At 43.7% G+C, this 276,255-nt stretch overlaps 34 protein-coding genes, 2 long non-coding RNA genes and 1 pseudogene across 63 annotated transcripts; 15 read left to right on the top strand and 22 right to left on the bottom strand.

Moving 5' to 3' along the window:
- The first annotated feature begins 3,985 nt into the window (after window positions 1–3,985).
- On the top strand, window positions 3,986–7,247 carry LOC4343957 (uncharacterized). The gene is made up of 5 exons (XM_015789477.2): window positions 3,986–4,115; window positions 4,213–4,286; window positions 4,922–5,054; window positions 6,227–6,490; window positions 6,592–7,247. The coding sequence occupies exons 1-5, from the start codon at window positions 3,990–3,992 to the stop codon at window positions 6,859–6,861; spliced, it is 867 nt and encodes a 288-aa protein (XP_015644963.1). The 5' UTR covers window positions 3,986–3,989; the 3' UTR covers window positions 6,862–7,247.
- Window positions 7,248–10,931: 3,684 nt separating this feature from the next.
- LOC4343956 (transcription elongation factor SPT4 homolog 1) lies at window positions 10,932–13,781 on the top strand. The gene is made up of 5 exons (XM_015791570.3): window positions 10,932–11,167; window positions 11,465–11,556; window positions 12,129–12,184; window positions 13,343–13,404; window positions 13,500–13,781. The coding sequence occupies exons 1-5, from the start codon at window positions 11,033–11,035 to the stop codon at window positions 13,548–13,550; spliced, it is 396 nt and encodes a 131-aa protein (XP_015647056.1). The 5' UTR covers window positions 10,932–11,032; the 3' UTR covers window positions 13,551–13,781.
- Window positions 13,782–14,057: 276 nt separating this feature from the next.
- LOC4343955 (serine/arginine-rich splicing factor SC35) lies at window positions 14,058–18,228 on the bottom strand. 6 transcript variants are annotated; one of them, XR_001547675.3, is made up of 10 exons: window positions 18,042–18,228; window positions 17,855–17,933; window positions 17,676–17,755; window positions 17,514–17,580; window positions 16,549–16,620; window positions 15,945–16,097; window positions 15,776–15,859; window positions 15,443–15,694; window positions 15,200–15,357; window positions 14,058–15,094 (listed from the first exon to the last, which is right to left on the bottom strand). XR_001547675.3 is itself a non-coding variant. In XM_015791566.3 (9 exons), exons 1-8 carry the CDS (start codon window positions 18,115–18,117, stop codon window positions 15,478–15,480), a joined length of 828 nt encoding a protein of 275 aa, XP_015647052.1. In that variant the 5' UTR covers window positions 18,118–18,228; the 3' UTR covers window positions 15,092–15,357; window positions 15,443–15,477. The 6 variants fall into 6 exon arrangements, 2 of the variants coding, with proteins under 2 accessions (XP_015647052.1, XP_015647053.1); XR_001547676.3 differs by having other exon boundaries at window positions 15,232–15,357; XR_010742492.1 differs by having other exon boundaries at window positions 15,443–15,673.
- An 817-nt stretch (window positions 18,229–19,045) lies between these two features.
- LOC4343954 (copper-transporting ATPase PAA1, chloroplastic) lies at window positions 19,046–21,330 on the bottom strand. 2 transcript variants are annotated; one of them, XM_015791568.3, is made up of 4 exons: window positions 20,962–21,330; window positions 20,839–20,892; window positions 19,965–20,132; window positions 19,046–19,521 (listed from the first exon to the last, which is right to left on the bottom strand). In XM_015791568.3, exons 1-4 carry the CDS (start codon window positions 21,235–21,237, stop codon window positions 19,477–19,479), a joined length of 543 nt encoding a protein of 180 aa, XP_015647054.1. In that variant the 5' UTR covers window positions 21,238–21,330; the 3' UTR covers window positions 19,046–19,476. The 2 variants fall into 2 exon arrangements, with proteins under 2 accessions (XP_015647054.1, XP_015647055.1); XM_015791569.3 differs by having other exon boundaries at window positions 19,979–20,132.
- Window positions 21,331–28,218: 6,888 nt separating this feature from the next.
- Window positions 28,219–35,550, top strand: LOC4343953 (calmodulin-binding transcription activator 1). Of its 2 annotated transcripts, none has more exons than XM_015791528.3 (13): window positions 28,219–28,416; window positions 28,892–29,011; window positions 29,657–29,772; window positions 30,366–30,454; window positions 30,579–30,621; window positions 31,158–31,262; window positions 31,422–31,570; window positions 31,641–31,978; window positions 32,346–32,681; window positions 32,903–33,591; window positions 33,668–34,244; window positions 34,840–35,196; window positions 35,292–35,550. In XM_015791528.3, exons 6-13 carry the CDS (start codon window positions 31,216–31,218, stop codon window positions 35,409–35,411), a joined length of 2,613 nt encoding a protein of 870 aa, XP_015647014.1. In that variant the 5' UTR covers window positions 28,219–28,416; window positions 28,892–29,011; window positions 29,657–29,772; window positions 30,366–30,454; window positions 30,579–30,621; window positions 31,158–31,215; the 3' UTR covers window positions 35,412–35,550. The 2 variants fall into 2 exon arrangements, with proteins under 2 accessions (XP_015647014.1, XP_015647012.1); XM_015791526.3 differs by having other exon boundaries at window positions 31,158–31,335; window positions 31,451–31,570.
- Window positions 35,551–36,517: 967 nt separating this feature from the next.
- On the top strand, window positions 36,518–37,227 carry LOC4343952 (multifunctional methyltransferase subunit TRM112 homolog A). Its single transcript, XM_015789739.3, has one exon. The coding sequence runs from the start codon at window positions 36,630–36,632 to the stop codon at window positions 37,029–37,031; it is 402 nt and encodes a 133-aa protein (XP_015645225.1). The 5' UTR covers window positions 36,518–36,629; the 3' UTR covers window positions 37,032–37,227.
- Window positions 37,228–46,082: 8,855 nt separating this feature from the next.
- LOC4343951 (signal peptidase complex-like protein DTM1) lies at window positions 46,083–49,964 on the top strand. Its single transcript, NM_001422275.1, has 2 exons — window positions 46,083–46,586; window positions 49,464–49,964. Exons 1-2 carry the CDS (start codon window positions 46,336–46,338, stop codon window positions 49,549–49,551), a joined length of 339 nt encoding a protein of 112 aa, NP_001409204.1. The 5' UTR covers window positions 46,083–46,335; the 3' UTR covers window positions 49,552–49,964.
- Window positions 49,965–51,128: 1,164 nt separating this feature from the next.
- On the top strand, window positions 51,129–58,402 carry LOC4343950 (uncharacterized hydrolase YugF). Of its 2 annotated transcripts, NM_001422276.1 has the most exons (5): window positions 51,129–51,943; window positions 57,273–57,365; window positions 57,446–57,513; window positions 57,620–57,758; window positions 58,008–58,401. In NM_001422276.1, the coding sequence occupies exons 1-5, from the start codon at window positions 51,266–51,268 to the stop codon at window positions 58,011–58,013; spliced, it is 984 nt and encodes a 327-aa protein (NP_001409205.1). In that variant the 5' UTR covers window positions 51,129–51,265; the 3' UTR covers window positions 58,014–58,401. The 2 variants fall into 2 exon arrangements, with proteins under 2 accessions (NP_001409205.1, XP_025882841.1); XM_026027056.2 differs by lacking the exon at window positions 57,273–57,365 and having other exon boundaries at window positions 51,132–51,943; window positions 58,008–58,402.
- Window positions 58,403–64,178: 5,776 nt separating this feature from the next.
- Window positions 64,179–64,763, top strand: LOC136357488 (uncharacterized). The gene is made up of 2 exons (XR_010742796.1): window positions 64,179–64,306; window positions 64,370–64,763. It is a non-coding gene; the product is annotated as an uncharacterized lncRNA (long non-coding RNA).
- Window positions 64,764–67,666: 2,903 nt separating this feature from the next.
- LOC4343947 (UDP-glycosyltransferase 85A3-like) lies at window positions 67,667–70,810 on the bottom strand (annotated as a pseudogene).
- Window positions 70,811–81,720: 10,910 nt separating this feature from the next.
- On the top strand, window positions 81,721–85,326 carry LOC4343946 (phospho-2-dehydro-3-deoxyheptonate aldolase 2, chloroplastic-like). Its single transcript, NM_001403166.1, has 5 exons — window positions 81,721–82,323; window positions 82,417–82,694; window positions 83,703–83,979; window positions 84,086–84,331; window positions 84,750–85,326. The coding sequence occupies exons 1-5, from the start codon at window positions 81,790–81,792 to the stop codon at window positions 85,026–85,028; spliced, it is 1,614 nt and encodes a 537-aa protein (NP_001390095.1). The 5' UTR covers window positions 81,721–81,789; the 3' UTR covers window positions 85,029–85,326.
- Window positions 85,327–86,274: 948 nt separating this feature from the next.
- LOC4343945 (40S ribosomal protein S6) lies at window positions 86,275–88,868 on the bottom strand. Its single transcript, NM_001403163.1, has 6 exons — window positions 88,769–88,868; window positions 88,584–88,648; window positions 87,568–87,625; window positions 87,377–87,485; window positions 87,024–87,296; window positions 86,275–86,820 (listed from the first exon to the last, which is right to left on the bottom strand). The coding sequence occupies exons 1-6, from the start codon at window positions 88,772–88,774 to the stop codon at window positions 86,579–86,581; spliced, it is 753 nt and encodes a 250-aa protein (NP_001390092.1). The 5' UTR covers window positions 88,775–88,868; the 3' UTR covers window positions 86,275–86,578.
- Window positions 88,869–89,738: 870 nt separating this feature from the next.
- On the bottom strand, window positions 89,739–93,913 carry LOC4343944 (serine/threonine-protein kinase SAPK2-like). Of its 3 annotated transcripts, none has more exons than NR_175359.1 (9): window positions 93,569–93,892; window positions 92,418–92,492; window positions 91,154–91,224; window positions 91,018–91,071; window positions 90,840–90,932; window positions 90,665–90,757; window positions 90,478–90,582; window positions 90,268–90,383; window positions 89,739–90,187 (listed from the first exon to the last, which is right to left on the bottom strand). NR_175359.1 is itself a non-coding variant. In NM_001403162.1 (9 exons), the coding sequence occupies exons 3-9, from the start codon at window positions 91,220–91,222 to the stop codon at window positions 89,909–89,911; spliced, it is 792 nt and encodes a 263-aa protein (NP_001390091.1). In that variant the 5' UTR covers window positions 91,223–91,224; window positions 92,418–92,492; window positions 93,569–93,892; the 3' UTR covers window positions 89,739–89,908. The 3 variants fall into 3 exon arrangements, 2 of the variants coding, with proteins under 2 accessions (NP_001390091.1, NP_001390090.1); NM_001403162.1 differs by having other exon boundaries at window positions 90,268–90,366; NM_001403161.1 differs by having other exon boundaries at window positions 89,753–90,187; window positions 90,268–90,366; window positions 91,154–91,255; window positions 93,569–93,913.
- Window positions 93,914–107,600: 13,687 nt separating this feature from the next.
- On the top strand, window positions 107,601–114,904 carry LOC4343942 (alcohol dehydrogenase-like 2). 2 transcript variants are annotated; one of them, XR_010742491.1, is made up of 9 exons: window positions 107,601–107,760; window positions 107,850–107,983; window positions 108,142–108,182; window positions 111,451–111,776; window positions 112,518–112,600; window positions 112,977–113,052; window positions 113,510–113,673; window positions 113,954–114,161; window positions 114,560–114,904. XR_010742491.1 is itself a non-coding variant. In XM_015790887.3 (9 exons), the coding sequence occupies exons 1-9, from the start codon at window positions 107,715–107,717 to the stop codon at window positions 114,698–114,700; spliced, it is 1,173 nt and encodes a 390-aa protein (XP_015646373.1). In that variant the 5' UTR covers window positions 107,601–107,714; the 3' UTR covers window positions 114,701–114,904. The 2 variants fall into 2 exon arrangements, 1 of the variants encoding a protein (XP_015646373.1); XM_015790887.3 differs by having other exon boundaries at window positions 114,000–114,161.
- Window positions 114,905–117,025: 2,121 nt separating this feature from the next.
- Window positions 117,026–119,887, top strand: LOC4343941 (cytochrome c oxidase subunit 6b-1). The gene is made up of 5 exons (XM_015790153.3): window positions 117,026–117,145; window positions 118,654–118,917; window positions 119,000–119,082; window positions 119,179–119,260; window positions 119,585–119,887. The coding sequence occupies exons 1-5, from the start codon at window positions 117,104–117,106 to the stop codon at window positions 119,636–119,638; spliced, it is 525 nt and encodes a 174-aa protein (XP_015645639.1). The 5' UTR covers window positions 117,026–117,103; the 3' UTR covers window positions 119,639–119,887.
- Window positions 119,888–121,766: 1,879 nt separating this feature from the next.
- On the top strand, window positions 121,767–132,374 carry LOC4343939 (ATP-dependent RNA helicase DEAH11, chloroplastic). 3 transcript variants are annotated; one of them, XR_010742815.1, is made up of 7 exons: window positions 121,772–122,715; window positions 123,241–126,385; window positions 127,021–128,212; window positions 129,816–130,141; window positions 130,474–130,553; window positions 131,227–131,371; window positions 131,590–132,374. XR_010742815.1 is itself a non-coding variant. In XM_015791127.3 (3 exons), the coding sequence occupies exons 1-3, from the start codon at window positions 121,876–121,878 to the stop codon at window positions 128,232–128,234; spliced, it is 5,199 nt and encodes a 1,732-aa protein (XP_015646613.1). In that variant the 5' UTR covers window positions 121,767–121,875; the 3' UTR covers window positions 128,235–128,432. The 3 variants fall into 3 exon arrangements, 1 of the variants encoding a protein (XP_015646613.1); XR_003243493.2 differs by lacking the exons at window positions 131,227–131,371; window positions 131,590–132,374 and adding an exon at window positions 130,881–131,132; XM_015791127.3 differs by lacking the exons at window positions 129,816–130,141; window positions 130,474–130,553; window positions 131,227–131,371; window positions 131,590–132,374 and having other exon boundaries at window positions 121,767–122,715; window positions 127,021–128,432.
- On the bottom strand, window positions 131,945–133,958 carry LOC4343938 (GEM-like protein 1). Its single transcript, XM_026027069.2, has 4 exons — window positions 133,649–133,958; window positions 133,427–133,528; window positions 132,822–133,096; window positions 131,945–132,387 (listed from the first exon to the last, which is right to left on the bottom strand). The coding sequence occupies exons 1-4, from the start codon at window positions 133,836–133,838 to the stop codon at window positions 132,181–132,183; spliced, it is 774 nt and encodes a 257-aa protein (XP_025882854.1). The 5' UTR covers window positions 133,839–133,958; the 3' UTR covers window positions 131,945–132,180.
- Window positions 133,959–136,702: 2,744 nt separating this feature from the next.
- LOC4343937 (pentatricopeptide repeat-containing protein At4g28010) lies at window positions 136,703–139,633 on the bottom strand. Its single transcript, XM_015791131.3, has 2 exons — window positions 137,637–139,633; window positions 136,703–137,392 (listed from the first exon to the last, which is right to left on the bottom strand). Exon 1 carries the CDS (start codon window positions 139,546–139,548, stop codon window positions 137,674–137,676), a length of 1,875 nt encoding a protein of 624 aa, XP_015646617.1. The 5' UTR covers window positions 139,549–139,633; the 3' UTR covers window positions 136,703–137,392; window positions 137,637–137,673.
- A 6,799-nt stretch (window positions 139,634–146,432) lies between these two features.
- Window positions 146,433–148,982, top strand: LOC4343936 (cyclin-D2-2-like). The gene is made up of 6 exons (NM_001422274.1): window positions 146,433–147,049; window positions 147,348–147,434; window positions 147,538–147,636; window positions 147,728–147,929; window positions 148,039–148,163; window positions 148,254–148,982. The coding sequence occupies exons 1-6, from the start codon at window positions 146,738–146,740 to the stop codon at window positions 148,497–148,499; spliced, it is 1,071 nt and encodes a 356-aa protein (NP_001409203.1). The 5' UTR covers window positions 146,433–146,737; the 3' UTR covers window positions 148,500–148,982.
- Window positions 148,983–157,895: 8,913 nt separating this feature from the next.
- Window positions 157,896–159,907, bottom strand: LOC136351148 (uncharacterized). The gene has a single exon (XM_066312775.1). It carries the CDS (start codon window positions 159,298–159,300, stop codon window positions 158,056–158,058), a length of 1,245 nt encoding a protein of 414 aa, XP_066168872.1. The 5' UTR covers window positions 159,301–159,907; the 3' UTR covers window positions 157,896–158,055.
- A 283-nt stretch (window positions 159,908–160,190) lies between these two features.
- On the bottom strand, window positions 160,191–161,830 carry LOC9270645 (dolichyl-diphosphooligosaccharide--protein glycosyltransferase subunit 4A-like). The gene is made up of 2 exons (XM_015791561.3): window positions 161,756–161,830; window positions 160,191–160,515 (listed from the first exon to the last, which is right to left on the bottom strand). The coding sequence occupies exon 2, from the start codon at window positions 160,513–160,515 to the stop codon at window positions 160,402–160,404; it is 114 nt and encodes a 37-aa protein (XP_015647047.1). The 5' UTR covers window positions 161,756–161,830; the 3' UTR covers window positions 160,191–160,401.
- A 756-nt stretch (window positions 161,831–162,586) lies between these two features.
- On the top strand, window positions 162,587–165,761 carry LOC4343932 (ADP-ribosylation factor-like protein 3). The gene is made up of 7 exons (XM_015791562.3): window positions 162,587–162,704; window positions 163,310–163,462; window positions 163,814–163,954; window positions 164,104–164,212; window positions 164,361–164,422; window positions 164,940–165,043; window positions 165,279–165,761. Exons 2-7 carry the CDS (start codon window positions 163,370–163,372, stop codon window positions 165,379–165,381), a joined length of 612 nt encoding a protein of 203 aa, XP_015647048.1. The 5' UTR covers window positions 162,587–162,704; window positions 163,310–163,369; the 3' UTR covers window positions 165,382–165,761.
- A 179-nt stretch (window positions 165,762–165,940) lies between these two features.
- On the bottom strand, window positions 165,941–170,895 carry LOC4343931 (AP-4 complex subunit mu). Its single transcript, XM_015791559.3, has 13 exons — window positions 170,667–170,895; window positions 170,429–170,523; window positions 169,540–169,743; window positions 169,210–169,326; window positions 168,957–169,085; window positions 168,452–168,578; window positions 167,892–167,995; window positions 167,696–167,800; window positions 167,508–167,602; window positions 167,308–167,395; window positions 167,140–167,200; window positions 166,979–167,052; window positions 165,941–166,300 (listed from the first exon to the last, which is right to left on the bottom strand). Exons 1-13 carry the CDS (start codon window positions 170,722–170,724, stop codon window positions 166,202–166,204), a joined length of 1,356 nt encoding a protein of 451 aa, XP_015647045.1. The 5' UTR covers window positions 170,725–170,895; the 3' UTR covers window positions 165,941–166,201.
- Window positions 170,896–171,895: 1,000 nt separating this feature from the next.
- LOC4343930 (uncharacterized) lies at window positions 171,896–175,046 on the bottom strand. Its single transcript, XM_015792417.3, has 2 exons — window positions 173,396–175,046; window positions 171,896–172,215 (listed from the first exon to the last, which is right to left on the bottom strand). The coding sequence occupies exon 1, from the start codon at window positions 174,972–174,974 to the stop codon at window positions 173,784–173,786; it is 1,191 nt and encodes a 396-aa protein (XP_015647903.1). The 5' UTR covers window positions 174,975–175,046; the 3' UTR covers window positions 171,896–172,215; window positions 173,396–173,783.
- Window positions 175,047–177,182: 2,136 nt separating this feature from the next.
- Window positions 177,183–178,148, bottom strand: LOC136357459 (uncharacterized). The gene has a single exon (XM_066312721.1). It carries the CDS (start codon window positions 178,146–178,148, stop codon window positions 177,183–177,185), a length of 966 nt encoding a protein of 321 aa, XP_066168818.1.
- Window positions 178,149–189,320: 11,172 nt separating this feature from the next.
- Window positions 189,321–194,585, top strand: LOC4343929 (CDPK-related kinase 5). Its single transcript, XM_015789284.3, has 11 exons — window positions 189,321–190,069; window positions 191,016–191,146; window positions 191,804–191,845; window positions 191,945–192,053; window positions 192,367–192,445; window positions 192,560–192,856; window positions 192,932–193,044; window positions 193,353–193,460; window positions 193,542–193,604; window positions 193,702–193,869; window positions 193,973–194,585. The coding sequence occupies exons 1-11, from the start codon at window positions 189,521–189,523 to the stop codon at window positions 194,111–194,113; spliced, it is 1,800 nt and encodes a 599-aa protein (XP_015644770.1). The 5' UTR covers window positions 189,321–189,520; the 3' UTR covers window positions 194,114–194,585.
- Window positions 194,586–195,365: 780 nt separating this feature from the next.
- LOC4343928 (zinc finger CCCH domain-containing protein 62-like) lies at window positions 195,366–199,841 on the top strand. Of its 2 annotated transcripts, none has more exons than XM_015791473.2 (8): window positions 195,366–195,800; window positions 196,607–196,724; window positions 196,982–197,043; window positions 197,142–197,196; window positions 197,285–197,372; window positions 197,493–197,591; window positions 198,072–198,180; window positions 198,793–199,841. In XM_015791473.2, exons 1-8 carry the CDS (start codon window positions 195,485–195,487, stop codon window positions 199,524–199,526), a joined length of 1,581 nt encoding a protein of 526 aa, XP_015646959.1. In that variant the 5' UTR covers window positions 195,366–195,484; the 3' UTR covers window positions 199,527–199,841. The 2 variants fall into 2 exon arrangements, with proteins under 2 accessions (XP_015646959.1, XP_015646958.1); XM_015791472.2 differs by having other exon boundaries at window positions 197,276–197,372.
- A 646-nt stretch (window positions 199,842–200,487) lies between these two features.
- LOC4343927 (homeobox-DDT domain protein RLT3) lies at window positions 200,488–210,107 on the bottom strand. Its single transcript, XM_015791470.3, has 18 exons — window positions 209,810–210,107; window positions 208,927–209,017; window positions 208,426–208,839; window positions 207,926–207,978; window positions 206,992–207,222; window positions 206,820–206,882; window positions 206,461–206,677; window positions 206,279–206,379; window positions 205,637–205,723; window positions 205,428–205,559; window positions 204,493–204,633; window positions 204,208–204,330; window positions 203,647–204,099; window positions 202,861–203,238; window positions 202,109–202,759; window positions 201,801–201,905; window positions 201,462–201,687; window positions 200,488–200,965 (listed from the first exon to the last, which is right to left on the bottom strand). The coding sequence occupies exons 1-18, from the start codon at window positions 209,825–209,827 to the stop codon at window positions 200,928–200,930; spliced, it is 3,522 nt and encodes a 1,173-aa protein (XP_015646956.1). The 5' UTR covers window positions 209,828–210,107; the 3' UTR covers window positions 200,488–200,927.
- Window positions 210,108–218,949: 8,842 nt separating this feature from the next.
- Window positions 218,950–220,407, bottom strand: LOC4343926 (uncharacterized). Its single transcript, XM_015789807.3, has one exon. The coding sequence runs from the start codon at window positions 220,194–220,196 to the stop codon at window positions 219,207–219,209; it is 990 nt and encodes a 329-aa protein (XP_015645293.1). The 5' UTR covers window positions 220,197–220,407; the 3' UTR covers window positions 218,950–219,206.
- A 5,678-nt stretch (window positions 220,408–226,085) lies between these two features.
- Window positions 226,086–226,744, bottom strand: LOC4343925 (uncharacterized). The gene has a single exon (XM_015790615.3). The coding sequence runs from the start codon at window positions 226,636–226,638 to the stop codon at window positions 226,174–226,176; it is 465 nt and encodes a 154-aa protein (XP_015646101.1). The 5' UTR covers window positions 226,639–226,744; the 3' UTR covers window positions 226,086–226,173.
- Window positions 226,745–236,325: 9,581 nt separating this feature from the next.
- On the bottom strand, window positions 236,326–237,177 carry LOC136357199 (uncharacterized). Its single transcript, XR_010742382.1, has 2 exons — window positions 236,811–237,177; window positions 236,326–236,698 (listed from the first exon to the last, which is right to left on the bottom strand). It is a non-coding gene; the product is annotated as an uncharacterized lncRNA (long non-coding RNA).
- Window positions 237,178–239,050: 1,873 nt separating this feature from the next.
- LOC4343924 (polcalcin Phl p 7) lies at window positions 239,051–242,670 on the bottom strand. 11 transcript variants are annotated; one of them, XM_066312163.1, is made up of 6 exons: window positions 242,559–242,670; window positions 242,342–242,472; window positions 240,495–240,698; window positions 240,190–240,410; window positions 239,735–239,827; window positions 239,051–239,656 (listed from the first exon to the last, which is right to left on the bottom strand). In XM_066312163.1, the coding sequence occupies exon 6, from the start codon at window positions 239,645–239,647 to the stop codon at window positions 239,372–239,374; it is 276 nt and encodes a 91-aa protein (XP_066168260.1). In that variant the 5' UTR covers window positions 239,648–239,656; window positions 239,735–239,827; window positions 240,190–240,410; window positions 240,495–240,698; window positions 242,342–242,472; window positions 242,559–242,670; the 3' UTR covers window positions 239,051–239,371. The 11 variants fall into 11 exon arrangements, 10 of the variants coding, with proteins under 10 accessions (XP_066168260.1, XP_066168256.1, XP_066168258.1 ...); XM_066312159.1 differs by having other exon boundaries at window positions 239,051–239,827; XM_066312161.1 differs by having other exon boundaries at window positions 239,051–239,827; window positions 240,495–240,689.
- A 1,235-nt stretch (window positions 242,671–243,905) lies between these two features.
- LOC4343923 (protein WEAK CHLOROPLAST MOVEMENT UNDER BLUE LIGHT 1) lies at window positions 243,906–248,324 on the bottom strand. 2 transcript variants are annotated; one of them, XM_015792427.3, is made up of 4 exons: window positions 248,094–248,324; window positions 246,665–246,843; window positions 246,132–246,577; window positions 243,906–246,009 (listed from the first exon to the last, which is right to left on the bottom strand). In XM_015792427.3, exons 2-4 carry the CDS (start codon window positions 246,792–246,794, stop codon window positions 244,219–244,221), a joined length of 2,367 nt encoding a protein of 788 aa, XP_015647913.1. In that variant the 5' UTR covers window positions 246,795–246,843; window positions 248,094–248,324; the 3' UTR covers window positions 243,906–244,218. The 2 variants fall into 2 exon arrangements, with proteins under 2 accessions (XP_015647913.1, XP_015647912.1); XM_015792426.3 differs by having other exon boundaries at window positions 246,132–246,843.
- A 9,506-nt stretch (window positions 248,325–257,830) lies between these two features.
- Window positions 257,831–258,376, bottom strand: LOC136357458 (uncharacterized). Its single transcript, XM_066312720.1, has one exon. It carries the CDS (start codon window positions 258,374–258,376, stop codon window positions 257,831–257,833), a length of 546 nt encoding a protein of 181 aa, XP_066168817.1.
- Window positions 258,377–261,996: 3,620 nt separating this feature from the next.
- On the bottom strand, window positions 261,997–262,599 carry LOC136357457 (uncharacterized). Its single transcript, XM_066312719.1, has one exon. It carries the CDS (start codon window positions 262,597–262,599, stop codon window positions 261,997–261,999), a length of 603 nt encoding a protein of 200 aa, XP_066168816.1.
- Window positions 262,600–269,019: 6,420 nt separating this feature from the next.
- On the bottom strand, window positions 269,020–271,303 carry LOC4343922 (probable calcium-binding protein CML13). The gene is made up of 7 exons (NM_001422273.1): window positions 271,134–271,303; window positions 270,465–270,585; window positions 270,339–270,375; window positions 270,219–270,246; window positions 269,843–269,995; window positions 269,402–269,504; window positions 269,020–269,302 (listed from the first exon to the last, which is right to left on the bottom strand). The coding sequence occupies exons 1-7, from the start codon at window positions 271,134–271,136 to the stop codon at window positions 269,238–269,240; spliced, it is 510 nt and encodes a 169-aa protein (NP_001409202.1). The 5' UTR covers window positions 271,137–271,303; the 3' UTR covers window positions 269,020–269,237.
- A 1,174-nt stretch (window positions 271,304–272,477) lies between these two features.
- On the bottom strand, window positions 272,478–275,772 carry LOC4343921 (uncharacterized). Of its 3 annotated transcripts, none has more exons than NM_001422272.1 (6): window positions 275,674–275,766; window positions 275,485–275,578; window positions 274,025–274,222; window positions 273,706–273,928; window positions 273,212–273,321; window positions 272,478–273,020 (listed from the first exon to the last, which is right to left on the bottom strand). In NM_001422272.1, the coding sequence occupies exons 2-6, from the start codon at window positions 275,536–275,538 to the stop codon at window positions 272,913–272,915; spliced, it is 693 nt and encodes a 230-aa protein (NP_001409201.1). In that variant the 5' UTR covers window positions 275,539–275,578; window positions 275,674–275,766; the 3' UTR covers window positions 272,478–272,912. The 3 variants fall into 3 exon arrangements, with proteins under 3 accessions (NP_001409201.1, XP_015646636.1, XP_066168092.1); XM_015791150.3 differs by having other exon boundaries at window positions 272,553–273,020; window positions 273,174–273,321; window positions 275,674–275,772; XM_066311995.1 differs by having other exon boundaries at window positions 272,553–273,020; window positions 273,212–273,312; window positions 275,674–275,772.
- Window positions 275,773–276,255: the final 483 nt, after the last annotated feature.

Below are 276,255 nucleotides of genomic sequence, written 5' to 3'. Positions count from 1 at the left end.
TCTAAACCAAAATATTTGAAGTTGTTGAAGTAGAATGTCTGCTCCGAAGCAAAGATGAAGATAATGACTCCTGGAATTGATTTCTTCAGCTTGACATAAAATTTGTCAAATTTTGAGCCTTGTATTTGTGTAGCCCCCGACTCTTTGATTAGTTGGGAAACAACTGAACATAGAGTCGAGAACTGTAGCCTCTTGTCGTCGAATAGTTATTGCTTGATTGAAGATATGTGTTGAAGATGTCCAAGTAGAAATCATGAATGTTGGAGAGCCTCTTGTTGTAGTAAAATAACATGGCATCGCATGCCGAGATGTCGAGGCTCACAAAGACGTCGTGGTTGGTGAAGTAGCAAAACTTGCGAAGTAGCAGCAATAGAGTTTGCCAGTGCCGAAGATAATAAAGATGAAGTCGCTCTACCATGATGACAGAGTTGCATTGCCGTGATGAAGTGAACACGAGTCGTCGGCAACAGAAGCAAACTGGTAGTGAAGACGCGCAGTTGTGAAAATAAAAGCACTAGTCGGCGACAGCATAACCAGTCGGCGACGGAAGACGATGATGTTCATCAGTAGTGATAGCTGTATAAACCAGATGTAGAGGCGAGGGCACTAGTCAGCAGCAGACGAGACGACCGGCGATGAAGATGGTAAGGCCAATCAACACTGGCAGAATCATGCAGCCATGGAAGTGAAGAAACCAGTCGGCAGCCATGGCAAACGTAGGCAGCTTGTGTTGAAGATACTGATGCCTATTAGTAGTGACAGCGATGTAGCCAGCCGTGAAGAAGATAGCATCAGTTGGCGTTATAACAGGCCAGCCGTGCAGGCGGTGACACCAGTCAGCGGCGGATGCGGCGGCCGGTCGGTGAAGACGTAGACGCCCAACAACGGCAGCATAATAGGCCAGCCGTGCAGGCGGAAACACCAGTCGGCGGCGGTCGAGGCGGCCGGTCGGTGAAGACGTAGACGCCCAACAACGGTGGCATAGTAAGTCAGCCGTGCAGGCGGAAGTACCAGTCGGCGGCGGTCGAGGCGGCCGGTCGGTGAAGACGTAGACGCCCAACAACGGTGGCATAATAAGTCAGCCGTGCAGGCGGAAGTACCAGTCGGCGGCGGACGAGGCGGCCGGTCGGTGAAGACGTAGACGCCCAACAACGGCGGCATAATAGGCCAGCTCGGCAGCGGCGAAGGCAAGCCGGTCGGTGAAGACGTAGACGCCCAACAACGGCGGCATAAAGGCCAGCCGTGCAGGCGGAAACACCAGTCGGCAGCGGCGAAGGCAAGCCGGTCGGTGAAGACGTAGACGCCCAACAACGGCGGCATAAAGGCCAGCCGTGCAGGCGGAAACACCAGTCGGCGGCGGCGAAGGCAAGCCGGTCGGTGAAGACGTAGACGCCCAACAACGGCGGCATAATAGACTAGTTATCCGACAGTTATCCCACTTTTAGCTTTACTAGGCATGAGTACGGTGCCAAATCAAATCAAAATATCAAATCAAACATCGCTGCTGATAGCCAACATGGTACCTTCCTCATCTCATACCTCTCTGCACTTTGGTAAGCCAAGATTGATTACATTGGAGAGTGTCATCTTCCATAAGATGAAGTAGGGGAAGGGTGGTGGTTGAGTCCGGTGTATATCACTATATCTACCAGGGATTTAAATTCAAAAACATGTTTTTAATAAAAATTTAGTGAAGTTAGAGAATTGCAGTTGGTCTTAACCTATTTTATTGTGTTGATACAATGTATTTGTGACAATGTTGAATCTAGCATTTAGGGTATATGTGGTCTAACTTATCACCGGGTGTCGCTCTTGTCGTCTTGCCATCCACCAATCGTCGCAGAGGTGCAAATGATTCACTATGCGCAGCGTCGCGGCCCTTGTTGGCTTGTTGGGATGGCGGTGATGCATCGATGTCGGCTTGGCTGCTTGATGACCTTGCGTCCCTGCTATGATCACACGACGTATGCCCCGACGACCGCTGCTATGATCACACGATGTCTGACCTGACGAACATTGCTATGATCACACGATGCAGTGAGAAATCGGAAAAAGACGAACGCGATGCAACACGCAAGACCGAGTCACCGAGAGATGACGACGCTTCAACCTCATACTTCACATGACACAGTTTTTTTGTCCTCGCCTTCTTACCTTGGCTTCGGGTCATGAATTTTTTGGTGGTCGGGGGACTGTCAGACCACCATGTAGATACGTATATGGTTTACAAGTACATCCGTTTAAGGGCCTATTTGAATTAAAGAATTTATATAGGAATTTCATAGGATTCAAATTCTATATGAAAATTTCCTATTTGGTCCTTTGATTTAAAGGATTGAAGCTTTCCAAATCATATGAAATTCCTATGGAATGACGCATTGCATGTGGAATTTAGAAGAAATTTAGCAAGAGCTTAAACCTCTTGGAAAATTTTCTTTGAGTCTATGGGGGTGTTTGGATCCCCGCCACACATTGCCTCGCCAAACATGCGGCTGCCACAACAGTTTGACTGATGTTTGGTTAATACGTGAGTTGTGGCAGCCACACTTTTTGCTAGTTCATTTGCATGCTTATTTCCGCCACAGCTGTGGCGATTATTTCTCTCGCCACAATCTCTGGCGACGCCACAACTTGATGGCTGGTTTGGGCTGTGAACCAAACAGACCCTATCTCTCTCATCCGATTCCTATGTTTTTCCCGCGCTCCAATCAAATGATCATTCCTATATTTTTCCTGTGTTTTGCAATCCTCTGTTTTACACTTTAATTTCTGTCAGAATCTTGTATTTTTCCTATTCCTCCATTTTTTTTCAACTATGCGATTCAAAGGGCCCTAAATGTGTGTTAGTAGGATGTATTTGTGAGTATGGCCATGCTTAAGATCCCACCTCAAAATTTTTTACCCTATCACATCGAACGTTTGAATGCATGCATAAATTATTAATATAGGCTAAAAAATAATTAATTGCACAGATTGCTACTAATTTGTGAGACAAATCTTTTAAGCTTAATTGATCCATGATTTGATAATATGGTGCTACAGTAAACATTTGCTAATGACGGATTAATTAGGCTTAATAAATTCGTCTCGCAGTTTACTGATGAATTCTTTAATTAGTCTTTTTATTAGTACCCGAATACCACATACAATACCCTATATAATATCCGATGTAGTACACCAAAACTTTACACCTCTATAAATATGATGTGGCTATGTACTCAGTACTCACCTGTCCTAGTAATTAAAAAATATCAAGCACCAAATATTCCTTAACAAATCCAAATTTAGGTGGCTGTAGAGAAATACTACACTACTGTACACTACATTCCTGCGGGAGAGCAGAGCACAAGGAGTAGCAGTAGGAGTGGATTATACAAGTACCACGCGTCTAGAACATTCTCTCAAGTCTCATCCACTGGTGGCAACGGCAACGCAACGGCCATGAGAGAGAAGTACGGAGTACTCCTACTAGGAGAGTACGTACAAAACGGCAACGGCAACGGCGACGCGCAATCCGTCCGTTTCGTTCCGTACGAACCGCCGGCGTTCAAAAATTCAAAAAAGCACAGGGCGAGCGAGTACGTTACGGGGTTGCGGGGGTGGAGCAGCAGCGCACACGGCTCGCTCCCCGTTCCCCGTCACGCGGTCAACCCGCCCATGCATTCGCGCGCCGGGGCCCCACCGGTCAGCCACCCGCGCGGAGGATGCGGGCCCCACGTGTCATCGGCGTTGGAGGTGGTGGGTGGGGGCGCGGGTGCGGTGTGGCGTCTTTATAAAGGAGGGGGGCTAGCGACCCCTCACCTTCCTTCCATTCGACTCCACTCCACTCCCCACCTCACCTCGCCTTTTTAGAGAGAGAAAGAGAAGAGAGCGAGCTCGACGAGGAGAGAGAGAGAGAGAGAGAGGAGTCACCTCACCTGCACCTGAGCTAGAGAGAGAGAGAGAGAGAAGAGGAGGAGGGTGGTGGAGGAGGAGGCCGGGAGGGGGAGATGGAGAGGCCGGCGCCGGTGAGGAAGTCCCACACGTCGACGGCCGACCTGCTGACGTGGCCGGAGGGCGCGGCCCAGGAGCTCGCCGCCGGGGCCACGCCGCCGCCCAACCGCCGGCCGCACCAGGTCCCCCGCCGTCTTCTCCCGAGTCCTTGCCATTGCTCAGCGAAGGCGTGCTCGCTTGCTTTGCCTGATTTTTTTTTTTTTTTTGGGTTTGGTGCAGCCGTCGGAGGCGATCAGTAAGGTGGTGTTCGGCGGGCAGGTGACCGAGGAGGAGTTCGAGAGCCTCAACAAGAGGTGAGATTGTGAAGGGAAGCTCGTGTGTGTGTGTGTGTGTTCGTGGCTGTGAATGGGATGATGATTCCGTGTTCTTGTTCTTGTTTTCTTCTTCTGAGTTTTTTTTTTGACCCTGGCCATTAGATCTCTCAATTTTGAGGCTCCACCCTTTGGGAAAGATCGAATTTCCTACGGTGTTTTAGCTGATCTGCTACTATGAAATGACGTCGAGTGAAATCCGCTGGATTTGAGTTTCAGTTAGGTCGGTGAGATGTGCACGATTAGTTTTTTTTGGATTTGAACTACTAGATTGTAGTGTCACATATGGATATGGCACAGCCCTTGATCTCACCCACAAGAATGATACGAGTACCTTGCAGTGTTACAGTTTGAATCTGACTGCATCTTGCACCATGCTATTGTGCTTCCATGTTAGGATTTTGGAACGTTCTTGTCGAATTACTATTGAGCTACTGATAATCTCGGTTTGTGTATGTTTTCACAATGGAAAAGTTTGTGAACATCTCACTATCTTGGTGTTTTGAGCATTAGAAATGATTTAATCTAATGGTTTTCTTGCTCCCACTGTTATTGCCAATTTACAAGCTGCAGTGATGCGCAAACTAAGCAGTCGGGTTATTATTTCTTTCTTTCAGGAAACCATGCTCAGCTCCCAAATGGAAGGAGATGACAGGAAGCGGCATATTTGCAGCGGAAGGCGAGGTTGAGGAAGACGAGTCAGCCAATGCTTCTGCAACGCCCGTCCGAACGGTTTCTAAGAATTATCAGGTGGTTCTTTCTGCAAAACATAAAATTATGTGCGTTCTTTTTCACTGTCATCTCAAAGTTGTTTTTTCACACTTTTTTTCAGTACGAAACTTCATTAATTTCAGATGCTATGCTAGAAAATTGAGAGGGAGTGCTTACTTAACAGTTTCCTGTTTTGCACATATTTGGATGGCATTTATAGAAGTAGCAGCTAATTGCTAAACTGAAACTTTGAGTCCCACAGAAGTTGTTGGGATGAATCATGTGGGATTTGGGAAGGGTGTACACACACCGGTTGGTAGCCTTTCCTTGCAATTGAAATGGACCTTTTCAGTAGATAACTAAAATGGACCTCAATATTGAAGAAATTTTGACGAGTAATATTTGAATTGGTTTCACGGGTAATAATCACTGTGGCAGGTCATTTGCCTTTTATTTTGACTTGTCATCTCTTTTGTTCTATTGGTCACATAGCAGTATTTCTTAGTAGGAAGTTTCATCCTTCTTTTTTTTCAGACGATGTGCTAAACGTTTGAGAGAAGTGATCATTAACAGTGTCCTGTTTTATATACACATTTTTACGCCAGTCACAGAAGCTACTGAATTATTAAATCAAACTTATTGAGTGTTCTAACCTCTAAGGGTCAGAAGTTGTTGGGTTGAGTGTTACGGGAAGGATTTACTATGTGGACACATTGGTTGGTAACCTTTCCTTTTAATAGAACTGGACCTGTTGACTAAACTATTAGGTGACCCTTGATATTCAATAACTTAGGTTGATAGACAATAGGATTTAGGTTGTCAGGTACTCTTTTATATTTTGTTTTTTTGTCCCTCACAAGGTACAAGGTATATATTTTTTGAGAGTTACAAAAATGTACGGCATGAAATTTCTAAGGAAGCAAAATGATTTTGTAATACTTACTGCAAATTTATCTATAGTGTTTATGAGTTCTCCCCTGAACATATTTTCTCGAGTTTCATCGAAAGATTTAAATTTCTTTGCGGCTTATATGCTCGAGTTAAGTTGCTGACCACTGACCACTATCTGGTTGGTAATGTTTTCAAAGTACACAGATGAATTACATTTGACTTGTATAGCTTATAGTACTATACTAGTTGACTACAACTTGAGATGATTTAATCCTGATGTTTCTAATTACAGAAACTAAATCTGATTTGTCGAATTACAGGCCATTAGCACTATAAGTCATATCTCATTCGCGGAGGAAGAAAGTGTTTCTCCAAAAAAGCCGACTTCGATAGCTGAGGTGGCGAAGCAGCGCGAGCTAAGTGGCACGCTTCAGAGCGAGGATGAGAGTAAGATGAAGAGGCAGATATCCAATGCGAAATCGAAGGAGCTCAGCGGCCATGACATCTTTGCTCCTCCAGAAGATCCCAGGCCACGCAACTCCGCGAACGGCTCGACCTCACAAACCCCGGGCAAAAATGCACAAGTCCTGACCTCTAAACACAGCTCCAGCTTTTCTGCTCAGTGCTTCAACCTGCACTGCAATGGTCGTTCTAACTTACTGATTGTTTTGATCTGACTCAACAGGTGAGCACCATCACGTTCGGAGAGGCTGACACCGACAGCGTGGTGAAAACGGCGAAGAAGATCCCGGAGAAGAAGCTGACGGACCTGACGGGCAACGATATCTTCAAAGGCGATGCTGCCCCGGGGACGGCGGAGAAGCACCTGAGCACGGCGAAGCTGAAGGAGATGACCGGCAGCGACATCTTCGCGGACGGCAAAGCGCCGTCGCGGGACTACCTTGGTGGGATCCGCAAGCCCCCCGGCGGCGAGAGCAGCATCGCGCTGGTCTAACAAACAAAACAAAACCCCCTGATGGATGGACATAGCCTACTACGACATTCTTGGACTCGTCCTCCCCGTTGCCGTCATTAGGAGTGATTTTTTTCTTCTAGGAGAGCTTCTTTGATGAGACTGATCGATTGAACTGCTGCTGCATGGTTTGTTTCCGTTTCTTTTTCTCGGCTTCTTTTTTTTTTGTTTAATCTGATCGATGATGGTGTGGGTGCGGCAAAGCAACGGTGATGGATATCTAATTTAACATTTGGTGTGCATGTGATGATGCGGTTGTGGTTGGGATGGTTGCTTGGTTTGGTTGGTCGGTTGGTTGTGGCGTACCTAATTGTAACAACCCAAATTGGTGTATTTGTTCTACTATAGTTGCATGACTTGATGTCCCAGCTGCCTGCCCGCGAGATCCAAGTGAGCAATATTGCCTTTCTTGGCCTGTTCAGGGAACTTCTGTTAGCTTTAATTTTTCCTAGAATCTTCCGCTTACGACAATTTAGATTTTCATATGTATTCTGAAAATATGTAGTTGTAGAATCAAAAAACAAAATTAAATTATGAAACTGATGAAAACATAGCCTTTTTAAATTCTCAACTGTACCTTTTGAAGTAAAAAACATATTAGTAAAACTTAGCCTTTTCGGATTCTCAACTACTACTAGGGGTGTGTTTAGTTCACGTTAAAATTGGCTCTATTCGGAAGCCGGTTACTGCGGCTGGCTGCAGCAGCTTGAACAGTATTTTTTATTGCTTATTCAGTTGTTGCATACTTATGGTACATCGCTGTGGTTGCACAACAATTGCTGCCGAACACAGCCATTGGAAGTTTGGTTGAAATTAGAACGATGTAATGGAAATATTGAAAGTTTATATGTGTAGAAAAGTTTTGATGTGATGAAAAAGTTGGAAGTTCGAAGAAAAAGTTTAAAACTAAACCAGGCCTAGGCCTATATGTTGTGTTGCTGCTGGCTAGCCTTGCATCCCTGCATGTTGCCTGCGTGCGTCCCTGTTGGCAGGTCAGGGGGAATTCAGGATGGTTCGTTCCCGTCAGTAATCTCTGTGCTTTTTTTATCTCAATTATTGCGACCTTGTGATGAGCTGAGCATTGGTGTTCGCTCGTCTCTGTCTTTGCTCCCCTTTGAAGAGCTAGCTGTGCTGTACTGTACTGATCTCGGAGGAGAAAAGAGATGGAATCTTTTCAGCCTTACAGATTGCCATGTTGCCAACTTTCCAATCGAGATGGGGAGAGAATCATGGGAGTTGCTAAACGGAGAGAAAAAGAATGGTTGCAGCTGCTGATTCCGTTCATTGGGATGCGATTGGCTTGGCTTGGCTTGGTGTGATGAGCAGCAGGTAATTGGATGGGAACAGGTTGGACTGGCAAATCCTGGGATCATTCTGACGCCAAAGTTTAGTAGTAAAAGTGTTGTCAAAAGCGTTGCGTTGCCTCGTTGGATCCCCTCTCTCCAGACTGTCACTCAAAATTAATCGAGTGAGCAGGCAATTTGATGCATATATTCAGATATAAGTATATTTCCTTCTTGTGATGCCGATAAAAATGTGTCGGCCTTAAGGTAGCCTGTGTGATTTTCACACGTCGCCAAGTACATTAGTACAACGCAACATTGATCTTTTACTCTTTAAGAGCAGGTACAATAGCAGACTATTAATCAGCTATAAACATATTTTAATGAGATAAAAGATGAGAGAGAAGAGCAGCGGGCTACAGACTCTAAGACGCAGTGTGTATATGGCAGGTGGGACCATATATTAATTGTATAGTAAGCAACCATTGTATGAATTAGCTATTAAATTAACTATAGATAAATTGGAGCTAGTAGTGAGCTGTACTATTAGACTTGCTCTTAGGGCATTTACCACGAGTGGTCTCGCTCTCACGTCCAATTCAAGCCGCCACCTCAATCGGGAGTGTTCTCATAGGGGTGTGCATGCCCTAACAAAAGCAAGAATTATAGATGGCCAAAAGGCCCAAGGCCCGACGGCCCGGCCCATGGCACGACATTGTCGGCCCGTGCCGGCCCGGCCCGACCACCGGGTCGTGCCTGGGCCCCTCCACCGGTACGTTGGGCCGGCCCGGCACGATGGGCCGGCAGCTAGGCCCAATATACAAAAAAATATAGGAGTAAAAATAGACATATTATATGCCATGGACGAAAGAATAGGGATCTAAAATAGACTTTTTTTATCCATACATATGTCAGCCGAAGAGGAGGGATATGAAATAGACTTATTTTAGCTATATATATATATATATATATATATATATATATATATGACACTCATATGGGGCACCATGGTGCCCGGGCACCATGGTTTCAAATGCACAAAATCACTTAAATTTTTCAAAATTTTCAAATTGTGAGTATATATATATATATATATATATATATATATATATATATATATATATATATATATATATATATATATATATATATATATATATATATATAGTAAATTTGTTTGGTGCTCCATGGTGCCCGGGCACCATTGTTGAAATTGAGTATATATCCAATTCAAATGAGTATGAAACTTTTTCAATTATTTAGGTATTAACATTAACTACTTTACTAACTAGTTCAAAACAAGTTTGAACTGAATTTGAACTTGTTTTTGTTAGATTTTGATTCTTGGTATATAGCATCCATACATATAATTAGTTAGGTATGTAATCATGGATTGTGAAATAAAGTTAAATTTGAGTTGTTTTGTTGATAGATATATGTATGAATCGAATTCTTATAACTAGGTATATACTCACAATTTAAAATTTTTTAAAAATTTTATTAATTTTGTGCATTTGAAACCTTGGTGCCCGGGCACCATGGTGCCCCATATGAGTGTCCTATATATATATATATATATATATATATATATATATATATATATATATATATATATATATATATATATATATATATATATATATATATATATATATATATATATATATATATATATATATATATATATATATATATATATATATATATATATATATATATATATATATATATATATATATATATATATATATATATATATATATATATATGTCAGCCCAAAGAGGAGGGATGAAAAATAGACTTGTTTTAAAAAAGGCGCGCTGGGCCACCCATGCCTTCGGGCCGGCACGGCACGGCCCGACAGCTGGTGGGCCGTGCCTGGGCAGGAGGTGCAGCCTATGGGCCGGCACGGCCCGATAGGCACGTGCCGGTCCGATGGCTGCTGGGCCGTGTCCAGCCGTGCCTGGGGCGGGCCGTGCCGAGCGAGCCCTTTGGCCATCTATAGCAAGAATGTCGACTTAGAAAGTGCCCTCGTGTGGAGCCCCATTGTCTCGTCTGGGTAGGGTAGTAAAGGACATAATTTTTTAGCCTATAAAATTTGAAGACCATGTCTAAAATGGAGTGGACTTGTTTTATATATTATTTTAATCTAGAAATATTTAAGGGCTAGGTAGGGTTGTGAAATAGCCTATAAGCCTTGACCTATTACCACTACTACATCAAAATTACTTTTTTCAAAACCCATTTAAGCCACTATGAATTGAGAAGGGATATCCGTGAGGCTACTTTTGCACTCTAAATACACCTGGTAGAATGTAAAGTTGCGGTGACCTTCCTTTCATCAGTCGTTTTGATTTTTTTTATTATCTTTTTAAAGTTTATCCAAGTTTATAAAATACTAATATACTAACATTTTTTACACAATACAAAGATATATCAAAATATATTATATGACAGTTTTAATGAAAACTAATTTTGTGTTGTAGACGCTGCTAATTTTATTTCTATAAGATCGAACTTAAAAAGTTTGACTATGACAAAAATTTAAAGCGACGTACAATTTTAAACGGAGGGAGTACTACAAATATATTTTTATAGGTGTCCCAAAAAATCGTAAAGAAAAAAGGAATTTCATTCAGCAGGTAAATAACAAATCCAAATGAAAATTGATTGGTTCAAAATCATCTTGCGGTTGTTGTATACAAGTAGCGACGGCCCAACAAAATGTCCTAGTGGGCTTTAAGCCCGAAGCGTCACACGCGGCCCTGTAATGAGACGACAAGCTCCAGGAGAGTCGACGAGAGAGAGAGAGAGAGAGAGAGGAGAGAGAGGAAATTGGAGAGGAGAGAGAGAGAGAGAAGCTGGAGAGGATGAGGGGCGGCGGCGGCGGCGGTGGCGGCGACGGGATGATGGACGACGGGCCCAAGTACGCGCAGATACCGACGAGCTTCGGCCACGAGCTCCGCGCGTGCCTCCGCTGCCGCCTCGTCAAGACCTACGATCAGGTGCGCACCGCCCCCGAGCTCCTCGCCTCGACGGCTTAGGGTTTCGTGTTCATGCTTGTTTCCGTATCGAATCGAGGGTTAATGCTTATTCGGGAGGAGTAATCTGTGCTCCGCGGGATGGGGTTTGCTACCGGCTTTGCTCTCGTTCTCGATCTCCTGCTTCGGCGTTGCTCGTGCGAACCTGCAAGCCTGCAGTGTTTAGGGATTGTATCTTCGTGAGAAATTAGTTTTGATTTCGTTGGTGTTTTTGCTGCTGCTGCTTTATTTTTTTCCCTGATAACCGTATGGATTGCACAGTTCATGGAGCAAGGCTGCGAGAACTGCCCCTTCCTCGACATGGAAAGGGATCACGACAACGTCGTCAACTGCACCACCCCCAACTTCACAGGGTAACGTCCATGCCGCGCTGCACTAACCTTATAAGTTGTTTGTGTTTCATATATTGTATTATTGTTGCTATGTCGGCCGCTCCTGGCGATTGTTCGCCTGCTTGGAGAGCGGAGTGGCGATTCTGCGCTGTTAGCAATCTCCTAACGATAAGGGATGTGAATTGTGCTTTGGCATAAACCGACTCGTGGACCGATAAGAAGCGAAAAGGAATGCCTTGCTTGACTTTCATCCTTTATTTATGTTGATTGTGGGTCATATGAAAATAGTCTCCTTTGTGAAAATTCATATCATATTGTTTACTTCGAAATGGTAGCCCATGGAGTACCAGTGGCACATGCACACAGACAATGAGACAAATACTCCTTCCGTCCCACAGTATAGTAACTTAGGATTAGATGGGACATGGGGTTTGCTATCATAGCTATGTTGCTATTTTTTCGGAAAACCTTTTATGCATGCTTTCTGTGAATTATGCAGTTCACTGTTTTCTAGAATCCAATTGCTTTGTACTATCGTGCTACGCTGAGAGTGGATATAATCAGAGCTAACTAAGATGCTTTTCTGTGCTCAGAATAATCTCCGTGATGGATCCTGGTAGGAGTTGGGCTGCTCGTTGGTTGAGAATTGGTGAGTACGTAGCTCTCCCATGAGTCTGCTATTATTCTTCAATGAAATTACAGTCACCTTTTAGTTTGTTGTCACTTGATTTCTTCCCACACCACCCAATTTTCGAGATTAAGTTATGGAATTTCCTAACTGAAGGTAACATGCACAGCTTAGCGGTGTGTTATAGCCTTATAGGTCAGTAAGTTCTAGCTGCCCTTTTTGCGTGCTGAGGCATAGCCAGTTGGTAGGCTGAAGATATCTCACTGCAGTTTCTATTGACTTGGTTTTATGTCTCACTGATTACATTCTGGTAATTATAAAACAGAACGAATAAAAACTTTTGGCCATGGTATGGCCTGCACTTTGCAGTGCCCAGGAATTCATTCTCAAATCCTGGTGTTCGATGGCAATCTGCTGAGTTAACACACTGGAGTTACTGTAAAAATAAATAAATTTTGCAGGTGTTCTTATATAGTTCAGTATAGTCAGGTAGTGATTGGCAAACTTCTCTACATCATACTAGTTTGTATCTTTTGACTTAGGCAGTTACCCCCCTCCTTCCCAAACGATTGACACTCCACACTCAAAAATTGTCCCACAACAATGGTCACTTTAGCTCCATTCCCTCCAACCACCTCCCATTCAAATTTCTCACCATCTTAGCCCCAACCACTCTCCCACTCAACATTCCTCATTTAATGAGAGACATTTACTAGTAGGTTATTTTCTTTCCCTACTTGGTCATGTTCTTTTCTTTTAACTCCAATCTTCAACTTCTCCGTTTTCCGTTAGTATGTTTTTCGAACTGTTAAATGGTACATATTTTGCAAAAAAATTCTATATAGAAGTTGTTTAAATAAATCCATTTAATTAATCATGTGCTAATGAGCTTTCTCGTTTCACGTGTATGAAAAATTCTCCTCCAAAATGAGGCAAGGAACGCACCCACTCTCCTAAAATGACATTGTTTTGAGATGGAGGGAGTACCTTGTTGGCCTTTTCTTTTCTTTTTCTTCCTTTTTTTTTGCGAAATACTTGTTACAGACTTGCTAGAGGATCACTTTTGTTTTTACGTGTAAAATACATGAATTAAGATGTGTGTTCAACAGTTCAAGTGTCTAGCTTCTAGAGCAACCGAAACAATCTCATTTGTCATGTGTTCCTTTTCGCAATCTGCAGGGAAGTTCATCCCTGGGTGCTATACGCTGGCTGTCGCGGAGGAGCTTCCGGAGGAGTACCAAGTAGGAACTTAGTGCACTTTTGTCTACCCATTTGTTCTTTCATTTCGGTGCATTTCTAGGAGATATCATAATTTGTGTTCCTTCGTTCGTTCCAGAGCGTTTGCCAAGACAACAATGTGCAATACTTCCCTCCGAAGCGTGTCTGAACAAGCCATATATAGTCCCTTCAAGAGAACAGCGTGCCTGAACAACCTATATTCCCTTCGGAGCGTCACGATCCTGAAGCAAATACTATGCACGTGTTTTTATCTAGATACATTCCTTGCCAAGGGAACTGCTGTTACCTGTTGTGTCCATGCTTAGAGCAGCTAATCAGCAATTGACCGTGCACCTTCTGTACTTGAACAACTCAAGAGCAGTGTTTCAATCTACTCTAACGCAATGTGCGCTTCTTAGCTAGGAATACGTGCGCTTCTATGCGCATTCATATTACCTGCCATTTTCGTTCATGGGCCATCAGGATTCAGATATGTGTGCATCCATGCTGCACGGATCGATTCACCTTACCAACGGATAGAGCAAAATGCCAACAAAACATTTTTCTTCTGAATTTGCACATTTGTTTTCAACAGAACATGTTATTATTGTGCAGCTAAATAGAAGAGCCACAGATATCAGAATGTAACCAAGCAATGAACAGCTGAACACAATGATGCACAAAGGCTGATGAGTTTTTGTCAATTTGCCATTTCATATTTTCCATGAGACCGAAATTTTTGGTAGTATGAAGCATGTTCAGAGCAGTTGTCATACATCACGGTTTCAAATTACAGTCCTAACAGGAAAATTATGAACCATGAAACTTGTTCGGCCAGGGCTAGGGCCACGGCATGTTCCTTTGGCAGCAAATCCCCAGTGGTCAAGTCGCTTCAAGAAGGTACCGGGCGTCCGGGCCAACCAAGCGAATCTAACTCTGCAACTGAGTTCTCCCAAACTATTGCTATAAAGGAAGGTGAAGTACAGCAAATACTAATATATGCAATGATCTCTATCGAGCTATTAAATTGTTATGCTGGTCACACAACATAGTTAACGCGGTAAAACATAGCTTTTACATCATTTAAAACATTAATTAATGACCGAACGTGAGTGTGTTTTCTGAACCATGGGGTAAGGTACTAAGATGAATTTATCACTTTATCATAATCACATAAGACTACAATTTCTATTCACTAATCATATAGGCTGGTAAATTATGTCATATATGAGTCCATACGACTAAACTACAGGAATCATTCATTATACAGCAATAGCAAACCATCGAGAATGCAAAGCTAATTGTTCGGAAACATTCTGTGCTCAAATACACAACTCCAAGTTCTAAAAAATGCACACATGCACAATGAAAGATGGCATTTCAAAATCCAAGTTCTAAATCGCTGGCATGCACCATCCATGAACAGAGCATTTCAACAATGCATGACGGGAAACAGTTATTATGAAACTCAGCTAAATTCAAACAGTTGCAATGAAACTCAACTAAATCAATGGGACCTTACTTGTCAGCATAACGAGTGCAGACAGCAAAGGATGTAAGCAGGCGGCAAAACGATATTACCATCATCTCATCATCGTCACCATCACCATCATCATCAAGGCAAACAGCACAAAACAATATCAACCGCAACAGCAACAGCAACTTGGATGTTGACCACACTATCAGCCAGCACCTCTTCATCCCATCATGGAACTAGAAAGGTTCAAATTACCATTTATAGTAAGTACCAAGTACCAAAAGAGAAGTGATACTATCAAATGCTAAGAGACAAGTCTGTATGAAAAGGAATTGAAGTACATATAGTTCTTAACAAGCGTTAAGGTGTTCACAAGAAACCAGTGTTCACTTGTAACAGCAACTGATAGCACTCCCTGTAACTTCCAATTTTTCACCGGAGCCTTCCATCATCAGGCACCGAACAGCCTCTTGACATGAGCAGCTCTACTCCATTCATCCTATTAGACAGAAACATAAGATGTATTTTTTTAAAAAAAAGACATTTAACTACAATGACTTAAACTATGTGAACAATCCAAAGACCTCAGCTGTTTGATGCATATTCTTGATATTCAGCTTTACGTCGAAGGGCTACGAGAGCGCCTAGGCTCATCATAGCGCTTGACAGGAGATCCCTCTTGAGAAGATGGTGTCCTGCGAGGAGAGCGACTAGGGCTTCTGCGCACAGGCGAAGCACTAGGGCTTCTACGTGCAGGCGAAGCACTGGGGCTTCTGCGTGCAGGCGACATACTGGGGCTTCTTTTTGCACTGGGGCTTTTACACACAGGCGATTGACTGTCAGAAATAACATAACAAAAGGCAGCAATATTAATGTCGTTCAGTAAAACAACAAAACTAATTCTCCCATGTGCATACCTGTGTTTGCCACGCTTCCTGTAATCATCAGGACTGTAGCTACGACTCCTGCTACGACTCAGGCTTCTGCGTGCAGGTGACACACTGCAGGTAATCATAGAATAAGAAGACAGAAAGATTGTGAAAACAAGAAAGATAAAAATAACAAAGTCAATTATCTAATAATTACCTGTCTCTGCCACGTCTCCTGTAATCATCAGGAGTGTAGCTGCGGCTCCTGCTACGACGACGATAATCTCTCTCCCTATACCTGTCACGTCCATATCTATCTCTACTCCGACTCCGCTTTCTATAGTCTCTCTCCCGATAGTCATCACGGTACCTTCAAATGTGGTATACAATATGATTATAAACAGGATATCAATACACAAAGTGAACAAGGGCCCAACTACGAAGGGCATGACCAGAATAAGCTTGGTAATACACAATAGCATATCCCAAACTGACAGCTTATCTAAATATTACAACAAAAAAGCAACATTAAAGAACTACAAAGATCTGTACTCTGTAGTACTAGAGGCAACAACACCAACAATAAAAGTTATGACATGTTTTTTATGAATCTGGTATATGTGACAAATGAAACAGAATGTTTGAGCACAATGTTGCAAAGGGAATCATGAAATGCCCATTGGGTTAAACGTTGAAACACACAGAAAGTTAATAGAAGTAGAGAACACATTTTTTCCTCCTTTTGCAGACCACCCAAAGTCCTGAATCACTTTTAAGAAATACTATGTGTAAGCATAATATTTAGAGAAATGATGTAATACCCCCGTCTTGGACTGCGGCTTCTGGAACGACCCCTAGACCTTGGAACTGTCTCCATGATTTTTCCTTTATGGCTGCATAATCCAGATAAAAAGGTTAATTGTACATGCATAGTTAAATCCTAACAAGGAGAGCAGCTTTACCACATGACATGTGCCAGTTAATTTTTAGCATGGGATGCTTTACTACGAAATATTTAGAATAATAAACTCTAATTTATGCTGCCAGAACACATAAGATGAACTTGCTTTTGACCACTACATAGTACTATAAATCATTTTCTGTACAACTGTACCTAACAAGCCTCTTGACAAAATTTACAACTTATTGCCTAACAACATCATGGTTAAGTGAATGTACAATATTTTGCAACTAAACCACAGGTGTTGAGCCCTTCAACGTTGTTGTTGATGCACAAACGGGAAAAAAAAACTTTGGGATGCCATATTCCTCAACAAATTTATGACAAGCTATACAACTTAGTAAATAAGCATTGAACCTCATAAAACTAACAATAACATCATACTACTATTAGATAAAGATCTGGTGTTGACTAAGTAATTTGCAAGGGAATGTAGAAGTAGAGCTAACTTCAAAACTTACTTTAGGTGTGATAACTTGCTAGAGTTTTTTCTTTGTTTTACTCAGTTACATCCTTACATGGTAGTTTTAGCACTGCAAAAGGCTAAATCCTAATGTATAAGCTCACACTTCCAACCAGGAGTTGCCGAAAGTTATATTTAACAACCACCAAAATTATCATGGCCCAAGTAAATCAGACAACATATACCAATATACCATAATACAATTTTCGTTTAACATGCAATTTCTAGATTATTTTGCCTCCTGGGATAAATAAGGGGATCCTACGAGAGCCTCCAATTAGACAGAGATATAGACATGCCATCAACATTTAATGTTTCATCCATGATTACTTGAGCAACGATAACGAAACAGTGCATCTTACATTCGTTCAGCGTTCGGGCCGTACTTGGCAAACTGCACCATGATCTCCCTTCCATCTACCACTCTCCCTGAAAAAAAAAAACTCAGACAGCAAATCATCAACAGCGCAAACCCATCAATCTCAAACTGCATGAATCACTGTCTCGTTATCGATGAATCTCACCGTCAAGCCGATCGACTGCCTTCTGCGCCTCGTCCTCATACTTGTACCTCACGAACGCAAACCCTCGCGAATCACCAGTCCTAGAACAGACAGTACAGCCGACCTAATCAGCTCCCAATTCCCCAAACCCTAGAAATTCTATGTGCCCCAGTTCTCACACTCCTCGTCACCATACTAACCTGCGGTCCCTAGGGATGTAGATGTCGACGACCTCGCCGTACTTCTCGAAGAGAGGGGAGAGGTCATCCGCCGTAGTGCCTGCGGAACACACGAGCAACAACTCGATTCAGAACCCCCCGAGGAGAAGCGAACACACAGCGCGCGCGCCGCACGAGATGGATAGAGAGGGAGAGAGAGGAAACTGACGGAAGGTGATGTTGAGGACGAGGAGGGAGTAGGTGTCGCGGATCGGCGGCGGGCCGGAGCGGCCGAAGCGCGACATGTCTCGCCGGAGCGGAGCGCGGCGGGCGGCGCGGTGGCCGGGACGCGGCGCGGCGGGTGGAGACGGTGAGGGCGAGGATGAGAGAGGTCGGGGTAGGGTGAGGGTGGCCACAGAAAAAAAAACAAACAAAAAAAACAAGTCGCCGATACTTCTAGGCTCGCACGCACGCGGCACGGGTTCAGCACACGATTGGGCCACGGCCTGCTCGAGCCCACACTTTCCATGTGGGCCGTCGTGATTTCACATCGAACGGGCCCAGTTCAGCCTGCCGTTCATCTCGACTCTATCTTCTTGTTCGATCTTTTCTCTCTCTTTTTTTTAAAGAAAAACACAGTACAAATATATACACTCACAGCACGTGTATGCTCACCATTATAAACATAAACACCGCACATCATACCTCTATAAGCACCTCCTAAGATTTGGGATGGTATATTTTAAGGATTGACAAAGTCACCACAGCGCGCGTCGACATCCTACCCTTACCTTATGAGCACTTCTGCAAGTCTGGGCTAACATATTTTGAGACATCATACTTTATATAGACACTTCCAAAAGAGTGGGTAATATATTTTAAGATTAAGTCTGGGCTAACATATTTTGAGACATCATACTTTATAGACACTTCCAAAAGAGTGGGTAATATATTTTAAGATTGGCGAAGTAATCACGAGCATCTCATTATTGAGTACTTAATACTTTTGGCTCTCAGGAGTCTCTTTGTAGAATACTTGGCCTACCACTGAAAGAATAATTAACCATAAATACGGGCAACTCTGTCTAGGCTTGAAGTCATATGGGTTAGTTCCATTACAAGGAAGCTAACCATTTATAAGCTTAACACTTCACAATCTTGTTCGATCTTTTAGCATGCTAAAGATGATTTCACATCAGGGTCATCAAACTTATTGATTTCACAATCAGCATGTATTATCAAGCATTTAAGATGATTTCACTATCAGTATGTGCGTGTAACTGTGTATCAAACATGATGATCAACAAACGTATAGTACGGATCAACATGCACAAGGTACAACAACAGTACCATTGGTTAGACGACTCACCATAACTGCTCAGCACAAGACATGGATGAAGAGAGAAGCTGGGGTACAAGATCCTTGCATTGTGATTGGTCATGTTTTTATTCTTTTTATTTCCTCCAAATGAACCTTCTAAAAGTTCACGAGCAAGGGAAATGTGAATGTGAGGCTAGCATCCTGACACTTCGATTTAGCTCATAGCACAAAGCACAGAATGTCAGAAACGCTGTAACTGCTGAGTTCTCCAGCATGGCAACTTCTACTTGGCCTTGCACTCATTAGTGGCCCTAGGACAGAACTTCAGGTCTCCAGCTGCACTTCATCTTCGATTTCCATGATTGACTTCATTTGGCTTCTCCTTACTCTGAGATAGATGGAAAAAGTCTTGTGAGGATGACAGCAGATGGCTAAATCTTTGATTTCAGAATGCTGAAGTAATGCTGCAGTCATAGTGTTGACAAAAACATGCCTCATGGCATTGAACATAGATTGTTTTCACCGATGAACATGCCCGAATAAACTGTTTAGTATACGATAAAAAAATTGTGTTGGAGTGAGTTATGAGATCTGCATTATAGTCAGTTAAAAACATTGTTGCTGATTGCGCTTCAATGCATTTTGGACAATTAATCAAATCAAACTGATAAATATAGCTAGCACTGAATATCCGTGAAAGTTTCTAGCTGGATACAAACGCTGGTAATTGCAATGATCGACGAGTGGAGACTGCAGACCATAGGTACTTTTTCACACAATGATTCAAGCAATTCAATTGATTAACTAGCCATCAGGAGAGTACAGAAATACCTCCAAAATTTTACCTTGAAGGCGAGATTCAAATCCACAGGTGCCCAGGTGATTTGCCAGTTTCTCTCCACATTGCTTTTGCCAATCTTCAGCCGCCTTGACCTCAGCTGTTGTCAAGACAACTGCTTTTGCTTCCTTAAAATCAACGGTGGCAGAAGTGACTTCAGGCTGCAAAAGTGTGCAAGTGAGTGTTCCATGGTGATTGGTAAAAGTAGCAGTAAAATGAATACGTAAGCGGAAAACATGGAATGAAACGAGGTGTTCATAGGAGTCAAAAATACTGTAGGAGGCAAGAACCATTAAAACAGGCACCCATAAGAGACCAACTATGCAAATAACAAAAATATATTTGCTCAAACAAAGAGCTCCACTGACAACACACTTCCTTTTTGAACATTATGAAAACATTTCCGATCTTCGCAATTTATACACAATACCAGCGTGCCCAGTATTCCATCATGGTTTCAACACTTATCTAATATGCAAAAAATTCACACTAAAAGTTATTTTGGTGTTAAAGGTTCGACAACTGAGGTTTAAAAGCGTATCTGGAATGGCACACTAAAGCAGGAAAGGCACCTAACTTGTAGTAACTCGCACAGTTTTTAACCAAACTCAACATTATCATTACCACTAGAAGCTACAACTAAATTATTTTCCTTCATTCATTCATCCCATCTTTTAACACAGAAGTTACATGCTAGAGTGGCCTCACAGGAACACTGGACTTGAACCCACTGTACAGATAAATTTCAGTGGCCAAGCACTACAGTCTACAGATTAAATTCAGTGGCCAATTAAGCACCCTGTTGCGCAATCAAGGAAAGCAAAACTAATACTAAGATGATGGGAATAAATAGTGATGATGCCCTACTTGGCTCTCCAAAATCCGCTTCACGCTCGCCGCGCACCCATCGCACATCATCCCCTGCAAGAACCAGATATCATCAGAGTCATCACACATTCAATGGAAGATACAGGGATGGCTGAGAAGTACCTGGACGCTGAGCAGGATGGCCTCGGAGTCGGATCCGCCGCCACCCGCCGCCGCCGCCTCGCCGAGCGCGGCCGCGGCCGCGGCGGAGGAGAGCGAGGAGCCCGCCCCTGCATCCCCGCCGCCGCGGCCACCGGCGGGGGAGAAGAACGAAGCGGAGGCGGCGGCACAGCGGCTACGGCGAGCTCCGGCGAAGCAGCGCGCGGGCGAGGCGGGCCGTCTCGAGAATGGACAGGGGAGGATGGGCGATCTCGTGATCGTGATCAGCGTAGACTCCATTGCCGTACGTACGTGTGCTCTGATCTCTCTCGTTCGTCGTCGTCGTCGGAGAGGAGAAAAACCTTATCCGATTCCCCGTGTAATTACTGTTGCAGAGGAAGAAGACCAGCAGTGTCAACTGACATGCTAGGGATGGCAATGGGTCAGGTCGGGCACGGATAGAGCAAAACCATGCCTGACCCGATGCCCGATATTGCCCATCCAAACCCTACCACTAGAGTTAGCGGGCAAAACTCCGTATCCGTACCCATGCCCGGCGGACGCAGGTATATCCGGCGGGTACCCAATGAATCTCGCATGAATACTAACTTGAAAGATATCTAATTTAACAAAGAGAAATAAAATCAATAATTTACCAAATTATCGGTTATCAACAATAATTTAAATTACATCACACCTTAGTATCAGTTAGCATCACAAATGAACCGAGAGAAATGGTATAAGAATTAAGAAATGAGTCAAAATTAGCTAATGCATATGTATCGGATCGGGCATGGATTACCCACGGGTAAAAAATGAAACCCGCCTATTGCCCATTACGTCTTCGGGTCTCAGGCGGGTGTGCCCATGGGTAAAAAGTCACACCCACGCCCGTGCCCATCGGGTCCGGGTATCCGGGTATCCACGGATACCCGGACCCATAGGTAAAATTGTCATCCCTAGTCAACTGTCAAGAGTGCGATGGATGTGGGCCCTTCTTGTCAATGAGGCAGAAATTTCCGCTGAAATTCGTACTTTTCAATCATATCTCGTTACAATAATCCCACTGTCCCAAAAATTAAACAATATTATGCAAATATTGGAATTAGTGAACGAAGAAGGGTTATAATTGATTGGAATGAGAAAATGACAAAGAAATAAAATCAACGATGGTTGTGATTGGTTGAAAACTTGAAATGATGCAATATTCAAGTATGCAAAGAAAATGTTACATATTTGAAGATAATTTTAAATGTTAGGAGTTGTTATATTTTAAAAGATAATAATGGGGTAATTTATATATGTGTCCTTTGATTTTTAGTGAAATGAAGTAATCGGTTTTTATCACATTACCTGTCTCGAAACTTTGGACATGTCAAATATAGTTGATGCTTCCGTGCGATATCTTCCAAATGGATTAGGATTTTTCTGATTACGTAGAACCGAGGGAAGAAGGATAAAGACACTTTTTGATGCGAATCTTGTACTCTTTCGACATTTCCCAATGGAATTTATGGACACTAGTCACTACAGCAATCATACTTGAACACTTCGGCACGTTTGATAGAGTTTTAACTCATAAATTTAGTTTCATAAGTTAAATCACTTAGACTATTCCCAACCCAATAACTGTAATGGTGTCCGTAGCATTAAATAAACTATCACTTAGAATGAAAGATGAGACTATCACTTACAATGAAGGATGATATGGCAAGTGGATAAATGAGGAAAGAGAAGGAATATATGTTTTGCATGAGACATGGTTTCTACAGAACATCTAAAACATCACGTGAGATAAGTAGCATTAAATTTAAGTATAGAAGAGTAGTGTTTGCATTGAAAGAGTAGTATCTAATACTAGTTTATTGATGATGTGGAGTTAGAACTGGCTTTAGCTTTCTCTTATTTTAGGTGTAATTGAAATTGTTTGATTGGACTTCAGCTCTAGCTGAGATATAGCTAAAGCTGGGTTGGGTTGTGTGAGACAGCTCTTCGTGTTTACATTGGAAAAAATAAACTTCACGCTTGGCATCAATAATGCAGGGAGGTGTTCACTGTTCAGGCCCCATAGTTTAATGACTCCTTCGAATCAAAGGAATTACGAAGGAATTTTATAGGTTTGAAATCCTATAGAAAATTTTCCTATGTAGCCCTTTGATTTAAAGGATTGAAGTTTTTTAAATCCTATAAAATTTCTATGTAATGGCTTATTGCATATAGGTTTTGGAGGAAACTTAGCATGAGGTCCAACCTCTTGGAAAAAATCCTTTGATTCTATCTCTCTCATCCGATTCCTATGTTTTTCGTGTGGTCCAATCAAACGATCATTTATGTGTTTTTCCTGTATTTTGCAATCTTCTGTTTTACACTTACATTCTTGTCAGAATCCTATATTTTTCCTATTCCTCCGTTTTTTTATTCCTAAGATTCAAAGGGGCCCTAACAAGAATAGCATGTCCTACATGCAAACAAACGAACAATCTATCAAAATGCCAAAATTCTGTGCATATTAAAATCGAAAAGTGCATCTTACGAAACAGCATCCGATGCACGTGGCAGCCTTTTGCGAACGCAATATCTATAAACTCAAATCAAAAGACTTTCACCTCTCTGATAGGCGTTGGTAGCGACCCTGAAATCCTTGATTAGTGGTCCTTGGTTAGCGAGGGTATTATGGTCAACTCTGCACTGTCAGCTGCGTCGCCGTCCCCCGTCGTCACCTGCAGGCGGCGCCCCCTCTGACCAGGTGTTTTTACCACCTTGCCCACCGTTGTCGCGGAAGTGCGGCCGCGTGTTGGGTGAAATTTACGTAAAGATCCCCGTTCCAACTCGGATATGAATTCGGTTACTATGGTCATTTGTGCAATAGTGATTTCTAGCTCAATTTGTTTATTGTTTGACTATCTGAGTTTGTCAAAAAATACATTATGCGACGAGTGCATGGAAATGCTACGCAAAGTGCTCGTATACAACCTTTTTCCATTGGATCTTGGAGAATGCTAACATGTACCATATCTCGTTGGCATTTGAGATAGTAAGGTCATCCTTATATGGATTGAATTGGGTTTTATGAAACTTCTGCAGATCTTGTCAAATACCTACCTTAAAAGGGGAATAATGAACTATTTGCCACTCTTACGAGTTGTTATAAAGGATTTACCACTGGACCCACATGTCATAGACACATAAGAGCCCACATGTCATAGACAGCGAGTGGCAAATAATTAAATGTCCCTTAAAAGGAAGGTGCTCAAAGTACAGTGTATGTGTAGGTCCATCTTGGCAAAATTTAAATCAAGAGGTCTCTCGTTTTAATGCTAATGAGAGACCCCCTCAATATTTGTTCGGATACTACTAGCCCATAAAACAAGCAGATAAATATATTCCTATCACATATGCTTTAGATAAAATTTTATCTTAAACTACTCATCCGGTTTGCGATCCGATTACACCAGTGTTCGTAACAATTAGATCTTTATAACAAGATCTTACATGATTATATATTTTTTATGAAAAATTACAAATTACGTTTATAATATATCTAAATCCTATATACCTATATAGTTCATCCCAACTAAGTGTAGTTAATGCTATTTATCTCTTCTCTCATAAAGCCACATCATCCTAATTATTTTTAGCCTTTGGATGGTAGATCTATCATCTATGGTACAAATAGTCTCTTTTTTCTTCTCTCATAAAACCATACAATATCAATTATTTTTAGTTCAAAATTCATAAGTATCAATTACATAAAATATGTTCACCTTGCATTATATTTGCAATCATGTTTTAATTATATAAAACACTAGATGATTCCCCGTGCTTTGCTGCGGGAATTACTAAGTAATTCTCAATATTTTTTTTACAATCAAGTTATGAGTAAAAAGGAAAAATAATAATGAAACATCAGGGTTTATTAGTCAAATGATACCCGTGCTTTAGTGTGAAATATATTGATAAGTATATGTTAAATATTGTAAAAGTGATAGATAGGCTTGTTAAAATATTGTGCAAATGATATGAGGGGTGATGATTGGATATGCTCGCATTTTGTTTTGTAGAATTAAATAAATTGTAGATCATGTTGTATGCTTTCATGAGATTAAATATGTAATTATTGCTAGTGGGTGATGATGTGGCATGGTTACATGTTGAGCTATAGATTTAGTGGGCCTTAACTTTATAGAAAGCATAGATAGGAAGTCATTTTATTTTGGTTTACAAAATATAATATAGCTTATTTGTACATACTATAAAAACTTAATTTCCCATAGCAACACGACAGGGTATTCATCTAGTTACTTTTAGATTTCATTAAAATACTTCTTTGACATATAAAAGTAAGTTCAATAAAGTTTAAAAGCAATTTAAATATATTATATAAGTAAATTAAAAAAAAGGTAACTTGTGACGACATTAAAAGCAAATCTATCGTGGGGATAAAAACACAATTCTATCTATAAATTAAATTTAATCAACACATTATAGAACCAAGCAATAAAGTAAATTCTTCAAATGTCCAAAAAGTATTTTAATCAAATCTATAATTAATTTATGTATACGATAAAATTAACTTACATGTATAATAAAAGTAACTACAACATATATAATTTTTTTCATCAGAATATAATCATGTGAGATCTTGTTATAAAGATTTAATTACAATAAATACAATAGTATAATCGGATTATAGATCGGATATGTAACTTGAGGAAAAGTTTATTTGAAGTTTAACTATGAGTATCTTTCGTTATTCTTGCATGCTTGCATACTAGTTATGAAAATAATTGGGTCTCTGGTTTAATCTATTAAGAGACCACGAGCTGTGTAGTGGCGTCCATATGTCTTCCTTGAATAACAATAATAAATTGAGTACTATGCTCGATCAATATTTTACACAATCATGTTAAATCCTTAAATAACGTTCAAAACACGTGAATATTCCCAATGCCAAAACCATCTTAACGATCTTAAAGGTAAACCACCCTAGGAAAGATTACTGAGATAAAAACTTAAGAGAACAAAGAGGCATGGAGGAATTCAGATCAAATTGCACCCAAATTTCACTATGTAATGAAATGCTTTTTAAAAATCAAAATTCAAGTCTAATTGGCTAAAAAATGGCTGGTAATTGAAAAAAAGAATGAACAGAAAAAAATTGAGATATAAAACTTTTATATTTATATTTTTTTATAGTTTAAAACCAATATTAAAAAATAAACCACAATGCATTTTTCTAAGAAATCAGATACAAATTAAGTTATATATTTTTTATTTTAGCTAAGGCTGATAAACTAGTTACTTCCTCTATCCCCAAATGTAGCCATCTCCAGGTTTTTTTAAATCGATTAAGAAAAGAGGTCATATAACCACAATATCCTTCATTAATGCACGAAGAATTTGGATGGAGTAAGGCGGTTGGTGGATGTGATGTGGTTGGTAGGGGCATATTGGGCATAATGAAAATATAAAGTTAAAAATAGCCACTTTATATTTTAAGATAAATTTAAATATTTGAATTCTTTTGAACCTTATGAGGACTTAATAGATTTGGAGGAATTTGAATTCATAGGTATAGGAAAAGTGGAGGAATAGTAGTGTTTGCACACATTGATCCAATATTAGGGCCTATTTGTTAAGGAGGAATTTCAAATGATTTGGATTCTTAAGGATTAATTTCTATTAATGTCATTCGGTTCGTTAGAATGTAGATATAGGAACACCAAAGGAAATTTTCATTTCCTATAGCTTGTAGAGAGAAAACAAAGGAAAATTTTCATCCATACAAATCTCATGGAAAAATTCCTATGGATCGAAGTGTATATGCATTCCTATTTATATACGTCGATATTCCTCCAAAATGAATAGACCCTTAGCATGAGATAAGACCTTTTTGGAAAAATTTCTATGGATTGGAGTGCATGTAACATCCTAATCCTATAGGGCTGGTTCATTTTGGAGGGAAAAAAAGATTTATAAGGATTAATTCTATGAGTGTTATTTGGTTTGTAGGATTGAAGTATAGGAAAACCAAAATAAAATTTCCTCTACTACAAGTTATATGGAGAATATATGGATTTTTTTTCATCCTCTCAAACCACTCAGAAAAATTCCTATATATAGATTGAGGTGTACAAGCATTCCTATCTCTATGGATTTAAATTTCTCCAAATTGAATAAGTCCATACTTTCCCTCTTTCTATGATCTGAAAATCCTTTGAACGGAATAATAACCCATTAATAAGGCCCCGTTTGGCACAGCTCCGGCTCTAGGTAAGCTCCAGCTCCCAACTCCAACTTACCTAGAGCCGGAGCTGTGCCAAACGGTTCAGATCCTTCATTTTTTGGAGCGGAGTTGGCAGAGCTACTCTACAAATTTGTACTACGGGGGTGGAGCTGGGTTTTTGCTGCTTCATAGCTCCACTCCACTCCAAAAGACCTACTACCCTTTAAAATTTTAGTGTATTTACATGAAAATGCCATTGAACTACCCCTACCAACCTCCCCCTTCCGTTCTCTCTCCTTCTCCGTCTCCCTCCCGAGCCCTAACAGTTGCAGTAGGCGGCATTGGCGTCGGCGTCAGGCGGCGGCGTTGGCGGCAGCTGTGGCGGGTGGCGGCACCGTCGGCGGCGGCAACGGCAGGCGCCACGGCGGCGGGGCGCGGCAAGCACGCGGGAGGAAGATGGGCGACGCGCGGCCGGCGGCGCGCGGCGCGCGCGGCTATGACACGCAACCGACGGGGGACGGCGCACGCGGCCGCCGGGAGGTGCACTACCGAGGCGATGAAGCTCGACGGGCGGAGGGCGGCGCGCGGCCGGTGGAGGGCGGCGGGCGGCCGACGGAGGGCGGGGGGAGGCGGGCGGCCGGCGGAGTATGGGGGGAGGTGGGCGGCGCGCGGCCGGCGGAGGGCGGCGCGCGTAGGGGATGGGGACCGCCGGCGGCTGGGATTTTTGTTTTTTATTTTTTTCTTTTTTCTTTTTTTTTGCAGATCTGGAGCTGAAATGTAGCCAAACACTTTTGATGAGTGTCCAACTCTAACTGGAGCTAGTTCCCACTGGAGTAGTAGTTTGGAGTTTGGAATTGGAGTTTGGAGCCCTACCAAACGAGGCCTAATAATAAAAAAAATCTCGGATTCGTCCTTAGCGAGAGGTCCAAGCACTAACGACGACGGAAACCCACCCACCCAAGCGACCGTCCATGCAGGGGCATTCCCGTCATTCCACGCTCCTATCCTTCCCTCGTGCTCTACCTTTTTCCCCCCCTCGTCACTCTCCCCCGCATGTAGCAAATATTCCAATCCGACGGCGCCGTGCTCTCAAATCCCGCGAGGCGCCTCGCCGCCCAGATAAAAATCCCCTCCTCTCCCAAATCCTCTACGCCGCGGCGATTCCGAGCAGCGCAACGGCGGGCGGCGGCGGCGGCTGCCGGATCGTCGGATGGCGGAGGTTCGCAAGTACGGGCTGCCCAATCAGCCGCCAGGTGCGCGTTCCACGACCTCCCCCGGGTTCCGCGGCGTGTGATCCGTACGCTTGTCTGGAGAAGGAATTTTTTTCCCCGTACTTTTTAGGGTTTTTCCTCCTGTGCGTTTAAGGTTGAGCTGGCGAAATTTTTTTTTGGGGGGATTTTAGTTTTTTGGTTTTGTTTTGTTGCTGGGGTCGTGGTTTGGGAGATTCTAGGGCTTGGACGCTTGGTGCAGTACCTGGATAATTCCACCGGATTGTAACTTGTGGGAGTTTTTGGTTTCGGATTAGTTGTTAACTCCTTGTCCTTCACAGTTGATTCGGGAGCGGTAGAGAGTTGAATGCTTTAATTAGTCAAAATGAGGAAAACCAATAGAAAGGGACATATGCTAGTTTTTTTTCCCCGAAACCGGCACCCTCTACTGTTGTCAAAGGGCGAATTACGACTAGATAGTGTTGTTTATCAGGTGATTAATCTCACGGTTGATTTGCAGATATTCCCCAGATACTGCTGGAAGCTCAGAATCGATGGCTACGTCCTACTGAAATCTGCCATATACTGTCGAACTACAAGAAATTCTCCATTGCGCCCGAGCCACCGAACAGACCTGCAAGTATGCCTTTCTCATTAGTTAGACCTCCATTTGTTTCCTGGGATTGTCATTACTGATCCAGTTATTCCATTTAATCTGTCTTAATCTTGTAAACTTATGGTTTGGGTGCTATATTGCTCTGCAGCATGGAAATGGCAAGATTGTCGATTGTTGAGACTGTAGGAAGTTTGTTTTGCTAGAAATGTTAAAACGGCAGTTATAAGGTCATGGTGGTTTTCTTTTAAAACTTTCTTGCTGAAGTTTGAACGACTAAAGGCATGGAACCAAATCCATTAAAAGGAACATGTGCCAAATTTCATGCTAAATTGTGCCTGGAGCTGCACTTGAATCAAATTTGCAGGGTATGATCTCCATGGATGGAGGATCTTACAAGTCGCTGGTCAATACCAGTTCCTTTGTTCTTTCATCACAAATCATTTTATAATTGGACCAGTTGTTACATACATTTGCGATCAAGTTGTTTATGATATTAGGTGAATATGTATCTTTTATGTGCCTGTACCTTGAGACGAACTCTGTATATTGGGGAGCTGTTATACCTTATACCCATATCCTATTTGGAGCAGAAGTTTGAATCTAGATCTGTTTGAATCACTGTTTCTCTTAGATTACTATCCTGTATGAAAATGCTTACCATTCCTGTAGGTGGCTCGCTTTTTCTGTTCGATCGGAAAATATTGAGATACTTCAGAAAGGATGGACATAACTGGAGGAAGAAAAAGGATGGAAAGACAGTCAAAGAAGCTCATGAGAAGCTGAAAGTAAGTCAGCATATGATTTCTTGTTGTAGAAATCCTCCTTTTCTGATTGGAGCTTCAGTATGCCTCAGACAATCAGTGGTTGTTTATGAAGCAATTCGAATTGTATGGATAATATAACAATTGTCTGGACATTTGTTGCTCTACATTAATTTGTTAAGTTGCAGTATGGTACCCAAACTCTGGCTGCAACTGCTCGCTTTCTGCTTTTGACTTTCAGCTGTTACCAAGATACAGATAAGATTTGACACTTTAACACCATATGTTTGTAGAACAAGCTAACATCAAATCTGCTTGTTTGTTATCATAGTACTGGCCTATGTTAATATTCAGTGTGTACTATTTATCAAAAGTTTAGAGTGTTAGCCTGCGTTCCTTGGTGACACCCTTCTTTAACTGAAGGAAACAAATATCATGCCACATGGGATTCCTGATAGGCTGATACTTTATTGTGTTGCCACTTTAGTTATAAAAGAATGGAGAGAAATACATAATACTAACGAAGGAATAGCAACCCTTTTTCTTGTAGCTTACTCTTATTCAATTTGATTGTAGATTTTTTATTAGAGCACTCAATCCAAAGTTTTTTTTCCCAGGTTGGTAGTGTTGATGTACTTCATTGCTACTATGCCCATGGGGAGGAGAATGAGAACTTCCAGAGACGTACCTATTGGTTGTTAGAAGAGTAAGTGCTGGATATTGCTATGATTCTTTAATACAATGCAAATAATAGACAATTTGGAATCTGATTGTTGATATGATTTTATAACAAAAGTGTGCCAGTACATGATTATTGTTTTGTTTTCCAGGGGTTTCATGAATATTGTTCTTGTGCACTACCTTGAAGTTAAGGTAACAGTTTGACACGTCGTGATTTGCATATTCTGTTTCATTCCCAAGTTTTAGTCGATAAGCACATACATCTACAATCTACCATACACAAACTTTGGTGGTAACAGTATGATTTACGCACTCATACTTTCATTCGCAAATTTCAACCCCTCACTCATGAAACATGAAAACAACAAAAAATGATTAAAAAAATCTACAGGGTTATGCACACAATGAGGGCAATAGTCAGGAGTACAAGCTTGTGCTAACTACTCCCTCCGTCCCAATATATTAAAACCTAGGACCGGATGGGACATTTCGCTGCCTGTCCAGATTCGTAGTACTAGGAAATGTCCCATCCGGTCCTAGGTTTTAATATATTGGGACGGAGGGAGTAGAAATTTTTCCATTATTCCATTCCCAGTCATCTGGCATACCTGAGATTTTTTTGCTGCCAGCAAAATGATGAAATTAATAGTTTACAAGGAATACCTTTTCGTTCAGCTTCTGCTTCCATGTCCATATCTGATGTTCCAGGGGAAAAATAATTTTTCCAGGGTGGCAAGCAAAGTTTCAGCCGTTCTAAAGAAGCTGAAGAGAGTGCAGGATTATCTAATGCTGATAGTCCTGCATGCTCAAACTCTTTCGCTAGTCAGAGCCAGGTAGCCTCCCAATCTATGGATGCTGAAAGCCCAATTAGTGGACAGATTTCGGAATATGAGGATGCTGAAACAGGTCTTGCTGTTTCTCTATCTTCGTTCTGCATCATCTGCACCTACTATAAATAACTGATGCATATTCAATAATTTAACTTCTTTCAGTGTATCTAAAGAAAAATTCGGTGCAACAGATAATTGTCGAGCAAGCTCCAGATACCACCCTTTCGTTGAGATGCAGCAGCCTGTGGATGGAGTCATGATGAATAATATGCTGGGTGTTTCAGCTCCAAGTACTTCTGTAAATAATCCAGGCAAGATTTCTACTCTATGTAGTGAGGTTTTGTTCTAATGTTGCCAAGCTTATGTTCCATTTTACAACAGGTGCAGGATATCATGGTGAAATGCAGACTACAACAGCTAACTCAGACAATCATTTTGCTACTCATTATGACATAGCTGGTGTGTTCAATGAAGCTGGAGCTGGATTAAGGGGCGTTTCCAAAACTCTACATGATTCAGTGCGTTTTGCTGAGCCCTATCCTGAATGCTCAGCTGAGTTTATGGAGCCAGCACTCTATTCTTCTAATGCCACCATGGAGTCCAACAATCTGGATGATAACTCACGGTTGGAAACGTTCATGTCTGAGGCACTCTACACCAACAACCTCACTCAGAAAGAAGCTGATGCACTGAGTGCTGCAGGCATAATGTCATCACAGGTGCGTGATTAGTACATGCATTAATTGCACTGATGCCTTGCATGATCCTGGTTTTTATATGGTTGTCAGGCAGCTTCTTGGCATCCCCGTTACTTTTAGCTATGATTGTACCTGCAGAGGTATAGGAGCTAGGATTGTCCTTCCTGCTATGCAATTTCATAGCAGTCACATTTTGGGGGATGATCTGTGAATTCGTTCTTAAATCTTTAGTATATATGGTTTAGAACTTTAGATGACACATGGGCATGACCCATGATGTATTCCCAAGAGTTCTGTATGCACCGCTGATCGATGTATGTGTTTTAAAGAAACTTTCTGTCAATTGCAAAATCTGACACAGAATAATTATATTGCCCTAATTTTTCAGGCAGAGAATAATAGCTATACAGATGGGATCCGGTATCCACTTTTAAAGCAGTCATCACTAGATCTCTTTAAGATCGAACCCGATGGTTTGAAGAAATTTGATAGCTTCTCGAGATGGATGAGTAGTGAACTTCCAGAAGTAGCTGATTTGGATATCAAGTCCAGTTCTGATGCCTTCTGGAGTAGTACTGAAACAGTGAACGTCGCTGATGGCACTAGCATACCTATAAATGAACAGTTAGATGCATTCGCAGTCAGCCCTTCACTTTCCCAAGACCAGCTCTTCAGCATTATTGATGTTTCTCCAAGCTACGCATGCACTGGCTCTAGGAATAAGGTTTGCACTATTCTTTATATTTCTTCTGCTGTCATTTTATTTATTTTTACCATAGGTACAACATAAGTTGCCCAATATTATTATTATGTTGACCTTTATGTTTTTTGAATTTGATTACTGCCAGGGCTTTATGTTGACCTTTATGTCAATCTATCTTTTGCCAAGATTGTTATTATGTTGAGCTTTATGTTGATCTATCTTTTGGCAACCACCTGGTGCAGGTCCTAATTACTGGTACATTCTTGGCAAATAAAGAACATGTGGAGAATTGCAAGTGGTCATGTATGTTTGGGGACGTTGAAGTACCTGCAGAGGTTTTAGCACATGGCTCTCTGCGCTGCTACACACCAGTACATTTATCTGGACGAGTCCCATTTTATGTGACATGCTCCAATAGGGTGGCTTGTAGTGAAGTGCGAGAGTTTGAGTTCCGTGATTCTGATGCTCGACAAATGGATACTTCAGATCCCCAGACAACAGGCATAAATGAAATGCATTTACATATTCGTCTTGAGAAGTTACTTTCGTTGGGACCAGATGACTATGAGAAGTATGTTATGAGTGATGGAAAAGAGAAGTCTGAAATAATCAACACTATTAGTTCCTTAATGCTTGATGATAAATGTTTAAACCAGGCAGTTCCATTGGATGAGAAGGAAGTTTCCACTGCACGGGATCAGAATATTGAGAAATTGGTGAAAGAGAAACTATATTGTTGGCTTGTTCATAAGGTACATGATGAAGACAAAGGTCCCAATGTGCTTGGCAAGGAAGGACAAGGTGTGATTCATTTGGTAGCTGCACTTGGGTATGATTGGGCTGTAAGGCCAATAATTACGGCTGGTGTAAAGGTGAACTTCAGGGATGCTCGAGGATGGACTGCGCTTCACTGGGCTGCATCATGTGGAAGGTATTGCATGAATGATTTGACCTACGAATATTACTTTTACTCTTTTTTGGTTTAACTCATATTTTGTTGTTTTTAGGGAGCGGACAGTTGGGGCCCTGATAGCAAATGGAGCTGAATCTGGTTTATTGACAGATCCAACTCCTCAATTTCCAGCAGGTAGAACAGCTGCTGATTTAGCATCAGAAAATGGACACAAAGGCATTGCTGGTTTCCTTGCAGAGTCTGCTTTGACAAGTCATCTTTCAGCACTTACACTGAAAGAATCCAAGGATGGGAATGTAAAAGAAATATGTGGCTTAGGAGGGGCTGAAGATTTTGCAGAGTCGAGTTCTGCTCAACTTGCTTACAGGGATTCTCAGGCTGAGTCACTGAAGGATTCACTTAGCGCTGTTCGTAAATCAACGCAAGCTGCAGCCAGGATATTTCAAGCTTTTAGGGTGGAGTCATTCCACAGAAAGAAGGTGGTTGAATATGGAGATGATGATTGTGGATTATCAGATGAGCGCACTCTTTCACTTGTATCCATTAAAAATGCCAAACCTGGACAGAACGACGGGTCACATTCTGCTGCTGTTCGTATCCAAAATAAGTTTAGAGGATGGAAAGGTAGAAAGGAGTTTATGATTATTCGACAGAAAATTGTCAAGATACAGGTATTTCTTTGTGTCACTCTTAAGTACTTTCTGTTTTATTTTGGTCTGCTGAACTATCATACAACCGAATGACTATTCAGATCTCTGGTAGCTTCGTTTATTTGATTTGGTGACAGGGCAGTTATTTTTAAACTTGGAAATAAAATCCAAAATTCTTAACATGGAATCTCTTTATTTCTTTAACTAAAGAGATTCCATGCAACTATGATTCTTGCACTATCCAGTATGGATAATGAGTGTTTGGACGGTTGAGAAAACGTCAGTTTTATTCTTTGATTTGTTCTTCAGATATTTTATCGAACTTGTACTCCTTAAGTTCTGAGCGTTCTGCTGTTTTGAAATTTGGTATTTACAATCAGTTTACACTCCACTGCCTCAATGCTAAGTGACTTCGGTGAATCAATACTTGTTTGAGTCCTTTCTATCAGAGATTCGGAGTTAAACTAGGGAATGATGCTAACCCTTGTGGCTGTCATGCCTTTGAGTTGCAGAAGTTACAGTTTACTGGTGGTAGAACAACTCCATTAAATTTAGCTGTCGATCTACTGTCTCTTCTGTTTTTGTTTTATAAATTTTGATCATTCTGTTTCATTAGGCCCATGTACGAGGACATCAAGTAAGGAAAAGCTATCGGAGGATAGTCTGGTCTGTAGGCATTGTGGAGAAAATTATATTGAGGTGGAGGAGAAAGCGAAGGGGCCTGCGTGGTTTCCAACCGGTAAAACAGCTTGAAGGTCCATCACCGATCCAACAGCTTGAAGGTCCATCGCAGATCCAACCAGCAAAGGAAGAGGAAGAGGATGAATATGATTACCTCAAAGATGGCAGGAAGCAAGCCGAAGGCAGATTACAGAGAGCACTAGCTCGTGTGAAATCGATGACTCAATACCCAGAAGCAAGAGAACAGTACAGTAGAATCGCAAACCGTGTTACAGAACTGCAGGAGCCTCAGGTCCGCATCCTTTTCACCAACAACCATGATAAACTTTCTATGTAACCAATATTCTTTTTTTCTGAAACCAAAATATGCTGCTTTTTTTTTGGCAGGCGATGATGATTCAGGATGATATGCAAAGTGATGGAGCTATTGCTGATGGAGGCGACTTCATGGCTGAACTGGAGGAGCTATGCGGGGATGGGGACGCACCAATGCCCACCATTTTGTGACATTGAGGAGTTTTACTAGATCAGTTAGGCTGCGACCTCTGTTCTTTACCAGGCTAGCTGTAAATTCTTGTGCTAGATGTTCAGTGCTCACCGTTCGACTCTATATAGCGTTATACCTAATACCATGCGACTTCTATTACCCTTGTGTTGTGGTGCCTGTTGTTACCTTCTAGTATGATTCAACCGGTCGCGTTTTGTTATTTTTTGATTACCGATTTGCTGCTCGAGAGATTAGTACTAGGTACGGGCGACGTATACAGCAATAAATAGTACTAGATGCGGTTGTTATATGCCTTGCAGTTTGTCCAATTGAATCAGAATTTTCCGTTCTTCAGTTGACGGATTTTAGCTTTTATACCTGTTCGAATATCTTCTTAAAACGCTGTTCAAGTTGAACTTTCTTCAAACAAAAATTGCTAATACTTTCGTTCCATTTTAAGTGCAGCCATGATTTTCTGCGTCTAACTTTGACCGTCTGTCTTATATAGATTTTTTATAAAAAAATATAAAATAGATTTTTTATAAAAAAATATAAAAACATAATTCACGAGTAAAGTACTACTCCTTCCGTTTCATAATGTAAGACCTTCCGTTTCATAATGTAAGACTTTCTAGGATTGTCCACATTCATATAGATACTAATGAATCTATATATATAATAATATCTAGATTCATTAGCATTTAGATTCATTAGCATCTATATGAGTTTAGGCAATGCTAGAAAGTCTTACATTATGGAACGGATGGAGTATTCATGTTTTATCATCTTATAACAATAAAAATACTAATTATAAAATTTTTTTAAATAAGATGGACGATTAAAATAGGGCGTAGAAATTTATGATTGCAATTAAAATGGAACGAAGTGGAACGAAGGGAGTAAAATTCATTCGTAAATCTGTCAGCCAAATTCTCTGTACGGCCAGCAGCTGCGCATCTCAAACCACATATCATCTTTCGACGAGAGCAGAGCACCCATCTCGGAGCAGGAAGGGACTCCTACGAGGTGGGGTCACTGACATGTGGGCCCATACCTGTGGGGCCCACATGTCAGCAACTCAAAGTCCGCCGCCATTTTCTTCTCGCCCCATCCCTGCGCCCCTTCCGCCTCCCGCTTGCTAGGGTTTATACCGCCGCCGCCGCCACCGCCGCAGCAACAGCAGCCGGCGGCGTGAGGAGGAGAAGAGGCGACCTAGGTCGAATTCGAGGTCGAGGGAGATGAGGCTCCTGACGCACAACATGCTGGCGTCGAACGCGCGGGGCGCGGTGACGGGCTACCCGCTGAAGCTGCAGGTGGTGAAGTGGTCGACCAAGGAGGCGGAGCCCAACCCGGAGTTCCTCCGCGGCATGCTCCCCAAGATCGACTGGCCCGCGCTCGTCGCCGCCACCCAGGCCCTCGGCCTCCCGGAGCTCCTCCCCGAGGCGCCCCCCACCGACGCCGAGCTCTCCGCCGAGGGCGCCGCCGCCGACGAGGGCAGCGCGCTCCGCCGCCTCCACCGCGCGCTCCTCGAGATCCACATCGAGGAGGGCGCCCTCGTCTGCCCCGACACCGACCGCTGCTTCCCCATCTCCAGGGGCGTCCCCAACATGCTCCTCCACGAGGACGAGGTGAGGAACTGACTCGCGTGTGCCTCACCTTGGTTTCTCCTCGCATAGTGTTCCATGGCTTTACAACTCTTAAATTGGATGTATCAAGTGTGGAACGCGGAGATTATAATCCGATAGATACTTAAGATGTTTGGCTTGTAATCGTACTTTAATGTCAGTAATGGGTGCTCCAATCTCATGCTATATATTCTTATTGTTGGTTGAGTAATTTGGTGCCAAACTTAGTTGTTGAAGAGTAAGATGTCAGTATGTTACATGCAACTGGTAAGAGTACTGATGCGACGCTGATTGAAAATTTGAGGTTCCCTTTTGTTTGCTCAGTACGATGCTGACCGTGGAACTTTTATCTTGGTGAGGTGAGAAAATATGGGCATGCAGGAGCACTAGAGGAAACGTGCATGAAGAGCAACATAGGGCTAGTGTATTGATGCCGGATTAACAATGTGCATGGTACAGAATTAAGTAGTTAACACCAACTTCCTATTGCTTGATATTTAGTTTTTTTTTATTGGATTAGCAGGAATCCATGCGAATGGTTCAGTGAGTTGTTCTAATAAAACAATAGAGTACCTTGGGTAGAATAGGGTAGCAACTATCATGAAATAAAGCTTTTAAGGTGCTCCTCCAGTACATAGTAGTTTGCTTGGCTGTTTAGTTTAAGTGCCGAGACTCATGGTGGTAAACCATATTATTGGGAAATTTTACTTTGCTCCAAAATACCATACTGCTGATTATGGATATGGTAATTCAAGATCTAATACAAAAATTCAGTACAGTGTTGATCATCTCATTATCCAGCTTAGAATATAGTGCTGATCTACCTTTGTGGCAAGCAAGCATGCATGAAATCCAAGTGTCTAGTCTGGATTCTGGAATTTGGATTCACCTTGAAATCATAGCTTGGAGCATTTGAAGATATAAAACTACATCCATGTAGGACCATCTTGTTTTTCACTTGTGACAGTAGACTGGCAATTCTCTATTTAGTTATTATATATGCTTCAGCATCTCATTCCTTCATTTGGTCGTCCTCATCAACCAACATACTATTGACAGGAACTGTTGCGTATTGTGATATGGTAGGCTGTTAAGCTGTTGCCTTTTGAGTACGTATAAATTGCAATGAAGTAGGTGAGGTGTCAGCTACGATATTCTTTATAGCAAATGGCTGGCTTTAGTTTTTGTTTTGGTAATGGGATGGTTCAGGGCAGTTAAACTGAGAGCTATAAACATTTACTCTGGGAGAATAAAGCACCAAACATGTTCCATGTGTCTGCAGATAATATACTTTCAGAAGTACACCTGCAAAATCCATATTACTAGATCATTTCTCTGTGCATTTTCAAATATTTTGAAGTGAGCTCATGTGTAGAGAGATAGAGTTACTATTTGAGGAGGGGGTAGAACTTCTGTATCAGATACATTAGTATGGCTGTGCGGGACATCCTTTGAAACCATGAAGTGATGTAAGGCCAACAAGGAGGATTAATTATTTGCCAGCAGCAAGTTTGTGTTGATATTCATTAATTTATGTGGTTTGGGAGAAATATAGAGCCATCAATGTTATCATTAGGGCTTACGTGTTTTATTAGCCTAATATTGACGGTACCCATCCTGGTCCTGTCGCCATCTGCGGTTTGTTCCTGGTTTTATTTTGTGCTGCAAAATACTTGGATACGCAAAATAATTTGTACGGCTTATGCTTGTAAAATACTACTTGGGTGCAAAATCGTTTAGAAGCCATATGTACCTGGGTATTGTACCTTAGCCAACTTATTCATGAATGTACTTGAGTACTGCAAAATACCACGGATTGGACCTGGAATCCTGGATACTGCAAAATCCATATATTTTTAACTGTGGTCTACAAATACACTTATCCATGCTGACAAAAAAAAATATTTTAGAATAAGACCTTTACACTTCTACTCTTCAGCAGTCCAGAAGCAAAGGATGAGTTATGTAGATAATGAGGAAAAAAACTCTAACTTAAATCCAAAATTGAGTCCTACATTTGCCTAAAAAAAGAAGTCCTACAATTGTTTTGCCGGGATGGTGTGGCTGCTGCAGTCTACAGCAGTGCATAGTCTTGCCCACAATCCACATGTTGAGCAGAGGCTGCTAGAAATGGCAAGTTGGCAACACTATTCTCTACTTTCAAAAGAAATAAATGGCAACAACATTTATTTCAAAAGAAATAAATGGCAACAACATTTATTTCAAAAGAAATAAATGGCAACACTATTCTCTCTACTTTCAAAAGAAATAAATGAAGGGAAAAGAAACACACTCCTACTTCATAGTAGGTGCAGGGGCAACCGCTAATGGAGTAGTAGACAATTAGTCATAAACATTTGCATTTTCTCTTGATAACTTCTGCTTGTGTCGAAACCTGGTTGTGTTTATGATCGGAGATGATGTTTGAGAGGTGTCTCTTCGTGTACGCCGTGACCACGTGCAGGCATTTGCTGCCACGACCCAGCGAGAATATCTAAATTTTTTCGTCATCAAAACTTCAACTGCCCCTACTAAATGCAGCCCAATTAACACCTTCATTTAAGTGGAGAAGAAATGAATCGGAGATGATAAAAACATTCATTAGGGCTGATGGGCCAGATTTCTCCTCTGACGTATCACATCTAAATGAGAACCGTATACATACGACATTTTGTTTACGAATGCTTTACGATCAAACGTTCTCTTACAACAGATTTGTATTTGTAGTTAGCTACAACACGGACTTTAAGATCCATGTGTGTATGACAGGTGGGACCAGACATTAATTGTGTAGTACTTGTTTATAAATAACTATTGTATGAATTGTCTATTAAATTGACTACAAATGATTCGAAGCTCATAGTTGACTATACTATTAAACCCTTGCTCTTACGTGGTGTTCTTTTATCTGAAGATGAAGATTAAAGTTTTTACGTAAAACGATATGGTATTAACGTATGATTGATTGAATTTTAATTATTACAAACTTGAAAAATATATTAATATGATATTTTAAAGCTACTTTTATATAGAAAGTTTTCGCATGAAATGTACTGTTTAGCAGCGTGCCACGAAAATCTTAATCTTCATCCAACTCTTGTTGGAGAAAAGAACGGGACCTTAGTGTTCGGTGACGATTGCAAGTTTTGGTCCCACATGGCACGACGTTAGATCGTACTAGGATCGTAAAAAAACATCATACGCATGGTATTTTTCCTTTTGGAACAAATCGAAGAAGCAGAAAAATAAAATTAGGGTGTGTTTAGTTCACGCCAAAATTGAAAGTTTGGTTGAAATTGGAACGATGTGATGGAAAAGTTGGAAGTTTATGTGTGTAGAAAAGTTTTGATGTGATGGAACAGTTGTAAGTTTGAAGAAAAAGTTTGGAACTAAGCGAGGCCTTGTTGTAGAACAGAGGAAGTATGGCTGTGTTTTAGTTCCTGAAAAAAGTTGAAAGTTTAGGGAAAGTTGGGAGTTTACGTGTGTAGGAAAGTTTTGGATGTGATGTGATATGGTGGAAAGTTGGAAGTTGGGGGTGAACTAAACACGGCCTATATGGGTGTGTTTAGTTCATGCCAAAATTAGAAGTTTGGTTAAAATTGAAACGATGTGATGGAAAAGTTGGAAGTTTGTGTGTTTAGAAAAGTTTTAATGTGATGAAAAAGTTGAAAGTTTGTTGAAAAAAAACAAGGCCATATATCGGATTTTCTATCACATGGGCTCTTTCAAACGCATTAAATGAGAGGCGAGCTTTTGGGTGAGTTGAGTCCAAAGTGGTAAGCACCAGCATTGTGTACATCTTTCAACTTTCTTTTCCGTTAACATCCAAAATGTTTTGGGTGAACGTACGCGTGTTTGTGAGTATGTGCGTTTCTATTGTATTTTTCTATAAAAAAAATCCAACACATTTATTTTTTTCGGATCGGTCGAAGAGAGGCTTCATTAAGAAAGATGGTATGTAAAAAAAAAAATCCAAAACATGTTTGGTTCTCCTAGTTTCAGTTGAGCTACCAAATATAGACTATAATCACATATCCCCTCCGTCCTAAAAAAAACTTAACCTAGTATTGGATGTGATGTTTTATAGTACAATAAATCTGGACAAACATCCCATCCAATACTAAGGGTCTTGTTTAGAGCATGTTTAGATCCATTTGGAATGGCAAATGGTAAATAGCAAAAGTTTTGATGGCAAAAGTTTTGTCATTGCAAAATTAATAGTTGGTGTTTAGATGCATGTTAAAGTTTTACCATTATAACACTAAAGTGAGAGAGAGAAAGAGAGAGGGAGTGGTCCCAAAGCACTTTTTGTCACAATTTGCTACTATGGACTAGTAAATGCCAAATACCAAATTGCCAACTTTTACTACATAGTGTTTAGATCCAAAATAGCAAAAAGTGCTATAAAATGGCAAAACTTTTGCCATTTTGGAGCATCTAAACAGGGCCTTAGTTCCAAACTTTTTCTTCAAACTTTCAACTTTTTCATCACATCAAAACTTTCCTACACACATAAACTTCTAACTTTTCTATCACATCGTTCCAATTTCAACCAAACTTTCTATTTTAGCGTGAACTAAACACACTCTAGGTTGATTTTTTTTTTTTGAAAGGAGGGAGTAAGCCAAACAGGACTAGAGGCAAGGTCAAAACATTGGCACACGCCCTATGCCATGTGGGGTCAGCCGGTCAGGTACGAACAAACGTGAACACCGAACACGAAAGTGGTGTAATTTCCGCATGATTCACAATACACGCGACGCGATGCAGAAAGCGATCGAGAGGTTGACCGGCGGACGAGCAAGCCAAGCGGGGCCCACGGCAGCCGCCGGCCAGTCGCATGGCGAGTGCGCCGCCGGGTAGATGCCCAAGGCGTGCACGAAACTCTTGTACCAGTAGAAAGTGAAAACCAAAATTTAAATTTCCAAATTTAATTTAAAATATTTTTAACATAACTTTTCTAATACTAAATTTTAAGGCGCTAAAAACACATAAAAAATTTTATCTATAAATTAGTTTGTATTTTTTTATAAGTCGTTTTAACATACCTCATCAATTCCAAAATAAATCAACTTCAGACTCATCCTAGATCCTGTTCTTTTCTCCAACAAGAGTTGGATGAACTTTCTATATGAAAGTTGCTCTAAAATATCATATTAATCTATTTTTTAAGTTTGTAATAATTAAAACTCAATCAGTTATACATTAATACCACCTTGTTTTGCGTAAAAAACTTAATCTTCATCTTCATCTTCAGGAGAAAAGAACACCACCCTAGTACAACGAATCTAAATATAGAGCATATTTAAATTTATTATATTAGAATATGTCATATTTTAATAAGATGTTAGTTTATTGTGAGACGAAGAGAGTATCAGGAAATAAGCTGAAATTTCCTCGCCTGTTCCGAGGGAAGAGGATCCTATGACGTAAGGTTCTTTTTGACTTGATCACTGGTAGGTGGGCCAGCAAGCAGTGGGGCCTAACATATTAGTTACCTCACGTTAGAGGATTCCAATCCGTTCTGAGCCCACCACCATCATTTCCCTTCCCACGCGGACGCGGTATCACTTCGATGGCCAAATCACGTCCACGTGGACGGACAAAGGAGGGGAGAAGAGACCCCTCGTCCAATAAGACGCTACCACGTGGGTGACGTGTCCACGTCTGCTCGTACGTGGCCCTACATGGCATAGGGCGCGATGGCCAATTGTTTTGACCTAGCTTGCCTCTAGTCCAGGTTAGGTTTCAGTTGGGCAGGTAGATCAACTGAAACTATCACAAGAAGAGAAGAACAAAAAAACGTTCTGGATGTTGATGGTAAGCTTTGTGTTCACACGCAAGGTGAAATATGTATTAGTCGGCAAATTAGATGTACTCTTAAATGATTTGGCTGATGTTTACTCACCAAAAATAAAAAACCCTTTGGAACAAATTAGATGTACTCTTAAGTGATTTGGCTGATGTTTACTCTTAAGTCGGCAAATTAGATGTACTTTATTGCGTACAATGTTTCCTCACACTTTGGAGCACAATTCTTGTTGTAGTGTTTGGATGGTGGAGTGACAATGAAATGCCACTATTAAGGGTTTTGCTATTATCTTTCAAAAAATATATTTTTTTCTCATTACTTGCCATCCTTGCAGACAGGTAGGGGTGGTAAAACCGAATCAAACTTACCGAAACTAAATGTTTGGTCAAGTGTTTTCATTTTAACTTTCCCAACTCATCTCCCTCATTTTCTATGCACACGCTTTTCAAACTACTAAACGGTGTATTTTTATAAAAGTTTTCTATACGAAAGTTGCTTTAAAAAATATATTAATCTGTTTTTCAAAAAATAGTTAATACTTAATCGTGCAATAATATGTGCTTCGTTTTACGTGCCGGGGAGGAGGGTCCCCGAACACAGCCTAGAGGATAGAACTGCTATGATTCTTAGTGAATTGGCATGTTATATACTAGTATTTGCTATTTATTTGTCAAAATATGTCCTAACAGAGATATGGCGGCTATAATTTTATTGTGGTTAATTTGTTTTATCTTTTTATCTCATAAAACTATCACATATTTCGGTCTTGACCGAAGGCCGAACTAAATTAACCAAAACTCAATTGCTTGCTTTTGAGGTTTTTTCAATATATTTCGACCTCAATTTTAGATGACCAAATATACTCAAAGACTAAAAGACAAAACTTATTTTTCTTAAGTCAAACTGGATGGTCGCCGCTACGGATAGGTAAAAAAACGAAGGGTTTTCACTAAGGCTGTGTTCTTTCCCCAATTTTTCTAACTCACATATCTTGTTTTCCACGCGCACATTTTTCAAACTGCTAAACAGTATTTTTTTAAAAAAATTATATACAAAAGTTGCTTTAAAAAATTATATTAATTCATTTTTTGAAAAAAATAAATACTTAATTAATCATAAGAAAATGCGTCACACTGTTTTACGTGCGCGGGAGGTGTGCTCCTATCCTCACCTCCCAAAAACAGTCTAAAACATCATGTAAAAGTTAGGGGTCGGTCAGGGTCGGATGTTTAAAACTGTGTGCTGTTCCATAGTATCATACTCCTATGTTCCTTTCCTATTTGGACAACAGATGAATCATAACATTGACTTATGATTTTGAGATCTCTCCCAAACACCCCCATAGTCAAAGACTACAGAGCATTTACCTGCCTACGAAGGTTGGCATGCTTTGGTCAAAGCCATTGCATGTACTATACTCAAGCTACAATAGATAGCACGCCGTACACATTCTTAATGCCGATTTGGAAGGATATACTTAATTTGTGTGTTGCGACTAGCAAACAACCAAGGGGATTAGTCAGATGATCGGTCCCAGTACTGTTTTCAGTTAGTTCAAACAGATTTCCTCATCAACTATACACCATTTTGTTTATGGGGTTGTTCAGATTGCAGACAAAATAAATCTTACCAAAATTTAGTATTGTCAAAATTTTAACAATATTGTCCAATTTTAACAAGATTTCTTATGTATTTACCAAAGTTTAGTAAAAAAAAAATTAAATGGATGCACATTTTTAAAAACTTGACCAAAACTTGGTATTGTTTGAAATAACATCAATCTGAACAACCCCAGCTCGGAGCAGAGACCAAAGTGGAATAGTGGATCCTTACCCCTTACTTTTTTTTAGGGGGATTATTCAATTTAATTCATTTCACCTGCGTATTTAAATGTCAAAGTTAGGAGGTTGGCAGTTGTTGGCATCTCTACAAACCTAAACCTAACACTCACAATGGCCAGAGCCTAGAGACCCGAGCTGGATTGAAAAGGACAAGGCTCAACGAAATTATCACGTGTGTCACTATAATGTAGTCTTCTTATTCCAAATTTAGTTGATTTTTATCATTTTGTTAACTTTTACCAAATGGTACACGCCCTCCGTTCCTTTTGAATCGACACTATTGACCGGCCGGCCAATTTTATCTTTGATAAGTAAAATCTTTTAAATTACAATGTTTCAATTAATGCAAGTAGAATATATAATTATATTTACCACGATAAGTACTTTGATAATACAACATGTTATCTGGTGTCTAAGTAAAATGAAACAGAGGGAGTATCTTAGGAATGCTAAAACTCCTCCCGGAAAAAAAATCCAAGACACTTTTCACAATGTTATTACACTCCCACGAACAAAGTTGACATATCTTACTCTACGTGATACTGTATAAGTAAATGACATCAAAACCACTTGATCTACTTCCTCCGTTTCATTAGCATCAATATAAATGTGAGAAATGCTAAAATGACTTACGTTGTGAAACGGAGGGAGTATTTCTTAGTTTGTTATGCACAAATTAATTTTCAAAACACCAAATATTACATCGATCTATATCGTAGGGATTAATTTGGAAGCCATTTCACGTTCGAATCTTATGTCAGCCAGCTTAACTCATGCTTAGCAACTTGACTTCTTCAATACCAGAGGGATTAAGAAGCGATTCCACGGTTTGAAACTTTGAATCTTCCAGCCACAGACGGATTAACGTCTGCTTAGCAGTTACCTCCCGTTTTGTTCTTGACATCTCCCGTCTAATAAGTTCATTCTTGACATCTCCCATTTATCTCAAAATAAGTTTATTGTTCAATAATTCTAGCATCGAAGTTTGTAAAAATAAAAAATAATTATATCGAGAGTAAATATAAAATGAAAAATAGTTATATTGATATTTGATAAAGTAATACTCCCTCCGCTTAACCATGTAAGTTATTCTAACATTTCGTATATTCATATTGATGTTAATGAATCTAGACATATATATCTATTTAGATTTATTAACATTAATATGGATGTGGAAAATATTAGAATGAATTACATTTGTGAAACAGAGGAAGTACCAGTATTTTATTCTTTTATTGATATAACTAAGATGTGTGAAAAATGAACTTTGACACGGAGAAAGTAACAACTTCATTGACCAGCTTGATCATTAAGGGCGGCATGGCCAGCAGCTGGTCCACGGAGGGTGGGACCGCCCTGTCAGTCTGACACCACCCTCACGATAAAAAGGGAAAGACCGAGTCCATGTCGCTCGCTTGGTGAGCCACCCTTCCTACTTTGCCCCCACCACCGAGCCTCCCTGAGCAGTGAAACCGCGGCGCGCGGCGGGCGTCGGCGTCGGCGTCGGCGGCGGCGGCGAGGGCGTAGAGATCGCGCGCGCGCGCGCGCGGAGGCGTAGCCGCGGAGTCGCTCTCTCCTCGTCCTGCCTCGCGACTCGGCTCCGCGAAGCTTCGAGGAGGAGGAGGAGGAGGAGGAGTACGACGGGGTGGGAGCGGCGGTGGGTGGGATGGGGAGGGACGAGATGCTGCGGCGGAGCCTGGTGGCGCTAGCGGCGGCGGTGGTGGTGACGGGGGTGGTGACGGCGTCGGTGCGGAAGGCGGCGGCGACGTACGGGTTCGGAATCCTGGCCATCGCGGGCGTGCTGCTCCCCGACTGGGAGTTCTTCGACCGCGACTACTCCCAGTGGCTCACCCCGATGCCGGCCTCCCGCCGCACGGCCGCCGAAGCCGCCGCGGATCGCGAGCACGACGTCTGGAAGTAAGCCCTCCTCCCTCCTCCTCCTTCCCCTCTCCTGCTCCTTCTGTCTTTCGGTTTGCTTTGCCTGGAGTTGGTTGGCTGGCGTTCATGGGGGGATCGGGTGCTAGCGGATAGGATATCGCTGTATTTTACAATTTGTTGAGGCAAATATCGCTTGTTTTGGGAAATTTTCTGTGCTAGTTTCGATTTTAGAGAGCAAATTTCCGTTCGCTGATGGCCGAATTGGGTTCTCGACACGGAAGGACGAGGAAATTGATGCAGTTTCAGGTTTCTCTTGATCAATACCAACTTACCAATTCTAGTGGGTATTGGCAAAAGTTCTGTCTATTTTGTTTTCTACTACTGGATTGGTCATGCGTGTTCTTGATCTCTCCGTGATTTATCACTTATCACGTCAAACTGCGATTGAGAATTATAGGATTGATGATACAGTGCCTGATTGGAGAAAGGAAATCGGATTTGCTCTGGACCTCTCTGTACAAAACACGGTCTCCAGTATGCAACGCCATTTTAATGGACACTGGCAAGCCTTAACTAGTTTAGTTGCAGAATTATAGGGCAGCTGGTGGGTGGTCCTGATGCTTTTAATACTGCTATGGAATGCAAAGTTTCACTGGCTTATTAACTGTGTTCTTTAGGGCAGCTGGAAGTTGGTTTGTGGTTGTGCCGCTTCTAGCTTTTAGAACTCTCGAATTGAGTAAAGGAAGTGTGGAAAATAAGTAGTAGGAGCTGTTGATGCTTAGCACACCAGTGGAATTGTCCGTGCTTTGAGTACCGGATTTGGTTTATGAACTGGTATCACCTTTCTGGACAATTTGCACTTGCTTTTAATTCTTTTCTCTCTAATTTATGCACTTCCAGAGGTTGCTTATCAGCTTGTCATTTCCCAAAGGTGGATGGAGAAACCAGTTTGTTTGTTGAAGAGAAAAAAAAGGGTTCTCTACAGTTTGCCCTGAGCTCTATGTGCATTTGTTTTGCTGAAAATGGTCGGAAACAAAAGACTGGCTGGTTTTCTAGCGTTTAGGTGCTAACTCCTGCCCGTGTGAGCCCCCCTGGGATGCTGTAGCAAAGCGCTAGTGTAGCTGCGTAGCGTGTGAGGGCAACTTCCAGCCTGCCTCGAGTTCCTTAGTTAGCAGGTTGTTGCATGGGATATGATCATATGCAGTTGGAATCTGCCCGAAAATATATTAAGAGGAGCAGTATGCTAAATTGTGATTTAGGAAGGAGCTAACAGAGTTTTTGGAATTTAACCTCTCCTTTTCCTTTACAATTGTGATCTGGCTGCCTCATGGTGCCATCAGCCCATCACACCAGTTCGGTGTAAAACTGTAGACACACCTAAAATTGACCGGTGTCCAAATCTAGCTCCTGGATTTTGTACGTTTGTGATGGTGCTGATGTGCTCGGTCCTGGCCTCCTAGGGCAGGGGAGTGCTGAGACTCAGAGAAACAAGTGCTAACTCAGATAGTACATTGTTGATAATTTCGTGTTAATTAGTTTTCCTTTTTGACAGATCGAAGTTGGCTGTCAATCGCTACATTTTATTGAACTATCAATTTTATCCAAATGAGTATGTACCAGGATTTCTATGAACAGTGTAGTTTAATTTGTTGTTTGACTCTGGTTTTTTGTTTGATCATTCAAGCCTGCATGTTTGATCATTTTGGTCCAAAGGTTGTAGATATAGAAGTCATTCTGATTTAGGGTTTAGACTTATCTTTTAATGTCTGGAAACTGACTTATAAAATGAATTGCGACTGTTTAGTTGTCAACTTAACTTGGTAGTGTTTCATTGCAAGCAGAATAGCAATTACTTTTGAACATTTCAAAACTTGTGCTTTTGTTTTATGTTTTCTGTTCGGGGTTCAAATTTTGGTCCAAGATTGTAGATATAGAAGTATATAGAAGTCATTCTGATTTAGGGTTTAGACTTATCTTTTAACGTCTTGAAATTGACTCATAAAATGAATTACGACTGTTTAGTTGTCAACTTAACTTGGTAGCGTTTCATCGCAAGCAGAATAGCAATTACCTGTGAACATTTCAAACCTTGTGCTTTTGTTTTCTGAAAAGCTTGTTGGTAAGTGATAGAAACTGGAAATCAAACTCTTTTTACTTGCAGTGTTTTGGCTTTGACAAGTAGCAAATGGCATATAGCAATTGAGATCGACATTTGAAACCACACTAACCTTTGGTTTAGTAGATTGCGTCTGTGGTGTTTTTTCCCCAAGTTTTGTTTTCAGCAAAATACAATAGGGAGTCTTGTTTCTTTCCTGAAGTTAGCTTGGAGCACTATATATTACTCCACTTTATCTGTCCGTTCTTATTCTATTTGTTTCTACGACCACCTGTGCATTTTCTAACTGAGGTATTTGTACCCCACACATATACTAGTGCTCATGTTTTAACCAGTGACCTGCTGCAAATACCTAATAATGCATTAGATCCAGTAGTGGACTAGTGGCAGTCAGAAGGTTTTATAATTTTGAATTGCCTCATAATTTTTGCGATAAATTCACTTCAATGTCTTCTATACATAATTCTTGGCCATAAATCCTGACATTGTTAAGACAATTGCCAAGAAACCAGCTGTAAATCTCTCGCTGAGTGGATTGTAGTAATAAATTCTAAGGTACTAATAACACTGTAAGTTGCCAGATCACAACAGACTACCCTGGCAGCACTGCCAACCGAACTCACAAGAATAGCATTTTATTGGTGAAGCTGTCTACTCACTGTACACTTTCCTCTAACAAAAGCTTCACTATGCTTAGACAGTTAATTCCATTGTCCTAGATCAACTGCTGATTTAGCTTCATATAACTGTGCTATTAATCAGAAAACTGACTGACCATGTTTTTATCTTCTCCCCTGCAGATTTAAGCCCTATCCCCTAAGGATGGCTATGCTTACGACAATCTATGGGTTTGGCCTTTACAAGTGGTGGATGTACGTATCTAGCTAGTGGAATCCACCTTCCTCTCCGCCTTTGCTCTCATGTATGGATTAGAAGTTTTTGGGAGAGTACCATCATCACATTGCCATTCTTGGCCATTTATATTGCCTGATTTTATTATACACTGCCAATACGAAACGTCTAATGGGGATTGGGGAACAGTCCCCATCACAGGTTGATGTCTGTAACTAATGGAGGTTTGTAATGGGCAAATGCCACTCTCAGCTCAGCTCAGCTCAATATTCCTAGCCCTATTTTCTTCTTCGTTTTTCTCCTCTCCTCCCCTTGATCTCAGTAGCGCGTCTTGTTTTGATACAGAGAGCACTATGAAAATGTTCTTTGCACAGAATGAATGGTTTATCTGATACAGTAGTCTCATGTTTTATCAGACACTCTTGTTATTCACCAGTATATCGCCCATCACTGTGCGTTACTACTTAGTTACTACTTACAACTAACAACGGCCCCTTTGGTTGGATAAACAAGTGCGTGTTGATCCCTTGCTACTCGTGGTTCGCATGATCAGGGTTGAACGGCTTGTTCAACGTGATGCCAGGCTTATTTCTGGTGTGATTGTACTTTCCCTCCAGCTGATATGAGCGTGAAGTTTGATCTTCTGATAGTTTCTAGCGGTCTAGCAGGTGTCAAGCCTGGGCAGCCAGATAGGGAACTTTTTAACTTACGTAACTTGTGTCACTAACATATAAATTCTTTTATCTAACAAATCCATATATTAGCGAGGAAAGTAAATGAGAAGATCCTCTTCCCAGGGAAGTTCCTCTGGCGGTCTGGCCTCAGGCTCAGGGTAGCCCTGTCATTTAGACGAACAGCCCCATCGTTTATATATATATCTAATAAGAGAAAAAACGAAATGGGTATTTTTGCAAATGAAAGATAATTTGTGAATAAAATTTTTATATACATGTTCTTAATGGTCTAAGATTTATATACATGTTCTTAATGGTCTAAGACGAATAGCCCCATCGTTTAGCGAATAAGAGAAAAAAACAAAATGGGTATATTTGCAAATGAAAAAAAAATGTGAATACAACTTTTATATACATGTATTTAATGATCTAAAAATAAAGGATGAAAAATAAACTACGATTAATAAAATCCTAAAATCAACTTTAAATTTAAAATTAAAATTCAAAAATTTTGGCTGAGAAAGGATGAGGCCTGAAGTCCACCGAGAGAAACAAGCAGCTTACCGCTTGCGGCTCCGTCGACGGCCGCCGGCGCCTCTGCGTAGAGGGGGAAAAATGATGAAACGAAATGGCGTCTCAAAGATTCAAGAACCGCGACACGCGTGGCGGCACGTGGCGCGCGCGCGCTGCCCGCACAACCCCACGAGTACGAGTGGGCGTCTTCTCCGCGGCTCCGCATCGAGGAGCAGTGGGTTCCTTTGGATTCGACGATTCGAGTGGGCCGCCGGCTTTTGTAGCACTAGTTTCTGTCTGCCCAAAAAAAAAAAAAAAACGCCACGTCCCGACGCGCCGACCTCCATCCTGTGACCATCCCACGTTATACACACGGTGATTGGCTCTGTTAAAACCGTAATAAAGCAGCTTAACCACCCAGACAATGACGAGCACTAATCTCATTCTCATCTAAGCAAGTGCCATTCTCTTCTCTTCTCGCACTCGCGCTGCACCACCACCACCACCACGCTTGGGCGGCCAAATTTAGCCGCGCAACTCTCTCCGGCGGTCGGCGGCGAGCAATGCCACCCCCACCTCCGCCGGCCGCGGCCATCGGGAGGAGGTCGTCCATCCTCAGCTTCGCGGCGGCGCGGGACCGCTGCTTCAGCCGCCGCTTCCTCAGGGCCGGCCTCCGCCCGCTCGCCATCCCGCTCCCCACCGGAGTCGACGACGACGCGGGCACCACCGTGCACGTCTGGGTCCCCGCCAACCCGCCGCGGAACCCGCTCCTCCTCCTCCACGGCTTCGGCGCCTCCGCCACGTGGCAGTGGGCGCCCTACCTCCGCCCCCTCATCGCCGCGGGCTACGACCCCATCGTCCCCGACCTCCTCTTCTTCGGCGCCTCCTACACCCGCCTCGCCGACCGCTCCGAAGCCTTCCAGGCGCGCTCGATCAAGGCGGCCATGGACGCGATCGGGGTCGCCAGGTTCGGCCTGGTCGGGGTCAGCTATGGGGGATTCGTGGGCTACAGGATGGCGGCCATGTACCCGGACGCGGTGGAGAGGGTGGTGCTGGTGTGCGCGGGGGTTTGCCTGGAGGAGAAGGACCTGGCCGGTGGGCTGTTCCCGGTGGCCGGCGTCGGGGAGGCGGCGGACCTGCTCGTGCCGCGGCGGCCGGAGGAGGTGCGGCGCCTCGTCAGGCTCACATTCGTGCGGCCACCCTGCATTATGCCCTCCTGCTTCCTCTGGGATTACATTAAGGTTAGGCCGCTTCGTTTTTTATCTTTGAGATTTCTTTTTAAAATTGGTTCGAAATCAATCCCTGGATTACATTGCTATCGGGCATTAGATGAAGTTATAGAATCACAAGAGGGGAAAAAAATTTAGGCACTTCTAGAATGCTGTGCTCTCTACAGTTGTTAGGGAATTATGCCGAATTCTATTCCATATAGAAGTATACAAAGTAGCATCTTACATCTGTGTTAGGCTAATTTTGCTGATTAGCCATCGAGGCATCTCGTGATCATCTCACGATCACGAGGCTAATCTTGTTTTTGCACGCCATTACGAGGGATGCTTGGAGGCAAAAGTGTATTGAACCGAAATGGCAAGGGGATAAATGCAGTTTGTCTTTTGTGGCGAGAACATCTCACTTAATGTATTAATATTACCATCCTTATGATGGACTAATGGACACCAACTCACTGAATGTCCTCTATGTGGCTAGTTTAATACATGCTTAGATTTGATTGAGCCAACAGAGCCTCAAAATATTTACACTTGTCAGTAGCTTAACAGAAACATATTGTCATTTTCGCTTTGTCTTGTCCGTTTGCTTAAATATGTACATAGTTTGCAAATGTGGAGAACAGTGGAAACACTTGCATGTGTAGGGCCAGGGTAGTGACAACTCGATTTTTTCAAAAACTAACAGAGCACTTGATTTGATACTGCATTTTAGTAGGCCCACCAGTTCTTTGCTTACCCATGTACATTCAAGTATCTGTTGTGTATACTTCAGACACTGACTAAGGCTGCGTTCGTTGTGATGAGTTCTGGGGATTGGGTGAGAAAAGGACATCGTATTCCGCGCGCACGCTTCCTAAACTACTAAACGGTGTATTTTTTGCAAAAATTTTCTATAGGAAAGTTGCTTTAAAAAATCATATTAATCCATTTTTAAAATTTAAAATAGTTAATACTCAATTAATCATGTGCTAATGGCTCACCTCGTTTTGTGTATCTTCCCAATCTTCTCAATCCCCCTCTCCTCAAACTCACCTAAGTTTTCTTTGTAGTTCCTGTTAGTGTTTTGCCCTCAATAAATATACTTGTACCCAGACTACCGAAATGCGAACATATTTTGGACTTAATAAATTGCAACTGGATTTTGCTAGCAGTTGGGAGTTCATTTGACCATGCAACCATTTCCTTCTCTTTAGTAATGGCAAATGCAGCTCAAAAGAGTGGAAATTGTTTCAAGTAAAATATGGCTTGGTTGAGAACATTTTATCTAATTTCACCCAGTTATCCTGGGTATCCATTCATGTGCTGCTCAAGAATGTTGGCTGATGCTAGCAGGAAAAGAAGAGAAACAAGTTTTTCTGGTGTTGGGGAGAATTCAATACCAGGTTGGATAGATTGTTTAGCATCGTTATACTAGTGGGATGTTGTCACGCCCAAAAATTTACGAACCATAATTTCTAAGCTGAATGTGCATTAAACCCCTGTCCAGGACCAGCCAGGGTACACAAACGACAATTGTTGACATACAGATCCACGTCTTACAAAAATACAAAAGATTACAAATGCAGCGGAAAAGGATAAAAGCGAGCTAAGCCTGAAGACTTGACTCATGCAGCGAGGCGACTCCATTCCACAGACATCCTTGACGGCAGCGACGAAACCAACTTCATCGAGAGATCTCCAACTGAGAAGAACTTCAACTCTGGGGTGGGGGAAAAGAGAGCAAGACTGAGTACTACCCATTGTACTCAGCAAGTCATACCGGAAGAGAAGGTATGATGCAGGGTATAACCAAAGGAGGCTAGAGGTTCATTTGCATAAAGCTAGCATTTAAAAGCAGCAGTTGAAAGCAGTAAAATAGTTGTAGCAATTAATCAATATTAACCAATCACTATCCAACGCTACACCACATTGCAACAGGCCTAACCAACCACCTGAACTACACCAGTTCATTAAGCTAAACTAGGGGTGAGACTAATCACGGTGAATCTGGTTGACCGCCCGTAACCGCGGGCACGGCTATTCGAATAGTTTTACTCTGATCAGAGGTGTACAACTGTACCCACAAGACGCAGCCCCACGACACGTTACCGTGCGCCGACATGCCACCACGACATACCGGAAAGAGGCCGTGACAGGACCCTTCACATAACCCCCTTTAACCGATCGCACCACACCTTAGGGTTCGCCCCCGTCCCCAGCAGGCAACGGGCAGCCCCCCTTTCGTACCGCGGTGAATCCGGAAGCCGATCAACCGGACACCCTGGCCGACCCAACTCCATCACGCCCACCCTCGCCTGGGTACGTCGACTAGAGGAAAGCTACACTACAAGCCCAGCCGTTGCCCATGCTGGCTTGTGGCAAGTACGATAAATTCTTCCAGGGCATCCCGCGAACCGGTCCTTAATCGCCATGGGCACGACTAGCAAAACCATGCACCCACAGCCCACCATGTAGTGTATTTTAATTAACTAACACCCTTGCGGTGGCACTAATCCAAAGCTATTGCCAATAATCAAAGTCTATGCATTAATGTGATTCCTCCATTGTGTACTAGTTGAACTAAGCATGGCTAAGCATTCCCTAAACCAACATCTAAGCATCTTAATACCCAAGTTATCAATGGCATAAGGTAAACAAGATATGGCTGAGTAGTAGGACCCATCCCACGTGATATTGTAAAACAATGCAATACTTAATAGAAATGCGGGACATTTGTAAATTGGGTACAATATGATCAATCGTAATGTATGGCTTGCTTTGCTCTCGCACTGATGAGACCACAGCAACGTCTTCGAGAAACCGCGGATCGACGAAACGACCGAAATCTATGCGACAAACAAAGCACACAAGCAAAACAGCCTATAAGACTACTGAAACAGGAAACAAAACCATTTTTAATGGATTCTACGCATTTTTATGAATTTACTGAGACTTGAATGGACTTAATCGGAGCTCGGATGAATTAGATATGAATTTTAGAAGATTATCTGTGTTTATTACTATAAAAGAAAAGCCTTACTGAGTTTTATTGCGCAATAAAGGATCCCGGATGACGTCAGCAAAGGGGGGGGGGCGCCGACATGCGGGACCCCCCCGGCAGCAGCTCAAGGGGGAGGAGGTGGCACCGGTTGGTGGGTGGGCCCCACCGGGCAGTGGCTCAAGGGGAGGGGGAGATGCCCGGTCGGCTCGGCTCGGCTTCAAACCAGCCGGCCGGTTAGGTGATGCGGCGGCGGCGAGCGGCCACCGACGGCGGCGACCGGCGGCGCGGAGATGGCGGTGGCTGGCGAGGAGATGGCGGCACATGGCCAAAGCGGCGGCGCGGACAGGAGGCGGCGACGCACACGGGGAAGGAGGAGTAAAAGAGGAAGAGTGAGTCCTCACCAGGGATTCGGCCAGCGTGGGTGAAGACGACGGCGGACGGCGGCGGCAAGCGGCGGACGGCGGGGCGCGCGGGATGGACGAGACGGGCCTCGATCTCGCGAGGCCAACAGCAGCAACGGAGCGGCGCGGCGACGGCACTAGCGACGACTAGCAGCGGTAGGCGGCGGCGCGCGGCAAGCGAGCGGCGGCCGGGATAGCTCCCGCGACGGCGAAGCTAGTAGCGGTGGCGGCTTGGCGCGGCAGTGGCTATAGTGGCGGCGGTGCACGGCCGGAGGCGGCGGCAAGCGGCGGCGCTAGCGGCGAACGGCGCGGCGGCGTTAGAGAGCACGAGAGGAGACGGCGAGCGCGGAAAAAGAGAGAGGGAGACACGGGGAGCGTTTTATAGGGACTCGGGAGGGGCGGACGTGGCCGGGGGCAGCCGGATTTCTCGCCGACGACGTGGGAGGTGGAGAGAGAGAGTGGGGGGGATTCGAATTGAATCCCGCCCTTGCGGGCGCGCGCGCGTGGGCAGGAGATGGCGGGGCGTGGGGGCGGCGACGTGGGGGGCGTGTGGGCGCAGAGCGGGGCGCGGATGTGGAGGAAGCGGTGGCGTGGGCGGCGGTTTCGGCGGCGGCGCTGCCGTCGGCTGGAGGTGGAAGAAGGGGCCGATAGGTGGGCCCCACCTGTCGGTGACCCGGAGAGAGGAGGGAGGGAGTGGGCCGGCCCAGCAAGGAGGAAGGGCGCGGGAGGAAGTGGGCCGACGGCCCAACAAGAGGAAAAAGGGAGGAAAAAGGAAGAAAAAGAAGAGAAAAGGAAAAAAAGGATTTTCCAGGAATTATTTATTGCACTTTGCTTATTTTAATTGGTTAAAATTATTTCCAAGGCTCTGAAAATTCCACTAAAAATCCTGTTAGCATATTTTGACATGTAGAATCCAAGAAAAATTCCACATGCCGATTCCGATTATTATTTGCATTTATTAATTTAGGGATTCAACTCTAGGTTAAATTGAACAATTTCTTCGGGCGATTTATTTAACAAATTTTAAAGCAAGGAGAGGAACTTCAGGGCGTGACAGATGTTCATCCATGTGATAAACTGCAAACATTATGAAATGTGTTAATTTACAAATTAAAGATGGGACTTCTAAAAGAAATGCTTTGATCTTATTAGACACTCCCTAAATGACGGGTAACATTCAAGGATACAGTCTTGTGAAATACAGAAATCATCAACCTCCTGGGTCAAAAAGGAATTAGAAAACTGAATTTGTAAACAAAAGAGTGAACGATTATGAAGATGAGGTTCATTATCTTTTGAAAGAATGATTCTCGCCCACATGCTGAACTTGTTAATTGAACCTGATTACTGGCATACATGGGGCATAATGTATACTGGAAGTTGCTCCAAGGTTTGCTTGGAGTTTGTGTTTTAGCCACCGTAGTTTTTTCTAAGCTTCAAGTTTTTAATTTTGCTTTTTCTCTCTTCCCCTGGCATAAGCCGGTATGGCTGATTGCGTTGTGTAACTATAACTCCTTTCTTCTAATGTATTGACGTGCAATCCTTTTGCGCGTTCGCGAAAATGGGATGAAGGTTTGCTTGATCTGTAACAAGAGCCAACTCGACTTTAGTAAAGCTCGAAACATCTCAAATTTTGTTCTTTGTGATGCTTTACATATTATGGATTATTGAAGACATAGAAGGCAGGCATTTGCATATACAATTGAGTATTTTGAAAATCAGCTTATCTTTTTTTAGTAGCAAAATACCCAAAAATTGAGTATTTTGAAGAGCTCTTGCTCAGTTACTTTCATCAGATGATATGTTTTTCAAGAATATTCATGGAATAATCAGTGATTTGGGCGCTCTCTCCATAGTGATTTGAGTAGCACATAAACCACAATAAATAGTGTACTGGGCTTGGATTATGTACAGGAAAAAGAAATTGAGTTACATATGTTGCTTTTTTCGTATGTATCAGGTAATGGGCTCGGATTATATCCAAGAAAAAACTGAGTTATTATATGCTTTGATTAGTGAAAGGCAGCTTTCAGATCTTCCAATAATTAGCCAGGTACCAATTAGTATGTGATTAAACTCTACTACACTTACATCTGAAACATTTGAAGATGGTTTCTTTCTCACTTAATGCAGCCAGCGCTCATAGTTTGGGGGGAGCGGGATAAGGTATTCCCCATGGAGTTGGCTCATAGACTGAAGAGGTTTGCTATCGCTACCTTCAATTTGAAACACAAATTTTCTCCATGGAGTACACAAAGAATAGGATCGATTGGCAGAGTAATGATATTGACTTTAACATATTGACAGACATCTAGGTGAGAGTTCTCGATTAGTAGTGATAAGAAATGCTGGGCATGCGGTCAACCTTGAGAAGCCCAAGGATGTGTGCAGGAACATCATTGAGTTTTTCCAAGAGGGAGTCACCGAACCTTTGAACGATGAGAAGGTATGCAATAATGCAAACTTTGGGCATTTGTAGGACATCAACCTTTTTATAAGACAACCAACACATGAATACAATAGCTTGGTTGAATGTGCATGATTTCAGCGGTTTTTTGGGAATAGTCATTATCGAGCAGTTTTCATAGCATTACTGAAACGGACATTTGCAACCAAACTTGCGGTTTCGCAAACTGCATATGTGTCATGATACGATTTCTGGGTGATCTCTCATGTTCCTTGATCCGTTTCGCAGGTGTAGCTTCCGTCGACGGCAGATAGGTCTCTCCTCGTGAGCATCTTCGTGTGGTACTGGTACACAAACTGGTAAAGGCTTGCACCATCCAACAAATCCATCCTCGACTATCTGGTGTATCTTCTGGCACGGTGCAACCCCGAGCGGTGTGAAGAAGAATCGAGTTTCGGAAAGCAAACGGCTGCCAGTCAATCGTGCCTGTGCCATCTCTCTCTCTCTCTCTTACCGTGTAAAATTAACTTAATTAGGTATTTCGGCCAGTTTGTGATCCTCTTGTTCACGCAAGCATGCATGATGCAACAGAGGATCACCCAGTTAGGCAGGCCGAGATGTGGAAGCCGTTAAATTGATTGATTTTGGCAATAAAGTGAAACAGCCCGAAGCGTCTGCAAGTACACGGCCGCAGCGCTCACCACTCACCAGCGGGCGAGTCCTGAGTGAGTAGAAAACCACCAAAAATATTACCGATGCAATGCAACGGACGAGGGTGCTCTGACGCACTCGAGCCCGTGCGTCGCTGCACGAAAACGGCTAGCAATTCAGGGGGTGTTTAGATGGGGCTAAAACTTTTTAGCCCATGTCACATCGAATGTTTGGACGCTAATTTGGAGTATTAAACATAGACTAGTAAAAAAACTAATTTTATAAATGAGAGCTAATCCGCGAGACGAATTTTTTAAGCCTAATTAATCCATAATTATAGTTTACTGTAGCATTACATTGTTAAAATCATGACGTAATTAGACTCAAAAGATTCGTCTCGCGAATTAGTCCAAGGTTATAGAATGGGTTTTGTAATTAATATATGTTTAATACTCTAAATTAGTGTCTAAACATCCGATGTAACAGGGAGTTGAAATAAGTCCTGGAAACCAAACAGGCACTCAGGATGGCCGGGGGTTCGCGTTCGGCCGTTCTATTCATTTAACAAGGGCAGATGTGCTGGGCCTATTTTACGAGTCGCTTGTTGTGCGTCACGTTGGAAAAAAAAATTTGGGGTGAGGCTCGAACTCTCGACCTCAGGATCACTCACGTATAGCTATGAGACCTACGCGCTAGCCAACTGCGCCACCACCCCGTTGTGCTGTGTGTTACATCCAATCTTCAAATCTGGTACAAACATTGATCTCTCCACCGCCATTACTTTCCCCATCTCAGAATATGATACTATTGATTTTACGGCTTATCTTACTAACAAAGGTCGAGTTTAGTTCCGCAGCCAATTATTTTTTTAAGTATATAGACACACATTTAATGTATTAAACATAAACTAATAATAAAATAAATTATAGATTTCGCATGTAAACTGCGGGACGAATTTATTAAGCCTAATTAATCTATCATTAGCAAATATTTAATGTAGCACTACATTAGGCTAAAAATATTCGTCTCGCAATGTACATACAAACTGTGCAATTGTTTTTTTATTCATATTTAATGTTTTATATATGTGTTTAAATATTTAACGTGACTGATTTTTTTGGAAGTTTAAAGGGAACTCAAACACAGCCAAACACCACATATGTTGCCCATGAGTACAAGTACAAGTCGAGCCTCACCAAATTAGGCAACTACTGCCCAGACGCAGCGCATCCCGTGAAACCAAAACGGTAAATGTCCCATTTATTTTTCTGATGGATCGATCCGTGGGAGCGCACCGCCTCACCGTAAAAAGGCGAATTTTTTTTATTTATAATTTTTTTTATTAAAAGTTTTACAAAAATAATTTTCCATTTTGAAAATTGACGGAAGGAGTCGCCTACCGCCCTCTGGAAAAATCGCCCTCTCAGAGGGCGGCGAAAATGACGTGGCAGACAGCCGTTCGCTCTCGGGCGACGGCCGTCAACGAAATTTGCAGGCGGCCCCCTTGCCGCCCTCCGCTAGGGCGATTTTATACTGTGCGGGGGGCCGCCTGCAAATTGGCGGCGAGGGGGGGGCATGGAATTTTGCAGGCGGCCCCCTTGCCGCCCTCCGCTAGGGCGATTTTGTACTGTGGGGGGGGCCGCCTGCAAATGGGCGGCGAGGGGGCATGGAATTTTGCAGGCGGCCCCCTTGCCGCCCTGGGGGAGGGCGATTTTTGCCTCTCCCCCTATAAAGCCCAGTACCTCCTCTGTGAAATTTCATTATATTCACTAAAAATCCAAAAAAACAAAAGAGAGAGAGGGGAGGGCAGCAGAAGGGGAGCGGCGAAGCCCTGCTGGTTCGCTCAATTCATCACAGGTATGCTCCCATACATCTTTTGCATTTGTACTAATATGTTATGTTTGAGTATATATGTTGCGTTTTAGTTTTAGTTCCATATATTTTAGCACATCTGTAGCACACAGCACATATGTGTAGATCCAGAGCATAGAATATAATAGTATGAATTGAGACATAGACAGTAGTGTTAATTGTAAGATGTAGTTTAGTTTGATCTGGAGAATGTAACGTAATTTTAGAAATTTAGAGAACAATATTGTAGAGAATGTAACTTAGGGCGTAGTACAGAAATGCGAGGTTAACGCAGTTATTGTTTTCATCAGGCACAATGTCAAGTAAGGTCACATTTCAGATAGTTCACGGTGAAGGAAATATTAGATTTGGTCCAGATGGTGTTGATCTGTCAGATTTTGTAATGACATCTAAGGGCATCGATAGGCCTGCGGAGAGAACATTTCAGTCAATTTATAGTTGGTTGTTAAGAGGATTTAGAATAGACCAAGAAGTCTACACAATGTCAGTGTCAGTTGTAGTGAGTCGTGCAACAGAAGGTTATTTTTGGGAACTAATGCCGATGGACAGCACTGATGCTTGGAGACGGTATGTGGAAATGGCTTTTGAACGGACATGGCTCCTCGTTATATTTGTGTCGGTACAAGAGAAAGATATAAATGTTTCAATGCAAACCGAAGATGTAGAGGGTCCTATCAATGCAGGGGATGTTGTTGGACCATCGATGCAAAATGAGGAAAATCAACCAAGGGAGGAGCAGGCTATGGGCATGGCGGATGAGGGGGAGAGAGTCGGTATAATTGTTGATGAAATGGAGAGGGAAGATTCGGATAATGAGGAAGTGGACGACGACGCATCATCCGATGAGGAAGGTGATGTAATGGCCACTGATTGGGCAAATAAGGACTTCTCTGGACTTGTTATATCAGAGGGTGATCATGTACCCTGGGAGTATAAGGAGAACGAGGTAATTGAGGGTGCAAGATATGCTCATAAGGATGAGATGAAGGAGGCGGTGAAGCATTGGGCAGTTTCCTTGCAGAGAGAGTTTAGGGTGGTCAAGTCAACAAATTATGTGTATGAAGTGAGGTGCATGAAGGAAGATTGTCCGTGGCGTGTCCATGCATATAAGGGTAAATGGAATGATTATTGGAAAGTTAGCATTGTGACCGAGCACAAGTGCTACTTACAAGGGGTGGAGAAGTATCACCGAAACATCACTTCAGCTTTTGTGGCAAGTGAGATGTACAACAGTGTTGTTGGTAACATTGGCTTTGAACCAAAATCAATTATTAGGCACATCGAGAACAAATTCAAGTACACCATAAGCTATGCAAAGGCCTGGAGAGCCAAACAAAAGATCATTGAGATGAGGTATGGCACATTTGAAGCTTCTTATGATAATTTGCCTCGTTTGTTAGCCACCATTGCCCAGAGGAATAATAATACGTACTATGACCTACATACATTTACATCGGTTGATGATCGAACAAAGAGTGTGCTGCAAAGAGCCTTTTTCTCATTGGGTGCTTGCATCAATGCTTTTGTGCATTATCGACCTGTTCTATGCATAGATGGAACTTTTATGACAGGTAAATACCGAGGTCAGATATTGACAGCAATTGGGTGTGATGGGAACAACCAGGTTCTACCTATGGCTTTTGCATTTGTAGAGAGTGAGAACACTGAAAGCTGGTACTGGTTCCTAGAGAGAGTGCACATTGCAGTGGTGCGTATGAGGCCCAACGTTTGCCTTATACATGATCGTCATGCGGGTATGTTGCGGGCTATTGACTACTTGCAGAACGGTTGGGATGAGAAGGGACTTCCAGCTAAGTGGCCTGATGTTCGGAGTCGGTGGTGCATGCGTCACATGGGTGCAAATTTCTACAAGCAATTGAAGAACAAGCATCTTATGGAGCTCTTTAAGAGGCTCTGTGCACAGAACCAAGAGAAGAAATTTAATGAGTTGTGGGACAAGTTGGATGAGTTGACAACGAAGCAAACAGATGAGCAATCTCGCAGACCACTAGTTGAAGGTGACGAGCCTCCCATACCTCTTGGTGCATTACATGATGACCCACCAACAATGAGAAGGAGGTCAGGGTCGTCCATCAGAAATTTCACTCAGTGGATTGAGAATGAGCCTAAGGAGAAGTGGTCTCTATTGTTCGACACCGATGGATCTCGGTATGGCATAATGACAACCAATTTGGCAGAGGTGTACAACTGGGTAATGCGAGGAGTTCGGGTACTTCCATTGGTTGCTATTGTTGAATTCATCCTTCACGGCACGCAAGCGTACTTTAGGGATCGATACAAGAAAATTGGTCCGTCCATGGCCGATGACAACATAGTGTTTGGCAACGTAGTGACAAAGTACATGGAAGATAAAATCAAAAAGGCACGGAGACATCGAGTTGTTGCTCAAGGCACACAAGTGCATCGGTATGAAATAATGTGTGTTGATAGGAGCAGGCGTGGTATCTATCGCTGGCTGCCCTATGTTGCTTCAGCTTTGGGCAGCCGAGAGGTTTGCCATAGGTCGACCAGTGGTGGACAGCGCACCCTACGGGGTTGGTCGCAGCGCGCAGTGGCCAGAGGACGGTCCCACGATGGGGACTTACTGGTGTCGACGTGGGGTTAGTGCAACTTCGCTGCGTTATAAGTTTATCAGTCGTCTTTTTTTTTCTTCACATAACATGTCTAATTCCGATCATGTTTATTGCAGCGTCGTTACGCTCACGTCCAGGTGAGACGTGGTTACCCGGACTTCGTGTTCGAGTTTGACCGTCTCCAGCCGAGCGACGTCATCTGGGAGCCGTACACAGAAGAGGCCGTCGCTGCGAGAGCACCGCTAGGACTTTCGTCCTTGTGCACACGCGACCAGGCTTACTGGCTCACCATCCTGCCGATGGTGTTCGACATTTTCGTTGAGCCTCACTGCCCGCAGCGTGTGATGAGACAGTTCGGACTTAGGCAGGTGTTTCCGGGCAACGTGCAGCCGACCGTCCTCCCTGCCGACCACTCGTGAGTTCGGATTGTTCATTTCTAAATTTTTATGATAATTACTTCATCGAGCCATATAATTTACCTCTCTTCACAGGTTGACTCGACGGGGACAGCTAGCAGGCGCACTTTGGGCTCCACGTGTACAGCAGTACGTTGACGACTGGGTGTTAGCTACAGAGGAGGTGATCAACGAGCTCTTCCCACACACGGAGGAGAACTACCGTGACTACCTTCGTTGGTACCTTCCTCGCACTCGTGCGCGTGTGACCTTCACTCCAGACGCCCCAGAGCCGCACGTTGCCGCTGTCACGGATGCGTATCCCACGCACCGTGACCGAGACTACTTCGTGGCGGTACATCCAATTTGTATTACTTCTTACAATTATTTCATTTATCTTGCATAATATAGGACAACTACTGAATTTGTTATTTCCATCTTGCATAGGCTGATGCCGCACGGGATATCAGTGCCGATATCACCGCAGTCCAAGTGAGGTTGAACAGAGGTTTGCACTTGACTGACGTTGAGCAGAGGGTGACCTTCGACCGGATGCAGGAGAAGATGCGTGCGGTCATGCGCGTCTTCTCCTGTCGCAGCGCCGTGGACGTCGTACCTCCAGCTGGTCCGGTACAACCACGGCCTCGCGCGCCTACCGTCGGAGCAGGACCTCGACCTACGGCACCTATTTCGCACGGTACTGCTCAGCCCAGAGGTTTCTTAAGTTTTGTTTCTGTTTTTGTACGAAAACATCACCCCGTCGTAACTTGATGATCCATCCTCGCAGGACCTCGTTTGCCTTCGAGCGCCCCTAGCTTCGGATCAGTGCGACCTACAGCACCGGTTTCGCACGGTACAGTTCAGCCCAGATATTAGTTCATTTTTGTTTCAGCTTTTGCACGATTATGTCACCATGTTTTAACTGCACATTTCCTCATCGCAAGACCTCGTCTGCCTTCGAGCGCGTTCGCAGGCACGACCGGCGCTTCCACGAGCTCCGCAGGGGCGTTCGCCACCTCTTCGGGCGCGTTCGCCAGCTCTTCCTCTCACGGAGCGTCGATCCCTCGCCCACACGGTACTTTACTTTTTATTAATACTGTTAAATACATGTACGAAACTGATGGTCCTTGTCCAGCAGGATTTGCAGCCGGGATCTTCGGTACTGGGGCCTCTTCGTCTCACGCCGGTAGGACTGGTCCTACTAGCCAGTTCTACGACGACGACTTGCACGGTGCAGACCGCCACGACGTACTAGGCTCCTCTCAGCTTGGAGGAGCTCCAGAGGCGCACACTCAGGAGCAGCCAGAGGTCACACCTGTACAGGCAGGACGGGTTGGCCGTGCCGTACCCCCGGACCGACTCACGTACTCCCACGGGCACATTAGGGCGCAGGGTAGGAGGGACAGGGGTAAGAGGCCTCGTCAGTAGTGTTCTACCTCTTCAGTCCTTATGTGACCGTTTCTTTTGGCTTACAAACTTGTAAAGCAGTACTACTTTTGCTATTACTACTGCAGTACTACTTGTGTTTGTCTCGTCTACATAGTTCTTTTCATTCATATGGTGCTAGAACAACTTATGCTCACGACAACACACTTTCGGCGCTGCACGGTAGTGTCAGATCCAGTAGCGCGCACAGTCCACAACAGCACACATGAAAAGCGGCAGCTCGAGTTATCACTATCAACTTTCGGCGCTGCCTGTTTACATAAAGTGAATCACGCCCACGCGTGATCGTCTTGTCACATCTAATGAATAATGTATCTCATTGAGTTCACATATATTGCAGTGAAAACGACGCTATATAATTGACAATCTGAAGGCAACCTCTTCATATCTTCTTTCCCACTAGCACACAACACACGAAAATGGAAGCCTATTCATTGGTAATACGTAATCTAGATTTGAGATTATGTAGAACATTCTTCACTACAATTTTACATTTTGGCAGCAAACCAAATATGATCAAATGCAATTTTACCTTACCAAATATTTGGTCGTGAAGAAAAATTTGGCACTAACAATCCAAATATGCCCTAAAAATTAATAAAATATTTGTACGGTAACAAAATATTTCTACGGTAACAATCCAAATATGCCCTAAAAAATAATAAAATTGTATTTTACCAGTCTTGGAGATTTTAATCTTGTATAGTTTTCAATATAAAAAGATTTGATAACTATTGATATTTATACAAAATTCCATGCCCCCTCGCCGCCCATTTGCAGGCGGCCCCCCGCACAGTACAAAATCGCCCTCGCGGAGGGCGGCAAGGGGGCCGCCTGCAAATTTCGTTGACGGCCGTCGCCCGAGAGCGAACGGCCGTCTGCCACGTCATTTTCGCCGCCCTCTGGGAGGGCGATTTTTAAAAATCGCCTTCCCAGAGGGCGGTAGGCGACTACTTCCGTCAATTTTCAAAATGGAAAATTATTTTTGTAAAACTTTTAATAAAAAAAATTCGTAAAAAGGCCATATGGTCTCCGTGTTCGTCTCTGCCTCGGGCTCTCAGTTTCATGGGCCTTGTTTTGATATGGGCCCGAGCTCTCGGCCCATTAAGAGCCTGTAAGAAAAGGATAAAAACTACTCGAAGTGTTGTTCTTCAAAATGTACTTCATTTTTTAATTTGATTTTTCTATCGACGTGTAGTGTATCCTGTTTCTTCCTTTTTCTCTTGTTGCGACGAGAAAAAAAGAGAGTTAGAATTACGGAAATGCTAAACTTTATGTTGACAGAAAATATAACCTTAAATCTTGTAAATTTTGGATTATTAGATGTGCTTTACGATTCGTGCTCTTTTTCTCCAACTACGACGACCCCCTCTTCTTCTCCGGCACCGGCTGACCCAAACTTCGGTAGAGGGCCGACGAATTAGGGTCCTGGGGTGGGGGTGGGAGGGGGGAGGGGAGGAGGAAGAGGGGGGAGTTCGCCGGCTTTAAAGGGATAGCAGTGGGAGGCGACAACCCGACGGTGGGCGGCGGATTAGGCGGGCGGTGAGGCGGCGGCGGCGGCGCCGCTGAAGCCGCAGGGACGGGAGCGAGCGGTGGGCCGGTGTAGGCGGCGGGGGCAAACGGAAAAGAGTGGTAGGAGGAGGCGCCCGATGGTGGCGCCCCGCCACCGGTGACGGGGAAGACGACAGACAGCTCGCCGCCGCCAGCTTGAGGCAAAGGAGAGGAGAGGGAGGGGGAGGATGAGGGGGCCTTGCTAGCGCCGTTGACAACTTTCGGCCAGCCGGCGAGGCCGAGGTGGTGGCACAGTGGGGCGGCGGCGCAGGACGCGCGCGGTGTCGAGAGAGGAGCGAGCTATTTTTTGCGGCGGCAGGGGAGGAGGGGAAGGAAAAGTAGTTAGGGTTTGATGGGGTTTGCACGAATCTCAAATTAATTCAATGGTCAAAATTTTGTAGTATATTAAAAGGGATTTTCTTTAAAATGAGGAGTAAACAGTCCCTTAGAATTATCCATCACGACACGCGCAAAAAGCACAACACACCGCAAGCGCACGAACACGTCACACAAACCAAGTAACCAACACAAACACGTCACACCACTGCTTTCGCCATCTCAGAATATATATGATACTACGATTTTACGATTTATATTGTCCATGAGTACAAGTACAAGTCGAGCCCCACCAGGCAACAACTACACAGACGCAGCTCTTCCCATGAAACCGAAACGGCAAATGTCCCATTTTGCGATGTGAATATCTAGAGATGAAAACAGTCAGAAACTAACGGAAAACAATATCAACAATTTGGTCCATTTCTATAATTAAAATTTTTTGAAAATAAAATCGAAAACAATAATGTCGGAAACGAAAACGATATCGGAAATATCGGAACACCGGAAACGGAATAATACGGACGGAAACATTAAACTATAAAAACATATATTTAGCTTTACATAAGTATATTATATGTACAAATAAATTTAAGCTGTAGTATGTAAATTATATATTAACTCCATTTTAGCCATGCACTTAAGTTAGGGATTTGATTGCAAAAGGGTTTGTAGTCTAGTGGTTACAAGAGTCTCAGCAGTACCTTAGTTCCTGGGTTTGACTCCCCATGAGAGCGAATTTTTCAGAATTTAACGGTTTTGTGCTTTCAGTGGTAGGCAACGTACCCGTCGACAGCGAAGCGCCTGTACGGAATTTTCCAAGATTTAACGGCTCTGTGCTTTCGGTGGTAGGCAACGTACCCGTCGACAGCGAGGCGACTGTAGTGACTTTGTCTATCTCCAGGATAGATTTGTCCTCTCTAAACAATTACCATATTATAAGAAACATAATTTTCACAAGAATACGAAAACGGTAAAACCATTTTCGTTTTCTATTTCCATATTTGTTACCTTTACCATTTTTTCGGTCAATTACCATTTTCATATGGCTTAGTCGGTAGAAAGTTAAAAACAAACGCCGGTTGGCAGAAATTACCGTTACCATTTTTAACCCCTACAATATCACAGTTTCCCCGGATAAACTGGCACAACCCGATCTATTGCCACACGGAAACAGATCATCAAACCCATACGTCAGTGATCCAAGTAAAAGGGGAGTACGGCAGAGAAAGATTCATCCGTCGCGACACACGCAAAAAGCCACAAAACACACCACAAGCGCACGACACACGTCACACACAAACCAACACAAAACACATTGCGTTGCGCTTCCTCAAACTGGATTTATTACCGGTTGGACGCCGCCCGCGATCTCCGCGAAGAGGCTCTCGAGGTTCCGCCGCGACGACCCGCCGGGCGCCACCGCCGCCGCCGCCTTCCTCCTCATCGCCGCCGCCTTCTCCCCTCCCCCCATCACCTCCCTCACCGCGGCCTCCACCTCGCGCCGCCCGGCGTCCCGCGCCATCTCCACCCCGACCCCCCACTCCTCGCACGCGTACCGGCAGTTGGTCACCTGCTCCGAGAAGAACGGCCAGCACAGCATCGGCACGCCGGCGGCGAGGCTCTCCACCGTCGAGTTCCACCCGCAGTGGCTCAGGAACGCCCCCGTCGCGCGGTGGCCCAGCACCGCCTCCTGGTCACACCACCCCACCATCAGCCCCCGCCCGCTCCCGCTCGCCACCACCTCCTCCTCGAACCCCTCCGGCAACAGCGGCTCGCCGTCGCCGTCGCCGGCGTCGCGCACCATGTCCGGCCGGATCACCCACAGGAACGGGGCGCCGGCGGCGGCGAGCCCGCGCGCGAACTCCCCGACCTGCGCCCTCCCCATCACCGTGATGCTCCCGAAGTTGGCGTACACCACGGCGGCGTCGGCGTGGGCGTCCAGCCACGCCGCGCACCGGCCGTCCTCCCTCTACAGGCTGGAGGCGAGGGAAGGGAGGTACGACGGCGGCGAGACCTCCGGGCCGATGGGCCCACGGCGATGGTGTTGGGGAGGCGGGCGCGGATGGCGTCGAGCGCGGCGCGCTCCAGGCCGTCGAAGGTGTTGAGCAGGATGCCGTCGGCGGCGGGCGCGTCGAGCTCGCACTGCTTCATGGTGATGTTGAGCATCACGTCGTCGGGGTCGGTGGTGCGGATGAACGTCGGCAGGTCGCGGAGGCGGACGCCGGCGATCATTCCGGCGACCCAGTCCAGGCGGGTGTCCAGGTACCCGTTGGTCAAACAACTCTCATCTGTATAGCACAGTACACAATTAAAGGTGGTTCATATTTCGGTGTGTAACTTAACCTGATAATTACAGTGCTTTTCTGTATGATCATGTGTATAAAGTTCATTTATTTTGTAGTGTGTTACCTGATAGTTATTAAGTGTTTTTTCCCCGATAATTTTGTATAATTAATACTACCTCTAATTTTAAGGCTCCCATCGGATGGTCTAATCAGCTAAAGAAAAAGACAAATTTTGAATTTTCAATCTTAATTTTGAGATTGATTTTAAAATATTTTCAATATAGTTTCTTTTTAATATTGGCTTTTAAGTCACCAAGAACACATTTATAAAAGTTTTACTTACAAATTCATTTTTATTTCCTAATAAATGATGGGGGACCTAAATATATGACTATTAAGTATACTTTTTTTGTCTATTTTATCGTTAAAGTTACTTTATGCATAACTTATATTTTTATAATTTCTGCTATAGTAGCTTTTACATATGAATGGTCGAACATCATATTAAAAGTCGATAACATCACATATCTAAAAATGAAGTGTACTGGCAGTAGAAAAAAAAGGAAAGGAAAACTGCTGGTTAGACTTTGATGTCACTAATGACAACATAGCTGGACTAAAATGATATTTTAAACTACGTGGAGTGCTTTTCTCTCCATCCGTAGCGTGCGCTGATAACATGTACCGAAATGCTTGGACAATAATGTCAAATTGTCAATCCGGGGCCTGATCTGGTCAACAGGTTTTGGTTTTTGTAAGTACTCCCTTCGTACTCGTAAAGAAAGTTGTTTAAGACAGCGACACGGTTTCTAAAACACAACTTTGACTTCTTGTTTCTATAAAAAATTTTATTGAAAAGTGATATATATATATATATATATATATATATATATACTTTTATAAAAGTATTTTTTAAGACAAATCTATTCATATAAGTTTTAAATTTTCAAACTTAATAACTAGAGAGATATTTATGATTTATATTTCTAAAGTTTGACTTAAACATTGTCCTAAACGACTTCTTTTACGAGTATGGAGGGAGTATATCTCAAAGCTATGCTCAATGTGGTGGACTCAAAAACAAATCCATGAAAATTTTGATTGGTCACTAGATGGCATAGGGTCACTCGTACCGTTGGCTATCTATGGGTGATCGATGATCCCAAACAATTTTTGGATAGATAAAATCTTGACGGCTAACTTGATTCTGAATTTTCTTCTTGGAGCATGTAAAAAAGTAGAGTTTGTAACGTACTGAACTACTGATCTTCTGATCATTAATCCTAATTTCTAGCTATCCATTTTTTCATATATATAATTATGATCCCAAATTAGTGCAAATTAACTAAGGATGTAGCACAAGTGTCCTGTGAATGGCGAGAGGTTAGAACCAGTAATGATCGTGTTTAATCAGTTAGCTGTTACTACTACATTTGAGTGGCACGTAGCCACGCTTGACGAGCTGATCGAAGTTGAGGTAGGCCAAGAGGCCGCAGGCGCTGTGCGTGAAGAAGAGGTAGGTCGGGATGCCCATCTCCTTGGTCACGTGCACCGCGAACCCCATGGCGCCGTCGGCCACCACGAAGCTCACCGGCGGGACGCCGCCGGCGGCGGCTTCCCGTCCGAGCCTCTCGACCAGCGCCCTGACGTGGCCGGGCCCCGTCCGCCGCGTGGCCTCGCAGATCGCCCAGATGTCCTGCGTCGCGTCGAGCTCCGCCGGCTGGCCCGGCGGCGGGAGGCCGTCGGCGCCGGCGACGGCGGCGGCGCCGCGGGAGCGGAGGAGGCGGGCGCGGTTGAACTCGGTGTGGACGAAGGTGACGTGGCCCTGCGCCGGGTAGGGGATCAGCACCACGTGCGGCTTGCTCGCCGCCGGCGACGCCATGGCTTTAGCACTAGGCAGCTGATGGCTTCCACTTCTCCGCAACCTGCTCGCCTGCGCTGCTCTGCTCTGCCTTTGCAGGTCAAGGCGGCTTCGGCTTCGGCTTGATATATAGAGCAGCAGTGGCGTAGCCAGGAATTTTTCGCTGTGTAGTCCTACTCACAAATACACATCACATAGCTAAATTTTCAAACGTCGTAAATCCTATATACGAGTACAAATTTAATGAAAAAGTAATAGAAATGTAACAATATTGTCTTATATTGTCAATATTTGACTAACTTAACAAGCAAGCTCACACGTGCAAATATTACAACATAAATATTGCAAATATAAAAGATCTTGGGCACAAATAGAAAATCACAATGCCAATATCTTAGCCATCAAAGTTTTTAGTATTATGTCTTCTTTACTAACTTAATTCATAAAAGATATCTCACTTGATATATGTGACAAATCAATGATTCAATAAATCATATATTGTTTCTCCTCTTGGTCATCACTAGATTAAGGCTAACATACAAAAGAGCAATTCCATATCAACCACATGTTTACAAATCCTACATACTACAATAGTACCAAATAGCAACACATTCACATCCGATGATTCACAAATCAAAAATCACATTCACATATTCACTGATTCACAAATCACAATACAATGATTTACTCACCTAAGCACGGGATTCCAAGGGGTAGACGGAGGGAAAACATCGAGGCAAGGATCAATTAGGGCTAGGCCGCCAGGGTCCTGGGCTCCCAGCTCCTGGCACCGGCGGCCGGTGGCGGCGCCATGTGAGGAGCCCCGGCGAGCGGCGTAAGCAGCCTGCACCCAGGCAGCGCGGCGTGGGGACTGGTGCCTCTAGCGCTTCGCCATTCGGCCTCCGTAGATCGAGCTAGGGAAGTGGCGGCGGCAGCGGCGGTGGCGAGGAAGCGGCGGCGCAAGCGCGTAGCAGAGGCGACGAGGACGAGTAGAGACGGCGTCGTGGTCGTCAGATGCCTTGACTCCCAGAAGGCCAAACCTAGCGCTTTTTTCCTTCTCTCTTGTGGGCTTGTTTTTCTGGGCTTGAATGGGAACCAAGGTTTGTGAGCTTGTTTTTCTGGGCTTGAATAAGAACCAAGGTTTGTGGGCTTTTGGGGGTGGGGATATCCTGGGCCAAAATCAGGGTAGTCCCGAGCCCACCAGGACCACCCCCTGTCTACGCCCCTGTATAGCAGGACTGTAGTACTAGCAACCCAAACCCCCACCCCTGGGATTTGGATCCTCTGACTTTACATGTGTGTAAAGCCAGAGAGCTACAGTGCGGTGACTTTCAGAGTATTTTTAGCCTATTCACAGCGAACGGACGAGATCGATCACCACAGTAGTTTGGTGAACAGTAGTTGTGAATAGTGGTTTTCACTGTTTTCTGCTGTTTCTATAGTGAACTAGAAAGGAAGCCCGCGCAGATACGCGGGCACCTTATTTATTATGTATAGAAATAATGTTAAATAGAATTAAGTCATATCTCACTGTATGCATATAATAAATATAATAAATTGTAGATTTCACCTTATAATAAAAAAAAACTTTGTCGTGAAATTGACCGTAGACTTTAATAAATGATAACAATGTTTCTTATATTCAAACAAAAATCACTTTTGTCTAGATTACACGTAAACTCGCCTATTGTCACTATTACTAATTATCATTTTTGCTTGATGCCTTTTTAATAAACAGAACTACATTTGTATCACCAAAGTAAGCGTATTACATCATTAATACATAAAACATCAATCTCCACTACATACCTAAATGTTTACGTTAACTCTTATTTCTAAATCTATAAATAAATATTCTAAAAATACTGCTTCTATTGGTTAAAGGGATAATACTGTTAAAAATTAGACATGAATATACCCTCTAATGGGTAGAGCTACCGAGAATTTATTTCTCTATTGCCTTCAAACATGGGTTTCGTAGCGACGTACTTGTGCCAATCAAAGCTAGTGTGGAGCATAATTCTAAGTCCTATTTCACTATCGGTATCCTCAAAGCTTATTGCATTAGTATGTAGGAAGTTGAGTACTATTGTCAATGGTGGACTCCATTGGGTCTGTCTCAACTCAATCATATGTATGTCCCTCCTATAGTTGTGTTAACTGGCTAACTGCTCGATGCCCTTCATGAAAGAAAGAGAAGATAGATGTGAAGAAAATAATTCTTTCCATAAAAATATTTTTTTTACGTTTTGAGTAGAGACAATTTGTTTGTATTGTTAATCAGTACTGCTTAAGTTTTTATGGCATAGAGAAAATATTCTCTTTTGAAATGAGTGAGGTTGATTATTAAGAAATGTATCGCTAAATATACATACGACCGTGACAATCTTTTAAGGAAGCCCGCGCGGTTGCGCGGGCATCTTATTTATTGTTCTATGAAATAGTGCTAAAAGAAGCCATATCTCACATTTCTACGTCGTGAGATAGATCATAGACTTTAGTATACTTCAATGATAATAATTTCTCTCAGATTAAAAAAAAAACACTTTGTCCCGATTACATATAAATTCTTCTATTAACGTAACAACTCATTATCACTATATATTTTAAAAGCTGACTACCTATTAATAGATGAAATTGCATAAATGCGGATAAAATAAGCCTAATATATCATTAATACACTACTTAGCTAAGTGTTCATGTCTCAGATATATATATTTTAGCGTCTAGTTTATTTTCGTCACATATTATTCATAACAGGTCCATCAATTTAAATGAAAATCGATGGCGAGATTACACAGTGTCACATGATGGTCTAAGAGTGCTTGTAGAAGCATCACGTAACCATATTTGTGAAGTAATAAATTTTATTTTTTATATAGAAAATCCTATTTAAAAAGATAGTCTGTTTTTCGATGATGGTTCTGATATTTACATATAATTTTCTTTAGGGTTTTATAGCTTTTTTAACGTACATCTTTTTTTTCAAATGAACGGTAGGTAAAGGTATTTTTTCCATCGCTAAACGGTACGTACGTCCTTTGTTTTGTTTTTCAAATGAATATAGTACGTAAAGGTATATTTTTTTCGGCCCATAGTACGTTTTCCTGGTATGCTGACTTTTTTTTAGGTAAGTGTAAACGGATTATGTATACACATGAAGTATTAACCTTTTTTTAATAGATCTAATCTAACGGTTTAAAATAATGGGTCCACCAATTTAAATGAAAATCAACGGTGAGATTATAGCATGCCACGTGGCAACCTAAGAGTGCTTGTAGGAGCGCCACATGGCGGCTTAGGAGTGTTTATAGGAAGATTAATGGACTTTTAGTATATAATAGATAATAGATAGATAGATAGATAGATAGATAGATAGATAGATAATAGATAGATAGATAGATAGATAGATAATAGAAGATAGATAGATAATAGATTACTGCAAAATATTGTTTTTACTGTAGCATCAGACAATTTTGCTGTTCTTCTCTGCTTTTTCTATCCAAAGTCAGAGGAGCTGGATTAAAAAAAAAAGTGCCCCGCATGTTGCCACGTGTCGTACAAATCAAAACGTAATAAGTATTTAGAAAAAAAACATGTTATAATTGCCTTAGAAAAATTATTGGTCAAAAGGTTATACAAGTTACTACCTTCGTCCCAGAATAATTTATTTGTTGGATCCCACCTCAACATAAAAGAAAATTGGAGACAAAATTGGAATGGTATAAATATAATTCTTCATTTTCTTTTAAGCACACTCACCCTCATGAACACCCACCCTACATCTATAAGCACATTCGAAAGATTGGACCAAAATTACCAAAGACGTATCATTATCGATGTAGCATCGTCTATAGCTAAAAGAATAATTAGCAGTAAATGCAAACGTCCGTACCAAATTTAGATCTTGAACCCAATTATTTTGATGTTAAAGTAATGCATTGATCTTAATTTTGATTGACTTAGATAAAAGGATTAATTGTAGGCATTTCATATGGACAACAATATATATTCTTTATGGGAAAAACTTTTCTATATAAAAAACAGTCAATAGTCACTTCTAAAGCTTTCTTTCCTGCCGATATGCAAGTCTTTGTTGAGCCCGTTGTTCTGTATAAACCTAGAAGACCAATAACCGAGTATGGAAATTACTGAACTCACTATCTGCAAATGCAGACCTACTATACACAATGCATTGCGTATGCTGCTCAGGTGGCTGTTAAACGAGAACACATGTGGGCGTCAAGGTTGACTCCATCCATGGTTCGGAATTAGATAATCCTGTGTTGGATACCTGAGATTGAGCATGGATTGTTGTGACTTCTTTGCCAACTCATCGTTGACATTAATCTGTAGCTACTTCATATTCCATTGGAAAGAGTAGTTATTTTTATAGGAAAATTGTATAAACCACCTCAGATATCACTCTGAATTTTAAATTCTCCCGTATAAGATATCACTCTGAATTTACCACTCAGATATCACTCTGAATTTACCTTGGTAAGACACTATAGTAGCTTGTTTCTATGGAAGCACACTTTATTAGCTTTGTTATGCGACTGTCAGCCCACCACAGCACCACTAATACCACAATTTAACTTATTTGGTATGTTAATGATCTATTTCAGCTATGTGGTGCGTGTATGACTGCATTAGGCCAATAGTTCTGCTAATCAATTAATAGTGGAGTTGATAAAAGCTAAAACATTAACATTATAGTAGCTTGTTTCTATGGAAGCACACTGTATTAGCTTTGTTATGCGACTGTCAACCCACCACAACACCACTAATACCACAATTTAACTTATTTGGTATGTTAATGATCTATTTCAGCTATTTGGTGTGTGTATCACTGCACTAGGCCAATAGTTATGTTAATCAACTAATAGTATACTAGATGTTAGCTGTGTTTTTTTAAGCCATTTACTCCATCACAAAATATAGATATATCTAGAATTCAAATTTGTCTTAAAATACAACTACCTCTTCACATACCTCTCAGTCTCAACCAATCTCTTAATCTTTTTTTAAGGGACTCAACCAATATCTTAAAAAAAAGAAGGAGAAGGGCATAGGTAATTGCATTTAAGATGGAGGGAGCATTAAACAACTTTCATAACTTGCTTTTATGTCCCCAAAAATACATTGTTTTTAGGCTCGATTTATACTGTTATAACTTTTAATTTTTTTGGACCTTTTTAAAATCTCTAACTTCTTGTAGAATATAGAGTTTAAACAGTTTTTTAGTAAAATGAAACAATCCCAACTTACTCACATCTCTAGCTACAAAAGAATTTTGAGCTAAAAATACTTAGAGTTAAAGTCCTCTCAAACATGACACTAGTACAATTGAATGCCATGACCCCAACAACTTAAAATCCTAGCTCCACCTCTGCCAGGAGACAAGCGCAACAACTCATCTTCTAGTGATCAAGATGTCCAAGAGTGAAGACTTGTGAACACCACCGTCCAATAACGTTTGTGCGCCATTCCAGCGAATGCCACGAACCCACGGTTATATCATATAGGGCGTGGCCGATATGAGTGGAGACCATGACTCCTTGCCTACTAGTATTCATATGAGTAAATGTGGGGTTTGCGACCACAAAAAAATGAATGAGCAACGGCAATTGGGGGAAATTTTAAACAAAGGTGATTTAGGGTGGAGGGATATTTGCAACATAAAGTGACATTTGAGGTGGTTTTTATAATTTTTCCTAGTTTCACTGATAATTGGCAAATGTGAAAATTAGCCTCCATGGAAGGTTTTGGAGGGACCTGATGCATAATAAAGTAAAGTTCTACGTCAAGTTAAGCATCATATGGTCCCTAAAAAAAAGTTGAGCATCGTATGGACGGAGAATATGTACTTTTATAATAAGAATAAGAATTCGATCCATGAATAAGAATTTGATCTACGATATCAGTTTGTTACAAGATATCAATGGTCCGGGGCACGTAATACACGCCCAGCCGAGCGCGAGCGTGGAGAGTCCCCACGCAGGGGTTCCCCTCTAGTATTTTCTCTATATACGTATGTATATACTTTGAATTATACGATACAAAGTTTAAACATAAGTATACTAAGTATATATAAAGTTTATATACATATTTGTGTATAAACTTTGTATATAGATTTATACAGACTTTTATGTATGTATAAATTTACACATATATGTATACACTTTTGATATATAAATTTATTTTACATATACATATACATACGGAAATGTATGTTATATGACCTGTATAGCACGGAATAGTGATCGCACGATGAGGCGGGCACGCACCTATTCACCATTTAGCTATTAAATCAATGGTCCAAAGTTCGAATGATAAGAGGTGGGATTTTGTCACATGATATATAGACAGCCTTTTTTTTAACGTTGGTATTTTACATGCTTATCTTAAAATTTAATTACATCATGTGGCCCAATCAAATAACGAGCAAAGCTGCGGCTTGAGAAGGATGGATGGATATCATATCATATCATATGATTTCCTTTGCGTTTTGCCGAGCAAAAGACCTCCAATTCTGTTTGCTTGGAGGCGCCGCTATTGGGCCGCACCATTCGTGGGCTTTATAATTGGGCCGTCGATATCCGAATAATGGGCCGGACTAGAGCCTGTTTGCCAAGGCCCAAGGGTGTAGATTAGATAAGCTTGGCTAGTGGCTAACTGGCTACCCTCTTGAAGTCTGAACTTGCAAACGTTAGAGCAATTGTTTGTTGCCTTGTCTGATAGCTACAGTACTACACTGATACAGAGCTAGCGGCTCATGCTGCGTGCAATCAATCCGCAGAAGGGATCAAAGCGACGTTATGGTGTCCTTTATGGCTTTGTTAGCTTAATTATTTCCTCTGTAAATTGTCAGATCACCACTGATGCAATGCACTTGCTATGCATGTGGGACATGTCATGTGGTTACACAATTGCTACAGTAATTGATGGGATCAAATCAGCCGTCGCCTTCTTTACCTGACCAATGGGTCATTGATAATTTGTTATACTAGTGGATATCCCACAGCTTGTCGCGGGATTTTGAAATTCATTCAAAAACACTTAAAAACGAAATTGAGTTAAAAAAAACAACAAAATACTCGATGCATGTTTAAGTTATAATTAATACTAGCATATTGTCAGTGTGTTGCAACGGGATTTTAATTTTAGTGACATCTCTCAATTGTTGTACATATTTGTTAATCACATGTGAACCTTTTTAACCTCACATTAATCTTTTTTCCTTCCCACGGAAAATAGAGAATTGATATGAGTAGTTGACATATGAGCCCTCTAGCTCCACGTGTCACTTTTTTCTTTAAAAATAATAGGAATTGACAGCGAAACCACTACTCTCTTTTATAAAGGAGCAAAAATAGAGTAGTTAGCATAAAAATATAACTACGAGTGAGCATAGAATAACTATAATTCAGAATGGTAGTGATCTAGCTACTTTTTTTTTTATGATGTTGCTCATCCAATAGTAAATAATTGGGTCAAACAATATAGGAATAGTAGCTACTGGTGGGGTTGGTAGGTGAGGATTATTAGATCCCCCACAATACGGCATATTCAAGTGCATATCTCCCCGGTTGTCCCCTCCTGGTCAAGTCGCCTACCAGCTACTACTGCTCTTCAAACATGCCGGCCCATTGACCCAAAGCCTCCGTCATAACGTCACGTAGCAAAATGCAAAACATGACCTGACCCACTCTTTCCAGGCAGCCTCGTCGCCGTGAATCGGCCGCAGTTTACCGCCGGCGCCTTGAGCCCTCGCCGTGCGGAGACCGACGTTTTTATACATTTCCGTCCTGGAGTAGTACTCGTCGTGCCCTCGTAGGATTTGTGTAATTTTAAAATACACTCTTTCTCTCACTTTCTCAACTTTTACTTTCTTATTTTCCACGATCATTCCTTCTAAATAGTTAAATGGTGTATATTTTTTAAAAAAATTGATAGAAAAGTTAATTTTAAAAATCATATTAATTTACTTTTTAATTTTTTAACTAATACTTAACTAGTTACCTGTTAATGAGTAATACCGTTTTCCATAGGAGTGGCAGTTTCAGAGATTTGCTGGCGCGCGGCGAGCCAAAACCGTCTGTTTCGTGAGCATTCGCGCGAACGCACGCGTCGTTTTTTTCTTTTTTTTTTTTGGCACGAGGGATTGGTGCTGGGGTTGAATTTGAATCGGCTCGATGTAGTGGCGTCATTTTGGTTTTCTTGTTTTGTTTCGATACTGTATCGAGTTTGTTTTTCGTGCGCCGCATTATTACCTGGTCGTGTGTAACTATGTACACATTACACTAAGTCGATCGGTCGCATACTAATTTTTCAATTATATTGGTGCACGTGTGATCAACTGTTATTTGGGGAGGAAGCTAAGCTAAGGAGTAGGAGAAGGCAAATGGCTAATTTTTAAGCTTATCGTGTCAAGTGGGTGATGATGATGATGTGGTATTAGGTGAGGAAAACGGATGTGTCATTTTGTTTGTCTCTTTGGTAGCCACCTTTGTGCTTGGCAGCATGCAACTTCTCCGCACTCCCCACGAAATATACATATACTACCTCCGTCCCATAGAAAATCAACCTACTACCAAATATAATATATCCTAGTATTACGAATCTGGGCATACATATGTCACATCCGGTTCTAGATTCGCTTTTTATTTATGGAGGGAGTACGTAACACACTAATTAATTAAATTGCTCCCTTTTTTAGACAAATGATATTACCACGTGTTATGCCTGATGTTATACGGATAACACACATTTTCACATTGACATACGCTATTTTTATGATATTGTTTGAACCTTAATTAGTAGGCAGAATTATATTCCTGTGTTTTATAACAGTTCGCTAAATGGTAGGAGCGTCACTAGCATATGAATTATGATGACCCAGGAGAGAAAAAAAGAATAGTGAATGGATAACTTTGGCCACAAACCACAACTAGTAAATATATTAACTTAACAAGCTTTCTATTGAATTGATTGAAAAATGTGATCAAATTAACCTCTTGTCTTGAACTGATTAGTAAGAACTAAATAAGCTTTATGTTGAACTAGTTCATGCATGCAACTCAGTTAGCCTCGCTTCTCTACTCGCAGGAATGTGAAAAAAACCCCAGAAGGAATAGAAAAAAAAAGACAGGATTCTAACGGAAACAAAAGTGTAAAATAAAGAATTGTAAAACACATAAACGACCGTTTGATTGGACCGTAGAAAAATCACAAGAATTCGAGTAGAGATAAAGATTTAAATGATATTTTTTCCATGAGGTTCTACCTTATGTTAAATTTCCTCCAAAACTTCCATGGAAAGAGGCATTTCATAGGAACTTTATAGGATTCTATAGGATTCATTCTTTTGATTTAAAGGCTACAGAGAAAAAAAATTTATGAATGAAATACTCTAAAATTCTTACGAATTTCCTTTGAATCCAAAGGGGGCCTAATTTCTTCAACTACTTTTCTATGTCAACTGACCATAACCATCCTTTATTTAATTTCACATCTCTTCTTGATCTCTGTAAAAGAAATTTCAGAACTACTTATATTTGGAGACAAGTATCTTCACCTCCTCACAATGAAAGAAAGAAAAGAGAAGAACATCTGGTCCCAATTGTGTCACATGGGGGGTATCTTCGTGGTGCCACGTGCGTGTGGTGCCGCACACAAATCACCCCAAAAACATTGCATTGCCTGGTTCGTAAAATCGATTTCGACCTAATTTAAATCGAGCATCAAGTAACATGGCTTCCTGTCATAAGACGACGCGGAAATATGCGAACTAGACGTCGTCGAACGTACGATACTGCAGAATATTCGTACGAAATCGGACCAAATTGTTTTAATTTTTCACGCATGTATGTATGGTGTCAAAATTTGAAAGTGAATGCGAAACGAAACCATGTGGCCGAGCAGGGAGCCACACAAAGAGCCACATAATTGGCCCTGGGTCCGGAATCCCCCGGGGCCATTCGTGCCACCAACTAACCCCACCCAGACAGGTGACTTTCACGAGCCGGTCGTCTCGATGGCAGGTGGGGGCCAACCTGCCGGGCACGGGAAGCGGCGGGGCCCACCTGTCAGTTGTGGATAGATGTTGACAAGTGGCGCTGTACTGTACGCCGTACGATATTTTTAGCTGTTCCAACTGAGCCGAGCCGAGCCAAGCCAAAATTGTACTGGGAACATGATTATTATAGCAGGCTCTGTTAATGTGTTTTTTTGACATCAAATCATTATTACATTCATCCTAAAATACAACAACCTAGCGCCGAATTATACAAAACCTATTAGTATGAATCTGATTGTACATATTCGTGATACTAATTTATGCCAAATCTAATACTTGATTACTACTCCATCCGTCCCACAAAATATGTCGTTTTACTCATTTGTGATTGTCCCAAAAAGTGATCGTTTAGCATTTGAAGCAGAAAAGTAGACCCATATGGTATAAGGTCATCTTATACTGCTATCAATTGTTTTTGCTCTATGGGACTTTATGCCCCAAACGAGGTTGCAGGTTGGTGGTGCAGTGGAGAGGAGAGGAGGCCGGTGAAATTACTTATAGTACCTGCAAGTACTAAATTATAATTACTTATAGTACCTCCAAAACTAATTTAGCAGCACTTTCACAGGATGACCAGAATTTTGGGACGAGGAGTATATTTTGTAACGGAGCGGCTCAAGCTTTAGCAGATCAGGCGGCAAGCCGAGCCGAGCCGAGCCAAGGTCAAGACCTACCCCACCGACCCTGCGTCACGGGCCCACATTGTCATACACGCCACCTAACCCCTAAAGTATCTTTTCCAAGTCAGGTCATATAGATACGAAGAAAAACTACGAAACTACCCTTCCCCACCACCCCTTCTTCCTCCCTCCTCTCACACCCTCGTCGCCGCCAACCACCATCCAACCCATCCACCAACCCCTCCTCCTCCCCTTCGCCGTCGACCCCGCCTATAAATACCCCTCACCCCACCCACCTCCACCTTCAGAGGAGCCCCGCCTACCGCCGCCCTCACGCCTCCTCCCACCTACCTCACCTCGAAGCTGACGTCAGCAATGGCGCTCGCCACCAACTCCGCCGCTGTTTCCGGTGGCGCTGCGGCCGCGGCGTCGTCGGCGCCCCAGCCGCGGCTCGCCGCCACGTTCCTCCCGATGAGGAGGCGAACCGTCTCGGCGGTCCACGCGGCCGACCCGGCGAAGAGCAACGGGCCCGTGCAGGCCGCGGCGAAGGCCTCGTCCCCGTCGACGGTGGCGGCGCCGGAGAAGAAGCCGGTGGGGTTGGGGAAGTGGACGGTGGATAGCTGGAAGGCGAAGAAGGCGCTGCAGCTGCCCGAGTACCCGAGCCAGGAGGAGCTCGACTCCGTGCTCAAGACGATCGAGACGTTCCCGCCCGTGGTGTTCGCCGGGGAGGCGCGCCACCTCGAGGAGCGCCTCGCCGACGCCGCCATGGGCCGCGCCTTCGTCCTCCAGGGCGGCGACTGCGCCGAGAGCTTCAAGGAGTTCAACGCCAACAACATCCGTGACACCTTCCGCATCCTGCTCCAGATGGGCGCCGTCCTCATGTTCGGCGGCCAGATGCCCGTCGTCAAGGTACCCAAAATCCAAACCCCAAAACGAGCTCATCCTTCACGCGATTCGCGAGATCTGATCCCGATCTGCTCCAAATTTTGTGCGCGAGTTTAGGTCGGGAGGATGGCTGGCCAGTTCGCCAAGCCGAGGTCTGATTCGTTCGAGGAGAGGGACGGGGTTAAGCTGCCGAGTTACAGGGGAGACAACATCAATGGCGACACCTTCGACGAGAAGAGCCGCGTGCCGGACCCGCAGCGGATGATCCGCGCGTACGCGCAGTCGGTGGCAACGCTCAACCTGCTCCGCGCCTTCGCCACGGGAGGGTACGCCGCCATGCAGCGCGTCACGCAGTGGAACCTCGATTTCATGGATCACAGCGAACAAGGAGACAGGTGAGAAATTCATTTCTCTCCCCTTTTTTTTCATACGATTTTTTAGCACTTTTTGTTGCGGAAGTTGTTAAAGTCGCTTTCGATTTAAAAGATATCAGTGTTGAATTGCTTCCACATATCTCGTTATCATGATAAGGCTAGAGCTGCTTATAGGTTGCTGGTGATAACACGGTTTCACCCCTTTTGGAATCTGTGTGACCGTGTAAGTAATGGGTGGTGAACATGTTCTTGAAAGTATGAACCCAGTCATCTGCTCTTGAAAATGGTCTGATATTCTAATTTGCAGCTTGAATAAGTAAATGGAAACATTTTAGGTGGTCGCAGCTCGTCAATGTTTAATAAAAATCACGTGGTAGTTCTGATTCCATCAATCAGTAGTTGGTGAGTTGTCCTGTTAGAAGCTTTCACTTTCTGTCCCTTCCTTTCGAGGAAACTGCTAACGGGACATCATTGTCCTTTGCATCCAACTTTCTGAATAATTGTTAGGAAGCTGCCCGTTTTTGCTATTTTCATGGTATGGAATACCATGGAATTGTTGGTTAAAAAGGCATGCAATTATCTGAGGCGTACCCATTTCAGAATACATAATTAACTAAACTACCCGTCCATGAAATTTATCGTCGGTCGTGCTCTAATTTAGCATCTGTAACCTTCTTTGGATTTATAATGTTGACTTATGCAGTGTTAACGTATTTATATTTTCTTCAGACATGCGTCCAATAAAGATTATAAAGAATTTATTGTTAGAATGTTGTTTTGACTTTTTCTGTAAAAGATGGTGTTCCGACAAAATACAAAGTTGCCATCATAATAAGACATTGAAATGCCATTTTGTTGGTGGTATTTGCAAATTGCAAATAAGAGCAGCTCATTGGTATACTGCATAAGTGCTGTTGGTATATTATCGATTTGCCGCTACATATGCAATTGTTTACGTTACAGAATAAAATATGCTTGTAACGACTGAATCGAGAGGTTATCCAATGATTGTCTCTATTTTGTGTATAGGTACCGTGAATTGGCACACCGGGTGGATGAGGCACTTGGCTTCATGACTGCAGCAGGGCTAACAGTCGACCATCCGATAATGACAACAACTGACTTCTGGACATCCCATGAGTGCCTCCTCTTACCATATGAGCAGTCTCTTACACGTGAGGATTCCACCAGTGGCCTCTTCTATGACTGCTCAGCCCACATGCTATGGGTTGGTGAGCGCACTCGCCAGCTCGATGGAGCTCATGTTGAATTTCTCCGTGGTGTTGCCAACCCTCTTGGCATAAAGGTCAGCATTGAGTTTATTTTCATAAAGTTATGTGAAATCCTAATGTTGTTTGCAGTGCCTTGTGGATGTTGACATTTCAAACTGACATTGACCCTGTGTAATGTAGGTGAGTGACAAAATGAACCCCCGTGACTTGGTGAAGCTCATTGAGATTTTGAACCCATCAAACAAGCCTGGAAGGATAACCATAATTACAAGAATGGGGGCAGAGAACATGAGGGTGAAATTGCCTCATCTTATCCGTGCTGTCCGCAACTCTGGACAGATTGTCACATGGATTACTGATCCCATGCATGGAAACACCATCAAGGCTCCATGTGGTCTGAAGACTCGTCCATTCGATTCCATTCTGGTGAGTATTTTTCTGCTACAGCATTCCATATTTGCTAGTATCCTTTCCTAGTATGATGCAACAATCCGGTCAATCTCACATAAGGAATTACCCTCATTCCCCAACTTCGACTGCACAGTTATTTAACAGTACTGAAAATTGAGTGATAACTCGGTATGCTATATGCATAAAGTTCCTGTCTAGTGCATTGGCCATTTGTATCCCAAGTTCCCATCTAGTGCATTAGAGTATCTGTTTATGTCAGTGAGAATGTGACACTTTTGGGCATATGCTATATCAGCAAAAATCCTAGGCGTTTCTAATTCTATGGTATGAGAAGAAAAGTGTACCACTGCTGAAACGGAACTGTAACCTTTGTTAAACTAGCGTCATTTTGGACTATTGGTCAAATAAACATGAACATTGCTGTGTTTCACAGGCTGAAGTACGTGCGTTCTTCGATGTCCATGATCAAGAAGGTAGCCACCCAGGAGGTATCCACCTGGAAATGACTGGGCAGAACGTGACTGAATGCATCGGTGGATCAAGGACCGTCACCTTCGATGACCTGAGCGACCGCTACCACACCCACTGTGACCCAAGGCTGAACGCGTCGCAATCCCTGGAGCTCGCCTTCATCATCGCCGAGAGACTGAGGCGGAGGAGGATGCGGTCCGGGGTCAACAGCAACCTGCCATTGCCCCCATTGGCTTTCTAAACTGCTGAAACGGGGGAAGGGAAAAGAAACTGGGAGGAGGGGGTAGAATAGTTTCAACTCGCCGGCGGTGATATCTGCATGTGTTCTGTCAAATGTTTGTATGGTGGTTGTTGAGTGTTCTTGGCACTATAGGCAGTTGTCGAGGATATGGTAGCATATATACTCGCCGTGTTGTAATAAGTTTTTTGATGGATGTGTTCTGATGAATTTTTAAGGGGGCCTCAGCTCTGTGCTGTTTGGCCTTGGGGACAGGAGAAAATAAAGCTAGATGGTTTGCTTGGTTACTTTTGTACTCGTAGATACGATCGATGCCTCTCTATCTGCTTCTCTTTTTTTTTTCTCTGCGATTGGAAGTTTGGAACGTGCCAGGCTGCGACATGCGTTTCCCCCTTGTCCCCCTTTCTTGGCCAAGCGAGATGGGCAAAATGCAGTACGCCAACGCTAGTACTGAAGGGCTTGTTCGTATTTTGTAATTTCGGAAATTTCCACCAAAAAGGATTTGATAAGGTTACCTTTGAAACATATGATTGTGAATACGAGATAGAGATAAACGTAGAGCTGAAATGTCATATGCTTTGCATTCCTATTGGATTTTAAAACGTGTAGAAGTTTTAGAACCAGCCATATTTTCTTAGTTGGCGTGTACACGCAAAAGCTTCTATATATGTATAACATATGTTCCCTTATATGATTATTTCCCATAATAAACAAATCCTTTCGAATTCAAATGTTTTTTTTCTGCGTGAACCAAACTAGTTTAGCACTACTGAATTTATATAATACCAAAATATAACAAAATTTGAAAATTATTAAATTTTGATAGGATATAAAGTGTGAAAAGAAATTTGATCACGCGCCCCGCGTCGGAGTGCACCCGGAATTGGTGCCCGCCTGCAAAAGTCGTGGGCCAGTCGAATTGGGCTGTTAGGCTTGTAACACATGGGCTTTATGGCCCAAGACTGACACAATCGGAACGGATTGAGACCGGACCAACCCAATACCGAAGAAATCGAATTCGAACGGCAAGAAGAAATTCCTCGACAACGACGGTACAAATTTTGGTAGAAATTAAACTTGTCAGGTCATAACAGTTAAGAGTTTGGTCTGTCTGTTGCTCTCCTGAAATTAAAATTTCATTTTACAAAAAAAATAAGGTTGAATTTACACCGCCTGGACTATAGGCAGCAGCAAACGACTTCGAGTTGAGTTTACACCGATGCCTGCAACTGCAACCCAGCAACTCAAATGAAGCAGAGTAAAAAACCTCTAGCATGCTACCAAGTACCAATCCAGCAATTGCGTCCAAACATCAACACAGCAACAGAATAACAAGGCCACCTTCAAAACATAAACCAACACACTAACATGGTAATTCTCCGGTACTCAAAAAAGAATTCCAAACAAGGCAGCATGTTCATGCAAAATTGCACCAATTACTCGAGAAATCTGAAAGTAGCTGGGGTGGATTGATCGAACATAGTGCAAGAGGTTCTTGGGCTATTATAACTCAGGAATGAACGATTTTAAAACATCTCAAGCTCTAAACCAACTTAGGCGGTGGTAGCAGCAGCCTTGGCAGCAGAAGAAAGCTTGGACCTCCTCTTTGCCAAGCTCTCGCTCCGGCGTTCCCTCTGCTCCTTGAGCCTCTGGGCAAGAAGCTTCTGGTACTCAGCAGCCTCCGACTTCTTCTTGGCGATCCTCTTCTTCTTGTCAGCGATTCTGGCACGCTTCCTCTGGAGGGTGAGGGGAGTCACAAGACGCTGGATCTTAGGAGCCTTGCTCACCTTCTTGCCTGCAACACAACAACACCATTAGGTAGGTAAGCAGAAAGCTACCTGGAAGATATATTTTGACTTGAAAACTGACAAACATGCAGACAATATAATATGGTGAATTTATCCATAAGAAAATTAAAACAGTACTAAGATCAATGCAGATCAGGAGCAGGACATACTAGAAATGAGGTAGATTATTAAACATTGCAGGAAAGCTCACCATTCTTGGTAGTGAATGTCCTGCGGTAGGTGTTGACATATTTGCGGACATCATCATCCTTGGAAAGGTTGAAGAGCTTCCTGATCTTGGAGGCCCTCTTGGGTCCCCTCATCCTGGGCTTCTCAGTGTCAGTAAGGCCAGGCAGGTCATTCTCACCCTTCTTGACAATCACCAAGTTAATAACAGATAGGTCCTGGCTGACGATGCAACCACGGACAGACTTCCTCCTGCGCTCACCATCACGCCTGCCATACCCACGGAAGCAAGGTGTGCCTGCCATACAAGTAACATAATATGGTCAGAGCAAGGGCATGAATATCCGAAAGTCAATAATAGAAATAGAGCCTTTTTACCCCTGTGAAGAAGAAGGCGGACACGTCCAGCAGTGAGCACTCCCTGCTTCATAGGGAAACCCTGCTTGTCACAACCCCCCATGATCTTGAAGACATAGCCCTTGAATTCCTGAGAAAAAGGAGAGAGATATGTTAACATCTTAAGACTAGGTAACAGTAATTAGGAAACATCAGAGGCCTCACGATATTACCTCGCCCAGAGCATCGCCACTGACCTCCTGAGAGATCCTCTTGTCAAAAAATGCACGCCTGCAGTACATACAAAGGCATCAGATATCCAATTTTACAGAACAAACTCAAACTAATGTTCAGTCATCAGCTAACAAGGTAGACATTGAAAGGCACCCACATTGTTACAGGTCATGAAAACTAACTCCCTGCCGCATTTTAGTTGCGGAAGTTGACTAAAAACATATCACAGAAATCAGTTTAATTGTGCCCCCAACATGCACTGAAGTAAGATACAAAAACAAGTCCAACTAGAAATCATACGGCTTTGTAAAGAATGGATCTTTGTATTTCTCTATACTCATGCAAAGGATTGCAAGTACTGATGAAACTATCCAATCACCACAATTTAATCAATAAGAATACCGAAACATGTTAACTTAAAATGCTATCTAGATTTGCATGTCCATGCTCTAAGTGAAAAGTGGCACAATATATACGTTAGTTACTCTTGCAACCTGTAAGTCAAATATTATAGTATAACTCCATGTCCTCACAAATATAAGCAAAGAGGTCCACATAATGATAAAATGTCAAACAACCTCACAATCTTAAGCCATGTACACCTGATTCACACAGGAACGATCACCATTCCACAGTTGGTCTGTGCAGAGGCACGCAATCCAATGAATCCAGTCTACTACAAACATTAGCAGTAGAACAGCCACAAATGGCGTCCAAATCCCCAAAGGGGAGACATGTTAGACCTACGTACATAAGCACAGAGCCCAATCACAAAAAATGGTATCCGTCTACTACAAACATTAAACGGCATCCAAATCCCCCAAGGCTAAGAAAAATTAGACCTAAGTACATCAACACAAGTCCAACCACAAAAAGAGAAATGCGATTTGTTATGTAAATCAACGGACCACATCAACACAAGGGTTCGCGCTGATTCGGCTTGCCACTACCAACACCACTCTCTCTAATATTGGGGAAACGAAACAAACGGGGGAGCGGCGGCGAGAATACTCACAGCTTCTGGTCGTCATCGATCTCGAGCTTCTTCTGGCACCCGGTGGTCGGGTTCGCGATGTTGAACTGAAAACGAAGGCGGAAACCACACGAATCAGAAGCCACCCACGAAAAAAAAATCTAACCCTACCATAAAATCCCTAGCTCATCTGGGGGATCCAGCAACGGCGACGAGGAGCGTCTTACCTTCATGGTTGCGAAGCGGCGCGAGCTCGCGGGCGGCGAGCGGCGAGTGCGCGGGGGAGCGGCGGCGGCGGCGGCGCGAGGGCTAGGGTTTTTGAGCGAGAGAGCGGCGTGAGTTGATGGGTGGAGTTTATATAGGGTTAGAGGAGAGAAGGGGTTGGGGTCTGGGCCGCGGGTGCGAGGCTCGATCTGAGCCGTCCGTTGATCGCCTTCACCGTTGGATTGGACTTACTGGGCCGGAGGGAAAAAATGGGCTGGCTTTTCTCACTTGGAATGGGCCTATCTCTTGGTTTCAGTCTCGTTTGGGCCCACACTTGAGGCATGGTTTGAATGGGCCTTAATGTGCTCATCCATGTGTGAAGGCCTATGATGAAAATGAGGCCTGGGTGATCTGGAAATTGTGGGCTCACAATGAAGGCCTCATAAGGATAATTTTCTGCGTACACACTGAAAATCCATTTTAGTATATTTCTTTAACTTTTTTTACGGAATTTCTAAAAAGCTATCGCATTTTTTTAGTCAAAAACATTCACATGCAACTTAGTTGTAGTGTACAATGTAACTAATATCTATTATAACTTGGGTAAAAAGTTGTATATATTTTTTAATACTTATGCATAAGTTTTATAATTATAATAGTTATGGTATAGTTGTGATGTAATTATATTACAATTTCATTTAAAAGTTTTTCTTTTTTAAGGAAAAAAATAAGATTGTGTTTCTGTTCACCAAGAAGATCCATCTTTTAGGCTACCAATATTTTCATCTTCTCACAACAGTTTGCATCTCCTTGTATGATAACTTTTCGGGGGAAAGAGTTCAGTACAATGAACAAAATGAATAACTTTGTTATCAACTGCAACGCATATAGAGATTACTAAATTGGCCCTAAAGCTAGGATAACAAAACATGAGAAATTGAGAATGCATTGTGAGACTGATGAAACTGCACATAGCTCAAAGGGAAGCAGGCAGGACGCAAAGAATTCAGCTAAGAACACCAACATATAAAAGAGTTCAGATTATCCACAGCACCTCGTTTACAAACACTGACACAACAACAGAATGGAGCTCTCAGAAATGAACAGCAGCACAACAAAAGGAGCAGCACACTCCAAGAAGAGAAAGCAAGTTCACGGCCTCGTCACAATGCGCACACGAAGTCGCCGCTGTCCTCGACGTCGATGTCGTCGGTGTCAACGTCGTCGAGCTCCATGCTCCCTAGGCCCGGGATCTGCCCGGAGAATTTGGAGCCATCACCCGGCTTCCGCGCCTCCTGTATGATGGCCATGATCTCCTCCAGGCCCTGTGACGGGGTGTTGATGTCGTTCATCTGGACGCTCATCTGGTACTCGTCAGTCATCTCGATCGGCAGGTTCTTGAGGAACCATGGGTGGTTCTTGATCTCAGGAATGGTAATTCGCTGCAAGAAATGACTGGTGAGGACAGAGCAAAATGTAATGTTTTGTTCTAGAGGAACAATTGGTTTGAGAGACGAATTACTTGCTCTGGGTTTGCCACGAAAATCCGGGACAGAAGATGTCTGCATTCCATCGAAACTCGAACATAATCAGGAACCATGTATTGTACGCTTAGTATCCGCTGCAAGGATCTTATAACTTTTATTCCCACACATCAAGATGCAGCATGAGCTGAGGTCAACAAGATGGAATGAGGGATCTCATAGGTATATATGGTTGTTGGGTAACTCACAGTAATTGTCTTGCGGAAGTTTCTTGGTTCGTCAGGGTCCTCAAAGGGGTACGCACCAACAAGCATCACATATAGAGTTACTCCACATGACCAAACGTCAGCAACCTAAATTGTATATGGTGAGATTCGGAACTTTGATAGTAGGAGTATGCCCATTAAAAATGAGAAATAGCAAATCAGAAACTACCTTTCCATCATATTCTTTTCTAGCAAGGACCTCAGGAGCGATATAAGCTGGAGTACCGACAGTAGATTTCGGTTGAGAGTGCAACAAAGAGGACTGCAAAGAAAATTCGAGAGTAAGTATAAGAGTTCAGTTGCCAAGCCAGCGATTTTTAAAGGCCATAATCTTCCCTGACTACCTTTGAGTAACCAAAATCACATATCTTGAGCCGAGGTGCTATGCTCCCATCCAAGAGAGTATTTTCTAGTTTCAAATCTCTATGACATATTTGCTGACACAATAAGGCAATATATCATTATGTAAGATATAGAGCATTTGAGTTGCTAACAACAATTTGATTTCAGATTATTGTGTACCATGGAATGACAGTAGCTAACTCCTGAAATCAACTGCTGGAAGAAGAACCTTGCCTGTCGATAGGTTGAATAAACCATCAACAAAATTGAATCATCTTATAATCTTTAAGTATCATGACTTGTAAATATTCTCTACCTCATCCTCGCTAAACCTCCCAGCACTGCAAATCCTTTCGAATAGCTCACCTCCAGCAGCATATTCCATAACTATGGCCAAATGTGTGGGAGTTAGCACAACCTGAAAAACTAAGTGTTCTCTTTGAGTATATAATCTTATGACAACAGCTTTAAATCTTAGAAAATATGACAGCCATTTCTAATGCTCAGAGGTATTAACAAGATACCTGCAATTATCCACCTAACTCCTTAAAGCTAGTCTCTACTAAATATATGTTTGACAATATGAAAAGCAACAATGAATGTAAACTACCATCAAATAGTTGAATAATGCAACTTTCAGATAATTTGGCTTCTGTTAAATGCAAACAAGGCTTAACACGGTCAAGATTTGAACAAGAGGCTATAATATCCTGCTGGGTCACTTTCATTTCCAGTACCAGTAGTCATTTAATGAATGATTAGGAGCAATTATGAGCTTTTTCACAGAAGTCATGGCCTCATGATGCCCTCAAGTCTCAGCCACTAAAGTACTTACCCAAGCTCAAGGGCATGGCACTAGGACAAGCTATATTAGCAACTGAGTGTTGATAAACATGCAAGTATCCAACAGAATTAATCCTAAACGGTTTAAAGAAGTGGCATTCTAGTCTTGTGTAGGGAAAGAAGAAGAGAAAAGGAAACACCCATAATGTGCTTAGATATAGAATCTACACAAAAAGTCTACCAAATAAGTTCAGCGCCCACATATAGCATATTCTCTTAAGTAAACAAAATAGTGCTCCTAAAGCTCTGAGGGCAGTTATACTAGAAGTTTAGACCATAAAGGTATGAGTCACAGTCAATACAAGAAGAGTCCTTTGAACTCTGCAACTAGGATAAACTTTTTTCTTTACATATTCCATTTGTCCTATTAGAATTGATGGATAGATCACAGATATCGCTTTCCTACTGACCAAAATAGTTCAGACTTCACAGTCGAGCATTACAGAAGACCATTTTCATCTTGGTAATCTTTCAAGTATGAAAATTTATTTATGCAATTTTACAATAATCTTTTGGAAGATTGAAAATTGTACCAGAATATTGCCAATCTTTTTCCAGTGAAAATATGAAATGCTTGTTTTCTTAACAGGTTTTAGAACCTAAGGAGAAATTATGAATATGGGCATCTTTTGGCTAACTTTAAATGCATTCAGCAACAAAAATATAGAAAATTTAGCGTACTAAAAACAAGGTATGCAGAAACGAATTTCAAAGTTTTTATCATTCATGCGACTTACCTCCTTGAATCTAACAATGTTCGGATGCCTCAGTGACCTGTGGTTCATAATCTCCCTTTGGACATTCTCGTCGATCTATGAAAGAAAAACAAAAAAAAAGTGAGCTGATTCAAATCAAAGACAATCAGACACCATATAAGAAAACTCTGTAGAACCCAAAAGGTTGAAGAAACCTAGTTTGAAAAGAACGGTGAAATGTTAACAATGAAGACACTAAAGAGGCGAGAGGTGGGAACAGAAAATGGTTAGGTCCAAAATAATACGCTGGGAAAATTGAGGTGTTCTAGAACACAAGAGTAGTAACATAACATAAACCCAGATCGATGAACCCAAGTCCTAACATAATAACATAATGGTGGCACTGATTAACGATGTTAGTTGTGTCCATACTAAGTAGAAATCGAATTAAAGTACCTCATTTAACTACTACTACGCCTTAAACGAATCAACAAGAAATGGAGCGTTCAATGAACTTTAACAGGACCCAAAAGGTGACCTTGTAAATTGGGCAGAGCAAAGCATTCACATGGCCACAACATGTGTTTTATTGAATTGGCCCATAACCCAGATGTCAAATGAGGGACAGAAGCTTTAGCAGATCAAAGTTTACTTATAAACATCTAACAATAGAGCCAGATCAAGAGCACCCTGGTGCAAATTTCAGTTCTTTGTTGTAATCGGAAACAGCGATAAGATGAGAGTCACCCGCATTGAACAGTCTAGTGTGATATAAGGCCAAGAAATCACATATTAAGGAGTGAATTAAGGAGGTTCTCAAAAATATATAGAAAAAAAGTCCGATTTTTTATGGAGTATTGCAGATCAAAGGAACGGTAGCACAATGGATGGTCCAAGCGATCGATCAGACTGTATGGGGGCAGAACCAGTCAACCAGATACACAATATCAAGTAGCAATTAGTCAAATCAATAAAATCAACAGCAACAATTTTAAGGAAATTTCCTCCAAAATATTAGGATAAACCCTTTCCGTGCACAAGCACCCTAAACTAAAAATCCAAAAATTTCCACAAATCAAGAATCTGATCAGAACCCGCCTGCAAGAACTGGGTTTATGCAAGCAAACAAGATACTCACACAGCAACAGAGATAAAGGGGGGGAGAGGGTAAACCAACGCGATCTCTGCCTCACCTTCTGCCCCCTCTCGATGAACTTGACGGCAAACAGCTCCTTGGTCCGCACATCCCGGACAAGCTTGGCCACGCCGAAGTTCCCCGACCCTATGTCCTTGATCACCTCGTACCTCTCCATCCCCACCTCCCACGACAACTCCCCCGCACGCACAAGCGATTCTTGAGACCGCCCAAACCGCTCGGCCTCAGCACACCGCCCTGAAAGCCCAAAGACAAGGGCAGAGCAAGAAGCAGAGCAGCTGCTGCTAATCCAGCAGAGCAAAGAAGCCAAGAATTGGAGAGACCAGCGAGTGGACTGCGAGAGAAGAGGAGGAAGGCGTGGAGTGGTGCGGTGTGGAAGGGGAGGAGGAGGGGAGAGGAGAGGGGGGCTTTTGATGATGGGGGCGGAGGCGAAGGAGGTGGAGTAGTCGAGGGAAGTGGGGAGGAGGGAGAGAGAGAGAGAGACGTAGGCGTACCAACCGTCGTGGTGGACTGGTGGGCTCGCTCTCACTCTGAAGTGGTCGCCTCGCTGGTAAATTTGGCCATAAAAACCTTACTTAGAAAAATAAATTTAGATGCATTGCATATTCAGACTTATAATATTGATTTTTTAAAGATAGAGAGAGTAAGAATGCACTTACATGCTATTACTGCTCCCCATATACTACTCCGTCTAAAAAAAGATAAATCAGAACACGTATATATTAAGATTTATAGTGAGAATTGGTTTTCTTTTTTTTAATATAGGGGGTAGATATCTCTAATCATGAAGTAATCACTTAGTGCTACTTGTACTTACACCAATGAAAATTATCATCAATCCAAACAGCTATACCAGATCCTACTCCTACCAAGTTACCAAAACAATTGATTACTTATGTGCTAGTAGTCAACTATAATCGGCCCCGACAAAATTCAAATACAATTCTGTTACTCTATTTAAGTGTACTGAACAAGTATTGCTATCATGACAGTGGTTACGTTTGGCTAGACTAGCTACCACAACGGTTGTGGCTACAACTGTTTTGACTGGTTTGAACTGTCGCTGCGGCTAAGGCAGCAAGTGCCTTCGAATAGGGCCAGCATATGAATCACCAATATTATAAGCTAGGTACGTCAATACTCTCTTAATCCCAAAAAAGAAAAGTTTAACCTAGAATAAGATTTTTAAGTTTTTTTTATAGAGGGAGTATGTTATATTAATAGACACATTTGTCTCTTCAAAAAATCATATAACTTTCATTTCAAGTTAAATTCTACTCCCTCTGTCAAAAAATACCTAATTCTAGATCTGAACCTGGACACACGTGTTCAAATCTAGGATTGAGTTTTTTTTTTACGGAGGGAGTAGAGAGATAGAGACGAACATTAGCATTACCAAGTGGCTTGGTTCTAGTTTTGCCTTGTTTCTTATGTCTCTCATACTACTAGATCCCAATACATTTTACAAGTTGGTAAAAAACCGTGATATATTGGCGATTTCTAAAATTCCTCGTGATCCATTTCTTTAGTTATTTTTAATGCTTTTTCTTTTGCAAAATGTCTTGTCTATAATTCCTTAGTATTTCAGAACTGCCGAAGCATTTGACCTAATCACCCAACACCACTGCAGTATTTTCTCCTAGGCTGTTCCCTTCAAACTTCTAAAAATTCCGTCACATCAAATGTTTGGACATATGCATGAAGCATTAAATGTGAACGAAAAAAAACCAATTACACAGTTTACATGTAAATTGCGGGACAAATCTTTTGAGCCTAATTACGTCATGATTTGACAATGTGGTACTACAGTAAACATTTGCTAATGATGTATTAATTAAGCTTGATAGATTTATCTCGCATTTTATAGGCGAAATATGTAATTTGTTTGTTATTAGTCTACGGTTAATACTTCAAATGTGTATTCGTATACTTCAAAATTTTTACAACTAAACACAACTAAACACGGCACTAGTCTCTCGACCAATGGGAAATGATCAAACGGGCACTGAACTGCAGAAAACAACTTCACACGCGCGCGTAAATCAACAGCCGACATCTCGTCCTATTCCGCGAACATACGCCAGTAGAATCTGCCATTTCCGTCATCGAGTTCATGATCCGTCAAAGATATGCCAATCCATCGAGCCCTTCAGCATTTCAAAGATGCCAAAGTTGTCTGCAAGAAAAACAGACGACCAGAAGAATGGATTTAACTGAACAAAAAGTGGTTGATGTTGCTGTCGATCTGAACAAAAATCGGTCGCATCGGAGGGCACCTTTCTCTCTATGCCAGCTTCTCTCACTTGCATGCAGCTTTGAAGCCATGAAAATCTTCTGGTATCTTTCACCAAACCTCCTCTTAAGAAAATCACATTTTATATATCTTCTGGATTAAAATGGTGGATTTGGTATGTCCACGTGGCGCTACCATGACCAAAAGAGGCAAGGTGGAACTGAAAACCGAACAGAAAATTGAGGAAAAGATTCTCCAGCTCTGCTTGAACGACATGGTGGTAAGTGGTAACACAACGACTTTTGTCAGATGTAGCAATGACCAGAGTATTGCAGATTGTTTATACTCCACGTAACACAGGAATGATTCTCTCCTCTGATATGACATTGTTGCCTTCTATCTGTACTGTTCCTAACTTTGATCGAGTTGGTTTATACTTGAAAAAACTACACAAAGAAACCATCAAAGCTGCTCAAAATGTAGAACAAATTCAAACAGTAAATTATTAAGCTGAAGAAATCTGTTAAAGCAAGTTCAATACTAGTATAATACTATAGCCAAATACTAGCTCCAAATGCAACCGAACATTCCCAATGCAATCACCGGAAGATCTTCTTTATGGGCACCTAACTGCAGTACCGAACTAGTCTATCATACATCATTTTCTGCTCCTGCTTCTGAAAGCCCACTCCTTTTCTCAACATGTGATTGCGAAGCTTTCTTTGATCCCAGGATCTTACTTTATATCCAGGAAAAATACGGTAGGTGCAATAGCTAAAGGGTCTTATTGATTGACGTATAACAAATTAATCGACGTCAAAGTTTAAATTTTAAAACTTAATTTTAAGTGGATTTTAGGTATCATTAATGCATTTATTTTAAAAATTATAAAAATTTATGGATGTGTATATATAAAAGTTTTACTCGTAAAATATTTTTCACTAGTAAGCTATTACAACTTATAATCCACTCATAATCTACTCTTGATCGATGAACCGATGTTGCTGTCACTCTAACCGCATGCTAAGAGCAAGTTTAATAGTATAGCCCACTACTAACTCTAATTCATCTATAGCTAATCTAATAGCTAATTTATACAATAATTGTTTACTATACTATTAGTATATAGTCCTATCTATTATACACACATTGCATCTTAGAGTCCGTGCTACAACCGGCTGCAGATTTATAGCCCGCTGCTCTTTTTTCTTATCTTTTTATCTCATTAAAATATGTTTATAGCTGGTTAATAGTCTGCTATTGTACCTGCTCTAATGCTAACCAAACAGAATGATGAACTTTGGGATGGAACATTCCATTAAGAGCAAGTTTAGTAGTAAAGCTAACTGCGGACTCCAAATCATCTATAGTCAATTTAATAGTCAATTCATACAGTAGTTACATATAAACATATACTACATAATTAATATCTGGTCTCATCTGTCATATACATATGCATCTTAAAGTCCGTGCTACAGCTGGCTATAAATCTGTAGCCTGCTGTCCATCTCTTTTCTTTTTTATTTTCTCGAAATGTGTTTATAATTGGCTTATAATCTGCTATTGTACCTGCTCTAAAAATTCAGCTAGGAACCGAAACTTCTGGATTAAAATTTGTTAAGGTTTTCCTCTTTGTTGCGTTGCCCAGTAGATGGGGTAGTCGCATCTAGAACAGAATGGTTCGTGGCATCACCCAGCCATGGCTTATTATTAGGATACTCTAACTGTCAGGCACCAAACCATCGAATATACAATTAGCAGATGTCTTGAAGTGGAAAGCAAATGTCAGTAAAATAATGTGATACTGATAGTTTTTTAATCTCTCTGGTGCAAAGCGTTTCTTGCTCTGGTTTGCTGCTTGCACGGAAGCAACCATTTCTTCGTGGGCTAATGACATGACTGAAAATAAATACGAGTATTAGTTAGTTTAGTTGCTTAGCCAGCCAGGGTAGTGCTAAATTATTATCATTATCTTGAGCAAACCCTTTTTTCTGACCGATTCTTCATAGCTAACGCTAACGATACTGTATTTGTAGCCACGAACACCTGAACTGACAGTTTTTTTTTTAATTTCAGGAATGTACGGTTATTTATTTTTGTTTTTCTTTAAAAAAAAGATTGGTCACTCTAGAACCGTCTGCCCGTTGATTTTTGGGCTTGAAATATTCCATGCAGGTCTACATTTTCAATGCTGTTATGTACCCCTAATCAATCACGGACATACTGCATATTATGGCCATTCATAATAATGCAGTACCATCCGAGCATCAATGATTTGATTGTAGTACCCAGGTCCTCCTGCCGGAGCATTTTGCAATATTGAGCTCAACCGAACCAGTTTGCTACTACTCGGACCTCAATTTTTTAAAAAATATTAGTGCATTTAATTTTTTTTAATTCATTTGATTATTAGTCTTCACTAAATATATTTAAGTAAATCGATAAACATATTAGATATGTTTAAGGTACTTTCGATAAGAAATTTAGTACTCAGTATTCCTTTTAATTTAGTTTAACTAGCTAATCGAATAATTGTTGGTTAAAATTTGAGAGAAAATTAAACTGCGACATATATTAAAGGGTTTCTTTGGGTTAATTATATCCATAAATTGAGAATTTGTCATATTAGAAAAATGACACTATAATTTGCGATATTAGTTGAGTGCCACTGAAATTTGATAAAATTAGATCTATGATATTGCCGTCACGTTTTCCATCTTCACTTCCATCCTCCCCTCGTTCGGCAGGCATGACGAGCCTCCCACCGCTTTTCTCTGTCGGCGACGACCACCGCGGTCTCATTTATCGGATCTGGTTAAGGAATGAATCGGCGGCCTCGTGGGCATGAAGCCATTGGCGAGTCCAATCTTCCGAGCAGACTCCCCCATCCCGCACGGTGAGCCCAAGATGCTCCTTGTCGATTTCATGGGCATCATCGATGAGGAGGAATTGGATTAGCCGAAAAAGCTCGTCGATGATAGGGAAGGAGATGCAATGGCCTCCTCACCCTCTCGCCGTTGCCCACGCATAGCTATGTCACGCCATTGTCGGCGTCGCCTCTCGCTCTCTCGCCGCATGAGGAGAACCATGGCTCACCACCCATTGTCACCGTCTTTTCTTCTTACCACACACACCCATGCCCACTAGTCATCACCGGTATCGCCTCGACATCTCACCGTCCGTGGACAGTCATGGCTTGCCATCCGCCAATGCTGACTTTTCCTATCACTGTCCCCACACATTCATGCTCGGGAAAGGAGAAGAGCGACCGACCGATAGGGAAGAAGAAAAGAAGAGAAGGAAGAAAGAGAGCGTAACAGACACGACGATGGCATGATCCAATTTTATAAAATTATACTGGCACTCAAATCGATATCGCGAACAGTCGTAGCAGTTTTATAATATGGCAACAACGATATGGATTCAATTAACTCTATATTAAAAACTGGAGGCTAGACTATCACTGTTACTCATCGCCCTCCACCCTATGACCAGATTCATCAATATTTAAGGTGAACAAAAATGGCTATCCGCCGTGGCAATTATCAGACGAAGAGAAGCCGCGCAAACAAAGCCGTTGGTCGATAGGGCGCCACAACTTGACCAACTTGACCGCGGCGCCGCTGGGCCCACGTCAAGTGGCAGAGTGGAGGAGACTCTCGAGGAGAGGAGGCGGGTGGCCCTCCACGTGTGCCGGTAGTTGTCCGCCGCAGCGCATGCGGCGCTCTACCGCCCGCCACGGCAACCCGAGCTCACAGCGCCACACTTCTCCCGGATCACTACGTGGCCTCTCCCAATTAAGCTAAATTTGCACAAGTTTCAAGACAAAAATAGAAAAAAATGGAAAAATAAATGTACGGTTCTCTACAATAGAGATTTTGATAGCCATCACAAGTACTCTCTCGTTGCTCGTATCTTCACTGGCAGTGGAGATTTTGATAGCCATACCCCGGTGTCTCGTCCAATTGGGCAGATCAGCTGCAGTCCACCAGATAAACGACAACATTGCATTGAGATTTTTCTCCGTCCCAAGTCGACGCCATATCTCCGTCCCCCACGGCCACGACCGTTTTGTTCCTTTGCTCGTGTTCGTTACTTCCTTTTGGTTTGGTTTGTGGTCTAAGGGCCCCTTTAAATTAAAGGATTTATGTAGATATTTTATAGGATTCAAATTCTATAGGAAATTTTTCTATTTGGCCCTTTGATTTAAAGAATTGAAGCTTTCCAAATTCTATGAAATTCCTATGAAATGTCACATTGCATGTGGATTTTACAGGAAATTTAGCAAGAGCTCCAACCTCTTGGAAAATTTCCTTTGAGTCTATCTCTCTCATCCGATTCCTGCGTTTTTCCTGTGCACCAATCAAACGACCATTTCTGTGTTTTTCCTGTGTTTTGCAATCCTCTGTTTTACACTTCAATTCCTGTCAGAATACTGTGTTTTTCCTATTCCTCCGTTTTTTCTACCCTGCGATTCAAAGGGGCCCTAAATAGGCATTACTAAATTTTATCAATGCTAAATTCTGGTAAGTTTATCATGACTAATTTTGGTAAAACAAAATTGTGTTTGGATTGAAGCCAAAATAGCCTAAGTTCACTATTAAAATGGTCTGTTTTTTTGATATGTCAAAATTTGGCTTTAAACCAAATAGACACTAAACACTATTAAAATTGTCAAATGTTAATAACCCTAATTTAGACCTCAAACCAAACCAGCCCTTCGTTTCAGCTTGCTGCACCGGCTATCATACGTTAAGCCAGAGGCCCACGGACGTTCTCATCACGTTCAGGTAGCATCAAACAAAAGGCCTCCTCTGTGTGCACGTCCTTTCTCTATTTTTCTCATTTCCCTCTTTAATTATCTACGCAGAGACAAAGGCATAGATAGAGAGAGGACACTAAAGAAAAAAAAATGGCGTAAAATTGTCTCTTTAATTATCTAGTACGATATTATACGCAGAGACAGGGACGGGGTGAGGAGGCGAGAAACTGGCGTAGATTTGTCTCGCTCTCAATCGCCACATGGTCTTTAAATTTCTCCGTCTGCAAAGGGCAAACCGGCCGTTGCTGCTGGTAGTGATCGGTGACGTGATGGTCTCGTTGAACCAGTCGTGTTTCGATCGATCCATCGTGCGTTTGCGCGAGCAGCAAAGGTCGGCGTCACCGGTGGAGAATCCACGAGTTCCCCCCCCCCCCCCCCCCCGCCCTCTCGACGCCGTGGCGTCGTGCGTACGTACGTGTTGCCTTGCCGTGAGAGCGTCCGGCCACCGGTGGAGAATTGCTTTTTAGTCCCGGTTCGTAACCCCCTGTAGTCCCGGTTTTCAAACCGGGACTACTAATCTGGAACTAAAGATCGTTATCTTTAGTCCCGGTTCAAATACCCGGGACTAAAGATCGATCTGTTACCAACCGGGACTAAAGAGAGGGGATCTTTAGTCCCGGTTGGTAACACCAACCGAGACCAAAGAGAGGTAGCGGCGGTGAGATGGTCCTTTTCTTTTTTTTCTTTTTTATTTTCTCTCGAATCAAGTGGGATACATATCCCAAATTAAACCCCAAATACCCAAATCAAACCCCAAACCAAAGTAACATCACAAATCTTATACATCACAGATCCATACAAATGTACAATGAATCACAATATTGTCCATACAAAAGTACATCACAGTGAATCACAAATAAAAAAACAATGTTGACTGCCGCTGTTGCCGGCCGCCGGCCGCGGCCCCATCGGCCGCCGTCGCACGGCCGCCTGCCGCGCGGCCGCCGCACGGCCGCAGCCCCACCCACCGCCGCCCACGGCCGCCTCGCTCCGCTGCCGCCGCACGGCTGCCTGCCGTGCGGCCGCCTCGCTCCGCCGCCGCCGCCGCACAACCGCGGCCCCACCAGCCGCCGCCGCGCAGCTGCCTCGCTCCGTCGCCGCCGCCCGGCCGCAGTAGAGAGGGGAAGGAGGAGGAGGAGGCGGGGATAGGAAGGGGGAGCAGAGAGGGGAAGGAGGAAGGGGAAGGGCCAGGGGAGGAAGGGGATATCGAGGAGGCGCTGGAGGCGGATACCGAGAGACTTAAAGAGGAGAGAAAAAAAAGGAGAGGGGTCACCGCAAGGAGATAATTGGGGCACGCGCTCGGCAGTCTATTTTGGTCCCGGTTGGTATAAACAACCGGAAGTAAAAATAGATCTTTAGTCCCGGTTGTTTATACCAACCGGGACTAAAGATAATTGGAGCCTGACCCTACCCACCAACTTCTTTAAACCGGGACTAAAGATCAAAAAAATTTTAACCGGGACTAAAGATGATCTTTACTCCCGGTTTTTATTGCAACCGGGACTATTGTGGAATTTGGTCGACCGACCAAAGATGGTTTCTCTACCAGTGGGCTGTACATGGCTTGGGTTGATGACAGTAAAAAAATGAGAAAAACAGCGACGGATTTGCCTTGCATGGCAGTGGCACCGTCCGACCCGTCGAGCGCCAGCTACATACACTTACGTATACGCTGCGTCAACGCGGCAATTCGCAACGTACTCCAGTAAAAGTTTGAACCGGCCGGCCAGCGTACGTGAAAAATAACGTGGAAATTAACTGGGGACGAAAGGGACGCATACATACGTCCTCCAGGCAACACATGAACCTGAACCGACCGATGGCCGTGTGTCAGCATCGCCAACCATGACCGTGTGTGACGTGTTCCAAAATATCCCGGCCGGACCGGTACTGCATGCGTGCCAAGCGTACGTGTGACACCGAAGTTTTCTCACCTAGTACGGCTCGCATTTTAAGTTTTACCCCGCATGGCACGCATGCCTATCCTTATCCTGTATTCGAAACCAAGAAGGCAAGGACGACGGCCGGTGGCAGAGACCGTGCATGCGCGCGCGGCTAGCTCAGGTCGATCGCTAGGCGAACGCGCCGCGAAAAGAGATGAGAGAAAGCGACTCGCGAACCGACGTCCCGGCCGTCCCGCGCAGGGCTCCGCAACGCAATCTCGCGTTTGCATTTGACGCACGCACGCCCGATCGATCGAGCGGCCAGCCAACCAACCAACCACTGGTCTAGTCTACCGGCAGCGCGCCGCGCGCGGGATAACGAAAAGAAAGTTCGGGGTCGCAGTCGCGGTCGCGGTCGCGGCGCCTCGCAGTGCAGTGCAGGGCAGTGTGTCTTTCCAAACCAACGAAACGAGGTGATGAGAGGAATAGTGCAGTGGTTAGCTGCCGTTTGTTTCTACGGACGTCGGCAGCGGAAGGGGAAAAGGGGAAACCGTGTTTTTGGTGGGGATGGGAAAGGCGGGCGGCGGAGGAAAGTGGCGGAGGACGGCGGACCGGGTACGTACGATTGGCCGGTGCATGCTTGGTGGTGGTGGTGGGTCGGAACGTTGGATATTTTTTCTTCGGAAAATGAATGATGATAGACCGTGGTCTAATACAGGGGATATCCGGATATGATGATATTGGGGACATTTTTATTCCGGGATAAGTTTATAGGTTCGTAGCTACTCTCTCCAAGCTGATAATACTCTTATCCTTTTAAACAAGGGTAAGATAAAACATTAAAATTTTTCGTTGTGAATAATTTATAAAATATTTGTCTTTTTGAAATATGGTGATTATATGCACAGATTAGTCTTCAAAAATACTAAGTACTTCACTAAAATCATATATCGTTAACATTTATATATATATTATAATAAGAAATAATGGTCAAAGTTGTTTCTTGAAAACCGTGCCCTTATCTAAAACGATAAGTATTATCAACCTGGAGTGAGTGGAAGTGTTTGCCTTGAAATTTTGGTACGGGTACTTGCATAGGCATGTGTATGATTCATACAACTTTTTTAGGTTTAATGATTTATTTCTGAATTTTGTCTATTGTAAGAGTGTTACAAAAGCATGTACTAGGTGTGTCCGTGTGTGTCACTGCGGTGCTCAATTCTATGCTACGTGTGCTTCTTCCAAAACATAGTCCCGTATGGCCCAAGTCACGGCGCCATCCAGCCCAGGTTCAATCGCAAATATGGACTTCGACTTCAAAACAGAACCCGTGAACAGCCCAACAATCGCAAATACTTACATCCCTCAACTTTGTGTCGAGTTCATAAATTTTAAATTGCATATCTGAATTGCAATACCGAAAATCTTGGCACCCTAACTTGCAAAATTGGCCTAAATTAGATCCCATTATATTATGGATGATTGATTTGCTGACGTAGTATCCTAGCCGGTAAAGAGAAACTTTAAAAAAAAACATATGGAATCCATATCTAAGTGATCACTTCACCTTATTCCTCTCTTATCCAAAGGAAAGAGGAGATCGTCATCGTGGGGATCTCAATCCGGCCTAGCCACGGCGATCACTCCTGTGCCGCCTCGGCGTGTGCTCCACCGTGTTGGACGCAGGCACATCCCCGTGTGCTGGCAGCCACCCGCGTGCACGCCATCTCTCCTACCCCATGCCGCCTCCCGAGGAGGGTTTACGATTCCGATGTGACCTTTCGTTTCGGGCTCTAATATAATGATTGTTTTCACGAAATCCAGTGAAAAGTCAATAGATTCCGAACAAATTTCATAAACCAAAAATTGAATACAAATTCTCTGAGTTTACCGATAAGCTTGCGTAAACCGGTCGGCTTTAACGAAATTTTGTGGAATTTGATCGGTTTTCGTCGGAACTGTGAACCATGCTCCCGAGTCCGGAGCGCCCAAGGCGTTCCACGGCGCTGTCCATTCTCCTCGTGTTTGATCTGCTGCCGGCGCCGAGGGACGACGGTCGCGTCCCCAGGTTTGTCCCGTCTCTTGAATCGATCATGTCTTTGGTGCCGTCTTCCCGAGTTCAGTCTTCTGTCGACGGCCGCGTCCCAGGTGATTTCTTCTCCCGATTCGATCGTGTACAGGAGGCCTATCCGTTTTGTTACGTGTCTCTTGGTGGTTTCGGTTCGTCTGATGCATTCAATCTATGTGTTCGGTGCAGTAATTATCTCGTTGATTGCTCAATGCTTTTCTACGTTGCGTGCTGGCAATTAGCGGGTTGGTGTATGTGCAGATTGATCTTGGTTCCTGTAGTTCGTACCATGGATGAGACGAGGGATTGAAGGGAGGAGAGAGGAAGTAAAGAAAGAAGGTAAGATGATCACTTACAATGTAGGCTTCGTATTTTTTTAAAACTTTTTTTACTAACTACGATACCATGTCAACGAAACCAATCATCCGTACTGCCGTGTATCTAATTTATCCAGTTTTGCATCTTTGTGGTATTAAGAATTTCGGTATTGAGATTTAACGATACTGTTTAAACTCGATACGAATATGAGGAACGTAAAGTGGACTTGCTCTGAATTAAAATGCCGCCTCACATTGGACAGGAAAGTATAAAGCCTAGCCCATGTAAGATGAACACATGGGCCATGGGACCTATACGGTGAAAGGAATAAGTTCACCGGAGGTCCCTCAACTTATAGCGAAATTTTTTAGGTCCCTTAACTACCAGAAATATGTATCCATAAACTCACACAAACCGTGCACACAAATAGATGGGTGGTTTCGCTGACGTGGCATCTAGTCAGCAAAAAAAATAAAAAGGAATATGTGGGGCCCACATGTCAGCTGCACATTATATTTTCTTTCTCCTCTTCTCTCTTCTCATCTTCACTGAGGGAGGCCGGCGGGCAGATGCGGGCGGCGGCGGCGGACTCGACCAGTGTGGCAGCAGTTTCGGAGAGCAGCGCCGCCGCCGCTGAAGCCACCAAATGGGGAGCCCCCGGCGAACACTGGCTTGTGGGTGGGCCGTCGCGGTTGCGGCAGAGCCGAAGGCGGCGGCGAATGCCCCGCGGTGGATGACTCCGCTTTCTGGCGGCGGCCCTTGGAATCGACGATGATGGCGACGATGATGGACGACGCCACCACGGGCCCCCGTGGTGGCGATGATGGACGATGCCAACGGCAATGAAGAACGGCGCCTCCACGGACCCTCGCGGTGGACGAGCTCGTGGGCGACTGCCTCCGCCGGCGCACGGATCCAGCTGCCTCCGCCCTCGGGAGCGGCAGAGGCCCGTGCGGCAGCGGAGCGGCGGTGGGCGAGCACGGCGGGCGGAGCGGCGCCGGGATGCCGGCAGAGCGATGATGGGGGGCGGCGGGCGAAGCGACGATGGACAGCGGCGGGCGCGTGGAAGAGCATGACTGCGGTGTGGCCGATTGGCTCCTCCTTTGCCAGCCGCCGCTCCGCCCCTCCTGCTCCACCCGCCCACCGAGACGTGCCGCTCCATCGGAGCCATGCTTGACGCTTAGCCTCGACGCCGCCTGCCCGCCGACCCGGTTCTTCCGCTAGCTCGTCGGGGAAATCGCTGCGGAGGATGAAGGTGACGCCGACGCCTCACGCGAACGGGAGCAAGGTCGCCGCCCGCCTCACTCGCCTTCTCCGCTGTTCTCCGCGTGACTCCAACGTCATCGCCCGCTCGCTCCAGTCCGCTGCCGCGGCGGTGGCCGTACCTGTGCCCACGTCGTCGCCCGCGCGCATGCTCCCGCCGTCCGCCGCCGCGACCGCGGGAGATGGCGGCGGCGTGCCTCATTTCGTCGGGACCATGAGAGAAGAACGAAGAAAAGAGAAGAATGAGGAGATGTGGGTCCCTTTTTTTCTCACTTACATGTGGGTCCCGCAGTTTTTTAATTTTTTGTTTTGCTGATTAGGATGCCACGTTAGCGAAACCGTCCATCTATACTGCTATAGAACCTTGTGTGCTTAGTTTGTGTGAGTTTAGGGGTACACATTTCTGGTTTGTGGTTAACATACCTTAAAAAATCTCGCTGTTAAGTTAAGGACCTCCCGTGAATTTATTCCTACGGTGAAAATTTTTCACCAAGCTTAATGGGCCTAATTGTAACTCATGTACTCAACTTATGATGATTTGTTTAGAAAGACACATCCAATCATTTCAAGGAGTGAACAGATAGAGTGAACCTCAAGGGGAAGACAAAAGACAAGACAAGGTGACAACGACTGATGGACGGCCGGCCTGAAGACGCCAACACCTGAACACCAGAAGAAAGGCACGCTACTACTCCTACTATATGATAAAAAAACACTACAAGAGAAGATACCTCAAGACTGCTACAGGTGACGATCAGTCGACACATCATGCCTTATCGCTGCTAAGCCTTGTCTAAGGCCATTCCCCAAAATATACACATAGTTTCTATAAACTCCACATTACTAAAAAAAACTAGTACTAGACACTACTATTCCTATACAAACATCAATATTCTATACTTAAATTTAATGCTACTTATTTCACACGATGTCTTGGATATTGTGTAGAAACCATGTCTCATGCAAGACATGGTCTCCTTCTCTTTCCTCATTTATTCACTTGCCACATCATTTTTCATTCTAGGTGACAGCTTATTTAATACTATAGACACTATTATAGTCATTGGGTTGGGAATGGCCTAATTGGCTGACGCCACAACTCCCACTTCGCCACCCTCACAAGTCACAACCTTCCCTCAACATCAACATTACCAAATGTTCTTGTTCACAAAATCTGAAGGAAACATTTCTTGGATTCCACTCCCTGATGGCTAGCCTCCAGCCCAGTTAATTTCTGTAGTACCAGACGGGCCATGCGTTTGGATGATGTAATGCGTGAACACGATGAGTCACATGAGTGCATATGTACATGAGCGGTGACGAACAGGGAGGCACGTAGCCGATCACCGTACGTACCCAACACACAACAAAGTCCAAAAAACGACGACGATAAAACCTGATCCCCTTTCACCTGCTCCCCTTTCACGACCACTCGCTTTCAGAAGATATACGAGTATATCATAGCGTGATATACAGCTGAAGCTGCCTGCCTTTCGTTTTCCAGCTTCCAACGCGATCTTTAAATAAGACAACCACGAAGTTGGAGTAGCAGCCAAACACCAACAAGGATAGAGGGGAGAGGCTAGCTTCCTGGAAATGGAGCAGATGAACACTGCTGCTGCAAAGTCCATCAGGTGCAGAGGTGAGCTAGCATCTGAGATCGAGTTTTGCAATGGCGTCGTTGGCTGATTCTCTGACGAGACGTTCTGTGCCGTCGACGGCGGCGTGCAGCGGCGGTGAGCAGGGTGGCCGGGCAGCCGCTGGAGATGGAGGAGGTGGAGGTGGCGCCGCCGCGGGCGCACGAGGTCCGGATCAAGATCCTCTGCACATCCATCTGCCACACGGACATCACCTTCTGGCGTATGGTAACCATGAATTCTTCAGTTCTTTCTCCCTTAAATTCAGGTTATTGCGTATTTAAATTCAGATGTGATCCGTCTAGAATTGAGAGCAACCAAGAACTATTTTGCTTCTCTATGATGAGGTTATACTCATAGGCTCATAGCTCTCTTCTCATTTGTAGGAAGGCAATCATCCGTCTATCTTTGGCCATGAAGCAGTCGGGTACGTAATCAAACAAATTAAACTATATAGCTCTTATAAACATAGAGACATTCCACGCTTCTGATTCTGAACATACTCTCTGATCCGATCCACTGCACGTATGTACTAGTATTATTCGCCTTTTGTACTGTTTTGTGCTCTTCCTGATGAGTTTGATCCTGCGTCGGTGTTAAGATGACTTTGAGCCTCAGATCAGTAGCGTGGTAATGAACACACAGCATCAACAGCTAAGGAATGACATTGTTTTTGAACATGGTAGGACCGTGAAAAATTTCAGGAATAAACCATTCAAAAGAAGATATGAATCGTGAATTAATCCATGGACGTAGGGGAAGGTTGCATCCAAAGCTTGTGTTGCAATAATCATTGTCAACAACCTCTACCTGGCGTGTCCTTATGAGATATTCCAGCTGACATTAGGGATAGTCGTCGCATTGGCGTAGATAAGGTGGCTTAGAAAAATGGTGACCGTACTAAGCATTTTATTCTCTATCTTTTGCCTGCCAAGTTTTGGGTGAACTAATCATCTAATTAGCCTTTACCTAATCGTAGTCAGGTCTCTATAGTAATTTAATTTAGGAGTACGTCCTTCCTGACCAGGAAAGACAGTATAATTTTTTTCCGAGGCGTAAAAGTTTTGCAGGTCAATATATTAGAAAAGCATTAAACATAACGATGACTTGTCGTAGCGATCACAGAGGATTTTACAGTGAGGCGAAAAACTAAGCCCCGAACAACGAAAAGACAATCCAGCAACGGGTGATTGACGATTTCCGGCTCCTGCGCGTAAAGCTGAGATAAAATGTGTGGATGTCGATGCCCAGCCCGCCGTCCGAAAACCATGTGATAGTTATTAGAGCACCTGCAATAGTAAAGTAATGTGCTATTTATAAAATATGTACATCTCAGTAATAGACTAGATTAATAGTAAACCACTTCAATAGTACGTCTACATGGGTATCTATAGCTCTCTAATGCATTGCCTTGTTTTTCTCTATAGACTATCTCCAGGTTAGTAGATAGCTTTGCTCTCTCTCTTCATTTAATCTCTTCCAAGTAGAAAAATATGCTGATATGGATCTCTTGTAGAGAGCCTATAGATAACTATTGCGGGTGCCCTTAGTGTGACAAACCACTAAGTTTGATCCTCTAACATCCTATCAATGCAGCAATCAATTAACGGACACAGCTGCATGTTGAGGTGGCTAGGTGAGCGTAGATATTAGATAGGAGTATCACAATTATATACTCCCTTCGTACTCGTAAAGAAATTCGTTTAGGACAATGTTTAAGTCAAACCTTGGGAATATAAGGGCATGTTCACTTTGATGCCATTTTCAACCTTACCAAATTTTAGTAAAAGTTGCAAAAAAGTGGCTACATTTAGTTTGCTGCCAATTTTTGGTAACTATATAAGAAATCTTGCCAAAATTTTAGCAAGTTGACAAAATTTTGGCAACTATACTAAAATTTTGGCAATGCCAAAATTTGGTAAGGTTTTTTTAGCATCAAAGTGAACAGGCCCTAAATCATGAATAACTCTCAAGTTGTTGAGTTTGAAAATATTATAGAGTAAAATGCATCAGCGGTACACGAACTTGTCAGGTGGGTGCAATCTAATACATGAACTTGTAAAATGCTTGTTTTGGTACATGAACTTATTTGGTACGTGCAAGCTAAGGCTAAAATGACATGACTAGACTGAATTTTCTATGTTGAACATTATAAATTATAAATTAATAGATAACGTCCGTGCACATAGTAGAAAAAGTTATATTTGCAAACTTAGTTTTCACTTTATCTTTCTTTGTGTTTATCCTTGCATTACTACTTGCATTATTTTTGTTATGCGATCATTACGCCTTATTATATGTTTATCTTTCTTAGACACATGTTTACATAGAGTTTAAATCAATAACAAAATTAGTAAGATTAACCTTGCCGTGCGATTTTGACCTTGTTCACACGCATCAAACAAGTTCATGCATCAAAATGAGCGTTTTACAAGTTTATATACTAGATTGCACCCACCTGACAAGTTCGTGTACCATTGATGCAATTTACTCTATAAAAATTATATGAATAGATTTGTCTTAAAAATACTTTCATAAAAGTATACATATATCATTTTTTAATAAATATTTTTATAGAAACAAGAAGTCAAAGTTGTGTTTTGGAGACCGTGTCGCTATTCTAAACGACTTCCTTTACGAGTACGGAGGGAGTATACTACATCCATTCCAAATTGATTTACATATTTCATAGGTACACCAAGACCAAGAAAAGCTAATAACTCTCTCATACTATATTTACTCTAGCATCAAACTCAATGCATGCACGATTCCCACTATTTTCTAGCCAATAGCAAATCAAGATATTACATGTGGGTTATAAATACTTGTGTGCATGTATGCATGTATCAATGTCCATTTACTCCAATGCACAAATAACGAATAGACTTAATAAATGAACACAAATATGTAGATTATTTAGGAATAATTAAAAAAATTATATGTAGATCAGTTTAGAATGGAGTGAGTAACTACTAATCAGCAACGCTTGATGGAGAAATCGTCTGACTATGGAGTATCCACAAATTGATATAAAAAAGTTTTTTTTTAAAACCGTAAAAAAAGAGAGTTTGATTTAGGCTCGTACTAGCAGCTATGATCAGACTTCTGGAATCACCTATTGAGGAGTTCTAAGAGTTGGGATGAGTTGTGGTGCAGATCTCAATCGCTGTCTGAGTCCATTTATCCGCAATGTGTTACACATAAAGTTACTCATCCCAACTATATGATTTAGAGAAAATTACTTTATGGGTTATTTTACCGGTTTATTCCTTATCTCTTTCCTTCTAGCAAGTTTCTCTCTTGTCTCTTGTTTTTGAAGGTTTTTTTTAAGATAGGAGTGTATATGTGTAAGTCGTAATGCTATTGTCTTATTGAAGAGATACATATAAATAAAAACAATAATACCTAAGAAACACCTTATGAACAAGTTAAACATATTTTATCTCTTATTATTTGTCAGTTGGTTTATCGGTCACAATCAAATACAACTTGAGTTTTGAAACTTATATAAGCTGATTTTATATTATTTTTTCATCATACTCTATTTACTACCTTTGACTTTCAAATAATTACAAATAGAGATATTTTCTATATAAAAAACCGTCCATTATTCGTGTTTTTTTTCTAATACTTGTTAATTGTTAGCTGTAGCTCAACCGTGTGCCATAATTTTATCATACATTTATTTTCTCCAGTGTGGTGGAGAGCGTGGGGGAGCACGTGCAGGAGGTGGCGGTGGGTGACATGGTGGTGCCGGTGTTCGCCGCGCAGTGCAGTGAGTGCCCTGACTGCCTCTCCGACCGCAGCAACCTCTGCTCCAAACTGCCCAACGTCGCCGGCCTCATGCCTCGCGACCGCACGACGCGCTTCTCCTCCGTCTCCACCGGCGAGCCCATCCGCCACTTCCTCTCCGTCTCCAGCTTCGCCGAGTACACCGTCGTTGACATCACCCACATTGTCAAGCTCGATGTTGGATTCCCACCGGCGATGGCATGCCTCCTCAGTTGTGGCATTTCCACCGGTAAAAACAGAAGAAGAAAAAAACACAAACTTTAAAGTGGTTTCTGCCTCAAGTATTTTATAGTTGAGTTCTATTCATCGGTTCAAAACAACAACTTTCTTATTTCGAGAGGACTTTCCAAACTGCTAAATGATATATTTTATGAAATATTTTCTCTACAGAAGTTTTAAAAAACAAAAATAATTTTCAAATTTAGAATAGTTAATTCTCAATTTAATCATACACTAACAACTTGTTTTCGTTGTGTATAAGGCCAAGCCAATATACGTAGGGTCTGTTTGGCAAAGTTTCAACTCCTAATTTTAGCTACGTGAGTTGAGTCTGGAGTGAGGATCGGTTTAGCACAGCTCCAGCTCTATCTCCATCTCTTCTGGAGCTAGAGCTGAAGCTCAGCCAAACAGTTTCAGCTCCACTTAAAATGGGAGTGGAGCTGGATTGAGCTCTCTCAAAAAAATTGAACTATAGGGGTGGACCTAAACCCAGCTCCACCTCACTAATTTATTTTATAACAACGTTCTATCCAACTACACTGCTATTTTAGGTGAAACTAAAACTGTTTGGCTAGCTCTAGAAGACGCGGAGCAAGATGTGTGCTCCTACTTGAACTCAGCCTTAACTGCAGTTGTTTGGCATGTGGTCTCTGCCGCTACAGTAGCGGATGCATGGCTCCCATTGGCGCAGTACACGCAGTCGTGTGTTATCGGATCGATTTCTGACTGCGACTTTGATTGGTGCGTGCAGGTGTTGGTGCGGCATGGAAGGTGGCAGCAGTGGAGCCCGGCTCGAGTGTCGCCGTGTTCGGCCTGGGTGCCGTTGGGTTAGCGGTAATTAACGACAGTGCTTAACTCTGATATAGACCACCAAACTGAGAAGTTAGTGTTCGTGTTTGGCTTGGACCAGAGTTGCCGGTGCCCAACTGCAGCTGATGCATAGCCTGTGTTTTAGTTCTAAAAAAAATTAAAAGTTTTTAAAAAAAGTTAAAAGTTTATATGTGTAGCAACGTTTTGGATGTAATGTGATATGATGAAAAGTTGAAATACGATGTAATGAAAAGTTAAAAGTTGAGGGCAGTTGGAGTGAACTAAATACGGTCATAGTAGATCGATCGTCTCTGTGCTGATCTAATTTTAATGCAATGTCGACGTCTCATCGAGCTAATGACCTAATGTACGACTGTGTGCTGGCTACTGCATGCTGCAGGTTGCTCAAGGGGCGAGGATGCGTGGGGCTAAGAGGATTATTGGGGTGGACCTGAACCCGGACAAATTCGACGTTGGTATGTTCGTGATAATTAAGCTCGAAGCGGTGTTTGAATTCAGTCCCGTCTGGAATGCGAAGAATTTATGTTGCCTAATTCATACGAAAATTTGAACTGTTTAATATTTAAATCACACAAATGAAACGGTACCTTGGTTTGGGTGGTTAAGTACGTCGGGAAATGATTTTAAATTTTCGAGATGATATTTTTTTCTAGCATGTCATTCAAATAGTTATAAAAATAATTTATTAATATATAATATATCACTACATAAATATGTGAGTTAAAATTCCACTTCTATGAATTACAACAAAAGAGCAAATTGTGCATGTCTGCGAAGTAATGTATCGTGCATTAATCTTGCTGAATTTTTTTATAATCATTGAATGTGGTATATACAAATAATGAACGAATATTCCCTAAGAGAGTTTAGAATCATTCTCCTATCTGGCTAACTCGTCTCATTGCGTTGCAGGTAAGAGGCTGGGCATGACCGACTTCATCAACCCGAACGATACCGGCGGGAAGACCGTGAGCGAGGTCATCAAGGAGATGACCGGGGGCGGCGGCGCCGACTACTGCTTCGAGTGCATCGGCTCGACTTCGGTCATGGCGGAAGCCTTCCAAAGCACTCGAAATGTACGAGCTACTTGCTCTGCTTGTGCAGTAGAGACTAGATACCAAGGCTCTGTTTGGGGAGCTTTGTGTCAGCTGCAGTTTTTCTCATAAACTGCTTCTGCTAGAAACTGCCACAAACAGTCCACAGTTTCTGAGAATCTGTAGTTACAGATTTTAAAAAATGAACTAATAAGTTAGAAGCTGGAGAAACTGGGTTTCAAAACTTTTTCAAAACTTTTTCAGATTCTCAGAAACTGTCTACCAAATAACTGCTTCTCAGAGTTTAAACCTCCCCAAACAGGCCCTAAGAGCAGCAGCAAGCTGATCGGAATTTCACGTTATTCCAGGGGTGGGGGAAGACGATCCTGCTCGGCGTCTCCGGCAACAAGGCGCCGATCAGCATCCCGTCGCACGAGATCCTCCGGGGAAGATCGGTCATCGGGTCGCTCTTCGGCGGCATCAAGCCCAAGAACGACATCCCGATGCTGGCTCAGAAGTACCTGGACAAGGTGATCCACATCGATCGATCTAACGGGATTTTAATTAATTTGTTTGGTTCATATTACTCCTTTCATGCTAAAATATACTCCCTAATTTTAAATTATAAGTTTACTATGTTCAAAATCAAACTATTTTAAGTCTGATAAAGTTTGTAGATAAATATAGTAATATTTACAACACCAGATTAGTTTTATTAAATCAATACTTTAATATATTTTTATAATACGTTTGCCTTGGATTAAAAATGTTTTTTTCTATAAATTTGATTAAATTTAAAGTAGTTTGATTTTGAGTAAAGTCAAAACGATTTATAACCTACAACGGAGGGAGTATATTTTAAAACGAAAATACTACATATCTTTTGTGTCTGATTAATTAACCGGTGTGTGTATGCTTGCATCTGCAGGAGCTGGAGCTGGAGGAGTTCATCACGCACGAGATGGGGTTCGAGGAGATCAACAGGGCGTTCGAGCTGCTCACGCAGGGGAAGAGCATCCGCTGCATCATCTGGATGGACGGCGCCAAGGTGATCGACAACGGCGAGTGATCGCGGCATCGTCGTCCTGTCGCTAATAACCGATTAACCGCTGATACCCTGGGAAACAGTTGAGCCTCGCTGTTAACTCAAACTGTCCGTCGTGTCTTTCTGAAGGCTTTGTCTGTTCTCTGTTCTGCATAAAAAATGCGGTTGACAGCGAGTTAGCGACGGTGTATGTCCTTGATTAAATAATTCTGATTTTTTTTTCACTTAGACCGTATACGAAAATAATTCAGCCCTGCTGATTTTTCTTCTATAGAAGCAAAAACCCTGGTGCAGATATACCATAGCGACACATCTATCACACTAAATTATTTTCATTAAATTCAAAATTACTACGTTTATCTATAAATTTATCATAATTAAATAAATTAAGGAACGAAACTCCAGGGTTTTCGACTCTGCGCTCGCTTCGGTTGCAGTGGTTCTAGAGTCCATCCGCTCGGAGGGCCAGCTGTGGTCTTTAGCCGGTGTTACTTTTTTTGGGATTTCTTGGGAGTGTAGCGTGGCTCTGCCCCCTCCCGCTGTTTGGAGTTGCGTTTTTAACCGTCGTAGTAGTTCATAGCTTCAAGTCCCCCCTTTAGACATAAGCCAGTCTGGCTGATTGCTTTGTGTAACAAAAACTCTTTTCCTGTTAATATATTGACGTGTAATCCTTTTACGTGTTCGCAAAATAATTAAATAAATTAACTTAAAAAAGATCAAAACATCTTATAATATGAAAACGGTGAAAACTAGAACATTCATGATTGATTTAGATTTCTATGTATAAGTGCTAAAAAGAGACTTTGGGCGGAAGCAATCAGACTTGGAATAAGTTCATCTAAGGTCCCTTAACTTGTCAACGAATCCGATTTTCGTCCTTCAACCACAAAACCAGATACAACGAATCCTCAACTATAAAAACGGGTACAGATTAGGTCCCTCGGCGGTTTTGACAGCGGTTTTGGCTGACGTAGCGCCTACGTGGCTAATTTGACTTAGTCTCAATCTGACGTGGCACTGACGTGGCGCTTACGTGGCAATTCATCTGAAAAATAATAAACCTCATGGGACCCACATGTCAGTTTCACACAGAAATTAATAAAAAATGGTGGGGCCCACATGTCAGCCTCCCTCTCCCTTCTCTCTTCTTCATCCTCACTCCTATTCTTCCTTTCCCCTCTCCCCTCTCTCTTCTTTCCGGGCGGCGGACGGCACGGGTGGGCGGCGAAGCAGGCGAGCGAGGCGCGCTGTCCAATGTCGACTATGACCACCTGCTCGCCCCCGTCAAGGCGTCGCCGCGGCCGCTGTCCAGGGAGGGCGAGGAGGAGGAGGGGGACATCGCCATGGTCGCCGCCCAGAGCTTCGTCTCCACGCAGGACTCCGCCTCCGACACCGTGGTCGACTACTCCGGCAACGAGGACAAATTCCACGAGGTACCTGAACCCCGACGACGACGTCTCTGACTTCCGGGAGGTATACATCCTCATTTATCAGTCTAACACTAGTACATTCTCTGCTAATTGCCTGTGTTATCAAGCATGTATTTGACAATGCTATCTGTTAATGCAACATCTCTTGACACATGCTCGCCGGAGGGCCGTTCGACGGCACCGGGATGAACCTGGCGAGGGTGTTTGGCACAGCGCTCGTCGGCTGGCACTGGAGGCACCACTGGGTGTACTGGCTCGGCCCCTTCATCGGTGCCGGCCTCGCCGGGCTTCTCTACGAGTACCTCGTCATCCCGTCCGCCGACGCCACCCCGCACGGCGGCGCGCACTAGCCGCTGGCACCGGAGGACTACTAGACCCGCTGCCGTCCCGAATCGCCCGTGCCACCGTCGCAGGAGAAGAGATGTGAGAGAGAGTTGAAGAGATGGGAGATGGGGGGAGAGGACAGGAAGAAGAGGGGTGGGAATGATACATGGGGCCCACGTGGGCCCCACCATTTTTTATTAATTTCTGTGTGAAACTGACAAGTGGGTCTCACGAGGTTTATTATTTTTTCGGATCAAATTGCCACGTAAGCACCACATTAGTGCCACGTCAGATCGAGACCAAGTCAAATTAGCCACGTAGGCGTCACGTCAGCCAAAACCGGCATCAAAACCGCCGAGGGACCCGTTGTATCTGGTTTTGCGGTTGAAGGATGGAAATCGGATTCGTTGACAAGTTAAGGGACCTTAGATGAACTTATTCCATTAGACTTGTTGCGAAAGAGAAGGCGTCAGTTCAAGTCCAAGTGCAAAGCCAACTCTCTGGGCCTCCAGTGAACTAATTTGTCGTAGCGCGGCCCAAAACCCACAAATGCCGCTCTTCTTTTACCTTCTCGAACGACACAGCTCGAAGCCTCGGACTTCGGAGACGCGTACGCTTCTCTCTCTTTCCACGGGGCTCAGCTCGCTTCCGGAAGCTCTCTCGCGAGGCGCCCATGGCGGCGGGAGAAGGCAAGGCCCCGACGCTCGCCGCCGAGGTATGGGAATCCCGTATCCCTATCGCTTCCCGCTTCCCAGATTTTGGTGCCTTGCTAGTTTGCCTCTCGAGGTGTGGTTACGCGCGCGTGCGCGGGCGGCGGCCTGCTCCGGTGGACTGGTGCGGCGGCGGCGCACGCGCGCGCGCTCAGATCCCAGCAATCTGTGATCGCGTAGTGGATTGGTTCGCGCGTTCGGAGTGGCGGGATTTCTCTTCGTGCGAGTAGGTTTGGAGCGGTGGGATTTCTCTTGGATGCATGTGTGCATGTTTAGTCCCTGTTAATTAGTTCCCACGTAAAATCTTTTCACCATGTCACATCGAATGTTTAGACACATACATAGAGTATTAAATATAGAAAAAAAAACTAATTACACAAATTGCGTGTAAATTGTGAGACGAATCTTTTAAGCCTAATTGCTGACCATGTATTGCTACAGTAAACATTTGCTAATGACGAATTAGTTAGGCTTAATAAATTCGTCTCGCAGTTTACAGGCGGAATCTGTAATTTGTTTTGTTATTAGACTATGTTTAATACTTCAAATGTGTGTCCGTATATCCGATGTGACATGTCAAAACTTTTCACTCCTGTAACTAAACAGGGCATTAGTTGGGTTGAGTGGAGGAATTAACTCGTTCCGTCTTCTGAATTGGCTCAGTTGCGACTGCTGTTAGGCGTTAGCTACTGTCGCCGTCAGTAAATCTCTTTTTTTCCCCTTCGATTGCCTTGTCCAAATCGTTGACTAGTTGTCTACCGTGTAACTTTGGTGCTGCACAGACGCGTACAGAGCTTCAAAGATGTGGTGGCCATCATTCCGTGCTCACAAACTTACCGTGTAGCCGTATGATATTGCCTTAATCAAATTATGCATGAGCAATGCGATTGAAGTTAACCCCCTTTATTTTGTCTGAATTAAGTAATAAACATTCAGCTTATAAAATTATATGCTTTTGCATGTATTAGGAGTTTATGATAAAGCTGATATGATGCTAAATGTACTACTTCCGTGCCAAAAAGACTTTATTTCCAGTGGGGCGGAGGTAGTACAAAATGTCATTCAAAGGATAATTCATATTTTCTATTTTTATGTTTTTGTTGAGCATTTGCGTACTTAGGTGTGTAGCCTCAAAGTTGGAAGAGTTACAATTAGGATATATTGAGACTGAACCCATAATCTTGTATGAGTCCGCTGCATAGTCCAATTGTAATCTAGGCACTGTCCTCACAAAAAAGAAAAAGTAATCTAAGTACTGTAATAAAGGATATGGAGGCCCTGGACAATGCACAATTATTCCTCAAAATTTCGGTGGATGATATCTGTGAAAAAATATTACCAAAATTAAGCCTAGAACACTGTTACCCTGAGTATCCCGTGGGTAGCAACAATTTGACACTTGCATTAATGTAGACGCGCACTTGAGCCCAACTATCTTCTGTGTGTTGCTGTTCCTTCTGTAATTGATATTCCATGGTTGATAAACAATATTGAACTCCATCTTATTTTTTAGGAACACACACTCCCACCCCACGAGGTCCCTGTGGAAAATTCATCCTCTGAAAAATCTTCTGATAACAGTGTGGCTGAAGTTGTTCCTGAGAAAGATGCTGAAACACCAGCAGCTCAGGACACCACTTCTGTTGTTGAGGACAAAAGTGAAACTCCCGAGATGACAGCATCCTCTGAGAAGCCAGAAGAAGAGGGGAGCAATGCTGCTACAGAGGAAAGCAATGAGGCTGAAGAGGAAACAATTGATGAGAAGCCAGAAATTAAGGTACAATACAATACCACCTATCATTGGAAAAGCAATCACATTTGTTGTTCAGTATTGAGTACTGACCATATATAATATACAGATTGAGACGGCTCCCGCTGATTTTCGTTTCCCAACAACAAATCAAACAAGGCATTGCTTCACACGCTATATTGAATATCATAGGTATGAATATGATCGAGATCTTTCAGTTTCAGATTCCTCATACCTGAAACCTTGGTGTTAATTAAACTATTTACTTTGAGCATGCTCATATAACAGGTGTGTAGCTGCAAAAGGAGAGGGTGCTCCTGAGTGTGAAAAATTTGCAAAATATTATCGATCACTTTGCCCAAGTGAATGGGTATGCATTTCTTATATCGATTTTTTCAGTAATACTTCTGTGGCTTGCTTTGTTATGATGATCTAGGTATTCCTATGGCGTATGAAGTTTCTGTTACACTTTCTTCACTGACATGCCTATCAGTTTTTTTTATCTGAGATTTCCATTATAATCTACAGTATGCCTCTCTAGTAATTCAATTGTCACCTTATATAAGCCTAAAACTCTATGTTTCCAATATTATTTGCTTCTATGATGCTTTAGCCATAAACCATTGCTCTAGTAAAGCGTCACTGTTTTCAGAGACCCTCCTTGATGACACAGTGTGTTTTATCTTTTGTGCAGATTGAGCGTTGGAACGAACAACGTGAGAATGGCACATTCCCTGGACCCTTGTAGGCCATAACAAAGAAAAACCCATGCTATCATCCCACAAATTCCCAACCAATCTTTCATGAATAACCGGACAAAATAACCAAGAGCTGATGCTGTCAGTCACTTGTTTCTATTGAACAGTTCTTACAAATAAAAGTCCTGACTGGTTCTAAGTCGAAGAAGGCGCTTCTGTATTTAGGTAACACAGTTGTTACGGAATTGTTCAAATAATTCACCTTTGGAACAATGGAATGTACCCAGCTTGCTGTCCCACCGTGCAATGTTCATATGATATGATTGTGTTGGTTGCATAGGAAAGTTTGGAAAAACATGGATTGGAAGCTCTCATGATTCACCACCTTAGCTTCACATCTTTGGCAGTTTGGCTTCAGTTCAGCTGAAACCCTGGAGCTGTTGCCTACACATTTTTTTTACTGCAGTCATGACTCATAATGACTCAGCTGCACCACTAGAAATGTCAGTGTGTGGCTGCTTTAACCAGCACTGAAGCCTGAGATGGCCCTGTGCAGTGCATCGGCAAAGCAAAGCAAAAGGCCAAAAGGTTGGATAAGATGGATTGCCTGGCTCAACCAGGCAGGAAAGCAAGCTAGTGAAGTAAATGTGCTTTGCACGAAAATGGTTGTTGCAGCGTCAACCACTATGTGATCATTGGTAGTGTGCTTACACTGGATTGGCAAAGAGGCACCCACTTGGTAGCCAATGCACTGCTTGGTGGTAGTGCCAACCAGAACAAAGCTACCAGCCACGAAATTCCGATGGTGACGGGCGAAAAAGCTTCGAAACATTGGAAAATTGGGAATAACGTCGTGCAAATATTTCTTAGTGAGCTAAATTGCAATTAGTGATTTAGTTTAGGCCAAACTCGAGTAAGGATATGGGAAATAAATCATGAAATAGGACGTTTGCAACAAACAATGCACGTGCAAATGATCGTAAGTGATCGTGCTAAAAACAAATCCTTTAATTAGAGCTATGTTGCCCGCCGTCTAACTGTCTAAGCTCAGAAAAAAAACATGGAAACTAGATACGGGAGAATAAAATTGAACAGGAGTTCGATGTATGACCGAACTAATAATTAATGCTATGTTTGGACGTATGTAGAAGTTCATATTAGCTAATAGCTACGCCAAAAATAACATTATCTCCGTTTTTCTATATATAATGCTATTAACTTTTGGACATCAACGTTTAACTATCTGCTTTTATTAAAAACTATGAAAATACTAATCTTATACTTGTTTTATTATTATTACAACACTTTCTTTAGTATGATTTTTTATTTGTAATAAATTTTAATAGGATGGACATCAAACGTCATGTCCAAAAGTAAACAACATATCTTTAAAACACAGAGCGGGAATATGCAATTCTAACTAATTAAAAAACTCTATCAATAGACCTTATTATCCATTCTTATATTATAGCATTATAATTTGATGTGTAAACCCTTTATTCGTTTATTTTCTAAAAAAAATGTAAAATGGGAAGTGAGCATTAAGCTCTATTTCTGTTTCAGATTACAAGTCATTTTGATTTTGGTCAAAATCAAACTTAATCTACAAACTTGATCAAACTTGAAGCAGTTTGATTTTAACTAAAGTCAAAACGACTTATAATCTAAAATAGATGAGGCACTATATAATCAATCTAGAAAGAGTAAAACCTTTTCTTAAAAAAAATATCTAGTAAGTAGCCTAGCCTCTAAGGGCAAGTTTCATAGTAGAGGTGACTACCACATCTAATTTCATGACATACACCATTAAATTAAGAGGTAACATATATTATAGGTTATCTCTATCACACAATCTCCAATATTTCTAACACTTTTACATGTTTATTGAAGTTTATGTAGAGATTGCCCCTTGCATGAGAGATGGCTATTTATCTCTCATCTTTTTTCTCTCCTCCACCTTATCATTTAGTCCTATGTGATATCTTGGGACTTGTGCTTGGATGTTCATAATACTTGCCCTATCGCATCATCCACAGCCGTCCGTTCATCCGTTCACGCGTCCATCATCCCCACTGAAACGGACGCTATCTGAAAAAAAAAAGAACCGTAAAAGAAACGGAAACGGAAATCATAAAACCGCGAGAAAAAGGCCTTCGTCTCGTCCGCCTCTCCCCCCACCTTTCCCTCCTCTCCTCCCGTCGATTCCCACCCCACCGCCTCCTCCCCTCTCCAAAACCTCCCCCCAAACCCTCGGAAACCCAACCTCGCCGCCTCCGCCGCCGCCGCCATGCGCCGATCCAACGATGGCCGCCCCTTCCGCCCGCCGGACTGGGGCCCGCCGCCGCACCGCTACCACCACCACCACCAGAACCAGTACCAGTACCAGCAGCGGTATCGCCCCGCGCAGCCGGGGCCGCGGCAGTTCGCCGTGATCCTCCTCCGCGGGGGGAGCAACCTCTCGGCGCCGCCGGCCACGGAGGTCGAGGCACTCGTCGCCGGCCTGCCCTCCCCTCCCCCGGACAGCCTGAGCGTCTCCTCGTCGGGCCGCCAGGCCGCGCGCCTCGCGTTCCGCTCCCCGCAGGCCGCCGCCGCCGCCGCGCGCGAGCTCTGGTCGCTCCGCCTCGAGGGCCTCCACCTCCTCACCCCGGACGTCTCCGATCCCGCCCTCGCCGCGCACGCCGCCCCCCTCATCGCCTCCCTCTTCGCCGCCCACGCCGCCCGCCTCGTCGACTCCGACCTCGTCTCCCTCACGGCCGCCCGCTCCTCCGAGCTCGCGGCCTCCATCCAGGCGGTGAAGCGCCGCCTGGCGGGGCACAATCGCATCCGCGACTTCGAGCAGCTCCAGGCCCAGAAGAGAACTCTCAAGGCTGAGAAGGAGTTGGTAGATGCTAAAATCGATGAGTACAAAGCCGCGATGAGATCGATACGGCGTGCATTGTTGCGTGGGACGGAGGATGACGAGGAGGCAGAGGAGGAAGGGTTGGAGGTGTTTGGGATTGGGGGAGGTGGTGAGATGAATTTCGCTAGGCTGCACATGATAATGCTGCGGGAATGTAGAAGGCTTAAGGAGGGGCTACCCATCTATGCTTACCGCAGGAACATTCTAGATCACATTTTCGCTAACCAGGTGAGAGCCAGACTTCTCAATGCAGTTTTATCTGTAGTGGGTTGGAATTTGGAAGTTTGCAATGCAGAAAGAACCATTAGATCTTTACTGTTATGCTTGGAACTCTGGAAGAAAGAGTTGAGTTAGGAATTTAGTTTTGTGCATGTTTTCACATACAATGCGCCATCAAGTTCCAACTCTGTTTGAAGTTTTGAATAGGTTCTCTTGCATTCTAAATCAGCATGCCGCATTTTTCTTATGAATTTTGGTTGGCAGAATATTCTATGCTTATAGGCAAAACCTATAAATAAGATGCAATTTTGCTCATGAGGCACAGGAGTCTTGATTATGTAGCATGTCCAAGTTTTCCAGTACATATTGTGTTGCACCCATACCTTTCTGTATTTACTATCAGTCATTCAATTAAATTTGTAAATCATTCTCTAATACATATTGTGTTGCACCCATACCTTTCTGTATTTACTATCAGTCATTCAATTAAATTTGTAAATAATTCTTTAAGTCGTATAGCTTTGTTTTCCATAGGTGATGATTTTGATTGGGGAAACTGGTTCTGGGAAGAGCACACAATTGGTTCAGTATCTTGCTGACTCAGGTCTTGCTGCTAATGGTTCAATTGTCTGTACTCAACCCCGAAAAATTGCTGCTATATCATTGGCACATAGAGTAGTTGAAGAAAGCAATGGTTGCTACGGGGACAACTTTGTGTTGAATTCAACCTTTTTAGATCATCAAGATTTCAGTTCAAAGATTATATATACCACAGACAACTGCCTTTTGCATCACTGTATGAATGATATGGGACTAGATGGCATTTCATATATTATTGTTGATGAAGCGCATGAACGAAGCTTGAACACCGATCTTCTCTTAGCTTTGATTAAGAAGAAACTGCTTGATAGGCTGGATTTGAGACTTATCATAATGTCTGCTACTGCCGATGCTAATAGACTCGCTGAATATTTTTATGGATGCCAAACATTTTATGTTAAAGGGCGAAGTTTTCCTGTTGAAATTAAATATGTCCCTGATATATCAGAAGAGGCTTCCTTCAATACCGTGCCAAACCATCTGCGCGGTTCTTGTGCTACTGCTTCATATGTTTACGATGTTGTGAAAATGGTAAGCATCATTCACAAGAATGAAGAAGAGGGTGCTATCCTTGCTTTCTTGACTTCTCAACTCGAAGTTGAATGGGCATGTGAAAACTTCAGCGATGCAGATGCTGTGGTACTTCCGATGCATGGAAAGCTTTCCCATGTAGAGCAAAGTCTAGTTTTCAAGAGCTATCCTGGGAAGAGAAAAATAATCTTCTGCACAAATATTGCTGAAACATCATTGACCATAAAAGAAGTGAAGTATGTTGTTGATTCTGGACTGGCTAAGGAGAGCAGATTTGTGCCTAGCAGTGGTCTCAATGTACTGAAAGTTAATTGGATCTCCCAAAGTTCTGCTAATCAGCGTGCTGGCCGAGCAGGTCGAACTGGAGCGGGGAGGTGTTACAGGCTTTACTCTGAATCTGACTTCAGTATGATGGAAGTGCATCAAGAACCTGAAATCCGCAAAGTTCATCTTGGCACTGCTGTTCTGAGAATACTTGCGCTGGGTATTAGGGATGCACAGAATTTTGAATTTGTTGATGCCCCAAACCCAGAAGCTATTAATATGGCTGTAAAGAATCTTGAACAACTGGGTGCTGTAAAATATAAATGTGATGGTTTTGAGCTGACTGATACTGGTCGCTACCTAGTTAAATTGGGAATCGAGCCGAGGCTTGGGAAAATCATGCTTGATTGCTTTGGTTTTGGTTTGAGGAAGGAAGGTGTAGTTCTAGCTGCTGTTATGGCAAATTCTAGCAGCATATTTTGTAGAGTGGGCACAGATGAGGAGAAATACAAAGCTGACCGTCTAAAGGTCCCATTCTGTCATCAGGATGGAGATCTGTTCACTTTACTAGCTGTATATAAAGAGTGGGAGGATGAGCATGAAAACAGGAATACGTGGTGCTGGCAGAATAGCATCAATGCCAAGACCATGAGGAGGTGCCAGGAAACAATATCAGACCTTGAGAATTGTTTAAGACACGAGCTGAACATCATTGTCCCAAGTTACTGGTGTTGGAACCCTGAGGAGTCCACCGTGCATGATAAGTTGCTAAAAAGAATTATTCTCACATCTCTTTCTGGTAATATTGCTATGTTTTCTGGACATGAAAGGTTTGGTTACCAGGTGATTTCAACGGATCAGGCTGTGAAACTACATCCCTCTTGCTCATTGCTCATTTATGATAGCAAGCCTGAGTGGGTGGTGTTCACAGAAATCTTGTCAGTACCAAATCAATATTTGGTATGTGTAACTGCTATTGATCCTGATGCTTTGTGTTCGATTCACCCCATGCCTTTGATTCAGCAACTGGAGAAGCTTAAATTGCAGGTGAAGGTAATAAGTGGACTTGGATATAACTTGCTGAGAAAATTTTGTGGAAAATCTGGCCAAAATCAGCAGAAGATAATCTCACTTCTCCAAGAAGAATTCAGGGATGACCGTGTGACTGTTGAAGTTGACTTCAGAAATAAAGAGGTTGTGCTATTTGCCAAAGAACAAGACATAGAAAAGGTGTTTGGCATCGTTAATGATGCATTGGAGTGTGAAGCTCGGATGTTGAGGAATGAATGCCTTGAGAAAAGTTTGTTTTCTGGAAAACCTGGTGATTGTTCTCTTGCCCTATTTGGTTCTGGTGCTGAAATAAAGCATTTGGAACTTGAGAAGAGGTATCTGACCGTAGAGGTTTTGCATCAAAATGCTCATGAGTTGAATGACAAGGAGCTTATTTGCTTGGTGGATACTCTTATCTCTGGTGTTGCTAATTTTTATAAACTTTATGGAAATCTTCAGGTGGCCTCAGATGAAACGAAGTGGGGGAAGTTTACATTCCTCAATCCTGAATATGCTGAAGATGCTGTTTCAAAATTGAATGGGATGGAATTTCATGGTTCTCCATTGAAAGTGGTTCCAGTATGCTCTTCCAGTAATCGAGGATTACCATTTCCAGCAGTGAGAGCTAAAGTATCTTGGCCACTTAAGCAAAGTCGGGGACTCGCGCTGGTAACATGTGCCAGTGGGGAAGCTGAATTTGTTGTAAAGGACTGCTTTGCTCTGGGAGTTGGTGGAAGGTATATCAACTGTGAGGTTAGTACAAGACATGAGAATTGCATTTTTGTCAGAGGAATTCCAATGCATGTAACAGAGCCAGAATTGTATGATGCCTTTCGTAGCACGACAACAAGGAAAATCGTTGATGTGCATTTGCTCAGGGGAACACCCATAGCTGCCCCTTCTGCTTCCTTGTGTGCAGAAGCACTAAATAGAGAAATTTCTTCCTTCATGCCAAAGAAAATTTTTCCTGCCCAAAATTTCCGTGTTGAGGTGTTAACTCCAGAGGAGAATGATTCGGTGATGAGAGCCACTATTACTTTTGATGGAAGTCTTCATCGAGAGGCTGCAAGAGCATTGGAACATCTTCAAGGAAGTGTTCTTCCATGCTGTCTTCCTTGGCAGACAATACAATGCCAGCATGTGTTTCATAGTACTGTGTCCTGTCAAGTACGCGTGTATAATGTTATCAGCCAAGCAGTTGCTTCTCTTCTTGAGAGCTTCCGAAGCCAAAAAGGTAATTCTGCATTCCTTATAACTTCTTAAACTCTGCTGCTTCTAATTTTCCATACTGTTCAGTTGAATGATCCTCTTCATTTTCATGATTGCATGAATGTTATTTTCCCATACTTCAGTTTTATATGATTTACGAACAGTATGTTTGAGGCATATTTTCCCTGAAATTCATAGTTTTATTGATGGGAAAAAAATTACTTTCCTGTTTTCTATTTTGTGGAAGGATAGAAAATTAAACACAACAAGGCAGTTTGGATGGGTCTCAAATCTTGGCTCATCTATGTATGTGGGCCACTGGCCCTTCGTCAAACAAATATCTTGTCTTTGATAAGGGCAAATCTGTGACCATTCAATGTGTATACCAATGTTGCTAACTGATGATGTTTGGAAGTTTGAAAATGTCACTTTTTTCTATGAGTTGCATTCCTAATTTATCTCAGTAGATGTAAATATTATCCAGGTCTTTTCCATCCACAGTTTTTACATTCAATAACCGGTGGTCATTTGGTCACTGCGTGGTAACTAGCAGTGACACCTTTCTTAGACGGCCTTAATAATGTTTAGTTGTTTTGGACTGCAAAAATATTTGTATGTGTTGGTGTCCTCAGGCCTTAACCAGTGTTCTTCTTCATGTAGGCGTGTCTTACAATTTGGAAAAGAATGAATATGGTATATTCCGTGTCAAGCTTACTGCAAACGCCACAAAAACAATAGCAGACTTGAGAAGGCCTCTTGAGATTTTAATGAAAGGCAAAACAATAAACCATCCTGATCTGACACTAAGTACAGTTCAGTTGCTCATGTCCCGTGATGGTGTAGCAGATTTGAAATCTGTTGAGCAAGAGACTGGCACTTACATTCTGTATGACAGACAAAGTCTAAATATTAAAGTCTTTGGACTCCAAGATCAGGTTGCTGCAGCAGAGGAGAAATTGATCCATGCCCTTCTACAACTCCGTGATAAGAAACCTTTGGATATTCGTCTTCGTGGCCGTAACCTACCTCCAAACTTGATGAAGGAAATGTTAAAAAAGTTCGGGGCTGATCTGGAAGGATTGAAGAGAGAGGTGCCTGCAGTAGAGCTTCGATTAAATTTACGACAACATACACTTTACGTTCGAGGCAGTAAAGAAGACAAGCAAAGGGTGGAAGAAATGATCTCTGAGCTGGTAAATTCTACAAAGTACAATGGCCTGCTTCAACTTCCATTAGAGAATGCATGCCCTATTTGCCTGTGTGAGGTAGAAGATCCCTTTAAGCTTGAATCTTGTGGGCATGTGTTTTGTCTGACTTGCTTGGTGGATCAGTGTGAATCTGCTTTGAAATCACATGATGGTTTCCCTCTGTGTTGCCTCAAAAATGGGTGCAAGAAGCAGCTCCTTGTTGTTGATTTGAGATCTCTCCTATCGAGCGAGAAACTGGAAGAGCTATTTAGAGCCTCCTTGAGAGCATTTGTTGCTTCTAATGCAGGAAAATATCGTTTCTGTCCTACTCCTGATTGCCCATCCATTTACCAAGTGGCTGCTGCAGATGCTGAAAGCAAACCTTTTGTCTGTGGGGCTTGCTTTGTGGAGATCTGCAACAAGTGTCATCTTGAATATCATCCTTTCATATCCTGTGAGGCATACAAAGAATACAAGGAAGACCCTGATGCAACTCTGCTTGAATGGCGCAAGGGGAAGGAGAATGTGAAGGTATGCCCTTCTTGCCACTTTACAATCGAGAAAGCTGATGGTTGCAACCATGTCGAGTGTAAATGTGGCAGTCACATTTGTTGGGCATGCTTGGAGAACTTCAGGAGCAGTGATGATTGTTATAGCCATCTCAGGTCTGTGCACCTATCCTATTAACATATCATGTAAATTTGTATAAATTGGTACAAATAATTATGTGTATAATATAGGCAGCTGATCCATTACCACTAATAATTATCTGATGCCAACAGCCCCCATTTGTGTTCTGAATATTGTAGCACTATTTGGTAAAGTACTAAAATATCATTTAGAATATTTTAGGGAATTTAGTAATAAATGGCATTTTCTTTGTAAGATGGCCGTCTTAATCTAACACAACAGTATATTGTTCCTAGAAATTGATCTATGCAAGGCATGGAAAATGTGCTTTATCTAGTTTTATCTATAAACAATAATAGACTCCCAGAGAAAGTCTGCCGGGAATTATGTTCCAAGACATGCCTCCTTCCATTTGTTGCTCTATAGACGTAAGCATTACTATATTTTAGTGTGAGGCCATGAAGGTCATCTTGATTTTTTTCTTTTGTTTTGTTCATAATGATTGTTTGTAGTTTATTCAATGTTCTATTAATTCTAGTATATGCAATTTAGTCCCCTAATTTGAAGTATAAAATTCTATAGCAGACTTTTCAATGTTACATGCTGACCGTTTCTTAACTTCATGGAATCAATCCAGCATATGTTATCTTTAATTTAGTCTCCTTGTGAAGCTTGAAATTTCTTGAGCAGATTCCTTAGTGTTTTATACAACAGTTGTTGCTTAACTTAACTATATGCAATATGCTATCTTGTAAGTTGTAATGCGTCGAGAATGTCATGTATTTCCAAGACCCCTGTTTGGAGCATTGTCACACTAAGCAAATGGATAAAATTTGAAGCTCTAAAAAATTGTGAAGCATCTCAGTAGGTTGAAGAATTGAATGATCTTGTATGGATCATAATACTCATGTAGGATATTGATAGGAGTAGGTGCTAGCTGCAAGTTTTTTCTTTTTGCCAGTTATGCTGATTTTGTCGAATAAACGATTGGTGGCTCATGTGGACGTCCACTCATGAATTTTTATGTAAGCTATACATATTTTTCCCGAAACGGGACTACCTATACATTTGTCGACAAATTTTTCCCGAAAAATTTGACAGATGTAATTATAGTACAATCGTAGTGTAATTACACTGTAACTTATATGTAATTACACTGTAACTTGCATGTAACTACAGTGTAACTTATATATAAGTTTCACATAATTTTGAATCGTTAGATCTATTACACGATTTGTTTTGGTGAGGAAGAAAACAAATCATAGCACACACATATGTGAAAGAATTTGTTCCCACGACCTCCATTTTACCGAAATAACATATTACGGAGAGATTTTTGAAAGTTACATACAAGTTACACTATAGTTACAGTGTGATTACATAGAAGTTATAGTGTAATTACACTACGATTGTACTGTAATTACATCTGTCAAATTTTTAGGGAAAAATTTGTCGACAAATATATAGCAAAATCGTCTCTGTTTAGTTAGTGTTATATAATGCTACACCTCAGCCTGCAAAGGGGGCAGATCGACCCATTAGGTGCGCTGGCCGACCCTAAAAATTTGGCACCAAAAGGTTCTTGGGTTGGCCCATATATTTTTAGGGAACAAAGGGCTGACACCCAGTGAACCCTAGGGTCCACGTGGATTGACCCTAGGTGTGCTCTCGTCTCGCACGCGGCAGCGGCGGCGACTTCAGGCGACGCGGCACTGTGCTCCACCGTCGGTGTGCACTCTACCTGCAGGCGGCGGAGCAGTGACCGACGAGGTGCTCTACCTGTGGCAGCGGCGGATGGAGGCACCAGTGGGCGGCGGCTATCTGCTTGATGGCCAACCGGAGGAGCAGTGACCGGCGAGGTGTTCCGGAGGACACTCCACCGGCAGCAACGATGAGGGCTCCGGAGGACACCCAGCCACATCGCCACCTTCGTCCAGCTGGGTTTCTCTCGCCCGTGAGCACCGGTATATGATTCCTTCCATAAACCCTAAGTCTTGTCCATCTGTACTTTCTGCATCTACTAAGTCTTGTGGCTGGAAGAGACTTGAACGGTCATTGCTTAGTACCTCTCTTTTGTTTGCTTGCTTGATGAGCAAATTAGCAATCTCAGGTTGAGAGGATCTAATTTAAGTAGCAGTATTATGTAGAGTAAAATTTTACCTGATGAATCTTTATTCTAGAACTAGATGGACTACTCTGCATGTTTCTTTGCATTTGTTAATATGCATTTAGTTCATCTTACAGAACTAGATGAGCTGATGTACCCATTTGATCTCTCTAACATGTTTATGTACAGAACCTGGGCCTAGAGGATTCAATGGATTGTGGAAGCTTATGGATGTCCAAATGAAGGATCTGGTTATTGATGATTCCATGGTTAGTAAATTTCTTGTGTTCTTTTGTTTTTTTTTTCTAAATCTGATAGTTTATCAGCAAAGTTGATGCAAATTACGTCAGTTTCCTGTATGTACTATCTTAGTTATGCAAATTCTGGCAAACTAGATAATCAACTATCATATTTAATTAACACCTCCAAAATTTGGCCTACAAATTCTGGATAATCACTTGATGGAAAACAAATTTATCATCACCAATAATTCAATATTTTAGAAAGCTTTATTAATGCTTTATTTTAGAAAAAATGTATCTTTTTTTTGCTTAGAAATATTGATCATTTGAACTATTTATATTTTTTTTTTACAGAACTTGGACGAGTCAATGAAACGAATGGACCTTTGAAATACTCTGTTCTGTAATCATCATTGCATAGAAGATATTTTCTAGCTTCGTTAATTTTTAGTCTGTCACTTTGATGCCCTGGATATTTGTGATGTTTAACTTCATATTTTGTGGATGATATTTGATCCTTGAAGGTTGCACTTTTAGTGTTGATTTGTTTTACACAACAGAAATTTCTATAGTGATATTTGATTCTGTAAGACTGCATTTTTAGTATTGTTGATTTGCTTTGGACAACAGAAATTTGAAATTTCTGTATATTCGATCTTGAAGACTACATTTTTACTGTTGTTGATGCTTTACACAACAGAAATTTCAGATGCAGTATACATATGCGTGTGAGGCTGCGACCTCATTTCCCCACGGCCTCAGCCATGCACTGCACAGGCGCCATCCTATAAACCGGCTCTGGTTCCATAGGGATAGGGGCGGGCCAAGGCGTCAAAGCAAATGAGGTAAGAGCAAGTTTAATAGTACAGCCAACTACTAGCTCCAATTCATCTATAGTCAATTTAATAGCTCATTCATACAATAGTTGCATACTACACTATTAATATCTGGTCCCATCAGTCATATACACACTGCGTTTTGGAGTCCGTGCTACAGCTGGCTACAAATTTGTAGCCCGCTGCTCTTCTCTCCCCTTATTTATCTTCTTAAAATATGTTTGCAGCTGGCTTATAGCCTGCTATTGTACCTGCGCTAACAGCGCAACATGTTTGCTAGCAGCAAAGGAAATTCATCGTCACTTGTGGTAATCCAAGGGTGAGAACTTCGATTCTAAAATTTGTTTTAACCTCTATTCAAACAACATTCTTTTTTTTGGAAGCTGCATTTACCTTTTCTGGCATGATTTGTTCTTTGCTAATACAGTATTATCTTCTTTTTTTTTTTGCAATACCAACACTTTACGTAAACTAAACAGCCCAAAACCATGTTTAGTAATATCTTCTCAGCATGGATTAACTCCGGGAATGCCAAAAATATTCAACAGCAATCGTCAACTCATCATGTGATTGAACTTAGAATGGGAACAACGAACAGAAAGGCTTTAATGGAGCATCAAGCCAACAATCAATCCAGTATTTGTACACATCTAGTCCACACACTACATACAATACATGAATGCATATGCAACACAAATTTCAGCCAATATACACAGCAAGGGGAGCGATCTGTACAGACAATTTAACACACCGACACATGCGAATTCCCAGTGATGCATGACGAACGACGGACAGATCAATACATGTAACGGCGATGTTCACAAAAAATACATGTGATGGTGAAGTGAAGCCTTGCCGCCACGAACGGCCTCCTGGAGGCTCTTCACGGCACCGTCGTAGTTGACGAAGCCCATGAACCAGAAGTCATGGTTGTCGACAGAAACCACCTGGATGTACCTCTCTGCTGGGTTCTGCTGGCTTGCCGTAGGAGTGACTGATCTTAGCTGAGCAACGGGTACAACTACCTGTTAAAACAGATACATACATGATCAGGTGTGTTTCTACAAGATCCCTTGCAAATCGTCCGAAACTTGACTTGAAATAGCAATTTGGTAGCATACATGATACGAATCGCGTGGAATTCTTATCTTCCATGCCTTCTTCGTAATTAGTATGTTTTCACAAAGTTGAGATAACTTATAAAATACTCCATCCGTTCCAAAATATAAACATTTCTGCTTGAGTTTCAAAATGTATCCAGAAGGAGGGATGTCCAGATATATTTTGGAAAACATGCAGAAATGTTTATATTTTGGAACCAGGGTAGTACCAATTTGCTATAGCATTTATGATACTGATACAAACCAGCATCTGAAATAATTTCTACGAAACCAAGAACTTGAATATCAGCAAACAATCATGTGGTTTATAGAGCATATGACGAAAGAAATCACCATACCTTGTAGATGGAAGATTGGTTCTTATTATCCTCGGTGACATACGCCACAGGACTGTCACTGCAAAATGCAATCTTGGCAGTGGAGATGTACAAGACGCCCATGATCGGGCCATGAGAGGTCGAAAGGTAGCATGCGTACGCCTTCTTGAGCTTCTCATCAGGCAGGCACTCGAACGTCTGGTGGAACACCTTGTCATATCCACCTTCAGCTATCACCTTGGATATCTGAGCAATCCTCCCCATCGCCGTATCAGCAATGCTTGGCCCAGTTTTCACTACAGCAATGCAGAAGAATTTCCAATTCCAAGCACTCAAACAGAGAAGAATCACATCTCACATAGCATATCACTGGTGGAACAAATTAGTACTAGCAGAATTAGTGTTCTTGACCCTGAAAAGTGACGGATTAATTGGATGCTAACGGATGATGAACAAGTAAGCACTCAAACAGAGAAGAATCACATAGCATTGGTGAAACAAATCAGTAGTAGTAGTGATGGATTGGATACTTGGATGCTGCAGATGATGATGAACAGGTGTTTGATTCGATCACGCGGATGTGAAATTGGGATTTGGGGGGGGGGGGGGGGGGGGGAACAACTCACGATGCTGCCAGATGTCGCCGACGATGCCCTCGGTCTTGCGCGCGGCGTCCCCGAACCTCCTCCCGACCACGTCGAGCTTCTCCCGGAGATTCTCCCTGGCGCCTGCGGCGATCGAGCCGAGGAGGCAAACACAACCAGAGACGGTCAGCGCGGCGGCGTGGATGGTCTCAAGAATCGGAGCAGCAGCAGCGGCGGAGAGGAGGAGGAGGGGATGGTACTGACTCTTGGCGGGCGGCTGAGCGGAGGGGGCGGAGACCACGTAGGGGTTGGCGGAGACGGGCGGCGACACGACGGGCGGCGGCGGCGGCGCGACGTCCTCCGGGGACAGCCGCGGGTACGCCGCGTGCTCCGCCGCCGCCGCCGCCGTGGCGGCCCTGGCCGTGGCTGACTCCGCGTCCGCCTTGGAATCCATGGCGGCTGCTGCTGCTGCTGCTGCTGCTGGGATGAGATTCGATGGAGAGAGAAATGGAGGAAGAATTTCGCTGGAGGCGATCAGGCGACGATTGATGAATGATGATGATGAGAGAGGGACAGGGTCGATGCGAGAGGAGAGCGCGTGAGATTATTGGGAGGAGTTAACTGAGCAACTGGGCCAGCGTGTGAGTTTGACCTGAAGCTTTTACAGTTTTACTGTTTGCTAGCATCAGCAGTGCGGCAGATAATTACCTTCACTTATCACAGTAACATCCTGCTACAATACCCTCTCCATCTACTTTTAATAGTCATATTTCATCTTGGCACACAGACCAAGGATAAGTAATTTTACTTATCATCTATTTAAACATGCTACTAGTCATTTCTCGTAAACAAATGATTCATTGATATTTGCATTTCTCGATATCCATGTAGCCAATCTTGTGTGAAAGAATAGAGAGTCACACATTAAATCCGAGAATGTCATTAAGATAATAGGTTGTTAGATTGAAATATGCCTTTTAAAAATAAATTTTTCAAATTTGAAAATAGATGGAGGGAGTATTATTTATTTTTAAAAGCTAATAGGTTTTTTTAATCAAAAACCTCTTGGGTTTTTAGTAACCAAGCAATTGATAATTGTGATACCACTTAATATCTTATCGCTTTTATAGTAACCAAACGATTGATAACTGTGATACCACTAGATAGCGGTAAGGTAAACCATCTAGTAAAAGGCAATGACATACGAACAAATTTTATCAAATAATTAAATGTAATTTGATTTTTTTTATAAATTATATTTGACTGGTCTAGTGTGCTGTTTGTCAACTCGTGTTGGCTCGAAACCTTCAAATTTTCTGACTTTGTGACTTTTGATTAAAAACCAGCTTAAAAAAGCGAATATTATGAAAAGATCTAATATCAAATGAGATTTTGAACCCAGGTTAGCTAACCCACCATCTTGTGGAGTTAGCCGGAAGACCTCTTAGACGTTTTTTTTAAAAGCCGGGTCTACGATCTTTAGCCTAAAAATCCCTTCAAATTTTAAGAAAACTGAGCGGTTTTCATCGGTTCTGTGTCAAACTTGTGTCACTGCTCTCGACGAGATACTGTTGTTTCTTCTGCAGGGAAAGGAATAAGTTCACCAAAGGTCCCTCAACTTAACATCTCAACCACAAAATCAGAAATGTTCACCCCTAAATTTTCACAAACTGTGCACAAAAGATCCTATGGCAGTATATGTGGGTGGTTTCACTGACGTGGCATTTTAGTCAGCAAAAATAAATAAATAAAATACGTGGGGCCCACATGTAAGTGAGAGAAAACGGTGCGGGGCCCACATCCCTTCTTTTTTCCCTTTCTTCTCTTCTCTCGTCTTCTTGGACGAGCCGAGACGGGCGGGGCGACGGCCGGCGAGAGCGGCAGCGGCATGCGAAGCAGGCAGGAGCGAGGCGACAGCCGGCGAGAGCGGCGGCGGACTGTGGGCAACCGCGGCGGGAGGTGGTGGCGGGATCCGGGACGGGCTCCTGTTCCGGGAGGGGATCCCCGCGGCCGACAGAGATGTCGCCGCCGGTGGCGGAGGAATCAGAGGGGGGTGGCAGTCGAATGCCTGAGTCGATGGGTCATCCTCCTCCCCTTCTCGGCTTTTCGCTCACTCCCGACCTCTCTCCACTCTCCCCGACGCCGCCGCTTCCCCAAGACCGGCGGCGAGCAGCGAGCTGGGGATGCGCTCTCTCTGCTGCCGGAAAATCTGGATTCGGCCGTCATCGGCGACGGCGACGGCCGGGCGGCGGGAAACTTCACCAGCATGGCCAAATCGACGGCGCCGTCGACGTGGAGTGGAGAGCAGGTATGCCATGCACCTCTACTCCTAGCCCTAGGTCGCTCTGCGTGCTGTTCTTCTCGCCGCTGGTTCCCGCCGCCGTCGCACTCATCAGAGGAGCCCAGCGTGGTGGCGCGCCGCAGCGACGGGAGCGGACGGAGCTCCGGGCTCGGGTAGTCGGGTGGTCGGCCCTGTCCACGCCACCCGCGAGTGACCGCCCTTCTCCCAGCGCCCCGCCGGAGAGGGGGAGAGGAAGCCGGGCGGAGTGGGGGAGATGAGGCCGGCGGGAGAGGGGGAAAGAGGCGACGCCTCGCCGCCGCGTCCCCCGCCCCTCTGCTCCGCCCGCGCCCGAAGACGCCGCCGCTCCGCCTGCTCCGGCCGCGCACCACCCACGCTCGGAGCCGCCGCTTGCCCGCCGTCGTGCTCGTCCGCCACCTGCCGCAGCCGCGCTCGCCCGGAGACGCCGCCGCTCCGCCTGCTCTAGCGCGCTGACGCCGCCCCTCCACCTACTCCAGCCGCGCGCTCGCCCATCGCCGCGCCCGCCGCCGGCAAAGAAAGAGGAGAGGAAAGAGAAGAGGAGAGAAAAGAGAAGAAACAATAAACCGCAGCTGACATGTGGGCCCCACGAAAATTTTTTAATTTTTTTTCTGACTAGGATGCCACGTTAGCGAAACAACCCACATATACTGCCAAGGGACCTCCGGTGAACGGTTTGAATGAGTTTAGGGGTGAACATTTCTGGTTTTGTGGTTGAGTGACCTAAATAAATCTCGTTGTTAAGTTGAGGGACCTCTGGTGAACTTATTCCACAGGGAAATCGTTCGGAGATGTACTGCGGTGGAGTATACATCGCCGAACAATCTGAAAAGCAGCGTCTTTTCTTCTTCTCTTTTTCCAATTGCAAACGGCCGCATTTGGACATAAAAGTTGCCATTGCAACTCATTTCGGCAATTGCAACGAGAATAACCGTTTGGTATCATCATTGAGTATTTGAGTAGTGACTACGAAGCATGCCAGTCTCTTGAGAAAATTTGTGTACCGTAAAAGAGATACTTTTTGCCATACCACTACAACGTCAAAATAATTTGCGTATCAAATTAACAATACCAGGGACAAGAAAAACAATCTCAACTCTTAATCCCAGTTAGAAAAGGCTGCATACACGCTAGATCAATCAATGGAGAACAAGCCCTTGGAAGCACAGATGCCACCTCTTCAGGACCCGAGCAGGTGAAGTCCAGCTCTGGCACCAAGACCATGGAGATGTCGGCAGCAGATGACACAGTAGCATGTCATTATCGAGTTTGAAACGAAACTTTCAAGTTCGTTGCTTCCTGGCCTTTGATGCTGGTATCATGCTAGCCCTTGAAAATAGTCATCCGTACTGCCGTGAATCATGCCCATCTGATACTTGCTGGACATGGACTTCCTGTCTCCTATATACTTGCAAGTTGCTATATCCTAAATCCTCATCCCAAAATTGATGATTTGCTACTCTTAGATTGGGAATTTGATGTTTTTCCATCCTAGCCCATATGTCATCGACCCCCCGTGTCATTGTCACAGCCTCACTGGGTGGCAGGTGGCAATCTAAAGAGTGGCAAATGATCATATTTGCCTGTGAATTTCGATGACTCCAGCTAGCCAACGATCCGGCAAATGTACCCAGATTTAGTTTTGCTCTCTTGTGCAATTGCTGATTGCTGGGAGCTTTGAATGATATAGCCTGCATTGGTACAGAGAAGCAAAGACTAAATTAAGAACCTACTGAAATAACCACGAGGAAAATGGACGCATGACACGCAGTAACTACTAACTACATCTGATAGAGATGTGCCAAATTTAATATCTGCAGCCGAAATCAAATAGCACCTATGATTTGGGAATGGACAAAACTATGTACAAACTATAGGCAGATCTAGAACAAAGGAACATATTTTAAATCTCAAATATGAAGGAATGAAGGCTACCTGCGCAGGAGAACATGAAAGAGGCTCAACACCAGGTTTAATTTGTTTGGGGGCACACATTATGCAACACTTTCATTAACTCCTGGGGTGAATTGATGTTGCCTTTTGATATTTCTGCACTGAAATCAGGCAAGCTCTGCAACAATGCTTTGCCTTCATTGCTTGCAACCAGAGAAGTGGAAAGAGTGGAAATAATTTTTGAATCAAGTGCTATATTCTTTGTTATCATTTCCCGAATTAACTCGAGAACCTTGTTTATCTCTCCTTTTGTGCTATAACCTTGGATCAGTGAATCAAATACGGCAACGTCAGGCAAAAAGCCACTTGCTGTCATCTGTTTAAGCACACCATTTGCCGCCTCCATGTCTCCAGATTTAGCAAACATATTGATTACTATAGAATATGTAACAGCATCAGGAGTCAGTCCCTCATCAACTATGCTCTTAAGCAACTCTTTTGCAGTTTTCAAGTCCCCTGCTTTGCAAGCACCATGGATCATAGTGCTATATGCAACCACATCTAGTGGAAAGTTGTTGTCCATTTCATTGAACAAATTCCTCGCTCGTTCCATCATACCCTGTTCACACATGGCTACAAGCAAAGGAATATAGTGAAATAGCTCAGGTTCTATCCCACGATCTCTCATTGTAGATAAAAGATCTTCTGCACGGTCAACTTGCCACATTTTGCAGAAACCCTTTATCAGTATACTATAGGTGAATGAATCAGGCTCCAGCCCTAGACTAGTCATCTCATCCATCAGCTCCATAGCCTTCCTTACCTTGTGGACTCTAAGGAGTCCACCAATCAGCAGATTGTATGTCACCAAGTTAACCATACACCCAGTCTCTTCCATCATCGCACGGACTTGGAACGCTTGCCTCATCCTACCAATATCACAAAGGCCCTGTATAACCGAGTTGAATGTCACCACATTAGGCTTAACTATATTCTTACCTCGAACCATCTCCTCAAGCAACCACATTGCTTCATCCATCTCGAGCACATCCGAGAGCCCCTTGATCAGTGTGTTATATGTCACAACATCCGGCGCCACTCCCTTCTCGGACATCTTCTTCAGCACACCGATTGCCTCCTTCACTGAACCTTCCTTGCACATGCAATTGATGAGCACGTTGTACGTAACCACATTTGGCTCCAACCCCCTCCTCACCATCATGTCCATCACCCCGTGCGCCTTCTTTGCCTTCCCCACTTTACAAAGGCTATCGATCAACCCAGTGTACATCACCACATCCGGCTCTATTCCCTTCTCGGACATTTCCACGAACACCTTGCCTACATCCTCCCACCGCCCAGACTTGCAATACCCTTGGAGCAAAGAGCTGTACACCACCACGTTAGGCTCGATGCCACTTTCGCACATCTCGCCCATCAGCTCCACGGCCTTGTCCACTTCCGCGGCGTCGCACAGCCCACGGATGAGGGTGCCGTAGGTGACCACGTCGGCGCGGACGCCGGCGGACCGCATGGACCGCAGCAGCCCGACGGCCTGGTCCGCGAGGCGGTCGGCGCAGAGCGCGCGCATGAGGACGGTGTAGGAGACGGCGTTGGGGCGGCACGCCGGGTGGGGCTCCAGGGACATGGCGCGGAGCAGCGCGCCCGCGCGGTCGTGGTGGCCGCGGCGGCAGAGCGCGGTGAGCACGGTGTTGTAGGAGACGGCGTCGCGGACGGACGGGAGCGCGTCGAGGAGCGAGGTCGCCTCCCCGAGCGGGAGCAGGCGGAGGTGGCGGTTCAGGCACGCCGCCGCCTCCGCCCTCCCGCGGCGGTGGAGCACCGCCAGGTAGGGCGCCGCTTGCCTCGCCGGCCGCGGCGCCGCAGGCGATCCGGACGCGGAGGCCGTGGCGAGGGCGCGGACGAGCCGGAGCCGGAGCCTCGCGCGCCTCGCCATGGCGGCTCGCGCCGCGGCGCAGGCGGCGGAAGAGTCACCGAGAGAGAGAGAGAGAGAGACCGATGCGTGCGTGAGACGACGCGCCGCGTGTGCGCGCGGGCCGAATCGGCGAAAACGCGAGGAATCCTCTCGTCTCGACGCCTCGCGGGCCGAGCCGTGCGCGCGTGATTGGGCCGTTTTACGCGGGCCGCGGTTGATAACTATCTCGCGGCGTCACGTGAAGACGCTGTGAACATATATAATTACAGTTTAATCGTAGTAACATATGTAACTACAATGTAACTTGCACATAATTTTAAACCGTTAGATTTGTTTCAAGATTTGTGCAAATGGAGGAGGAAAAAAGTCACTACGCGCACACATATGAGAGGATTCGTTTCCACGACCTCCGTTTTACCGAAATAGAATTTTACGAAGAGATTTTTGAAACTTAAACATAAGTGAGTTACAATGTAATTACATCACAATTATACTATAATTACATCTGTCAAATTTTTAGGTGAAAATTTATCGACAAATGGCCCCGTTTGGCACAGCTCCAGCTCCCAACTCCAACTTACCTGGAGCTGGAGTTGTGTCAAACAGTCCAGATACTCCGTTTTTGGGAGCGGAGTTGGGAGAGCTGCTCCACAAAATTGTACTACGGGGGTGGAGCTGGGTTTTTGCTGCTCCACAGCTCCACTCCACCCCAAAAGACCCACTAACCTTTAATTCTTTAGTGTATTTACATAAAAATACCATTGAACTACCCCTACTCACCTCCTCTCCTCCCCCATCTTTCTCCCGAGTCCCAATAGCTGCGGCGGGCGGTGGTGGGCGGCGTCGGCGACGGCAGGCGGTGTTGGCCATGGCGGCGGAGGAGGAAGAGGGATCGGGGGCGATGGCGTCGGTTGCTGCGGTGGAGGGCGCGGCGGCGGCGCTCCGGTCAGTGCTATCCCGCGGCGTCGGCGGCGGCGGGACGACGCGCGGGCGGCGGGCGGCGAGCTAGCAGGCGGCGGCGGCGGCAGGCACACGACGGTAGCAGGGCGACGGGACGACACGTGGGCGGTGGGCAGCGAGCTAGCGGGCAGCGGCCGTCGGGCAGTGGGCGGCGCGCGCTGCGACGACGTGCGGGAGGCGTCCGGACGACGGCGGGCGGGGCACGCGGCGACGACACGCGGGAGGCGGCCGGCCAGCGACGGGTGGCGACGATGCGCCACCGGCGGCGGGCGGCGCCCTGGGATTGGGCTGCCGGCGGCTAGGTTTCCTTTTTTTTACAACTTTTTTTTCAAATTTTTTTTTGCATTTTTTTTTCAGATCTAGAGTTGAAAACTAGCCAAATACTTCTCAACTAGTCTCCAACTCCAACATGAGCTAGCTCCCACTGGAGTAGGAGTGGAGTTGGAGTTTAGAGCCCTACCAAATGGGGCCGTAATGATCCTGTTGGTTTGGTTAGTTGGGTTGCGCTCTCCGAGATTGACGGGACCAGCGCATGTTGGGCACGGGGCGACAGGGTCACACGGATCACACGGCGACCGATCTGTCTACCACGCCAAGTACTACTCCGCTCTAAAATCGTTCGCAATCTGACGGACGAGACGACCATGCAGCTCTACCTCGACCGGTTGCTGCGCCGCGTTACGCCCGTCACGAGCACTAAATGTTGCCTCCCATTCAATTAACCTACGTGACGCGCATGCTAATTCTCAGTGTGTTCAAGATCGACTTCAAGTGTGGTGAATTCAGTACGGATGTGGCTGGCTGAGCCTGAATCAATGTGGAAGCCGAGCCAATCCAATACAAGACTACCACTGGTAGCTACACAGCATTATTCTTCTCACGGGTTGCATCCTGCCTGCGTACATTGCTGATCGATTGCCTGATGATCTGATTGAACAGAGGTACGTAGTAGCTCTACTTGCAGAGCATTAGAGCATTGCAGCAGTTGTTCCGATTGGTCAAGGAGTATTTCTGCGAAAGGAGAAATGTCAAAGATCAGGGTTGGAAATTTCGGTCATTTCGGACCCCTCCAATACAATACTATTTTAGCCGAAATTTTTCCTTGTTTTAATTTTTTCACGAATTTTGGTAATATTTGTTCAAATTTAACTAACTTTTATTTAAAATTTTGGAATTCTTGGTATATCGGTGACCTTCTATCAAATCGGTTAAAATGATAAAGTAAACCCTGGTCAGGATTATATATACTGTAGAATGCATTATATATACTCTATCTTTTAATTCAGCGTAAAATTTGCAGTTTTGCAGTGAAGAAAATAAATGTGAAGATCAATAAAAGAGCAACATCACCAGGCCACTAGAGGTAAAAGAGTAAGCTAGTGTATACTTGATTACATCCAATTATCCAACCAGCTAGTTCGTCTGGTGGTTACACCATATAACGTTCCTCACGAGAAATAACTCCAGTTCCTCTAGTAATAGTAGTCAAGCCATCTTTGCAAACAAAGCACATGGCATGAAGGCCCAGGCATTTCCATGCCTCTTGATTTGTAAATGACTAAATGGACCAGTGCACACTCTACTCCTGCTGATCCAAAGAATGCAATTCACTAACCCAAACCAGATCATTTTTGTTCCATTCTTTGTTCCGAGTGCTAGCTACTTTGGTTGTTGAATCGCTTGAAACTTCTCACGAGCAATTATGGATGCTATGCTTGTACCAATGGAGCACATGTACATACTCTCATCTACTAGTCGTCATCTTCACAATGTGGAGCCAGCTTCCTTGGTAGGGTACACACGAGCTCATCATGCTGCAAGGCCAGCCAAACCCCTTCTTGGCTGGTAGTTGCATCACATTACGCTCCTCACGAGTGTCAAAACACAAAAATGGTGGCCCAATTGCCCCCCGGGAAGAAGAGATGGATCGATCGCTGGGCTTAGCCCAGCAAACTATCACGTTGGTGGTGGTTGCACCATATTAACCGCATCACGAGCCATAAAACTGACCATCACACCCACCCCAAACTACCCAACCCCGAAGCATACATGACGCAGCATGGTCATTTCGGCTCACAAGGTTAATGAACTCTACAAATCACACAACCATCGTAGCAGTAACAAAATGAAAACGGATGCTCGTATTTACGGGTAATTATTCTTTCAGTTGTAGAGCGACGTACACATTGACACGAGGCATTCGTGGTAACTTCGTCAATTTTAAGATATATCAGCTCAGTCTTCTGATATAATCGAAATATGGTGTGTGCGTGTTATAGAGATAAGTGTATGCGTGTTACGATTGCTTGCAATTGTACCGTGTTTCTTAAAAAAAACAACAACAACAGGTTGTCCCTTGCAAGGAGGACTAGGGCTAGCGAAAATGTAACGAGCAGCTAGCTAGCTATCGGCACTAGGAATTATACCCATCGAGCAGCAGCAGCGAGCACGGACACGGGAGGGAGAGACACGACTGGTCGACTGTACAGGTGACGCCACGGCGGCACAGGCTTTTTCCGCTTGGACGCTCTCGCCTTGGCTTTTACGTACGTACGCAGCGATGGCGATGGCGAGCGCGCGGTGCCGGACACGGGCGTGCGCCACCGTCGCGTACAAGGCGATGGAGCCAAACGCGTACTGCGTCTTCGCAATCTTTGCACCTAGCCATCGCGGAGGAGACGCCGCAAGCGACAACGCACGCCCGGGGGGCGCCTCGCCTGCTTGCCTGCCTCGCCGCCTGGGCGGCCGTGGTTAAATTGCCTCCACAGCACCACTAGTCAACTTATTACTACTGGTCTAGTAGACAGATATTCAGAGAATCAGAGGATGTACAATAGTAGGATATAAGCTAACTATAAACACATTTTAAGAAGATAAGATGTAAGATAGAAAAGCAGTGGAGCTACAGATTTGTAGCCAACTGCAGTACGGACTATAAGATACATGTGTATGATATGTGAAACTAGATATTAATTATGTAGTATATATTTGGAGATAATTATTGTATGAATTGGTTATTAAAATAACTACATATGATTTGGAATCAGTAGTTGACTATACTATTAAACCTGCTCTCATAGGTACCCGTACCAAGAAAAAAATGTTTCAGAATTCAGAGCAGCATCGCAGATTCTATAGCTTTCAGCATTTCCTCTGATACATGATGAGAATGAGAGTGGCTGTGGTTAAATTGCCTAAACTTTTATTGACCGATCTGTTCATAGGAGCCATGTATCAGAGCAGCATCACACATTCAGAGTTTTTTTCAGACAGCTCAGCATTTTGTAAAACTGTGGTAGTAACAATTTTGCATCATGAGAAGAGTGCAGTGGCATCGAAGAGAAGGCAATGTGAGTATATCGTGAATCTGCATGGAGAAAAGGATATGTGTTGGGTTTATCCAACTCTAGGACCACTGGGGACGGGGTGCATATGCTAACAAAAACGTCAAGGTGATATCTTGCAGCATTTGTTCTTTCTTTTACTTTATCTATTGTGTGATCCATCGATACATGGAGAAGAATCCTATGGGCTTTGGCCAAATTGATTGGTTAGTTATGCGTAACCAATGGTTGGATAATCTTGATGCTTTGCCCATCGGATTTAAGCAGCTCTTAACTCACAATCCAAAATGGATTGCCGCCTTGAATGATTATATTAAAAAGAACTCGTTGACCACGCGAATTAGGAACCACCAGTTTATTCTGGGTGCCAATTACGTTACAGACAGTCTACTTATTGTCATTCTGATCTAAATGCAATGTGGGCATGTGTAATTGTAATTTGTACTACGCCTGCAAATTTTAGTGTTGTCAACGCAGCTGTAAGCGATGAAATTCCTTCTGTTCGACAGTCCAGCATGAACACTCGGGTTGATTAGTTTTTTTAATAGACGCATCAATCCCAATTACCTGACAGATAACATAAATTGTGGAAATTTACAGATGCAAATGTACAGACCTAGTATTTAGTAATCGATGTGGTAATGCAAGCGAGTGCGCGCTAAAAGAAAACTAGCACGCTATCAGGTTGTGTTGACTATACAATTGTTATCAACTGCATCTTCTAGAATTAATTAAACATATATCAGGCTACCATGGTCATTAACTATATTTAGTTGTAGCATCTTAAATTAGCACAGTTGACTAGTTTTTTCTCGCAATTCTATCACCAAGTGTATCGTGAAGCCATAGATGCGTGAAGAGTTGTAATTTTTGGGCATATATTCACTGGGTGCTGTATAGCACAAATGACTATTTTTGGTTCAGAATTGTTAAAAAAAAATAAAACACTCCTCCCTATTCACCCCCAAAAAACAAGGAACAGTTATATGTAGTACAATAAGTATCTCACCACCATAGATTTCTGCCTTCAATGTACATATCATTGTACCAAAAAAAATGCATATAATTGTATTTAAGCCATAGGTGACTTCTCTAGTTCTTTTTTTTTAATCCTTGTAATGTGGTTCCCCTCTCCTAGCTTCCCCCTCGCCCCTCTAAGAGCAAGTTTAATAGTATAGCCAACTACTAGCTCCAATTATCTATAGCCAATGTAATACAATTCATACAATAGTTGCTTACTATACTATTAATGCATAGTCCCACCTATCATACACACGTTATATCTTGAAATCCGTGCTGCAGCTAGTTATAGATCTGTAGTCCGCTGCTCTTCTCTCTCTTCTTTTATCTCTTTAAAATATGTTTATAGCTAGCTTATAGTCTGCTATTGTACCTACTCTAAGGCCATCCCTAACCCTCCATGACATCTAGTATCCATAGCATAAAATATATTGCCACATAAACAAAAATGTGATGTGCCAAGAGAGTTAATGAGGAGAGAGGCAAAAAGATGGAGAAACCATTTCTCATGCAAGAAATCATCTCTACACAAGAACCAATAATGAAAAGAAGGGGATAGGTAGATAAAGGAGAGAAGAAAGATGATTGGATGAGAACTTAATTTGAAGACATCATCCATTGTATATATAGTTTCTATGCATAATGTATATATAACATAGCAAATATGGAAACTAATTGATAGTTTCTGGGTTGGGGATGGCCTAATACCACTAACCAAGAGACAATTGCCTTCTTGTGCCTTTCTCTATGCTGTAAGGAGGTGTCACACATTTCTCATACTAGCAAAATGCTCATACTTTGCTATGGATAGAAGAATCATAATATGTCATAGCAAAATATTTTTTAATCAAATATTTTAGTATCATTTATTTGCTTATTTGATTATCTATTATTTATTTGTCTGAACTAAATGTTAGACTATTCTACAATATTAGAAAAATATTGAGGCAATTTGTAAAAACTACAAAAACAACAGTGAGTGGCATATTCATTGGCACCACCACTAGAGACTTTTAAACAAGTATTATACGATTAAAAATAAAGTACTACTAGCATAGAACATAACACCAGTAAACCAAATAACTCGTGGTTAATCACATTTTAGATATTGCGCATCGTGGTTAGTTGCACCGTAGACATTATACTACTTAAAAAAGAAGAAGAAAAAACCATGTAGTGCCCGATTAATATTCTAAACGTAACAACAAATTCACCCAATTTTACTCGACGCCAATCTATTTGATGTTTATGTCATATTTTTGAATTACAAAAATGTCTAGCGTAGACATAAGAGGAGCAATGTTTACCTTACCGTCGCAAGAAGGGTGTAAAACCGAGAAAAACCAAATACTTTTTATCAAAAAAGTTTGGCTAAACTTGTTTGAATTCGTTCGGTACACTAGGAAATGTTATTACTATCGCCACGTCTCTCCCGGCTCCCTCTATTTTGGCCTTAAGTTGGCACGCCTCGGTGCAGCGCAGCGTGTGGGTGCACCACCGCACACGGATCCACCTCCTGTCTCGTCGCACGCGCACGCGCACGCCCTATAAAACTGCCACGCCCCAAAAACCCCTCCTCCTCTCTTCCCCAGGAGACCTCTCCTCTGTCTCTCCCCTCCTTTTTCCACTTTCCAAGACAACGCACCAACAAAAGCGTCGCCCCTCTTCCTCCTCCTCCTCCACCTCCATTGCTGCGCCCTCTCCCTCTCCCTCTCGCCTCCCTAGGCCACTCACTCCCCAAAACACCACCAACCTCCTTTCCTCTCTCTCTCTTCTTGAGTTCTTGAATCAATGCGTTCTTGAGTTCTTGAATCAATACCAGTATCACTTGTGCTAATAGTACTAGAGGAGGAGGTGTTGTTTCTTGCGATCTTGGGTTGATTGATATGGGTGTTCTTTGCTTCGGCGCTTCCAACATCCTCCTCTGCGCGGAGGACAGCAGCAGCGTGCTTGGCCTGGGCGGCTTTGGCGGCGGCGGCGGCGAGGTGGCGGCGGAGCTGGGGTGCGGCGGCGGTGGCGGCTTTGATTTCTTTGGCTTCGGTGGTGGTGCTGTGTTCCCCATCGACTCCGATGAGTTCGTGGCGTTGTTGGTGGAGAAGGAGATGGATCATCAGCCTCAGCGGGGGTATCTGGAGAAGCTGGAGCTCGGTGGATTGGAGTGTTCTTGGAGGAAAGATGCCATTGATTGGATTTGCAAGGTGAATATGAATCAAAAGTGTAGGAAAAATAAATAAAGCTCTAGGATTTTTTTTTGCTTTATTTGTTACTATTGATGGATTAATTGGGTCTTCTAGGTAGGTTGTTGCATGCTTGCGTTACATCTTTGACTCTAGCGTCGATCTTGCTTTGGCTCTGTGCATTTGCCTTTGCTGCTAAACTTGACAAAGCACCAGATTGCAGATAACAATGGGGCTTTGCCTTTTATATGGACAAATTTGTTTTTAAGTAGAAACTGACGAAGGTGCTAATCTTGTCTTCTCTCATGTGCGCTTGCAGGTCCATTCCTACTACAACTTTGGACCACTCAGCCTTTACCTCGCAGTGAACTACCTGGATAGGTTCCTCTCCTCGTTTAATCTCCCTGTAAGAATCTGGGACGTGTATGTACATTGCCACTACTTAATTACTGTATAGTGAATCCCGGTAGTGATCATTGCGATGCTTTTGTTTGTTCTTGTTGTTGTAGCATGACGAATCTTGGATGCAACAGTTGCTGTCAGTTAGTTGTCTATCTCTTGCTACGAAGATGGAGGAGACCGTGGTCCCTCTTCCCATGGACCTTCAGGTGAATGAATGAAGAGTTACAGTTGAAATCGATAATTGTTCAGTGATCGCGCGATGATCTTGTGCTAAAATGGGCTTTTGTTGCATGATAGGTTTTTGATGCGGAATATGTGTTTGAAGCAAGGCATATTAAGAGGATGGAGCTTATTGTGATGAAAACCCTGAAATGGAGGCTGCAAGCTGTGACCCCATTCTCTTTCATCGGCTACTTCCTGGACAAGTTCAATGAAGGGAAGCCGCCGAGCTACACGCTGGCATCATGGTGCTCTGATCTCACAGTGGGCACTCTGAAAGGTTTGATCATATTGCCCGATGATTTAATCGAGAAGATCTACCTGCATTGCCAATGGCAACATCTGATGAAGTTGTACTTACTAGAAATTTATGTGCAATGTTTTTACAGACTCTAGGTTCTTGTCATTCAGACCTTCTGAGATTGCGGCCGCAGTGGTGTTAGCTGTGCTTGCTGAGAATCAGTTTCTTGTCTTCAACAGTGCCCTTGGAGAATCTGAAATCCCTGTAAATAAGGTGAGCCTTTTCTTGCATTTTAGGAATGGCATACTGATCTGCCATTGTATTTTCAATGTTTCTGAATGTGTCATGTTTGTGCATCCGCAGGAGATGGTTATGAGATGCTATGAGCTGATGGTAGAGAAGGCATTGGTGAAGAAGATAAGGAACAGCAATGCAAGCTCTTCAGTTCCACACAGCCCGATCACCGTGTTGGACGCGGCGTGCTTCAGTTTTAGGAGTGATGACACAACACTAGGATCATCACAGTCAAACAGCAACAACAAAGATTACAACAGCCAGGACTCTGCTCCTGCTTCCAAGAGGAGGAGATTAAACACAACACCAATCTGATAACTGTACATACATAACTTGGCATTGCTTTGCAATTGTTCATTCAGTGAGCAACTCATCAGGGTAGCAAGTAGTGGTGCATGGCGAGCATCATCATAACAAGCAAGGATGAAAGTGAGCAGTAATAAGCTAGTATCAGCTTCTTGAACTCTGGATGAAGAGAGAAAGGGTGTGTTTTGAGGAGAGGAGGAAGTCTTCTTCCTCTTGCAGTTTTGTTCCCCTTTCCTCCTGCTTCTATTTATCTTTTTCTTCCCCTTCTCTGAGCAGAGAAATCTTTGTGGATATGAGATTGGAGATGTGAGGATGTGAGAGAAAATCAACAAAAAGAATTTCGTTTTGTTCCTTTATTCTTTCACCATATAAAAACGATTCATGGTGTGAGAAATTCTGCCATTATTTTTTTCATCTGAATTCTGGTAAAGGTGTGCTTCTGATTCATCAATGAGTTGACTGCTTGTCTGCGAGACCTGCATTTCTCTCTTATTTTTTGAAAGTTCTCTGCAATGACTTTCTTATGATTCAAATCTTTTATGAAGAGAACCAATCGTAAGTACAAATCTTGGTATGGCACATGATAAACAAACAGTGTATCTTGATAGTGAGATGGTGGAAAGTAGGTACAAACAAATGGGTCCCATGTCTGAACTCCCATTTGCATTGATAACTATTGGCAATATGCAATTCCAACGATCTGTTTAAACCCCTAAACTAATGATGGAATCATACCTTTCAATGACCTTGTCTATGTGTTTTGGCTCTTATTGGCCCCCAATTGTAACGTGAACTTTATAATGTAATTCCTCCTTTCCATATTAATCATCGTATAACTAAAAATTAATTATCATATATGATGATCTTTCACCACAGGTCACGGTGAAGTGCCGCTAGGCACCGCAACTCCGAACACAGATTCAGTGACATTCCCCCATGACATTCTCGGTGACATTGAGTCACCTAGAATGTTACCGAATCCCAATCCCGCAACTCCACATGAACAATGTTGTCGTTACAACTCACCGTGAGCGTGCCACACCACCCACTGAAAATCGTTTTGATTTCTTTTCATTGCCTTCTCTTCTGTAGTAACTTTTTTCTGATTTTTATGTGAAATGGGCTGATTCTTTTGAAATTCTTACATCACAAATGGATTCAATTATTATCTATCAAAATTTCCCAATCAAACAGTTTAAAGAGACAATAAGACAGAAGGAGAGCATACATGCCTCATGGTTCATGAGAACCAAACCTATCATGGAGTCTCACCAAGTACTAAATTTCAATATAAAACGTGTCACCTGAGTATCTGAATTTCTGTTCAGGGACAGACGTGTAGGATTTTCCAATGACAACCTCACCTAAATCTGCCCCCCCCTTTTTTTTTTCTCTCATGGTAGTGGTGATACTGATTGAATGAATGGCTCAATAAATTCACCTAAAAAGGCTGGTAAAAAGCCTGCAATGAAAATTTATTGGTGGCTGCAGTTCTTTTTCATATTGTGAGGGACAGTGTCCGTGAAGACAACCCCTGAAATGGGTGAAGAAGAGGCTGCAGCTATGCCAACTGCTATTTTACTCATGCAATGCAAGGAGTTGAAGACTTCAGTCCTCACACCTGCCATGGTCTCTGTACTGTGGACCCATGATAAATATGCATGCATGCTTGTCATGAGAGGGTCCTGAGTCCTGGGCTCCTGGCATTGGCCAGACCCAATTGAGCCAATATATCACATTAAATTATTTTAAAAAAATACATCCCATAATTGCACATATTGCTCACAGCCCCTGAAAATTGATAGTACAAGTCTCAATTCTTGTTTTTTTTTGGTTGCAAATTTTCCAACGGATCTTGTGGTAGAATAATAAGGTATGGAAACAGATTATTCACCATATTAGCTATGGATTGTCTATTGAATTATAGATACTCCCTCTAATATATTGACGTGCAATTCTTTTGCGCATTCGCGAAAAAAATTAAATTATAGATACAAATAAAATATTTCAAGAAATAAATTTATCATTATGTAATCCTCAAATCGGCAAGTAGCTAAGCTAGTTGTTCAACCTGAGATGAGTGCTTAATTTGCTACAATAAGATCCGGATGCATAGTTTCCTCCTTAGCATTAGTTAGTACTTACTGTACCCCGTATTGTTGCTGATCGCATTAGCAGTAAATCTGCACTTGATAATACAGTACTAGTACAGAACTTGTCCTAAACGGATTTTCTTTGTTGACTGTACTACTTAGATACACAGAGAGATACAGGTGACCCTGTTGCATTAGCACGTGATATTTCCAAATGGGTGTAAATTTTCCACAATATTGTCTTGTCATGTACTAGTTGTGCTTGATTACTCCCGGAATAAAATTAAACTGCAGCATTAGTATCCATGGAAAGATTTTCATCGCTTGCCGTTACGTTGACTACCCGAGATTACCAAACATAGTACATTGTCCTTGTATACATACCCACAGTGCATTAGATCAGTAAGTACTGTACTGAGAACGTGATTGGCAAATGATTTAAATGAGCCTGACCTGAACTTGTGTTGTCAGGAGATACCAGTTTATTAGTATAGTACAGTATATCATGCAAGGCGGCAAAACCATTTGGACCGATTTGAGCACTTGAAAAAAAAATCGAACTAAGGGATGAATTAACATCAGAGTAATTTATCATTCAAATCTTCTTCTTCTTCTTTTTTTTTTTTGCCGAACCAGCTGTTGTTGTCGCGCTTGATTAATCCATTGGACCATAAGGGTTAACGAACCACAAAATCTAGAGCTTTCGAACGTGGGACGAATATATAGATTCCGAGCGTGATTCCGAATAGTTTTCGAGAATTCAAATTTAAAATGATAAATTCAATATCCAGCATCCGGCACTCAGTCGGAAAGGTGAATCCTGTCCAACCCCCCCTTACCGTAGGATTCTTCCCTTGTTGATTCACGGTAGTATCATGTTTAGTTTGTCACAAAAATTGGCAATGTGTAAAGAATTTTGGCAACATTATTAAGTCAATCCTATGGCAATGCTGTCAATTTATCAAAATTCAGGAAGGTTCATTTTGGTATCAAATCTGAACATACCCTTAATTACCTATACGTGTAATAATCGATGCTGCTACGAAGGAACAAAAAAGAAAAATGGTGTCACGGTTACGGTGCTGTGCGGGAACAGTAGCGTGCGAGCTGCTGCTGAGTCTTTTGTCTGCGTCAGTGAACGCTTCAGGGCAGTTAAAACCATAGCAGAGACCCCAGCAGCCACAGCCCAGCTAGTGGCAGCTCGCCTCCGCCTGCACCCTGCACCTGCACGGGCGCTGCACCACCACCGCCTCCCCGTCCATCGCTGCGACGCCGCGTGCAGAGGAGCACGAGGAGTATTCAACTCTCTCGCAAGCCATAAGGCTGTCGCTGCAGGCGGCATCAGAGGAGGAGGCAGGCAGGATGCACAGCACAGCACAGCTCGCCGCGGGGAAGATGTGATGACTGATGAAGAGGGAGGGGACCCGCGGGTGCGGGTTGGGGTGTTGTCGATTGCGGCGTGTCGTTGGCGAGGGCGAGGCATCGACACCGGCGGGAGGCTCGCTTCGCTAGCGTAGCGTGGCAGCGCGCGGCGCGATCCTGCGGCCTGCCATGTGCAAAGACGCCGCTTGGCCGGATGCGTCGCGGCGGTGTACGCGAACGCGAACGCGACGAGCGCACGCACGGACGGGATACAGATGGATGGGGCCGTGTGAGGACAACCGGGCTACATGGATTTGTACTGAAGGAAATGGTTAGATATAGTTAGAAAATACGACTTCAATGTTCGACACCATTCAAGAAGTTGTGATGTAGCAATCATCGTAGAAATACCGTACGCAGTTACCGCAAGAAATATCGTAAGGGAATGCATAAGAAGAGGATTGGTAACTACGAACAATTAGGGAATTATGAAACAACACAAGATTAGGATTCAGAAATCTAAGTTGAATTGTTACAAAAGGTTGGAAGAAAATATTGTCTAAGAAGACATTAAAGCCATCAAACGAAGATCATTCATCAGCCCTATTCCGAAGATACACCCCAATGACCAGAATAACTAAAAGATCATAATAAACCTCCTCGACGAGTATCATCGCTACACATATATGTGCAAGGAAGATTAAATCCTAGACAGAAATATCCTACAACATGTTCAAGTTATTAAGTGTTGGATCCTCAAACATTGAATCACATGAGATTTAATCAAGTGATCTACAGCTTTTTATAATCCAGTTTATACCACAAAGACAACAAGAAACAATGCCAGAATAACTACAAGAAGAGTTGATAAAGGAATATCAAAGAGATGATCCAGAAATACTTTAAGGAACGAAAGGTACAAGGAAAAGATACAAAACTCATCAAAGACCTAGAGTGAATACTATGCAACAAAAACATGAAGTTATCAACCGACTAATTAAACAGATATCTGGAATTTTGGAAAAGATAAGATTTCCACACTTCTACATGGACTCTTCAGAAATCTCGAGGACGAGATTTATTTAAGGGGGGTAAATTTGTAACATCCTGAAAATGTGTCATTTTTCTAATATTGCATCATGCTGATTCTTATGTTCTTAATAACTTTCTAAACCTAGGAAAATATAATTAGCGGGACCTCCTAAAACTAACTTGTATAAAAACCTCTATGCTATTTAACATCTTTTGTGCTTTTCATTTAAAAACATATTTGGTATTTCTTGTTGGAACTCTATTTTTGAATATTAAACCTTCTTTCGACTAAAACTCTTTTATTCAAATTTAGTTTGAAAACCATTTTTACTATTATGAATTATGGTCCAAGAAATCCTCCAATTTTACCCTTGAACCTAAACCAAAGTAATTTCAATCTCATTGGAATTAATTGTTAGCCCGTCCTTTGATTTTAAACCCATCCTTTGATTCTCGATCCAAATATCCAAATTCCCCCTTTTGATCTAGTCACCAATTTAATCTCTGTGGCTTAATTTCCTCTTCGGCACAAGAATTGTATTATTGCAAATATTGTGAATAATTGCTCTTGTGCTAAGAAAATTCCAACTTATACTCTTCATTCAACTTTCCCTTTTAGCCACAAATATACATAATACCAATTTTAGAATTGGTATCCTATTTATTGTCTTCAACTAATTCCCTTCTATATATTCCCAAAAATATTTTGAGGAATATTATTAATTTCCCTTCCTATTTAAGTGCTTCCAAATAAATTCCCTCAAACTCCACCTCTAAATATTGCACCCAAATAAATTTCCCTTTCCGAATTCAAATTCTTTGCAAAACCTAGTTATCCAAATCATGTATTCAAATAAGACTTTCTTTTTGTCATCGGGCCAAAATTTCCTTTCCTTCTTCCCTTGGCCCATCTCTCCCCTCAGCCCAAATCGGCCCATAAGCCAAACCACCTTCCTCCTGCAGGTGCGCGTGTTGTACACGCGCACGCCGCCGCAAACTCCCTTCCGTCGCCGCTAAGAAAACGAAGCCGGCGCCGTCTCCTTCTCCTCCACTCCACCGGCGTCGTGACCCTCCTTGCCGTCCTCCTCCAAACCGACTTCCACCGCCTATAAATAGCCGGCCATCCCTCCCCTTCTCTACATATAAACCAAGCTCTCTCTCTCTCTCTCTCTCTCTCTCTCTCTCTCTCTCTTCTCATGACCGGCCATTGCCGCCACTGGCCGATCTCCTCTTCCACAGCTCTGCAAGCCAAGTCCTTGCGCCATCATGTTTGCCTCGACGAGGTGAACCCATTTTTCCCTTTTCCCCTCTCTTTTAGCCCCCACAACAAGCCACCACCGCCACTCCTTTTGTTGCCACGGTCGAGCTCTTGTCGTCGCCGTTTCGGCCTTCTCCTTCACTTTCTCCGCCAGCCACCGCACTCCCCGGATGCTTTGTGCTCGGGAACACCACCCGCCGCCGGCGTCGCCATCTTCCAGCCGCCGGAAAACCGGCGCCCCTCCTCTCCTTCTCCTCTGCTGCTCGTGCTGGAAAGAGGAGAAAAGAAGGAAGAGACGGGAGGAAGAAGGAGAAAAAGAAAAAGAAAAGATACTGACAGGTGGGCCCCTGCACAGTACTATTTCGCTTTTCTTTATTTAACTCAAAATCCAATCTTTAGAAGCCCATATCTCCTAAACTGTAGATCCGATTCTAGTGAAATTTGGACCTAAATTCATCTAAATTCAAACTCTTCATTTTCATACCAAATTTGCTATTTTAATATTTTATTTGAATTTCCTTAATTTATTCAAATACCATTTGAATAAATATTTGATTTAATCTTATGATTGAATTTACAACTTAAACTTATATTTGCTTTTCAAATATTTTCTTTTATCTCCAAAATACCCTTTAGCCACTTAAAGGCCATCGGTTGGAACTTTACGCCTTCCATGGGGACGTTCGCGCGGTCTACGAACCTCTACGTCGGACCGTTGGTTGTAAAGCCCGGCAAAAACCAAACCCAAGGTCGAAGTGCTGCTCCTGGCACCCCACACCTTGATGCGTATAGCGGTCGGAGCTTCACTATCCTCTCGACCTCCATTGCACGCCGCACAGTTAACTCTCGAGCTTTGTGTGACCCTAGCCGCTCCGCCGCCACTCATGGTTGTCGGAGTAACACTTCCACCCCACTAAACCTGCACCCACCTCCTATTCTTCTAGCCGATATGCTGTCTATCGACACCGGCTAGAAATGGTACCAAATCTAGTCGTTATGTTGTCCAACTCTAGCGACGACTAGCAAACACCTAAAACCCTAGCCGATATTTATCCTACCTCGATATCGGCCTAAACAACTAAACCCTAGCCACTATTCTACAAAAGCCCAACCTTGACCCATATTAGCCACATACCTATTTAACCATATCAACTATCCAGTATATTTCCTATCATCCAAATCACGAGAGCCTTCACATAAAATATAAGCAACATTAGTTGCTTGATTCCCTCTTTACCTTAGCCTCCAACCCTCTAGAACCTCCACATAAAATATTAGCCCAGTAATCCCTATGCCCTACAAAAGAGATAGGTTATACCTTAAACCCTAGCCCTCTTAAGCTGTTTATCGTTTTCTTATTATTTTATGGCTTTTATTGAATTTGGTTCTTCCTCTTTCTCAGTAGAGTTTATTGTGTTTTGGATGACAACCTTTGGTATTTCGAGAATCGGATAATCAGGTTGCCTATCTTGGATTTATTTGCGTTAGAGCAAGGCAAGTTATTATTCCTCCCCTTTGAGCATAATGATCATATATTCTTATATCTCTATTCTATGCATTAGTCATACATGATTTCAAATGCATAACCTGAACATAGCAAACCAGATATGCTAGCTTTTGCTTAGCCCTGCCTAGTTAGACTGCATAAAATATAATGAACTTAGATTGGGACAGTACGGTAGAAATGGTTGATTTCCGGGTGGCTAGTACTGTTCCAACCGACATAAGACTACCAAGTACATGTGAAGAACATACGAGTACGACCGCAATTCTCGTATGGGCATAGACCTAGCTGATTAAGTTATCTAGCAAAGGTGGTACCTCTGTGTAGTGGTTCTTATTTAAGTCCTCGCGCAGGAGGCAAATTTATGCCGCGAAGGGCAATATTGTGATATTTACCGAGGCGCAGGTAAATATTTGTTTGAGATAAATTATGATGTCATGTGACTTGTTTGTGAACCCTGATTGCGATGACATGGTGTCATACAATCAGATCTCTCTAAAGACCCCGGGAACGCCATAACTCCTCTCACTGCTGATAATGTTACGTTCAGAGCGTATGGGGATTATAGTTCATGGAACAGGTACCACTGATGTTAGTAACCGAAAAGCTTTGCCATAACAAGGCTAATGTGTTTGGCACGTCATGGATTGCGGGTAAAGCGTACATCTACTGCAGTATGAATATCCTCAAAACTATTCAAATAGCCGTGCTCGCGGTTATCGGGCATTGGGACTCACTATGGCATCTTGGATAGAAACCTAATTTGAAATTTTATTAAATACTTCTGCATTTAAAACATTACAGGTTTTCTACTTCTATATTCTCTGCTTTCTGCAAGTAAATCTAGCTCTACACAGATATTACCTCTCATGCATTCATTGTTGAATAATATAATAGCTTGCTTAGTACGTTGTACTTATCCTTACTTCAACCCCTCTTTTTCAGAGTCTATTTGGAGTTTTTGCCGAAGCTGGGAGTTCAATCACATAAGTTAGTTTCCTTTAAAACTAGTCTTCAAGTCTAGTATAGTTAGACGGTTTAATTCTATAGTAAAACGGCAGAATTGGGTCACAGTATAGCTTCTGCTGTAATAGTTAGCCACAAATTTGTAAATGTCCTATTATTTTATATAAATATATCTCCTTTGGAGTCTTGACCAAATGTATGCGATAAAGATCCAGATTGTTGAACCTGTATCAATCTACCGATTCAGGGCTTGATACAGTTAAATATGTCGGTTTCTGAATCATTAGTTTTGGGACCCAACACCTAGGCCCAATTCCGCACCTGGGGTGCGACCACCTTGGACCTCCATCCTATTTAGATTTACACGATTAGTGGTTGGAACATATTATTGTACGGGAAATCTTGACATTTAAACCTTTTATAAAACTTATTTTTCAAATAAACCTTAAAAAACTACGTATATAAAAGTAGATCCTGACAGATGGCACTAACGGCAACTCTAAAGAAGTGGTGGGTTCCATTTTACAACGTGATGTACACCCTCCGTTTTATATTATAAGTTGATTTGATTTTTTTTCTAGTCGGAACTTTTTAAAATTTGATCAAGATTTAGGGACAAATGATTGGAACATGTCTACCTTACTTCAGCTTCCACTAGTTAATGGACAACGAATCTGTACAACCCTCTATCTACTGTTCCATTGACAAGCTCAAGATGGGCAGGTCTACTTCAGCTTCCACTGGACCTGGAGATGTGAGAAAATTAAGTAAGGGCTGGGCCTCCATGCATGTGTCTTGCGTGCTATAGCCTGTTGGATTCAAGCCACGCTTGGTGAAACTCAGTCCTGAAAGAGCTTTTAGCATATACGACTTCTTTCATAATTTGATTAAGCTTTTAGAAAATTGTAGTACCATTACTAACAAAAAAAACAATGGTAGAATTAATAACCTAATTTGATGTTACAGATATTGCTACATATTTTACAAAGTCAGTCAAGAGTTTGACTTAAAATAAACCCAAAGCATTCTTCTAATAGGAAATAGGAAATAGAATCATTCGTTCTTGTGCTTGCTGCCCAACTATGTTACTTTACATAGGAGAAATAGGAAATAGAGGGAGTACAAGTTTGTCTTCATCAGTACCATAAGAAAGATGCCCTAGAAGAATGATTTTGGCCAAACACACATGCTTGATACATGAATATATATTTACTTGCTGGTTGAATTTCAAGATCCAAAAATTGTCCAATCTTGGAACAACTGTTTTGCTTGATTTACATAAGTTTATACTCTTCCCCAACCAAAACCAAATATATTTATCCGTTAGCTGTTAATCAGTACCCTGCATATTCATAGTTTGTTCTGAACCCAAAGTGATCTCTTCCCTCTCATGAGCTCCATCATTTCACTCTCTCTCTCTCTCTCTCTCTCTCTCTCTCTCTTCTTTCTCTCTCTACGTGGTCGAGCATTCATGAGCTCCCACCATTGATGCACGGCGACGCCGTGGTCACGCAGCCGGCCGTACAGCGCCAGGCACTCCCAGTAGGGGCGGCGCGCCGCGTCGGCGCCGGCGCCGGCGTCGCAGTCGAGGAAGAGCTCGTCGACGCGGCGGACGGCGGCGCGCCTGCGGAGGATCTCCTCCACGGCCTCCACGCCGGCCTTCACCACCACGTAGTCCTCCTCCCTCACGTTCCCTTCCAGCCACTCGGCGATCCCCGCCGCCGATGAGCTCGCCGCCGGCTCCGTCGCGTCGGCGGCGTCGAGGCGCACCATGTCGAACACGCGCTTCCCTCTCGGGTAGTGCTTCTTGAACCACGACGCCGCGCCGCCGCCGCGAGAGGGCGCCACGTCGATGAACGTTCGTCGGCGGTAGCCTTCCAGCGAGTCGCCGGTCAGCTCCGGGAGGTACCTTGGCCGCAGCCGCCGGATGATTCGCCGGTGCTGCCTCTGCGGCGGCTCGAGGAGCACGGCCTCGAGACCGGCCAACGCGTCGTCCTTCTTGCTCCCCGGCAATGCGAGGAGCTTCCGGTGAGGTCCCACCGGCGAAGCCGTCACGGCGGCGCTCGTGGTCGGCGGCGTGGTCTTCTCCACGGCGAAGGCGATGGCCGCCTCCGACCTGTGCGCGAACACGGCCTTGTAGTTGTCAGGCAGCTGCAACGTCGACGACCCCGACGTGGCGAAACCGGCGGCGACGCCGCCGAGCTTGAGGACGCGGTTGACGGCGCCGAGCTGAACCGCGTCGCCGTCGAAGAGGACGGCGTCGACGGACTCGTCGGCGAGCTCGCGGAGCTTGCCGGCGCGGAAGACGGCGACGTGGTGCCGCTCGAGGAACGGCGCCCACGACCCGGCGTCGCCGACGAACACCGAGCGGCTGCCGTGGCGCAGGTAGCCGCGGTCGCTTACTTCGGCGAGTAGCACCGGCAGGTAGAGCTCGCCGTCGTCGCCCACCGCCGTGGCCGGCGAGAGCACCAGCCGGAGCGACACGAGAGAAAGCACGACGACGGCGAGGAGCGCCGCCCGCGCCACCAGCCGGAGGAGCCTGCCATTGCTGGCGGCCCTGCCATCCCTCGCAGCTAATTTCTTCATCGTCGCCATTGATCCCAACACAAAAATATCGCCAAGAAGAGGATCAAACACACTCAGAGCAGAGATGAACGGAGAAGATGATCAAGAGAGAGAAGAGATGGGAGAAGAAGAGGAGGAGACGGCGGCGGCGGCGGGGTTAGCGGGTGCAGAAGCGGGCGGCGGTGTGGTTGCCACCCACGAGCGCCATGCGCGTTCTCTGCGAGGAGAGGGACAGCAGCATCAGCTCCGCCGCGCGGCGGCGATCCATCTTCGCCGGCTCGCCGGCGCCAACTCCAACGACGTCGTGGACCTCGTTCAGGGGCACATCGATCACAGCAACGGATCACAAACAGCAAATGCACAAGAAATTAACAAATCAAAGTATCAAACAGCTAGGTCAGGTAAAAAAAATCTATCACTTCCTCTCTCTTGATCTCTCACACAGGAAGATTTGATGTTTGAGCTCCAAGAAAGTGGGAGAAAGGAGAGGAGTTAAATGGGTGTGAGATGGTTCTTGTGTTGGGTATGGGCCTTGTAAGTTTTAGGGCATAAGGAATGGTTCGGGGTAAGCTTGGCTAACCTATTTTCGAGGTGTTTTCCGTGAACGGTGACCAGCCAAGAGATTTTTGCAGTTGGAATCCTCCATGTTTCAATCGTGCAGGTGCAAAATCTGCTTAAGAAGAAGAGCTAAAAATGCAACAGGTGATGATTTTTTAGCATTTGAACATGGATATGCTGGATACTTGAACTGCACATGTATCTGATATTGAAGCATATTCATTCAGAATTACCAAAACAACATATCATGATCGAGGGCACGCAGCAATGATTTGGTTTTTCCACATCCAACAAATTGGGGAGAGAAAAATCATAGAGTAAGCCAGCACCCATCGGACTAGCATATGCAGAATTGCAGATACTAGATAAGTATAATCAATTTTTTTGGAATATCCTGGATTCACTATTTCAATCGATTAAACATGTGTAATGTCAAAATGCCAGAAATTGCAGGTCCAGATTTCGCGTAAGAACTTACAATAACAGTCAAGCACTATTGCTATCATTAACTGGCATACATCGCACTATTTTGATCTGAGGATCATATGATCCCTTTGCTCAACAAAAATGGCATCAGTTTCCCTCATACTTCGGGTCTGCCATCACAAAGTGGTAAGCGATGACCAAGACAAATATGAAGATGCCCAAGAAATTGGCAAAGAAACCCAAGTCTTGATCGTCAAACATCTGCAACAAAGGTAGAAAGCATATGTCAGTCACGTCTGAAGACATAATTAAAAAAATAAAAAAAAAATGTCAGCAGAAAAAGGACTGGTTGTTATTTGTGACTTGGGAAGGCATACCAAGAAATTATATATAAGTAGTTTCAAAGAAGAACATTTAACAGTACAAAGCATTAAAGTAATTCTGCAGATAAAGTTATTGATACCAGATGCACTAATCCCTTGTTTATAAGTTCACAAACACATCCCAGTCACTAATTCTTCCTCCAATAAGAGCAGGAAGAAACACCAAAACAGGTTTAATTGCAACAATTTCTTTGATGTGCTATGGTTGTTCAGTGATTGATTAACACAGACCACAGTTAAATCAGTTAAAATACTTCAACGAACAACCTAACGGCGGGTTACTCAAGAGTCAAGACAGTGCCAATCAAGCTTCGCCAGCATACCATTGGACTACTGATAGTGAGAAAAATCAAAATATTATGCAAGACAGCATGAGCAGGTCTGCCACTAAAATTGACGGAACAATACTGTCCGTAAAAACATCTCATGACTTCACACAGCATCTGATGGAATAGTGCAAGTAAACTACAAGAAATCTCTTGCTCATTCTATGTGTTAAAAAAAACAGAGAGTTTCAGCTTTTCAAATCTTTGTGATACTACTTAACAGCGAAAAAAAATCTATGATACTACCCTTTTTGGTGCCAAATTCAGCTATACAAGCTAATTCAATCAGTATAATTCAACCTCAAAACTCAAAAGGTACACCAGCGCGTAACTGACTAACTGGATCTGGGATTTGGGGAGTGGAGATCATGTCAACTCATGACTAAATACTAAAACCAAGATACTAGTAGTAAGCATACACCAACACATACACATCTAGCAAAAAGGAGATAAAAGTCAGAATCACCTCTTGCAGTGCGTTCTCACAATCTCACAAACCAGAATTCCCCATAACTGGATCGCACAAGATCTCGTCTAAGGAGACGCAAAAACAACCGACCCTGACTCGAGATCTCTATACCTCAAACACAAGCATCTTGAACCCTAGCGCCCCCGTGTATCCATCCCCCTACCGATTCAACGCTCAAGAACAGCATAAATCTACCGGGACCACACGGAACCAAGCTTACAGCGAGGAAGAAAACTACAGGAGCAAGAATTCTTCGTGCGAGAACAGATCGGGCTCGACATGGCCAGAAAATTCAGGAGAGAGATAGAGAGAGAGAGGCGCACCTTGGCCGCCGCCTGGGAGGAGAGTCGCGCTCGCGTCTCTCGATCTCGAGTCGTCGAAGGGTGTAGTAGAGTCTCGTTGAAGAAGAAGAAGAAGAAGTCATTTTACGTTTTTGCCATCGACGGGGCTTGGGCTGTATTGGGCCTAATGTGTTCGTCCTATGGGCCTAGGTATACGGGCCTTCGCATACCCCATTGTCATGGGCCGTTCGCTGTGAGGATGGCCCACCTGTCATTGGGAGGAGGTGATGTCAACGGGCCAAGTCAGAAAGGAAAGGTACGTGTTGCCGACTCTCGAGGCAAAGCCCAGTCATCGCGGCGGTCACTGACGTGTGGGACCCACTTACTTGTGCAGAATCCGGTCCCACCTGTCAGTCTCTCCTTAGCGAGAGACGATGGCGACAAACTGCCCGCACGATACGGTCAATGGACCACCGCTGCCCGTATCTTCCCCTGCACTACTCACTGACAGGTGGGGCCGGAACAGCTGGGTACCCCACATGTCAGTCTCAGTGCCTCACGGTCCATAGCCAAGTCATTCTCCACGGCGTCCTTTTTATTACCACCTCTGTTTTGTTTTTTAATAGATGACGCTGTTGACTTTTTCTCACGTGATTGACCTTTCGTCTTATTCAAAAAATTTACATCACTCATAGTACTTTAAGTGTGATTTATATATTATATATTTGCATAAAATTTTTGAATAAGACGAATGGTTAAACATGTGAGAAAAAGTCAATGTCGTCATCTTTTTTTTAAAAAAAGGAGGGAGTATAATTTTTACTTCTTTCGAGGGGGGATTCGTATAAAACCTTTTTCGCGTGATACAGTGGCGGTCTCCTCTCCTGTCGTGCGTGCGTGCCGGAGACGACGAGGCGAACGCACGCGACGGCGACCGCCGCCGCCGCCGCCGACGAGGGCCGAGAACGACGTCACCGGTTTTGCTTCTCCGGTGAGGCACCCAGATCTTCGCTTCCACGCCTCCATTTCCATGTCGCTAGTCCGCGTGTTTTTTTTTTCACTCGATTTGGCCCGGATTTGACGCGCGCCCCCCGGCTGCTCCGCTTCTGGTCGTCTTCCACCGAATAATTTGCTCTTCGTGGGGGAAATTGGTTGAGCCGTGCGATGTGACAGTATAGAATATTAGCGGTTTGAGGGAATTCACCTCTCGCTTTTGTGATTTGGGTTTTTATTGGAGCTCTGAATCCAATTGGGATCCTAAACGAGGTTGGAATCTGGCCCGGGGTGGAAGGGGAATGGGTGGATCATGCCTAATCGATCGCGCTTCGACCGAATTTGCTTCGTTTCACCGGTTTGAGCTGATGGGTGCAGCTTCGGTTGAGCGAATGTGTTGGAAATGGCAGGGATGGGGGGATTGGGAAGTGTGCTGATGATGCTGTGCCTGGATGGTCATTGGCAAGCCTAAAACCCTCATATTATCATGTGATTAATTGTTTAACAGATAGCACTTGCTATGGCTGGGCCTTCGGTTTTTAGTTTGATAATTTGTTGATTATGGAAGGAAGATTGTATGACACGAGATCATTTTTTTTTCAGGACGTATTGTGTTAGTGGACCATTAGTAGAGCTGATAGTTGAGAGAAAAGTCCTACAACAATGTTCTCCTTGTTCTATGGTCTATGGCAGCATGTCTTCAGCAAGGCAGAGTTCCATGTAGTTATCCTTGGAGTTCACAAGGCTGGGAAGACGGTAATCATCCTGAAACTTACATTTACGTTTATTTTCGTGCCAGCATCTATCTGTTTTCAGACGTTGAGTTTACTCACTACCCCAAATACAATTATGACTGTGGCTTATAGACTCTGTGGTATCTGCAATAGTAAAATTGCCAGTTCTAGATTATGCCCCTCTATTTGTACGCTTAACGCGGCACAATGCACAGTCTCTTTTGATGCTCATGCACAATCAGCGTCTATGCTCTTACATTTTTTGCGCACATTTCCTGTGTGGTACTAGGAGGTTTAGTTCATCACTTCATCTTGTATTTTCTGAGTCTCCACAGTTGTACCTAAACTTGACATGTTAAAATTGACTATGTAGACCTTGCTAGAAAAGGTGAAGTCAATCTATTTGAAAGAGGAAGGCCTTCCACATGATCGTATCGTTCCAACAGTTGGGCTTAATATTGGACGTATTGAAGATGCCAATGTAAAACTTGTTTTCTGGGATCTGGGAGGCCAGGTATAGTTTCCCGTGCAGAGTAATAGACCAAAACTTTCTGTCAGCAGTCTGTTTATGGGAACTTCACCATTTAGCATCATGGATCAGTTTCATTTCTTGAGGTGACCTATGCATTTGCAAATTCTAACATGATTAACATATTCGGATAGCCTGGCCTACGAACAATCTGGGAGAAATATTACGAAGAGGCACATGCTGTCATATATGTTATTGACTCTGCTGCTGCATCATCATTTGAAGATGCCAAATCTGCTCTGGGTAAGTTGGCTTCATTTGTTTTATGACAAAACATTTGTGCACTTTGCTGTTAACTTTACTGTGTTTTACAGTAAATACGAGTAGTATGTTAGGACAATCAAATTAGTTTTGTTAGTGAAGTAAATGATAATTTAGCATTTTGTTGCAGAGAAAGTTCTTCATCACGAGGATCTGCAAGGAGTGCCTCTACTCATATTTGCAAACAAGCAGGTGGTTTACCTTCCACTTGTATGAAAATTCTTTTATGCGCTATACTAAATTACATGCATTCACTTAGTTGAAAACTTTGTCTTCCTGCATGAAAATTTCCATTTGTGGAAAAATTAGCCAGCACAGTAGGCATCAAATTAAACCACACCATACTGCGTTAGTAGTGTGATAAAAGGTCAGATTTTCTGAAGGACTTGATTTCAGATGCATAACAATGTGAGAAGAGGGTTAATTATGGAAATTAGCCATGTGTGTTTTGGTAGTAAAAATTCTTCTAGAGTCTGCCTACTCTTTTCATCCTCATTGTTGATTAAATGCCTTCAAAAGTTTATCCGTTCTTTTCATCCTCGGTGTTGAAACTTCAAGTCCCTTGAAGGAGATACAGATAAGCGAAAAAGACCAAGAACTGTTTTTATTATTCATTTTAGAGCGCTCTTTCAGCTCATTTCATTATTACGAATATTCACATGCCGCCATATATTCTCATATTTGGAGGATTATCTGCACATGCCAATAGGAGTTACCAGCAGCTGTGACAGAGGAAGAGCTGGCTAGGCATCTTCACCTTAAAGGGTTAGACGAGAGGCCATATATGTTCCAGGCTGGATCTGCCTACGACGGGTAAGTAAAGCAGGCCCCTGTAATCCCCGAACACATATGTGCCTAAAATTGAAGCATGCTTGCTAAGTATCACTTGGCTCTTGTCCAAATTTGCACCGGTACTACATAAATTACTTGAGGGTGACACAGAACTTGCCACTCAAAACGCTTCTTGATCAGTACACATAGGAGGCATGTTTTTGACATACCTATCTTTTTTGTCTTTTGAAACTTTTTGACATACCTGTCGATGCAGGACGGGAATCAAAGCTGGTATTGACTGGTTGGTGGAAGAAATGGAAAGGAGTAAACGCACCGAGGTGCTGATGGCGCGTACAGAAACAGCTGAGAAGATTTAACACACCATAAGCCAGACCCCCTGTCACAGATGCATATGTCGTTTGAGGAGTATGGCTCCTATAAATCTCGCGAATATAACAAATTGGCATCCTCTTGCCTTCTCCAGGCTACGCGGTGAGAAGAAAAAATGTCCTTGGTTGTGCGGTTTCTTGCAGGCTTTGCAGCTGTACACTTGGGTAGGAAGCCTGCTGTTGTAACGACAGAGGCGGGGTATTCCTTGGTTTATTGATTCTCATAGGCTCATAGCACACATAAATGTACCTAAAGTCATGCGACTTTTTTCTTCATATTGAACGGAACAAGAACGACAATGTAGAGCACAGAGAAGTTTTGTACATCTGTGAGAAGAAAAAAAATGCATTTTGTACTTTATCGTTCATGTTGACTTGGTGCAATAGTTGCAACTACGTGCCACTAATTATTCTGTTCGTAAATAATCAGCACTGCGTTCGTGTTCATTAGTAATGAACTCACAAATACGAGGGCATATAATGGGAAACGGCTAAAGAACTAGTCTTGAATGACGGAAAACTGACTAGGCATAGATATAGCATGATATATATGTGATGAACAATAACTTCATTCATTTTCACAGCATACAAAAATATGATCATGTATCTCCTGCATATTACACAAGGAAAAATAAATTGCCCTAGGTAGATATTAACTGCAGGAGAAGAGTTTAAGTTTGGGATTGCTCTATAAAATTACAATGCAATGCATGACACTCTGTCCAAGCTTGCTTGAAGTCCCTCGAAGATAATAGCGCAAGGAAAAGGGGAAATGACCAGAGGGAGATGTATACAAAGCATCGCTATCTCATAGACGAGCCACATATGAGTTAGCCTGCGTTACGTATCTCACCCACCTATAGGGGTTGTATGTCTTGGATTTCTTTGCTATCTGAAGATATCTAACCTGCAGGTTAAAAAATGGTAAAATTCATTGTGTGCATCCAAAACATTTGGTACTAAGAGCAAGTACAATAGCGGGCTATAAACCAGCTATAAACATATTTTAAAGAGATAAAGGAAGAGAGAGAAGAGCAATGGGCTACAGATCTGTAGCCAGCTGCAACACGGACTATAAGACGTAATGTGTGTATGACAGGTGGGACCAGGTATTAATAATATAGTAATAAACTATTGTATGAATTGACTATTACATTGGCTATAGATAATTTGGAGCTAGTAGTCGGTTATACTATTAAACTTGCTCTAAAGGTAACATATGTAGTAGTAAAAGGGCTAAGTAAAAGGGCTTCTTTCTTTTCTCCTTAAATAGCAAAATGCCCAAGCTTTGCTATGGATAAAATAAAAATATATTATAATATGCAATAGACAAAAAAAATTTTATCAAATATGTTAGTATCATTTGTTTGCATGTTTGAATATATGGTATTGACTTGTTTGAATCAAATATTTAGACTATTCCATAATATAAAAAATACCAGGGGCCAAAAAACTATAAATAGTGGTGGGGTGGCAGATTCACTGCCAGCACCACTGGAGACTTTTAAAGGAGTAAGTATAGATCTGAGCATATCCCTGGGTAATTGACGCATTCCAGGTAGTATACTGTAGCAGATGCCCTTACCTGCAACTTTGAAGTATTGTACATCGGTATAGTGAAATTCATGTTTACTGGTCCAGCTTCCTTTGTGAGATTTCCTGCATTCCAGAAGAAGCGTGACATAAGTTTTATAACAGAGAAGTCACTTGGAGCATAGACAAGAAAGCTGCAATCCAAAATTATACCATGTGACTCCTGGGAAAATGTGAGCTTTGCCCGAAGGGTGTGCTCAGAACCACCAACGATCTGTGCAAAATTAAGATGATTTAGCAGCGTACAGCAAACTAGTTAACAAACAAGGAAGAGAAAATAAAGGAAAGAAAGCAAAGATTAAATCGTTTGTTGGTGCTTGCCTTCTTTAGATTCCACTCAATTCTCCTGGATCCTTCTTTAAAATCAGTTGTCTGTCCAACTGCTCCAGCTTCCAATTCAAAACTTGCCCTGCAAAGTAATCCATAATATAACTCTTCAACTAATAGTAACAAACTAACAGGAGCAGCGTTTCACTTTCCAATTCCAAACACAAAAGGGACCAAATAAAGCTGTAGCTCACCTCATTGTGTAAGATGGCACTGGCATCTGTACTACTATTGTGTTTGCAGTGACATTTGCAGAGAAGTCTGCCCGTATTTTTAATAGAACTTCAGCCTGGGTACACATACCAAGATGTTTAGTTCAAATCCATGAAAATTGAAAAAAATAATTTTGTTGGCACTTGATAACAGTACAAACATGACATACCCTAGATGGCCCGGCTTCTTCAATTAGTGCGGTCACACGGAAAGGTGGCTTAAATTCTTGAGTAATCCGGTAGTTCATTACAGCGAATTCCCCATCCGGTGGTATCTGTTAAATGGTGAATATAAATGTCAATCTTGGTGGTATCTGAAGTAAAACAAATAACAAAAATAAATAAAAGCATCATATCAGTACTTACTAAATGTAGAGTTCTGTCAATGTCAAAACTATCCAGATGTACTGACTCGTGGAAATTGCAATCATCAAGAATGACAGCTCCTCCTCCAGAAGAACTTCTGTAATCTGTATATTTGTTTTTGTGAGATCAATGATATCCACACCGTGTAAACAGAGACAAAGATAACATGCACAACAAGTTTGTCATGATTGAAATAACACAGTGCATGAAGTTCATGTCATAAAAAAACAGGGCGGTGAACACTGAAACTTCAGTTAGAAAATGCAGTAGGATTTTTAAAATGTAAATAGGTGAACTAAGCTGGTAGTAACATTGAGATGCGTGCATGGAATAACTCATTATATGTCCAATTTCACAATAAGTGTCATCATTTTTATTTTATTTTTTTTTGCGGGGGTCATCATAAGTGTCATCATAAGTGGTTTTGAATGTCACACACAAAATACATGATCGGAAATGATGTAGAAATACAGGAAAAATGGCATATCATGTTTCTTTATGCAACCATAAGTCCATTTTCCAAACTCAGCTGACAAAGGAAGATATGCCAAGTATTGTACCATACGAAGAAGAGCCAGTTCTTCCTATGCTCAAATCCTCATTTAGAGCTAGACGAATTTCTGGATTTCCAGTAAGGTAACTTTTCATTTGGATGGTTCCATCAATCTCAGATGTAAGTATGTAACCCTGCAGAATGCATAGAAGATTGGAGCACAAAAGCATTAGTTCTCCATTACACTGATACTATTAGAGAACCATAGCCATAATAGCTATAGAAGTATAAAGATAGATATGCTGCCCTTTAGTTGTTGAAGCTGAATAAACACAAAAGAGAGACTAAATTTTGACAGCTCAGACAATCAGTTCCAGCTCTATGTATGGTATCAGAAAATTAAAATTCCAATGGGCATAACCAGTTAACTACCATACTGAAGTACTTACGCATAACCATCATATACAACACAAACATATTTAGGATTTCAAGTAGGTATGAAGAAAAGCAAAAGCAACTTGAAATGCTTATTGAAGAGAATCTGCAGAGGAATGGTATATATCAGCACTTACACTTGAACTAAATGTCACACTTATTCTCTCAATGATATCAACAAAAATTTCCTCCCTCTTCTTCCCACCAGGTTCGGTAGCAACAACAGATTTTGTAACAGCTGTACCAGGCATACGCTTAGTGCCTTGCTGCAAAAGACACAGAAATTCAACGGAACCATGTCATTGACAAGATAACCACGGAAACTTATACGGCGCTTGTTAAAGTAGCCCAAAACCCGTTTTTTCATGTGATAATAACCAGGAGAGTTACCATGAACATAGCAGCAGGACCAAGTGGAGGCAGCCGACCAGCATCAACCATTATTGGCTCATTGAATATGTATGACTTCAGAACCTCGGTAGAGGTGGTTTGTGGATATCCAAAGTCCTAAATTACACAATTCAATCCATAAATATTCGCATATAGTGGTACCAAAAGATGATAGCAATTGTTCCCAAAAACAGATGAACCGTACTACTCACTTCAAAACCATACTACTTTGCTGATAAGCACACGCTAGACTTTGCTAGTAATCCAAAAAATACAGGTCACAAAGGGTTGGAAGTTATATTGTCTGAAGAAATAGTGCATAGTACTTACAATGACTTCATCGAGCAATTCATACACTAAAATGAAATTCTTCCGCAATGAATCTTCATTTAGAACGCCAAGGTAATCTTTTGTAACACGTGCAATCCTTTGCAAGAGTTCCAAGAGGAGGGACGGAGAGACATTAACCATTGTAGTTACCACAAAAAATAGTCCTGCGACTTTCACATGGATATAATTAACGCCATCAACATTCTGCCATCACAAAATGGATAAAAGGCCAGTGTGAGAACAAGTGGGAACGTGATGCAAACAGAACAGAACGAGTAGTAGGATCACCATGGCTCCTGCCATCTTTTTCAATTTAATCTAGGGTCATGGCATTCTACAGGTTAATAAACATAACAGTTTCCAGTGTATGCATCACAAACAACTAACATGAACCAACTGCAAGCTGTAATGCCGCTCACAATCCAGTAATATGCAGCACAAGCTCCAAAGTTCCATCTCTTGAATTTGGTTACCGCCACTAGTCAAATAGTTTCAGTGCTAATAAAATAAATCGCACAAGTAATACACTAAGTAATCTCAGCTCATTTAAAGCTTATATCCTAGGTTTGCACTTAACCAATCACGCATTAACAAGAGCTAAACTACCCACTACCAAATGGTAACATAATGGTTAGGAAAAATCACTAACATCAAACGAATCAAACATGAAGGACACGACAATCCCAAACATAATCAAATTTTATCAGGTGATTTGTCCCAACCGCTAGCTAATGCTAATTATTCACAGAACCATAGTGTTCCGAACTATTAACAACTTAGACAGTTAAACGAGGGGAAAAAAAACCCCTCAAAATCACTGCTAAAAACCGCAGAATTTCTACCAATAAAGTGCGAATAAGAGGACTAAGAGAAGGGCACGGATGCGTACGAAGACCGGCGGCGCCTCCTCGGCCTCGTCGTCGTTCCAGAACTTCACCTTCCGGAAGAAGATCTCGGCGCTGCCCTTGGGCACCTCCCCGCGATCTGCATCCCCACCACACACGCACCCATCCAAAATCCCCCCCAACCAGATCAGCACCAGATCACACCCAAAAACCGTGCCAAATTCCACGGAGTAAAGAAAAAAAAAACAACAAGAAGAAGAAGGACGGGGATCCAGATCTTACAGTCGCGGAAGACGATGTGGTCGCCGCGCTGCGACAGCACGAAGAACTGCGAGATCATCTCCACCCCCCACCACCGCGATGCCACCACCCCCTCGCTCCCAGCCCAATACCTTGCTTCTCAGGCCTCGCGCGCGCGCGCGTACGCCCGTGGCCTGGCTGTGACGTGACGTGACGTAACCGCTGCGGCGACGAGCAGGAGAGCAAGTGAGGAGGAAGGCGAGAAGGAGGTGAGAGAAGACGACGACGTGCCGCGTGCGGGAGCTAAAGCCTGCGACGTCTTTGAGATACGCGCCGGTTTCTGGATGCGGCAGATCGCAGCCGTTAGTGTATAATCCGACGGTAAAAATCAGACCATAAGCAGAATTGGTGTTTGAGGTTGATTAAGATCAAGGGCCTTTTTTTATTTGGAGAAAAAAATATATGAATTTTAGATGATTCCAATCCTATAGAAAAATTTTCTATAAAGGTATTTGAAACAAAGAATTGAATCCTATGTTATCCTATAAAATTCTTATGGAATGGAAGAGCTCCAACCTCTTTTGAAAATTTTGCATGTTTTTACACTTACATTCATATTAGATTTTTGTGTTTTTTCTATTCCTACATTATTTACATTCCTACGATTCAAAGAAGAGCCAGACGGTAATGGACCTACAACCCTTACTCGTGGACTAGCCTCGAAGATCTCGAAATGATCTTCCCGTAATTGATTGCAATTAAACTCGGCAATCTTTATGATTAATTGAGATTTAAATAGTACAAACATAAAATATAGTTTTATATAGATTTTTTTTAAAAAAAAAGAACACACTGGTTAGTATTTTTGAAAAACATGCTAATAAAAACCGAGGTAAAATCAGAAAACTGAGGTAAAATGATGGCTCAAGATTCAGACAGACAGACGCCATGGCAACCACTGAGTAATCACAGAAATTTATAGCCAAATACTAGTACTAGCATGTGAAATGCTATGCCTGACAGTACACAGAGAGCACCGGATCATAACACAGTCGGAAATTACAATTTACAGATGGATAAAAGGTGTAAAATCGCAATTCGCAGATAAAAATTAGCACGGCATGCAGAATACAGGGAAACTGGGACGGCAAGGGAGTTGCTGCACCACAGCTTTCAGCGTTCTGGAGCACAAACCATCACAATACCAGCAGCAAAAGATGGAGATTAACTGGACAGTAAAAGTAGCTAACTAATGCACAAAGAACCAGAAATTCAGAAGAGTTACTGGAGTCTGATATTTAACATGGCGAAGTAACATAATAGTCACTAGAAGTATTTTCTGCTTCATTGCTCATTGACGGAAACAGGATGCACACACATGCATATGGCCCATACTTATTTTCAGTTAGGACTTAGGACATCCACAACCTAGCTAACAAGTAACAACGAAGAAGACAAGTATAAATTACAAGCTACCGATATCCTGTAAACCAGGCCATGTGAATCCTCTTATTCAGCTGCTTTGATATAAGTACTCAAGGAATCAACTGATGTCACAAAATACAGAGCGATTTTGAGATGACCCAGACATCTGAAACAAAAGAACATAACCATCACTTTAAATTCACAATCATTCTATTGAGCAGAACGGCAAATTTAAAAACGTAGTACATGCAATTTTAGGAGATGTTATGTGTGCAAACAAAACGAAGGGAAACTCCCTTGTCAATTTTTTATAAAGAGATGCCAATTGCTACCAGGTATGCACTATAAGTCATGATGCAATACATCCAGGGATGATTATGGCATGGATGTATGAGATGGTAACCAGAGCTCCATCTTCAGCATTCCGCTTGACTAAGATAAGAAATATTTGCATGATGAACTGTTAACACTCATAAAAGGCAATTGGTGGAACCCAGTATACAGTACACGCTACAGCAGGCTGCTAGCCTGGTATAAGAGTTGCATCCCAATTTCAGCATATGCTACTGAGTTCGATGTATTTATACTGGTTACTTGCTTATCGCAGTTAACCTGTAGGTTGAATTGTTTTCTATAATCTACTGAACTTCTTGTTGGGTGCATAGAAGAACACAACTTGCAGTTAACATGGATTTGTCAGCTCATCAACTGAGTGAACCACACTGGCAAAGCAGGCAAGCAAGCTCAATAATATGTCTAGAGAGTGTTAAAATTCATGACCACCGAGTAATTAAATATGCCCTAACACCAGTAACCATAACATACCCTCTTCTATTATTTTACAGTGTTTTGGCTATTGGCTATTGCCGATTGTGAGCTCTATTAACTCAAGTGCAATTCATGACTTTCTCACATTACCAGGGTATTGTTCATATTAACATAGTGATAAAAAGAAAGTGTAACCCACTTGTATTAGATGTATCTAGTGCAATCTCAAAATGAAGAGGGATAAGACCCCATGCATGAGAGTTTAATATTTTTTTTATAAACAGGTAATAAAACGGAATGTTGACCAGAAGAATGGATACAGCCTATAGCAGGATGATCATATAACTACTACAACCTACAGCAGTATGATGATTTATTGATCATCATTCAACAAAATATCCAGGGGTATTCATGTCAGCAGATCAAAAGCATAAGACTCTAATAATCTGTGTAATACTCCTAAACAATTCAAATTCAGTCAGGCTACAAGTTCACCACAAAATTAAAACATGCCTTCTAAAGAGGGAAGAGCTTTATATAAACCGAGAACATAAACTTAACTTGTCCCACTGACTTACCGGAGCTCCATGAGACTCAGTTGCATGATAAACTCTTCGTTAAGCCTTGCTGATCATCCATGTGGGCATGCAGAGTGCATTATTTCCTTCGCCAGTAAACTCCTTCAATTAATTTGCAGCTGATAAATACTACACGTCCCCCAACTAATTTGGGGGATAATCTACAGTCTACAAACTAGTAAAGACTAAAGATTACTCAGCCAGGTGGTACAAGAGATCACCAGCTAACTACAGACACAGGGTACATTTCCAAGGAACACAAGAGCAACATGAGACATGATGACAACAAACGCAAAGCGACAGCAGAGGATCGGTCCATGCAGGAATTCCTTCAACCAGGCTAGCATACACCACTTCTTTGGAATACCTACACCAACCGCAGCAACTACTAAAATAACCGTCTGGCATTGTCATCATCCCTCAAGAATGGCAGATGCTGCAAATTCCCCAATATAGCATCCGTTGCATCGACATCCAAATCAAAACCAATTTCCTCGTCCCCACCGAAATGCATCATGCTGCTGCCATCAGTTCCCTTTGCCACCTCATTTATGTTAATTCCTCTTGCACCTACCATCGATCCACTCTCTGCAACCCCATTCCACGAATCCGGCCCAAGCAACGATGGCTCAATGCCACTTTCTACGCCTCCAGAGGCATTCTTCTTGAAGCCACCACCAACCTTCTTGCGGGCTGTTGTCTTCTTAATCCTACCTCTAGATGGCCCGACCCCAACACCGCTGCTGGCGCCGCTCTTATTCGCTGGCTGTGCATTCGACGGCGGTGTATTGACATTAATATTAACATTTCCACCATTACTCTCAACATTTTGCTTGCTAACATTACCAGCATCGGCAGGCGCTTGCTGCGGAGACGACAAATTCCATGGATACATGGGGCAAAATGGCTTCCAGTTGGTGCTCAGATCAGCGGCCTTCGGGAAGCCCATCGGGTAGAACCCCCAAGCGCAGTAGTACATGTCAGTGCCCGGCACAATCGGCGGCGCGGCCGGGATCTCGGTGGCCACGAACGCGCGCCTGCAGCCGGCGCCTGGGCACCTTAGCGCGCGCCCCATCAGAGCACGCTGGTACTGGTACACATGGCAGCAGTACGGACACGCCGTCCAGAACGCATCGGCCGCGGCGGCCGAGGCGTCGCCGCCGGAAGCAGGAGCAGGAGGAGGAGCGAGAGCGGGAGCGGGATTAGCCGAGGAATCGGAGAGGTGAGCGAAGGCTTCTTGCACGCAGCGGAGGGCGGCGTCAGCGCCGGGGCGAGGGTTGGAGGAGAGGAGGTTGGAGAGGCGGCGGTAGGAGCGCTTGACCTCGGCGGGGTCGGGGTTGGGTTGGAGGTGGAGCACGGCGATGGGATCGGGGCGGCCGGAGGGGAGCAGGCGCTGGGACGCGAGGAGGACGTCGGCCACGGCGAGGAGCTCGTCGGCGCCCGGGAGGAGGGGCTCCGCGTCCACCGCGCGCTCCGCGAGGCGCTTGCAGCCGACCAGGTCCCGCGCCGCGAGCAGCTTCCCGGCGATCTCCAGCCACCGTGCCGGGTCGCCGCGGCCGCCGCCGCCGGAGAAATCCATCTCGTCGTCGTCTGGGTGCGTGAGGGGAGGAGATGGAGAACGCGAGGCAGCAGTGGGTGCTTTGACTGCTCTGTGGGGCCCACCTGTCAGTCTTGCTTACGACCTTCTTGGCGAGATTAGTGGCGTGGATGATTAATTACAGTTAATCACTACTGTTAAGAGCAAATCCCGACAGCTAATAATACTGCTGCATCTACTAATTGTCTACTTCCTATAGCAAGATGGGCTAGATTTCAAGACGAAATTTTAAGGCCCAACAAGCTATAGAGAGTCCATTTGGGCCACCACTGCATTTCGAAATTTAAACAATCACTAGCAAAACGCCAATGCTTCGCTACGGTGACTAAAACTAAAAATATTTATTTTTAACCAAAGTTATTTCCACACTACTTTGGTACTTTTGCTCGCTAGAAAAAGTCTTAAATGACAGAGAGAAATATAGTAGCTCATAATAAATTATTTTTCAAAAAAAATCGAAGAAAGGGAGATAAAAAAAAGACAAAGCCGGTTTGATTTCCACCTTTACACGGGGCAAGTTAACATGGACTCTGAAGATATGGGTAGATCTATGGGGTCGCTCAGCACCACGATTGACCAGCGAGCAACATCAGACCAATCGACGACCGTAGCATCGTAGGTAGCAGCTGTGTCTGGCCTTCCGCGACAGCGGTGACCATGAGTCTGTGCTATTATTATTTCAATATTTCTTATTTTTAATTATGGTCTTCGTCCGTCTTGTGACGAACGGAAAGTTACGAATCTTTTAATTAGTTGTTAAGATTAAGATATAGAATTAAACTTCTTTTCTTCGGTCGAGGGACCTAGAATAGACTTTTTTCCAGCCTGGCCGGTTGGCCCACGGCCTCTTATACGCACGTGCGGGCGCTCCCACCACCCCGGGCCACAACCTGGGCCTAGGCCGGGGAAGCCACCCCATGCGCGCCTCTACTTGGGCTGGTGTCGGTTGTCCGATCATAGGGTTTCTATCGGACAGCCGGGCACTGACGTCTGATGGACAAAACCCCATCCCTCCCGGCTGTCGGCGAAAACCCTAGTTTCTCCTCGTCTCGCCACTCCCCAGCGACGGCGGGCGCCTTCTCTACTCCCCACGACGGCGGCACGCCTTCTCTCCCCACGACGGCGGCGCACCTTCTCCACTCCCCGGCTCGTCACTTCTCAGCGACGGCGGCTCGCCTTATCTACTCCCCGACTTGTCTCTTCCCTGCGGTGAAGCCAACGGCTCACCACTCCCCGGCGACATGATGATGGCGGCCTCCACCAGATCTGGAGCCGCCTCTTCCTTGTCTTCATCACAACACCAGGCATGCGTCATCCCCGACACCGATGCCAAAGGTCAGTTTCCCCCCTCATCTTCTCCCTTCCCCCATCCTCTATCCCTCTGATGTCGTCGGAAGCGGTTGTCTGCAGGGCAACGAGTGGCTGGAATTCTCCACGGTGAGCAACGGCCGCAAGTGGTCTTGAATTTCTAAATTCGTGTGATAAATTTTGTAATATTGATTATGTGATGTGTGATCGATTATTTAATGTGTATATTATGTGATTTGTTTTGTTGGAATCATCCACTTGATTTATGAACTTTGTGATTCTTTTTCTCTCTCGCTTTTAGATTTATTTTCTACGGATTTGAAGCGTTCGAGCCGAGCCTGCTTTTTTTTTTCTTTTGCAAATCATATCACCACCAAAGGCCGGTTCCCAACCGGCAATAATGTCTATTTTTGTAGTAGGGTAGTGATTAGGTTTTGATTTGGACTTTGTTTCCGATTTTCGATTGAGCGATTTTGTTCTTTGTTCGTCGTGTGATACATGCGAGGGCGGAGGGCGTCACTTGTGGACGAAAGCCTAAAAAATAGGAAAGTTACTCACGCGGCGCGGCGAAAACGGATTGGCGGACCGAAAATTTTGGTGACGATTGGAAAAATCCAAATATTTATATTAGTTATAGATTTCAAAGGGAATAAATTCACTGAAAACACCGAGAAAAAACTTACAATCTTGATCTCAAAGAGAAATCCATACTTCACTCAAAAATTAACAATTCAAAATAAAAAAGTTAAGGAAGTTCAACCGTAACCATTACATCAGGATTTCATCGCTCACCAAAACAAAAGTGTACACATGTTATGAGCGTTTGCGTTTATAATGATGTTTTTTTTTAAAAAAAAAATGATGTCGCACATACTGAGAAAGTCATCTGTTTGTGCCATGCGCCGCCATTGCTGTTGCTTGGGAACGTCCGCCACTCCGGCCAACGGCGCAGAGCCAGCTGGGTAGCTTCCTCGCGGCGAGGCGAGTCCCGCCGCTCCGGCTCCTCCTCGCCGCGTTGTCGCCGCGCTCGTTCTCGGCGTCGCGGCGGCGCCCCTGCTCGGCGGCCTCCCGCTTCCTGGCGCGCGCCTCGGCCAGCCTCGCCGCGGCCGCGGCACGGCGCGCCTTCGCCGCGCGGCGCAGAGCCTCGGCCTCCTCGACGCGCGCCTCGGCCTTCCTCTCCTCGGCCTCCACGCCCCTGCGCAGCTCCTCCAGCATCCGCGCCGGGAGAGCCACGACGTCGTGGTGTGCGGCGTCGGCGCCGGCGCCCGGCGCGCGCGCGGCCTGCTCGGCGGCCGCGGCCGCGGACCACGCCAGCGTGTGGGCCTCCGCCGCCACGGCGCGCTCGGCCAGCTGCAGCGCGCGCGCGGCCTGGCGCCGGACGAGCACCCGCCGCTCCACCGCCCCAATCTCCTCCCTCGCCGCGGCGGCTTCCGACCGCAGCCGACGCAGCTCGTCGCGCGCGCGATCAACGCGGCGCCGGAGCTCCTCCGCCGCCGCCCGCTTCTCCCCCGCCGCCTCCTTCCTCGCGACGGCGGCGTCGTTCGTCGACGCGATGGCGGACTTGAGCGGCGGCATCTCCGCCGCCGTCGCGGCGAGGCGGTTCTTGGCCGCGGCCAGCTCGGCGCGGAGCCTCTCGAGCTCCTCGCCGAGCGGCATGGCGGAGAGCCACGCCTTCACCGCCGCCTCGCGGGCGCGCGCCACCTCCACCCTAGTCCCCGACAACTCTCTCAGTACAGTGGCCGCTGCGCTCGTATGGTCATCAGCTTCGTTGCCAGCCATGGCGATGGCGATGAGCTCGATCTCTGCAGGGTGGAGATTCTTTGCCTGGACTGGAATAATGCCACGCATCTCAGCATGATAGATAGCATTCTCCGCTGATTGATGATGCATTCAAGGTGTTCGTCTCGGTGAATCCGATGTGATGTCTCTTCCAACTTTGGAGTGAAACTTGGCAAGAATAAATATGTTGTTTTCATTTCTGACGTGCGATTGTGCCTAGTTATTTTCAGCCGAATGAATGATGGATTGTCTTTTTTTTTTAATAATATCCTAGTGTAGAAATGAATGAATTAATCATTACAAAGCTGAAAGTGTGGTTTTAAAGAATTATTATAACAAAGTTAAATATATAAAGCTTTTGCAGAATTGCAGCACTTACGAGCTTGATAAGTGTGCCCATAGCTCACTTGCGAGCTTGGTTTATTTGGGACGATGGGGTACTTGGAAGGTATATAGGTGTCATAGTCTAGTGGTTACAGTGACCTGAGTAGTATTTCAAGGTCCTGAGTTCTCTATTTTGGGGCTAAGTTCAGATTGGGTTGTTTACGGGACTAAGTTCTCTATTTCGATGGCCGTATGTATCCGGTTGGATGTAGAGGCCGGGTAAAAATACCCTTCTCTATAAAAAAAAATACCTCATAGCATTAGGAAGGAGTGATATAGGCCGTGTTTATTTCCCTTCAAACTTCCAACTTTTCTCTCACTTCAAATGTTTGGACACATGCATGTTTAGTTCTCTTCAAACTTCCAACTTTTCCATCACATGAAATATTTGAACACATGCATGAAGCATTAAATGTGGACGAAAAATAAACCAATTGCACAATTTATATGTAAATTGCGAGACGAATCTTTTGAGCCTAATTATACCATGATTTGATAATGTTGCGCTACAGTAAATATTTGCTAATGACGGATTAATTAAGCTTAATAGATTCGTCTCGCAGTTTACAGGCGGCATCTGTAATTTGTTTTATTATTAGCCTACATTTAATACTTCAAATGTGTGTCCGTATACGTCAAAATGTTTTTGCCAAAAAAACAAAATACGGCCATACTTCTCAACAGAGTATTGAAGTATATACCTCGTACTAACACGAATCAAATTTGAAAATATACTTTGTTTTTTCATATTTTACATTTATATACGTGTCTGAAATTAATTTGCAAAAATATACCTAATCCGCGGAACGGTTGCTCGGGAGCGAGTGCAAACCGCAGTCTGGGGATGCGGGAGCGGAACCCGAGCCGGTCGCGCGGCGACCGAGCTGGTCCCGCACGGCTAGATTGCGCGACCGAGTCGGTACCGCAGTACCGATGCGCGGGAGCGATGGTGCCCTTTGCCGCGCGGCGGTACCGCAGAACGGTGGCACGGGACCGTGCCGGCCCCGACCTGGTCGGCTGTGTTATTCCCCCAATTTTTCCAACTCATCTCCTTCTTTTTCTGCGCACGCTTTTTAAAGTTCTAAACGGTGTACTTTTTGCAAAACGTTTCTATATGAAAGTTGCTTAAAAAAATTATATTGATCCATTTTTAATCACATGCTAATGGACTGCTCCGTTTTTCGTGCGGAGATGTATTAGCTATTTTGGGGGAATGACGCATGCGGGAGAGCCGGTCCCGCGCATCCGGCGTGCGGGAGCGCGCCAGCTCCAGGTGCCGCCTCCCCGGCCTGCGGCACTGGCTCGGTCCCGCATCCTGGTTCCGCGGGACCGGCTTGGGTTTCGCTCCCCCACCTCTATTCTACGGGTCGTCCTCGTTCCCACGCATCTATTTTACGGATTGGGTATATTTTTACAAATTAATCTCATGCATGTATATAATCACAAAATATATAAAAAAAGAAGTATATTTTCAAAAAAAATTTCATACTAACACTTACTAATAGCAATACCTTTAAAAGATTGGAGTATAAGAGATTTGCTCCAGTCCAGAAAAAAGTATCTTGAGGTACCGATACCTCACGGTACCAAATCGTTTCCGGTTGCTGGATTTAGCTAGGCCGGACAGGGATTGTTAGATCCAACAATCGGAAACGATTTTATACCATGAGGTACCGGTACCTCGAAATACTTTTTGCTGGACCGGAGTAAATCTCTACATATAAAGTTGAATTTCTAATCCTACTTTTACTTGTATTATAAAGAGGTATCGCTCAGGAGGCATAGGAGGTTATATACCTTTCTTTAAAGAAGAGTAAAGTTTATGTGGATTTTTCTTTTTTTAAAGATAATTTAAGAAATGCCATTGACAAGCGCCCAAGTCCTAGAAATGCCATCGAGTGTGAGTTCTAAGAAATGCCATCGTACAAACGATTTTATCACAAAAATACCATCGATGTTAGGATTCCGTCTATTTTGCGCCTTTAAATACACTGTTCATCCTATAGAACTTAACGGTGTGGAATGGACGAAACCCTAAACCCTAACCCAAAACCCTTTTTTGGACAAATTCGTTTGTACGATGGCATTTTTTAGAACTCACACTTATCGATGACATTTCTGGGATTCAGACGATTGTCAATGGCATTTATTGGATTATCTCTTTTATCTTCTGAAAAAACAATAAATTTGGATAGAGTGGTGGGGTAGGCCGGATTAGAATTGGGCTGGGTTGCATCGTGGGCTCAAGGCCTGCCAAGTCTGAGGTAAGAAATGACCCATGTGGCCGTGTCTCTACGAACTGTCCTGGCAGGCCAATCAATGAACAAACCAAAATGTCAAAAGACAACGAACGTAGTACGAGTAGTACTACGTGAATGGATCGGAGTAATCAATGGCGCAAGCAAATTATTCTCCTGCTCCTCTCCTAGCTTCTCCAATCGTAGGTCCCCGGATTGATTGATGAATCCGCCATTTTTGTACTCCTCCAAATCGCCATCGCAGCTCACCCGCATTTACGCCATGCAAACCTACTCACGTACCACGAACGAAGCGACTCCGATCGCTGGATCGATGGGTTCCCTTCGTGAGCGATCAGATCCCCAACCAACTCCGGCGCCGCCTCCGCCCGATTGTTCCGCCGGCCAGCGGCGGCGGGGAGAGGTCGTTCGGCTTCGCTTTCCCATGGAGATAGGTTTCGTTATTTTTTACTCCATCCGTCCCCTAATACAAGGGGTTTTGATATTTTACTTGCACTGTTTGATCATTCGTCTTATTAAAAAAAATAAAAATTATTATTTATTTTATTTGTAACTTACTTTATTATCCAAAGTATATTAAGCACAACTTTTCGTTTTTTATATTTGCATAAATTTATTTGAATAAGATGAGTGGCCAAACGTTACAAGAAAATAGTGAATATCCTTTATATTAGGGGACAGAGGTAGTAGTAATTAAGATGTGGATTCTATCTCTGTTTTTGTTATCACGTTTTTCAAATTACTAAACGATATATTTCGTGTGAAAACTTTCAGGATGAATTGCTCTAAAATATTAAATTATATGTTTTTCAATTTATAATAATTAAAACACAATTAATTGTGTGCCGATGACTTCCTCGTTTCATATGTCGTTCATATATTTTTTTCATCAGTCGGGAACGGGGTCTTAGGTGGTGTTTGGATACAGGGACTAATTTTTAGTTCCTATTACATCGGATGTTTGAACACTAATTAGAAATATTAAACGTAGATTAATAATAAAACTAATTGCATAAATGAGAGCTAATTCGTGAGATAAAATTTTTAAGCCTAGTTAATCTATAATTAGCACATGTTTACTGTAGCGTTACATAGGCTAATTATGGATTAATTAGGCTCAATAGATTCGTCTCGCGAATTAGTTCAGAGTTATGAAATGAGTTTTATTATTAGTTTACGTTTAATAATTCTAACTAGTGTTAAAATATCCCTGTTCCAAAACAGGGTCTTAATGCTGCAAAGCTAGAGAGGATGGATGGGCGAGGTACACGCATTTGCTGCTCTGATCTGCAGCGAGGGCAAGGGGGATGGATGGATGGACCGAGGAGTAGGAGTGGTAGCACTTGGCGGTTTGCAATCAAAGTCGATGTGATCGATGGATGGGTGGATGGATGGATGGATCATCCGATGCATACAGCTGCAATGAAAGCTGATGCGCTGCAGCGCGCCGCCTCGGTGGTGTTAAATGTGCAAAACTGATGCTGTACGTGGTTGGAACTTGATGGCTTTGGTTTGATGCCATGCCCTTCTTGTTAAGGACGTTTCGAATGATGGTACACCACACTTCCGAGTCTAAATTGGGATTGCTTCAAGTCTTTCTTCTTCTTCTTAAAAAAACATTATGCTTTTTCTAGGGACATGATTCATTTAGAATGCGTTCACGGGAAATATGATAAATGTAAGTAGATAGGACAACTTATAAATTATACCTTTCGGTATAATAACCTGACTAGTGTAAAACAATCACACAAGTAAAATTAAGATTAGTGTAAGTCATTTTATTGTTCTCGACTCTTCTAAAATACTGTATGGTGTGTTCGGTATAACTTTACTATGACTCCACAACTGTCACTATTGCAGCCAATGTTTTAAATAGTGAGTTAAGACGTCTAGCGACAACCTTCTAAAATAATTATAGCGAGCTAAATAAAGTTATAGCGGCTAAATTGTACATCAGAATAAAGCTAGACCCTTTCTTAACCAGTTATAGTTGGAGATTTAAAATCTGACTACAACGTTACATATGTTATTGTTGTAGCAAGCTGCATGATAAGACCATACTCCATACACCAGTGCATTTAAACATTATATCAACTTTTTTCCCTTAGCTCTTGCCAAATAAATATTACTTTTATTTTTTTTGTCAAGATTCTTATACGCATAATTCTATTATATAAACTTGTCATCAATAAACATGAGATATTACAGTTAAAACTTAAAAGCATACTGTTACTAACTAACTAAGCTTCCGTTGCTGTCATATACCAAACCTCTCGTACGCTACTATGTTAATACACGCCAAAAACTTATAAGTTATAACCATTTTTGTCATATCTTTCATTTCATGTTTGCTAAATGAAAATTACTTCTCACCACTCCTATAAATAACCCTAAATAAGGCCCTGTTTGGTTGGAGGGAGTAAAACTTAGTCCCTTCACCTTAGTCCTTTTTAGTCCCTAAAGTCCCAAACAGGAGAGACTAAAAAGGACTTAAAGTGCATGTTAACGACCAACGCATCAACAGTGCATTAGTCCATTAGTCCCTATAGAAGGAGCTTATTTGGACTAAAGTAGCTTCTTTCCACCCGTTGCCCCCATGTATGGGCATGGTGCATATCTCTTTGTATGGTTTTAGGGATAACATAGTCATTCTACAATGCAATTAATAACTTTTAGTTCCTATATCCAAACAACCATGGACTAAAGTGTTTAGTCCTAGGACTAAAGGATCTAAACACCTCCTAAAGCTATTATTATCAAGCACGCATGCCTATCACATTAAATGCATGCATGCACCTACTCTATCCTTTACAAAATAAATTAATTTCTCACACGTACCACAAAGAGAAATTATAGTTCTTGAGAAAATACCTGGAGGTAATAAGATTTTATACTATAAATTTTGGTACATTAAGATATTTAGTACCTAGAAAATATGATATCTTTCGATACTTTTTTAAGAATCGTAAATTATCCTACCACAAATATCAATATAAAATAAAAAAAACTAGAATACGTAATCCTTATCAAATAGTAATACAATTATTTTTAATTTTATCTATCTCCAATATAATGATCTCTTATGTTCACACTTCAACGTAATGATTACTTAAAGATAAATTTGTTTTAGGGAAGAAAAAGGCTAAATACGATATTTTTCTGAAAATAGTACTGATCCATGGTTCCTTCGTCGTCAAATTAATACTACCAAACCTCTTGACAGCAACTGCCCGTGTGCAGCAGCAGCTGTCCGTGTGTTGTGTGCTCTCCACAAACCTTGGACCAGTCCTGTCTATGTTTGGGGCAAGTGACGGTGAACACTTCCTCTGACAATTCTGTTGACCAGCCTCCATAGCAGGCAAACACAGCCATACGCCCATACTCCTGCAATTCTTCGGTCTTCGCTTCTTCTCCTGCGTCGCCATGCGGAGTCGGAGCCCTCTCCTCTTCGGCTCCGACAGGCAGCCCAGACATGGCAGTACACGTGAGCTCAGCTACTACTGTACCCAGGACTACCGCTACAGTACCCGCTCTCCCTTTAACTTTACTCCCTTCTCTCTCTCTTTCTCTGCTTTCCCGGCTGCTGCTCTGGATTTCACATTTGGATCGTTTTGAGAAACTTATTTTATAATTAGATCTCTAAAAACTTATTTTAGAAATAATTCTTTCCGTGACGCTAGTGTTATTGGCATCATTGTCCAATATGACGGCGCTAACGACGTTGGTAATGTCCCCCTCGCCTCTCGGTGAAAGCTAAGTCACAAATATAAAGGAGGACATCGGCAATGTCATTGACACCTAGGATCTATTTGCAGTAGAAAATAATATATTTGAATTTTTTTACAAATAGGTCATCGGCACCAAAAACGCTCGCGCCGATGAACGCCGACGTTGGCATCATCGACAACGCCGACGTTGCCACTGTGAAAATAATCATTTCTAGAATAAGTTGTTTAGACGTCTATTTGTAGAATAAGTTTTCTAGAATGATCAAAATATGAAAAATCTAGGGTTGGTGCTAGGGCATTTTTTCCCCTCAGAACAGCTGAATGACTGAATAGCTAAATTGATTTTACCATCACTATTTCATGACACAAACAAATTAACTAACTTCTACTATAAAATACTTTCTTTAAAAAAATAATCATGTGTAGAGAAGTTTTATGAAAATTATACGGTTTACCAGCTCGAAAAACGTGTTATTTAATCCATACTTCTGTTCCTTTTGCAAAAGAACAGGTCCGCGTGCCTTTTCGCTTTTTGGTGTTTTCTTGCGTGAACCATTCTCTTTTTCTTTCTTTCTTTGGTCTCATATGCTTGGATTTTATCGGTTCCCGTGTGGACCCTTGTCGCTGAACGATGAGAGATTTTAAAGGCGTTTCTTGAGCTAACCCCCCCTTTGGATCATATTGGATGGATGGACAGTGAGTTGGACATGTCTTGCATTTTGCATTGGATTTGCTAGCTGGTTTTGGTTGCCTCCATCCAGGAAAAAAAAGGTGTACTCCCTCCGTCCAAAAAAAGACAAACTCTGGTTTCCATGTCCAACGTTTGACCGTCGAAAAAATTATAAAAAAAATAAAAAGATAAGTCACGCATAAAGTATTAATCATGTTTTATCATCTAACAACAATGAAAATACTAATTATAAAAATTTTTTATATAAGACAGACAGTCAAACGTTGGTACGGAAACCTAGGGTTTGCCTTTTTTTTGGACAGAGGGGTAGTTCCGTTATGTCCTTTTAAAGATTGGTTGTTGGTGGTAGTAACCTCCATGCTCATCTGTATCAACCACCGGCAATTGACAGAGGGGAGCCACCTGGGAAAGAATTAGTTAGCCTTTTTAAGTAATGGACTGAGTATAATGGCCACTAATAATGGGAGTACCATTGGACTGCACTCTAGGTTTGTCATATATCTATTGCCTCTAAAGTAGGATGTAATAATACGTGGGGGCGAGGTGTTTTATGTCAACGGTTCAATTGTACGGCTAGGTTCGTTTCAGCTTTGGGCTGAGATTTTTCTCATTTTCCGTTAGCAGGTTTTTCGAATTGTTAGATGATGTGTTTCTAAAAACAATTTTATAGATTTTTTTTAAAAAAATATTAAACAAACATATTTTAAAGTTTTTAATAATTAATACTTAATTAATCATTGCGCTAAGGACTTGTTTCGTTTTATGATAATCCAGCTAGAAGCTAAACTGAACGGGGTATAAGTAGAAAAACTTAAGTGCCCGCGCTAAAAAGAAATGCGAAATGTGATGTATCTAACTATTCTTAAGTCAAAATGTAGTAACAAAGACTAGTGACAAATAGTACATAAGATGTAAATGGAGGAGGTGGCCATGCTGATGTGGTTGAGTTTAGTTGTTGACAATATTTATTCACTTGCTTTATGTGTTATGATCTATAGGCCTAGTGGGTCATCTCATAATTTGGACGTGTAAATTGATGAAGATGAACATCCTTTGTTTTCTTGTCCAGTGTTCTTAGTGGTTGGTTGCAGACAAGCTTATGATACCAAAGAATGTTGAGAAATATTAAACATGATACCAAAAAATCAACACATGTTGGGGGCAATGCTTGGACCCCCATTCCATTTACTTGTAAGTGGACACCAAGCTAATTTTTGGCACCACAGTACTATCTAATTAAATAGGCAGGATGGCCATTAAATAGAGATGGTGTCAAGCTTGTGCATAGCATAACAACAAACTAATGCTAAACAAAACCTATTATTATAACCGACTGACGTCACTCTCAGGCAAGTGACACAAAACTACCACAAGTGGCTCTGTTGGGGAACAAAGCGAAAGGAGATGGGAACAATTGACTTGTTTTATTTCTCCCATCTTATGGGGGCTATTATTGCAAAAAGAAAAATCTTACCAGTCACTACACAAATTTCCCTATCATACGGCAAATACCACTATGCAAATATCTGAAAATTCATTCGCATCTCGTTTTCAACCTGATCTTTGTAAGACCAGATATTTTGAAATGCATAGGTATTTCAGATTCAAAAGGTAGAAAAATAGGTTAATACGATTTTTTTTAAAAAAACATATATATAAAAAACTTTTGTACTAAACATATCATTTAACAGTTTGGAAAAAACATGCTAAAAATGAGATAGTTGGTCGCGTAAGAAGCATAAAAGAATGAATCCATACTATTCCAATCTATATATGATATGTTACAGGAGCTACTAGTTCATAAATGTAATCTTTATATAAAAAAACTTTTGATAAATACACCTGAAAAACCGTCTTCGGATACACACCATACTTTTAACCTCACCACACACACCTGTTGACAAGCAAGCGTCAAGTGATGAGTTTTTTTGGTTTTGCATCGGCAAAACTAAAGTCTAAATCTTACTCGTATATATGGTCTCCCAATCTCCCCTTATCTCCATACTGTGCCTCCTTCCCCTTGAAAAGAACATTCTCACATGCCCATATCCCATTTCGAAAAATCACATGCTCACAGCCCTCGCATCCACCCAAAAAGACTCAATCAACACCAACTGACAGCGACTAATCCATCAGCTCGAAAAGAACCCCTCCAAGTCCATCCAAAATCAAAACGTCCTAAATGAGAACCATCCACATGTTAATCACTTAGCATCAAAGCCATGGACCCCATCTAAACCTATAGCAAAGAAAGAAAAGAAAGAAAAGGAGAAACTTAATTAACCACCATCTAGCCAAGCCACCAGCTAGCCTCACTGTCATTATGGGGGGTTCACATCGTCTGCCGTTTTGGCTGACGGCAAACATTGCCGTTACCTTCATTCCTGCCACACATATTTCTATCAACAGCTGCATGCAGTGGTCCCAACATTTGTGATTAATTAGGGATTACTAATCAGCATAATCACTTATTTCTCTTAAAAAAATCAGCCAAAGCGCACGAAAACAAAAGTAGAGCAGAGCAAAATACTACAGCAAAGCAAGGTTCTGTTATACTAAGAAGCTATCCAAATACTTGAACAATAGTACATGTCTTATAAAATATTTAAGTATTCATTTGACAAAAACAGCATTGCTGCACTACTACTATGTCCCAGATAGAGTATTTTTCATCCAAAAACGAGCAGCGAAATGAAGCTACTGATAAAGTCCTTCATAATACAACTCACATCCATCTGAATCACCCTACAAATGTATAAACTGATATAAGTTAAAAAAATTGGAATTTATCAAATCTTATAAAACAAAAGTCAGGGTTAGCATACCGCCAGTAGCTGGGTATAGCTACCCAAAAATTCAAAGCCCTGGTGAGATTCTTTTGTACTATTCTCCAATATGTTCTCTTCCAATGGCTCAACATGTGCTACTTCATTCCCATTCTTAGCCTGTCAGTGGACCATGGTTACCTAAATTGTGATTTACAACAAAATAACTAATGAACGTTTAATTTCATTTATTTTTTCTTTTTAGCATACATACATACCTTAGGCTTTTCTTTCTTTTTTTTTTATGTAGTTTGTCAACCAAATTCTTCTTTTGCTTCACTTTGCCGCCGAGATTCTATTTGCTGATTTTTTTTGGAAGATAAATAAGTGATTCTGCTGATTAGTAGTCCCTAATTAATTATAAATGGTGGGACCACTGCATGCAGCTGTTGATAGAAGGATGTGTGGTAGGGATGAAGGCAACGGCAATGTTTGCCGTCAGCTAAAACGGCAGACGATGTGAACCCCATTATGGGTACATATTAAGCCAGCTCCACCTTTTATCGAGCTTTTGTTATAGTACTAAATTTTGTATGACTCCTTCTATTTTCTATAATTTTGGTTAATATAACCTACTCCGTTGAGCCTGAGCAAAAACAACTTCCGTTAAGAATTAGAAAAATAAGATTTATCGTATTTTCTCCATTACATGAAATGTAATAAGCCAAACCGGAGTAAAAACAGCCTCCACTTATTTTTTTAAAATAAAAAAGTACTGCTATACATACGACCATAACACACGAATAACGAATAGTATCCGACCGCGCCTCATCCACCAATCCTTACACTCGGCTTCTCCCCATGTGGGCCCAGAAAAACACAACATTTGTATCTATACACTAGCTGAGTCGGACATAGATCGTACGCACCGATAGTACATAGACCCATTTCGTTTACAAAATATAAAAACAAAACTAGATGAATTAGAACCATTTTTTTAATTAGAGCCATTTTTAATTAAGCCAACAATATGAACTACTACTTTTTTTTCCAACACCAACTGTCCACAGTGTCACTCTGACCCATTTCGTTTATAAAATATAAAAACAAAACTACATCATTTTCACAATGTAAGTCATTCTAGCATTTTTCATATTCATATTGGTATTAATGAATCTAGATAGTATCATTATGAATGTGAAAAATGATAAAATGACTTATATTGTGAAACGGAGGTAGTAGATGAATTAGAGCCATTTTTAACTAGCCAACAATACGAACTTCTTTTTTTTTTCCAACACCAACTGTCACAGTGTCACTCTGAGGGAGCACAGCTGAAGCTCACTCACCCTTGGCATTTACTCCTCGTTCCACCTTCCCCGCTTCAATTCGCCTCCACCCCCCACTACCTCGCCACTCCCCCCTCTCCCACTCCATTTCTCCAAACCAAAGCTCTCTCCCACCTCCGCTTCCGCCATGGCCACCGCTCGCGCCGCGTGGTAGCCACAGCCCACAGCCACAGCTGCCAGATCCCGCGGGGACGCAGGAGGAGGTGGGTGGGTCGAGCTCGCTTGCGGGGGAGGGAGCCGAGGCGAAGGCGAGGCGAGGCGACGCCATGGGGGGATGCCACGCGAAGCCGCTGACGCACGAGGAGGCCGACGGCGCCTGCTCGCCCCCGCGCGAGCGGCCGCAGCCGCCGGCCACGCCGCCGCGGGGGTCCGGCGCGGCCACCCCCGCGTGGAAGACGAAGCCGTGGGCGTCGCCCTTCTTCGGGTTCTCCACGCCCAGCCCGAGCCCTGCGCACCACCTCTTCTCGGCCTCCTCCCCGCGGAGGTCCCCCGCCCCGTCCGCGCCCACCACGCCCGCGAGGCGGTTGCTGCGGCTGCCGTTCCCGCCGCCGTCGCCCGCCAAGCACATCCGGCAGGCGCTCGCGCGGCGCCACGGGCCCCCGCGGCCGCCGATCCCCGAGGAGGGCGGCGACGTGGAAGGGGAGGGCGGCCGCGGGCTCGACAAGGGGTTCGGGTTCAACAAGGGGTTCGCGGCGAAGTACGACATGGGGGACGAGGTGGGGAGAGGCCACTTCGGCTACACCTGCGCCGCGAAGATCAAGAAGGGGGCGCGCAAGGGGGACGCGGTCGCCGTCAAGGTCATCCCCAAGGCCAAGGTGATGTGCCGATTTTTGCTTGTTTCTGTTTTTTTTCTTGCAAATGCTGGAAAAATCAACTCCATGTTTGGTGAGTGTGACTGTGTGGTTGGTGGAATTTGAAGAAATTGGATGTGCATCTGCATGCCAATTTTCTGGGAAATGACGGTGTGAGGATTTAGATTTCCTGGAGGTGGTGTAGATTTGTTGATGGCGCAATTGGCTAATGCACTATGGTGTTCATCATATGCTGATTTTGCACAAAATCATCATACATTCATGAGTTTTTTTTGGTCTGCATCTCTGTTTTATAAACTAGTGAAAACTTGAACCTCGTTTCTGCGAAAGCAAACGATGTCCGAATAACAAAGAGTTATGATGTGGCACTAGTGCACAACTGATTTCCTAAGAAATGTGGCCCCCTTCATGTAAAAGAAGAACAGCATTTACCTAAAGGAGTAGGATTGCTGTTTCCAATTTCGATAAATATTTCGAGATCAATGCTGTCTTCCGACAGTATGTTTTGTGTATTAACATGGTACAGTTCTGTGTTGTGCATTGCAAGCATGACGAAACTTCACCAGTTCATTGCATGCCCTTGAGGATCATTGTAGAACAATATTTTCTGCTGTATACTTTCTGCCTTCTTGCATAGCATGCAAGGTTTTCTACTGTAAATATATGCCTGTTTGAATGATGAGATTTGAGTAAGCCTGGGTGCTATTTGTTGTGAAATTACGTTTGATTATGGTAGCTCCTTGGCAATTGGCAATATCGTTCTGTTACTGTTGTAGAGTACATGTAGTTCTAACATCTTTTATTCTGGTACTACCTTTATTTATCATCTTTTAGGAGGAAAAGAATTCTCAATTACTCGCAGTTCGCCACTTGGCATGAACTTAGTTCTTGATATGTACAACTGTACCTATTTTTTTGACATCGTATGGGGTTGTTCTGATTTTATCAGATGACAACATCCATTGCTATAGAGGATGTCCGAAGGGAGGTGAAAATATTGAAAGCTTTGGCGGGACACAAGAACTTGGTTCAATTTTATGATGCCTATGAGGACAATGACAATGTGTACATAGTAATGGAGTAAGCTTCCAATACCTGCAAAGTTGCAATATGATTGGCTTCATATTTCATATGGTACTCATAGAAAAACCTAAGTTTCTTCCACTGCCTGAGTTTCCACTAACTCATGGGAAAACCCAGGTTTCATATTTCATATGATTATACTATATTCTATCCACTCACCCCAAATTCCCAATTATTAATTACCCTTTCCTTTCTATTGTATGTTCTTGCTCTGAGCAGTAACTACAACTCAACTTTTTTCCAGGGTAGCATTGATAGTTTAAATATACGGTATTAATTATTTGTCTTATTAACATGCAGTTAAAATGAACTTAAATTAATGTCCTTTGTAGGTGACTGGGTGGTGTACCCTTACCTGAAGTTCTTTTAGCTTTTTTTTTTTAAAAAAAAAGAGATTAACATGCAGTTAAAATGAACTTAAATGGTATAAGTTTCATTGATTACACCCAGCCAAATTTTACCTCTACGGGCCTAAGGAGCAATGTCTTCTATAAGAAAATCTCCATGCATTTTTATTTTTATTTTATACCTTCACCCAATGGTGATCCCTTGATATGTGTAAATCCTCTTCACTATTTATTTTTAACATGTGTCACACCATGTTCTGTTGATGTTCAAAGTTCCTATTGATTGATCCAAGTCCTATTTTTTTAGGTTGTGTGAAGGAGGAGAGCTTCTGGATAGAATACTTTCCAGGTATGTTAAATGCAAACTTTAGTAGTGGGTACAAGCACAGCACTATAATATTCATTACAAATTGATTTAGTACAACTGTTTTTCATTTGCTGTAATTAGAGGTGGGAAGTACTCTGAGGATGATGCAAAAGCGGTTCTGGTGCAAATATTAAATGTCGTTTCATTTTGCCACATTCAAGGAGTGGTTCATCGGGATCTCAAGCCAGAGGTGATGTGATTTTTCGACACCCCAATCATTGTTTACTTGTCAGCTTTTTCATATTTGATGTTTTTGAAGCGCTGAATTTCATGATGACAGTAAAACTAGCCAGGCCTTTAATGGAAACTGCAATTATTTTTATGTTTCTTCTTCCATTCTACGTCCTATCCATGATCTTGAGCATTGCAGTATTCAGTTATCCTATTATTTGTTCATAACATTCCTTGCATGGTCTATTTATTTCATTACTGTTCCTTTTTCTGTGCAATTATGTGAACTGTTTTCACGATTGAGAGACTAACAAAAGATGATCCTTTTTCAGAATTTTCTATTTACTTCAAAAGATGAGAACTCTCAACTTAAGGCTATTGATTTTGGCTTATCAGATTTTGTAAAACCAGGTTAGTTTCGTACTGCTCAAACAGCCAAGATTAACTTATTGATTACTATATCCACAAGTGAATATGGTTCGCTGGTAACAGATTCTTAAATATGCTTTTCTAATATTTATGCAGATGAGAGGCTAAATGATATTGTTGGAAGTGCTTATTATGTTGCTCCTGAAGTTCTGCACAGATGCTATAGCACAGAAGCTGATGTCTGGAGTATAGGTGTAATTGCATATATTCTCCTTTGTGGCAGTCGTCCATTTTGGGCACGCACTGAATCTGGCATATTCCGTTCCGTTCTCAAAGCTGACCCCAGTTATAATGAGGCACCTTGGCCTTCTCTTACTCTGGAAGCAATGGATTTTGTTAAGCGCTTGCTTTGCAAGGATCCACGTAGAAGAATGACTGCAGCACAGGCTTTAAGTAAGATCCATTCTATCCATATGGATTCCAATGAATGATGAATTGTTCTTAGTAATCTTTATATTTCGTTTTCAGGTCATCCATGGATCAGAAATTACAATGACATTAAGCTGCCACTGGACATCCTTATATTCCGACTTATCAAAGCTTATATTCGTTCCTCATCATTGCGAAAAGCTGCTCTAAGGGTAATAAAACTTGTTCTGTTTTTCTCCTATTGTTTTACATAGGTAAATGCTGTAATCTTTTCATGGCCGTGAAGTAATTTGCATTTTTAGTAAAAAAATATTATTTCTTTTGCGGTTATCTCCTATAAATTCTTGAACTAGACCAGTTATAGTTTTTTTTGCCATAATTTTGTTAGTTCAACTTCCAAGAAATCCTAGATTTTTTTTCGTGCCAATTGCATTCAGGATTTTGTCCAGTGATTGTCCAATTTTACTTTGTCTGGAATCCACACTTATTTTAATGTATTTTCTTTCTTGACCTGTTACAGGCTCTATCGAAGACTTTGACTGTTGATGAGCTTTTCTATCTGAAAGGACAGTTTTCTCTGTTGGAACCAGACAGAAATGGATGCATCACTCTAGATAATATCAGAATGGTTGGTCCACCATAGAGCCCTGACATGCTCTCTTCTGTTCATTTTTAAGCTACTTCCTGACCATTGTTTTCATTCTCTTAGGCCTTAACAAGAGAAGCCACTTATGCTATGAAGGAATCACGAGTTCAGGAGATTCTTGTCTCGGTATGTTTGATTTTTTTTTTTTTAAAAAAAAATAGGACAGACTTTCCATTCATGCATAGTTGTACTTGCTTTATTTATAACGGGATCTTCATTTCAGTTAAGCGCTCTTCAGTACAGAAGAATGGACTTTCAAGAGTTCTGTGCAGCAGCAGTTAGTGTGCACCAGCTTGAAGCATTAGATAGATGGGAGCAACATGCCCGTTCCGCTTATGATTTCTTTGAGAAGGATGGCAATCGAGCTATCGTAATTGATGAACTAGCTTCTGTATGCGATGCCTTCCTTCCTATGTTCTTTCTAATTGGTCGATCTCATGTTCTTTCTGATCGGTCGATTTGGTTTCCTTATACCTTCACTTGTTCTTTCTCAGGAACTGGGTCTCAGCCCTTCAGTGCCATTGCATGTTGTTCTGCAAGATTGGATCAGGCACACCGACGGGAAATTGAGTTTCCTTGGATTTGTCAAGTTATTGCATGGCATGTCCAGCAGGTCCTTGTCAAAGATGAGATAGCTGTTGATACTCTCTAACGACAGCACAAATTTATGCTGCCCTAGCGCGAGCTGAATCGGTCCAGACAAGTTTACAAGGAAACATCGATCATCGATCGGAGTCCACCGACCGAAGATAACAGCTTGTGCTAGCAGTCCTTGTTTTCTCACTAATTTGAGTATAGAGTTCAGTTTGTTGTCGCCTGCCTACTGATCACCACCATTTTAGTTGATAGGAAAAATGAAAAACCTCACCCCATGTCTGCAACATGTGATGTCTCTAACAGTCTTTAGGATAGCCATCCTGTTCAGTTGTTGGGACTGTCCCAGTTGTGTTGTAAAATTCCCTGGTTCCTCTGGAACTGGGGCGAAGTCGCCTGCTGTTAAGGAAGTAAGGATCCTGATGTCCAAGAGGGTGGTTTAATGCTGCCATTGTCAAGTGTGCCGTTATACTGATTCAGAATGAAAAAAATGTGGTATTTTTTTGGTGTTCATCTTGTGTTCTCCTCCAGTTTCTTAATGTCTGATGAAGATTGGGCTACAACGATTGGGCACATATTCACAGCTTCGGATTCAAATATTTCTTGCAGCCGAGTATTTTTAGCTCTAGAAAATTATGGATCTGTGATTATATTGATAGCATTTAGATGAATTATTTTCTTGGTGTTTTACATGAAATATAAAAATTTCAAACCAATATAGTTTAGCTTAGCTTATAAACTCTAAATAAAGTACCGGTCTATCCCAAAATATAAAATCTAGGACTAAATGAGACATATCATAGTCCAATAAATTTGGACAGCTTTATGTCCACATTTGTTGAACTAGGATATGTATTTTAGGATGGAGAGAGTAAGTATATAAGCACTAGACCTGACATAATGCAACACTATCTCCCTTCCAAAATATAAGAAATTTTAGGAGTATATTGAGAAAATTGGTGAAATTAAATAGAAAAAAGTTGTGATTGGTTGAGAATAGTAGATAAGATATGGAATTTGAATGGTGAAAAGAAAATGTATGGAGAGAAATTGTAGTAGTATGTTTTTGGATAAATTTTGAAGGTTAGAAAATGTTATATTTTGAAACGGTTCCTATTGATCTTAGCAATCGATGCTTTGATCCGAAGTTCCAAACGTTGATTTTGCGCTTTATTTCAAAAAAAGAAAAAAAAGGGACTCCCGTGAACCAAACGGCCGTGCTTTCAAATTTACGATTTGAAATTTGAATCTCTCATCGAGGAGGTAAAGCGTCAACACCACAAGCCTACGCCTACACGGAAATTTGAGGCGCCCTTCCATTCCGAGGCGGAAGGCAATCGGAGGAGGGCGAGGCGGCGAGGGAGGGAGAGCGGCCGCCGGCGGGGTGCCTGTGGAGCGCTGCCCTTACTGCGATGCCTGTAACGAGGAGGCGCGCCGCCGCAGCGGTGACGGCGGTGCTGGTCGAGGAGGAGCGCGCCGCAGCGATCGACATCTCGTCGGATTCTGACGCCGGATCTGAGTCTGGGTCGGAGGAGGACGACGAGGAATCCACCAGCGACGAGGACTACTACATCGACATCAGCGACAGCGACGGCGAGGAAGGCGGCGGCGCGGGGAGCGAGGAGGAGTCGGAATCGGAATCGGAGGCGGAGCGGGAGCGGGAGCCGGAGCAATCAGGCGTGGATCGGGGCGAGGCCTCCTGCAGAAAAATCGCCGATCTCCTCCGCGGTAATCACCTCGATCCCCTCCTCGCTGCGTGCGCGTGCGCGCACCACCATTTGTGCTCGCATGCCACTCGGACGAACTGGCTATCAGAGGAGAGGAGGTGCGGGCCGGGAGGGTGCCTGATTGATTCGATTCAGGATTGGCGACTTTGCGTCGAGGGGGAGCCATCGCTTCGCCATGGCGACCGGCTTGCCGGAGGAAGAGACGACGGGGAGAGTGGCGGCTTCGCACGGTGGCGTTTACTGTTGCGTGGGGAATCAGCTTAGGCCCGCTTGATTTTTAGATCATTGAGCACATTATTATGGGGAATTATATTTACTTATCATTTAGATAAATTGATTATTTCACAAAATTAACTCAATAAAATAGTTTTAGTGGTATAGAAGGAAGTTTTCTAAAGAAGATGTATTTTCGAACCGTGGGACAAATAATTCAAAAAAAAATCTGAAGGGTCCAAACCAGAGGTTATTTTGTAAAAATCCAGATCGCTATACCTACCAAATGGGGTTATTTGTAGCACAAAATTCTCGGGTAGCGAATAGCAGTTCAGAAGGGGGCTATTTTGTAAGAAAATGGCTTGCTGCCAACATTAGCAATTAAAATTGCGGGTTATTTGTAAAAGTCAATGATGGGCTATTTTGCAAAATATTCTTCACTGCCATGGATCAATCATATGATCCTTTGATAATTTACCTTATGTTTCCAGAATGAAAAATATGCAGTTGAACATCATACTAATATGGTCTACTTGCTTGAATAGTATTATATTCCTACAACATAAGCTAATGAACAGTTTTTTTTCATTGTAGCGGGGCGAAATTTGGATGGGATTAAGCTGGTTGATTGCAAAGCATATTTAAAGAAGAATGGCCTTAGCCAAACTGGGGACTTGGCTACTTGCATAGAAAGAATAGTGTTGCATTGGAGGTTAGTTACTTGGATGATTCTCTGTCGAATTATGCAGTAATGTTATGCTTATCTATCCCATGATCCGGAGTAGCAGTAATGTAGAGAACACCACTTCCTCTGTGCCATTTCTTTCTTTTCATTTATCCTGATTCTTTTGTTCTGTAATAGTATTGTTATGCATTGAAGAGTTTTCCTTTCATCCTGGAAATGCATTGATCTTGCAACACTTCAGAACAGCCAGACGCATGTAACATTCTGCTTTGTTTTCCTATTAGGTTCAAAGATAGGGATCCAGAGAAGATCTATCCACGCTCATCCTTTTGTATTAACTGTAAAGGTGCCACCTCAGTTGGAAACAAGCCTTTATCTGTCTGCATACGAAATTATCCAGGTTATCTGTCTGAATAAAACAAGCCTTTATCTCTCTCACTTTAGGTGATGTCTGTAGAGGTGATACCGTTTTATTCAAGCAGAAGGTTTATGAGAAAAGGTAGAAATCTGCACTTCTGTACTCACTAGCATTTGCGTAGATTAATAATGAGAGAACTTCCCTTTGTTGACTTTGTTAGTGGAAAAAGGCATTCAAAATGTATAGGAAAGCGAATTGTAGCTGGGAGTGTTATTAAGGAAAGTTATGGAAAAGAGAAGCAGCAGCACACTTTTACTGTAAGGATTAATTTCAGTAATATATTTCTGCTATTGTCTGAAAATAATAATTATATGTCACTGCTGCAGCATTGGTTTTCTTGAGCTTCTACTGACTCCTTTAGCTGTTGAATTTGATAGATCCAAGTTTTCTGGAGCAAAGGAGTAGGCAAATTACCACCTTTGTATCTGCTACTTGTCAAAGGGCGCAATCTCTACAGAATGATGACTTTCCGTCAGGTAGGATAGCTCTTACCTGAATTGTCTTAAGTATGTTACCTTTTAGATTCTAGGGATGCAAGCGGGCCAACCTGTGAGCCCGGACCCCGACTTATAGGCAAAATTTAGAGGGTAACTCGCGGGTTGGCTCGTGGGTTACCTACTAATTTAACCTATAAATAGGTTTATGGGTTGATCCACTTGTATCTCTAGATACGGCAAGCCGGGTAACGATGTGAAAACCCACGGATTACCACTTATTTGACCTATAAGTGAGTTGGCGGGTTGGCCAACCCTCATCCCTATTTTAGAACTTGTGCTATCTAGACAATACTGTAGCAGATTAGCTGTCATTCTCATGTGTTCAAAAAATCTTGTTGATATTATCATTTTCTGTGGATGGGTTACTTATATGCAGCCATAAATGTGTTTATATCTATCTCAGGATGAGTTTGTATACTTTTCAGCTTTACATTGAAGTTCTTTTTTATTATTATTTAGCCTTGGCTAAATGAAGCAGATAGATCGAAGGCTCTAGATGAGAAGCACAGCAGGGGAGATGCTGCAAGGCGTGTTCGTGCATTGAGTAGACCTGATGCTGCAGGAAACAGTAATTTCTATACTCAAGAACCCTGTTAAATAAAGCTAAGATACTACATGTTTCCTTAACCTGATTACAATTGAGAGAGAATCTTTCTAATGGCAGTTGCCTTCTGAATTTTCTGAGTGCTATTACATATGTAGGTTCATATCAGTCATGATGTCGCATGCACCATGTGACAAATACTATAAAATGTTTGATAGACCTTTAGTCGCATACTACAGATTTTATAATGACATGTAATCATGTATTGGGCATTTCGCATTGAGAACTATAATATTCCATGGTAGAGGCAGCTGTTTCTTAGAGGGAATCGTTTAAAAGCCCTTTTTAGTCACTTTTACATGGAGAAGAGCATAGTTTTGCACAAGCCATTGTAAAAATGTAATTATAACTTAATTCTGAGCTGATCATAAACTTAAAGAGATACACTTCTGTTTCTTGGAATGTTTTTCATGCATCGTTTTGTTTATGAGTTTTGTTCAGAATGAATTTTATATTAGCTCTTAGCAATTTCTCTCTCCACTTTTCAAGTCAATTATCTTGAAACTGTACGTATCTTTTGCCAAACTAATTGAATTCCAACTTCAATTTATAACATATCCTTCTGGTGGCATAAAGGCAAGAAAACGACGCAAAAGGGAAAACATCAATCTCAAGCAGGACGGCCTGATAGTGGAAGCAGTATCAAGAAAGGCAAGAAGCGTGTTATGCAGTCCTCCAATCCTGATCTCCCCACAAAAAGATCCAGGAATGAAGAGAGCCAATCGTCTTCCGCAAAACAATTCGCTGGTGGTCAGAACACGAAGACAAGTCGTGCCCGGCTGGATAGAAGTGATCGCAGCACCAACAGAGCTAGGATGAGAGAAAGGAAAGCTGATTCCCAGCAAAATCTCGCTGGTGGCAGCCATGCTCAATTCGGAGAAAGGAATGCAGGTTCAGGTTATGATATGCAGGCAAGTCATGGATATCTGGTTGGAGTGCAGCAGTCTCCCTTTGAGATCGTGAGGCCCCAGAGGCCACCTCCATTCCGTGAAGTTGGCAATGCCTCGCAACCTCACGCAGATGGCAGATCAACGGCATGCCCACACCCTAGGATGGGTTTCCAGCATCCAAATGCGGCATTGGCTGGTTCGCATCCACCTGCTTATTATCTGGGAAACACACCGAATCAATTTCCATCATTTGCATCACTCAATGTGCGACAAACTGTACACCACCATCCTCTGGATCAACTTGGAGCGTCATTTGCACCATTCAATGTGCCACAAACTGTATACCGTCCTCGTCCGGAAGGAGGATATGTGATGCCACAGTTCAGATATTCTGGTGGTAGCAATGGTTTTCCTCGGTAGGAAAGATTTGGCAGATGGCAGTTTGCATCGTTGAAGATTGCATTCGAGGCCGGAAGCTATGGTTTTCAGTTTCGTGAATGTCAGAGAAATGAAACAAATCTGGCCAATTTGGTAAAATGTGGCGGCCAACTGATTTCGCAGATTCTGTTGTGAACAAGGCATCGATATTATTGAATGACCACTGTAAAAGCCATGTAATGGAAGTAGACACATCAGAAAAATATGTATAGGATGGCTAAGAAAAACAATCTCAAAGGCCTGCTTTTTGAAACCTTTTTTAATAGAAATTAAATGAGGTAAAAATTATATTTCTTATCTCTGAACTTATGATTCGGTTAAATTTTGTCCCTCCCAACTTTCTAAGCCAAATAAAATCTCTCAAGTCTCAACTCTCAAAAGCGGATAAAAGACCACCCAATTGACAGCGGCTTTAACCCATAGGGGCGATGAAACCAGTGGTCCTTCATCGATGGTTCACCTTCTTCAAGACTTCAATAAGCCAATCCAATATGTAGGATTATCACTTACTCCATCTCTTCCACAAAGACTTCATTTATCTGTCCCATAACGACTTCATTTGTAATACAACTTCTTGTATTAATAAAGAATCACCATAGCCTAATTTGTTAAGAGTTGCTACAAATATTTTTTTTTGTGGGACAGAATGAGTACTGTCTGAATAGAGTAAATAAAGACGCACGCAACACCACATGCTATTTTGCACTCAAGATTGGATTTTATAGCTATATTTGTTTTTGACAAACCGACAAGAAAGAACGTCTATAGAACAGAAGGACATGTGGTTTTACAGGTACAAATGGTAGTAGCGAGTTCCTACGAGGAACTACCAAATAAAAGAGCAACTAGATTTTACACCATTAAGAGTACTAAAGACTAAAGTGGTGACGCCAATCCTGCTTACACGCGCTCTGCTGGAAGCAAAATGAGCTGCACGGCAGACTAACCGATCAAAAAGGAGATATCTGACCCTCTTATTGCATCAAAAGGGGTCGCCTTAGTTCATGAACAACATACATCATCTATCCGGCAATGACCTATATAGAAGTTTTTAGTATTCCTCGTGATCACTAATGTTGTGAGCAAAAAAATTCACATGGCGGAAGCAATGATTATTAACAAAAAAAAGCCCTTTTTTTTCCTGTCTACTATTGTACATAAGGGACGACTTTCTGTTGGGTGGGAACAAGGATGTTCTCCAGGTATCCAGCAGAACTAGGAAGCCATGGCTTCTGCTAAGGCCTGATGCTCAAGGAAGAGACATTATGGTTGTCTCAGTCTTGAGAAAAAAGCTCGACAATCAAACAAAAAAACTTGCAGTTGATGAGAAAGAACGTGTCAGCTGGGTGCTTTGCTTGGAGTACCACAAAAGAAAGAATTCCATCATCGATTCCTAGCTATCTCACCGCATGCTCGCGTTCCTGCAATGTGCAATGGGTACGATGTTATTTTATGAATGACAACAAGTAGGAACATAACATCAAAATTGGAAAGAAGCTAGAAGCCTAGAATTTCAGAAAAGGTCACAACTCATCGTATATACTCAGAAAAAATTTCAGTAATCATGCTGTTCCCAGCAGTGGAGCTGACATGCACTTTGAAAGAAAAGAAAAGAAAAGAATTTCTATGCATGGTGATATTATCTTGGATCATTAGTGCTGTAGAAATCCTAATGTCATACATAGCATACACAATCATATGCCTCTTCCAGGCTGATGATCTCAAACAATTATCAAGTGTCAATATTTAAAAATCTTGTAATATATACTGAACATGCACAAGATGCAAAAGGATGACCTATTTAAGGCATTCTGGGATATGCAAATATTTAACCAGAATATTATAGCAAAGTCACGGTATATATTGCAGAGTTAAAACTGCAAGCATCCAAAATAGTGGTTACTGGGAAAGACATACTTGTCTGCACAGACTCTTCGCCCAATGCTCTGTCAGAATCAGCTCTTTCCAAATAAGGCGTGATGAGGGCATCCAATTTAACAACCCACAGTGCAACTGCTGATGTTGTTTGTGGCATTGTTTGGAAGTATATGACAATGTCATCCAAATACGAACAAAAGCTTACAGATGATGAACTTTTGTACAGCCAATCCTCATCCATTGCCCCCACAAAATCAACAAGAACCTGAAGGACAAGCAGCACAACGATAAAAAGACAGAAAATACTGAGTAACTTAAAACAGAACAAAAAGGTTCCAACATTATATCATCTAATCTAAAAAAAGGAATACAACACACCTGTAAAAGCTCTGCCAAAGATGACGTTCGTCGCAGCCGCTTAACCCACAGCTTGTGCGAAGACTTCATCCACAAACCAGCAAACGCTGCTTCAGGCATGTGTGCCTGAAACGGAACAGAAGATAAGAAAATAAAATCAAGCTAGACAGCTGGTATATACTATGTATGGTTCTGGAGACACTTCAATAAACAAGTGAGTGACAATCTAACACGGCTATATCCTCAACTTTGTATCAGCAGGTACAGTAGCTTTTAAACAAAGTTAATAGAGACAATAGAACTGCATACTACATTATTTGAATACTAACCTCAATAGCATGAATGGCTGCCTTAAGTGCTTGTAGCTGTGAAGGCAGAACTTTATGATTTGGCACATCATACACATCTTCAGGATCCCTGCATGTAGCCACATGTATAGCATATCGTTCTTCAAGATCAAAGCTAACTTCAAAAGTAGAGTGGCATATTCTGCAATGCTTTTCATCTCTCCAATACAAATCATGACAACTTTCACAGCGAACTAGTGATTCCTTGAATGATTTCTTGCCACACTTAACAGCAGTTAGGCAAGAATAGAAAGAAGTCCAGATCCATTTATCAAATGTTTGAGATCTTTCCCACTTCAATATTTTCTCATCACCTCTCCTCCCAACTTCAATTGCTATTGCAGATGATGCATTTATCATATTCTCAGCTGGATTTGTGGGGACAGAAGCATTGTCAATGTCTGATGTTGGCGAAGCTCCATCTCCACTACTTAGCTTGGGTGAAGCTCCATCTCCACTACTTGTCTCAGAGTGAGATGTATCAGATGGCATTGCAGGTTGAACTGCATCTCTATTTTCGTAATGCTTTTTCATGGCTTCAAAAAGGCATGTCTGTCTCTTTTTCATTGACGCAAGAAGATAAGCTTCCCTAGTACCTCTGCTGTCTAGCGAAGCTAGTAGGGAAAGTAACTCCTGCAATCAAATATATAAAATGGTAAAGTTCCAATAGAAGTCAAACTCGAGTGAATAAATAAAAGGCATAATTATCTAAGCAGATTTAGCAGGTCGACAACCTGTGGTGAATCAATAACCTCCCAGTGACCATCTTCTGATGACTCGAAGTACACCCTACGATGTCCTGGATCATCTGCTCTACAAGGTCCAAGGAAGAGCCAATAATTATTATACCTACGGTCGGATCCTAAGAGAACAACTTGTGGTTGATGAGCAACTCCTGTAGACGTATCATTCCTTCCAGAGTAAGCAACATAATCACGACTTCTCAGGCTTCTTGACTGCTCATGCATAGAAGAATCCAAACCATACATGCTTCCTGATGCATTAAAGCACTCATCACTAGATTGACAAATGTTTCTTGTCGATTTCTTTATTTTCCCACCTGACACATGCGGCTGTGCTCTCGGTATGCTAGGCACGACTCTTGATGGTTCCTACAAGAGATAGGAAAACAATGAAGCTTCTGCATTTTCAAGTAGGGGACACAAAGTCAAGAATATTTTCAGGAGGTTGAGCTTGAAATTGGTACGTTGAACGCAATTAGAACAGTGTTAGAAAAGATCGAGAGAAGGGCACAAAAAGTTAAAGTGCTCTGCTGTTGAGAAACAAGTACATAGAAATATGTAGATTTTAACTGACAGTTATACAGTAGCCTGGAAAACATTTTCTAATGAATACCACTCCTCATAAATATGGCATGCCATTAAGCTGGCTTATAGCTATGAGTGGGAAGTATATAAATGTGGTCAATTTGCAGGTGCTGTAGAAAAGTAGCAGCCTTTTCTAGATCAAAGATGACATGATGCAGTTTAAGATAGCAAAAACATTTGAGTCAAAATCACCTCAAGTCTTGGAGCAGAATCAGCACCAGAAACAACATCCATTAAAGCAACCAAGCAATCCAACTTCTCATCAATGCTTAAGTCTGAGTACTCGCCTTCCATCAACCCCAGAAGCCATCGTTCTCCAGAATAACTTTCATCAATTTCACTACATCTATTCACATTTTCATGACCATTTTTCCACTTTCTTCTAAGGATTCTATGTTCATGCTCAGAAAAACTCATCTCATGTGAACCATCAGATTCATCAGCACCACTGCTAGCATCACTGTGATCATCAACACTTCCAGAGTCCTCGGTATCTGATCCAGAGTCTTCCTTTCCTTTAATTCGAGGATCTACACGGAGACGATATGCAGAAGGCGCAATCTTCTCAAATAATGTGATATCACTAGAAAGAGTTGAATAGATCAGCTGCTCTATTTCTGTGCTGGAGATGCTAAGATCAACAATCTGAAGAAAGAGCAATCAAGGAAATTTTACGGAGATACCCCAAGTTAAAAAGAAGATTATTCATTATCAATACCAACATTTATATTTAACTTAGTATATAGGTAATACCTCAGGTGATTTGGCAAGTTCTGATACCTTTAAGCCACCACTACCTTTCTTAGACAATAGTGCAAACAATTCACCCTTCAGTGTACGAGGACGTAAACCATATTTAACCATTTGATTTTTCTCCTGTAGCAAAACAGAAGATTTAAATTACTTCTAACAATACTTGAATTACCTGTAGAGCAAACACTAGTAGGGGAATCTATAGCTAGAGCATATATACAAATATTACCACCTGGCACCTGCAGGCATGAAATAATCTAGAACGATGTGATATCAAACGAGTACCTTATTAAAAAAATCCCGATTCAGCATATGATGTTTCGAACCAAAACCAGAAGCAACCAAAACTTGACGTAGTATTTCAACCCAGGTAAGAGAATTCAGAGACTTGATCCAAAAATTCATATCAAACTCCTGTTCCCTAACCTGAAAGAGAAATATCTTCAAAATGCATAGTGACAAGGACAACAGTGACCTATTAATCCGATATCTAGGAAAGTTAAGTCATTCAGAGATTATCTTCTCTTAGGATAATATTGCTTTAGCAATTTTTGCCTGCTGAAAGGTTTCACTAGTCTGCATAAATGGTGTATCCAATCAAAGAGTCAGCTCTAGTAGCTATAATAGATTCATCCTGGGCAACTGACAGTTTAGTTACCTTACATCATATCCATACGAAAATAAAGTCAAGCCAAATTACAAAATATGCAGGAAGCTCGATGAAATTCATGATTATGCATTCCATAAGATGAACAGATGCCTCAACTGAAATAGAACTAAACAATAACTTTCCAAATAGTGTAATCATGGTACTAAACAATAGTAAATGGAGGGAAATAGGCACTCAATTCTTTCCAAATACACAATAACTTTTATCAGGTTCAATACAGTAAATCATCACGAGTAACTAGTAACCTAGTGCTACTGGATAACGAGCCAGATTCTTCCTAAGGAAGATCTATTAGACCCTGTCAATATTTATTGCCTATCAGCAAAATCAACTCGATACTTCAGAAAAGACTGGAACATAAAAATAACAATGCAGATTAATTGATGATAAGATCACCAAACGAATAGCACAGCACTTGGTGTTACAACAATATATATTCAACTTTCCAGTGCAGAATAAAATGAGTTTGATTCATTCAAACTTCGGAAGATAATTTAATACTCGAGATTTGAAATTAACTGAAGCATAAATTGGTACTATCGAGACTCACAAAGTTCACAAAACTTAAAAATCTGCAGTCTTTAGAAGATCGTGGAACAAACACATCATTGCTGCCCCGTTCTGTGTTTAACAAAAGTAGCTTGAGGAGATTGACATGTACTTCCCCCAACAACATCGAATCCTGGATATCACATTGCACCATGAGAAATAATGCCAGGAACCATGAAAATTCAAAAGAAAATCGATATAAAACTAGACCTTGTCATGAAATGCCTGTGCCAACTCATCAAGTGTGAAGGGATGGACATCCATATAACCAAAACGATTGTAGATAAACCGGACAACCTGACAAGCGTATATTTTTTCCAATTAATGGATGTGCATCAAGTTTCAACATAAAAATTAGTAAAAATGGAAGTGAGATACATTTAAGACAGTAGACACACAGAACAAAGAATGAAAGATTATGTTGGTTAACAGTTAACCAAGTATAGGTGAGGACACGCAGTGGCTATTAACTTTTTAAATTACATGCCAAGATCATTAGTGTTCTAAGGAAAAGTAAAATAATTACCACATTTATATAAGAAAAGATCAGTGTGAAAACATGAATAGAAATATCCCCTTCCCTAATGTAATAGTAATAATCCATGTGGCTGTTAGTGGACTCATTAACAAGAATTGACTGCACCACAGAGATATTCAATTTTAACCTTTTGGTCAGCCTTGTTTCCAGATCAACACATAGTTTTATAGACAATGTAGTAATATAAACAAATATACAAGAGAAGATTGGATATATATTGGAAACCGAACTGCTCTTCATAATTTCATGTACACAAATTCCATGATGATGACAATGATCCTCAGTCAGTCAAAAGGTAGAGTTTTCATTTTCACCTGGAAAAGCTTTTTCACCATTTCTGGTGATGACCCCCAAGGTCTTGTGGAGAATGGCTGTTTCATCTTGACACTTGATGGAGGAAACCTGGAAAGTAAATCTGCATGACAAAAGGTGCTGCTACTTGAGTAAACTATTTATTACAGAACATAGTAGAAAGGTATAGAATAGCATTGCAAACCTTTACAAAGAGGGCAGCCATGTCTCCCACTTGAAGAAAGGTGAGCTGAACATCTCAATGGGTTAGGACCTGCTTGCAATTCACGGAGTTCAAGCTCCTCATCATCAACTAAAGTCACTTGGTTAGCCTGTAGCACTGGGGATTGTGATTCATCAACTGAAAGATGGCATTCCATTGGAGGATGCTTCTTCGGATCAGTAACTCTGCTACTTGGCACCTAAAATAAGGGGAAATCACCATTGTTGCCCAGCAGAAAAGCAGGTTTAAGTTTCTTTGGCTGAACCAGAAACAGAAAAGGTATTGCTAGTCAAGATATTGCTCCCTTTCCCCATATATCTTCCCCAAGTATGAAAGGTTACCTTTCTTTTATTGGATGGAGGCCTGGTCCTTTTTACCACTTTTTTCCGTGCCAAAACTTTTTTCTTCATACAAGGAAATGCAAGACAATTGTGACCAACTAACTCTGAATGGAATTAAAAATACTTTTGATGTAAAATGAGCTCAATCAGATCAAATTAAATAAGACTTTACCTGAATTAGCTTTCCATCATCGCAATCCTCTATTCTGCCACAATCATCTAATGGTCTCAAGGACCTCAAGCAACCAGTTTCATCAATAAAATTAGATCCATCTTGAATTTTGCTACTATGGGAATACATTGCATGCCACACTGTCATTAGACCTTTCCCGGCTCCATGTTTCCTCACAGGACCATTGTCCCCACATGGCAGGGAAGATCTCTGAGTGGTAGGCTCCACAATCTACACAGGAATAAGATTGTGAAGAGATATTGGTGCAAAGATTAAAGGTCTTGACATGACATGAAAATAAATTAACTCCATAGCAAAGCAGGAAGTGCATTTATTCATCTAGTAACACAACTTCCATCCGAGGCACTGAAATAAATTATAAAACTGAAACCGGAGGTAAGAAACACAGAACTGTCAAGAGACAACCCAATGGAGCTATGATCATACAACTGAGCAAATAAAAAAATGAAGGATGTAGGCATGTAACCTTAAGACCCTCACAAAGAATGTCAAAGCAACGCCTGAATAAAAGCAATAGCCAGAAGCCCATAAGACAGGTACTACAGATCTTATATAACAGTTCAAATGCAGGTATCATTTGACCCAGAAATACATATATTTTACAGTTGTGCTCATTGAATTGACAAATTCTTGCCCTTCATAAGGTATGGCAAAGCACTAAACCTGAATGGTTAATTGTCACAATTCGTAGTTCTAATTACAAAAGTGGCTGCCTTTTTCCTATCAAGGGGGGCACTGGTATTGCAAACAAACATTTTGCTTAATCAGGTTGACCATCAGCACAGGACATGGCACTAAATCACCATTAAGCAGCACCAACACAAAACGAAATGCAACACATATTCAGCACAGTTTTCTTTGCCATAAATGGAAATTAATGCAATGTAATCAGCCTAAATAATTGTTATGATACCTTTCTCTTCTTTATTACTCTTTGGTTCTGGTAGAAATGGTCGTCTGTAGTATCTGCGAATATTAATAAAAACAATCAGATCAGTTGAACACTATTATTTGAGTATTAAAAACACATCTGCAAAATGCAAAGTTTGGAAATATGTCAGCAGCATTAGCATTAGAAACATTAGACATAGATCAGAACTACAAAAGTAAGCATAAAATGAGCTTTAAAAGTTCTTGCTGATCATTTTGCTTCCCTTGTTCACCAAGAAGTTTAGTAGAAGCTTTGCACCAGAACACAAGCAATCACAATGTAACACAAAGTGAACAGTGAAGAACATAATCAAGCACAAGTTGTTGCTACAGAGTTGTTGATAGGACTGAGTGGTAAATTGAACCTCCAAGCTAGGTATTTTTATTTGACCCAGTGAACATACATAGAAAATTAGATGTGTGTTTATGATGGGTAATGGGTAGTAACTTTTCAAGGACCTTCAGATATTACTGGAGATATACCTCTGAGATGGCCAGGTGCACTATGGGGAAGGGGATCAAATTCGCTTCCAAGAGGTGGACCATCCTTGCGGAAGACTTTCCTCAGGATATAATCCTTGGGAAACAGAACTTGTGATCGGAGTGTGTGTTTCTCTCCTGTGAAGCTCATACCCTTGTCAACATAACGGTCGTCCTCTGGCTGTAAATTCACAGTACGGTACATGGTAGACCGGCTAAAAGAGGAAGACCTGCTGCTGCTGCATCTGAACCCATTTGATCTTGCACTAAGTTGCTTTTCCATATGCGCCCCTAAAGATTCCGTTTCTCTCCTCTCTTTCCTCCTCCGCTCCTTAAACCATATTCTGACCTGATTGTAAGTCAAACCAACAGATGTTGCATACTCTGCAATGTCCTCCGACTGAGGGTATTGTACCTCTGGATCAAGAGATATTTGTCAACACCAACAATGATATATTAGCATAATAATCAGAGGCAGAGCTTGAACCGTTAGCATATACTTACCAGAGTAGAATCTCTCCAGCATCTGGATTTGCAGGGGAGATTTCTTTGTCCCTGTATTCTCCCTTTTTGCTGCGAGGCCATTGGCCGCCATCTGAACAAAGCTATAATTAGTTTCCAGAATAACAGAAAACACTTTTTAGGAGATTAAACAATACCGAAATCCAGCTAAGTGAGTCATCACATATCTCATAAACAGCTAAGTGCTCACATGTTGAAAAGCATGTAAACGACCAACATCAGACAGTCGGGAAGCGCTACTAAGCTTATATTGTTATTGTTAGAGCAGATAACATCCACGAAAGTTCAGTCCAGTGTGAAATTTCTTTCTAGAGTGAATGAGCTCAACAAGTCATAGGCCTTGTCGCCAGATCAATGTGCCATACCTCAAACCCATTCGGTTAGCTCAGTTATACTTCATCAATCCACTTAAACCTACCTGAAAAATTGTGAAATCTAACTTGACCACCACTCAATTGTTCCACAACTGTATGAAGCACAGCTTAAGGGAAAACCTCATTCGCTAATTGATCCCATTCACTACAACAAGCAAAACCAATTCAAGTCGGCAATTGATTTGCCCTTCCAATTCTACTGGAAAAAACGGTTGCACCGGTAGAACACAATCATACAGCCCATAACCCACAGCACCACGATTCTTAACCCCAGCCGTACTCAAATCCCCAAAACAAACCGCAACAACGAGCTCACTAACCAACCAACCACCCAACGAGACCCCTCACCGCCACACGCACACAAAAATCCCCACACCCAAGCAAACCGATCACGCTCCCAATCCCGCAGCCAAACCGCGATTCCCACCAAAAACAGCAACACCAGCGACCCAATCCTCCCAAACCACGCCCAGATCAGAGCACCAAAGTACCTTCCGAACCGCCGCCATGGGCAGCACGGGGAGCGCGCGGAGTCGGGGGGGTTTAGCTTGCGGCCATCCGCCGCCAGGCGAGGCGCAGCGCGGCGCGGCGCGGTGCTAGGCTCAGCTGCTGCTCGGCGAGTTTGCGGCGGCGGCGGCTGATTCGATTCGGGCGTGGACGCGGGCACGCGGCGGCGGAGGCGGAGGCGGCGAGCGGCGAAAAACCCTACAGCGAGCGAGCGGCCATTCCTGCGACTCAGGCTGCCGCGCCGTTTTTCCGGCCCCCTTAAACCCTCGCGGGTGTAGGCTCGCGAGGAGGATTAGGGGTTGGGGGAAATATCTATGTGGATTTTTTACAGATCAGTCCTCGAATGGTGTGGGATTTGGATAAGAACGCTTCGGACGATGGGCCGAATGCTGTCGGGCCATTTCGACCCATCCAAAGTCGGAAGAAATGGAAATGCAGCCCATTTAGGCCCAATATGTAGTGGGCCGGGTCTGGTGTGCAGCCAATGAATGGGACACGTGGGCTGAAATGGATTGGATGGACAAGGAAGTTCACGTGGGCTGAATAAGTTTTTTTTTTTTTTGACTAACTCACTGGGGGGAGAGATTCCCACCTGAATTGTCATCGCACTTAAATTAGAAAGGAATAGGTCTGTTACAATGAATTTAGAGTCTGAAGACGAGAAGAGAAAACACCTTTCCAAATATCTATTACAGTTCTGTCATCAGGTGTAAACATTGCAGCCCATAAAGTGGATTCCGATAATCCGCGTTGCAGGCATGCAGAAATGGACGGTGGCCTTTCCCGGAAGACTACATCATGCCTGTGGTTCCATAGAGTCCAAAGGCAAAGCAGGAAAAAACTTTGAAAGTGTCTTGTCGGGATGATCGCTGGCGCTTCTAGTTGGAACAGAAATTTAGTTTCAGTGATGATCGGCTGAACACGAATAGTTTGCCAGAAGCTGATTGCAAAAGGGCAGGTGAAGCTTAGATGATCCGCTGTTTCATCAGCAAGGTTACAGATTTCACAGATTGCTGTCTGGACGATTTTCTTCTTCATGAGATTTTTCTTTGTGGACAATCGATTCCTGACGAGAAGCCAGGCGAAGATGTTGATTTTTAGCGGAGCTCTGCATTCCCAAATAAATTTCCAATTTGGTGAAGATGTGCCCGTCGAAAACCTTGACTCATAGATTTTCTTAGTTGTTAAGATGTCGTGGCTAACATTTAGTCGAGTATCTGATTCATTAGTCAAGGTAAAGCTTTGAAGAATAGTGTGCAGTTCCTGTAGCTCTGTCATCGCTGCAACTGTAAGCCTTGAGGTGACAAAATTGGAGATTCCAATAGAGAGGATTTGTTGAACGGTGGCTAAAACGTCTGTTGAGTGCGAGAAAAGGGATTCAAACTTTGATGCGAGTTCCATGCTGCCAGTCCAGCGATCATGCCAGAAGGAGGTTCGCGTTCCATCCCCAATATGCACAGAAGTTAAGCTATAAAGCTCCGGAAGCAATTTCTGAAAGACACTCCAATGTTGACCCAAAGGAAGAGTTTTCATTATAGACTTTCCATGGAATTCTTTCCAAATCCAGTTAGCCCAGGTCGACTCATTCGAGAACAGGTTGAATAATCTTTTCAGAAGAAGAGCCTCATTTTGTGATTTTAGGCATTTGATTCCAAGCCCACCTTTTTCTTTTGGGGCACATACTTCATCCCAAGCCACTAAACATTTTGCCCCTGAGCAAACATCTTCACCTGTCCAAAAGAATGCTCGTCGCCGTTTGTCAATAGCTTCTATAACCTTTGGAGGGAGCTTGAAGGCTGACATTGCGTAAACTGGCACAATACTGAGCACTGCATTAACTAAAATTAGCCGTTCAGCCTGTGACAGAAGAGCTGCCTCCCACCCTGCTAGAAATCTATCCACTTTGGATACAATCGGCTGAAAATCAGTGCTAGTGAGCTTGTGCAAAGAGAGAGGAAGTCCCAAGTAAGCCATTGGAAGCGATTCCAGTTTGCACTGAAGCAGTTCCGACAACGACGATTCTTTTGACTGATCAATATGAAGGGAGATCATAGTACTTTTGGCAAAGTTGATTTGCAAACCTGTGGCCTTGGAGAACTGAAGCAAGGCAGACTTGAGAGCCAAGACGTCATCTTCAACTGCTCGGCATATCACCAACGTGTCGTCAGCGTACTGGATAGTTGCACAGGGTCTATCATGATAAATAGGGTGTCTGATTTGCAGGTTTCTCTCAAGCAATCGTTGTAGCACATCTGCGACGAGAATAAAAAGGTAAGGAGATAAAGGGTCCCCTTGTCGAAGTCCTTTTTTGCAAGTGATCCATTTTCCTGGAATACCATGGAGAAGCACTGCCGACTTTGAGGTTTGAAGTAAGTTTTTGATCCAAGAAATCCAATTATCAGGAAACCCCTTGACCGACAAAATCTGGAACAGGCTTTGCCAGTTTACTGAATCAAATGCTTTAGCGAAATCCAGCTTGATTATAAGAGTCTGGCATTTTCTTGCATGGCAAGCTTGGATCAGTTCAGTGGCATATATTAAGTTTTCAGAGATGCATCTACCTTTAAGAAAACCTGTCTGATCCATGTGAATCATCCTTGTAAGAATTTTTTGTAGCCTAAGAGCCAGCACTTTGGATAGGATTTTTACCTAACAATTTTGGAGAGAGATTGGTCGGTAGCCATCTACTGTGTTTTCTTTGCCCGGTTTTGGAATTAGAACAATATGAGCTCTGTTAATCCTTTCGAGCTGGACTGAATTTGAACAGAACCCTGTAGTGAGCTTGAGGACATCTTCTTTAATAACATTCCAGGTCGCAGAGTAGAAACTTGGGCCAAAACCATCAGGTCCAGGTGCACTGTTAGAGTTCATACCTTTGATTGCTGTCAAAATCTCCTGTAGAAATTTGCATTCCTTGAGAAGCCAATAAATCCGAATCTCTTTCTTCTTCCGAGTATAGCGCTAGTAAATCGAATTCCCACAGGGGCTGATAATCTGACCCAAGGAAATGTTGGTAGAAGGAGTGCAGCAGCAAGGCCTTTCCATTGTGATCTGCAATTTCTGACCCATTGTGTTTGATTGATCTTATTCTTGAATTTGCTTCTCTTTCTCAGTTTGGCATCCAGTAATCCAGCAGCTTCGTTTTGCAGAAATGCAGAGTGTGGTTTGGAAAATTTTTTTAACACAAAAGTGTCTCTTGAATTCGAGGTTAACGAATCCTATGAAGAGAATCAAAAAACAAAAAACAAAGAAACGAATCCTAGGAAGCAATATCTTTGAGTTTGGGTCATCACCGACTGATATACGAATAAGACTTTATTACCAGTACCTGTTGTAATAGGCCAAAAATTTAAAAAATGCAAATTTCAAAAATTATTTTTAGGTGCTTGATTACACTAGAGTACTCCTACGAATGAAGTCATGGTGCATCATCGGTCGGAGAATATTCTTTTGTGGAGCACGAAGCTTTGTGGGTGGTGGTCGCAGTCGCAGGCAGGTCGCGAGGGATGCATCGGTAAGCGGAGCCCCAACTGTGGCCGAGTCGTCGTCTCGACTCGACTCGTCGTCGGTGAAGCGAGCCAGCTGACCACCACCGGGTACAAGGTTGCTACAAGCCGCACGCACGCACGCACGCGAGAGAGGGACGGAGACTGACACGAGCATCACGTACTGGTCAATGTTTTGGACTCTGACGAGTCTGACTAATCCGTGCACTCCTCTGCTTGTGCTTTCACACGGTTAATTAACCACCACCATTAGATCGTGTTAGACCGTATCAAATTATCTTGGGACAATTGCATTCGTGCCCCTACTTTCAACTGTAATTGTGATTTTGCCCTTACTTTTTAAGGTTTGCGATTTTACCCCTATTTTTTTTTGAAAGCGAAGCAACATGTTACCCTTGGTTTGGATGGTCAGTTACGGTGTTAAATCAGTGGTGAAATGACATATATACCCTTGTTTGGTATTGCATATTTGCCCTACGTCTCTATATTGAAATGTGTATCTCCCCCTGTTTGGATAGGATGGAGTTTGACATGAAATTTGCCCCCGTTTTGTACTGATATTTGACGAACTTCTAGCAACCTTGATAATATGACAAAGACAAAATGGCACGAATATTCATGCAAAAGAAGCCTCACAAAATACCACAAAGTAAAAGCAGCATTCGGAATTAATGTTTTCATCAAGAAGCTAAACAAGCATTCCAGATTTGTTGCTGAGCACTAACAGTGCTGCCCTGCTTGCCTTCATCGGCTCGCCACGCGGAGCCGCCGGTGCCTCCTGCAGTCCTGCCTCGCTACGCAGGCTCAAAGGAGTCGCCGCCTCCCGTTTCCCTCGCGGAGCCACGCCGCTGCCGGCGCTACCTGCTCGCCTTGCAACTGGTTGCTCCGGCGTGCCCGCCTGCTCGCCTCACCTTGCCTGCTTGCGCAACCGCCTTTTCGCCCTGCAGGTTGCAGCTAGCTGCTCCCATTGCCACCGGCTCGCCACGAGGACTTGCCCCGCCGCCGCCCGTTTGCCTCGCCGCACTGGCTTGCTAGAGCCTCCGCCGCTGCCGCCTGTCATGGATTGGGGAATGGGGAATGGATAGGGAACGGTAGAGCTTTAGGTCAGTTCATGCCTCCAAGGATAAAGCGGTAATCTAATATATCAAAAATCATTTTTTTTTCTTTTCATTTTCAATTCTTTACCTCACAATTGTGGGTCCCATATAACTGCCATCCATTATAGGGGCAAACGGCGATTTCGTTTTAAAAAACAGGGGTAAAATTGCAAACCCTAAAAAGTGAGGGTAAAATCATAATTACAATTGAAAGTAGGGGCACGAACGCAATTGCCCCAATTATCTTATGCCCTCATCTAAATGTATAAAATGTACTCCCTTCGTATTTTAATGTATGATGCCGTTAACTTTATAACCAACGTTTGACCATTTATCTTATTCAAAATTTTTATACAAATATAAAAATACTTATGTCATGTTTAAAGAACATTTGATGATAAATCAAGTCACAATAAAATAAATTATAATTACATAATTTTTTTAATAAGACGAAAAGTCAAACGTCTGTCAAAAAAAAGTCAACGCCGTCATACATTAAAATATGGAGGGGTACTGTATAAGCCATACTTTGTGTATGTTTTAAGGTGAGATCAAGAGGATCATTTTTTTCCTTTTTTTTAAAGGGAGAGGGTTTGGTGCAGGGCTGCGTATAGAGGAGTAAGTGGATTTCATATTCAGCGTCTCTCTTTTATCAGCATAATAATCAACAGTTTGGGTTGATTAATACTGCAGCAAGGATAGCATTTCAAAAATAAATTGACGGTCGGTAACTCAGTGTCACAGAGCTCCCTTCGTCCCAAAATATAAATATTTTTTAGCATAGTGACAAGTCAAATATTTTTAACTTTAACTATTAATAGCAAAATTACAAAAAGATCAATCATGTAAAATTAATGTCACTAGATTGATCATTACACAAACTATAATAATATGCAAATTTTTTTATTCAAAATGCCTTACTTTTATATACTCTCTCCTTCCCTAAATGTTTGATACCGTTGACTTTTTTAAACATGTTTGACCGTTCGTTTTATTCAAAAAATTTTGTAATATGTGTAAAACTATATGTATACATAAAAGTATATTTAACAATAAATCAAATGATAAAAAAAGAATTAACAATTACTTAAATTTTTTGAATAAGACGAACGGTCAAATATTTTTAAAAAAAGTCAACGGCGTCAAACATTTTGGGATGAAGGTAGTATATTATTGAGCAAAATAGTATCTCGGAGAATGTGTCAGAGTCTAATAATGCTTATATTTTAATACGGAAGGAGTACAAAACTAGGAGAGAAGTACAGGGTCGACTAGAATTCCACCAATTATTTAGTACTGCTCTCTTAGCTACTCCGTACCAAATCTTCTGAACTGAAGGCCACCCGAACAGCAACTTTCACAAAAATGTCTCTGCAAAGTGTAAACAGCTCAGGTCTTAAGCAAGAGAGTGTTAACCCTGATTGATCCTCACTCCCACTACCTTCACCTCAGGTTCTCTGCACCATGTGCCACAATGCTGCATTGTATACTTCTGCTAGTACCTAATCTCCATACATAATTGAGATGCAAAACCAAACACACTCACATGAAGGAGATCATCTGAACATGAACATGAACTGCCAATGCTAGTCCCTCCATGACTCTACCACACATAGGCCAATCTGGCCTGCCTCTCTTCATTGCTTTCATATAGGAGTATACATTTAAATGTACTGGTAGTGTACTAGGGCCAGCAAGGAGAATCGACATGCACAGTAACAACAGGTGGCAATTTTCTTGCGAAGAAAAGGATGGGCATTGCTGCAGCAAAGGTTGGCAGCAACAAATCATGTCAAAAACTGTCCGAGTCTAGCGGCCTATGTTTAACTGTTTGCCGCGCCCGACCGGATTGGACCCGACCACAGTCCTCCCCACCAAACATGATCACACATGCATTCAGATTTCAGGAGTAGTACTACGAGATGCATGGCGTTGGATTTGAGTTTTGTTTGCTTTTGTAGCTGCTTGTACAACATGTGCTTGGAGATTAAATTCAGATCCAAATTAAAGTGTTCTTTTTAATCTTCGCTAGGGTTCAATCAAACTGTTCAGGAGTAAAAACCAGGGGGTAAGCTCCCGGCGAAAAAAACCAGGGGCAAGCGTTTCTTTCTGTTTTCGTGAAAGCCGTTGACTCCAGGTAAAATTCATTCAAATTTTATGTTCTCAAGCCGGCCTGAAAAAGTCTTGTTTTCGTGAAAATCGGTCAGTTTTTGTCACCTTCGTAAACCCTGGTCGCCCCTTCAAATTTACAGTATATTGGTTCAAATATTCACATAGAGGAGGCTGAGAATTGCTGAGATTGTGTTTGGAACGCGGGAATTTCACGAATTAGTCAGAAACCCAGACAGGGGGGCATACATGAACCTGTCAAAATCTCCCCTCTATCTTCGCCTCAATCTTGTGCGGTTGTGCCATTTGCCTGACGGCGAAGGGTAATTGCCTACTGAAAAAAACGACACTGCCGGTCAGTTGCTGCAGGCGAAACCGCGAGAGAGATTGGCTTGTTTAGTTCCAAAAAAACTTATTTTTCAAAAACATTACATCGAATCTTTCAAAAACTAACTGCACAGTTGGTAAGAAAATCGCGAGACGAATCTTTTGAGTCTAATTAGTCCATGATTAGCCATGAGTGCTACAGTAACCCGCAAGTGCTAATGACGGATTAATTAGGCTTAATAAGTTCGTTTCGCGGTTTCTATGCGAGTTATAAAATTAGTTTTTTCATTCGTATCCGAAAACATATTCCAACATCCGGTCAAACGTCCAATGTGCCACCAAAAAATTTTCTTTTCGCGAAATAAACAAGGACTCAAATGCAGAATTTCATTCATTTCTGCCGGGAAAAGATCATTGCAAACTGTGCCACGAAACGTTGCAATCGATCTTGAAGACTTTTGGTTTGGGTGGTATGTGGTTTGGAGGGGCCCGTTGTTGTTGTGTGTTCTTGTTGACTGTTCCTGCTTCCTGCATGTACACAAGTTGGCCATTGATAACATGCACGAACTTGTGTCAAAAAGCTGGGGCAAAGGGTGCAGCTGGTAGATGTTGACCTTTGGAGAACATTCACAACCGGCAACTTGATTAGGGTTCCACTGTAACAAATCATCATTATTTGTGCTCTCTGGTTTTGTTCATATGCTTTTCCCCATGCCTGTTACTACTACTCCTGCTGCCTGTGTACTGGAATCAAGATCTCCATTCGTGGTGTCTCATGTTACTCTTCAGACAGACAAAATAAAATTCCCATGTCTATATACACACAGTTTCTCCGCACCATTTTTTTAAAAATTCAACAATAAAAGCTTTTAAGACCCAGTCAAATATATTAAGATGATACATTCCAACCTCTGAAACCCCCGACCTCTCTATATAATACACACAGTAAAAAAAAAGAACAAATCCAAACCTCCATCACTATTTTTTTATTTTTAAAAAGTATTTATTTCATTCTAAAATATAAAGATTTTTAAGGTTTTGCATGTGTATTAAAGAAAAAAATAAAATTCCCATGTCTATATGCACACAGTTACTCCGTACTTTTTTTTTTGAAAAACGAATTCTTTCATTCTAAAATATGATTTTTAAGATTTTGCATGTGTATTAAAAAAATAAAATTGAACAAGGGGCGGTTGAGATAGGGAAGTAGCGGAGAAATTAAATGAGGGATTAGTTGAGAATAGGGAGTGGGTTTTGGGATATATTTTGGAAGTTTAAATTGCTAGTATAAATTAGAACGGGGAAATATGTTCCTTTACTAGATAATTTGTTGGTTGTTACATGGAAATCAGTTTCTGTCACTGTCCAAATATATATATATACAGAACACCTATGCAGATAAGATAACTCATGATCACTGGGAGAAATGGGCTGTGCAATGCAAGATAACGTTAACAATGTAAAGCAGGGCAGGAGAAATGAGAATCCAAGAAGAGGAGGAAAAAAAATGCATGCATGGCTGATGATGCAGTTGCTTCCATCACAAGAACACGTCTACTAAACATATGTAGTACTAGTAGTATCACCACTACTAAACATTTGCACTCTAATCATGCCAATTACCACCATCATCCAAAGCAATTTTTAATCCAAGAATGTCAGATCCTCCAGCTTATCTTAACCCAAATTATTCCGTCCTGCAGTAACCTAATGAAACAGTTGTGACAGTTTGCAGTACTGGAAAACATTATGTTAACCCTCTCACCAGCTCAGAGCACGAGCTGCTTGCTACAAAACCGATCTCGCAGCATCAGTGCGTGTTATTACACATCCGATGGAATCTCAGAACAGTATTCCCATGTTGCGATGAGCTGCATCTCCCCGAATTTAAAAGCTAAAACATGAGCTTAGTGGACGGGTTTTGGTTAGCTAATCCGGACACGTGTCGTGATCAGAGCGGCGCTTCGGAATTTAATCCTCACCTTGCAAAAATTGTCTGTATTTGTTTGTAACGATGAAAATGATTTTCTTTTTCTCAAAATTAAAACAGTGCTTCAGAATTGAGACTGAATATGAATATACGTGTAGGATGAACTGAAGAGAGCCGTATTATACTTTGGACTTCCAAATTTCTTGCGAATCCCATGTACTACGTACATATCTACACTAGTATATGAAAAACCTTGTGGTTTCACAGGAAACGAAAGAATACATTGAAAATTCAAACAAAAAAGGGGACGAATTTTGGCAAATTTTCTGACCATCTCTCTGCAAGGTTGGGTTCGAGAGCATCGTGCATGTATGGCGCGCGACTCGCCGGCGGCGGCCATGGCGCGTGTCGCTCAAGCGGCGGTCTTGCCGCGATTGGAGCCGGAGCCGCTGAGCTTGCGGCTGATGCTGTGGATGGCCGGGTTGGAGCGGAGGTAGCCGAAGAGGCTGTTCCGGTGGAACGGCAGCGGCGTCGTGGTGCGCCGCCGCATGTCCTCGGCGGCGGCGCGGCCGACCGTGTACGGCATGTCGCTGGCCGACGCCGTCGACCCGCGGCCCTTGCGCATGGACGCGCTGCCGTCGCCGCCGCCGCGAAGCTTCTGCGGGTTGTGGTGCAGCGCCGCGGCCGCCGACGAGGCGGAGGAGGAGAGCATGGTGTACTTGAGGAGCGGGTCCTTGCTGCCGGCACCGGTGGCGCGCCCCTCCGACGCGCTCCGGAAGAGGAACAAGTCCTTGAGCCTCCACTTCCGGCTGCCGCTGCCGCAGCCGCGCATCATGGAGGTCCTCGGCGACGGCGGCGAGGACGGGTACTCGTCGTCGGCGCCGCCGCCTCCTCCTCCCCTGAACGGTGAGAGAGACCGCGTGGCTCGCCGGCTACGAGACGAGGCGCTCGACGACGACGACGCAGGCGCAGCACGGCCCGACCTCCCTCTCTGCGACGACGACGACGACGACACCTCCGCCGCCTCCGCGGCGGCGATCCTCCGCCTCCTCCCCGGCGACCGAGGCGAGGCGTACGCGCTATCATCCACCAGCTGCAGAATGCTCGGGTGCGGCGTGTTCAGCGGCCGGATCCTGCCGCCCTCGAAGAGCTCGTCGGCGGCTGCGAGGATCGGCGTCGACTCCCGCAGCTGGCCACTGAACCCGAACGCGAAATCGAACGCCCCATCCCCCTCACCCACCCCCACCGCCGCCGCCGCCGCCTCGCCGGAGTAGCTCGCCCTCGTCGGGCTCGTCGGCGCGCTCGAGAAGAAGTAGCAGTAGCTCGGCAGGTGGTGGTGCTCCGCCGCCGTTCTTGGGCTGCACGGCGCGCTCGGCGCCATCACTGGCACCATCACCTCCATCTCTAGCTAGCTAACCTCTCACTCTCTCTCTCTCTCTCTCTCTCTCTCTCTCTCTCTCTCTCTCTTCCAGCTTCTCGCTTATGTAGTGGAGATGAGATTCTTGGCTAGCTCGCGACTTCGCGAGGCGATCGATCGAGAGGAGGAGGAAGACGAAGAGGATGGAGGAAGGTAGGAGGAAGCTAAGCTCGAGAGGGTGACGATATTACAAGGCGTCTCGTTAAGACATCGACCATGTGGTCTTTATACGCAACTTGAATTTGATTTAATTTTTTTTGGCACCAAACATTTTTGTTAGGAGAGAGAGAGAGAGAAATTTAGTTTGGGTGTTTGTGTTTGAAAAACAGCACATATTTTGTTGTCATCCAGGAAGGTCGATGATCTCTGCCATAGTAGGATACTGTAGGTGACGGTAGGTAAACGCATACATTTGACATTTTTTTAATGCTGAATTTGGATATCATCAGGGATATAGTATGACATATTTGATGTGGAATTTTTAAGAAGGTTATGGCAAATACTTTTCTGAAGAAACGTGATACAAGAAGCCAAGAAAATATGTTCATTCCTATGATATCGAAATGGGGGAAAATTTCTCGATTACTGTAGGAATTGTGCACGCTTAAAATTCAACTTGTAAAACATTTTTGGTGTGGCCATTTCTCTGTGATATGCATGAGACAACCTGATCACAATCAATCAACCGATCATTAGCACCAACAAACCCTGGTTTGCAAGGCTATCAATCACAGCGCCGGCGATTAATTAATGACGATTTGGAGACTGACTGACTAACGAAGCAGCGACGAGCTTTGCTACTACAAGATGAGATCGATCACAAACAGCGATTGCCAACATCACGTGGCTGAAAAGTTTTCGATCGCATACGTTAACAGCATACGTTAACAGGGGTGGGTGGATTTTTATGGCGATAGCGATTTGCAGAAGGTTGTTGCTAGCTGCAACTGCAAGCCTGCAATGTTGGAAAAAAAAAAGGTGTACTCTGCCAGCCTCATCTTTTCGCTTATACTTATCAGCTAAAATTTAAATTTTTAATCATAAATTTGCCTCATCTTTTCGCTTATACCCCTCTGTCAAAAAAAAAGAGACAAACTCTGTGTGTCAGGTTCATTGCTAGAATTGGATTTTTTTTTGGACGGAGTAGTACTTATTAGCTAAAATTTAAATCTTCAATATAAATTAGTTGATTTTGAGGTTTTCTCATTATAGTTTAACTTTTAGTCTTTGATTTATATCGTTAATAACGTATATATAAAAAAATATTCACAAATTATATTTTATTTACAAATATGATGTTTCGCCTTTTCCTCCAAACAACCAAAAGATGTGGCATTTCTGCAGAGCATTTTGTGTTCTAGAATACGTTGAAGAGTTTGATGGAGAATTAGAAATTTGTCCCCGCACACAAGGTTCTGATTTCTGATGGTGATTTGGGGGCTCTGAATCTGCATAAATGTCGCCGTTTCTGAATTCTGAAAGAGCTAAAAAACAGAGCAGCCGTTTTCATCAGCTGCAGTTTCAGCATGCCGTTTTAAGTGGCTTGTATTTGTGTTAGTCTCCCTTAGATTTAATTGGCTTGTGTGTTTCTAGAAGAAGAATTTTTCAATGACATGTTTATTTAAACACCAAAACCCGTTGCTGGAAACTGTATTAAAACCTGTCCTGATGTAGACAGTAGACTCTGAACTACATGTCAAATTACCGCTTTCCGATTAACCGATAATGAGTAACACGTTTAACTTTTGACAAACTTTTTACGTGATGATGTGTGCAGATACACGTAGTTAGTTAAACAGTGAAGGTGACGTACTACGTGCAGTAAAGCTGTCCTTGTTTTTCCATTCAAACTTGTGCAAAAACAGTACTGAAACCACCTGAAACATCATCTTTTTCTCCCTGAATTTTGGCTTTTTGAGGAGCCTTGGTTGATAACAGGAAGTTGTCGTCAGTTTAGTCGTACCAATCCTACTGTACACAGGGTTTACAATTTACAAAACCAACAGAACCCGATCCGGCTTTCACGAAAACCGGACTCTCTCGAACCGAATCGATAACACGAATTGCTCGGTTTTCTAATAAGTTTATAAATATTCACACTGAATTTTATTGGTTTTAATAAAATTTAGCGGGATTTTACTAGGAGTCAACGGTTTTTGAAAAACCGCTAACCCGGCCCAGTTTTTTTTTTCTACGGATAGTTTGGTGAACCCTGGCTGTACAGTCACCTAGAATTAACTAGCGAAAACTTGCAAGCAACCATGATTATTATTAGGAGGGTAATTAAGGCAGTTTGGTGTGAACTGGCTTGGCTTGGCTGGCTGCCTGGCTCTGAAGTCTGAACCTTCCATCCGTCTGATGATCCACCAACCTAACCAAGTACGGAGTACTACTCCCCAACATCGACTCAATTCTGGCACGACTTGCAGCCTGCAACGATGGAGGTATATATGTTTTTGCCAAACAATGGCACATGTTTATTGTTAGACATTGGGAATATATATGTCGGTGAGAGGAGGCGTCTATCTAGAAAGTTTTGTGTGGTATATTCAACGGGTAGAGTAACTACTGTAGGGTAGAGCCATAGACTGGTTTTTGAGAAATTAAGGATCTTTGAAACTGGCTCTGCATTGGTAGGTTATAGATTAGATTTTTAACATGAATTATCTGTTTTATTATAAAAACAAGTTAACAAATTTGAAAAATAAATTCAACAAATATTAGCTTAGAATAAGTGGTGTAAGTAATGCAATAGAAAATTAAATTTTGATGAAAACCTTTTAATTTTTTTAACGCGCAAAATGATTGCACGTCAATATATTAGAAGAAAAATAATTTTTGTTACATAACACAATCGGCCAGACATGCCGATACCGGAAGAAAACCTTTTAAAGCGTGGACCAAATGACCTTTTAAACCAAATGACCAATAAGTAGTGTAAGTAAGAGTAGTACTAAACATCATCACCCAATAGCAATTATCATTCTAAAGCATATTAAATCTTATACAAGCATAGTACATCATCTTCGCATTATTTTTTTATAATATTTTAACATTCATTTGTCATTCCTATAATATTGAACATATATTTAATTCATCCATATTTAACATTCATTTGCCGTTTCTATAATATTTACTCCCTCCGTTTCATATTATAAGTCGTTTAAATTTTTGCGTAGTAAAATTTCTTTAAATTTGACTAACTTTATAAACAATATATTAACATTTTCAACACAAAACAACCACATTATCAAAATATATGCAATGTTAGATTTAGTGAAACTAATTTGATAGTTTAGATGTTGCTAAATTTGTCTATAATTTTGATCAAACATTAAAAAAAGTCAAACGATTTATAATATAAAACAGAGAAAATAACAAATATTTAATTCATCCATACATCCCGCAACAAAAACACGAAATATCATCGAGTATCATCAACTGGTCTCACCGCACAATCCATCCATGATCCATCTCGCTTTTGAGCCTAGAAACTGAGAGACGAATCTTTTAAGTCTAATTAATCCGTTATTAGTATATGTAGGTTACTGTAGTATTTATGGCTAATTATGGACTAATTAGGCTCAAAAGATTCGTCTCGTGATTTTCTCCCTAACTGTGCAATTAGTTTTTGTTTTTATCTATATTTGATGCTCTCTGTATGTGTCTAAATATTTGATGTGATGTTTGTTGGGAAAAAAATTTTGTGAAATAAATGGGGCCTTAATTCTCCCTCGCCGGCTTGGGTTGGTCCGACGCGACGTCGGCAGCTGCAAGCTTCTCGATCATATCGCTTCTTGCTGTTGCAGTTGCACACGCGGCTGTTTGCTGCACGACGGCGTCCCTCTCTGACTTTCCGATAGGCGAGCGGCGTAGGGCGTAGGGAGATGGGAGGGAAAAAAAAATCTCTGAATGTTGCACCAAAAGACAAATTGGGTAAAGTCATGGATGAAATAAATTCTGTATGTACGAACACCTAGATGAACTGATCATGATGTGGATTAAACTGAAAGAGCTGACGGGGAGTGACACGGGAATTATTGAAGGTTTTTTGTTGCCGAGAATTGAAATTCTTATCTGCACGTTTTTTTAAAAGAAAAAGAAAGAAAATTTTGGAAGAGACAAGAAAGGGAATGGAATGGAGCACGACTTTTATCCGAGCATACGGCACCGGATGTCAAGAATTCAGTTTGAGTTTTGGTTGGAGCCTTGGATGCTAGTACTACGTTTTATATAGGATCGATTTTTTTTTCTATTGTTAATAGAGAATCAGTTCGGGATAATTTTAAGCTGCTCGCCCGCGTGCAGGAGCAGATGCTGATTTTTGTGGGCCTTGACGGACCTTTTTGAGGCCCACAAGAGCTTTCAGTTTGGTATACGAAGTCAATGGGCCCTTACAATTTTGGGCCAGGCCTTCAGATCTCTCAGGAGCAAGAGGCCCTGACCATACTTCACATTCCCACATAACCGCCAGAGCCATATTTACTCACCGCACCAGTTGAACACGTGAGTCTTTGACTATTCTGAGGCAAGAGCAAAGCTTAGCACTGACACTGATTCACTGAAAAAGAAAAAAAACCTAGCACTGCCAAAACCAAACCCCATGTAGTACCATGTACTAGTGCTCAAGTATAATCCCATGTAGTACCATGTAGATCAGCATGCACTGTAACAGTTGGGACAATCATATATACATGAAATTAACATCGTGGTAAGCCAGTAGTAACACATATGATAATCCCTCTATAAAGCCCATAGAAACGTGTGTAAATTCACCATGTATTTAGTGTGTGGATTAAAATACACCATGGACCGGTCCGAGGCCTAAAAAATTTTGGGTCCGCCCCTGAAACATAGGGATTATCATATGTGTTATTAATGGCTTACCACCATGTCTCGTGCGGTTGGGCCACCCGCACCCGAAAATATTGATTTTCGCAGACTCCTGGGTACAAATGGGCGCTACCTCCGCACGGAAAAGTGGATTTTGACCGCATGGAAAAATGAATTATGTACTAGTGTTAGTACCTAGGTCCCGGGCTATGGCCTAGGTGGCATGGACCTGGGTCCGTCCCTGATTATTTTAAAACTAGATGAATACCCCGTCGTGTTGCTGCGGGAAATTAAGTTGTATAGTATGTAAAAATAAGCTATATTATATTTTGTAAACCAAAATAAAATCACTTCCTATGTTTTATATAATTAACATATGATTACAAATATAATGCAAGATGAACATATTTTATGTAATTGATACTTATGAATTTTGAACTAAAAAAACAATTGAGATTGTATGGTTTTATGATACAAGAAAGAAGAGACTATTTGTACCATAGATCTATCATCCAAAGGCTAAAAATAATTAGAATGATGTGGCTTCATAAGAGAAGAGAGAAATAGCATTAACTACACTTAGTGGGGATGAACTATATAAGTATATAGGATACAAGACCCACTCCCTCCGTCCTAACCTGTCCAGATTTGTAGTATTAAAAATGACGTCTAATCAGATTTTAATATTAGTTTTTCATGCTCTCTAATATTATACTTGAACTATTTGGTTACTTTCGCAACACATTATCAACAACTATAAAACTAACATCATGCAAAAATATTTTTAAATACATATAATAATACCGTATGCATGCAGGGGTGAATATCGTCCGACTCGATCGATTAGCTCATTATAATAACAAGCTGGTTTGACTCAATTCGTTTGTTAGCTTGTTTGGTTCGTGAGCTCAATGAGTGCACACGTAGAGCAGAAGGACCGATGGCAGGGATAAAAAATGACTAGTGGATTATAGAGGGAATAATTCTACACCATATAATTTAGTGTGGAATGAATCTTCTTCAATCCTTCTCGCCTGGGCATTAATCGAAATATCGAATAGAGTTTATTATCCCGGTGAGGAATTATTCCCTCTTAATCCTTTTTAACCCCCTCCAAACTGAACGAGATCTAATTATTGGCGGTACTAGAAAGTACTGGTTTGGCAGTTAATTTGCGTAGGTCAATGGTACGAGAGACGAGAGGAGTCGTCTGGAACTGGCACGCCGAGACCACCACCATGGCCGGCGGGGCGCCGGTCGCCGTCGGCCGTGCTGCCGCAGGCGTGGGCTGCAGCTTGCTGAGGTCGAGGTCCTTCTCGGTCAGGTCCATGAGGTGCTTGATCTCGCCGTCGTCGATGACGCCGTTCCGGTTCTTGTCGGCGAGGTAGAGGTTGACCCACGCCCGGACGGTGGCGAACCGGGCGCCGCCGGAGCGGATGGCGTCCCGGAGCTCCCTCCGGCTGATATGCTCGTCGCCGTCGCCGTCGAAATGCATCAGCCACGCCTTGAAGCGATCCAGCCTCTCCTTGGCCGCCGCCGCCGCCTCATCGCCGCCGTGCTGCTGCTGCTTCTTCTTGTGCTCCGTCTTCCCCATGGCCGGCCGATCAGTTAGAGCTAGTAGCTAGCTATATATAATCGGCTGCTGCTGCTTTCTACGACTGCATATATATGTGCTGCAGCTAGCAATGCAGCTGCCTCCTCCTTTTATACACGGAAATTAAGCTGAAGGTTAATTTCAGTATCGACGTACGTCTCCATCGTGTAGCTTTGTTATATTCGTTTCTATCTGCAGGCTGCATTTGCTGTGTATATGTGCACTGCTGTTCGCTTCAGTGTGTGTGTGAGATATGGGCCCGGAGTATCATGTTTAGAGGGAGGAGGCTGTCCCCCAATGCCACGTGGCCCTCCCCCAAGAGGAGTGAGGCCTGAGGTAAGGTGGCGGCCACTCCTTCCCAAACACTAGTTGGAGGAGGCCGGCTGTCCCCCAATGCCGCGTGGCCCTCCCCGAGGTGAGTCGGGCCCGAGGTAGGGCGGCGGCCACTCCCTCCCAGAGATTGGACGGAGGAGGTTGCCCCCCAATGCCACGTGGCCCTCCCCCGAGGGGGGTCGGGTCCGAGGTAGGGCGGCGGCCACTCCCTGGCCGAGACTAGAGGGAGAAGGCTGCTCCCAGGCGCCACGTAGCCCTCCCCCGAGGGGGGATCAGGCCCGAGGTGGGGCAGCGACCATTCCTTCCTAGACACCATACGGAGGAGGCTGCCCCCCAATACCACGTGGCCCTCCCCCGAGGGGAGTCAGGTCCGAGATGGGGCGGAGGCCACTCCCTCATGTGACTAGGGGTCGGGCTCCCCCGACCCCTTCAGCGGGTTGCCACGTGTGGTGGGTTAGGTGGCCACCTTCGAGCGCTCACCTACCCGCATTAATGACGACTTGAGCAGGCAAGCCACGCCGCATTTAATGTGGCGTGCAGCGCACGCTAAATTGGTCTGTGACTGGTCGAATGACCGACGAGACCCGGGGTGTCAGGTGTACTACTGCATGGGTCAGGAGGCGCGCACCCTCTCTTGTCCCATCAGTCATGATGACGAGAGGTCTTGACCTCTCATCCCGGCCAGAGTCGGTCCATCCGCCCTGGTCAATTGGGGTTCATGTTTCCCGGTACAAATAGGGACCCGGAAGTCTTCACCCATTAATAGCAGTTGACATGGGCGCCCTTCGTGTCAGGCAGCAAGATTTGATAGGCCCCATCATCAAGATGACGTGCGCTTGCTTCCCAAGTCAAGAGACAAGACATGCATTTAATACAAAGCACTTCTCCACCGGAGCTAGGTTTTTGGGCCCATGCGGTAACCCCTTGAGGTATAAAAGGAGGTCCATGCCTAGTAAAAGAGGGAGGAGGGATCCGGGACGATCCATTGGACGCTCTAGAGCAGTCTCTAGCCCCTGATGATCAGCACCACATTTTTACTCCAACAAGGAGAGCTTATAATCCTTCACTCAAGGAGCATAGTACAGGAGTAGGGTATTACGCTTCTTAGCGGCCCGAACCTGTATAAACCCTTATGGTCTCATCGTCTTTGAGGGGTTCGACCCCCTCAACATCACATGGCTTCGCTCACCGAATCCTCGAATCTCACCCGCTGCCCCCGGCCGAACTTACAAAAGGGGATCTCACGATATCCCGCTAGAGAGGATCACTCATCGACAACAATGTATGTTTAGTCCACATGGGAAATTAACAGAATATATGAGAGTATGCCAATCTCCTCTTCTGTTCATTTCTATTGATTTCGTTTTATGTGCAAATGGTTAGATATGTTTGTTTCAATGGTTTACACTTATAGCATGTCTGTTTTGCATATCGCTATTGTTAAGAGTACGTAATCTGTCTGCAGTTTACACTTAAGTAGTCACGGTTTACTCTATTTATTTGTTGATTAAATACTATATGATGAATTCCTAATATTTATAACAATTAACAGAAGTGTGTGTAGATATATCTTAATTATCTAGGTGTGAAGCACTGAAGTATACAATAGTTGCATACGTGACTAACAAATGACGATATGTGGTGACCAACAGTGAGCACTGTAGCAGGCCAGGCAAAGTTGGCTAGCTTAGAATCTTGGACCAACTCTGTAAATTCAAACTTCTTTATGCAAGGACCAATCAACCGAAAGTACGATAGCTATCTCCTAGAAAGTATTCCATCCAATCGATGTGTTAAATCCAGTACTAGTTTGCTATATTTTGTGATAGAAAGAATACAACAAATTTCAGAAACAATGAACTTTACCTCATTCCTAAGCTATTCTATTTCATTGTGCGTTTGTTAATTGTAGCAGCCATTGGACGCTCCTTTTGCCTGCTAACACCATTGGACGATGCATGGGCCCTTCAAAAGAATAGAATCTCCGAAAGTTTGGTGTAGATTGTAGAAAGAATATATCTATGCATTTGGCAACAATTGGATCATTTGGATGGATGAATTTCAAGTTGGGGACGGTAGGCAGGCCAGCAGCAGAGAGCATCAGACTCCCTCTTGACTTGCCAATAATCAAAAGGAAACAAAATGAAAAATCTTACACATGGCTGGGGAATTATCAATGTTGTTTTCCATATATCGTCATGCCAGATCATCCATGCTTGTTCTGAAATTTTGGATTAAAACCTGACCTCTACATCCAAACTAAATGTATAATGCCAAATTTTGAACTATATTTACATCTTTGAATTTGTGGAAATAGTATGTAATTATGGGATTTTTGAAAGTAACCGTGTATTTACACTATAATTGTACTATGTTTACATCTGATAGATTTTTAATAGAATTTATCGACAAATTTACAGGCAGTTATATCGTGACAAATTTATAGTTTGCTTCTTAATTTGTTTTAAGAGTGGGCTTTACCACACATGTCATCACAATTGAAGTCCCCTAAGAAGTGCATATCGGTACTATTGAAATTCTGGCAATCATCAGACCCGTTAATTTTCATCTTTAATTACCATCGTTAAACACTATCGTAACTGCACACGATAGACATCTATTCTATTAACTTTTAAAGCTCAACGTATAAGTGTGTTACATCATCACCCATTAACAATTATCTATAGTATTTTTAAATATCATACAAATATGGTATATCATTTATAATTTTGTTGTATTTTTAAAACTCAAAATGCAAGCAATGTCAAATCATTATCTTCACATAATTTTTATATTATTTAAACATATACATCTATCCATCTATTGTTTCTATAGTATAGCAAAACGCACGGTATCATCTAATTCTCCTGCTTTTACACACATTATTCAGCCCAAGCGGGCACTCAAACTACAGTTTGCATTTAGCTCCACGCTTCCTTCTTGTAGTACGACACCTTGAAGTTGAGGTCCATATTGGACGGCATCTTCAAGCAGAGTTTACATTACCGTCGGTAACCGCGCAGTTACCAGTCTTACCGCGGGGTTACAGTAATAGAAAAACCGTGGTAACCTCTTTAAATTCAAATAAATTTAAAAAATAATTTGAATTTTTGATAAATTTTGTGCGGTTTCGTACGGTTGTCACAGTTACTGCTTACCGCCGGGACGCGGTAACCCTGGCCCGACGGTTTGAGAAACCCTGCCTTCAAGTCGAGCTCCTTCTTGGACGGCACGTTGAAGTCAAGATGTCCTTGTAGAACGTACAGGGCGCGGCCATGAGGTGCTCGATCTCGTCGTCGTCGAGGAAGCTAGCCGTCGCCGTTCTTGTCGGCTCGGTGGAGGTTGAACCACGCCTAGCTTGAACCGGTCGCCGCGGCGGCGCATGGCGTCCCGGAGCTCCCTCCGGCTGATCCGCCCGTCGGCGTCGGCGTCGAACTGCATCAGCTGCACTTCTTGAAATGCTCCAGCTTCGACCCAATCTCTTGTCCGCCTTCGACGTCGCCGGCGTCGGCTACACCACTGTCAGTTACTGTAGCTAGCTAGCTTGCTCTGATGATCAGCTGCTCCGACGACTGCATGTGCTGTAGCTCGCAATGGAACTGGAGCTCCTCCTTTCATATATATCGATCGATCGATGTATATATCGACGACTCGTCGTGCAACGACCTCTCGATCATGTAACATGCAATAAACGGGTGGACATCCATTTGATCTGTTAAAACAGTTTCCCCTCGATCGTATAGCTTTATTAATTCGTTTCAATCTGCAGGCCGGCCGCCGGCTGCATATCTATATGTCCTGAAGCTTTCTTCAGTTTCTGCATCAGCAATTCAGTATGCATGTGTGCATCACGTTTCAGCTGCATTATTGCGTTGCTTTGATATCCTCTTATATGGAGTATCTCTCTGATGGAACGACGGTTTATGGCATATTGGCATATCTTTTTTCCATCCTGATGTGAAGGTCGCTTGCAATTATTTGATTCTTAGCTATTTTTATGCCTGCAGCAATATATGTGTGCACATATGTTCTGAAGATTTATCCAAGTTAGCATAAGTATCTTGTCTATAGCTGCGGAGTACACACAAATGGTTGCGTATGTGATTATTATGACAATGCGTGGTGAAAAATTTAAAGAACCAATAGCGAGCATATTGCATTATTGTGGCCATTTCACTTAAGCTAACTTGGGAATCTTGGACCAGCTTGCAAATTCTAACTTCTTTATGCAAGGACCAATTAATCAACCGGAAAGTACAGTGGCTATCTCATATAAAGTATACCAGTGCATTGTTTCTAAAACAATAAACCTTATACACACGAGATATACAAGGAATAAGTGCGTAATAGACCTGACGTCACCATTTGGAAGAGAATGCCATATAGAATTTTAATTATGAAGACGCACTTGATAGTGCAGTGGCAATAGGATGTGTGGTTTCAATCCCGAACATGCTCATAATTTATTTTTAAAAAAATGTTTGGGGGACGTCTCTCCCTCTAAGGGTCTGTTCACTTTGATGCCATTTTCAACCATACCAATTTTTGGCAAAGTTATCAAAATTTTAGCTACGTTTAGTTTGTTGTCAAATTTTAGTAAGTACATATGAAATCTTGCCAAAATTTAGCAACTTTACCAAAATTTTGGCAACCTTACCAAAATTTGGCAATGACAAAACTTGATAAGGTTGAAAAAGGTAGCAAAGTGAACAAGCCCTAAATCTTTTTTTTTAGAATTTTAATTATGACACGGAGGGGAGAGAAGACTTTTTGCATGCGAACACCACTAGGCACTGGATGATGTTCTATATATGTGGGTCCTTAAAAAGAATATAATCTCCAAAAGTTTGGTATAGATTATAGGAGAAATATACCCATGCATTTGGCAATTGGATGGATGGATTATTTCAAGTTGGGGCTTATGCTTGCCAGCAGCAGAGAACCAGACTCGTGATGACTATGTGTTGACTTGCTACTCAAAAGAAAACCAAAAAGAATTAAAAAGAAAATGTGAATATTAGGGAAGGACCGTGTTTCTCATCAAAAAGAAATTCTAACATGGCTGTTGGGAATCAATGATTTTATTTTCCTTTCATGTATCGTCATGGCAGATCATGCATGTAAGCTTGTTTGTTCTCATCGATCTGTAACAAAATGATGGTGTGTTAATTTGTGGTGTAGTAGTATAGTTATTTGTTGAAGTATAAGTAAATTGCCTGCCTGCCTTTTCATAGCAGTTTAAATTGTTAGGTTGAACTTGTTGAGATTATGGGCATATAATGATTTAATTTATTCCATAAATAAGTCATGACATTACAGATGAAAACTAGCATGAACGCATCATTAGATCTACACATGTAAACTACGCAGAATAACATGAACAGATCAAATATGCGCAACATATTGAACACGTACCGAGGTGACGAAAAGACCGGCTGCTTGGTCGAAACTTTTCGCAGGTGTCTACGAAGGCACGAAACACGCGAGCGAAGAGGAAGGCGAGCCGTCGCGAACGAACAGGGAGCAGTCGCGCGAAGCGCTTCCCAAAAACCTTATTGCCGCCTTCTCCCGGTGCAGGACGTCAAAGGCAGAGGTTCCGGAGACCTGCTCTCCCGATCGCTGGTGCACGCCGGCGAGCGGGATGGAGTAGTCTACGAGCGACGGCGCAGTACAGAGTAAGAGGCAAACCCTAGATTGATTTTCGCATATATTGCGTGAAGACGGCGGGTCGGTTTATATAGAGAAGGGTCGCTTGATCAGGGCGCCCGCACGATCTCTACTGCGCGTAACCGAACCGGATAAGTCGCGCGTAACTTATCCGGACTCCACGCCGTTTGCACGCATCGGATTTTTCGGAACGTTTCCAAAACAAAAACGAATCCGAATTTGCAGCAAAACAAAACTGCAAAAGGAGGCTGCATCTGCGCAAGGGTGAGGAGCCAATTTTTCGGACTATTCGACGCGTACGTCGTGCACGCGCGCCGCCTGCCCTGCCAGGCCAGGCGAGGCGAGGCGAGCGAGCGCGCGCGTGTTTCCCCTCTTCTCTCCACCACACATGCTTCAAGTGGCTAGGAGGGCATCCTCCCTTTTAAGGAGGTCCCCTTCTCCTAGAATAAGCAAGGTGGTACTAAATTCCACATGCATGCCATCCCATGAGGTGGGCTTTTGTGATTTTCCAAAGAATTAATTTTCGAGTGGGCTAAGGCCCATTCATTAATTCCAACAATCCCCCACCAAATCTCAAAATCCCACTGAGATTTGCCTTTTCCAATGTACTGTTTATATACCAGCGGTTCGATGGAGACCAATTAAGGTTGAACATCCACCTAGAACTCCAAGCTACACTTACTCACAACTTGAACAATGGACTACGCCTTGAATTGCAAGTCTTGTGCAAGCAAGTTTCACTCAAAGTCTTATCTGGTACTAGACCGTCTGTAGACTACCCCTCGGGTGGAGCGTATAAGTCATACTCCTAGGTCTTTAGTAAGCTTCCTAGAAGATTCACCCAAAATCTTCATGGACTGCGACCAACAGTCAAGCTCACAAAGGTGAGTTCCTTCAAGAATGCTCTGCAGGACAACATCTTTGCTAATTAAAGCCAACAGAACTCATTAAGGCATAGCCAACCTGCCTTGCAGCTCACGAGAGTATATGCATCTTCACTTAGAGAGGGTATATATATTGGTACTCTCCTCTAGTTTATTAATGGTTTGTTCTTCCCAGGATCTAATTCACGGGATCTCCGATCACATAGACTGGGTTACCACCATAGTATAACTCACATGGGTCTCAAACCCATCTCCTTCGATGCATTGTCTATCACATTTCGTGATAGTCCCTTCGTGAAGGGATCTGCCAGGTTTCTCGCTGTTTGGATGTAATCCAACGTTATAACTCCGGAGTTTCTTAATTTCCTGACAGACTTCAATCGTCTTTTCACATGTCTAGATGATTTCATATTATCCTTAGAACTATTCACTTTGACAATTACCGTTTGATTGTCACAGTTCATAAGGATAGCCGGCACCGGTTTTTCAACAACAGGCAGATCCATTAATAGATCACGCAACCATTCTGCCTCAACAGTAGCAGTATCCAGTGCCGTTAGCTCTGCTTCCATGGTTGACCTCGTCAAAATTGTCTGTTTGCAAGACCTCCATGAAACAGCACCACCACCCAGTGTGAAAACATATCCACTAGTGGCTTTGATCTCATCCACATCAGAGATCCAGTTAGAATCACTATAACCCTCCAGTACCGCAGGATACCCAGTATAGTGAAGCCCCAATTCCACAGTACCTTTCAGATAGCGCATTACTCGCTCAAGCGCACGCCAGTGATCATCTCCCGGATTAGAGGTAAATCGGCTCAACTTGCTCACAGCAAAGGAGATATCAGGCCTAGTTGCACTAGCCAGGTACATCAACGAGCCAATGATTTGGGAGTATTCCAGTTGATTCCTAGCAATTCTCTTGTTCTTGCGAAGCGACAAGCTAGGATCATAAGGTGTTGGAGAAGGCTTACTATCAATGTAGCCAAAGCGATTCAAGATCTTCTCCACATAATGAGACTGCAAGAGTGTAATCCCATTCTCACCTCTAATTAGCTTAATGTTTAAAATAACATCAGCTACTCCCAAATCTTTCATATCAAAATTTTGAGACAAGAATGATTTAACCTCATTTATCACCTCAAGGTTTGTCCCAAATATCAGTATGTCGTCAACATACAAGCACAAAATAACTCCCTCACCCCCACCATGGCGATAGTACACACATTTATCTGCCTCATTGACTGCAAAGCCTGCAGATGTCAATGTTTTGTCAAATTTCTCATGCCATTGCTTAGGAGCTTGTTTCAGACCATACAAAGACTTCAACAATTTGCACACTTTGCCTTCTTGACCTTCAAGTACAAACCCATCAGGTTGATCCATATAGATCTCCTCATCCAGCTCTCCATTAAGAAAAGCTGTCTTAACGTCCATTTGATGAACGAGAAGACCATGTGAGGCTGCTAGGGAAAGTAGCACACGAATTGTGGTCAATCTAGCAACAGGTGAGTAAGTGTCAAAGAAATCTTCGCCTTCTTTCTGAGTATAGCCCTTAGCAACAAGCCGAGCCTTGTACTTTTCAATAGTACCGTCAGGCCTAAGCTTCTTCTTGAACACCCACTTGCACCCCACAGGTTTACACCCATAGGGTCGCTCTGTCACCTCCCAAGTCCCGTTAGCGATAATGGAATCCATTTCACTACGGACAACCTCCTTCCAGTAGTCTGCATCAGGAGATGCATATGCTTCTGAAATTGACTTAGGAGTGTCATCCACGAGGTACACAGTGAAATCATCACCAAAAGACTTAGCCGTCCTTTGTCTCTTACTCCTTCGAGGAGCTTCACTGACATCCTCCTCAGAGACAAGTTCATGTGTATGTTCAGTTTGTTCTGGTGGTGTGATTGAACTGGGAATTATTTCAGAGGGTTGGTTCGAACCACTATGTGTATCCTACATTGGGAAAAAGCTCTCAAAGAAGGTAGCATCACGAGACTCCATAATTGTACCAACATGCATGTCCGGTACCTCGGATTTAACTATTAAAAATCTATAGGCAATGCTATGATGAGCATATCCCAGAAAAACACAGTCCACAGTCTTAGGTCCAAGTTTGCGCTTCTTCGTTATTGGTACATTGACTTTCGCCAAGCACCCCCATGTGCGCAAATAAGAAAGTGATGGTTTTCTACCAATCCATATCTCATATGGTGTTTTGTCCTTATTTCTGTTAGGAACTCTGTTTAACACATGATTTGAGGTCAACAATGCCTCCCCCCACCATGCCTTAGGCAGTCCCGCGGTGTCCAACATGGCATTCACCAAGTCAGTCAGTGTGCGGTTCTTCCTTTCAGCAATCCCATTAGACTCGGGAGAATAGGGAGGCGTCCTCTCATGTATGATGCCATGTTCCTCACAGAATAAGTCAAACTCGTTCGAGAAAAACTCTCCACCACGATCAGACCTAAGCCTTTTTATCTTTCTGTCAAGTTGATTTTCAACCTCTGCCTTATAAATTTTAAAATAGTCTAGAGCCTCGTCTTTCGTTTTCAACAAGTACACATAGCAAAATCTAGTAGCATCATCAATCAATGTCATGAAATATCGTTTTCCACCCTTCGTCAACACCCCATTCATTTCACAAAGATCTGAATGTAGGAGTTCTAGTGGTGCCAAGTTTCTCTCCTCGGCAGCCTTGTGAGGCTTGCGAGGTTGCTTCGATTGCACACAACTATGGCACTTAGAACCTTTGACAATGGAAAACTTAGGAATTAAACACATGCTGGAAAGCCGAGACATCAAGCCAAAATTAATATGACATAAACGTGAATGCCAAACATTAGCCTCATCATCCACACTGCCACAAATATGGTTCACAGACTTATTGCAGAAATCAGAAAGGGAAAAGCGGAACAGGCCTCCGCACTCATAACCTTTACCAATAAAATATCCATGTTTAGACACGACTACTTTATTAGACTCAAAAACCAACTTAAATCCGTCTCTAGTCAGACGGGAGCCACTAACAAGATTCCTGTCGATAGAAGGGACATGCTGCACGTTCTTCAGCTGCACGATCTTTCCCGAAGTAAACTTCAGATCTACCGTGCCAACACCATGAACAGAAGCATGTGACCCATTCCCCATTAGGACGGTGGAACCCCGTGCGACCTGATAAGAAGAAAACAATGAGATGTCAGCACAAACATGTACATTGGCCCCAGTATCAACCCACCAATTAGTAGATTGATTAACTGAAAAAACAGTAGGTAAATTACCATACCCGCTTCCATCTCCAGTGTTGCCAATGGTCACATTAGCAGACTTAGAAGTCTGCCCTGCAGGTGCCTTCATCCCCTTGCGTTGTGGACACTTCCTAGCCAGATGACCAACTTGGCCACACACAAAGCAAGTCCTCTCATCCTGATTAGGATTGTTGTTGTTCTTCTTCTGCTTCTTGAAGTTGGTGGTCTGCTGAGCTTTGTATTTCCCCTTGCTCTTGTTCTGGGCCTTGTGCACAACATTGGCACTGGACTGCCCACCATCGCCCTTAGACGCGGCATCTTTTTCCCGAGCTTTCTCCTCAACATCAAGAGACGCAATCAACCCCTCAACGGAGTATTCCTGTCTCTTGTGTTTGAGTGCAGTACCGAAACTCCTCCAAGATGGAGGTAGTTTTGCAATAATGCACCTGGCCACAAATTTGTCGGGTAAGACACACTTAAGGAGTTCGAGTTCCTTAGCCATGGTTTGTATCTCATGAGCCTGTTCGACTACAGAACGGTTGTCAGCCATTTTGTAGTCATGAAACTGCTCCATGATATACAGATCATTGCTAGCATCAGTAGCACCGAATTTAGTATTCAGTGCATCCCACAACTCCTTAGCGTCGGTCATATGCATATACACCTCGACCAGACGATCGCCAAGAACGCTAAGAATGCATCCCACAAAGAGAGTAGTGGCTTCCTCGAATTGCTTCTGCTGTTCAGCAGTAAGAACTCCTTCAGGTTTGCCAGTACTCACCCAGAAGCATTTCATAGCTGTCAGCCACAGAGTGACCCTGATCTGCCATCTCTTAAAATGCACACCGGTGAATTTATCCGGCCTCAGTGCATCGGCAAAATCAGCCATAGTAAAATCACAGTGCCTATAATAAGGTTTTGGATTGTTGAGATTATGGGCATATAATGATTTAATTTATTCCATAAATAAGTCATGACATTACAGATGAAAACTAGCATGAACGCATCATTAGATCTACACATGTAAACTACGCAGAATAACATGAACAGATCAAATATGCGCAACATATTGAACACGTACCGAGGTGACGAAAAGACCGGCTGCTTGGTCGAAACTTTTCGCAGGTGTCTACGAAGGCACGAAACACGCGAGCGAAGAGGAAGGCGAGCCGTCGCGAACGAACAGGGAGCAGTCGCGCGAAGCGCTTCCCAAAAACCTTATTGCCGCCTTCTCCCGGTGCAGGACGTCAAAGGCAGAGGTTCCGGAGACCTGCTCTCCCGATCGCTGGTGCACGCCGGCGAGCGGGATGGAGTAGTCTACGAGCGACGGCGCAGTACAGAGTAAGAGGCAAACCCTAGATTGATTTTCGCATATATTGCGTGAAGACGGCGGGTCGGTTTATATAGAGAAGGGTCGCTTGATCAGGGCGCCCGCACGATCTCTACTGCGCGTAACCGAACCGGATAAGTCGCGCGTAACTTATCCGGACTCCACGCCGTTTGCACGCATCGGATTTTTCGGAACGTTTCCAAAACAAAAACGAATCCGAATTTGCAGCAAAACAAAACTGCAAAAGGAGGCTGCATCTGCGCAAGGGTGAGGAGCCAATTTTTCAGACTATTCGACGCGTACGTCGTGCACGCGCGCCGCCTGCCCTGCCAGGCGAGGCGAGGCGAGCGCGTGTTTCCCCTCTTCTCTCCACCACACATGCTTCAAGTGGCTAGGAGGGCATCCTCCCTTTTAAGGAGGTCCCCTTCTCCTAGAATAAGCAAGGTGGTACTAAATTCCACATGCATGCCATCCCATGAGGTGGGCTTTTGTGATTTTCCAAAGAATTAATCTTCGAGTGGGCTAAGGCCCATTCATTAATTCCAACAGAACTAGCTGTTGCATGCAACTCAATGATATTAACCCCAAGCTATGTGCGCTTCATGCTTTGGTTCTTCTTAGGAATTTTACACATAGCTTGATTAGGTGAAAACCATCAACGAATTTTACCAGTAGGGCACTGCAACAAGCCAAGAAGGGGGGATGAAATTGTGATCATTTTTCTGTCCTCTCAACTCCTTCAACAATATGTTATCTGAATGTGAAATTTGTTGCACTTAGTTGATTATGTTATCTGAATGTTTGGGCCTGTCACCTGACACTCCAACCTTACCTGAAGTACTCAACATGATGCCCTTTGCTGCTGAGTTTGCTTCTCTTAAGAATGGGCATAATCAGGCATGTCATCTCTTGAAAGTTGAAACCATCTGAGAAGAAATGCTAACTGTGTTACTAAAATGGCCATAATCACCAATTCATTTTCATCTTCACCAGAGTCAATACCAACAGAGGATCACTCAAAGTATCACAGCATCATGGCAGACATTCTCCTGCTTTTACACAAATTATTCAGGAGAAGCTGGCATGCAAGTCAAACTTTACCAGTTACTACCACACAGCAAAGAAAAGCAACATAGAAGGCAATATTTTTATAGCTTAATCAAAAGCTAGCACTACTGCCACAGTGCTCTCTACCCATTTTAAGCTCAAGCATATGAAAATCCATGAAACTAGCTTAATAATGCTTATTGCTGCCAGTAGTGTTCAGTTCTACCAGGCAGTAACCTTCATGCCCAGAGTTTTCTGGGCGAAGGCGACGAGGTTCTCGATCTCGGACTCGTCCACGAAGCCGCTGTTGTCCCTGTCGGCGTGGCGGACGGCGCGGCCGGCTTTCAGGCCGGAGAACCAGCCGCCGCGGCGGCGGATGGCCTCCCGGAGCTCGCCCCGGCTTATCCGGCCGTCGTTGTCGGTGTCGAACTGCTTCAGCCAGTTCTTGAAGTCGTCCACGGTCATCTCGCGAGAGGACGGGATGCCCCTGATCGCCATGGCTGGCGTCTGCAAAAGTTTCACAAGAGTGATTGCTCACTTCGAGCTAGGAGGAAGGGAGTGCAGGTCAATGCCTCGCAGCTGCACCTCCTTTTATACTGCCCTTGGATGTTCACATCGTTGCATTAGGATGTGGTTTTTGTCACTCGAATGTACATACACTTGTTTCATACACATCACCTGAAAAATTAGTAAGATAACTCAATACTATATGATATATTATTCTACAAACATGTAACTTCAAATTTGACTCATATAAATAAATAATTAAGTAACAAATATTAATTGTAATAGTATGCACTTTTGATAGTTTTTTTTTTCTACTTGTGTAGGTTGAATTTTAACTTTAAAAATTGAAATAATATATATTGATCTATCTTGCTAATTTTTTTTAAAAAAAATCATGACTTTTTAGGTGACATGTATGAAATGAGTGTATATCTATTTAAGTGACAATTTTTATCGTAGCTTTATTCGTTTCTATCTGCAGGTTGCAAGGGTTCTTTGCTCATAGTGGAAGACACGACATTTGCTCTCTTTACTTTGGCATCGTATCTCCCATTTTGTGTGCGCTTTTTTAGATAATGGAAAACCTTCCACTTGTGTGTATCACGTTGTTTTGTTATTTGGACCTGCAGAAAAATATCACACTGTTACGTTCCAGCTTTTATCTGATAGGACGAGAGAGAATGGCTTATCTTTTTCTGTGATACGTCGGCATTTCAATTATTTGATTCCAGTTCTCGCTGTGATGACCAGCCAGCTGCAATTGTAGGATCAACTTCAGACTACAGTGTGTGTGTGTATATGAAGATGAATTATTTCTTTGTGGGCACACTGATCTCACTTTCTGAGATGATCATGATATTGGCCACATATTTAAGTTGTAATTCACTAGTATCATCATTTTTGTCCCACGAACCATGTAGGAGTTTTTCTTTAGTTTAACATACACTCCATATGTACGATGAAAACTACTTATCATATTAGTATTTTCGTCCATGGATCTTCTAGGCTGCTTCGAACCTTTCATCTCCGCATTCTGAAAATACTGAATTGATTGTGTTAGTACAGTCATATGATTTGGTTTAAAGCGAATGGAAACTGGAAGAGTTCTTAAACTGCCTCCCAACTCATTTTCAAATACTATGTGCATAGGAGTTAGGAGGACTTAGAACCAGAAAAAATAGATATGCGTTCTCTAGAATATTTTGCTGCCAGAACATTAGCCCTTCTGAAAAATATAATGGCATAAAGTTTTCTACTTTGTCTTATTATGTGTACCCATCTAACCCAAATTCTAAACTGTACTACATTCTCCATTGTGATTCCCTCTAGCCTATGGGTCCTTGAGAAGAATAGTATCTCGGAAAGTTTGGAAAGCACGTGCGAGGATAGCATTTGGTACTTGGTAGGCATGAAGCAGATTCTTCATTCTTCAGTGACTGACCAGCCCACGGAGGAAACAGGATGAGATTCTTACCACACTGGCTACTTCGAGTGATCGAGCAGCACAAGTACACACAATTGTCTGTTTTATTATCCGCTTGTTCCGTTGCTGTCCATGGAACTTCGGCAGGAAGCCACCGTCTTACAGTTTGAGAAGGACAAAGAGGCTTACTATTCTATCTGTTGGCTGTAAGGGTTTGAGAGGAATAAAAAGGCTAACCATTCTATCTGTTGGCTGTTGGATGATTTATTTCTTTGTACGCACACTGATCTCACTTCAGAAAAGGAGTACTTATCGTATTACTGTTTTCATCCATAGATCGGGCCTACCTTCAGGGCAGCTTTGAGCCTTTGGTAATTGGTTTTGTCTGCAATCTTAACTGATTGTTCGAGGAGCAGAACCATATGATTTGGTTTCAATTTGCAAGTGAATGGAAGCTGGAAGAGTTCTTAAATTGCTTTTCCCAACTCATTTCAAAAGCGTAGATAGGAGTTAGGATCAGAAAAAATAACAGTATATATATAATGGCACAACGAACCATGTGTTTCATTCTGAAAAATATAATGGCGCAAAGTTTGCTACTTTGTCTTACTAGGTGCACGGTGTACACCCATCCATCCAACCCAAATTCTAAACTATACTACATACTCCATTGTGATTCTCTTTAGCCTATGGGTCCTTGGGAAGAACAGAGTCTCGGAAAGTTTGGAATGCACGTGCGAGGATAGCATTTGGTACTTGGTAGGCATGAAGCAGATTCTTCATTCTTCATTGACTGACCAGCCCACAGAGGAGACAGGATTGGGATTCTTACCACACTGGCTGCTTCGAGTAATCGAGCAACGCAGGCGCACACAATTATCTGTGTTCTCATCCACTTGTTCTGTTGCTGTCCCTAGAACTTTGTCAGGAAACCACCATTTTATATTTCTATCTGTTGGCTGTAAGGGTTTCGAGAGGAATAAAAAAGGTTAACCATTCTATCTATTGGTTGTTAGGGGTTTGTCTTTACTAGCTAAATAGATGTGCCTTGCTAGTAACTTTTTTGGTTTGTATTTAATGTAGTTATCGAATCAAACATGGTGTTCACTTGGTTACTACATGAAGTAGTTAGACAGTATTTAAGCACCTTGATTATGACCTATAATTTTCTCTGTTAAGGCTATAGTAAATAGCAAGAGAGCATGAAAATCAGAATAGCTATCCACAATTCCACAAATGCACAAACACCGTTAATAAATTACCTTCATAAGCGTCTTCGATCAAAAACCGCTATTCCCGGAGGCCGGAGACGACGATCTCCTCACTGGCTGCGGGTGCGGCTGCATTGGTTTCACCTGTTCCAATTCAGCCGCCGCTCGCGATGAATCCCTCCCTGCACGGAACGAACAGGGTCAGATCGGAGCGGAGGAGAAGATGCGGTCGCCGTCAATTCCACCGATGCGTGCTGGGTGCCCTCACCGGCGGTGGCTCCGACGAGAGGAGGAGGAAGGAGGCGGCGGCGTCGCGTCGATGGGATCTCATCTCCGGTGAGGCGAAATGGATTTGCAAAACAGCCCCTGGTTGGACCGCTGCTATTGGAACCGGTCCTTAATTTGTTTAAAAGAGCTCCTTAGTTTTCCCTTTAGTTGGTAGGTATCCTAAAGTTTACAAAAGAGACCCTATTATTATATCCTGAAGGCAGCGAAAACTACTGAACACGTAAGGCTCCATATGTGATAGACTATGAGCGATAAATTCTTAATTGACACATTTAAAAGTGGTAAAAAGTTAAATGCCCCGCTGAACTCAGCCAACTTCTTCAAGCCATTGATCGCCATTTCTTCGGGTCTTCCTTGTTTTGACTGCACACCATGTTACCGTCCAAACTGCAAGACAGCATTGCTTTGCTTTGCATCTTATTACTCCAATTTGGAGTGCTACGATCGCATGCTTAATGGAAGAACTGTGATATGCTCCTATGTTAGTGGCTGAATTCTTGACAGTGTGAGGTGCTGCCTGCAAGTCGTTCTTCCCTCATGAAAATCTGAGCCAATTTAGTTTCAGGTGCCCTTGATCTAGTGCTTGTGTTTTTTTTCTTTTTTTTTCTTACATTTACATAGCTTTAGGTCTTTCTTGTGGTTCACTGTGAAGAATATATGGCAGAAAGCCTCCTGTTCTTTATGCAGACAAACCCCATTGCTGTAGGGTGCCATCTCAAGATTCTTCATCACTACAAAGTTATTGTGATTCTTTTTTATTGCAACTTTGGGTGTTCTCTGTGGGACCTTGAGAAGAACAGGATCTTAGAAAAGGTATTCAATTCTTGTGGGACGGATAAACTTTAGAGTGGGGATGAATAAGATTTGTAGGGTCAGCATGAGACATATTCTTCTTTCTCTGACCAAGAATACCCAAATGTTCTTTCGTCAATTGCTGTATAATTTCGATGGCAATTGACAAGACCTGTATGTCTGGACCATCCTCCTTTGTTTGTGTGTTTCATGTTTGATTTGGTTGTTTCATGCTTTTGCTGCTGCTACTTGGGCTCTGGAAGGAGGTGATGGTGTTACTGTCTGTGTTCAGGAAAAAAAAACTAAGATTAGACAACCATTTTGCTGAATCTTTCCTTCAGTTCTTTTTTGTACAATTTCTCCTTCAGTTTTACCACATGGTTGTTGTTCATTTCTGAATCTTAGTGTATATGCAAATCTGTTCCTGCAAGAACCAACATTACTTTGAGAACATATTGCCTGCCTGATGCTCTTTTGGACATTCCATTAGAAACACACTATTAAGATCTTCACAAAAGATAACTGAGGCACACAGTTGGGAGGAAGATTACACAGAACAATATTATACCCAACAGAAATATGCCACTAGTCAGATCCTTTCCAGTTTGAGGAGATTACAGAACATAGCTACACTCAAGGAATGCACATTTCTTTGCAGAATTTATCCAAAGTAACCCAAAAAATTGTTATAAACACACCACTATACGCCCTCTGGTTGTTTACACCAACAAATTAAATCAAAACTTAAGTTAGACACCAAATTTCAAGACCAATTAAATTAACTTATTACAGCAATGTACAGAAATAAAACTGCCCAAGACCTGGGACCTTGTTATCTTCTGCTATGTTTATGCCCGAGTCTTTCTGGATAAAAGAGAGCCCATTAGTGGGAAGAAAGATTTCTTCCTCCGCAGCTTCCGATTCGGAACAAGGTCCTCATAACTATTACCTGAGAACTCTTTGTAGAAAGAATCCTTCTGTTCAACAATTCTCTTAGGTGAGCTACTCAAAGGGTTAACTGCCCGTTTCGCGGCTTCTTGAGCTTTCCTGCGCTGCTCATGATCAGCTCTCCATTTCCTCAGTTCCTGCTCAGCAGTTAGTTTCCCTTGGTTTGCTCTCTCAGCTCTCTCTAATGCTCTTTCAAGAGCTTCCTTCTTCTCATTCATCCTCTTGGATGCTTCACATAGTCTCTCTAGGCTATTTGATTCAGACGCCTTTGCCGACTCCACCTGTGCCAGTGCTTCTGTGACACTCTCATGTGCCAGCTGTTCAGCTTCATGCACTTTCTTGCTAAGGGTGTAATACTCGCTCAGAGGAAGTGTCACTCCTCTGGGAGAATTCTCATCATCTCCTGCCTCTTCACTTTCTTGCAATGCTTGAACCGCCGCAAACGCTAGCTTCTTGGATGCTTTGGATGCATCTATTTCTTTCAGAACAGCACTTAACCTGGTATTTACTGTGGCTGCAGCTGTTTTGGTTTTCTCGGTTTCTTCCCTTGCCTTCCTCACCTGCTCTTGTACTGAGAAAGCTACCATCTTCGCGTCCTCAGCCTCCTGAGCTGCCTCCTGCAAGATCCTAGGAAGTTCTACCATCCTCTCTTGAGCATCTTCTTCTTTAGACTTTACATATTCTATCTCTTGTTTCGTCCTATTGAGCTCAGCTTCTAGTGCACAGATTGCAATAGATGCCATACCTTCCCTCTGCTGCAATTCAACAAGTGAAGATTTCTCATTGTCCATTTCTGATCTGAGGGTTGTGGCTGCAAGTTTGAACAATTTGGCCTCATTTTTTGCCTTTTCTATGTTTGCTCTAACCTCTTCAAGCTCCTTCTGTGCTGAAGCTAGAGCTTCCTTAACTGGACCACTAATTTGTTGAGCATCATCAGGCCCATGTTCTTTCACAAGTCCTTCAGCTTCTTCACTAATTACATTTTGTACATAAGTTGCCAGCTCTGACTTGAGGCTACGCAGCCTGCGTAAATTTGTATCTAGATTCTGCTTCACATCACTTTTGGACAGAAGCTTATTGTTGAGTTGCTGAAGCTCCTCTTGTGCCTGTTGCAACTCTCTATCCCAAGCAACGCAATCTTCCTCCTTCTCCAATGCTGCACCAATTCTACGTTCTTCTGCTTCATGATGTGCAGCATGCGCCAACTCAAGAGAACCTTTGGATGCAATCAGTTCCAGCGTCAGTTCCTCCACTCGCTTCTCAATGTCCTTCCCAACAGAAATAACTTCCTCTGACCTTTTGATAGCTGTGTCCCTTTCATTGATTAAGGTAACATACTGCTCATGTACTGTTTTCAGCTCCTCTTTCACCGAGTTTAGTTCAGCAATAGCCTTTTCATGCCTTTCTTTGGCAACTTCAATTTGAGTCTTGGCTATCACACTAGCTTCGTCAGCTACTCCTTGCTCGATTTCTTGCGCTCTAAGTAGTGCAAGCTCAGAATCCTGTTTTGCCTGAACTTCTTCAACCTGTGCTTTCTCAAGATTATGCTTCAGTTCCTCAATAATTCTCCGGGTGTCCTCTAGTTCATTGACTACTTGTGATTTAACCATCTCAGCAGCTTCTAGTTCCTCTTTATAGAGTGGAATTTCCTTTTGAACCTTCTCAAGTTCAAGTTGTATGAACTTGCGCCTCTGCATAATAAAAATATATTTTAGACTCTGTGCATGGTTAGAATTCAATTGTACAGCATCTCTATTTTAATTCTTCTACAAAGCCTATTATCCACTACAGTTTTAAGAGTGACAAGAATTACCTCCATCATTTGAGCTTTGTGGGCTTTCCAATCAACAATTCCTCCAAACTTGGTGACAGCTTCTCTAACAGACTCAAAAGGTGCAGCGGTGTCAATAAGGCCTTTATATGGACTTTCAGGTGCCGCTCCTTGTTCTTCTACCATTTTTGGCTTTACAGCAACATTTTTCTGATCTATCCTGTCTTCTTTAGAATTCATTTCATCTGTCAACATAGTTTCAGCACCAGCTGAGACATTGTCAGACAAATGGTTCACCTCAAGGGCATCTTCTGAAGAACCATCTGCCTCATCCTTTACCGAGTGGTTGAATGCCTCACTTAGTCCTGAATTAGAGAGAATTTCAGGAATTGCATCTGTTGCAGAGTTAGATTCCATGTGGGGCTTTGTTGAATCAAGGAGGGACCTTTCTACGATCGATGAAGGTGAATCCATGCAACCAACATGATCTGTCAGTCCATTAGAGTATTTCAAAATGACTGGTTGGGATGATTTTTCGCTGTGCGCATTTGGTTTTTCATGATCACTACTGTTACCTGCATCATCCTTGGTGGCAGGTGGAGTTGGGTAGTACACAAAAGGTCCTGAACTTTCTATTGGAGATGAAGATGAATTTACAGAATTCTCTTTTGAGTTACTTTCTTCAGAGGAACAAGTTAATTCCATTCCTCCAAAGCCTTCTCTAAGCCCCAGCTGGTTTGCTCCAAAAGAAATTCTGAAAACAAAACAATTATCAGGTTACAGAAACATGAATTATATCACAAAATCCAAGCACTACAAGTAGGTTCTGTAAACAACGCAATTATCAAGTTACAGAAACAAGAACTATAACACAAAACCCAAGAACAGCAAGTAGGAAGAGCATACTGCACGACAGGTAAATCTCAGAACGATTTTTGAGTAGTAAATTATCCTGAACTTACATTGCTCACTATTGTACATTCTATCAGTATTGCAATCCAAGGTAGAACAAACTGAATTGCATTACAGAGCACTCCTACAGGGCTCTTGTGCGTTAACTGAATATGCAAACACCAAAAGATCTTAAGTGGATGCAGTTCTAGATGGATTAATCATTGCCACGACCTGACATTGATCCTGCTTTCTGCCTGCCTTCAATAATTTAGTATTACTATTGAACCCAACCTTTATGTGTGTGTCCTGAACTGAAGTAGTACCTTTGTGCAAAGAAAGAACAAAAGCAAAGCAACAAAATATAGCAAACCATTTTTATATTTGCTCCTAAAAAATGATATGTTTAGACCATCATTGTTTCCCAGCAATTATGAGTCTCTAAGCCCCCCTAATCATGTTCAGGTTGTGCTTCAAAGTTGAATACTTTGATCTTGAAGGTTTGCTCGTCCGTACAGATCCATAATAACCATCTTGCAGCATCATTAGTCAACCATTAATTTCGAAATTACAGAGCTAGTTCTACCTGCAATGTGAATAAATACTTCATTGATGTTACCCAACTAGCTAAACAAAAGAAAATGTTTCTTTTTTGGTACGGCAGAGAGATCCTCCTCCTCTTCCTTTTCAAATTCCATGCAAATATTAAGAAAAGATGGTTAAAAAAAAACAAATATTTCCCTTCCCATGGCCATACACGATTTCATGCATCACACTATCAAATTAGTTTCACTAATCCATCAAGTGAACTCTAGTGGGCAAAAAAAAAAAAAGGAAAATTTCCCCAGTCTTTTATCTGCTACTTGTGTTCTAGAGAGAGAGAGAAAAGAAGAACAGATTCTTCATCACTCTGTAAATCGCTTGCATTAGACTGAAAGTGGCCAAACCAACAAAAGAAAAACCAAAGAGGAAAATCACACAAAAAAAAAGACAAATCCAACAAAACCAAACGAATCAATCAACTAACCACGAACTCATCGCACTCTGGCGGAAAATCAATCAATCATTATATCAATGGCGGATTGCTGCAGCAGAGGCAGGTGGAAAACTTACTCGAGTCGAGTGGAGGAAGAAGGAAGGATTCCTCGCGCTCGCGGGGGGCCTTCTTTCGCGGTGATTTGGATCTCCACTCGATCGATGCCTTTTCTTTTCTTGTTTTTTCCTTAGCTTTTTCTTCTCCTGCTGCTTCTCTTTAATTAATTTGGGAGTTTAATTTGAGAGGAGATGCGGGTGCGTACGTGTGTGTATATGCTGCAGTTTGTCTGGATCGGGGAGCTCCCACTTGGTCGGCCGCTACACATGCTGAGATAAAATAGAGTGGATTGCACTGCACTTTTGTGAAAAAACACCTCCAACTTTTGTCATCTTTGCACATCTAACCTTCTCGTGCGGGCGGAAACACCACCATCTGATTGGTCCATGTGATTTACTACCTCCATATAGCAACCTAGGATGGGATGAGGCTGTCGAGGAGAGATCCTCAATAGCGGGGAATCGTGAGACCCCCCATTTGTGAGTTCGGTCGGGGGCGGAGGCTCATCTCTTGGAAATCACTCGCTCGTCTCTAGGATCACCGGCAAGCTTGCACACAATCGGATTATACAGGTTCGGGCCACTATGGAGCGTAACACCCTACTCCTGTGTTTGGGATTATGGATGAGTTTTACAAAGATTTCTTCACTCTAGAAAGCGCTCTCGCTCCCTCCCTCCTGGAGTTTAGGTTTTTTCTCCACCTTTTCCTGTCTCAGTGGGCAGGGTCCTCCTTTTATAGCTCAAGGGGATATCACATGCGCCGCCTCTACCTACCCTCTATCGGAGGGGGATCCCACTCCACTTTTCCTGGGCTTTAAACCGTGCCTTCTCCCGGAAGCTAAGCAACAACCGGCTCTCGAGTGAAACCAGGCGTCGCCCCCCGCCTGACACGGGGGACAGCCCTGTCATTCCCTCATAAATGAACGATGACCTGTGACAGCCCTTCCTCGAGCGACGCTCGGACGTGACGGGTCATACCCACCCCCACTCCGCCGGGTACAAAGGCGACGTGAGGATATGGTTGCCCTATCCGTCGGATGTGACGGTGCCAGGCCGGTCACAGACCGGTCACATCCGTTGGACAGAGGTTAGCTAGGCGCGCCGCACGTCTGCCCTTACCGCATTAAATGCGGTGAGGGACAGTTGGGGCGTCGCACATTTATGGCTGTTCAGCCTGTGCTCCCGCTCTTTCCCTTCGCCGTGTGGCAGCCGGGTGAGGGCCTTGGGGCGAAGCCGCGGGATAGCCCGAGGGGGTCACGCCATGCCCCGAGGCTCCCCCCCTCGCGGCTTCCACGACTCGCGTGACGCGCGAATGGGGCTAACTTGCAGAGTCACGTGGCCGGAGGGAAAGTAATTCCCCTCTACTTCACATACCCCCGGGTCCATATCTCCGACAGTAGCCCCCGGCGCTATATCAGGTATCGATTTCTTGAGATCGTTCTGACATGGCGCCTCACGACTCCTCGAGCTGGGGTTGTGGGCCCGGCAGGGGATCCAAAAGGATATCGCCGCGTGGCCAGGTTGGCGTGCCAACCATAACAGCGGTTTGACCGCCACTGACCGCGCTCATGATGAAGATGCTTGAGGCGCGATAATCCCGGGGGGTCAGTCAGACCACGCCTCGATTCTCCCGCTCGCTACTCCTGCGGCGGTAGTGGTGATGGTTTGCTCAACCTGCGCTCATAGCTGTTGTGCACTCCACCTCGAATGCGCCACTGACAGACGCACTAAAGGCGGGAACGGATACAACGGGCGACGTGATGATTGGGCGCAAGATGCGAAGAGACAAATGCGGGCGCGAGAATCGTGGGGGCAAGTATGGGAGCGCGAAACGAGGAGGCAAGTGCGGATGAAGCGAGGATAAAAGGGGGCGGAGGCAGAGACTCTGCCCCCTTCCTTTCGCCAACCGCCCACTCGTCCTTTCGCTTCTCGAACCCTAACATTCTCGCCACCTCATACTGTCTCGCGCTCCACGCTCTCCGCCACTTCTCCGCCGGTTGCCATGGCCCAAGACACCAGCGACGCAGTGCTCCCTTCCTCCCGCATCACAACAGACAGGCACCTTAGCCTTCCCCGCAAGATCATGCCAGACGGTGCCATCGTCCGGGCGGGAGAGTCGCGGTCGCGGCCGCGATATTCGGAGCGATCCGTGCACCTCTTGTCCTTCGCCATGACGGGCTTGATTCCGCCGTTCTCCAGATTCTTCCATGAGGTTCTGGATTTCTACGAAATTCATGCCTTGCATCTCGCACCCAATGCCGTGATGACGCTGGCCATCTTTGCGCATTTGTGCGAGATGTTCATTGGGGTGCGACCGACGATGCGGTTGTTCTAGGCCTTCTTCATTCCGCAGTTGTTGCAAGGCACGGTGGTGGGGGATGCTACTTCCAACCCCGGCCAGGCACAGCGGGTCAGTACATCGAGAGCCATCTCCGCAAGAAATGGGAGGACTGGAAGAAGGATTGGTTCTACACCGCGTTGCCGGACCATCCGCGACTTCGAGTTCCCGCTGGCCCTCCTGAAAGGTCCGCCGCATGGCTGGCGACTTCGGAGCTGGGCGAGGAATACGACGCGGTGTGGGATCGCCTTAGGGGCCTGCGGAGCCTGGGCCTCACGGGGGCGATGGTCTTTGGCGATTACTTCTGCCGCCGCATCGCACCTCTTCAGGAACGATCCCGTCGAGCGTGGGAATACATTGGTCCAAACGACCCCATGCGGACGCATGTGGGCGAGCGCTGGGACTGGGGTGCGGAGGACGCGAAGATGGTGATTCGGCGGGTGCTGGGCCTAGACTCCGCCGAGCCAACACTAATCCTAGATGGGATTCTTCCCCTCTGCTGCGACCGCGACCGGGAGAGCATTCTGGCCATGATGTCTGTCGTCGGCGCCGGTAGGAGCCGGTCCAGCCGAGGCGGCGCCAGCGGTAGCGTCATTGGCACGGGTGGCGGTGGTGCGATCACGGGCGGGAGCCGGGCCGGCGGTCTAGGCGACGGTGGTTCAAGGGCGCCTGGATTGAGCCGCGGACCCGGAGACGATTCCACCGGCGACCCAAAGGGAAAACGGAAGGTGGCCTATTCCCGGCCGCCCTCTCCCCCGCATAGAGGAGGTGCCGAGCGTGCAGCGGATCGTTCCCCAACAGGCCACAAGCGACCTGCCGGGCCCGAGGCTGGTCAGAAAAAGAAGCGGCTCCGGAAGATAGGGCAAACGGAGCCATACCGGGGGGGCTTCATCGAGCCCCCAAAGTGGACCTTCAACCGCCCTCCCCGTAGGTACGACTGTTGGGGCTCACTTCGGTGCTCTCACCCAACCCATTTTCTTGTTCCTTCTTTTTCTTTTGTTAACATGATCTGGGTTCCCTTGTAGCGAGATTCCTTCTCAGGGAATCTCAGGGTCAAACCCCCCGCAAGGGACACGCACCGGGCCCGATCCCGAGCGACCCTCAGGCGGGACCCATCCTGCTGGGGGCGGCAGAGGTGGCGATGCTCCTCCCGGGGGCGGCTCCGGGACCAGGGTCCACGCGGAGCACCACCCAGGATCAGGGGGTGAAGGAGGTCGCGGACTGGGAGTCGAAGCCGGAGGTGGTCCCGAGCCCGAGGTTGAGGTCGAGGCTGGGGGCGGTCCCGGGCCCGAGATCGAGGCCGAGGCCGGGGGCGGTCCCGAGCCCGAGGTTGAGGTCGAGGCTGAGGGCGGTGCCGGGCTCGAGGCCGAGGCCGAGGCTGGGGACGGTCCTGGGCCCGATGCCGAGGCCGAAGCCGGGGGCGGTCCCGAGCCCGAGGTTGAGGTCGAGGCTAGGGGCGGTCCCGAGCCCGAGCCCGAGGCCGAGGCTGAATCCACTCGAGGACCCGAAGCGGGGGGTGAGAGGGATAGCCGTTCCCCCTTGCGCTTGGGGCGCCCTCGAGGCTGGCCTCTCAAAAGGGGGGGCCGAGAGCAGCCCCCAGTCTCGCGGGGGATCCAGCAGTACCCCGTCGTCCCGGGGGCGGACCGCGGCCTTTTCCTCCCCGACTCCGGCAAGTATGGAGCCACTTCTGCAGGTGCTCGCCGCTGCCGACTCCACTATAAGAGAGGGGCTGAACACCCAAGTTCAAGCCCTGGCGGAAGAGCGGGCGGCCCTGGATGCAGAGTGGGCACAACTCGCCGCGGACCGCGCGCGAGTCGACGAGGGGCGTCGCGCCGTGGACGACATGGTGAGGGTGGGGCGCAAAATGTGTCAAACCCAACTAGCCAAAATCCAAGTGCGCGAGGAGGCACTGGACTCCGTCATGCGGGAGGCGGAAGAGGAGCGGCAGGCGGCGCTGATCGCCTCGAGCGTCCTGGATGAAGCGCTAGGCGATATCCGCCTTCAGTACGAGGCTCACGCCGAGGACTTGGCAAAGAGGATCAGGGACGCGCGCGGCATCCTCGACGCAGCCGCTGCCCATGAGCGACGGGCATCGGAGGCCGACGCCTCGCTGCGGGCCCGGACGACGGCACTCAAGGCTGAACGCAGGGCCTTGGATGATCGTGTCCACTCCACACAGGAGTTTGAAGCCACAATCCGTTGCCGGATCGAGGTCCTCGATCGAAACCAGCGCGAGCAAAACGCGCGCGGTGAAGAACAGGCGCAGCGGGCCCGGGAGCTGGAAGAGCGAGCGCGCCTGCTAGATCAGCGGGAGTCCACCTTGGCCGCCCATGAAAGAACGGCGGCAGAGGTGGAGGCTTCCCTTCGCCTCCGTGAAGAGGCCGCGGCCGAGCGTGATCGGACCACCCTCGCCGCGAAAGCTTCCACTGACCGCCGCGCGGAAGAGCTGCGGCTGCGGGAAGAGGCATGCCGGGAACGGGATGCCGCACTCGCCGAGCGCGAAGCCGAGGTGAATCGCCGCGAGGTAGCCTTGCGCCGGCTAGGCGAGCAACTCGCGAAACGCGAGGAGGCCATTGCCGGGCGCGAGGCTCATCATCTGGAGAGCGCCCGCGCCGAGCGTGCGACAATATCAGCGAAGGCCTCCGAGCTGGAGGCCCGGGAGAAGATCTTGGCAGCGGGCGGGCCGCCCGGCGGCGCGGGTTTGGCGAGCCAGCTCGCCATGGCTCAGAGTACCCTCGCCGACCTGGAACGCCTGGTGCAGGATCAGGCTGGGGAAATTGCGGCCCTCCGCCTCACCAACGAGCTCGGGCCCGGGCAACTCTCCGACGCCGTCGACCGGCTGGAGCGCGCGGGGCGCCGAGTCGGCATCTCCGTGCGTCGGGACAGCAAACTCCCGCCCACACAGCTAGCACTCGCGCTTCGGCTGGACGGGCTGGCGGTGGACCTGGAGAGGCTAGAGGAGGAGGTCGGCGAGACCATAAAGTCTTCGTCAGTTTCCTTGGCACGGGCTGCGGTGGAGCTGGTCCTCGCGAGCCACCAAGCGCGCGACCCCGAATTCATGCCGTGGCGTGCGCTCGAAGATTTTCCCCCGGGTACCGAGGCAAGGGCCCGGGAGCAAGTCCGGGAGGCGGCTGACGCGATTGTCTTGAGTTTCGAGGGGGCGGCCCCCCGGTTCACCTCTGGGCTTACCTCGGACGAGGAAAACGGAAGCGGGGATGACAACGGCGACGACGACTGGGACGACATCGTCAGTGGCGCCGGCCTCAGGGGGCCGGGCACTCCGTGACCACTCACGCCTTTAATTCCTTTTTGCTGTGAGCCCGTAGCAGGCACTTCTTGTATTTAGGCCATTTTACCATCCTATCTTGTTCTGCAACTGAAACTTCTTTAACCCCTCTTACTCTTTTACTTTTTTCATCGGATGCCTGTGACATAGAGAGAAGAAAAAACCATGGCAAAAGGGGATAATTAGACTGCATGTGATTGATATGTCATTTTCACCCCCCCTCGGGCTTGTTCTAGCGAGAATATAAATCCGCGCTCGGCCCATGGAACCTAAGTGGTGATAGGCAAGACAATCGCCCTGAGGGAGCCGCCCAGCGGGACTGGCCAGAACGAGGCTGTGACGACCGGGGGTCGGGGATGACCGTATGTAGGCCCTTCCGATCCCCCGGGGTTCGGCACAACCCGGGGCGCGGCCCGCGCTCGTGCTCCCTTTCGGCGGTTTTCAGGCCGCCTTACGGCACTTAGGGTTTAGAGTAAATGCGGATTATCCCTTGAACCGGGACAAGCCAGAGGAAGGGGAGAAAAACGGTCTCCACGAAAAAGTAGAAAAATTCATTGCTTGTAAAAGGATACACAGTGGTAGCCCCCGGCCAGTCCCGCACAAACCGAGGGGTTGTGCGGGGGCTGGCCCGTGCTCCAGGAAAGCAAAAAATCTCGATGTCATGGATAGAAACGACGGAGGTGCTCGATATTCCAGGGGTTGGGCAGCTCTGTGCCGTCCTCCATGGTTAACCGAACGGAGCCTGGCCGGGGCACTTCGATCACTTTGTATGGCCCTTCCCACATTGGCGAGAGCTTGCTTAGCCCCAGGAGCGACTGAACGCGGCGTAGGACGAGGTCGCCAACTTGTAGTGATCGGGCCCGGACGTGGCGCTGATGGTAGCGTCGCAGGCTTTGTTGATAGCGCGCGGCACGCAAGGCCGCTCGCCTTCTCCGTTCTTCAAGATAATCGAGATCGTCGCGGCGAAGGTCATCTTGGTTGGCCTCGTTGTACAATGCGACACGAGGCGACCCGAGGGAAAGCTCGGAGGGTAGGACCGCTTCAGCGCCGTACACCAAGAAAAATGGTGTTTCGCCCGTGGCGCGGCTTGGAGTGGTCCGATTTGCCCACAACACGGCGGGCAACTCCTCAAGCCATGAATCCCCGTGCTTCTTCAGGACGTTGTACGTCTTGGTCTTGAGTCCTTTGAGGATTTCGGCGTTGGCTCGCTTGACTTGGCCGTTGCTCTTGGGGTGGGCGGGTGAGGCAAAGCACAATTTGATACCCATGTCGTCACAGTAATCGCCAAACAGCTCACTGGTGAACTGGGTGCCGTTGTCTGTAATGATACGGTTGGGCACTCCGAATCGAGACGTGATGCCCCTGATGAACTTAAGAGCAGAATGCTTGTCGATTTTGACAACTGGGTAGGCCTCGGGCCACTTGGTGAATTTGTCGATGGAGACGTACAAGTGCTGATACCCGCCTCGAGCCGCCTTGAATGGCCCAAGGATGTCCAGCCCCTAAACTGCGAAAGGCCAAGATAGTGGGATGACCTGTAAGGCTTGAGCCGGTTGGTGGGTCTGCTTGGCGTGGAATTGGCATGCCTTGCACCGTTGGACCTATTCTTGGGCATCTTGTAATGCAGTTGGCCAATAAAAACCTTGCCGGAAGGCTTTTCTGACCAAAGTTCATGAGGCCGAATGGGCTCCGCACTCACCCTGATGAGCGTCGGCTATGAGCTCGATGCCCTGCTCTCGAGAAATACACTTCAAGAGTATCCCGTTGGCGGCATGTCGGTATAGGGTCCCTTCTATAAGGACGTACCGTTTGGAGATGCGCGCGAGCTTTTCAGCTTCTGCGTGATCCTCAGGATGAGTATTGCCTTCGAGATACGCCCGGATGTCGGTCATCCACACGACCTGACGAGGGGGGTCAGGGTTGACCCCCTCGGGCCCCGAGGGGCGCGGGTCGCCTGGAGTCGGGTCGGTGGGCGTGTCATTGGGGTCCCTCAAAGGGCTCGGTCGCGCCGATGGTTGCGCGAGCCTTTCCTCGAAGGTCCCTGGGGGGAGTGGGGCTCGTGCCGACGCAACACGCGACAACTCGTCAGCAATTGTGTTGTCGCGTCGGGGCACGTGCCGGAGCTCAAGTCCGTCGAAGTGGCGTTTCATGCGCCGTACCTCGCGGACGTACGCTTCCATTTACGGGTCGGTGCACTGATACTCTTTGGATACTTGATTTACGACCAGCTGGGAGTCTCCCAAGACCAGGAGACGGTGGATGCCCATTCCGGTCGCCGCCCTCAATCCCGCGAGGAGCCCTTCATATTCTGCCATGTTGTTCGTGGCTCGAAAGTCGAGACGAACGACGTATTTGAGGACATCCCCGTTTGGCGAGGTCAGTGTGACTCCGGCACCTGCACCTTGAAGGTTGAGGGAGCCGTTAAAATGCATAACCCAGTGCCCGCCGCGAATGTCGGCGTTTGGATCCTCTTCTTCTCCGGGAAGGGAAAAGGGGACATTGGACGGAACAGGTTCGTCCACCGGGGTCCATTCCGCGATGAAGTCAGCCAGGATTTGACTTTTGATCACGTGCCGCGGTTTGAAGTGCAGATCGAACTCAGCTAGCTCGATGGCCCATTTTACCACTCGTCCAGTACCCTCTCGGTTGTGCAACATTTGGCCAAGAAGGGTATGCTGTCACTACGGAAACCCGATGCACTTGGAAGTAATGACGCAACTTCCTTGAGGCCATTAAGACGGCATAAAGCATTTTCTGGGCCTGCGGATACCGGGTTTTCGCATCTCGAAGTGCCTCGCTAACAAAGTAGACGGGCCGCTGCACCCTTCGGCGGGGCCAGTTCGTGTTGTCAGGGGCTGATGCTTCGGAGCGCGCCTGTTCGGAGGTCTGGGGGGATCCCGAACTGCCTCGGGATCATAAGGCTCGGGGCCACCTGCCAAAGCCTCCGCTCCTCCCTTGGGGGCCTCGGGGTCCTCTCGGGGGCTGGAAACTTTGGGCGCTAGGCCTTCGGGGGACGAGGGGCCATTGCAAGCCGAAGGAGCCTCCCGTTCGCCTTTCTCACGCTCAACTACTAGGGCGGCACTCACCACATGGGGGGTCGCGGCCAAGTAGAGTAGCAATGGTTCCTCTGGTCCCAGGGCCACCAAGATAGGGGGGGAAGTGAGGTAAGCTTTCAGCTGATTGAGAGCTTGCTCAGCTTCCTCCGTCCATACAAACGGCCCGGAGCGCTTGAGGAGCTTGAATAGGGGCAGCGCCCTCTCACCCAGCCTCGATATAAATCGACTCAGGGCGGCCATGCATCCAGTGACGCACTGCACATCCCTAAGCTTGCTGGGGGGGCGCATCCTCTCTATCACGCGTATTTTCTCAGGATCCGCTTCTATGCCTCGGGAAGAGACTAGAAAACCGAGAAGTTTTGCCCGCCGGCACGCCGAACACACACTTATCGGGGTTCAGCTTTACGCACGTGGACCTAAGACTATCGAAAGTTTTGGCCAGATCCTGTAGCAACGTGTCCTGGTGGTGCGTCTTTACCACCAGATCATCGACATATGCCTCTACATTGTGCCCTATCTGATTACTTAAGGTAATACGAGTCATGCGCTGAAAAGTAGGGCCTGCATTCTTCAACCCAAAAGGCATAGTTGTATAACAAAAGGTGCCCACAGGAGTAATAAAGGCGGTTTTTTCCTCATCTTCCCTAGCCATACGAATCTGATGGTACCCTGAGTATGCATCTAAAAAGCACAAAAGGTCGCACCCTGCAGTGGAGTCGACTATTTGATCTATGCGTGGTAGAGGGAAGGGATCTTTGGGGCATGCCTTGTTGATGTCGGTGTAGTCGATGCACATCCGTAGCTTGCCATTGGCCTTCGGGACGACCACCGGGTTCGCCAGCCACTCCGGATGGATCACCTTGCGAATGAAATTAGCCTCCAGGAGCCACGCCACTTCCTCCCTGATGAAGGCCTGCCGCTCCGGGGCTTGACGCCGCACTTTCTTCCGGATAGGTCGCGCATCCGGCCGCACGGCAAGGCGGTGCTCGATCACCTCCCTGGGGACCCCGGGCATATCTGACGGCTTCCATGCGAAAACGTCAGAATTCGCCCGCAAGAAGGAGACAAGCGCGTCTTCCTATTTGGCGTCCAAGGTTCCGCCAATCTTGGCGATCTTGGACGGATCGTCACCAAGGGGGATTTCCTTGACGGGCACCTCGTCAGCCGAGGTAAGGCGCTTCTTGGAAGCGCGGGATGCAGAGGCTTCTGGGGCCTGCGGCTCCATGGCCACCGCCAGGTTGTCTGCACGCTGCTCCGCGCAGGCGAGGGCGACCTTGACATCACCAAGGACGGTGATGGGACCAGCAGGACCCAGCATCTTCAACTGGAGGTAGGCGTAGTGGGTGGCGACCATGAACTTCACCAACGCAGGTCTGCCCAGAACCGCATTGTAGGGCAGATTGAGGTCCGCCACATCGAAGTTGATCCGTTCGGTGCGGAAGTTGGTGGAGTCACCGAAGGTCACCGGAAGCTCTACATGGCCAAGCGGCCATGTGTGCCCCAGAGTAACGCCAATGATTGGGAGCGACGGCTGGAGCTTCATCCCCGGGGTCTTGAGCGCATCAAAGGCAGCCGGGGAGATGATGCTCAGACTGGCCCCCCTATCCACCAGCACACGTTTCATCTTGACATTGTGGATGGTCGGGGAGACCACCAGGGCCAACTTCCCCCCCTCCCCCGAGCAAGCACCGTCGGATGGTCGCTCTGGTCGAATGTGAGCTTCACCCCCGACCAGCGCGCCTTCCGGACCGCCTCATGCGTGGGAACAACGGCCAGAAGCTCCCGCCTCATGGCCTTGAAGCTTCGGCGAGAGGCGTGAGCGCAAACCCCCCCGTCGAGCGTGGCGACGGTCCCCTGAGGTATCTGGAAATCCAGATCCTCACCGTCTCCGCCATCATCGGCGGGGGCCTTGTCCTTGGCCTCCCCTCGCCGGTCACCGGTTGAGGTCGCGGGGGCTTTGCCCTCCCGTCGACCCTACCGCTTTTCCTTATCAGCCTTTCGGAAACTTTCGGCCAAATTCTTGACCGAGCGGCAGTCGGCGAGACTGTGGCGGTAAGTGTTGTGTACCGAGCACCACTTGTCCGCTGACCGGCCCTTGCCGGAGGGAACGTGTCAAACCCCGAAGTTCTTTCCCAAGCCTAAATTGAAGTTATAAATGGTCTCAAGAAAATACCAGTGTAAAGCAAAAGTGAACCTTAATAAATTAATGCAAGTAATAATCGGAATTGGCATGTGGAATTTTTCTTGAGTTCTACATGTCAAAATACGCTAACAAGATTTTTAGTGGAATTTCCAGAGCTCTCGAAATAATTTTAACTAATTAAAATTGAGCACATGCAATTTTAATCCCAGGAAAAATCCTTTTTCCTTCTTTTTCCTTTTTCTTTCTTTTCTTTTCTCTCTTTCCTTTGAATGGGCCGCCGGCCCATTCCTCCTTTTTCTCCCCCTCCTCCCGCTGGGCCGGCCGAAGGCCGAGGCCCAGCTAAGCCGCGCGAGCCGGCCGCCTGCCTCCCCTCTCTCCCCGGGACGCCGACAGGTGGGCCCCACCTGTCGGGGTCGTCCCCTTCCTCCGGCTGCCCGTCCCCACGTTGCCACCACCGCCGAAACCGCCGTCGTGCCCGCGTCCCGCCCCCTTCGGGCCACGTCGGCCACACCCGTGCATGCGCCGCGCCTCCCGCGCCCACTTCCCCCTCTCTCCCGCTCGCCCGCGCTCCCGAGACGGCCGGGATTCGATTTTTGAATCCCGCCTCTCTCTCCTCTCCCACTCCCCCACGTCGGCCGGCGATTCCTGCCTCTCCCGGCCATGTCCGGCCCCCTCTCTCCCTATTTAAGCTCCGCCGCCAGCCCCTCTCTCTTTTTCCCCATTTCACCGAACTCTCCCGAGCTCTCCATCGCTCCCACACCATGCATCCACCCGCCGCCGCCTTCCCCGCCACTCCGGCCGCCGCTAGCCGCCGCTAGACTCGCCGCCGCGCCGCGCCGTCGCCGTCGTCGCGTTCGCGTGACCAAGATTCACCCCGTCCACCCTTCTTCCGTCGAGGTTCGCCGCCGGAGCGCCGTTCCCATCGTGCGACGGTGAGAGCCGCCATGTCCGCCGCCTTCGGCCATGGTTTCCGATCGCCGTGGTTCATCTCTCTCCCTCTAATCTTTCTCTTTTCCTCTCTTCAGGCATTTCGGAGCTCGTCCGCTCGCCGCCGTTGTCCTCCCGTGGCTCGCCGTCGTCGTTCGCCGTCATCCTCCTCCGCGCCGGCCACTCTCGGTGAGGCATTCCCCCTCCCCTATTCCCCTCCCTCTCCCTCCTAGCCGCGCTGGGTCGAGCCGCCGCCCCGGTCGTCGCCGCCGCCTTTGCGCCGTCAACTGCCGCCGCCCGCGCCGCCGCTTGCCGTCGCCGGTGGACGCGCGCGCGCGCGCCGCCGCCCTTGCCATGGCCGGCCGGCCGGCTTTGTGCCGAGCCGAGCCGAGCCAGGTCGCCGCCGCACCGTCCGATCGGCCCCGGGCCGATCCGGGCCGTCGATCCCGTGGACCGGCGGTGGACCACCCGCGTGGTCCCGGTCCACGGTAGACCGACCACCCCGCGCGCCACTGACATGCGGGCCCCGCCTGTCGGCGCCGACCCCCCCCCCCCTTGATGACGTCAGCCCTGGGACTTATTGCGCAATAAATGATTTAAGGACTTTTTGTTATAGTAATAAATACAGTGAATCTTCTAAAATTCATAACTAATTCATCCGTGCTCCGTTTAAGCTCATTCAAGTCTCAGTAAATCAAGAAAAATGTGTAGAATCCATTAAAAATGGTTTTGTTCTTTGTTTCAGTAGTCTTATAGCCTGTTTGCATTGTTTGCCTTGTATGTCGCTTATATTCCGGTTCTTCCGACGCTCCGGTGTACTTCGAGATAGTCGCCGAGGTTCCTCTAGCAGCAGAGCAAGGCAAGTCATGCTTGTCACTTGAACATGTTGGTCTTATATTGCAAACGCTCTATTGTTTTTCTTCAAATACTGCATCATTTTATAATGTTACTATGGGATGTTTATCTATTGTTACAGCCATGCTATTTTGGTACCATGTTCCTTTGTTAGCTTGGGTTATAACATGAATAGACTTTGGACTAGGGATTGCTTAGCCATGCTTAGTTCAACTAGTACACAATGGGGAAAATCCTATTAATGTTTAGACTGTAGGTTCTAATGGTAATGTTGGATTAGTGATACCGCTTCGGTGTTGGTTAATTAAATAAATCACATGGTGGGCTGTGGGTGCATGGTTTTGTTGGTCGCGCCCATGGCAGTTAAGGACCGATTCGCGGGATGCCCTAGAAGAACTTATCGTACTTACCACAAGCCAGCGTGGGCAACGGCTGGGCTCGTAGTGTAGCTTTCCTCTAACTGACGCATCCAGGCAAGGGTGGGCGTGATGGAGCGGGGCGGGCCCTGCGACGGCCTCTGTCGCTTCCGGATTCACCTAGGCACAAGAAGGGACTGCCCGCTGCCTTGCGAGGAGTGGGGGTAAAACCTGAGGTGTGGTGTGCTTGGTTAGAGGGGGTTATGCGAAGGGTCCTGTCACGGCCTCTTTCCGGTATGTCGTGGTGGCATGTCGGCGCACGGAAACGTGTCATGGGGCTGTGTCTTGTGGGTACAGTTGTACACCTCTGATCAGAGTAAAACTATTCAAATAGCCGTGCCCGCGGTTATGGGCGGTCAACCAGATTCACCGTGATTAGTCTCACCCCTAGTTTAGCTTAATGAACTGGTGTAGTTCAGGTGGTTGGTTGGGCCTGTTGCAACGTGGGATAGCGTTGGACAGCGGATGATTAATATTGATTAATTATTACAACTGTTTACTTCTTTAAACTTCTGTTTATGAATGCTCGCTTTATGCAAATGAACCACTCTAGCTCTCCTTTGATAATTCCCTGCATCATACCCCTATTCCGGTATGACTTGCTGAGTATAGTGGGTAGTACTCAGTCTTGCTCTATTTTCCCCAACTCCAGAGTATGAGTATGTGTCGGATGGTGGTTTCTCCGAGGAGTAGGCTTCGTCCGTGCCGTCGAGGATGCCTGTGGAGTGGTGTTCCCGCTGCAGTTCAAGTCAAGGCTTAGCTCCTGTTATCTTTCGTTTTTCCGCTGCATTTATGTAAGACTTTTATGATGTTTGTAAGACGTGGATCTGAATGTCAACATTGTCGTTTGTGTACCCCGGCCAGTCCTGGACGGGGATTTTAATGCACATTCTGCTTGGAATTCTATTCGGGAATTTCTGGGCGTGACAGAACGGTGGGGCTCGGCCTATCGCCGGTGGCCTTTCCTTTGCGCGGGGCCCGCGTGGGCCCGTCTGCTGCAAGGACATGGCCCTCGTCATCGGAGCGGGCTGGTTTCCTTTTGCCTCTCCTATCTCGCCGCTTAGAGCGGGGGGCAGATTCGGGGGTAGCCGCAGCCGCCGCACTGGTGCCGGGAGAGTTCCAGGCCCATGCCTCCTCCTTCCGGGCCACCTTGTCCGCCAGCTCGAAGAGCTCGGCAGTGGTCTTGGGCTCCTTGGAGGCAATCTTCTCCAGCATGCGATTATGCCGCACGCCGTTCCGGAATGCATATACAACCGCGTGGGCTGGGATGCACGGAATAGTGTTGCCGACCTGACAGAAGCGCTGTATGTACGAACGGAGGGACTCATCATCCTTCCGCCGTACAGCGTGTAGGTCCGCCTCTTCCCCCGGGCGTGGATATGTACCCTGGAAGTTCGTAATGAACTGCTGGCACAGATCCTCCCAGGAGTGAATGGAGCTGGGGGGCTGGGTCATCAACCAGCCATGCGCCTGACCCTTGAGGGCCATGGGAAAGTAATTCGCCATGACCCGGTCGTCACCCCCTGCCGCCACGATAACCGTGGTGTAGATCTGGAGGAACTCGGAGGGATTGATGCTACCATCATACTTCTCCGTAAGGTTGGGGCGAAACTTCGGGGGCCACCGGACATTCCGGAGACTCACCACAAAGGCCCTACAACCCGTCCCCCCAGGGGTGAGTGTGGGGGGAGGGCCGCCTCGTGAAGAGGAGCGTGGCGCTCCAGATGAGGAGGCGCCTTCCCCGATACGGGCAGCTCGGCGCTCGTCTCGGCGTCGCTCGATGTTGATTCGAGCGTCCTGCGTCCCGTAGAGGCCGTCATGACGCCTCCGGCTTTCCGAGGCCCCTGACGATGTTAGAACCGTGGACCGCCTCGAGATCGTGGCCGATCGACAAGCCCTTCTCCTTGCCGACGAGGAGAGGGTGACCGAGGTACGCGACGTACCAGCGGCAGCGGATCGGCCACTCATGGCTAACTACCGCTGGGCAGTAGTGACCAGGTTGGCCACGTCGTCCAGCCAACGCTGAACAGGAGTCTCCGGCTCCGGGTTCACCGGGGGATGCCGCAGAAGGGCGCCTACTGCCTAAAGCGCGCCTTGGGGCGAACTGCCGTCTCCATAGTCGAGACGGCGGCGTGTCCCGGCACGTCGCGGCCTCCCTCCGCCAGGGGGCGGAGAGAGAGCCGAATCACCTGAACGAGTGAGATCCTCCCTCCGCGAAGGTTCGCGGCGGGGAGGAGTTGGAGAATCATGGCGACGGTCACGAGGACCTCGGCTCGCGCCGGAATCCCCACTCCCGGACGAGGTGGGAGTAAACGCCACCGCCTCCTCCTCTACTTCCAGGACCTTGACCATGGTCGGCTAAGGCCTAGAGAAAATTGGGACGGAAGAAAGCGACTTCCTCTCGGAATGCGCAACCGCCCCCTACCTGGCGTGCCAGCTGTCGAGGAGAGATCCTCAATAGCGGGGAATCGTGAGACCCCCCATTTGTGAGTTCGGCCGGGGGCGGAGGCTCATCTCTTGGAAATCACTCACTCGTCCCTAGGATCACCGGCAAGCTTGCACACAATCGGATTATACAGGTTCGGGCCGCTATGGAGCGTAACACCCTACTCCTGTGTTTGGGATTATGGATGAGTTTTACAAAGATTTCTTCACTCTAGAAAGCGTTCTCGCTCCCTCCCTCCTGGAGTTTAGGTTTTTTCTCCGCCTTTTCCTGTCTCAGTGGGCAGGGTCCTCATTTTATAGCTCAAGGGGATACCACATGCGCCGCCTCTACCTACCCTCTATCGGAGGGGATCCCACTCCACTTTTCATGTGCTTTAAACCGTGCTTTCTCCCGGAAGCTAAGCAACAACCGGCTCTCGAGTGAAACCAGGCGCCGCCCCCCGCCTGACACGGGGGACAGCCCTGTCATTCCCTCATAAATGAACGATGACCTGTGATAGCCCTTCCTCGAGTGACGCTCGGACGTGACGGGTCATACCCACCCCCACTCCGCCGGGTACAAAGGCGACGTGAGAACATGGTTGCTGTATCCGTGGGATGTGACGGTGTCAGGCCGGTCACACACCGGTCACATCCGTTGGACAGAGGTTAGCTAGGCGCGCCGCACGTCTGCCCTTAACGCATTAAATGCGGTGAGGGACAGTTGGGGCGTCGCACATTTATGGCTGTTCAGCCTGTGCTCCCGCTCTTTCCCTTCGCCGTGTGGCTGCCGGGTGAGGGCCTCGGGACGAAGCCGCGGGATAGCCCGAGGGGATGACGCCATGCCCCGAGCCCCCCCAACCCTCGCGGCTTCCACGACTCGCGTGACGCGCGAATGGGGCTAACTTGCAGAGTCACGTGGCCGGAGGGAAAGTAATTCCCCTCTACTTCACATACCCCCGGGTCCATATCTCCGACAGAGGCCATCGTCCAGAGACCATCCCATCCTAGGTTGCTATATTCTAGGATGGAGGTAGTAGTTAATACGAATCTGAGTAGGGAGCCTGTCCAGATTTAGGGTCTGTTCAAATTGGTGCCAAAATGAACCTTATCAAAATTTGACAAAATTTCATACACATTGTCAAAAAAAATGGTAGGATTGGCGTAATAATGTTATCAAAATTCTATACACATTGCCAATATTTGATAACAAACTAAATGCATCCACAAATTGTCAATTTTACCGAATAATAGTACGGTTGAAAATGTCATCAATCTGAACATGCCCTTATAGTACTAGAAAATGTCTCATTCATCCAAAATCCCTTATATTTTGGAATGGCGGGAGTAGTATTTCTCTCAGAGAAGAATATAAATGTCTTACTATAAGATATTTTTGATTGCTTAGTTTTTCTTGGTTAATTAGTTGTAGTTCAACCAATAAGACACTTTACCTCTTAGCGGTTCGAAACCCGAGGTTGAAAAATAAAAATTAGACAAAAAAAACTCTAAATTAATTATAAAACCAAGTTCTAAAATTCACAATAAAATTGATGTAGCTGAAACAAGCCGCATTGGATGTCGATCATCCAAGCAAATAAGGATACAAATCACAATACAAACAACCACAAGGTTTGGAATGCAAATACATGCCTACTATGGTCCCATGCATAGTTAATTTTCACGTTAAGTGGGTGGACACATTAATTACCGTTTAATAATTTTCCTAAAGTAGAGGGATCCTGAAGTGGAACAACAAAGGTAAAAAAGAAAAGATTCCAATAACTAGGCCACCTCGACATCGACTCGCAGCAGCGCAGACACGCTCATGTGCAGCACAGCACGAAGCACATCCGCCGTCCGTTCCCGCTAAGATCAAGAAACGGACGGCTCTCGTGCGACGGCGGGTCAGGGGACCCGGCGAGAGTGATGGTTTTGGGCGTGAGCCGCTGGACCTTTTCGGAGGTGGCAGTTTGTACGCAAAGCACACATCACTCCGAGTACACATACACTCCCCTGCATTAGTGCTCCCTTTCGTCTTATTTTAAGTGCAGTGGTGGGTTTCTATGTCCAATATTGAACCGTCCGTTTTATTTAAAAAAAAATTGTGATTAGTATTTTTATGGTTATTAGATGATAAAAATATCAATAGTACTTTATGCATGATTTTTTTTATTTTTTTACAAATTTTTTAAATAAGATGAATAGTTAAATGTTACCCATAACTATATTTAAAATGGGACGGAAGTAGCAGAACGGAATAGTAGATACATATATCCAGCTAGATTTCCCAGATAATAGAAGAGTAGTACATCTACGTCCTCTAGCATATAAAGAGGCACACAAGCAACAAAATACTCCAGCCAGATGGAAAAAAAATTACACCACACGTACTTAATTAGCTAGTACTAGTACTGTCTAAGTTGATGGGTCAAACTATCTTTTCAATAGCATTTTAGGGGTATGACAACTCAAGAAAATGTGAAGGCCTTAAAACAGGCGCACAATCAAAAACGTCATAGACTTGATCTATTTTTGCAGGTTTGCAAGATCAAGAGGAAAGCAAATAGGATTGCTCATGCTTTAGCTCAAATGGCTATGAGGTCTAGATTATGTGAGGAGTGGAAGCTGTATGCTCCTGTAGGAATCTCAGGCTTGATAAATCAAAGAATGTAATCCTCTTTTTCGTAATCAACAAAATTCCCTCTTTGAAGGTAAAAAAACGTCATAGACTTCTTTAAAAATAAACACAAATACAACTTCTTGTGTTATCATACGGTTTCAACTATTAGAGAACGATCGGTATCGGGCCACTTATTTGTGGGAATTACTCACGCCTTAGATTAAACGCCCTACTTTAATTTATTTGAACCATACCTATTAATATTACTAATTAGAAAAAATTGGAACCATGCCATTATAATTTTGCAAAATTTCAAATTGTAGTCAACAAACGAACTCAGCCTTACTATACACAAAAGATTGGTGAGCGAGATTTTCCTTTTTTTGCCACATTTCCTCTAGAATAGTTTGGATTTTTACTGATACTGATTACTCAATCATGCAGATGTGGATGCAGACTATAAACAGTGTCATTACAATCCGACGAGCATGATTTTTGTCGCCATACAAAACGAGCGACTCTCAAACCAGACCCTATCGCTCCAACGCAACATCATCATGGAGCCTGTTTAACTTAGACGCTGGGTCGAAAAATGCGACCAGGACGTATGAAAACTCTACAATTTTTTATCTTTAAACATGTGCACAGTCATAGATCATTATACTTCAAAGAAACTATTCCCTCTGTTCCATATTAAACACGGTTATGGTTTCAGTGCCAATGTTTGATTCAAATGAAATAGGGTACATGTTTTATCTTTTATACTGTATAGGTTATCATTATTAAGTTATGCGAGGAGCCCAGCCATCTAACAACTTTCTCAGATTAGTAACCACATAGAGATACTGAGTAAGAGTAAGGGGCCTCATCGGTCATCCAAAAGCGGGTTATAAGCCATAACGGTTTATTAACAGAAAAATATGTGTAAAACTTTTATACAAGTGTTTTTGACGACTTAAAAACTAATGTTGAAAAAAACTGCATTAAAAATATATATCAAAACCAACTTCAAAATTAAAATTCAAAATTCAAATTTAATTTAGCTTATTAATTCTCTTAAGGACAACCGGTAGGGCTATAAGATTTTTTTCCCATCACATTTTGCCTAGAACACCGTAGACACATAGTAGCATCATCTGAACTGGTAGTGTACTACTCCCTCCGTCTCATAATATAAGAGATTTTGAGTTTTTGTTTGTACTGTTTGACCACTCGTCTTATTCAAAAAATTTATGTAAATATAAAAAATAAAAAATTGTGCTTAAAGTACTTTGGATAATAAAGTAAGTCAAAAATAATAATAATTTCAAAATTTTTTAATAAGATGAGTGGTCAAACAGTACACATAAAAACTCAAAATCCATTATATTATGGAACTGAGAGAGTAGTAGTAGTACTATCTCAAATCTCCTCAATCATGCAGACCTGGCGCAGGCCGTAGACAGACAGAGACAGTATCATCATTACGATCTGATGAGCACGTTTTTGTCATCACACGAGAAAAATTGACACTCTCAAACCAGCCGCGCTCTCCGACTCCACGTCGTCGGAGCCTGGCCGAAACAGGCCAAGCGCGAATACAGTTTTGGGCGGAAAACCCGTGGCGACGCCGCCTCACTACGCGTGGACCGCCGTAAAGCGGACACGCCGACGACGAGGAGGTCGCGCGGTGGTAACCGTGCGCGCGAGGCGGGCATCACGCGCGGATGCACGCGGTGCGTGTGGAAACTGGAAAAGCGTTTTTGTTTTGGAATCTAGAGGCGCGGGCTGCGCGGATCGATGGATGGATGTGGCGACCAGGGTACATTATTAATAAAATTTGATCGGTTCTCGATAAATTGTGACTAAATATACTGTTTAACCTTCGAAATTCCAATCGAAACTTAATTCCGAGCCGTGTCAAAACGTCGAAATTTCGTGGAATTTGACCGGTTTTGATCGGAATTGTGAATCCTGGTGGCGACGGCAGCGTGCAGACACAAAGAAAGACGGTGGCGCTCGATGCTGCATGGTGTGGTCCAAGGAGAAAAGAGGACAGTGGACAGTAGTGTACTGTGGGGGTCTGTGGCCTGAGACAAGCTGCAGAGAAAAAGAAAAAAGGGAGTGACTGTAGTACTGGACTGTGGTGACTTCTACTGCTGTCGGGGAGTAGACAGGCCGGTAAACAAACAGCCAATGGAGACAGAGGTAGTTGGAATGGCAGGTGTGAGAAGATAAAGAGTAGGGTAACCAGTAACCTCCATTTAGCATCAGAAATGCCTCATGGGCTCATGGCCCAGAGAGCCTGTGGAGGATCAACGGTTGGCTACCAAACACACCGATCAGGGTGGCATCACTACTCCCTCCGTTCTAAAATATAAGGCACAACCACCCTTAATCCAAAAATCAAGAAATAATTATTATCACCTCCTAATTTGTATCACCCTAATAAATAAAATACATGTACTCAATAGAATTAGAGATCTTAAGGGTGGAGGATTTAAAAAAAAATCATAATTTAATGGAAAAGAGGTACTAATTAATTGCATGCATGCATACACGTCTTATATTATGGAACATCTGAAAAAAAAGTAGTTGTGCCTTATATTATGGAACGGAGATCACCACCACTGGTTTGTTGTTGCCGTCATTAATCATCACCACGGTAACAATATTTTGGAACGGAGGGACCAACCGTGAATCCATAGCCTTCACTTTAGGTACAAGATGGCCATTATGTCATGTCCGAGCTTCAGAAAGCAACATAATCTTCACTCTAGGTACAAGATGGCCATTATGTCATGTCCGACCTTCAGAAAGCATGCTGCCAAATTTCAGTCCATTCCAACATGTTATCACCAGACAAACATGGACCATTCGAGTCGATGTAAAAAATCTCATGCTCGCAATCACAATCAAGATCTATTGTAGGTGATAGTGCCGTCGAATAGAAAACATGTGCATAAATATGTTACCATAGTTAAAGTACACAGTACACAGCATGGTTGTTCTTGTTCAGAGTAAACTACAGCGGTAAATACATTAGGGAGAGACACGGTGGTGGTCATAAAACAACTGCACAAGATCATACACTCGCTGCACCATCCTGTCCATCCATCTAGTAACCATATCCAGTCCTCCTCATCATCCTAATGAACTCATCAAAATCTATCTCACCATCACCTGAAGACAGAACAGGAATGAAATTAAATAGCTTGCTACTTCAGTTGGACAAATAGCACAAAAAAAATAAGTTCTTTCAAGCTCCAAGAAACAGCTAACCATTTCGATCTGCCTCTTGCACCATTTCTTGAATCTCTTGATAAGTGAAGTTTTCACCTAATTCCTTGGCAATTCGCTGAATATCAACATCTGATATCTTCCCCTGCATGAGTTATGATAATACTCTTCAGAACGATACTTTGTCAGATCATGGCAGCGTTATAAATACAAGCATGTCCTTTCATATAGCGAACCCCATTACAAACTTAGAGAATATATATTAAGTAAAACTTCAATGTCTAGAACTAAGAAAAAATGTGCATGATGCTGATCTAATATAATTATAAATAAGAGAGCACTTGGTTGATTGTCTACTAATACAAAACTGACCTTTTCACAATATAAAAAAGTTTTGGTCAATCAATTGATATTCTAGCACAATAACAACTTAACAAGAAAAGAGATGCTGTACTAAAGGGTGAAAAGAGAGAAAAACTTTACATTTTTATCTTGGTCGATAATACTGAATGCTTTCGTAAGTTCTTCTTTACTGTCTCTCTCTCCAATCTTAGCAGTCATCATATGCTCAAACTCCTCATAATCTATGGATCCACTACCATCTTTGTCCACATCAGCAATCATCTGGTTAATTTGCTGCATTACCCAGAAAGAAAGAGGCTGATCAGTAAGAAGGATTTCCTCCATATATGGTCATGGGCACAAATTACTATAACTATACAGGTAAAGAGCAACCGCCATACACTACACTAGTACACTGCAGATCACGTAGGGGGGAATCAGAAAATACAAAAGAAGAAGAAGAAGAAGAAGAAGAAGAAGAAGAAGGCATTAGTAAGTGGAGAAAGAGGAAATATACTTCTTCTGTCATCTCAAATCCCAAGGCTCTGTAAATAAAAGCAACAATTTCAGAGGCATCATCACCATTAACAAACTGAAGAAAACAGGGTAGAAATAACAATGCCGATGAATTTCCTACCTCATGGCAACATTCAACTCTTTGGCATCAATGGTTCCTGGGAGATAAGCATGATTAGGACAACATATGATCAGCGTGAGTATTGTAACAGAAATAAGCAAAAACACAACCAAACAAATGCAGTACCAGAGTTATCTGTGTCGAACAGATCAAACGCCTCCTTTATTTCCTGCCTCTTCTGCTTCGTCAATCCATGAGGGCGAGCTCCTCTAGGCCTCTCCCTCCTGGTCTGTCCCTTGACAGTAGACTACAAACCCACATTGAGTTAGCAAATCAGCGCTGGGCGATCATTAGTTTGAAATAATCAGGAATCTACAATTTCTTGTTATGAATCATCCCAGTAAAATAGGATATCAGCTAGGAAAAATGATCACGCACGACCCTAAAAAATCACTGTGTTACATAACCACTGAATCTACAGAGATAATTAGCACATCATTTCAAACAGCAAAATGTCGCCTAATGGGTACGTCGAATTCCATCGCTGGATCCTCTCACCCTAACAAAGCCCACAAAATTTCACCGCCCTAACCACCATATCCACCCGATGCCGCGACAGATCTACCTAAGCTAGGGCTTCCACCTCACCCCCACGCCCCGTCTCCGAGTTCGAGCTCCAATCCCTAACCCTCACCGCCCCCACGGAACGAAAGCGCAGGGATTCACCTTCTCCCCCGTGGTCTCCATCTCCCCCAAAGAGGCCAGAGACGAACCCTACGTCGACGGATCCTGGAACCAGAAAAGGAAAAACGCGCTCTCGCGCAGGGAGACGGAGAGGGACGGAGTGAGATGTACCATGTTGGAGAGATCCGGGGTCGCGGGAGACCGGCGGGATGGTTGCGCGCGTCGCCGATCTCGTCGGCTTCTCCTCCGGCGGCGGCGCCGGCGACGAGCGGGGGAGCGGTGGCGTTGCAGAGCGCGTGGAAGAAAACAACGGCAGAGAGAGCTGTGTGGCCGTGTCCTATGCGCTTCCTTGTTAAAAAAAAAAGATAAATAAAATTAGGCTGGGCCGGGATGGGCCGGCCGGGCCGGATACAGAAAAGAATATAGGCCTCCCTTCGCTTGGCAAAGGAATTTCGAATTTTTTTTTTTGGGGTAGGAATTAAACTACTCCCCATCAAACTTCTGAAATTTCATTGACTGATTTTATAATAGAATAGTAAAATTATAAAGTCTAATAAGTCTATGATGTTATGGTAGCATTTTTCAAGGCGAATCTTGTATATGTTTGTTTTGTTTTAAAACTAGTCATCTAAGAAATTAAAGATGATCAGAATTAGGGTGTGTTCGCCATGAGGTGTTCCCAACCAGAATAAACACGGAAAACGGAGCGGTCCATTAGCGTGTGAATAATTAAGTATTAGCTATTTTTTCAAAAAAAGATTAATTTAATTTTTGAAGCAACTTTCGTATAGAAACTTTTTGTAAAAAACACACCGTTAGCAGTTTGAAAAGCATGCGCGCGGAAAACGAGGGAAAGGGGATGGGAAGGGTGTGCCAAACATAGCCTTAGAGCAAGTTTAATAGTATAGCCAACTATTAGCTCCAATCATTTATAGCAAATGTAATAGCCAATTTATGCAATAGTTGCTTACTATACTATTAATACCTGGTTCTACCTGTCATACACACAGTATGTTTTGGAGTCCGTGCTGCAACTGGCTACAGATATGTAGCCCGCTGCTCTTCTCTTTCTTCCTTTATCTCTTTAAAATATATTTATAGCTGGCTTATAGCCTGCTATTGTACCTGCTCTTACAAAGGTTTGATCATCTTGCTTTAAACGAGATATACTCTTTTTTTTTAAGGTTAACGAGACATACTTTTGACAAAAGGTTGGGGGGGGGGGGGGGGTAAATTATGTGAAATTTCTGGGTTTCAAAGGATCCTTCAACCACAGGCAGGACGCAGCTTACACAAATACACAGCAATCCAATGGAGCATACCGTCACCGAGAATTTCATTTCTGACCCGTGACAAATTCGGGTCTGTTTTGGAAAGCTTCTGACGACTACAACTTTTTCTATAATCTTTAGATGTTAGAAGCTCCCCCAAACAGTTGAAATTTTCATCCAGATTCTAAAAATATGTGGTTGTACAATTTAGATAATAGTAAGTCAAGAGCCCAAAAAACCCAATTTTTTCATATTCTCACCAGTTGATTCTCATAATAAAGCTCTCCTAAACAGGGCCTTAGATACGGTTCTCAAGCAATTGCAAAAACCATGCAAACCTCCTGGCAATCACGGTCGCACATCTTTCTGAACTCTGAAGCTAAGTCACACTTTCACAGTCGGGTGCACCAAACAAGCTGGTTTATGCTGGTTGCACTCCACACCAAACAAAACTTTTCTAGACCCAAACAGAACACTTTGGTTCCCTACTAACCATTATCAAGAGCTGGAAAAGCTACACTCTAAAAAAACACTTTATCTTACAAAGTGGATAGTTTTAAGTCTAACCAACCTTACAAGCTTGCACTAAGTGAATTCTCCTCTACGATCTAGATGTCATGGTGATTTAAAGTTACTGAGTGTTGTTAGTCAGGCTTGAAGAACACTTCGTGGATGGGCATTATCCTTGTGGCTCGTGACCTTTAGCATCCGCTTCCATTGAGTTGTCATGGATATCTGCATCCTTTTCTCTTGCTTCCTGTAACTCTGCCTTCACAAATGGAACCACCTACGAGGCCATGCAATGTCAAAAGGTTAGAAACGAAGTCACAAAGTATGAAGAAAACATAACACAATTAAGGGGTGTTTGGATAAGGGGATCCGAGAAAGTTTAGTATTTAGTTCAAATTGTAGCTAAACCCAAAAAATTTCAAGAAACTACCCTTATCCATACAGGCCCTCAAAGGTACCCTTCATTACTTGATCGTCCATCGTATTAGCAGTAGACTTCAGTCGCTTTTTGCTGCATCGTCCATTTGGTTCTCCACTTCCTTTTGTCTCCTCATCAATGAAGTTTTGATCTGAACCCTCTACGGAAATGCATGAGTAGTTCTCTTGTAAAAATCTGGCCATGTCACTCATGTAAATGAAACAGACTAACTTTTGGCACTCATAATCTATTACAGAAAATTAAAAAACATGACGCTCTTTTGATGAACAATTCCCGTAGGTGTGCTGTAATGTACTATGAGACAGGTACGGAGGGCATGCAAACAAAAGATGTGCATTCAATAAAGAACCTTTCCCCGTTCATTGTTTTAAATGATACAAATCAGACAAACATGCCATTTCTCCACAGGGAAACACATATTTGATGAAATTGGAACTGCTGCTTTTGTGAAAAATTTAATGGACATTTTTGCTACACTTTTTGAAAAAAAAAAGGAAACTGACATCCTGTAGATATCACCTACCTGCACTCCTAGAAGGGGAATGTCTGTTCTTGCCTAAATGGCACGTGGAAGATTGTCCAGAGCTTGTTGCCCTTGCATAGCACTCTTGAATCAGCCTGGTACTTGATGCATTATCATCTGAAAAACACACTTTTACGTCATCTTGATTTTCAGAAGGTGATCTGACATGTTCAATCTTTATCCAAGATTCAGCTCTGTCAACTTCATCTACATCCATATGTTCCTGCCATATCATTTGAATTTAAGAGGTTAATTTGATTGTTACAACTAGACACTTCATTGCATGCGAAGAAACGAGGAAACATGCATTTGCCTCTACCTGCTCAGCCTCCACATTTTTAACATGTCCCTTCGATGATAGTTCATGTATACAAGCACCTGGAGAGTGATTAAACAGTTCCTTGAAACTGTATTTACTGTCATGTAATTGGCTTACAAATGATTCTTCCAATAAACTAAGATAGAGCATGTGTTTTTCATTTGTCCATCCAACAGAAGTGCATACCACCAGAACATCCTGGCAAGTGAAAGAAATAACTTCATGAATCGTCATAGGAACTCCATATAAATTAATAATGCAAACATTATCTTAAAAAAATAATGCAAACACCATCCAAATTCCAAAATCAGAGGTTTGTTCATTTATAGATGGTTGAAGAACAAGATATGATTCACTCAATTAAGCATACATTCAGAACGAATTATGACATTAGAAGATGCACCAAAATAATCAGCCATCAGTGGTAGAACGAATAACCTAAGGAAGATGAATTATAATTCAGATTTTTCTTATTCATTGACTGGAAAGAACAAAAAGCTTTCAGCACATCAAGATTACATTATATTGTATACTCAATCATGGAAGAGAAATACTCCTAATTCCATATCATATAAACCTTCTAAAGAAAGATTCTTAGGAGAAATGCTCCAACTGGTCATTCCGCTTAACTAAGAAAACATCATGCTTAAGTTCCATGACCAAAATCCAAAATGAATCATCTGGAGCAACAAGTTAACTTTGATGCTCAAGCATTGACCTGTACCGCCGTGTTCTACACAAGCTCGCTGCTGTCAGGCACTCCTTTTTTCCCCTTGCATCCACAGATCGTTATATGCTTTACAGCCTTCCGTTGCACAATCGGCCCACCCTCAAATTCCACCTTTCTCACATTCTTCTGTCCAATTTCTTCATTTCTCGCAGACGATAAAAAAAAGAATGACGAAATGACCATCTATATTAGCATCTAGCGCAGGGCTGGTCCTGCACGTCTGGAGGCCCAGGGCGAGACAAAAATCTAAGGCCTTATATAATGTACAATAATTTTCTTGAAACTGTAAATATACCTTTGTTTGACTTGTGGATCATGAAACACAACCTACTACATGCTGACTTACGGATTGATACTGTAAAAAAAATGAATAATAGGGAGCAAAATCACTTGGTTCTTGCTGATCTTGTATAAACAGAAATACCATAAATTAAAGAACTCATGGAAGCCGTGAGAGAGCTAGATATTGCTGACTAGCTAGAGAAATTAATTGCCGTGAGAGAGCTCTTGCCTTGAACAATTCGCAGGGATTCAATTCTAGCGCAGCAGCTCCTTCTAGTTCTAACTCAAATTCAAAAGCTACCCTACCAGAAAAATCACCTAGCTCATTCACACCACCAAAACTAACAGCTTAAATCGCCCTCCACCCACATCACAAAAACAAACACAAAAATCTCGCGCAAAAAGGGAGAAAAAAAGGGGCATGAAGAAGAGAGAGAGAAAAAATTACCGGCAGATGCACTAGCTCCCGTAGATCCGCCACCGCCAACCCCTCCTCCATCATCTCCCCTCCAAGTCCCCCACCACAAACACAACAAATTCACCTGCAACCAAAAAAAAAAATCGCCCCCAACACCAACCGCATCAGCATCCCGCGCAAACACACGAACACACAACGAGAGGCGGCAGCACTCTATACCTGAGACGAGAGAGATAGGCCGAGGAAGAGAAGCCGCAAACCCTAGCTCCGCCGCCTCGTCGTCGAAATGGAATGCGCGTGGCGGTCGTGCCCGGCGGCGACGGGGAAGAGGAAGGGGAGCTCTTTTATCCGCCGTGGCGTCGCTTTTCCACGTGGCCACGGTGGACGACGCTTGGGGCGAGTAAAAATTATCTCTCTCGGAGGACAGTGGCGTGCGGCGTTGCGGGATCCTCTCTGCACACCTAGCCTGTGGTTTTTCGGGGGTGTTTTAAGATCGGGGTGTAAAGTGTGGCGTATCACATCGGGTGTATTATATAGCGTGTCACATGGAGTGTTCGGACACTAATAAAAAAACTAATTACAGTATCAGTCAATAAACGGTGAGATGAATTTATTAAGTCTAATTAATCCGTCATTAGCACATGTTTACTGTAGCATCACATTGTCAAATCATGGGGCAATTAGGCTTAAAAGATTCATAAATTAGTCACAATCTATATAATTAGTTATTTTTTAGCCTATATTTAACCCTTCATGTATGTGTTCAAACGTTCGATATGAAATAGTGTAAAATTTTAGGAT

Source organism: Oryza sativa, chromosome 7 (assembly GCF_034140825.1).
Source record: "Oryza sativa Japonica Group chromosome 7, ASM3414082v1".
Lineage (NCBI taxonomy): Eukaryota > Viridiplantae > Streptophyta > Magnoliopsida > Poales > Poaceae > Oryza > Oryza sativa.
Note: the sequence above shows the minus strand (reverse complement) of the source record. Positions and strands in the feature narration are given on the sequence as shown.

Excerpts from the sequence above, each read along its gene's own strand:
- LOC4343957 (XM_015789477.2), top strand. The coding sequence starts at position 3,990 with ATGGAGAGGCCGGCGCCGGTGAGGAAGTCCCACACGTCGACGGCCGAC. Across the intron at positions 4,116-4,212 it reads CCAACCGCCGGCCGCACCAG|CCGTCGGAGGCGATCAGTAA; the intron begins GTCCCCCGCCGT and ends GGTTTGGTGCAG. Across the intron at positions 4,287-4,921 it reads TTCGAGAGCCTCAACAAGAG|GAAACCATGCTCAGCTCCCA; the intron begins GTGAGATTGTGA and ends TCTTTCTTTCAG.
- LOC4343956 (XM_015791570.3), top strand. The coding sequence starts at position 11,033 with ATGAGGGGCGGCGGCGGCGGCGGTGGCGGCGACGGGATGATGGACGAC. Across the intron at positions 11,557-12,128 it reads ACCACCCCCAACTTCACAGG|AATAATCTCCGTGATGGATC; the intron begins GTAACGTCCATG and ends TTCTGTGCTCAG. Across the intron at positions 12,185-13,342 it reads TGCTCGTTGGTTGAGAATTG|GGAAGTTCATCCCTGGGTGC; the intron begins GTGAGTACGTAG and ends CGCAATCTGCAG.
- LOC4343955 (XM_015791566.3), bottom strand. The coding sequence starts at position 18,117 with ATGTCGCGCTTCGGCCGCTCCGGCCCGCCGCCGATCCGCGACACCTAC. Across the intron at positions 17,581-17,675 it reads GGCAGTCGATCGGCTTGACG|GGAGAGTGGTAGATGGAAGG; the intron begins GTGAGATTCATC and ends TTTTTTTTTCAG. Across the intron at positions 16,621-17,513 it reads GGCCCGAACGCTGAACGAAT|CCATAAAGGAAAAATCATGG; the intron begins GTAAGATGCACT and ends TGGATTATGCAG.
- LOC4343954 (XM_015791568.3), bottom strand. The coding sequence starts at position 21,237 with ATGGAGTCTACGCTGATCACGATCACGAGATCGCCCATCCTCCCCTGT. Across the intron at positions 20,133-20,838 it reads AGCGGATTTTGGAGAGCCAA|CCTGAAGTCACTTCTGCCAC; the intron begins GTAGGGCATCAT and ends ACACTTTTGCAG. Across the intron at positions 19,522-19,964 it reads TTCAAGGTAAAATTTTGGAG|AGTAAGGAGAAGCCAAATGA; the intron begins GTATTTCTGTAC and ends CATCTATCTCAG.
- LOC4343953 (XM_015791526.3), top strand. The coding sequence starts at position 28,374 with ATGGCGGAGGTTCGCAAGTACGGGCTGCCCAATCAGCCGCCAG. Across the intron at positions 31,979-32,345 it reads CAGGCATAATGTCATCACAG|GCAGAGAATAATAGCTATAC; the intron begins GTGCGTGATTAG and ends CTAATTTTTCAG. Across the intron at positions 33,592-33,667 it reads TGGGCTGCATCATGTGGAAG|GGAGCGGACAGTTGGGGCCC; the intron begins GTATTGCATGAA and ends TGTTGTTTTTAG.
- LOC4343952 (XM_015789739.3), top strand. The coding sequence starts at position 36,630 with ATGAGGCTCCTGACGCACAACATGCTGGCGTCGAACGCGCGGGGCGCG.
- LOC4343951 (NM_001422275.1), top strand. The coding sequence starts at position 46,336 with ATGGGGAGGGACGAGATGCTGCGGCGGAGCCTGGTGGCGCTAGCGGCG. Across the intron at positions 46,587-49,463 it reads CGCGAGCACGACGTCTGGAA|ATTTAAGCCCTATCCCCTAA; the intron begins GTAAGCCCTCCT and ends TCTCCCCTGCAG.
- LOC4343950 (NM_001422276.1), top strand. The coding sequence starts at position 51,266 with ATGCCACCCCCACCTCCGCCGGCCGCGGCCATCGGGAGGAGGTCGTCC. Across the intron at positions 51,944-57,272 it reads TCCTCTGGGATTACATTAAG|GTAATGGGCTCGGATTATAT; the intron begins GTTAGGCCGCTT and ends CGTATGTATCAG. Across the intron at positions 57,366-57,445 it reads ATCTTCCAATAATTAGCCAG|CCAGCGCTCATAGTTTGGGG; the intron begins GTACCAATTAGT and ends CACTTAATGCAG.
- LOC4343946 (NM_001403166.1), top strand. The coding sequence starts at position 81,790 with ATGGCGCTCGCCACCAACTCCGCCGCTGTTTCCGGTGGCGCTGCGGCC. Across the intron at positions 82,324-82,416 it reads GCCAGATGCCCGTCGTCAAG|GTCGGGAGGATGGCTGGCCA; the intron begins GTACCCAAAATC and ends GCGCGAGTTTAG. Across the intron at positions 84,332-84,749 it reads GTCCATTCGATTCCATTCTG|GCTGAAGTACGTGCGTTCTT; the intron begins GTGAGTATTTTT and ends TGTGTTTCACAG.
- LOC4343945 (NM_001403163.1), bottom strand. Across the intron at positions 87,626-88,583 it reads ATCGATGACGACCAGAAGCT|GCGTGCATTTTTTGACAAGA; the intron begins GTGAGTATTCTC and ends TATGTACTGCAG. Across the intron at positions 87,297-87,376 it reads CCGCCTTCTTCTTCACAGGG|GCACACCTTGCTTCCGTGGG; the intron begins GTAAAAAGGCTC and ends CTTGTATGGCAG.
- LOC4343944 (NM_001403161.1), bottom strand. The coding sequence starts at position 93,688 with ATGGAGAGGTACGAGGTGATCAAGGACATAGGGTCGGGGAACTTCGGC. Across the intron at positions 90,583-90,664 it reads GAAAAGAATATGATGGAAAG|GTTGCTGACGTTTGGTCATG; the intron begins GTAGTTTCTGAT and ends TATACAATTTAG. Across the intron at positions 90,367-90,477 it reads ACTTCCGCAAGACAATTACT|CGGATACTAAGCGTACAATA; the intron begins GTGAGTTACCCA and ends AGATCCTTGCAG.
- LOC4343942 (XM_015790887.3), top strand. The coding sequence starts at position 107,715 with ATGGAGCAGATGAACACTGCTGCTGCAAAGTCCATCAGGTGCAGAG. Across the intron at positions 107,761-107,849 it reads AAAGTCCATCAGGTGCAGAG|CGGCGGTGAGCAGGGTGGCC; the intron begins GTGAGCTAGCAT and ends GGCGGCGTGCAG. Across the intron at positions 111,777-112,517 it reads CAGTTGTGGCATTTCCACCG|GTGTTGGTGCGGCATGGAAG; the intron begins GTAAAAACAGAA and ends TGGTGCGTGCAG.
- LOC4343941 (XM_015790153.3), top strand. The coding sequence starts at position 117,104 with ATGGCGGCGGGAGAAGGCAAGGCCCCGACGCTCGCCGCCGAG. Across the intron at positions 119,083-119,178 it reads CGCTATATTGAATATCATAG|GTGTGTAGCTGCAAAAGGAG; the intron begins GTATGAATATGA and ends CTCATATAACAG. Across the intron at positions 119,261-119,584 it reads CACTTTGCCCAAGTGAATGG|ATTGAGCGTTGGAACGAACA; the intron begins GTATGCATTTCT and ends TCTTTTGTGCAG.
- LOC4343939 (XM_015791127.3), top strand. The coding sequence starts at position 121,876 with ATGCGCCGATCCAACGATGGCCGCCCCTTCCGCCCGCCGGACTGGGGC. Across the intron at positions 122,716-123,240 it reads ATCACATTTTCGCTAACCAG|GTGATGATTTTGATTGGGGA; the intron begins GTGAGAGCCAGA and ends TGTTTTCCATAG. Across the intron at positions 126,386-127,020 it reads GAGCTTCCGAAGCCAAAAAG|GCGTGTCTTACAATTTGGAA; the intron begins GTAATTCTGCAT and ends TTCTTCATGTAG.
- LOC4343938 (XM_026027069.2), bottom strand. The coding sequence starts at position 133,838 with ATGGATTCCAAGGCGGACGCGGAGTCAGCCACGGCCAGGGCCGCCACG. Across the intron at positions 133,529-133,648 it reads CGCTCAGCCGCCCGCCAAGA|GCGCCAGGGAGAATCTCCGG; the intron begins GTCAGTACCATC and ends CGATCGCCGCAG. Across the intron at positions 133,097-133,426 it reads CGGCGACATCTGGCAGCATC|TGAAAACTGGGCCAAGCATT; the intron begins GTGAGTTGTTCC and ends GCATTGCTGTAG.
- LOC4343937 (XM_015791131.3), bottom strand. The coding sequence starts at position 139,548 with ATGGCGAGGCGCGCGAGGCTCCGGCTCCGGCTCGTCCGCGCCCTCGCC.
- LOC4343936 (NM_001422274.1), top strand. The coding sequence starts at position 146,738 with ATGGGTGTTCTTTGCTTCGGCGCTTCCAACATCCTCCTCTGCGCGGAG. Across the intron at positions 147,435-147,537 it reads TCTCCTCGTTTAATCTCCCT|CATGACGAATCTTGGATGCA; the intron begins GTAAGAATCTGG and ends TTGTTGTTGTAG. Across the intron at positions 147,930-148,038 it reads CACAGTGGGCACTCTGAAAG|ACTCTAGGTTCTTGTCATTC; the intron begins GTTTGATCATAT and ends ATGTTTTTACAG.
- LOC136351148 (XM_066312775.1), bottom strand. The coding sequence starts at position 159,300 with ATGGCGACGATGAAGAAATTAGCTGCGAGGGATGGCAGGGCCGCCAGC.
- LOC9270645 (XM_015791561.3), bottom strand. The coding sequence starts at position 160,515 with ATGTTTGACGATCAAGACTTGGGTTTCTTTGCCAATTTCTTGGGCATC.
- LOC4343932 (XM_015791562.3), top strand. The coding sequence starts at position 163,370 with ATGTTCTCCTTGTTCTATGGTCTATGGCAGCATGTCTTCAGCAAGGCA. Across the intron at positions 163,955-164,103 it reads TCTGGGATCTGGGAGGCCAG|CCTGGCCTACGAACAATCTG; the intron begins GTATAGTTTCCC and ends ATATTCGGATAG. Across the intron at positions 164,423-164,939 it reads TCATATTTGCAAACAAGCAG|GAGTTACCAGCAGCTGTGAC; the intron begins GTGGTTTACCTT and ends ACATGCCAATAG.
- LOC4343931 (XM_015791559.3), bottom strand. The coding sequence starts at position 170,724 with ATGATCTCGCAGTTCTTCGTGCTGTCGCAGCGCGGCGACCACATCGTC. Across the intron at positions 167,801-167,891 it reads TTGACAGAACTCTACATTTA|ATACCACCGGATGGGGAATT; the intron begins GTAAGTACTGAT and ends ACCATTTAACAG. Across the intron at positions 167,603-167,695 it reads AAGAAGCCGGGCCATCTAGG|GCTGAAGTTCTATTAAAAAT; the intron begins GTATGTCATGTT and ends ATGTGTACCCAG.
- LOC4343930 (XM_015792417.3), bottom strand. The coding sequence starts at position 174,974 with ATGGATTTCTCCGGCGGCGGCGGCCGCGGCGACCCGGCACGGTGGCTG.
- LOC136357459 (XM_066312721.1), bottom strand. The coding sequence starts at position 178,148 with ATGCGTGGCATTATTCCAGTCCAGGCAAAGAATCTCCACCCTGCAGAG.
- LOC4343929 (XM_015789284.3), top strand. The coding sequence starts at position 189,521 with ATGGGGGGATGCCACGCGAAGCCGCTGACGCACGAGGAGGCCGACGGC. Across the intron at positions 191,846-191,944 it reads CTGGATAGAATACTTTCCAG|AGGTGGGAAGTACTCTGAGG; the intron begins GTATGTTAAATG and ends TGCTGTAATTAG. Across the intron at positions 193,870-193,972 it reads TAATTGATGAACTAGCTTCT|GAACTGGGTCTCAGCCCTTC; the intron begins GTATGCGATGCC and ends GTTCTTTCTCAG.
- LOC4343928 (XM_015791472.2), top strand. The coding sequence starts at position 195,485 with ATGCCTGTAACGAGGAGGCGCGCCGCCGCAGCGGTGACGGCGGTGCTG. Across the intron at positions 196,725-196,981 it reads AGAATAGTGTTGCATTGGAG|GTTCAAAGATAGGGATCCAG; the intron begins GTTAGTTACTTG and ends TTTTCCTATTAG. Across the intron at positions 197,592-198,071 it reads GAATGATGACTTTCCGTCAG|CCTTGGCTAAATGAAGCAGA; the intron begins GTAGGATAGCTC and ends ATTATTATTTAG.
- LOC4343927 (XM_015791470.3), bottom strand. Across the intron at positions 206,380-206,460 it reads TGGCTGCCCTCTTTGTAAAG|ATTTACTTTCCAGGTTTCCT; the intron begins GTTTGCAATGCT and ends TTTGTCATGCAG. Across the intron at positions 204,634-205,427 it reads TTTTAAGTTTTGTGAACTTT|GTTAGGGAACAGGAGTTTGA; the intron begins GTGAGTCTCGAT and ends TTTCTCTTTCAG.
- LOC4343926 (XM_015789807.3), bottom strand. The coding sequence starts at position 220,196 with ATGGAGGTGATGGTGCCAGTGATGGCGCCGAGCGCGCCGTGCAGCCCA.
- LOC4343925 (XM_015790615.3), bottom strand. The coding sequence starts at position 226,638 with ATGGGGAAGACGGAGCACAAGAAGAAGCAGCAGCAGCACGGCGGCGAT.
- LOC4343923 (XM_015792426.3), bottom strand. The coding sequence starts at position 246,794 with ATGGAATTAACTTGTTCCTCTGAAGAAAGTAACTCAAAAGAGAATTCT. Across the intron at positions 246,010-246,131 it reads ACAAAGCTCAAATGATGGAG|AGGCGCAAGTTCATACAACT; the intron begins GTAATTCTTGTC and ends TTTATTATGCAG.
- LOC136357458 (XM_066312720.1), bottom strand. The coding sequence starts at position 258,376 with ATGAAACGTGTGCTGGTGGATAGGGGGGCCAGTCTGAGCATCATCTCC.
- LOC136357457 (XM_066312719.1), bottom strand. The coding sequence starts at position 262,599 with ATGGCGAATTACTTTCCCATGGCCCTCAAGGGTCAGGCGCATGGCTGG.
- LOC4343922 (NM_001422273.1), bottom strand. Across the intron at positions 270,247-270,338 it reads GAGTTGAATGTTGCCATGAG|AGCCTTGGGATTTGAGATGA; the intron begins GTAGGAAATTCA and ends TTTTATTTACAG. Across the intron at positions 269,303-269,401 it reads GCAAGAGGCAGATCGAAATG|GTGATGGTGAGATAGATTTT; the intron begins GTTAGCTGTTTC and ends TTCTGTCTTCAG.
- LOC4343921 (NM_001422272.1), bottom strand. The coding sequence starts at position 275,538 with ATGATGGAGGAGGGGTTGGCGGTGGCGGATCTACGGGAGCTAGTGCAT. Across the intron at positions 274,223-275,484 it reads GGGAGCTAGTGCATCTGCCG|GATGTTCTGGTGGTATGCAC; the intron begins GTAATTTTTTCT and ends TTCACTTGCCAG. Across the intron at positions 273,322-273,705 it reads TTCCCCTTCTAGGAGTGCAG|AGGGTTCAGATCAAAACTTC; the intron begins GTAGGTGATATC and ends GCATTTCCGTAG.